We start from the raw sequence: 242193 nt of genomic DNA, 5'->3' as shown, positions 1-242193 counted from the left end.
AGTAGTAGAGTAATGAGCTTATGTAATCCACAACATTAATTTGGTTCTATTTTTATGCATTATTGATTAGGGAGGTCTGACTTCGTTCCTCTCTCTCTCTCTTCTCCGTCCTAGATAAGCATGCCTTCTTCTATATGAGCTGTTTGTAGTATTTTGTAGCTATTTAATACATTTCTCTGCATAATCCAGCTTCAATAGTACTCACTACTTTAGCAAATAACAGTAAAAAAATGAAAAAAAATGTTGGTTAACATGCTACTAACACAAGTGTCGTTACATAATAACTACTTTGCATAAGTAAACAGTTATCAAACGAACTTTTTGTTTACACAAGTGAATGATTCAAATGATTATATTACTTTCGAGATGCCAGCGTTAAGCAAATTTTATATATAAGCTGGCAGGTATGCATGCATGTATGTGCATATGTTTTTATAAAAGTAAAGACATGTAAGCGTACTAAGTGAACTGTTTGAGGGGACCTGCTAAAAGTAATGAAGCGAAAAGCGGCGCAAATACACTAAAACGAGCAATAAAAGTGAAATAAAAGTAATAACATACAAAAATCGCAACAACTAACATATGCCAAAATAACGCAAAAACACAAAAACAAATACAAATGTATGTATGTGTGCGTTTGATAGTAGCCAAAGTAGCCAGTTGTCCGAGGCAGCGTCAACAAGAGAAAGTCGAAATGGTGCAAATTTGCGTTAAACTCTTTTTTCTTTTGAAATTTATATTTTTGCATTTTTTTGCATTGGTTTTTGCTCTTATGTTTTGTTTTGCTTTTGCTTTTTCCTTTTTCCTTTTTTAATTTTTATTTTTTATTTCTACCGCATTTCGCCGCTTTGATTTGCTTCGATTGTACGCTCAACTGACAATACGCTTAAATGGATGCCGGCAACAGCACGCATCATATAACAACAACAACAGCAATACTGAAAACTCACCCAACAACAAAATATTGAAACAAATTTATGTCATTAATAGAAAGACCACGCCAATTGAGGAAGCAACTGGCACATAGCAATTAAAGAGTGGTAAAAAAGCCAAAACAAAAATGAAAATAGAAACATTTATAAATAACTACTAATTCGAATTTAAAAAAGTGATTTATGAAGTCTTCACAGCTATGCAATTTTGAAAAAAATTAAACATAAATTGTTTAGCTAAAAACCTTTGAGCTCCAATTAATATACATATGTATGAGCAGTTTGATAGGAAAAATTTTACGGAAAAACACTGGAATTAAAAAAAAAATTATTAAGAAATTTTAGAAAATTAAAATAAAAATAAAAAAATAAAAAAGATTACAATCAAACACAAAAAATACAACAATAATTAATGTCTAATATATTATTATTAAATATTAAAACAAATACCCTAAATAATTAAAAACTGAAAAATTAAATTATTATTTCTTATGAAAAATTTAATAACAATTTAGAAATTTAAAAGAAAAATGATGTGATATTATTAAAAATTAATAAAAAGAATTTAAAATACCAAAGACTAAAATTGAGAAAAAAATAAAAAGTAATAAAAATGTAAAAAAATCAAAACATATAACAGAAAATTAAAGCCGTAATCTAGATCAATTTTGCTTTTGTACTTTATTATTTTTTGTATTAAGAAATTAGACATTTTTTTTCAATTTATTATTTTTCTTATTTTTTCTCAAATTTAATTCTATACCAAAAATTTTTGGAAATTATTATACATAAATTAAAATAAATAATAAAAAAACAAAAAAATATAAGAACAGTAAATTTAAGGAAATTAAAGTGAATAAGCAGAAAATATTGCAAATTCAAATAATAAAACCGAAATAGAAATGATTAAAATAAAGCTGAAGGCCTCGTAGCCAGTGCTGCGTTTATGTATTTATATAATAAAACTCTTTTGTTATATGAATTATTATAAATAAATAAATAAAAAATTGTTAATAAATTTATAAAAAATATAAATTTAGTACTTATATTTAAAATTAAAATTAAATAAATAAAAAAATTAATCCGGAAATAATAATTAGCTAATATTAATATTTATGAAAAATAAAATATAATACATTTTTAAAATATATGAAGATTTGAATAACAATGAAATTAAAAAAAAAAAATAAATAAAAAGCTGTAAAATAATATGTCAAATATGAAAACTTTAAAAGTAAAATTTTTAAATTCAAATAAAACATTGGCAATTGTAAAATATTTAAATTGAAAAAGATATGGCAAACAAACTAATAGAAAATTTTACCTTATTATAAATATTGCTATAGACATTGTGACAAAGTACCGGGAATTATAAATAAAACGCAAAATTTTTAATTATTCATCAATATTTAGTTTGCCGCTTTAAAGTAATCCCCACCACTTTTTTCCAGTCCTCGAAACACTTTTTATAAGCACTTTTTGGGATAGCCTTCAGCTCCTTCAGCGAATTTTTTTTTATCTCTTCGATCGACTGAAAACGGGTTCCACGGACCGGCTATTCAGTTTGGGGATCAAGAAAAAATCACACTGTACCAAATCTGGTGAATACGGTGGTTGATCTATGGTGTTCATTGCGGTTTTGGCTTTAAATTCGGTCCGAATCTTGGCTCGATGCAGAGTTATATTATCATTATCCATGAATTGTTCTTCCACAATTGCGGCCGTTTTAGACGGATGTTCTAACGCAAACGCCTTTATACGGCCAAATAGAACTCCTTATTGACTGTTCGTCCTTCCGTATTAAATTCATTTAAAAAAACAATCAGCATTACCCAAAATATCCACAAAAATAATTAGAACAGACTCGCGAGAGATGTCGAGCTCGCTTGCCATCTCTCTAACACTTGCCTCGATTTTTAAGCAATTTATCGTTTACTATTTTAATATTTTCATCAGTGGAAGAGGTCGAAGATCGTCCAAAACTAGGCATGTCCTCAACGATTTCTCGTCCGTCTCGTGGGCTTGTATTTTTGATATAACTGAATCACCATAAGCCATTTCCAACTTTCTCAACGATTCCGCACAAGAAATTTGGTTAAAAATACAAAATTTGAGACAAATTCTTTGTTCGGTATTTTTATTCTAAAAATCAATTAAGGACTGTCCTACCAATTTTTATAATTTTTTTTTATATATCATTTACTCGGGGAATTAAGTTACAATTTCCGGGTATTTTGCCACAATGTAAATACATAAATGAAGAAAATAATGTTTATATAATTAAACAAAAAAAAAAAAGTGGAAAGATGATACAAAATCAAATGGTTCTTATGATTAATAAAGAAAAGCTTTATAGATAAAAGATAGAGATGAAAAATTTTAAAAACAAAAAATAAATAGATAGAAATAAATATAACAAATTTATTTACTTCAAAGATTAGAAAATATATAAAAATTTTAAAATTGAAATTGAGAAAAAAATTAATAAAATAAAATAGCTGTTTAAAAATATTAATATTAAAAACAAAACTTACAATTATGTCTATAAAAAAATATTAAAAAAAAAATGAAAGAGGAATAAATATTAAAAAATACAAAATTCCTTTTAAATAAATGAAAATAATATATTCTTAAAAAATAATACAAAGTAAATTCACGATTAAAAACTTATTAATTGAGAAGAAAGGAATCTAAAAATAAGCAAAATAATGCAACAAATTAAAAAGCAAAAAAAAAATAAAATATATTGAAAAGTAAACCAAACTAAATTATAAATTGGAAAACATATAATAATTTGAAATAATGTAGACCAAAATTTATAATAACTTTTAAAAATTAATCTCACAAAACGAAGAAGCGAAGTTGTCAAATAAAACATTTCCACTTGAGCACACACGCATAACGAGCAATTATGTATAAGTATTTATATGCCTACAACGCACATCAATTAAAAAGATGCGTAATTTCTTTACTTTATCTGCTTTTGCCTAGAAATGCAGTGAGGCGCGTGATAAGCGTTTTATACATTTTAGATTAGAGCACAAGCACATACACATATGCGCCTATACACATGCCAATACATTTGTTAATGTATGCATGCTTCTATTACTGTGAGCACCGAGTCGTCGTGTTTAGCAGCGAGTTCGCTGCTTAAGTCTTTTGTGAAGGTCGTTGGGGTTCGTTAGATGTGTGTTTTTCTTGCATGAATTTGCAGCTGTAGCATTTGATTTTGAGATTATTACATAAAGAATGGAGTTTTCAATCACAACGATTTCAAAATCATACGAATTGGTTTAGCTAGTATTGTATGCTTGTAATGATAATGATTTAATGACATGGGAATGTGTAAGCTGGAATTGGTGCACGACATTAAATAGTAGTCCATGGAAAGCACGACATGAAATGGAGTAACGACATACAATTTTCGAACTGGAAAGCTAAACCGTCCCGGCTTAAAACTGAAGTAGATATCGCTTCATAAACAGGAAGTGTTTACTCCCTATAAAGAAGACTGGAATACAGGAAACTTGTAGAGAAAATTTGCTTCCGGTTCAATAAGAAATTTTGCAAATGCAAAGAAGCAAAATGATACAATGGAAGAGGGACATAATTCAGGCGAATTTTAGTACAGGCAGAGATCAGATATAAACTAACGGTACCATATTTCCGGCGCGAATATCAAACAGAAAGTTATAATCGGAAAAGGTGATCAAAAGGTAGGGCCGTATGCCCCGAAGCAAAATAACGATACCAAACTTCCGGGTTGGAGGTGAAAAAGGAAGTTGAGAACCGGAAACGGAAACGTAAACGAAAAAGCGGAAAGGTACAACGGAAGTGCAACATAATTTGTGCAGTATGTTAGTATAAACTGGGGAAAAAAAACGGTACCAAATTTTTGGGAAGGAAATTTTTGAAAAGGGACAAACTGAACCGGAAATAAAAAACAATGCCATATTTTTGGTTTGAAATCAAAACAGGAAAATACGAACCGGAAACGTAAATTATCGGATGTACTCTGTACAAAACAACAATTGTTGTATACAAATTTATCAAAGCGACCACTCTAATTGCCAATGAAGCAAAGCGAAAGTTTATAAAACAGTTTTGAGTTATTTTTTTGCATCATAAATCAAGTTCTTGTATGAAGAAGTTTCATTTGTGAAGCGTATTTTAGCTTCGGATCAACCGATCTTAAAATTTTTTCTTATACTATATATTTAAAAGAATTTCAGCGGAATTTATGCAATCTGCGAGTGATTCCTCAGTTGAAATTTCTTCCAAGTTGCTGCTACTAAATCGAAATTGGTGGCAACGCTGTATCTATTAATAAAATATTACAAATCTACAACTAGTTTGCAACTAAAAATAATATTGAAATGAGTTTGCTTTGCCGGCTAAGCGCATTAGACTGAAATCCGTCATTGCAAGTTTGTGTCTTAAGTCTTCGGTTTTCATTTTCAAGCGACTCTCACTCAAGTGACTTTGCGCAATAAACGAAGAAACAAACACGCACAACTGTCACCGACAAGTTGGCCACTTTTTTACGTAGATGACTGGGTAAATGCTAGCTGGCGGTTTATCATTAGTGGCACAGCCGAGTGCAAACCTAAATTAAGCAGCAACGAGTGAGGAAATGCAGGCTGTTGCATGTACGCAAGCAAATTGAGGCGCGTTGTAAATAAGTGCCAGGCGATAAACAAATAAATGGCTGTGTGTATGTAAGAAATGACGTATATATGTATCGTGTGTGTATATGTAGAGAAGAAGGCACATGTGTGCAACAAGTGCGTGGCAAATGCATGCAATGCTTGGTGGCAGCGGCGCTAAAGCGCATTAATTAGCTTGAAGTAACGCTTGTTAAAGTTTTTTTTCGTGGGTTATTATGTAAATGGCTGATATGAAGTGTCTGTCACGCATTGAGCAAATTGGAGATATTTATTTGTTGGTGATAGAAAAGTTTTTCAGCTGTGGCAAAGTGGCTGCTTGGTCCGCTGAATGATAAATATACAAAAATTTTCACAAAAAACTACAAGAAAAGTGAAGAAATGCAGAAAATATTAAAAAAAAAGTAAATTAAGTCTTCTGCAATTCATGTTGGTAATCGCCACTTGTAATTATATGTATACACTGCGGCACAGCAGGCGCCCAACCACCGCTGTCTGCTCACCATTGATTGATTTGTCTGCCGCGCTGTAAATTACAAAAGCAGAATTTGAGAAATTGTGCAACAAATTGCTCTTTCACTCATTTACAATCACTGTTTACTATATATCATCTACTCATAACTTTTTTTACGCTCTTTTCACTCTCTTTTGAGTTAGTTTGTTTTATGCCGCCGGCATTGATTTGCTGTTCCAACAGGTGTCTGCTCTTGTGAGTGCATTGCACTCATGTTTTGTTGTTGTTATTGCTGTTGTAATAGCTTGTTGTTAATTGCCAATTAGTTGTTGTTGGGTGTGTGTATGTTTATTGCGTCAATTGCATGCATTCGCGGCGCTTCTGTTGACAAGTCTATGGTCAAGGTGGGCCGCTCCTGCGCATTAGCATAGCTGTGTTGTAAAAATTCGCTGAAGAAATTGGTTTAAGTATTTAGTAATCGATATGTGTATGCAAATTTGCAGATTTACGATACAGGCGCAAGTATTTCAGCTATATTTGAGTTGGCTTTTGGTTAATCTACTTGCCTATTGCTCTGCACTAAACGCAAATGAGCGTGTAAATTAAAATTTTTTTGCACTTTTTGTTTTGTTTTGTAAACGAGATTCTCATGAATATTTATAATTCATATAAAATTATAATAGATATCAGTAATATGATGTAAAATGTAAGGTAAATCTTCCAATGAGTGAAAAAAATCAGAAAAATAAGCGCATAACATTCTCAGCATCGCGATAAAGACTGTTTACAGCTCGTTTCCACGACAGTCGGGTCTATGTAACCGTAACGGACACGGATTTTTATCCGACCAAAGACTGCTAACACGGCGGATTTCTCTTACTACAACAGCAACTGTTTGCAGCTAACGGTACTTAATTTTTATGCTGCATTTCCATAAAAAGCGCCACAAGAATTATATTCAATCGAAATATTACTTAAATTAACCTTAGCTCAGAAGTAAACTTCAAGAGATGCATACTACATACTTATTTAATAACTGTCGGATAATTGTTTAGTGAGTTATTAGATTTTGTATCAGCGAATTTTAAAATTTGTATAAAAGATAAACGAAACAAAACACGGTTGCACCGAAGCTAGAATCCCTTCACAAATAAAACTTCTCCAAACCAGAATTTGATGTTGATTGTTCAGTTTGCATGGCAGCTATAAGCTATAATACTTCGATCTGGAACATTTTTTCAAATATTATAGCGTTGCCTTAGGCAATAGTCTATATCGTATTTCGTGAAGATATCTTGGCAAATAAAAAAGTTTTTCTTACAAGGACTTGATTCCGATCGTTGAATTTGTATGGTAGCAATATGCTATATTGATCTGATCTAAACAATTTCTTCGAATATTATACCGTTGCTTTGCAAAATAATCCATGCCGAGTTTCATGAAGATACATTTTCAAACAAAAAAGTTTTTCATACAAGCATTTGATTCCGATCTTACAGTGTGTATGACAGCTACATGCTAAAGTAGTTGGATACCAGCGGTTACGACAAATCAGTTGCTTCGCGGGGCGAAAAGAATATTTGAAAAATTCCAGATTGATATCACGAAAACTGAAGGACTAGTTCGCGTATATACAAATCGACTCAGCTCGTCATGCTGACCATCTTTATATATATAAATCTTCTGACCGTGTGTTTGTAATTGAACTGCTCCTAAACGGCTGGACCGATTTTGATGAAATTTCTTGTGTGTGTTCAAGGAGATTCGAGAATGGTTTAGATTCACAATTTGGTCCACTGGAAAATGTTTTTTTAAATTAATTTTTCATTTGTAATAATTTTGGAATGTTTGACCGATAGATTGCGCCACCATCGCAGTATCCAATATTCAAACCTTAAATTGGCGTAAACGTGCAATAAACAAAACGATGCCAAAGTAAAAGGCGACATCTGTAGACAAGTTTTCATAACGTGGACAGAGTTGTTCGTTCTTAAGTAATAAATTGGGTGATTCAATACATCTAAGGGTAGCTATAACATTTTTTTCATACCTGCTAACTATTGGAGGGGGTATCTTGACAGGCAATTTAAAATTGCAAACGATCTGGCATAAAAAAATGGCGGCCTAACTGAAGTGTTGATAAAAAGGTCTATTAAAATTTGAGATATACAGAAATCTTTTCGAAACATTGCAAGACTGATGCCATAACCTTGTCAGCCTATATTTTGTCTTTCCACGCTTGAGAACCGTTTCTTAATATGCAGTCCACCAGGCTGACAATCGATTGGACTCGATTCTCTCTGGATTCTTATAACTTCCTGGCAAACTTTATATACCCTCTTCTGGGTATAAAAAACCCGCAAATTTATAAATTGTAGTGAAACAAGATATAGTATACGGGATTTGAGGAAAAAGTTTTGAGAATTTTCGCGTGATACGTGTATTCGATTTTCGATTGTTTTGTTGCGTTATAATGGTACCAATATCACTTATTTTTAAAGAAAAGGTCGGCAATTTTGAGATTTTAGTTAATTTTTGACAGCTATTTTTCTTGAACGCGTTTTGCTTGATATTTGATTTTTGTACCAAAATTACTCACTATTGACCAAGATATTGAACTCAGTCCGCGACGAAAAGATCTGCTCCAGAGGGTCATAACCCGTGACATATCGTGGGTATGACGTGGAAACCAAAGCTCAATTATCCCAATGAAAACTGTCGCATGGGCCAAGCCGAAAAAAGCTTGCTAAGTTAGGTCCAATGAAAATAGTTTCTTCGTTTGCAGAAGCGTCGTCCATCGAAAGTTCTTGTGAGGCCAGCAACTGGCATCCATCAATACTTTTTTGGTCTCACCGCATGGGCGCCGATTGAACAACGGGTGGTTAAAATAACTAAAACCAGGATAAACTTGTTGAGAGCAATGAGCTCATGAGATCATGATACTCGAAGCGAATCCAGGTTTAAAACCGTTAAACACTAACAACTCGGCAGTTTTTTCTAATAACTTCAGCGTTAGGTTTTGACATTAAGGTGGAGATTTTTCTTTTATTGAAAAAGTGATGGCTGAAGCATGAAAAATGGTGACACAGTTTAATAATTGAATATTACGTTGATATTTGAACAAGAATATGCTGATATCCCGAGTTTCTTGCAACTTTATATACTTACTTCTGGGTAGAAAAATCTAGAAAATCAACTAAAATTAGGCTCCTGCAAAGCATCTTCAACTGTGAAGGCTATATGGCGTTCGATGCTCCGATACGTATATAAGCCTATCATCTCTTAATATCTACCTTTTAGAATTGTACAAAATCCTTTGAGAACCGTAAAAATTTAAAGAAATTCTTGGTATTTTGGCACTCATTCAAAACAAAAGATAAAAAACAATAATTAAGTTGAAAATAATTTACGAGCGATGCGAGGTCAAGAAGAGGAAATGGTAGGGTCTGGCTGAGTTTTTAAGTATTTAATAACGGTTTATATCGATTTCCGGAAAAACTATGAGTTGTATAGAAAAAAGTTAGTTGACAAAGTTGTAGGCAATAGAAAGGTCTACAACTTTTGTACTAAAACCTTTTACACAGAATCTTAAATTTTATGTGAAAAACTCAAATATCACATGTTTTTGGGTTTTTTATTTTTAACTTTTACAAAAAAAAATTATTTCTCGAAAGTTGATGTAGACTTACACTCTTATTTCCCAAACATACAGTATTTTCTTCTTCTTCTTCTTCTTCTTGGTATTTTGGTTGTATTTAAAATGTTAGGGAGGAAACCTTATTTCGATATAAAATCGATATCGACAAAAAAACCCTAATTTTCAAGGAAAAATTATCTAGTAAATTTTTCAGAAAACTGTAAAAAAACATTTTTAGTCCGAAAGTATTAGAATGAGAAAACAGAGGTAATTCAACGCTCTTTACCTCACACGCCTACTCTAAATCTTCATTTAACTCAATCAATGTAAAGAAAGTTAGGCAATGTTTTCATTTCGGCTAATCCTCTAAAGAAGCGCTAATACATATAAAACGAATGACAAGGAATTCGCCTTGAATCATATGTATGTATATATAAAGCCAGGTCAGAGAACACTCACACTTTTAATATAAATATAGAGTTCTGGACTTAAGGAATTATTGATGAATTCCAAAATAGAGCAAGAAACCTGCAATTTTTTGTCTTGAAAGGTCTTAAAGCTAAATCCTAACATCTCTCATTTCCTCACGTGGAATAACTCAAGTTTCCACTACTCAAATATGTCTAATTCCACTCAAATACTCATTTGATTGAGTCAAATTAAAATAAGCTACTCACTTGCTGCCAAACACCAGCTCAGTGCAGCACATTGCCACAGTGCAGACAGCAGTTGAATATCGGAAGGCAACGCGTATGGTTTGAACAAAAGCGAATAGCGGTTAAACTGTTAACAAAAAGAACGCAATCAAGCCGCCTGTGAAGTAATATTGGCTAAGTGACAACCAGTGAAGTGTGTGATGAGGTGAGGCAAAGCGCGCAACGGCCAAGACCCAGAAAGTGCTAGCAAACGAGTCAATAAAGTCAATAGTGTATGCATTTGCTACAACAGCAACAACAATAACGACAAATTGTAGCAAATAAAGAAAGAAGCGTACGGCAAGTTTTAACAAAACAAGCGTTGCGCATCAAGCAACAAATAAAACCGTTAATAAAGTGCGTATGAATTGGTGTGCTTACTTGCAAATTCCATTTGTTTGTGCTTGTGTGTGTGTGCTGCCGATAATATAACATTTAAAAGTAAAATAGCTAATAATTATTACAGTTTGGGGTTTTTTGTTACAAATTGTGATTGTGCGGCAACGATACAAAGTTGTGCGGTGACTGCCAATCGGAGCGTTGTAACGAAAGCGGGCTAAACAAATATTGCTGTGATAGTTTCATTGTGTTTGTTTTTATGCCTACCCAAAAGGCATAACTGAATTGGTTGAGTGGTGACTACTAGTGCCAATACAAAAGCCAATGGTTCGATGATGGCCGACCGCGCGGCTGGCAACGCTTGAATTGTTCGCACTGAAAAAGGCTTGTAATGCTGGCTGCTTACTTGGTCAGCAGTTCAGTGGGCAAACGAAATAAATCATTAGTAATTAATATGTACACGATAAAACGCTGAAAGAGTGCATAAAAACAACAAAAATGAATAATATGAAAATAAAATGTTTGTATTAAATTTCTGCGATTTTTTACCAAAAGTTATTAATTAAATGTGTTAACTGAATTTGTGACTGGTGTTAATAAAAGTTTATGGCAGCAAAAGTGAAAGTGTGTATGACTAAGAAATTAGTGGAATTTCGATACTGGAAGTTGTTTTGAAAAAATAGATAGAATAAAAAGTTATAAAGCTAATAAATAAATTAAAACGAACTAAATTAAATTAATTTGAGTTGAAGTAAAATATATTAAAATAAAATAAAATTGAATTAAATTGAATCAAAATAAATTAAATTGAATTAAATTAAATTAAATTGAATTAAATTAAAGTTAAATTAAACTAAATTAAATTAAATTAAAGTTAAATCAAATTAAATTAAATTAAATTAAATTAAATTAAATTAAATTAAATTAAATTAAATTAAAATTAAATTAAATTAAATAAAATTGAATTAAATAAAATAAAATAAATATAAAATAAAATAAAATAAAATAAAATAAAATAAAATAAAATAAAATAAAATAAAATAAAATAAAATAAAATAAATAAAATAAAATAAAATAAAATAAAATAAAATAAAATAAAATAAAATAAAATAAAATAAAATAAAATAAAATAAAATAAAATAAAATAAAATAAAAATAAAATAAAATAAAATAAAATAAAAAAATAAAGAAAATAAAATGAAAAATAAATATAAATAATTAAATAAAATAAACCAAATAAAGTACAATAAATAATTAATTGGGAAAACATGCCAGTTAGGTAAAATATACAAAAATACAAAATAAAATAAAATAAAATAAAATAAAATAAAGTACAAGAAAAAAATAATAATTAATAAGAAAAAATTTGCGGAAATGCAAAAAATAAAACACAACAAATTAAAAAAAAAATAAAATGGATAAAACAAAATAAAAATAAATATATAAAATTAAATTTAAATAAAACAAAATAAAACAAGAAAAAACATTAACTTCGACTGCATTGCAGTTAATTTACCCTTCACAGGCACATTTCTTTTAGTAACTATGTTTTCAGTTTGTATGGAAGCTATATGCTATAGTAATTCGACTTGAACAATGCCCTTGATTCCGTTCGTTTGGTTTGTATGTCAGCTATATGCTATAGTTAACCGATCTGATCACTTTCTTCGGAAATTACATTGTTGCTTTAGAAAATAATCTGTCCCAAATTTCGTGAATATATCTTGTCAAATGCGAAAGTTTTCCATACAAGCCCTTGATTCCGTTCGTTCGGTTTGTATGGCAGCTATATGCTATAGTTAACCGATCTGAACACTTTCTTCGGAGAATACATTATTGCCTTAGAAAATAGTCTGTACCAAATTTCGTGAGTATATCTTGTCAAATGTGAAAGTTTTCCATACAAGAACTTGATTCCGATCGTTCAGTTTGTATGGCAGCTATATGTTATTGTGGTCCGATATCGGCCGTTCCGACAAATGAGCAGCTTCTTGAAGAAAATGACGTTTGCGAAGTTTCAAAACGATATCTTAAAAACTGAAGGACTAGTTCGTATACATATATACAGACAGACAAACGGACAGACAGACGGTTATGGCTAAATCGACTCAGTTCAACATACTGATCATTTATATATACTTTATAGGGTCTCCGACGCTTCCTTATGGGTGTTACAAACTTCGTGACAAACTTAATATACTCTGTTCAGGGTATAAAAATGTACTAACCTCACATTACTTTAGGAATGCGATCCCTTTTGCTCATTAAAAGAACTACACCTTCGCGCCATTCCGGCATTTGCTGCTTGGCAAAATTAGTGTTGGTATTTCGGGATAATTCCCCATTTTGATTCGCTCTCCAGCATAACGCTGCGTGCGTACTCATTGCCATCGCACACATTTAAGGAATGCCTGTTCAGCGTCGTCAAAGGCATGGCTAGAGTAGCTGTAGTATTAGGAGTTTTATCTAATTTTTTTGAAATATCCGTGGTCAGATAGCAGTTGTGCTGTGTAGAAGTCGCCTACTCCAAATTTTCGATTTGTCCATAGTTTAAATTTCTGATATGTGTGGCCTTAAATCTGCCACGACTTCCATTCTCCCATCTTTATTGCCATGCTGATATCGTTCAATTGCGTTCCTGTCATCTTCAGATACTTTCTTTAGCTCACAGAGTGTTTTTCCTTCGTATGCTTGAGGGTCAATTGGGGAATTATCACTTACAACTAAAATTGTCACCTGACACCTGACACTGTTCGGTATGCTGATGCAACTTTGAGGGCTGATGAATGCAATACGGCCAACATCTTACGACGGTTTTTCTCTTTTACCACATTTGCCTAATTCTCTGCTCGGTATGGTAAAAGGTTGTTAACATTAAGAGCATAATTTTTTCTTGGATGTGTTCCATATGTTGGCCATTAGTCTGCTTAGTTGGGAGGTGAATTTTACTGCCTTTCCTGCGGCGTGCTGTGTGTGTAGCTGGAAAGTTAATTAAGGGTCCAGTCTTACGCTTATAGCCTTGACAGACGGCAGCGTTGATCCGGATTAACTGCGCACTTAATCAGATCCAAATTTGTAGGTGACAGACGGCAGCTATGCGAGTTTGAAACTCTCATAAACAGCTCATTGTCCTTTTTATAATATTTTCAATGAAAATTGATAGAAGATAAACATTACGGTTGTTAGCCGACCAATTTTTACCAAACCATTTTTTATTACAAAAACATATCAACACATTATTTTTAAAACTGCATCAAAACATAGAAGTTTTATTGATATTATATTGAGAATTTGATAAACAGCTGTCAGGGTTGCTTGTATTTCATTCACAATAGATGAAAATTGGCCATTTTTAACAATGTTGCCAACGAAAATCTCACAAACTCCCTAAAATTTTGAGAGTTATTTTTGGATTCAGCAACGGAGTTAGCTGTGGTAACTCCTGAATTAATCCCGAAAAATGCAATTAATCTGGTTTAACGCTGCCGTCTGTCAATGCTATTAGATAGCTAACTGTTTTTTCGTGTGCTTAGAATGTCCATAGTCGTTTGCATACTTACATCGAGGGATACAAACATACATATATGTAAGCTTATTCGGCAGCAGTGGTAAATTGATTAATTTCAATTAAAAAAAAAAAACAAAAAAAAAATAATAAAAATAATTAAAAAATATAAAAATAATTAATTAAACTAATTAATTAAAACATTTAAATAAAAATAATTAATTTATAAAATTATATAAATTAACAACAACAACAAAAAGTTTAAAAATATATTTAATGAATTAAAAAAATTGTTAAGGAAAAAGATCAAGACAAAAAAGAAAAATAAGAGATAAAATAATTAATTAAAAAAAATAAAAAATTAACAGGCAAATTAATTTTTTTAAATTCCGCAAATGTACCTATGCACCTCCGTGCACTTTCGTGGCATATTACTCATACGCCACCGGTTATACAACGCAATTGGGCAATATTTTAATTTGAGCCGCGAAAAATGGAAAGGCCTGCCACAAATGTGCCGAATGCACTGACTAAAAGCTGACTAACACAAAAACAAAACCAAAAGATTAAAATAAAAGTAAAATTGAGTGAAATAGAAAATTCGAGAGGAGTGTCTGATATACATACAGTGACCAGCGACAGACAACCGGTCATTACAAAATAGCAATAACAACTAAGGCGGCGGCTGGAATACAGCTTGACAGTGCAGCGTTGTAAGCAAGTGGCAAAAAGTGCAGAAATCATTGCATGCGATTATCGCTGCATGCAAATGTCTGCATGTATGCCTATTGGAGTGATAGTGACAAATGCAGGAAAAAAATTTAGTGCCGATGTGGCGTTACAGTGTAGCAATCAAATCGGACTTTAAGCTAGTAAACGTAATCGTGCGCTGTTTTAACGGCATGTAGATAAGACTTCATATGACGCATGCTTGAAAACTAGGGCAAATCACAATTTTTGAACACATACATATGCAACATAGTTGCGTTACGCATAAGTTTTTGCAAAAACTCTTTTTGATATTCTTTGCAATATTGTTTTTGCTATAATTTTCTTACTATACTTTTTTTCTATCATTTTATGCACTAATCTCTAAAAACTAATGTTTTCGCAAAATCTTTTCATATTTTTTGCAATAAGCTTTTTTGTCATAATTTTGTTATACTTTTTTTCTATATATTTTCGAAATGACTTTTTTGCTATAATTTTTTCCATAATATTTTGCTAAATTTTAGTTTGCTAAATTTTTTTTTACTTAAAGAAATGTTTTTTTTTGCTATAATTTTTAGCCATGAAACATTTTTGTTCCAAATTTTTGGCATCGTCACGTTTTGCTTTACTTTTTCTGTCATAAAATGCTTTGCTATAGTTTTTTTGACATACAATTTTTCTATAATATAGTAGTTTTATCAATAATGGCAGTTGTTGTAAACAATTTTTGTTTTCGTTTTTTTACTAAATGTTTTTTGTCATAATTTTTTCTATAAATGGTTTGCCATAATTTTTTGCTAGAAATTGGTTGTCATAATTTTTTTGCTATAAATTGGATGCCATAATTTTTTGCTATATTTGTTTGGTTATCATTTTACTTAATAATTTTTTATCAAAATATTTTGTTATAAAAAATCCACTTCTTGGCATCGGCATTATATCTAATTCTTGGCAACAATTTTTGCTTGCTATACTCTTTTTCTCATAATTTTTGCTATAAAGTTTTTATGAATATGTTGGCAGTAAATTTTGTGATTTCGTCTTTTTTTGCCATGAAGTTTTGCCATAAAATTGTTGCCATAATTTTTTAACCCAATTTTTCGTTATACGTGTTTTTACACTATATCATGTTTTACTATATTTTTTCGCCATTCAAGTGTTTGCCATAATTTTTGTTATAAAATGTTTACCATAATTTTGTCCCCATATATTAGTATGTCATAAATTTCTTTTTTTAATTGTTTTTTGCTATCAAATTGTAAAGACTTGTTTTATCAATTGGTTTATCCCACTCATTCGCATTAGATAAGGAAATCCGCATGTTCGCCGTAAATCCACTAACAGTGCAAGACAAGTATTACAAGATTGCCAACATATCCAATTTTTGCTGCTGTCCCGAGAAAAAAAAACCTCATAGCAAGTTTAACTAAGCTCAGCTGCCGTGTTGTTGTTGCTTTACAAGTTACTGGCTTGTTTGTTTGATTGCTTCTATTGGTTTCTTCCCTAATAGCGCTGCATTTACTTTGTTTGCCGTTGATTTATAATTGCAAAAGTGACAGCGAACCACAAGAAATCGATACAATAACAGCTAAAAAATACCGTTAATTAAAACCCATACACATTTAATATTAAAGCAAACAACATAAACCGACGCCAACAACAAGGCCCAACGAACGCTATACAAGGAAACTGGACACCATTTCTTAAGCGGTAAGTTGCTGTAATCTGTAGCGTTTGCTGGTAAAGTGGATAATTTTATAAGGAAGTTGCCGTTTGTGATTGAAAAACGCAGTGTGTGCGTGAAAAAGTATGCATATACAATTCAGCAAAAACTATAGTAAATTAAATATTAATTTTTGCGTGTTTTCCGTGGGAATGTCGCCGCAGTTCGGTAACTCAGATGGTGTGAAAATAAGTGACATGAGATAAACGGTAGAAAAATAGTCGCAGTTTAAATTTATTCAAAAAAATTTAATGAAAAATTGATTAGTAAGGCGTCAATTATTCCATAGCAAGCAATTTGCAGTAAAATTTTCTGACTTCTTGTGCACTTTTTATTATTATGAATTGAATAATAAGTACTAACAATCGATTTGATATGGGAAATTATCAAAAATATAAAATTTTTATGAGTTGAAAAATTTTTTAAGTGCTTGGAAGCTTTACTTAAAAGTATGCAGAGCACTTAGTTTTTGACTGCTACGAAAAAGTCTTTAAAAACAGCTTTTAATATGCAGTTATATAATATTGTTATTGCTAGTATTGCTTAAAATTCGCCTTTAAAGAAATTTGAGATTATCTTTTTTTAATTAGACCGATATAGCAATTTTTTCTATAACACTTTGTACAACAATCAGCATTAATCAAATTGAGAACCTGCTGCAAAGACCAATCTTAAGTGGTAATATTTAATCCTATCAAAATGTTATTATTTATTTCAAAGCAGAAGAAATAAATTATCAAGAACAACAAATCATCTTCCTTAAGACAGATACTTTACTTGCCAAAAGAAACTATTTGATTAAGATACTGATGTTATGTTTTTTCTTTAGCATTAATAGTAAGCCGAAATATTTAAATACTAATGCCTTATAGTGAATGTTATAACATACATATGTGAATTTCACCTAAAATAAATTTCCTATAATTTTTGTGCTATAATATTTTTAATACCTTCCCATAATTTCTTGCTATAAAAAAAAATTACTATATTTTTTTTTTCCATAGTAAAATAAATAATTGCTTTATAACGATTTGACTTACATTTTTGCATAAAAAATATTAACAAATTTAAATATTAACATTCACTTTTGCAAAAAAATAGCTATAATTAATCTATTTTTCTCCTATATTTTTGCAATAAATTTATATATTAACAAAAAATTATCATAAAATGTTTTCCATAAATTTGATTTGCTATAATCATTTTCTTACATTAATTTCTAACAGAACGTAAGAAAACCAGAACGTAAATATGTATGAAACTTGATTATACTTCGTTTAAATTTTTTTGTTTGCTATAATTTTTTTACCAAACATTTTTATAATTACAAAAATTACATTACTTGACAAATCTGAGGGAAAAATTTGCGACTGATATGCTAAGAGGTTTGTGAGGTACTTGAAGAGTCTTGATTTCGAGTTTTAGTTCAAAATTTTTCCAGCGTGTGTTAGAAATTTTTTACTATCGCTTTCGGCTTTAGCAACCAAAATAAGCAATAAACAGCCTCTAACTTTACTGCAGCTAAATGACTGTAAGCTACTTCTCTAATTTTGTATTTGCTATAAAAATATAGAAATTTATAAATTTTGCAAAGAAAAAATTAATTACTCCGTATACTAAATAGTACATACATATGTAGTATGTCTGTTATTATAAGTTTAATATTTAATTATATTTCGTTATAATTTTTATTTGTTTCACATTTGTTGGAATAATTTTTGTGGGTTTAATTTTTTTTTCACAATTTTTGCTATAACACTTTTACCATAATTTTTTGCTATAACATTATTACCATAATTTTTTTGCTATAACAACATTACTAATATTTTTGGTATGCATTCTTAACATTATCATTGTATTTTGTGTGCTATAAAATGTTTGTTGTAAATATATTGCCATCATTTGTTTGCTATAATAATATTGCTGTAATTTACATATTTTGTATTTTGAGTTCAAAAACTTTCTATCACAGGCTTAACATTTCACTATATTCCGTAATAATATTTATTTGCTTCACATTTGTTGAAATAATTTTTTTGGTTTTAAGTCATCATCATTTTGAGTGCGCTATATAATCATTGCTATAAAAATATTTTTTTCCCTTAAAATATCTTCTCTGACATTATTATCATGATCTGTGTACTATATAATCATTGCACTAAAAATAGTTCCTTATTTTTTTTGCTATAAAATATTTACTAAAAAATTAAAAAAAAAAAATGTTTTCTGAATTTTACTGCTATACTACTTTTAGACAGCAAATGTAAATGTTGGATACCATAATTCTTTTCTAACATTTTGTGCTATAAAATTGTTTTCAGCAAAGGTTTTGCTATATATACGTACATTTTTTGACCAATGTTTTATTACTGGTTTATTCAAGCCTTACAAGTATCTGAACAGACTTAAACTTTGGTGTAATTTATCAATTTCCCATCGGAAAACCGATTATATGCATGCAATACATTTTTTTAAAACCATTATGCCTTCGCTAACAAACTAGTAAACATATTAAATATATTTCAGTAAAAAGCAGCCACTTCAATCAGTCAAAAATGATAACCGCAAAAACCGCAACCACTAATTTGCCATTTTCTTGCTTGCGCGATTTAAAGGAAATGCACATGCTGGTAATAAATAACAGTAATATGTTTTTATAACTAATATGCATAGCAAAATGCAAAAGAAACTCGCTTTGCACACGAAAGACTTAAGTGACAAACCCGGTTTTTTCATATTTCATAGTTGCTTAGTGGTAAATTGCGGTTTTTGCACGGATGTTATTAAATATTTTGCTACAAATAGCTGCGATAAAGGAGAGCTCAATTTGCAAAAGTTATGAAACATAGAAAGTTAGTTTTAACCATATTTTGAGGTAAAAAGGTATAAACTATTAAAATACTATATTCTTAAAGGGAGAATACAACTGACGTTAAGGCAATCCATCTGGTATTGCTAAGGACCAAAACTAGAGTATATGCGTTGTTATTAGACTACCAGACTGATCTAACACAACCATATCATACACCAATAATCAGAAATTTAAATTAAGTTTCAATACATATCCACGTACTTTTAATTTTTAAATGGAAATGCAGCGGAGATAAGGATTAGGTTTAGGAAATGTTGGTATCATAAAAAATTCTTATGGCATATCAAATTGTATCTCATTTATTGGTATCAACCTTAAATATATTCTATGCTCACACCCTTAAGCCAAATCTCAACTCGAAGAGAAGTCACGGCCTTTTCTACTGAGCCTTTATACTTCTGAGAACAGCAGAGTTAGAGTGGTGATGAGATACTTACATAATGTTGGTCGTGTTTCTCTTACTATATCTTTTACACGATTCTTACAGGAATGAACAAAAAATATTGATGACGTTTTGGAACTCACTCAGTACAGTCCCCATCGAAAGCTTTTCAATGACTTTGCCTATATTAATTGCTCTCTACTTGACGTTACCGTACCATGAGTGGTGTTAGGTTTGCATAAGAAACTTCTGGAATAAAGTATTCTATTTCGTAGGCGGATTGGTATTAAAAGAAGACTTTCAAATTGCAGTTAGGCTTTCTCTTTAAATAGATTAAAAAACTAAAGCAATGCTTACAAAATTTTGCTAAACACTTTTTTGCTATAAATTTAATTCGCAATTAATTTTTTGGCATAATTTTATTGCTATAATTTTTCTTTATAATGTGATTTATTATACCAACCATTTTTTTCAACAAAATAATATTTTTTACTAAAATTTTTTCTATAATTTTTTACCATAACATTTTTTGGTAGACGTTCTTTGGAAAACTAATGCAATGCCTGTGAAATTTTGCCATACACTTTTTTGCTACACTTCTCGCTGCACTTCTCATTTGCAATAATATATCTTTGCCATAATTTTTGTGCTATAATTTCTGTTTTTTTATCTGATTTATTATACCATTTAATTTTATTTGCTATAATTCTTCCTATAAATTTTTACAATTAAATTTTTTGGTATAAATGCTACACTTCTCATTTGCAATAAATTATCTTTGCCATAATTTGTTTGCTATAATTTTTTTTAATCTGATTTATTATACCATAATTTTTATGCTACAAAATAATAATAATTTTATTTACTATAATTCTTCCTATAATTTTTTACCATTAAATTTTTTGGTAGAAATGCTACACTTCTCATTTTCTATAAATTATCTTTGCCATATTTTTTTGCTATAATTTTTCTTTTTTAATCTGATTTATTATACCATAAATTTTTGCTACAAAATAATAATAATTTTGTTTGCTATAATTATTCCTATAATTTTTTACCATAAAATTTTTTTGTATATTTTTTGTTCCTTACTGAAACCAATGAAATGCTATAATTTTTCGTCGAGATAGTTTTCTTGTAATTCATTTTACCATACAACTTTTGTTAAAAGTAATAATAATATCCTTTGCCATAATTCTTCCTATAATATTCCTCTATAATTTTTTTGCTATACAACTTTTTTCTTTAAAACTTTTTGTTTCAATTGCTTTTTTGCCATAAAATAATAAGAATTTATTTTCAAGTTTTTCAGATGATTTCCGATAACTTTTATAGAGTTATTTTATCTAATGAATATTGATGAAATTTATTCAATTTTACAGTAAAAAACTTGAAGAGGTATAATATAGCCTACAATATTTGCCATTATTGAAACTCTTTTTGATAGTAGGGTTCCATAAATTGCATATGTTTCATAATCTATGAGTTTATAATAATGGAATACTAATTTTATCTAAAGTAAACTACGCCACAAGCTCCAAAATGCACTCAACACTAACCAAAAACCATCTGCTTTGAACGACAAGCAGCTCTAAACGATCGCGAAAACATCAGAATTTCGCTTTCGACCATAAAGTTATTTGGACATAAATTTGAATATAAATATAATAATGAAAACATGAATAATTTCCAAAAGTAAACGCCACTCGTCGATTAACGCACGCTATAAAAGACGCATTTGTCTGAAGTCTCAGCTGCTCAGTAGTAATGATTGAAAACGGCGGTAGAGTGATGTGCCAAGCCTTTCTCAGTTCAAATACTCCCAATAAAAAAACTGAGAAATATAAATCTCGAAAATAGTCAAGCATAAAAATGCAGTGGGACAGGTGCCACGCTGAAAAAAAATAAAAATGTATGTGCGACACTCAGTTGAAGTGAAAAAATAAGTAAATTATTTAAATTGCTTTTACGCTAAGCGCTGGCATGAGAAAGAGTGTAAAGCGTTGGAAAAAACTGTGAAGAGTCTGCGCTGCTATTGTTGACGCATGCGTGCGCTTTTTCTAATTCAAATGTTGACTTTCGCGTTTGTCACTTTTAGTTTCATTCACATTTACATATGGCTAGGTGGAATGACACACTTTTCATTAAGTGTTGCTATGTGGTTGTTGTTGTTGCCTTTTATTTTATATTTTTTCGGCGGCGGTTTTATGTGCTTAAGACTTTCTGCTTGGCATATGTGAATTCAGTTAATGGCATAACTATGTTAGTTGAGTTTTAAGCATATTAGGGTGGCACTTAAAATATAAAATAAATTATTTTTTCGGTTCTCAACGGTTAATTTAGTAATTTTGCTTTCCGTTAATGACTTAATTCTATTTTTTGAGATTTATGTATGTACATTAGGGTGGTAATAACAAATTTTTAAGTAAAGAGTCTTTATAAATCACAACCTGTAAATCGGTAGTATTGTGCAAAAATAAAACTTTTGGTTTATGTAAAGATTTTTTGCTTAGGGGGAGCGTCGCTTAATGATTATGCGCATATGAGCGTACCCTAATGATTATCCAAGAAACGAAATAATAATAAAATGCTTAGTTGACTTATGTTAGGTGACCGATAAGACGTCTAGCAAAGGGATCAAATATTGGCTTACCCTAATACTAACTAAAAAATCCAAAAATATCGTAAATAAATAAAATGTCAGTAAAATCAGATTTTCACAACAAATTCGGAGTTAATACCACATATTTTATAGCGTACGTCGTATTTCTTATAATATAAATTCAAGTTAAAAAAGTGCTCACCCTAGTAATAACTTGAAAATTTTTTAAAATAAATAATAAAAATGTATGTTTTTATTTTCCAGTACTAAAGTTTTACGCTGTTATCACCCATGAAACCAAATTTGATAAACAAATTTTTTACTTTTATTTAAGTACCATCCTAATATAATGAAAATACAGTATATATAGTATAACAATAATAAAAAACAATTATATAACATATAAATGAGTATTTCCACTTAAGTTTGAGCTGACGTTGCGAAAATCTAATAAAATAAATTTCTTCTGTTATTTAAGTACAACCCTAATATAACGAAAATACTATATAGCAACTAAAAGTGAGTATTTCTAACTAAGTTCGAGTTGAGGCAGGAAAAATCTGATTAAATCAATTTCTTCCATTATTTAAGTACCACCCTATTATAACAAAAAAATATACATATATATCAACTATATAATCATATAAGTGAGTATTACCAACTAATTCAGGTCTGTGATTATAAAAATCGGACAAAAAAATGTCTTACGGAATTTAAGTACCATCCTAATATAACGAAAATACACATATTCCAACCATATAAACACATAAGTGAATGCTTGTTTGCTGAGACACACATTTGAATGGAAATTAAAAGCCAACAAATGTTTGCTTTTTCGTTAGTTTGCGCATACACACACATAAGCATATGAATATATACACATGCATGTATGTACGTACATATGTATTCCCTGAGTGTTTACATATGTAAATATGTTTTGACTGTTTGGTATTGTGCGCTTGTGCGCCACCTTTTTTGGTATTTTCCCACTTTGCTTTGCCTCAAATTGTTTTTTATTGTGATTATGTAAAGCGTCGACGTAATTTAATTGTACAACAACAATAACAAACGCTGCGGCATGCGAGCGCACTTAAAGTACACATCCGCACGTAACCTTTGCTAAGTGCTCAGCCGCTTAATTGTTTTATTTCACACATATTTATTGCCGGTGGAATTTATTGTTAACTTCATTTATGCTTCAACATCTTCGTTTGTTTATCACTTTTACTTTTTCGGGTTTTTTCGCACACACTCTTTGGTTGATTGTTCAGCAAATTATTTGGTTTTTGAATGTTTGACACGAAAAGTGATTGACAGTGACTTATGGAGGCGAGCAAATGTGAGAGTCTGCTCCGAATACATGTGTTTCTCAGTGATATTTCGTTGATAAGGTGAATGCTGCGATTGTTGTTGTAGCGGCAGACAACATTTCGTAAATAATTTTGTCTGAACTGTGAAGAGTTCAGTCCTTTTCTGATTAAATATTCGGCTTCATATAGGATATGTATACCCGAATGTCTTTCAAGCGCGGGCTGTATGCTTTGCTATCTAGCTCTTCTCTGCTAGGTGGCTCTGCCAGCTGCGTGCAACGCTCTAAACATTTATAGGAATGTCTCGAAAATAAAGGATAGCGTTAATGCGGTCCACAATTAGGCATAAGGCTTTTAATTTATTACAGTAAATTTCAAGCTGAGGCCTTTGCTATTGCGGAAACCGTGGAGCTGTTCTCTAATGTACCTGCAGGCAGTATACAGCCAAGCAGCAATCAGGGCAGTATTGTCATGTCGCATTTCGGCCAAAACCATACTGGTAAGCAGGCAGCAGTGGAAACAGTTGCCAGAAGCAAGCAACTTCATTTCTACTGAGATGAGATAGTGGACGAGAATGATGCATGGCTAACACTCGAAAACGTGAACAACATTGAGAAGCCCATGTATTGTCTATACGACGACCTGGACAGAAGGATAGTAAAGAAAATCAAAACACGATGGAACAAGCTACCTGGGTTCCTAGATCGGATCGGAGGTACACAAAATCACTACTGGCGGAATTGGAACTGCAACTGTAGAAACATGACCGAAATAACAACTGGTCACCGTCTGGTGGCGACACACGCCTGCAGAATAAAGCTGACAGATCGAGAATACTGCAGAAAATGTCTAGAACAAGGTACCAGAGAAATAATGGAACATCTCTTGTGCACTTGTCCCACTGGAAATTGTCACTGGAAGTCGTATCGTAGTGAGAGATACGACACAGAGTCTGTTGAAATTCGCGTCAAACGTAGGCATCTTAATGGATGACTACTCCTCATGGATCTCGCAACTGAGCTCCATCTGGCATCGCAAAGGATCAAAACTGAACTATGTATAGCTCATTGGACCTCCAGACTAACCGAACCTAAGCTAAGCGTTCACAATATAGTAACGTTTCTTATTCAGAATCTTCTTCAAAATCAGTTACATTATGGATAAAAATCTACAAAACAGCTGGTTACTTTGGTGACAAGAAATTGTTTCAGTCATAAAAGGAATTTCCCCTTGTCGCTAAAGTCAAAATGTATCTTAAATACGCCAACGCATTTTTTAGAGAATACAACATCCTGGCATATTTATATAACATCAAAGTCAGACCACGTCCCATAGAAGATGAAACCTTTTGAATTGCATTCCTCTTGTTGATAAACTGCAAGTTCAACGGTTCAGTTCGGTTTAAAAAACGATAATTCGCTATCTATAATCCAATACGAGTAGCATCAAGTGAAGGCCTAGTGAGATGAGTAAGGAGCTACTTATTGAATTTAAATCAAAAGTTGAAATATATGCTAAGGAGTCAGTGTTAGAAATCCTGGGATGTTATTGAAAATCTTGTCATAGGTTCGATCAGAGGTTCAAAAAGGGAATAACACTTGAAGCTTCCATAGATGGCAAAAACAGTGGAGTAATAAGGAAAATGGTGTGAAAATCGTATCCCAGTTATCACAGCTACTACTCGTATATTACATCATGCTTTATTTTGAAACAGAGAAAACTCTAAAAAAATCTAAAAATATTCGACTTCACCCTTCTCAAAACTGAGATCACTGCGTCGCAGAATCTACTCATGGTGGCATTTTCTCTAGCCACATACCGAAGAGAGATTCGTGGTTGGGTCCATGCTTAGGAGGAAGGTTGAAGGGAAAGTAAGTCTGATAGGAGCTCTCCATTAAGCATATTTTTAAATTACCGTTATACTGTAGCATTTTCCAAGCAGAGGTGGATGTACTTAAAGTAGCAGTAGGTGTATTGCTTCAAAGTGCAGCCTCTTTCAGGCAGATGAAAACTCACTACGATAGCATCACAAAACTCGCTAACTGTGGGCTAAAAATTAGTCGAGAAGTGTCTGTTCTCACAATCAGTATCAACAAGCTACTTCATCTGGAAACTGCAAAGCCGATGAGTTCGCATGAGAGAACACCTTTCGCTTCCAATGCCCAGCTCTTTCAAAGCCATGGTTGAAACATCTCGACAGTCAGTAAAATAGAGGAAACTGTTATTGAACGCACAGAAAATTTGTGACTAGTGTAGTGATCTACATATATATGTAGGAGAGAAGAGAGCAAAATACAAGTTATGACCAGAGCACTCAACAATTTTCCACTGCTTTTCATTATAACACATTCATTTTTTTTAAATCTATTTAAAAAACCAGGTAACCTCTTCAAAGTCATTCAATTTGACCAATTGCTTTGTTACCACCACAACATTGATGACAGATAACGCGAAGAGCAAAGAGGCAAGCCAGAAAAACAGACGATCTCGGTGAACAGATAGGCAAATTTGAAAGGCACGTGCCATTGCATTGGAGGCATTCGTGACTACAAACACGTGGCGTGCTGCATAATGCATGTTGAAAGTGGTAAAGTCGCAACACTGTTAACCACAGTAATCACTGCAACAACAAAGAGGCAAAATTCAGTTGAAAGCAATAAAACGTGAGTGCAACTTGCGAAATAGCGCATAGAAACGAACTTTAACGGTAGTATTTGTTGGTATGTGTGTACGTGCATATCGACAAAGTAACAGTTCACTTTTTCGAATGTGCAGTTTGGTCGCTAATTCATGCCCTGTAGGAAATATTTGAACGATTTTTAATAAAAATTTATAAATTTTGTTATTTTCTAAAGAATTTTAAACTATTATTACTGATTTTTAATGTTAGATAATTTAAAAATAATTTTAATAATTTCGGGATCACGAACACAGTTTCGGGATTCATTTTTGTTATTTTCAAAAGATATTTTAAACTATTATTACTGCTTTGTAATGTTAGATATTTAAGAAATAATTTTTATAATTTCGGTATCTCGAAAATAGTTTCGGGATTAATTAAAAAAAATTGTAAAAAGAAACATATTTATTATTATAGTTATATTTTTGACGGGTTAAAGAAAATTAATCACGAAAGCATTTTAAATAATTTCGGGATCTCGAAAAAAATTTCGGGATTAAATTTTTTTAATATAAAAATTAAAAAATAGCTATGTTATTATGTTAGTTGTATTTTCTGAATTCAAGAAAGTCAATACCGAAAGTAAGCAAGAAATAATATGGGGATTAGATTTTTAATATAAAAAATTAAGTTTTTTAACAAAAAAAAATAAATAAATAAATAAGAAAACGTGTTATTATTTGAGTTGCATATTCGCTGAGTTAGAGAATGTTAATCCTGAAATCAAACAGAAAAAGCGTTTTAACGTATATAGCAAAAATTAGTATGCGGTTGTACTTACGATTCAATTTGTAACGCACCAAAAGGTGGTCAAAAAGTTGCGGGATTTGGTTATTAACTTTGCGATTTAAATTTTATAATTTAAATCGATAAAATTGAAAAAAATCATTTTAAAAAATTCGAGTTCCGGGAATTTCAGGGTTCGCGAATTTTGGTATATTCTGGATTATGTTTTTCTAAGGACTAAGCCCCTTAACCAATTACGCAAAAATTAGTAGTTACTTAGTACTGTTCCACATTTGTAACGAACTACAAGCAAAAGGAGGGCAAAGAGTTTCGAGATTTGGTTATTAACTTTACGATTGAATTTTTATAATTGAAAAAATTATTTCAAATAATTGGAAAATGTTGGGATTCGAGAATTTCGGTATTCAGAAATTTCGGGATTCAGAAATTTCGAGATTCAGAAATTTCGGGATTCGGGAATTTTTAAAAAACTTTAAACAACTACCATAAAACACTTTAAAAAATATCGGGACTCTGCAGTTCCGGTATTCCTTAGTTAATATGTATTTTTTTAAACTATTTATAAACGCATTTTTAATAGCAATATAATTTTAAACTGTAACTTTGAAAAAAAAAAAATATTTGGGTTAAGTAAGAAAACACCATTACTTCTACCAGCTCTAGATAATTTATTCGTGCTGCATGCCTCTTTATGCACACAATCTACAACACGCAAATGTGTCTTGCATGCCTTTCATTGTATGTTGTTGTTTTTGTTGTTGTTTTTAATGCCTCTGCAATTCGCGCTCGTTTGTTGATGTAATTTTCGCAAATTATTTCATTTTCATTAAATAAGTTCGCTTTTGTATGCCACCGCGCACTTTTTATCTGTTGATATTGTTGTTGTTGTTTTTCTCTCTTCATGCGCTTCAGTAATAATATTAAATAACTCCAATTGCGGCGAAGTGTTTACGACTGTCTGCTTCGCGACAATGGCATAAAAGTCATAAGCGTGTGTTTATGCGCACACACACAAAGGCGTTAATGAGTGCTATACACAGATGTATGATATAACAAAAAAAATATAAATAAAAAGTAAAAAAATTAGAAAATTTAAAAAAATTACGAAATTTGAAAAAAAATTAAGCAAATATTTTTAAATAAATTTAATTTTGGTGTGGAAAATATGAAAACAATAAAAATTTACTTTAATAAGAAAACTAAGTAATTAAATTAATATTTAAGTAAGAGTATATAAAAAAATTTCACAAAGTAAAATAAAAATAAAACTCAAAAATTTTAAGATCAAAGTACAAAATATTTAAGAAAAGTTTAACAAAAGCAAAACCTATTTGCAAAATTCATCTCACCTAAAAGAGAAAAGTGTGTAGTGTTACGATACATTTATACTTGAAAACGCTTTTTCAAGTATTTTTTTAAATATACAACTCACACACTGACCCACTTATTCTTCATAAGGTTTTTTAGAAAACCGAAAATCATTATATGTAGTATATGAGACACATGCTATTAACATGACACATACTAATAAAATATTCTTTGAGTTTTCTTAGAGTACCCCACACACCATCACCAATCATATGGAGTAAAGTCAGCCGAATATTCGAAAATCCTGAGTTAATTATATGGAGGCTAGGTCAAGTTCACACTGTGACATAGTAATGCCAGAGGAATGTTATGTACCTTTACTGTTATGTTATGTACCAAATTTGGTTAAAATCGAGATAGAAAAGTAGGCGATGCCACGCTCCGATTTTGACACCGGCTCGTATAAAGCCCTCTCATGCGATCACGGGCATAAAATTTAATATTTTTAACCGTGCCGATATACATATGTATGTGTTGAGCAGGTTTATTATCGGCTTTCACCTGTTTTTATAATATTTGTGTTTTTGTAGCTTTAGTGGTTTAGGAGTTATGAACATTAAACTTATTAGAAAGCGGCGCCACGCCTACCTTTTCAAAATGTTTAACCCACAGGTGCCTTTACCTATTCTAATTTAGTGTTTAGTTATGGAACTAGTACTTTATTTATTAAAGGCGTATCAGTGATTCGATTGCCAAAACTATTATACTAGTCCCAAGGGTATAGTATACTTTTATAATGTTGAAAAAATAAACAAATAATTATAGCTCAAGTTAATTCCAAAAAATTCTAAACGTTGAAGAATTAAAAAAAATTATGTTATATTTCAAAAATTAAAAATAAAAAAAATAGTTAAAAATTTAGCACACAAAAATGATAATTAAAAACATTAAATTTGAAAAATTAAGAAATTCAAAATAAAGAAAAACTATAAAAGTAAATTAATATAAAATAAAAAAGTGAAACAAGTATTGATTAAAAAAAAAAGAAAAAAAAAAAAAAAAACACCAAAAAGAAAAAAATTAAAAACCTAAAGTAATCAAAAAGGAATTACAAATTTAAAATAAAACTTAAAAAAGGGACAAATTTTAAATAACACTTTTGAAACATTAAAAAAATATATAAAATTCAATTAATTAAAAAAAGTTACATAAATGTGAAAATTAGAAAAGTTAAGCAGTTACATGGGTTTACGGGTTTCAAAAAACCTATTTTTTATCTTATTAAATTCTTGAGAACTTAAGCGCTCGAGGCTAGTTAGGCTAAATGTGCCGTCTTTAAACGCATTTTACTCGAAACTGCGTTTTTGAAGTCGTTTGGCACGATTTCTCAAGAACTACTGAACCAATCTTCAAGAAATTTTAAACAAGTCACGAGATACAATTATCATTTTTTTGTAAAAAGGTCTAACTAAATACAATTTTCATTTTATTTAAAGTTCTAATAAATATTAATAATAAAATATTTTATTTTTTATATGGGGAAAAAATGTTGAAAAAAAGCTGTTTTATACCCGAAGAAAACCATGTAATCCCTTAAAAAAATAAAACAGTATAAATAATAATTTAAATTGCATTAAAAAAAAAAATCGTAAAATTACAAATTTTTACACTTGTTTAAAAAAATTATTGTTGGATTTCATGCAAAAATGAGCTTACACATTTACAATTATCAATGCTATGTTTTCGAATCGTTATAACTTATAACTTTATGAGACTTGTGAAAACCCTAAATATATGTACTGAGAAAATGAAAAAAAAATTAAAAATAAAAAAATGATAAACACATATGTACTCAGTTATTTTTATAATGGAGATTACATATAATTGCACCAAGCAAACGCTTAGATACATATTCGTAACAAAAAATGTGTGCAAAAGTCAAAAAACAATTATCAGAAGTGGGGTCTAGGCCATGCGCGAACTAAAGACTTAAGCGACAAACTTGCGCAAATTAAATTGTTATCTAAGTGTAAATGTTTGTGTATGTGTATAGCTGTGCATATGTGTATAAATAATATTTTGTTATTTATATAATACTATATATACATATACATTCATATATGTATGTATATACATATGTGAGCCCGTCTTTAAGTGCCTACAGCTAATTAGCCACTTATTGTGCGCATGTCTCCATATAGTACGTGCAATTGCCCGAGTTATTATTCAGATTTATGCTTTCTGTACCTTACGTAAACACATCTAAATAAATACAAGACTTTCATAAAGATGCGCGTAAATATGTTGACAATAAACAAGTGTTGTAATTTCGGCTGACATTTAAAATATTATGAAAACACACACGATTAAAGAGAGCTGCATCTTGGCCTATTACATGCAATTGAATTGTTTATCTAATTGCGTTATGCATAATATTTTTAATTATTTTTGTGAGTGGGTTGCAGAAGGGTGACTTAAAAATGAAAGGTAAAACGTATAATGAACGGTATTACGATGAATTTGTCAACAGTTAGGCAAAACAAATTTCAAAATAATTTTCATCTAATGAATAACATTGTAAACTATTTTAATTTCGGGATCCCGAAAATATTTTCGGGATTTATTTTTTAAGTGAAAAACTGAAATCAAGAATAATTTTCAAATAAGAATAGCATAATTGTTAGTTATTTTAAAAATTTCGGGATCGCAAAAATATTTTCTGTATTTTTTTTAATTTTAATAATAAATAAATTTTTTAAGTATAAAAACTATAATCAAAAATTATTTCAAAATAAGTATCGCATAATGAATAATATTTTAAAGCAATTTTATGATACCGAAAATATTTTCGGGATTTTTTTTAAGCAAAAAACTGGAAGCAAAAAAAAATTTTCACATATTGAATAATATTTTTAACTTAATATTATGGGTATCCCGAAGATATTTTTCGGGACTTAATTTTTAAAGCATAATTACGAAATAAGTATCGCACAATAATATAAATAATATTTCAAAGTCATTTAATGATTTCGGGATCCCGAAACTGTTTTCGGGATTTATTTTTTTTAAACAAAGAAATTAAATCAAAATAATTTTCACGTAATAAATAATATTTTAAACTATTTTAATAACTTCGGGATGCCGAATATATTTTCGGGATTTAGTTTTTAGAAGCTGAAATCAAAAATAATTTCAAAATAAATAAGCATAATGAATAATATTTTAAAGTAATTTAATAATTTCGGGATCCCGAAAAAAACGAATTGAAAGCTCAATACTTAAATTCCATGGAGATGAAAAATAATGCATCTCATGGAATTTAGGCATCGAGCTTTCAATTATTATTATTTTTTTTTTCAATTTAAGCAAAATTATAAAATTTCTGGTTTGGGATATTTCGATTTTTCGAAATATAATAAATCAATTTACTAGCTCGTACGAAAGCATCACTGAGTGCTTTCAGATAAATGTTAAAGGCTTCATCATACAAATGTACATTACTGATGCATATAATTTTCAAAACTTGCTGTTCTTGACATACTAAATTTCTTCACGATTAAAGAACATGCCTGCTTGAGCTTCAATTGAAATTAAGCAAGAAAAATATTAATTGAATTCTAAACAAAAATATAGCATATAGTGTGGCGATATAAGCATACATTATAAAGAAGCAATTGTCAAATTAGACTCGCCGCTCACTTGCTCGCCACTTCAGTGTGGTTTCTCACACATTTGTTTAAAGCAAAATCGCTTGGTTGTTTGTTGAATTGTGCGCGCTGACATTGAATGCATTCGCAGCTGTTAACAGGCTTTTCGGAATTGTTTTCACAAATATCTGTTTCAGCGCGTTGTAGTTTGATTAAGCTATTGTTAGAGGTCAAAATTCGTTCATTGAGGAAAAATAATAACAAAAAACAAAAAAGAAAAAACAATAACAATACCAATACCAAAAAAAAAATTAACAAAAAAAATATAACAATAACGATATACAACAAAAACAAAACTAAAAAAATTAACATAAAAATAAGACATTAGTTGCTTGACAACAATCTAAGTGGCAAAATATATTTATTTTCTCTATAAAATACATAAGTATATATGTATATACATACATACATATTTATGAGCATATATGTACATATTCACTTATACAAAAGTATATAGTTACACATGTATTGGCATCTGCATATTGACGTATTCACTTTCAGCTGACTTTATGCTAATTAAAATTATTTCATGAATATTTAAACACTTTGCAAGCAACAGACAGTAGCTAAGATATGTTGATGCAACATTTCAACAAAAAAATCAATGAAATTTTGTAATAAACAAAAATATTTTTGAAATAATTATTGGCACATATGTACATACATTAATCAGATTGAAATTTTTTTGTTAGAAAAATTAGCTTAATCCAATTAAAGTTATTAATGCTGCTTCCCATGCTTCTTAGTTTCGAATATTGGCCAGGAGTGCCTTGCAAAGCAGGGAAGCAATGGAGAGCGTAGCCAGAAGCAGGCGAGTTCACTTCTACTAAGTGCCAGCTCACAAAGCCGTCGAGGGCAATGAGATAGTGGATAAGATGGCCAGCAGTGGTCAGCGAAGATATGCTCAATATCCCGCTGCTTGGCTGTTCACATAGCTTCGCGGCTTTTATAATAGTAAAGACATTTGCTTGAAATATGCTGCAATGGTCAGGCAGTATGCAATGCGCGAGGTTCTGCATGTAAATATAGAAGTTCTCATCGAAAAGGTCTAGAGGTGGTAGGTTTGGCACTAGTTCGAGCGCCGCCGTTGGAATGGCTCTTTGTGCTTCTGTTATGCATAGCGCAGTGAGCGTCTACATTCTTTCGCTTGGCGTTTGGTAGGTAGAGTTCCATAAGCATGCCCACCAGACAACTGCAGCTACTCAAAGGCAGAATTGATCTTACAATCGTTTTGTAGCACCAGTGCAAGAGTAAGGGAGAAAGCCCACAGGTTATGCTGAACATATTAGGCATTAGGCCATCTAATGGATTCGCAGCAGTTTGCTATACAAGATTACCCCAAATTATTTGGTGTCGTCCTTAAGAGAGCGTTGTCCCCCAAATATCGAGGAAGTCTCGGTGGCGGAATTTTGCATTCTTAGTGTAAATAAGCAGTTCCCTTTTTTCTGGTTTCTACCACAGACCCGTTCAGGACTGCATTGATAGTGGTGGTTATAATACTGCTAATGGTATGTATACGCCTTTCCGCTATTAAGATGGTAATGCCGTCATTATCTTGGGGGCTTTGCCGACAACCTCATAAAATACATATAGGTAGTTTTATTACAAAGTTATTAAAATACACGCATTCATATCTTTCCTTGGATACCAATATTAGAATATATAAAATCGAAAACCAGCATGAAAGCCATCCGGCATAATCACTGATATTCGTTTAACCGAGATCAGATTCATCAAAATTTAGACATAGCAGAATTAGCTCAGGAAGCTGCCTAAAGATTATTGGATATACTTATGTACAATTCTCTTTGTTTTTATGTTATTCAGAGAGCTACTATGGTCCAAAATTACTAGAGTCATTTAGATTATTAAAAAAAAGCGACTCTGGCGTGTTGGTTATGGAGCGAAATATCTCCGACTCTACATTCTAAACGAAAGATCAGACAATATTTTGGATAATAAAGCCGTCTTTGATTTTTTCGATCGTTAGGAAATATTATTAGCAATGCTAACCACTGGATCGTAACCAAACAGCTACCGATCCATAACGAAATTCGACGTCGTAAATTTAAATAGATCGGCCAGACTCAACGAAAGCCTCACAATCACATTAGCAGAACAGCGCTAGATTGGAATCCGCAAAGAAGCCGAAGACGCGGAAGACCAGTCAACACCTGGAGACGGGAAGTCAAAGCAGAAGCACAGAGAAGTGGTTATGTTTGGAGAGAAATTAAATTCATAGCATTACTCAAAATTAATTATAATTTGTTTATTGAGGCCCTATGTTCCACCTAGGAACTACGGGAAAATATATATTTGTACATATATAGGAAATGTTATGTTTTCTCTCAGCAAAGGAACATTTTTTTAAAAATAAATTTTTGCCATCGGAACTAAAAATTCATCGGATGTCAGTTCGAAGAAACTTTGAAATAATACATTTAATATGAACTTTAGAGTCCTAAAAGCTTTATGAACCATAATTTAAAAACTATTAACATGAGAGCATTGGCTTAAACTCGTTTATACCGCTACTTTATAGCCAGCTTGGAAAAGGAGTGTCGATTTGAATCTTCATCATATGCAGCGGTTTCCTCACCTTCATGCTTTGCATGCGGCTCGTGCTTCAAACGATCCTCCTCATCGTACGGATGCGGTGGCGGCATGGTATAGAAGGGTATTATCGGTCCAACCGGTAGCTCATACAACACCATATACATTTCTTCAATATCGCGCAGCGACTGAAAGGTGCGCACACCGCTGTCTTCCACCAGCGAGTAGATAAGATGTGAGAGCGCTTGAAAACCGAAAGCTTCAGCCTGCTGTTGCTGCTCCAGCGTTGCGGCTACAAAGGAGACACGTGGCATCAACATATGACGCGCCACTTCCAAAATGCTATAGAAGAATTTCTGCATGAAGACCGGATCTGCCTTAAGCTCGGGATGCAAATAATACTCGAAGAGGTGTAGGCTATCAGGCTCATGCTCCGGATGCTCTTGTTCGTACTTCAGCACTAGCATACGACCGAGTAGCATGAACTCGGCGAAGAGTAGAAACGTATCGAATATTTGCAGCCAAATGGTCCAAGAGCGCCACTTTTTGGTCATCCATTTGACCAGCGCTACGCCGTAGATCTCGTTAGTCTGCTCGTCGATTACCATAATACTGCATTCATTTTGCAGCACGTGATCTACGTAACGACGATACGTTTGTTCCACATCGGGATTATCGTGTATCTTCAGTTGTGCGTACAGCCGATTGGTGCGATAGGAATTCTCCACCATGAAGTCGGCAATGCGTGGCAGCCATTTTTGCGGTATGTCGCGTATGCATATGTCGCGCTGCTGTTCGTCGAGCGTTACGCCTTTGTGCTCAGCCCAATAGATTTGTACAGGATTCATTTTGTAGAGGATATTTGGAGTGTTGTGGATTTGGTTGGAGCAAAGTGGTTAACAGTTATTGCGATAATTTTGCCTTTAACCGAATGTTTTGCGAATTTTACACGAAATTTTAAACGAAAATCAAACAAAAGACGGGTAAAAGAGCTAAGACGAGTTAATTTTAATTTGTCTATATGAAAAAATAAACGAAATTTAGTTTTTGTAAAATCAAAATAAACAAAAGCTAATGGGTTTGTCAGCAATAACTTCTAAAGTAAGACTCAGAGGCATATTTTTTAGAAACTCTCTTTGGAATATAAAAGTACGTTGCAAAAGATTTTAACGTGATCTTCAAATTGAATTTCATAAGGTAAATAAAAAATGTTCCAAAATGACATTTCCTACTTTCGATGTCATTTTCTTTTGCCGATTGAGTTTGCTAGTTAGCAAAGTTTTCTAGACTGCCGATCCTTGATGCTTCTCAGCTACAGCTTAAGCGCTGCATTGTTTTTTAATGGATAATTTTATATGATATATAAGGTCTGTCGGAAAAGAAATAGGACTGCTAAAAAAACAACAAAAAATTAATATTTTTCAAAAGTTATATTTTTTTATTCAAAGTAGTTTCCTTGTGCTTCGATACTGCGTTTAGCCCGGTCAATTAGCATTTAAAATGAGTGTTTAAGGTCATTTTTCGGAATGCTCTTGAGAATATCGGTCGTCGCCTTTTGGATAGCTGAAATGTCCTGAAGCCAGTGTCCTTTCATGGGCAAATGAAGTTTTCCAAATAGGTAAAAATCACAGGGTGCCAGATCAGGTGAGTAGGGTGAGTGATTAATGGTTAATATGGAGTTTTTTGTCAAAAAATCAGTGACAAGCGTCGACCGTTGACACGGCGCATTATCGTGCAACAGGCGCCAGGACCCTGCCTCAAGGTATTGTGGTCGAGCACGACAAATGCGTAACAAAAGACGCTTCATAACATCAAGGTAAAACACAGCATTAATCGTTTGGCCACAAATCAGCATTGTCTTTATTTTTGACTTCTGAAGATGACCGACTCCTGATCGTCACAGAGGTTCTCACGACCTTCTTGGAATCGCTTAAACCACTCATGCACATTACTACGGGATAGGCACTGATCGCCATAATTTTTTTTCTTTATTTGAAATGTTTCCGTAAACGTTTTCCCAAGTTTAAAACAAAATTTAATATTTGTTCTTTACATTTTACGACCGATGACCAAAAGCTGCTGTCACTTTTTGATCGATAACATCGATTGTAGTTATCCAATTGTCTTAAAATTTTTACGAAATGTCAACAAGAGATCAAACTTTTTATTTCATATACCCTTCAATAGGTGACGCCACCAGAAACAGTTACATTTAAAAAGATCTGTTTCTTTTGCCACAGAACTTGTAAATGATAAATCGAACCACCACTTAGAAAGGAGACATAAACATATTTTTAAGTTTATGTTGGTAACTCAGAGATGCCTACAAACCAGCAGCGAATTTAGAAGTTTGGGCTCGTCTTCGTTTCCGCCGTAGTTCAGTACAAAAGTAGTTCAGTACAAATTGTCTGCAATCAGCGCATTGACTTTGCTTAAAAAAAGATTATTGTTAGTTTTTTATTGTTAGTTTCAAAGTGAATCCATTCAGCTCACGTTACCTCAAAGAGACCAGACCTGGTGAAAAACATGAAGTGCTTGCAGAATCTTTGGGAGCCACTTAAGCAGCCGTTTAAACGTTTGAAACGAGCAAAAAACGTTGTGCCTTATAGCCCAGACCTTGCCACTTCTGACTAACATTTTTTCAGGTCGATGCATAAGGCCCTCACTCGAATGCAGTTCATATCAGAATAAGTTACCAAAAATTGGTTTCATTTATTTTTGGCCATCAAGTCGGCGTAGTTCTTTTGGGATGAAATTTTCATATCGTCAGAGAGATGAGAAAATGTTGTAGCTTCAGTTGTGCAATATATAGTTGTAGACTCAAAATAACATTAATATCTTCTTCTTCTTCTTAATTGGCGTAGACACCGCTTAAGCGATTATAGCCGAGTTAACAACAGCGCGCCAGTCGTTTCTTCTTTTCGCTACGTGGCGTCAATTGGATATTCCAAGCGAAGCCAGGTCCTTCTGCACTTGGTCCTTCCAACGGATGGAGGTCTTCCTCTTCCTCTGCTTCCCCCGGCGGGTACTGCGTCATCATTTAATACAGACGAAGGAAAAACGATATCATAGAAACCACTCATATTGAAAAAAAATTGAGTTTTGGTTATAAAATGATATAACCATTTTATAACCAAAACTCAAATTTTTTTCTGGTTTTTTTTTATTTCTGACAGCGAAAGTTGATATGATACACTTATTTAGGTGACGATATGCAGATTTCAAAGCAAGGCGGAAGCTGAGTTATTTTGAATACTTACATACATAGAACCTCCAACAGATTCAGTTAAGCTCCAAAGAATTTTTATTCAACTTATGACTAGACTAACTACTTTCTCTGCTTTGAGGAGCTGGTTGCAGTAGCATCTACAGCATATTGTCATATTAATTCAAGAGATTCCTGCATCATTCGGTTAGCTGCTTCAGTGATTTCTTGAAAGTTGTGTTATAAGATGACGTCCAAGCTTTCCAATAAGCAAACGTAAACTCTCAAATTAAGCTTCATCGAAGCAATAACCACTGAAAGATTTGTTTAAGTTTATTCCTGTTCAACACATCAGAGGCAGGGTGTTCTACGTGAATTGAAATTAGATTCGTTAGACAAATTTTATCTGACTCTTTCTTTACAATAGCACATTCTTTCGGGTTCACCTTATCTTGTGAAAGGTTTCTTGCTTTAACCAGTTGACTGTGTGGAACGATCTTCATTTAAAGAATCAGAATCATTACCTGATAGTTCATATATTTTCGTTTCTTCATGACAAAGTAAGCTTCCACAATTAGTGAAAAACCTTGAAAGCTCAAGCTAAGTACTCATCACTTAATCTTTGAGAAGAAACAAGTTAGAGAACATATAGCATCACCTTCATACCCGCTTCGTGTGTTTTTAGAATACATGTACGAGTATGTAGACTTGAAATATGCAGTAAACCGATGTCAACACAAATCGCTACGCTTGGCAGCGCACTTAAATGGTAAGCGTGTTACGCATGCGCAAATGCGCCGTCAACTCTTTAAAGCCAACAGCGAGTACAATGCATGCTTTGTTCGGGCTACTAAAAGTAGGTGCAACTTACTTACTTACTTGCTGACTAACTTGTGCCCCAGTACTAGCTGTGTAATGGCACGTGCTTCATTTACTGCGTTCCCTGGTATGTGGTTTGATCGTTACCTTTTTGAATAACTCCAATTGCTTACAATGGTTGAGGCTCACTATTTAATTTTCTAATTATGTATGTAGGAATGTGTTGCGCTTTGAGCTGGCAATCAAGTGCCGCTTACACACAGTACTGCCTTTCAACGCCTCGTTGGGTTTTGAGTCTTTAACACTTACGTGTGTCTTAAGCTTTTTGCTAAAGGGAAGGCGGGTATCTGTGTATATTCTTTTCTTGTTTTTTAAACTCATTATCATCACTCATTATCTATACTAAGTCTATTAACTTCCGAGTTTATAGAACCGATTGTTACTGTGAGAAAATGTGGTATCATGAAACCTTCAAATGGTTGCCATTGCTTTTGCGGGTTTGCATTATTCGGCTAACACTCTCTAGAGTGAATTATAATGCTTTTTAGAGCTCAGATATTTAGAAATTTCTGAAGAGCATTTGGGACAAAAAACACTCTATTTCGACTAAAGTGAACTGTCTCATCTCTTCCTTAACTTATTTCACTTTGCAATCGAAAGCAGCAGCTGAGTTGTCTCTAGAGCGGAGGCGTTTTTGGATACAGCGAGTGCAAGTATTTGCCTAATTTCTTCCCTGATTTCTCTCACTCTTACTCGAAGAGCAGGTGCCGAGTCAGCTCTGAAACGGAAGTCACAGAATTGCCAGATTTCTGATCAATCTGTCTAGTAATATTATGCCTAGTCACCTCTGAAGAGAAGAGAGAGTTTTCGTTACTATGGAACCTAACTAGAGATTTGTTGAGAGGACAAAGAAGAAAAATCGCTATTTTACATAAAAATGCTAATGGCTTGCTACCTTAAACTTAGCCCGGGTTACATTCCGGGCGCCTGGGGACGAGTCAGAGTTACGTTCATCCCGAAGGTTGGTAGGGGCTCCAACGTTACGGCCAAGGACTTCAGGTCCATCAGCCTCTCCTCCTTCTAACTAAAAACTCTAGAAAAACTGCTGGACTGGTACATAAGAGTGCACATTCCGCGGGACCATTTATCAGCAGCGCAACATGCTTATTGTAAAGGCAAGTCAGTGGATACCGCCCTGCATACTATCGTGTCATGACTTTAGGAAGCCATTATGACTTAGGAATTCGCTCTTGAAACCTTCCTTGATATAGAGGTAGCTTTCAAAAATATCCTGAAGTAACCAGTCGTAACTGCTCTAGACGGTCTTGGGTTTGAAACAAACCTCAAACACCTCACAACGAGTCTTCTGTGCGACCGAGTGATTAAAACGGAATGGGAAAACGCTTGACAAAATGTGAGTAGGGGAGCTCCACAAGTTGGAGTCCTTTCTCTTTTTCTATGAATCCTGCTTAAAAAACTTGCATATCGTGGCTGCCGGGTGATTGCTTATGCAGACGATGTAGCTCTTACAGGTATGGTCAAAGCAAAGTTCCTGAGTACCGTTTACGAGTTGATGCAGGGGTATCTCAGCGTCTTAACAAATTGGGTAGTCGAAAATGGTCTCGCTCATGATCCCGGTGTCACCGCTGCGCAAATGGGAGACATCCGTCTGCAACCGGTGGATACAGTGAAATTGACTTATCCTGGATAGGAAGTTTTAATGGAAGCCGAATATTGTAAAGAGAGCAAAAAAGGCATCGATTATCTTGTACTGCTTTAGAAGAGCCATTGCCAAAAGGTGGTGTTTCTCTAACAAAAGTGGTCTTCTAGCTCTACGACTTGACTATGGTAGTCCATTATGTTCTATGGAATCTTTATGTGGTAAATGGCTCTAAAAAAGGCCACACTTGCAAAGAAACTTGAGAGCGTTCAACGAGCAGCGCTCATCGGTGTTTGTGTGGTGCACTAAGGTACACTCCAATCATGGCACTTAACGCCAACATGCATATAGTGCCTGTCCCGCGTTGGAAGTGGTATAGCTGTGAAAGTTGCTATGATACTAAGAGAACCTGGGTTCCTAAAACAACACGTGTTTGAACACTCGGAGATCCTCACACACTTTAGTTTCATGCCGAATCCCTGGAATTATGGAGACGCCAACCGAACTCTAACGGCTTTTTCACTGCCTCATTCAGAGAAGTGACCATCCACTCAGATAGCAGGGCGGCGATACTAGCCTTGAACTCAGTAACAGTGCGTTCAAGGTTGATCAAGGAGTGCCTCACCTCGCTATCAATAGCATCGAATCTCTTTGTGATAAAACTGGTATGGGCGCAGGCCACAGCGGAATCGATGGAAATTGTAAAGCTGATGAGCTATAGGAAAGTAACCCTAGAACTACTCTCCGTAGAATGGCAGAGGGTCGATGCTCCCGTATCCTTTTGTGTTCTACTAGTAGATAGCTGTGCTTCGCGGAAGCTTGGCCAGCGTTGGGCCATCATCAGTACAGGCGCAGTCGCAAAAGCCTGTTGGCCCGAGATCGATCGCAAGAGATCTAGTGATCTCTTTGCGTTCAGTAAGGCTAGCCTATCCTAAGTTTAGGGCTTTGAACAGGCCATTGCCCTATTGGCATCCACGCAGTAAGGCTCTGCTGCTGTTGTGCAATAAACCCCTTTTGTCCGTGTATTAGTGGAATTTGTCTTGGAAAACGCATTAGCATCAATTCAAAGTGTAATTACACATACATACATACATATATTATGCATGCATATACTTGTCTGTTTACTCGTATGTATAAATTACCCACATTATTTGTTCAACAATTACATAACTTTAAAGCTTACAGAATCTTAATAGCCAGCAAGAAGTCTCGCATAAAGCAATTGAGATTGCGCCTGAGGCGCCGCAAAAAACGCTCGCATCAAGTCCAAATGGCGCTGTATAAAGTCCAATAAATGAACAGATCTACAGCATAATTGCCACAGTTCAGAAAAGCGGGCATGTGTGCGAATGTATGTGTGCATGTACGTAACAAAAACTATAATTTGCCAAGTGCAATTAAATGTTGTTAGGCGCGATTAAAATTATGAGCGCCATTTGAGCGCTTACGTAATAGCGGCTTTTATTGAGTGTGTTTACATTTACGCTCTAAATTGCAGAGCAGTGAGTGAGTTACTGTTAAATGAGCGTAAGAAGCATTGAGTTGTGCTCAAGAGAATTTTATTTGGCGTTTATTGGTTTAAAAGCAAAAATTATAAATAATATTATATATAAAACGAAATATAAAACTGAGAACCAGAAGGTCACAAAGTAAAAACGAAAAAACAATACAATAATAATAAAATGTAACACAAAAGTATTAGTAAACCAAAATATTTAATATCAAAGGCGCTAAAAAAAATAATAAAAAAATCATTAATATAACATTTATGAAAATTTTTAACCACTTAATAATTTTTTGTTTATAAATTTGCTGAATCGACGAACTTGACTCGAACCTGCTTCTACTTCTTATTGGCAAAGATACCGCTTGTTATAACCACCAACTTGACAACAGCGCGTCAGTCGTTCTTACTTTTCTTACTTTTTTTGACGACAACTGAAGATTTCAAATGTAGCCAGGTCCTTCTCCACCTGGTCTTTCCAACGGAGAGGAGGTCTTTCTCTTTCTCTGCTTCCCCTCGGGGGTACTGCGTCGAATACTCGAAGAGCTGTAGTATTTTCTTCCAATCGGACGACATGACCCAGCCAACGTATTCGCTGTCTCTTGACTCGCTGAACTATGTCAATGTCGTCGTACATCGCGTACAGCTCATCGTTCCATCGAATGCGATATTCGCCGTTGCCAATGCCCAAAGGACCATAAATCTTACGCAGAGTGAAAGAAAACTCGAAAACTCGTAACACCAACTCATCAGCTGTCGTCATCGTTCATGCCTCTGCTCCATATAGCAGTCTTGTAGAGTTTAGTCTTTGTTCGTTTGCTCTCAGTTGCCTACTCCGTCCGAGGTAGCACCTGTTGGTAAGAGTTATTTTGCGTTGGATTTCGAGACTGACGTTGTTGTTGGTGTAAATGTTGGTTCCAAGAAAGACGAAATTATCTACGTTTTCGAAGTTATGATTATCAACAGTGACGGGGAAGCCAAGTAGCGAGTGCGACGGCTGTTTTTTGATGACAGGAGATATTTCGTCTTGTCCTCTTTCACCATCAAGCCCTTTTGCTTCGCTTTTTTTGTCCAATTTGGAGAAAGCAGAACTCATCGGCGTACGCTTGTACTTTCCTGTAGAAGATTGTGGCTTCTCTACTCTGATCTACAGCTCGAACTATTCTTTTCATTAGAGGTCTTTTTACGGTCGCAAACCCAGCGTACAATCCTGGGGGGGCGGATGTTTCGTCTTCTCACTTTAGCTCGCCTTCAAACAGATGTTTTTTTGGCTACCCAGAGGTTATTTGGTCTAGAAACGGACGTCGTGTGTTGCTTTAGCCTTATGTAGAAAATCCTTTCTGGCCATTCCCATGTGAATGATACTAAGGGAACTTTCCTACACATCCTTGATTCGAATATTTCTTATAATTATTAATTAAGATATCGGTTAAATTAGATCGGTGGATCAAATACTATTATATTTTAAGTTCTAGGCTTGATGACTTAGTATGTATGAGGTTTTATTGGTATTGCCGATGCTGCTCAAACCAACGTTATTTTGAGACTCTCTAAATTTCTTTGCGGTATTCTACAGGCCATGTTCTCCAACTCTGAGCACACACTATAGTTCAGTGGTCTCAAATCCTAAGCTACGTTGTCTAAAACATACTGCTTGAACACATTTGTCCCATTTTTAAACCCTTTTTCACAGAACTGTGGATGTGTAACGCCTTTGCGACCTCTCGACCAAATCATTACAGCAGTTGGTTGGTGACCACCTTGAATCCTAAGAGTAAAATTTTTTGCAACTTTTGAAGTTTTTGCGTAGATTTCCTCAAAACTGAAAATTTTTCATCTGTTAAAAGTGTACTTTTATGGCCATTAACCGCGTGTTCCTGAATAAGCCAGTTGATCGACGGTAGGCTTTACTGTGAAGATCATCTCGAATAAGTTTTGATCTGGTTAATATATCTATTTCCTTTGACACAGTTACTGATATCTAAGGCAATTTCTGCAAATGCGTTCACGAACAGTTTATATGGCTGAATTGTTTCGAACTTTCTGTCATCAACCTTATGTTGAAAGTCCTCGGGAAAAGTAATCAATAATGCGGTAAACAAACATACTCTACATAAATATTAAGTTTTTTGAAAGGCACATAAAATTTACCTGTGGGTATTAACGACTTCAGCGAACCTTGAGAAAGCCTACGGAAAACTAAAGTGGCTCAAAAACCTTTATTTTTCCGTCCAATTCTGGCATAAAGTAATGCAGTAATATGAGGATAATTTTTTTCTTCTTCTCTCTGTCTCTCGCTCTCTCTCTTTTTATTTTTATTTTCTATCTAACGCACGGCAGGTTTTTGCCTCTATCTCTCTCTCTCCTTTTCTCGCTCCTTATCCGCATGAACTTATCATAAAATATACTCTTATAATAAAACTAAGTGTAGTTCAGAATAAACCAGTTTTATAACAAATATCAAGGCACCATTCTCATGAGTGGTGTCAGCTCTGAGCACTTTCGGCAGTTTGTGTCATAGAGAAATTCAAATATTCAACATAAATTCGTCCATTTTCATGGTTCAACTAGATGGTAGCTCCACTGAGTGTTATTCGAAAAGGCAAACTCCACTGTGTTAGAAAACGAATTTATGCAAATAATCATCATTAACTACTGTTTACTCGTGTCTGTCTTACATCCTACATCTGTCTATTGTTCACTATACTTGTAATGCTCCCCATATCCCTTTATTTTCACATCCTAAGCACCATTTTTCTTGTGTACCATTTGTACTTACAAGTATAACTATAATGAGCTTTCCTAGCTTAAAATATCTATTATCCACTGAATCTTATTATAGCATATAAGACTTTATATAATATTTTTGTTTTAGCATAATTTATTTCTGTTTTAAATATCAGTTAATAAACACATTTTAAATTTGAACTTAATTACTCTCGTTCCAGACTTCATAATGTACCATCGACCGAAAATACTTTTACTCTGCCTGATTCTGCTACAAATCCGGCCTTACTGCAGTTTACCTACCATCAATCAACCTTTTCCAGACTCCCGCAATTATTTGAGTCCAAATGAAAAACATTCACTTTTCAAGCCACCCGAGTTGGAGGAGACCATTGAAGAGGTGCAGCGAATCTTGGCGCAGGATCCATCTTTGCCGCGCTTGACGAGGTAAGTTAAAAAGCATTTTAAAACACCGGTATACGTTTCCAGTTTTATTGAAGCGAAGGCTCGGTGGAAGACTTATGTGTTTTGAACTGAAAAGGCAGCAAGCAAAATTTGGAGATTTTATTTCTGTTTCCCGTCTTACCATAAACTAATGGGAAATTTTACTTTCCAAGAAAACTCGTAAGGTCTTTGAAACAACTTAATTTTCACTTTATGTAATCGGAGTACTTGATTTATTCTACAACTCGAGCTTAACTGAGATAAGTTGAAGAGGCAAATAGCAGAAGGGACATTTGAGTGGAAAGTACCTTACCTTCTTAATTGAAATTAGTTTCAGTGGGAGCTGTTGGAAAATCTAATCTAGCAGAAGGTAGTCTCAGCTTAATTTCAGGCAGTTTAGACAGAGAAAGGTTACTGATTAGCTGCAAGGATATCCATTTGAACTAACTTACGTTTCTACTCTTCGTTTTCAGAGGCGAAATCGAGGAGCTTTACGAGAAGGTGACGCGTGAGGAGTATCAGAAGAGCGTTGCAGCTGGGGACATGGGACGCGCGGACAGCATGCGTGCACTCATGTTGGTATTGCCATATAACACAGACAATAACACCGAGGAAAATATACAGGTGAATTTAGTTGATCTTTCATCGTTTAGAATTGTAACTTAAGACTTTTTCTCCCGCTAGGAACTTTATACGCGTCCGCCAGTTACGAAAGTAATCGACGCCTATACACCACATCAACCTATCAAATTCCTCACACCCGACCCCAGCGCGCCGCTGAAAACCGAAACTGCGCCAGCCGGCAACTTCGCAGCTACAACTTACAAGCCTGCCTATTCTTTGAAGACACAGAAAGTATTTGCACCCAACCCGACCACATATCATCCACCACCACCAGCGCCGGTCATGTTTAAGATGACATCGTCGGTACAGCAAGAGCCAAGCGACGGTTTTCAACCAGTTACAAATAGCATAAACGATGGCGATTATCGAACGAACGTGGAACGTAATCCAACACCAAAGCCGGTGCAGCGTTATAGCAGCCATTATAATGCCAAAACTGCAGAGTTTCTCAAGCAACGCAAGCCAGCAAAGCACGAGACGTCCACGGTGCGTCCGGTTGCGGATGTTTTGGAGAGCTTGGGCATTGTTGGGCAAACACAGTCACGCAACCGCTTCCCCATCGATGATTACTATGCGGCGGAGAGTGCGCCACAACCGGTGATATCAACTTATGTGCCGCAGACCGTAAGCCTTACGGATCTCAAGGAATTGCAAGCCTACAATCTCTCGCCAAAAATCAGACCTGATGCTTATTCCAGCTTCAAACCGTTAAACATTGGTGAGGAGATACGTGTCAAACCCGAAGTCGAGGGTTATCTTACACGTTTCGGTATTGTTGGCGGTCGTAAAAAGAAGGACTTGAAGAAGGGAAATAACCTGAAGAGTCATAACGCTGAGTTAACCGCTGGTGAAAGCGAAATATCCACAGCCAAGGTGCCCAGACGTGGTACAGCTGCCGCGGCGAGCACTGAACTCGAAAAGCTTTTAGTAAACTTACAAGAACTGGAGCGCTTAAACGTCAATCCCAAAGCGCTAGGTCCCACCACAACTATACGTCCAACAACCAGTAGCACTACAACTACAACAACAACACCGGCGCCCACCACACCCAATTTAATAACGAACGGCGCACCCATGCTGATAGAACCGAAGAAGCCACGTAGACGCATTGACCCAAATATCGACATCAATTTCGGTAATACGGGCAACCATCAGACAGAAGCGTCAAACACAGATCAACTTAGCAAGTTGCTGGAAAATCTACAGGAATTGGAAAAGCTGCGCATCAAACCAGATAATGCGCTGAAAACTATCGCGCCAGCGACTAATGCCGCGCGCACAGGACCGCTGCAGTACGCGACGCCCACGCCACGCATTGCGAATTTGTTGAACCGTTTCAATGAGCTCGCGCCACAGACCACGCCCGCCCCGCGCAGTTCGGCGCAAGCAGATGCCGCACAGTTGCAAGATGTACTGCGGCAATTGCAAGAATTTGAACTACTGAATGCGCGCACCACAACAAAGAAACCAAAAGCGCAGCCGGCGCGTGCTGGTGGCGGTTTACTTGCCGGACTGGGTGGTCTGCGCGGCGCTTTGGCACCAACAGATGTTTTCAATCTACAGAAACTGCTGACGGATGATCGAGAGCTGGAGCGTTTGTATGAGCAAGCGCGCGCTGGACAGACTGGCCGAAAGGTGACAACAACCACAACAGCGAAGCCTACAACCACAACTACACAGCGCGCTTTGATATTAGGTGATTTAGATGATTCGGAGCTGCAGCGTCTGTTTGAGCAAGCGCGTGCACGCACAAGTACCACAGCAGCGCCTACCACCACTACGACCACTACAAGCACATCGCGTACGCCGGCGCCTAGTTATCGCGAATTTGAGCAATTGCAGAAATACTTTGCGGAGTTGGAGAGAACGCGCACCAGCACAACCACAACTACAACGACAACAACGAGCACTACAACACCTGCGCCCACAACGACAACAACACCCTCAACAACAACATCGACGACAACTTTGCCACCTACCACAACCACAACCACCACGACCGCGGCACCGTTACCAGCTGTTGGTTCGCTAGACTTAGCACAGCGCATTACCGACAGTCTTGGCGCGCAAAAGCCCAAAAAAGCGGAGACTGACAACGCTCAGCTGCAGGAACTCATCAATCGCGTACAGCAGCTGGAACGTTTAAACGCCAAAAACGAGAAGAGCATACGTGCCACCACAACAGATACACCGATACCCTTTGTTGGCTTCACCACGCGTAAAGTTAACGCGCCAAGCTCCGGCAGGTCTAACGATCAACGCACGCCCTCGAATGATTTCGCGCATTTGCAGGAGCTCTATCAGCATGTTGCAAGCGCAGAGCAAGACGCATTTGGACGCATTGAAATCTCTACAGCAGCCACAGCGGCAAAGCCTTCCGCCAAGCGCACGCAGAAATTCGCGCAGAAAATCATCGACATCACAAACGACACCGGCTCAGGCAGCAGTCTCCAAGAGGTGGAGCCTAACGAGTTCGTGCAATTGCAGAAGTTGTTGAGTAAAGTCAAGGAGTTGGAGCGCGTGAAGATACACGGCGTACATGGCATTGTGCAACCAGCCACGCCCGCACCGACTGTCGGCAGCTACACGCGCGACTTCACTGACTTAACAAATCTAGTTACGTCCGCGTCGGTGCACACGCCCACGGTACACAACTCGATTGGCGCGCATATAGTCTACCCCGAGAAAACGCATGAGTACAAACCATTTGAAGACATACTTAAGGAAGACTATAGGGAACCGATTGGAATGAAAACTCATGAGGGCAAGAAAGACAGCGCTGTGCTGGAACCGACATCTAGCGAAGAATTGCGTGAGTTGGCAATGTCAGTGCCTGCGAACCCCAAAGGTTCCTCGTTTGATAAGGATTTCGAACAATACCAAGAGTTCTTCAAAAAGCTGGAGGATGATGAACGCACTTCGTACAAGAATATGCAGCCGCCTGTGATCTACAAGACCGTGACTAAGGAGCCGCCACGTTTCGTTGTCGCGCATAAGCCGCATGAGGTGCAAAAGCCCAAGAACGGTAATGTGCAACAAAAGGCAGATCTCGAAGAACTACAGAAGTTGTTGAGTAACGCGCAGGAGCTTGAGAAGTTAGGCGTCACTCTACCGACAGAGTTATCAGATCAAATAGAGACCAAACTGACTAAACATGCCAGCAATGAAAGAGCGGAGAAGCAACTTGAGACGGTGACAACACAACCGGTGCATATAGTCACAGCCGAACGTCCTAAACCCAGCTTGGCGCTGCACGACTTGATAAACCACGTAAGCAAAGCACCCAGTGTCGAGCATAAGGACACAAACGCTGGCTACGCTGTTGTAACTCCCGAATCTACAAGCGCTGAGAATGACATACAAGACTCCAGCGAAAAGGAAGCTTTCTTTTCGTTAACCACACCTAAATCACTTGTACCGAAAGAACCGAAATCTACCACACCGAGTACTTTAGATCTGCCGGTTTTCAGTGCAACTAAGATCATTGAGGCCGCTATTAAGCGCGCAGCTAACAAAATAGGCGTCTCCACCGAACAAACGCTCGGTTTCCAGAAACGCAGCGACACGGATATTTACGCTGATATGGATCCGGGTAGTATGGACGATTTAATGGGCGAGTTTAGTGAGATGAACTATCAGCTGGCTTCACCGGATGCCGCAGTCAGCGACGCCATTCCAAGCAAACAGGAAACTGTTGCCATGGAGCAAACTACCACAGCTGCTGACGATGCCGACATAACACAAGATTTGCATGAACTGCAGCGCTTGATTGGCAATTTACAAGAGCTGCAGCGACTTAATCTTACTGTTTCATCCGAGTTGCTGCGCCAAGCCGATGCGAAGTATCTGGAAACGTTGAAGAAACAACAAATGCCCGCCGATGACACCACGAAGAATAGACGTCAAAGTGTGACACCCACAGTAAGCGGGGCAACGGACGAAGCCGGCACGAGCACAACTCCCAGCGCAAGTACGAGCAGCTCACAGCAGAGTGCGCCCGTTGACGATGCAGACATAGCGTCACAGCCAGTAGACATTGCGTCAGCCGCGAATACTAATAGTGCCACAGCTGATAAGGTGACTAGTGATAGCAGCAGCACAACGACTACGGAGGAGCCACGCAACGGTTCGCTCGCCGATCTGGAAGAGTCGTTCGGTGGCTCTGATACGAATAAAGAGGAACCAAAGCCGCCGAAGCGTAAAAACGGTTTCTATTTTCTAGCCGATTGGAACTCTTTCCTGGAAGTGGGCGACGGCGATGATCAGGTGATAGTACGTCTGAGTCCAAAAATCGGCGACCCACGCCTGTTCATACCAGTCAAAATACCATAATTGTTGCTGCACCTGGAGCTGTAGAGACTAAGTGCAAAAGCAGAAACTATAACTTTTGTAAATATTTATTATTAATAATTATATGCGTAGGGTATTGTCAGGAGGTTAGCTTGATGTGGATGGTGTTGAGTGCTAGTAAGGGAAATTCAATTTATAAGTACAAGGGGCTTAAAGAACCGAAGAGACATCTGAATAGTTCATTGAGCTTTTTGAGAAGCTTTTGTAAATCGGAACTAAATTCGGAGCATTGGTTTGGATCGAGTGTTAATAAGGAAATAAATTTTTAAGTACAAAGGGCTTAAGGAACCGAAGATACATCTGAGAAGTTCATTAAGCTTTTTGAGAAGCTTTTATAAATCAGAAGTAAATTAGGAGCTACATCTGTCGAGGTCGAAAGTGACAATTCCCTAACCTTCTTGACATAAACTAGAACCTCGACCACTATCCGGCATGTAACTTGTTGAGGAAGTAGCTTCGTTTTATTGCTTTCGATGTTCTGAGAAAGAATTGATTTTTAAGCGGTTGTCCACTACTGGGAGAGTTTTATTAATATTTTGTCAGAAATTTTGGAGTCAAAAATATGCTTCCGAAAGTTAGAGCAATATTCGAAAAAGTAACAGAACCGGCGATATTAAATTATTTGATTAAGAGATTACCTCGTTGGACAGTTAGAAGTAAGGAAGCTTCCAAAATTTATACACTTATTTATGTCTTGTACCCACAGGAGATCAGTATGAAAAGAAAGATTTTTCGAAGTTACGAAGAACAGTGACTGTAGCGAAGAGCTCCGAAGAACTGTAAGGGACCTCTGAGCTTTTCAAGCTAAAGACTTTAGTTCTCAGTTCTGAACTATTTTGTTCTCTAAACTGTAGTGTCTGCAATATAAAATATATCTCGTGTGTAACATGATTTTTCAGCGTTCTGGGATCGTGTTTTCATGTTTCTCTTCGGAAGCTTTCCTCAAACTAGTTTCAAATAACGTGAGCGAGAACTCTAACTTCTATCTAACAAGTTCTCCAGTTTTAGGCCACACTACGACGACCACATTTTGTATAATTTATTATTAAATTTGGTAAAAAGAAGTAACAAGATAAAAGCTGTATGATCTTAGATTTATACTGCATAAAGCTTTGCAAGCTTTAAGCGTTTCTAGCACGTAAGCTGAGTCAATTTAATATGAGTCTTAATATTTAAGTAAACGATAAGTGAATAAAATAGCCCATTTTTAACAAAAAAAATATAATTTCTAACTTTATTTGCATAATAAGCAGAAACATTAAAGTTACACAATTTTTTTAAGAGCAAATGAAGTTTGTAGGTACGCGCAAGGACGCGCCTGCGCCTACAAAGCGATAGAATACAACACGATCGGCAAGCGCGACGGCTAAATGCGGTTGCGTGACCAGAATATCGCTGCCCTGCAGCATAACCGAAAATACTTTCAACACGCGTTCAGCGCTTTTAAAGCGCGTAAACTCTACGAAGCCTTCTACGCCGCGGTAGGCTAACACGCGCACTGTACAACAGTCCTCCACGTAGGCCAACAAGGTTTCGCTAACTATTTGCATGGTAATGAGAGAGCGCGGTTGAAGTGCGCTTATAGTTTGAAAGCGCGTGCCGCTCAAAACGTCCAAATATAAAACTATTTCCGCTTGATGAGCGCCCACAAGCTGCGGCGCCGGCAAAGTAACCGCGAGTAATTCCAACGGCGTTTGTTGCGTCAACACTGTAATGGGTAAAATTTCACCTTTGCCAAGCGCTGGTAAATTTTTACTGTAGAATTTCAACCAAGTAGCATTAGCGATGAGCAGCTCGCTGAAATTGGGCGGCATTACAATCGCGCGCTGTACTAATTCGTTGTTGTCGCTGGTTGCGCTCGCAAACATTTCAAATCCGTCATCGGTTGGCGCTTCCGTTGTAGTAACTACGGTCGCCTCCTCCAACAACTGTTTTCTAAGCGTGCGCGCGGTATTTCTCAGATAGCGCTGCAGCGCGCGCACACGCTCAATAACCAAACTTAGTTCCAAAGCATGCGTTGCCATGGCATTATCGTCGATCAGCTCATCAACTTGCTCTTTACTATTAGCCAATATGAGCACATCGCGTACTGTGGTGCCTAAATTGTCGACTATCGTCGCCACCGTCATATCCGTTTCGTCGTCATTTGTCGCGAGGTAGCCTTGTATTTCCGCCATATCCACAATGTGCGGCCATAAGATTTGCACTGTGCGCGCGGCTAAAATTTGTGCAGGATTTTCTGGCAACTCGTGCACATGCCACTCGAGTTGCTCAAAGCTCGCATTCGGATAGATTTGCTGTTCACGCAACGCTTCCATAATGGCAATGAAATCCGGCACTAAGTGTTCGTCGTGCAAATCCGTCTCCGGTATGCTGAGCTGTGTGATGTTCACCTCCAGTCGCAAACGATAATCCAGATCATCTAGCACTTGTAAGATGACATTCCGGAAATCAGCAAAGTGGTAAATGTGCGACTCAGTTGCATTGGGTTTGAGCACTGTTCCGCTTAATTTGTTAGCCTGCGGACTGAGCACGCGCTGGTAGTAGAGCGGCAGGCTGTAACGCGGCAATGTGGTGCGCTTACCGCGCGCATTTAACGCGTCTTCATCGTCCTCAGTGTCATCATTGTAGAGCAATATCACTTCGCCATTGCTAAGCATGAGCGCCTGCGAGTGGTGCGGCACAAAGCGGTAGCTAGCATTGCCCAACCAATTGGGCAGCAACCAGGTGCTGGTGGGCGCCTGTTCAACTAAGTTATAACCATACACTGTGTCATCGTGTACGGCATACAATTTTGGTGGTGCATGCGCTGAAAGCCACAAATCTGTTGCGGGTTTTTCGAAAGTCTTTAGCAAAGTTAGCTGTGTACCAGTTAGGCGCCAGGAATTGAGCGTGCCCTCGGCGCCTGCTTTGTTGGTTACAAAGTCAATGGTGTTTGTTATTGTTGTTGTATCGTCAACCGTTACCGCCTGATCCAACTGTCCCGCGACAAAGTCGACGACACTCTCATACTTTGAGGTATGCGCTTTCCATTTCATTACATGCGTGCGCTCGCCTGTATTTATGAGCAAATAGTTATCGCTCGCTTTTTCTAGCACAAACGCTGCTTTTATGGTAAGGTTTTCCGACATCTGCTCTTTACTAATTGCGTGCATGTCTAATTCGAACGCGCGCTCCAAGTATTTCAAGTGGTAACCGCGCTTCTGCTGGCTCTTCACCAAAGTTCTAAACTTTTCACATAAATCTACATAGTCCGCGTCTTCACGCGCATTGCGTAGTAGCGCGCCGAAGTTAAGCGGCTTGCGCCGTCCAGCAGTCATGTAGCTAGGCAGTGTGGGTCCCGAGTTCACAGTCAAGATGCGCGCACTCCAGTTGCCGGTTATGAATTGTTGCGGCTTGTCGCGCACACGCAGCACGTTTTCAAACCATTCATCCATATTTATACCAGAGACATGGTATTTCGTTTTCAATTCCTGTGCTGCGACATTTTCAAAGTACAGTGTTGATTCAAAGTGCTGATCACCATAAAGTGTTGCCACCTGTTTTAGGTCCTTATCATTGTTTATCGGCGCATTTGTCTTGAGAGTTTTTCGCACCAAAGCCGATTGAAGTGTGAGCGGTGTGTTAACTATTTGGTTGCCATGTTTCTGAAAATAAATATGATAAAAATAAGAAAACTTTATAAGTTTTCGTGCAAAAATTAACGCGTCAAAATCTTACTGAGAATTCTGAAGTCCTCTTTCTTGCAATATTATATAGCGTATCAAGTAGAGAGCAAGCAGATCAACCTATATTGCTCTGTACCAACTCCCGGCTGAACTTCAGAATTCGCTGGAAAATGACGATGCTGCGATATTCGCCTTTCCTGACATCGGAAGATGCTTTTAACAATACGTTCCACGCAAGCGTCATCAAGGCATTGGATAAAAGGAATGTGGCGGCTCCAGTATGCAGATGGATAAAGGCTGTACTGCGTACTAGAATAGCTGAATCATTTTGGGGGAGCGAAAGGTTCGCCTGGGCACTACGAGGGGCTGCTCAATGAGTAGAGTTCTAGCTCCCCTGTTGTTCTATCTCCCCTGTTATTGCGAGAGGTATGCCGATGGCGTTGTCATAATGGCGCGAGGTAAATTTTGCGAACCCTCTCTGCGACATAGTTCAAAGGAGCTTAAATCTAGCTAGTGGATGGTGCAATACGGTAGGGTTAAATATCAACCCGAAAAATACAATCATCGTACCTTTTTAAAAGCAAAGATCTCGTCCAGGTATGAGGCCTCTAACACTTGGTGGCAGGGAGTTGGAGGTGTCTAAGGAGGTTGTCCGTGGATTAACACTGTCCATAGCCACCAAGGAACTCATGATAAGCAGACGCTTAACCGGCAGCTGCGGGGGCTGCCAGACAGGTATCACCAGGTGGCTGTATATCAAGATCGCCTATCGTCACTTATGGAGCGGTTGCTTGGGCATCGAAAGCATGACAGTGTTCGATAGGCTTTCAACTATCGAAGCTGCAAAGACTCGCCTGCGTCTGCGTTTCAGCGGCTATGCGCATTTGCCAACCCGCAACACTTGAAGTCACCGCTCGATCTAGTGATCAAACCGACTGCGAAGCATACCATGCTCAAAAAATGAAGGCCTTAGGGGAAGACACACCAATAGGCCTTCTTGAGTTCAGTGGTACATTGACGGCTCGACAACACCGGAAGGCATTGGAGCAGGCATTGCAAGACCGCAAATCAAACTATCCATATCAATGGGACGTTTTCCGAGCATCTTGCAAGTAGAAGTCTTTGCTATAAGTTAGTGTACAGAAATCAATCTCCTTCGCAACTATCGCAACCAGTGTATCGCTATACTCAAAGATAGTCAAGCGGCTCTAAAAGCGATCTCAGCTTATTAGGTTAAATCACTTTTAAAGGAGGAGTATGCAGGAAGGTTGAGCCGCCGCATAAAGGGGTAGCCGGCTTGTCGCGCTCTATACAGATTGTGGCAGTGGTAAGGCAGAATATAAAGAAGCCGAATTCTTGCTATCTCTGCATCTGATTTATGCTGGTTACCACTCAATCGGATGTTACAGATATGCGTGAAGTACCAAGAAATCGAACAAAAGCTCCAAGAATAATTGTTTACTCTTAAAGGCCCATATGCTTGCATCTGCAAAGTCAATTTTAGGAATTGGCATTGAGGACAAAATTTCTGCGTGGTTTCAATACTTCTGAGTAAAAGAGGTCAAAGACCTTCACAAAGCATTGCTTACTACGTTTCAGCCCAAGCCTTATCTCATGTATTATCTACACTGTTATTGTGGTTTTTACTACTTTGTTTCAGCCCAAGCCTTATCTCATGTATTATCTACACTGTTATTGTGGTTTCGTAAAATTTGGTTAAATATAAGTTTCTGCTTAAAACCACAAATTACTCACCATTAAAGTATTTTCGTATTCCTTCTGTAAGTCCACGCCGTTAATCGCGCCTTTTACATGTATCTGTCCATTTAAGTTGAGTTCGGAAAATGTAATGTTTCCTGTTAGATTCTGAGCTGTATGAAGCGTGACGATTTGTGACAGATCAATGTCGTTCAAAAAACTGGCATAGAAGCTATTGCCATTTAAGCTGCCTGGTGCAAATGTGAGGTATTCTGGAATTTGAAAAATAAAGTTGACAAAAATTAAGGTAAGTCTTAATTTTGTGATTGTTGAGTTAAAATAAAGAATTTTTAAGTTTTGAAATCGCCTGGGCTAAGTATAAATTCATCTTGTCCGCTTTTAGATCCACTCACCTTATATACAAGTATATATACGTTTTTCTTGGCGCATTTTCAGTTTTTTGTCACCTAATTTACTTTCATAAAAAGACGCTTAGTTTGATCGCTGTGTCAATAGCTGCTCTAAGGTTTGGATCTCCGTCTCATAGTTCGTGAAACATGATACGATCTGTATTCGGTTTCCTACCTAAGATACCACAGAACTCCATTATCAGTCCTTGTTTTTCGAGGTATATCTTCGACATATACTATATGAACCGTCTGGTTAAAAGTTTTGGAATCAGCTCTTTTCTATCCTTAGAGATAACCTAACTTGGGACAGATTAGTCACGGTAGAGAACAATGCAAACGAAAAGCGCTTAAATAGATAAAAGATTTCGGTATCTCAAGTAGGTGATGTAAGAACACGTTAAATGGTAAAATTTAAGTTGAAATTGATCCTATTTGACTTTTAACTAGAGAACTCGTTAGCGATGTTAGGCTTTTGTCCATTGTGTAAATGATCTTTTGTGTAATTTTAGCATAGGTGTTATTCAGTATCGGTTAGGATAACAGTTAAATTTTAATATTCCGTGGTTCATGGTAGAACTATACGGAAATTCATCTCAGTATAGTCAGTGTTGCAAATACAGTGACTCTCCGCATGTTCAGTTGGATACCCGTATTAACAAGTTTCCTAAGTTTTATGGTATTTTTTGAAAAAAAGGTGGCAACTCTTTCAAGGATTATTTTTAACTGTAATGCTACTTATATTTCAACTATTGGCTGTAAATATTAGTAGCTTAATGCAGTTTAGTGAATTAAAAAATATAAAAATATGGCAACCCTGCTTATTATTTCAACGCTGTCTAACTTAAAATTTGAAATTAAACTCTAAAGCTTCTATTTAGATACTAGTTGGATACCTCTATTGACAAATTTTTACTACAAACTTTTATTGTATTGTTAAAAAAAATAGGTGGCAACTCTTACAAGGAATATTTTTAACTGTAATGCTATTTATATTTCAACTGTTTGCTGTAAATATTAGTAGCTTAATGCAGTTAAGTGAATTAAACAAATATATAAAAACATGGCAACCCTGCTCGAAAATTATTTCAATGCTGTCTAACTTAAAAATTTAAATTAAACTTTAAAGCTTCTATTTAGATACTAGTTGGATACCTCTATTGACAAATTTCTAAAATTTTATTGTGTTGTTTGAAAAAAAAATAGGTGGCAACTCTTCCAAGAAATATTTTTAACTGTAAGGCTCCTAATATTTTAGCAGTTTGCTATGAATATTATTAGATTAATACAGTTTAGTGAGTTAAAAATTTATAAAAAATATGGCAACGCTGCAGAAAAAATATTTTCAATTTTTACCCTAACCAAACTTCATTAGTTTGTTATAAATACTGTAGTAGTACTATTCTTTTATTTTTACTTAATTTTTTTGAAAGAGGTGGCAACCCTAAACTTTTTTCTTTCAACGCTTTTGAGTAACGCCCGGAACCCATAGAACGCGACAGACTGCAAGCGACATCTGTCCAATATTAAAATACGCACGTTCTTATGGACACAGTTATGTAGTTGTTCAGCTGCCTCAATAACTGTGTCCATAAGAACGTGTGTATTTTAATATTAGAAAGATGTCGCTTGCGGTCAGTCGCGCTCTATGTGTTCCGGGCGTAATGCAGCGAATAATTTAAAAACGTCATTCATATCTTTTCATTGAACGATTAAATGTAAATCTATATACATATTTAAAGCGTGACGGTATTCCGTTGCGCTACACAAATTCGTTGCAATCGAACGTTTTTACAATTAACTCAAGGAAGAAAGGAGTTTTATAGTCAAACGAATCTTCATATTCTCTTCAAAAGCGTACTTACTAGTTATCTCCTGCGGACGATCGAGCCGCAAAGTGTCTGTGAACCACTCAAGCAACGTATGACCATTCAAAATAGAGGCCACCAGCTCCTCGCGCACCAACAAAGTGTGCGCACGCACCGGTCCCTTGAAAGTTAACGGCGCCTTGATCAACACCGGCTGCGGCTCATTCACATAGACGATATTGGCGAAGAGCGCCAGCAAGTTGTAACCGTTCAAGTTGCGTATGTACGCGCCCTTATCTATGCCAACACGTCCGCTGAAAGTATTTCGACCCTTCAGGATACAAGCTTTATCCTTGTACACCAATTCGTCGAAGAAATGCGCCAGATCTGGCATATCATTGAGTGCGCCAAACACTGTTAAGTCTTGTAGTTGCACTTGTGGCGTATTGAAGTTTACGACGCCCTGCACGATGAAAGCTTGCGCCGCGGGATCAAAGCGTAGCGCGCTGCTAAACACCGACATCGGTTGTGCATTCAAGGCGCCCGTAATTTCCAGATCGTTGACGTAGAGATTACCCAGGAGGCGTACGGAGCCGCGAAAGTTGCAAATAGTCTTCTTCGTCGCAATATCGGTGAATTGTATGCCATTCAGCGCGTCCACATAAGTGTCACCCTGGACCTGTACGTTTTGTGTAAAACTTTTTGGCGCCAGAATTTGCGTTGTACCGTTGGCGGGCGTGCGTATTACCATATCTTCGATGAAGTCGGGTAGATCAACGCCATTGTAAGTACCTTCAACTTGCAGGTTACCGTGCACGGTGAGCGGTGCAACAAATGTCAGACTATTGCTGAGATAGTTGGGACGATTTAACCAAATAATAGTCAATTGCAGATCCTCATCGAAGCGTTGCTGATTCAATTTATGCACGTGCACATCACCTGTGACGATGACATGATCCACCAAAACCTTGCCGTCCAACACCATATCCGGCAGCTCGTCGATATCATCAATAAAGCTCCATATTAAAGACGAATTTATGCCCTGTATCTCATCCGTCTCCAGACCGTGTGCGAGCTTGAGCTCGTCCACAAAAATGTCTCCAACTTGCGGCACCTCAGCAGCTTGACTATACGTCAATTGAACGGCATCCAACATCACGTTGCTGTCACCATTTATATCGCCTTCTATTTCAGCCAACTTAACAGTTAGTTGGTCAAAGTGCGCTTTGGGTAAATGCATATCCTCAAATATAGTTTGGTAGTTCTCAACGATAGGCAGTCCATTCAAACTGCTCATGACCTCCACTGTATCTGTTCGGAGCGCATTTTCAAACGTCAAATTGGTGTGTAAAGCCGACTCCGGCTCGTCGATCTTGAGCGCGTTTTGTGTGAGCTCAGCAATGTCTACACCATCGTAGTAACCGCTAAGTGTAAGGTTTGCGAAATACAAGTAAGCTTGTAAATTGTGTATAAACAAATCTTGTTTCGTATGCGCCGGCACGAACTCCGTCAACGGTATGCCGTTTACTTTGTCATCCAAGACTTTAAAGTCTATAGGCATATGTACCTCGGTAAAACGCTTTTTGGCACTCACATTTATAACGGTTGCAGGATCAGCTGGTCGTTGCACGATATCAGCCAGTAGCGGCGCTAAGGGTTGACCGTCGTACTTGTCTTGAAGTACGAGCTTACCGAGCACTTGCAGCTCCCTGAAACTGCAGATTGCTTCCACCTGTTTGGTGTCCTGCAGCGTGGGATTATGTGGAATTTTGCCAATATCACGTCCACGCGTGGTGCCATTGAGCTTTTTTAGAATAGTTAAAGTTATTAACATTTATACATAGTAAATAGAGGAAGCAGTTAACTTACCTGAAACAGTTCGGTAACTTTGAGTTCTGAAAAAGATGGTAAGCCGCGCCATGTTTGGTCACCATGTAATGTAATGGCATCGGAAGCATTTAAACCATTTAGTAAGCCCTCCACGTCCATAGCATTTGTGCTGAGCGTGCTTGTGAATGTCTTCTCTGCTCGCACAACACTAACTGTAGGGCCATTGGACCAAAGAAAGTCTTCCGGGAAGCTCAAAGAGTTTAGAGTAGTGAGAGACACTTTGTCCGCTAGTATTACTTCCTGAGTTTGGAGCATGCAAAAATTATTCCAAATTAATATTTGTTATAGACTAATTACTAATCTCTAAAGGAATATTTGATCTCAAGTATTTATAGCCTACAATCTTCAATTAAAAGAGCAAATGATTTTAAAAGAGCGCATATATAAAAGCGAAAATTTACTACAATCAACAATTTTACTCCTCTGTTTTTTGTAAATAAACTCACCCCATCCACTTCGAGTTGGGTCAAATCAACCGGTTCGTTTATAAGCACCATATTTTCTTTTATATCCCGCCATGGCATGCCATTGATCGACTCGAACTCAATGTCGCCATCCAAGACGAAACTATCACTTTCTATGCCATCATCATCCTCATCTTCGTCCTCAAGATCTTCCTCGAAAGCGGCACGTGCCTTGGCCAAACTTACACGTTCCAGAACTCTCAAGTTCTGCACATTCAATACACCGTCCAGTTCCAGCACACCATCTTGTACATAGAAGTTATCACCGTTTTGTTGCTCAACAAAGAGTTCATCGACTTCCAGACTATCGAATTTCAGGTGTGGAAAGATCAGCGTTTCCGTTAACGCGTCACGTCTGTGACGACCACTATTTATCTCCGCCTCCAATTGCTCTATGGCTGTTATCACCAGATCTAGATCAATTTGTGTATCCTCATCCGTCCAGCGGTAATCATTTACATAGATTTCGCCAACTTCGCCGGCGTCTATGCTGAATTCCGGTGTTTGTAGCTCCTCGAGTGCAGAGAGATCTGGCTGTGACTGCGGAACGCCATTCTCCGTTGTTTGCAGGAAAACTTGTGCTTGTGCAATCAAATCATCTTGTTCCTGCACCCAATCCTTTAGGAAAGCGTAGATCTCCTGCAAATCCAAATACTCCGAATTTTTCGCCAACAGCTCTGTGTGCAAACGAAATAGACCCGATTCCGCATTGTGACGCGGCACAATTAACGACACTTCAGCGCCGCGTCTAAAATATGCGGCGCCCTTGAGCCCACCGTCGCGTTGTATGTCCAACATGCAACTGGCGCCGTAGACTGTGTGCGCGCCCAACTTACATGGTACCGGTATGCTAAGCGTAAATGCGTCACCATCCCAAATAAGTGTCTCCAGCACGGTAAGACTATGCGTACTGAAGTCCACATAGTGCTGCACGAGTAGTATGAGATCGTCGCGATACGTACGCACCGGCACGGGAAAGAACAACTGCACGACACCAAAATTTTGCGACAATATTGTCTTGGGCACAAGTTCACCTTGCTGGTAGAGTAAGATCTGCGGCTGCTGGCCACCAACAGCAATATAACTACGTCCACCCATACGAAAACCAGCTACCGACTCAATCCCTGTGGATGCGATATGCTGCTTGAATATGAAGCGTAGATAATCAGTATTATCTGCACGCGGATTGAAGGTGTATATGGCGGCTGTGTGATTCTGTGGTACGGCTAGTATTAGATCACGTCCCGTATCGAGCAAAGTGGTTTCGGCGCACGGAAATTCCAATTGCATACGTTGCGCAATCCAAAACTCACGCGTACTGAGCTGAAACTGATAGATGTTCAGCGTATAAAAGCCGGTGTGTGAAGACTGATTTGTAGAGACAATCAAATAGTCCTTGCTTTCGACAGTAAAGTAGGTGAGTCCAGTAATGGTATTGCCCACCACCCACTGCCAATACAATTCAATATTACGCGTAGCGTTATTAACACGATACCACAGCACACGATCCTGTGCCGCGACCAGCATTACGCCCTCCGTTTGTCCTTGCGCATCATTCCAAAAAGAATAGGTGAGCAAATAAGTTATCGGCTGGCCTACTTCTAACACACTACCCGCCTGATATGCCGCACGCTCCTTATGCACAACCAACAGATTGTGCTCACGACGTCCGATGAAATATTCATCGCCATCGTGCATTATATGCGCCCACTGCTGCACATCGTCGCCAAGATCGAAGCTGAAATCCTCTTCGATGGACTTGAGTATTAGAGTTTCACGCACGCGTCGCTTGGAAACCTCCAACCGCTGCAACTTACGCATATCGAAGTCCTCTACTTCCTGTGTGCTGGCCTCCACCACGTTCGGCAAGTCCGCTGCATCGCTGGGCTCGGCGACGCCTACTAATTCATCACTAGGTTTGACCTGCGCGTCACCCACGACTTTTTCAAGCACCTTGCGTCCAGCGCCTTTTGTATTGAATTCTTTGATGAGTTCTTGGACTTGTTGATCATTCTCCGTTGGATGTGCTTTGCTCTTGCTGATCTCATCACGTATTGCTTGGACTTCGTCGATACGCTGCTGGGTAACCTCCACTTTGAACTTGGTTAGATTGGGTGTTTTTGTACCGTTCTCCGCTAACCAGGTGGGTTGCACAATTACGCCCTAGCAGCAAGTAATAAAGACATATTTGGCGTATAACGGTATGGGTGAAGCAGTGAAAATTTTTAACAATGTAAAGTTAGCGGTATTTTGCTTACGTAATTATAAAAAAAGTTCATTCTTGAGGAAAAAATTCAGGTATTTACGAAACCCAAATATATAGCGGCAGAAATTTGCCGCTACTCACCTTCGCCGGCGTATTTTGCTGCTCGTTTTCCAGCGCTTCATTGAGCTCACCACGTATTTTCGCGATCTCCTTGAGCTTCGCTTCGGACAGCGCCGAGTTTTTGCCAGCCGCATCGACGAATTGTTGCTGCAGAGATGAAAGCACAGATCTTTTATATTTCTAGCCATTTTTATTTTTTTCAATAGCAGCGCTGGCTGGCTTACCTCACCAATGAAGCAAATAAGCAATAAATGTACAATTACAATTATTTTAATGCGCTTAGGATTACCATGCGACATTTTAGTGAAATTATGTATACAAAATTTAATAATTCGACACTAAGTACAACATACACTCATGCATATAACGTTTTCAAAGTTTTTACGTAAAAAATATTATTTTTGTATTATTTCTGTAATTTTCTTGAAATGCTAATCACGCTTACATAGAAATAGAAACACACTGCAAACACGCCAATTATAAAAATGGTATCAACCAATATCATATGGTACATTGTACGTGCATTGTAATAACTGTTCATATCCAGACACATCTTTTGTAGACTTTTGTTGTAAAATATTTGTTGTGATATATTTATGACTGCTGAATTTCAACTGAATGTGAGTATAAAAAAGTTATGGGTGAGTTGGCAGGCTAGAGTTGGTATGGGACGTGAAGGAAATAAAGCAAAGAATAAAAAAATAAAAGAAAAACCAAAAAAAAATAAAAGAAAAACAAAAAAAAATAAAAGTATATAATCAATTAAAATAGCATTAAAATATTATAAAATAATTCAAAGACTTAAAAAAATTATTACTATTATAATTTTTTGTTTTTTTTTTTTGTTTCACTAAATAATTTGATTTTATGTGCTGTGGAGTAAATGAAGAAAATAATTTAAAAATTAAAAAAAGAACAAATTCATTAAAAAAAAATAATAAGTTTATATATACATACATTCTGAAAAAACATTATAAAACTAATATTTAAAACTTAAACAATATTTTTTTAGCGGTTATTTCTTAGCAGATTTTTTTTAAATAAAAAATATTAAAAATTATATAAAATATATTTTAAATTAAAAAATATGTTAAACTTTTATTAAATTTACATTTTATTTATTAAATCTTTTTTTTTAATTAAATAAATAAATATTTGACATTAAAATAATAAATTTTTTATGTGCTGCGAATGAAGAAAAACATATAAAAATTTAAAAAAATTAAAAAATAACCAACAAATTATTTAAAAAACTGAAAACATATAAATGATCAAAAATAATATAAAAACTATTAAAAAACTTCAAAAAATATGTATTTAGTTCTAAATTATGCTGTATATTGTTTATTAAATTTATTTATTTTTGCTATAAAGATGTTTCAAGTAAATAATTGACTTGAGTTAGCTAAGATGATATGTGTTGTAAAGTAAATTAAGAAAAAACTTACTGAAAAACTAAAAAAGAAATTAAAAAAGAAGAATTAAAAATATTCAAACAAATTAAATTAATTTAAATTATTAAATATAATATAAAAAACATTTTTATTTATTTTTAAATTTTATTTGTTGAATAAAAAATTAACAAATATTTTAACAACTAAAATAAAATTAAATTATTAAATATAATATAAAAATAACATTTTTATTTTTTATTTATTTTAAATTTTATTTATTGAATATTTTCTTTTTTAAATTTATTTTTATTTTTTGCCAAAATAAATTTTTGAAACAAATAACTAATTTTTATATACTGTGAAGTAAATGAAGAAACAATTTACTGAAAAATTAAAAAAGAAATTAAAAAAGAAGAATTAAAAATATTCAAACAAATTAAATTAATTTAAATTATTAAATATAATATAAAAAACATATTTTATTTATTTTAAATTTTATTTGTTGAATAAAAAATTAACAAATATTTTAACAACTAAAATAAAATTAAATTATTAAATATAATATAAAAATAACATTTTTTATTTTTATTTATTTTAAATTTTATGTATTGAATATTTTCTTTTTTAAATTTATTTTTATTTTTTGCCAAAATAAATTTTTGAAACAAATAACTTATTTTTATATACTGTGCAGTAAATGAAGAAACAATTGACTGAAAAATTAAAAAAGAAATTAAAAAAGAAGAATTAAAAATATTCAAACAACTTAAATTAATTTAAATTATTGAAAATAATAAAAAATATGTTAAAAAACTTCATGAGAATATCTGTTAGCTTTTATTTATTTTATATATTTTGTATTCAATTTATTTTTCTTTTTTGCAAAACTAAATTTTTTGTAAACACAAATAATTAATTTTTATGTTTTGTTAACTAAATCAAAAAAAAAAACTTATTGAAAAATTAAAAAAAAAAATATTTTAAAAAAAGTTTAAAATATTTTTATTAATAAATGTTATTATTAATTTTTATGTTTTTTAGAACTAAATCAAAATAAAATTATTGAAAAATTAAAAAAAAAAATATTTTAAAATAAGTTTAAAAATATTATTTATAATAAATATAATTAAAAATTAAAAAAAAATATATACATATATACAAAAAATAAAAACTTATTTTTAGCGTTTATTTGTTTTATTATTTTTTTATTACACTTATTTTTTTTTATTTCACTAAATTATTTAAAGCTACTTTCATTTTATTAAATTTAATGAAACTAAAAACATTTCATTTTAATTTATAATAGTTTTTTTTTACATCTTGTAATTATTATTTTATTTTTGTATATTATTTTTTAATTGTTGTGTATATTGTTTAAGCTTAATTAACAAAGTGTTTTAATTAGATATTACTTTACTTTTACTTAATTTAAAAACAAAAACAGAATTGAATTATTTAAGGTAAATTTAATTTTAATAAATTATATTAATTTATATAAACTCTTTTTTACTTAAATTAGGTTTTATTATTAATAAAAATAAATAAATTTAAAAATTAAATTAATTAATTTAATAAAATAATTAGCAATGTATTATAATGTACAATATAACTTAACTTAAATTGCTTAAATTATTTTTATATGGTTTTAAGCTAAATTTAATTTTGCTAAATTATATTAATTTTATATATGTAGTTTAATTATTTGAATTTATTTTATTTCCCCCTTTTTATTTAAACTTAAGTTTATTGATAAATATATTAATATTTTAATTAATTGTATTTCATATTTTATTTTTTAATATAATTTAATTAAATAAAATCCAATTGTTTTGATGTACTTTTATTATTTTACTTACTTAAGTTTTCAATAATTAATGTAATTTAATTTTTTAAAATTCGTAATTTGATTTTATACAAATTGAACTTTACTTAAATAAGGTTATATTAATTAATTTTAATTCAAATTAAATTACTAATATTTTTTTAATACATAAATTTTCAAAATTTTTGTTATTTTATTTAATCAGCTATATTGCAATTTAATTTTACCACAATTTTATCTTAAATATTTTTTAATTTTATTTTGATGTTTTATTTCGTTAATTTAATTTAACTCCATTAAACACAGCTATTTTTTTTATTTAGTTAAGTCTATGAACATTAATTCTTACAGACTAATGGAGAATTATGTGGTTATGTTATTTTTTTTTAATTTTTATTTTTTTTTTTATTTTTTATTTGTATTTTTTTATTATTTATTTATACTTGATGCTTTATTTTACTTTATAATTGCAGAATTTTACTTAATTTAGTTCATATTAATTACTTTTAATTTAGAGTAAAATTATAATGATTATTATATTAAATTTCATCATGTTTAATTTAATTTTTTGCAATCCAATATAATTTTACTTTATATTTTTTGATTTCATTTTGAATTAATTTACTTTTATTTAAATTTTTTATGTACTTTTATATATTATTTATTACACATATTTATTGATACAATTTAATTTATTTTATCATGTAAAGATTTAGTTTTACTTTTATTTAATTTAATTTTTTATATAATTCTGTTATTTTTATTTTATTTCGATTGGATATAATATTAATTTAATTAATTTAATTTATTATTAAAATTTTTCTTTAATTTTTTTCATGCATATTTCTGTTTTAGTAAAATTATCACAAAAAATCATTTATATCAGCAACAATATTCCATACCGCCCTGCTGGTGTGCTCCACTGTAATTGTTTTTAATTTAACAGCTCCTCCAATAAATGTTACAAACACATGCTGTTAGCCACTTAACAGAGCCCCAATCAGCACAGCTCTACAGCAACTAACCAATAAATTCTCTATTGACAATGTACACAGCGCAGTCTCTCACTGCACCAATTTGCTCTCAAAGTTTATTATCTTTGCACGCTCCCGCTCTGTTGTTCATTTTGTTTGCCGGTCTCACGAAAATAACTGTGTGCGCACATTTATTGCTCGCCTATCGCTTTGCCAATTGGCATTTATCTAATTTGTTTCAACATCTTGTGTTTATAGTGTTTGCTATTGTTGTTGTGCTTATCGCAGTTGCAGCTGGTTAGCAATTGCATTGTTTAGTTGGCTTGTGCTGCATTATTTTTGGTGGTTGACTTTTTCGTATGCCCGCGCCGTTGTGTGCATGGATTGCACTGACTAACAGTACCAACAAACATGTGGTATAGTTGTTGCTTTAGCCGGGTCGCGTATGTCGTTCAACTGTTTGACTCTTGGTGTTGTTGTCAAATAGTCAGGCCTCTTGCTGCCTGCTGTTTGTGTTTATTGTTTTAGTTGACAGGCTTCTAATGTTGCTGTTGGTTTGAAAAGTTTGTTCTCATTTGTCTTATTTTACATTTGTTTAGCTGACTAGCTCTCTCGTTGTAGGTGCATTCGTAAAATGTGCAGTGACAGCGAGCTAGTAACAGTGGGTAAATATAGTAAAGAAATTTTATTGGAAAGCAAATGTGTATTTAAAATTTTATTTAAATTCTTAGCTCTTAAACTTAATTTATAATGTTATTGTTTTTAGGTTAAAGCCTCCTAAGGTTCTCAAAAATTCAATATCACTCCTTTTCCGCCTGCGCTACATTCAAGTTTAGTTCATAGACATTGATTTTATTAATGGTAGCCTCTCTATTAGAAATATTCTTGGTGTTTTGTCTTCTTGTTTGTTCAATGTGTTCAGACAATCTTTTCGTTTTGTGAACCTTGATTGATATATTTTCCATTCATAAAACGTAATGAATTCGTAATTCGTAATCAGTATTTGTACAGTAGAAGACAGTACAATTCCACCCTCCAATATTTGCCAACTCACCCACTGTTCGCGCAGTAAACCCAAAGTACTGCACACCAACGCAGTCAAAAGGTCTGTTACCGTTACTGCAATGCAGTCGCTAGCTGCGTTCTCTCTGCTAGCTGCTGTGACAGCTGTCCGCTCTCTGCTCAGTGCAGTCGTACGACAAACATACTTGCCCATGCGCTTGAGCGCTGCCTGCGAACACAAACGGCGCACAGTTTTCGGTTGGCTTTCGTACGGTTTGGTAATAATCGGTTTGCCGCGGAGTGTGTGCGCGCATAGTAGTAGAAAAAGTGTAGAATTGTGAGTGCGTTTATTATTGTGCTTGAATTTGCAACGGTAGCGAATCATTTAAGCGGTATTGTTGTTGCTTTGCAATTTGTATATACATATATGTGTGTTGTGTAGTGTTTTGATTTTGATGACTCCTTTATAGGTTAGAATTGAGCGAGCGGTCGAAATTTCCAGGCGCTGGCAGTTCTAATGAAATTGCCTTCATTTTTTGACTTTTTTCTTTAACTTTCTGTATTTTATTTTGTGTGTTTGTTTTGCAATTTTTGCGTTTTTCCGCTTAGTGCTCGTTAAAACTCACTTTAGCGCATAATTTCGAGTCGCTTGCAGCCCGCAAATTACCTTATTTGTACGAAATAAGGAAATGAATTTTTGCAATAGCGAAAAACTGCAACAACACTTATAGTAACAACAAAGTGGATCTTGTTCTCAGCTGTGACGCGACTTTTACGGCGCACAATGCAACGTCGCCGACCGGGCTGACTGATTGTCTGTCTGCATCGCTGCGCGGCTTGTTGCTGCCCTGCCAACACATGTCAGTTAGCCTGCCTGGCCCCGTTGCGGTTGGAGCTTTGCCTTTTTTGGGTGGGGGCGCCGGATTTTGCTGATTGACGTGCAGCAGCCAAGGCGGCAGCTGCGGCCGAAACGAGTAGCTACACGCCTATTGTGTGGTGTTGTGGTGACAGTAAGGAAGAAATATAATATACTAAGCCTAAAGCTGCCAAGCAGTTTTTGAAAACTCAATGTGTTGTGTCATGCCACATATTCGGGAAATATACTTTTAGAGTGACTAAAAAATTGGGTTATGAGGAAAAAATTGTTTACAGTGTATATTAGTGTTGCTACTTTTGCGTGATTTACGACAATTTGTGCGGCGGAAGTGAAACTTTTTTCGCGGCAGAAAGTAATAAAAATGAGGATTCTTTTAATGCCGCAAAAAATTTTTAATGCCACACAATATTTTGGTTGCCACAAAAATTCTATTAGCGCCACAAAATTTTCTTCGCATATTTATATGTACATATGTATATATATATTTCGCAAAACTACCGTTACAGCGCAAATTTTTATCAATATTGTTATTTTTTTTTGGTTTTTTTTTTAAGACTTGTATTTTGCAGCGCACACTGTAGTGTTGTTGTGCGCAGAAAAGGGTGTGTACGCGCCGCTGCCGACTCGATTTTGTGTGCTAATATGCTCTTGTTACATACTTGTATATACCGCTGTGTGTATGCATATAAATTTCCTTGGCAAATGTATACTTTTGCTTCTCCAGCGTCAAACTTGTGCTTTGTAATCTTCGAAATGTGGAAATAAAATTTTTGTTTACAAGTGAGGGCAGTAAAATTTGAAAAGAATTTAAAGCAGATAAATGCAAAAATTTTAATGATTGAGGTAAACGAGTAAACAAGGGTGCGATAAAAATATTCCGGGAAACCATATGTGTCGATATGTATTAAGTAGCTTAGTGCACAGAATCGGTCAATAGTTTAATGAAGTGTTATATATACATATGTATATATATGTATGTATATAAGTATATTATTTTAATAATTAGTTTTTTTAAATAATTAAAAAAGGTTAAAGGGAAATTTTAGAAAAGCATCCCTTGATTTCGGGGTTAACGCACTTTAAATAGTTAAATTTTTGAACTTTAAATGGAAATATCTCAAAAAACGTAAGCCAACGGGAACTATATGTAATTTTTCCTGATCTAGAGAACATCCTCTATCCGTACATACCCATTTCAACCCCAAAATCGGACGATGCTATTCGAACACATTTTATCCCAGCCAACATTAAATATAACAAAAAAAAATATAAAAAATTAGAATAAATTTCAATAAATATTAGTGTTTTTTCAGCAGTGCTGTTAAATAAGTATGTGTGTCATAATATACAAAATTTAAAGTAATAAATACTCATGATAAGTAATTAAATCAAATAGTGCAATTAGTAAACCAAAACATATTTTAGCGTTAACTAATGCTATACAGCTGATCTGGAAAGTAATTTCAAACAGACTTTTTCAAACAGGTACGTTTATTTTATTTAATTGTTGTATTTTTACAAATTCCTTAGTTTATAATTATGTTAAATTCCACAGTTAGCAGCGTTAAGTTTATAAATAAGCGCAAAATCATAAATTATGGCGTGTGTATATAACCAATATTTCTAAAATGTGTTCGTGTCGTGCATTGCCTTTCATAGTTGGGCATGGAATTAATAAAATAAAGAAAAAAACATTAACTTCGGTTGCATCGAAGCAATAATACCCTTCGCAATTTCAAAATATCCCAAATCCCATACAAGTATTTCATTTTGATCAGTCAGTTTATATCCAGCTAAAGGGATCCGTTCTGAGAAATTTATTTGATTTTTTTTTTTTATTTGTCTATATCGACTCAGTTCGTCACCCTGTTCGTTTATATATACATTTGTTTGGGGTATCCGACGTTTTCTTCTAGGTGTGACAAACTTCGAGTCAAATTTAATATACCTTATTTAGAGTATAAATGTAAGATGACGCAAAAAGTTGCTCAACGGGACCAATTGTTTTACATATTTTCCCGATAGCGGAAAATGGAAAAATAATAAATTTTAACTATGGAGTTTTGAGGCTCCTTCCGTATACCCGTCTTTTGTATACATATGTATGTTGAGCAATATAATAGTTAAATTTCTGATTCACTTCTCGAGGTTATCCGCTAAATTTTCAAAATGCTTTAAAATCTTTTAAAATGCTCTAAAATATTTATGAGAAGGTATACCATAGAAGGAATACGCGACTGACTGTCATGTAGCTAACCTGGTAGAAAAAGTTCATTAGAATTAAGTTCTTTTAAGTTACAATACTGGTACACTATTCGTCTGCAGTTCTCAGGTATTCATCAAAAGTCTTAAAATGAAGATCTTAGCATGCTTCTTCTTCTTTATTGGCGTAGACACCGCTTACACGGTTATAGCCAAGTTTACAACAGCGCGCCACCAGCCCAGAGATGTATGGAACCTCAACTTTTAGTAGCTTCGGCTACGAGGTCTGACCGGAGACTTAATTTTGGTACCATGGGGAACAGGCCCTTGGAGTTTACTCCAACCTGCTCATGCGGACTGGCCCTCGGAGAGTATAGTGGTGGTTGTGGTTAAAACCCAAATGCGGGAAGAACTCTTTGTCAGTTCAATATGGAGTTGCATTGCAACCAGGTGCCGGACCCAAAGCATGGCAGAGGTGGTCGGCCTCGAACTCGAACAAAGTGGTTAGTGTGTCCATTCCACACTGCCAATTGGTACTGAAAATGCCTAGCGTTCTCAGGGCGCTGATCAACGCATTGATTTCATCCGCTGTGCTTTTGAGCGCCGTGGGGTAAGGCTGTCGTCAGTAGGTACCCACGTTAAGCACACAGGACGTTGTCCACTTCTAATGAATTAATCATTCGTACAATGCTTTTGAGTTTTCCTTCTGGAGGTTGTCCTGTTGTTAATTTAGAAGGACGTTTTACCAGATTTTAAAGCCATTATGTTGTTCTTTATTTATTTGAAGAATTTCGTTTGCTGCGCTGTTATGTTCTTTATCGGTCGTTTAAACATTCAAAACTTTATTAGCTGTCAGTCCCTTAGTTCGCTACCACCTCTTCATACATATCTCGAATATTTTATAACGAAAAGGAGATGTACTCGCTGACAGTTTTATCTAATCTTATTATCTTGAAGACAGCATACTGTAATAATAACACTTTTAGCATTGCATAATATCTAAGAATCCATTTCAACTACTCCGGCGTATTCCAAAAATTTTTAAAAGCTTTTGCCTGTACTATACATGCAAACAGTTAACAGTTAGATTCATTAAAAATTTTATCAATTGAATTTTATCAGTTATAAGGTCTCTTCAAAGTACCTTCCTAAACATACCGCTCCACTTCTACCTCACATCTTTTTCTCCCAAACCGGAGTATACAAAGTCGCTAATTTGTCAGCGCCAGCACACAAGAAATTCGCATTAGATACGAGTTCAATGCACATTAATTTGCCCACCACTAAGAGGTCAATAGGAAGTACCACACAAAGTATTCCTTTTATGTATGCGATGTTTCGCGGTGCGCCTACAAAATATCTAACTGCAATCTGTTAGCACAAATATATAAGAATTTCTTTTATTTAAGCCACTGCTTTCATAGCCATTGACAAACATTTCCTTCCGTCCTTTACCGGTGTGTAAAGTCAAATTCGGCAAATGAGATTTAGAGGGTTGTTGCACATTTTCGCTGATAGCAATTTTTTCGTACGCTGGGGTGGCTCATAACACTGGCTGAGTTTGTACTCGTACACAAAAGCGGCGAATAGTACGAAAAATCGATACTTTTGATAAGTGTGCCGTAAAAGTACCGGTGGATGTTGGCAGAGATAATGTACAACAGTTTTTTGTGTTTAATGCTTTCGGGAGTGTTGCGCTCTTTGTATTCTGCTCGCGCAACCACAACGTGAGTTTATTAGAGATACTGTTGATAGACACGGAAGTGGAATTTTTAAAGTACATTTAATAATTTACGAAAGTAAACTGTAAAATTCAACGATAAAAGGATAATTCTGTGATTTTAGTGAATGCCTGATATCCGCTTGTGTCTTCTTTTAGCGCAAAAATTTATTACTTTTGCTGTCAACTTTTGTTGGGAGAAATTATTGTGATTTGTTGAAAAATGTCTCTCTGACTCTCTTTCTCTATGCCAATTTACCGTTTATCCCTTAACAGCATTGCCACTGAATTGAAATTTATAGCATTTGATTGTTATAGCATGGATAACATATATTTAAAATAATAAAAGAAAGGATATAAAGATGAATGCTCTTGGTGAAAAAGAATTTCAATAACAGATTCTTATTAAGCTTTTTTAAACTTATGACCTAATAAAACTTCTTCTTTACTGGGTAGACACCGCTTACGCGATTATAGCCTTGTTTATATCAGCGTGTCAGTCGTTATAATTGAACTTCTCTCACTATAATTCCGAGAGGTCTTTAACAAAATAATATCGTGATCCAGTTTTTACAGTATAAACCGAATGTGTCCATATACTTTGTTCAAATTATCCAAAGTAACTTTTTTGTATGACCTGTGTTGCTTTAAACAATTCTTGAAAGAGCTTAATAGTCTAGGGGAGCTTAGGGGAATTGTGTTCCCAGCTGCCCTGAGTTGGCTAAAACGTCTGCTTCTTCTTTTCTTGCTGGTTAGAGCAGAAGCCCACTTGACGCCTTTTCTTATGCCACTATCTTCTACATGAAATATTTAATTGTAGTCATTTAGTTTGAAGCTACCTTATGCGTATGGGTTATTACATTAAAATCCCGCTCCTGTTTCTATTTCACCTTTTCATTCGTCGGTGAATATGTAGATTTCGCTGTTGGAACTGTCGACTACAGAAACATTGGTTAATTTTTCTCTACTGGAAAATGAAAAAGTTGTGTTTAATTCCTCATGGATCTGCTCTTCTCGGTCGCTTTGTCAATTTAGCCCGAGTTCATCAACAAGGTGGATTATAATACCATACCCGCAGTAACGGGAGTTACTGAGTATGTGGATTTTGCCGTTGAAGATGTCGATCACAGAACCATTGGTCAATTTTTCTTTGCTGGAGAGTGGAAAAGTTCTGTTTAATTTCTCAGGGATCTCCTCTTCTTTGCTCTGTCGCTCTGTGAATTTAGCTCGAGTTCATCAACAAGGTCGGGTGTAAAACCATACCTTACTACGGGCCGCGTTTGGCTCCAATGGTCTGAAATCATAGATAAGGCATAATCACGTGCCCACAAATGTCATCAACTTCTCCGTATGCACCCTTTTCACGAATTTCTGAGATATAACTTATGACTTATACCAAAGCCCAGTGAGAACAGCAAACAAATATATCTTTTATGTTCGACTTCAACCTAAATGATTGACTTTCCTTCAATTAACATAATTTAGGTAATTCTACTTTTCAAAAAATCTTGCAGATGTCATAACTTCTATTTCGTCCTTTTTTTTTTGAAACTTACTAGTTTATTTTAGCTTGAGATTCTAGAAATCTTGAATTTTATGCGTATTTTAAGCTGTGGCATTATCAACAGATTGAAAAAAGGCTAAGTTCTCTTTAGTAAGCCTCTAATTGTTTTAATAGTATTGGGCACACCTCAAGCAAAATATCTGGCACCACCAGTTAACAGCTAGACATAACAGACAGATATGTTTGTACATTAACGGTTTCAGGTATTGAATTAAGTCTCTGTAATTCTGTTAGATTAGCTCTCTATATAGCTGTATTTTAACTCTCTCTGTAGCTCTACCCCCGCTTACTTACTGATACTTTAACTCTCTCTGTAGCTCTCCCGCTGCTTATATTTGTCTCTGCTTCTCCGTCATATCTGATTCACTGCTCCAGTAGTAGCACCATCTTCATCATCATCATCACCATCTCTAGGGCATCGCATGCTTTGAGCACATGCTTCCAGTGGCGTCAACCCCTACTGTCAGGCACTTCAAGGTATTGTATTTCGGTCACATTCGGCAAAGTGCTTTACTTTATCCTGTGGCGCTTTGATTTCACTTTTTTGCCGAATTCTTCAAATTTTGTGTGTTCATAGCGAACAGCAGTCGGCCAAATGTGCGCGTGCTACAATATTTATTTATTTTAATATGCTGTTGTTTGACTTTAATTAACCCTTTTTGCAGGAATATTGACTCACAATCATGTAAGTGTCTCTACTTAAAAGTTTTTAAGGGTAACTCTTGACAATTTCATATGAGTTATACTTTTTTTATTTTGTTGTTGAATGTTCATGACACAGCTGCCTAATTTATTGCGATTTTTTCGGCGTATTTCATACCATTCAATCTTTTGTGGCAACCAATTACCCACTTGTGTTATTGCTTTTGCAAAATATAAAATTTGTGGCAAACTTTTGTGCACTTCAGTATAAACTCTTCAATGACTCACACCCGCTATATACTCTATTTTTCACGTTAATCATTATTTTTGTGTTTTGTGCTTCTGGCAACCACACACATTCACTTTGCCTTCGGTTTCGCATATATTTGGGTCAAAGTGTCCTTGAATTGCTTTCATCTGCCCATCTGTACACGTTGATATTATATGTGTCGCCTTATTTCACGGTTTTTATTATTGTTGTGTATACTTTTTTATTGCTTTTGACACCCCCAACTGACATTAGGTGAGTCATCTTTGTTCAGGGTTATGCAATTCTCGTGCCCGCGCCTGACGTGTGGCAAGATTTGTAAGCTTTAATTCCAACAGCATGTGAGTCATCTTACATCGGGAAGAGTGGTGTGTTTGTAGTTTCCAGGACCGATTTTTAATGCGCAGAGTTGTAATGGAAATTTCTCTGCGCACATATGTGTCAGGCTATAAAAGGCGTATATGTAAAACTGGGGTTAATGTTGACCTTGAATAATTATATACATGTGAATGAAGGCATGTTTTACATTACACTGAAATTGCAAATTGGAATTTAATGAGAAGCTATTAAATGGAATTTTAATCATTTGCCTTTTTAGTCAGTAGAAATGAAATGTTATTTAACCTTTTGTGGACACATTCTTCCCACTAAATGTTTGTGTAAACAGCCCATGAATACGAGGCTACTGCGTTGAAAAGACGTCCTCAGGTACTTTTGACAGACAAGAAGACGCATACATAATTTTTTAATGTTTAAGAAATCTGATGCAAAAACGCCTTGATATGACAAAAGGCGCATATTCGAGGAGGAAGAAGTGAGATGATTTCACAACATCTGCTTTCATGCAGCTGAAGCAGCTGGTATCCGGTAAGATCCGCTGCTTCTACGTATTCCCATTCCGCAGTTATTGAGAAAGCTTATCAGCGTTACAATTTTCTGTAATATCGCTGTGTTCGGGCACCCAAACAGTCTAATTATACACTAACTCGTTTCTAAAGATAGAGAATCTGGACAACTAGATTCAAGTGATAGAGCGTCTGCTTATTCTTTCAATAGTATTGAGCGCACAGTCAGCAAACTCAAGGCTGATATCGCTGTCCTACTATCGGAGTAGATATAAACCAGACTAATGGAAGCTCCGCTTCGGATCAGTACATGTACTGCACCTTTATAACATGAAAGTGTGCGAGGATTCCAGCGTGCCCAGGCTTGCTCTCTAGTACCTATATTTCCTAAGAGAGCAGCTTTCGCGGCCATGCACCTTACGGCTGTATCCATCGGTGCTATATGCAACATATGTCATAGTTCCTGTGGTTTCTAGTGACCACAAATATTAATGAAAATTAATATTTTCTGGAGAATGACAAACTTTTGTTGAGTTCGTTCCTACAATAGTCACATGATCCGAATAGCCGAAAACCCAAACTGTTTCATAGAAACTTAAACCGCAGATTATAGCCTTGACAGACGGCAGCGTTAATCCGGATTAACTGCGCACTTAATCAGATCCAAATTTTTAGGTGACAGACGGCAGCTATGCGAGTTTGAAACTCTCATAAAGAGCTCTTTGTCATTTTTATAATATTTTCAATGAAAATTGATAGAAGATAAACATTACGGTTGTTAGCCGACCAATTTTTCCAAACCATTTTTTATTACAAAAGTATATCAACACATTATTTTTAAAACTGCATCATAACATAGAAGTTTTATTGATATTATATTGAGAATTTGATAAACAGCTGTCAGGGTTGCTTGTATTTCCTTCACAATAGATGAAAATTGGCCATTTTTAACAATGTTGCCAACGAAAATCTCACAAACTCCCTAAAATTTTGAGAGTTATTTTTGGATTCAGGAACGGAGTTAGCTGTGGTAACTCCTGAATTAATCCCGAAAAATGCAATTAATCTGGTTTAACGCTGCCGTCTGTCAATGCTATTAGTTAGTAAGGAAAGGAACTTCACTAAATTTCAAGGCTCGGTCCAAATTAATATTCCCAGTGATCCTCAATGCTAGAAATGTTTATTGAGCGGAAAATAGTAGTTGTTGAGTATCAAAAAGGACATACGGTAGAAAGTCCTAGTTTTTTCCTAATAGAAAGAACATCAAAAGGTTCACTTGTAGTTGGTCCTATGGTTTCATCTTCATCTAATTTGGTTGTTTCTTAGAAAACTAATGATGTTCCTACCAGCCACAATAGAATGCCAAATCATTTTTGGTATACATACATCAAATAAGACACACCTAAACAATTACAATAATTTAACATTTCATCTGCTTCGACTCCTACTACCTTAAGAAATGTTGCTTTTGTTTTGGAGCTGATAAGACAGCGACTGGATAAGTTTGGAATTATTTACTATGAATTCTAAAACAAGCCGAAAACAGCACGCCTTTGACTTTCGAGGTATTGTTGATAATATATGTGCAGTACTTTTCAACTGGTTTTTTTTCAACAGGGTAAATGTGACTACTGAAACTGACTGTAAAGAATGCGGGCTAACTAACCGATGGGTGTTCAGTTCGAGTATCGACTGCGGAAATTCCAAATTTAGTTCAAAATTCTTCTGAACAGGTCGAAAAACTCTGCAAAATATCTGTTAATGACCACACTTTGTTTAGTCTTAAATATGACAGGAACGACCGAAAACCATACCATTCAAAATTTTTGAAGTAGCGTGCATAAAATTCGACAAAACCGCAGCATTTCTTCCTTCTTTACTTTTACTTATTTTAATTTTATTTGTTTCTACCCAACAAAAGTAAGAAAGAAAGAACCTCAAAAACTGATTAAGCCAATATTCAATTATGCGTTCAATCCTTATTACCATAAATCACTCAATCAACTTCAGCCCTTGCCATGTCTGCGTGCGCATGGCGCGCTCTGAAATCAGAAGTGCACAACAGTGAGCGGAGAATGCATAATACGATATGAGCATGTAGTAAATGAAAATGTGTTTGTATGCATGCGGCACGCCTGCGCAAAAACTGGCAAGTCAATGAACTGCCAACGCCTAAGCGGTTGCCCTTTTTTGACGCCTGCACAGAAATCCAGGCGCATGCGCACAGACGCATAAATCGTGCTCCTGACATTGAAATTTTGTGCATAAGCATATGAGAGTGAAGTCACATGCGAATTCGATTTCGTTTTCATTTTGTGATTGCATATGCATGTCTGTACAGTGTTGTGTAAAAAATATGCAGCCTCTTCAAACTGGAATAATTGATTGGTTTAAAAAATTGAAGTTACTTTTCATGGCAAAAACATACACCACACTGTAGGCATTTACATATTTTTTCAACTAGAGGAGTTTTAATGTAATTTTGATCGCATATTTCTTGTATGTAGCATTTTAAAATTTTGCTTAGAAATACCTGTTGCAATATTTCGTTGCATATATTTTGCGCGGTACTCCATATTTACTCAAATTCCTATGCCCCAACGCACTTTTGCGCTCCCAGTGTTGTTTGATTTGGGATATTTAATAATGTTGCATATATTTTGCACACCACTGTGTGTATTCAAAATTTTTCTCAAATTAATATGCCTCAACGTATTTTCTGTCTCATTGTTTTTAATTTTGAATCGAAATAATGTTGCATATATTTTGCGCGCTACTGTGTGTTTTATAATTTTTCTGAAATTAATACGCCTCAACATATTTTTTAGAAGACAATTTTGGTTCAATTTTGAAAACAGGTATAAATAATAACTGTCTTAACGCCAAGTTGCATATATTTTGCACACCACTGTGTGTATTAAAATTTTTTCTCAAATTAATATGCCTCAACGTATTTTCTGTCTCATTGTTGTTTAATTTTGAATCGAAATAATGTTGCATATATTTTGCACACGACTGTGTGTTTAATAATTTTTCTGAAATTAATACGCTTCAACTCGATTTTGGCAACAACATTTTGGTTGAATTCAAAATTAATAATGATTGTCTTAACGGCAAGTTGCATATATTTTGCACATTGCAGTATATATTAACTGATTTTACCATGTACTCAGGTATTTCTGCTTTCACAGTTGTTGTTGTTTTATACTTACCAAATAAAAAATAAGTGTTTCAATACAATATTGCATATATTTCGCACACTACTGTGTGTATTTACACTTTTAGTCGACTTAATATGCCTGGACTATCGCTCAGTTTTTGTTATGGTTGTTATTGTTATTGTTATTTTTGCACCATATTTCTACTACATTAACTGCAATTGTACTATTCTGCTGTTTATTTTCATATTGCTTGCATTTTTTCATATTCGTTTCATAACCATGTGATATAGAGTAAACTGACGCCTTGTATGCTCTCCTTCCTCCACATTCGCTGCTTTTCTATATCGCATTGCACTCATTATACGCCTTGTGATCGAGCGCAGCGCATTTAATCGCCTACTTTATGTATTTCATATCACCGCGCTCTCGGGTTTCAAGACGCCGCGTCTCCGACATACGTCGGCCACCCTGCAGAGGCGGGAGCCCAAGCAACGCTGCAGTTTCATTCATAGCGCTGGCTCACCTTGTCGTAATAATAATAACAGTGACAACAACAACAATAATAATAACAGTAACAGCAACAACAAAAATAATCACAAAAATAATAATAAAAGTAACAACAAAATTATCATTAACGTCAGCAATGACAATATTGAAGTCAAGAAAATGAGTGTGAAGCAAGTAAAATCGCAAAATTTATTATTCGTTTCAAGCCAGGCGCGTATGTATGTGTGCGATTGAGAGTTCCCACACGTGTGTTAAACAAATTATTTACAAACACAAAAAAAAAACTAGCATACGGCTTATCAGTGAAGTTGCTCGTGAAGGTTGCAGATTGCTGCAGCTTTCCTATCAAGTTGCCTTCACGACGCATGCGCGCCGCGGCTCCTTGCGCTCGCGTGCGTTTCTGCATCTCAAACTCTTTGTTGTTGTTTTTGTCTTCGTCTTCCTGTTAAAAAAAGTAATAATAAGTCTGCAAACCGCTACCCACACGTGCTATTATATTTTACCGGCCGGCTGTGGTTGGCGTCGGAACCTGTTCTTCACGGACGCTTCGTGCCTGTGTGCGTATGTAAGACACTTGCTACACACAAACTTTTTTCTTAATTTTTAGTATTCCATACTAAAAAAATATAAGATTTTAAACTTTTACTTACACAAGTCACGTTTTCGAAATAACATTGCATGTCCGTTTTCATTGCCGAATTCTGGTAGCGTTGCCAGCGTCTATAACGACTTAAGTACACACATGCGTCGGTATCTCTAAGCTCAAATCAATTGTCGTTTCAAATTCAAAATGGAAATTTCGAAAATTTGTCACGAGCTGCAGTGGAAAGTCAATAAAGGTTCAAGGTTAATGAAACACGATGACGACATCGGTTGAGTTTAGCGCAAATGAAAGTGAATCATTAATAGAATAACTATACTATATGATATATATAACTATATGAAATCTTTTAGATATTACTACTTTTATTATGAATTAAACTTTAGATTCGGGTCAGTATGACCCGTAGAACCGAGGAAGGTTAAAGCCTAGAAAGAAGTAGATAGTTACACAAAAGGTTTTACCGCAGCGAAGTGTTATAGGGCACGGGAGAAGTCCGGTGCTTGAATGGAATTTTGATGGATTTTAACTGGTTAGTCCCTCTACCTATGTTGCCTGCTTGCTGTTACACAGTTCTTTCAACATAGATTGCTAAATATTTCGTTCTTGAAGATCAATAACGCAAATGTTGTGATATCAGTTACCTTCAAAAGCCATTGAGTTTTGTGTGGGGAAATTTTTTGGCTGCTTTTATATTCCCAGCTGAGGTGGGACAGCTTTCTGCTTTTTAGTTTGGTAGATTTCAAAACCATAACGTATTAATTGGTGTTCATATGTATACTCGATATATTTGCTACTGGGCTGCATAACCTTTCTGCGTGGAAGTTTTTATAAATGCAGGAGTGCTTGTGGCTGCTAAGGTCTTACACAGACTCAAACACCATACCATATTCCAAGAGATTCGCCATATTTTATTTTATCAACTCAAGCATCATACATATCATTCTTTTTAATTTAAAAAGCCCTCTGAAACCATTCGCAGTAACCATATCAAAGTCAGCACTGACAAAAAGTAAAAGACATCTCTTTTAAAACATTTCATGCTTCTTGTTCTGAGTCCGATCTCTTCAAAATATTATTGCTACAACTTGAGTTTTTATATAACTGAAGACCACTTCACTTTAAGTGTTTTATAAAAACCGTGATCCATTTCGAGGTTCCCTACTTTTTTAAAGAAACAACACAGAAGCTTCAAATTTAGTAGAAAATGTTTGTTATCATTCGAAAGAACATTCTCTGACATTTATTTTTTGAAGATTATCTCTTTCAAATGTTGGTCGCGGCTATGTCTCAGATGGTCCATCCGTTAATTCCAATTTTCGACTCGAGCTCGTTCGAGTATTTCGATTGGTAACTGACAAATGACACGCATAAGGTTTTGCTCCCAGGTCTGAATTTTACATATCCCCACAGGAAAAATTCTAACGGTGTGCTAACACACGATCTTGGTGGCCAATCAACCGGCCCCAAACGTGTAATTAACTGCTCACCGAAATGTTCTCCTGTTGAAACTAAATGTCGCCGAAATCACGAGCTTCAATTTCTTTCAATTGACATCACTTATTCTCTGAGAAGTACACTATATATTGGCATGAATAAGACAATCTTCAGCTTGCATGCTACAATTTATTTTAGCTTTTTCCAAGAATATATGAGATTAGCTGTCATGCTTTCGAAATATACACATAATTAACTCGTCCAATTCGACTGCGCTGGTATCTGGATCTCGCTTGTGAGGCTGCACTTGAAGCACTAAAGTGTCTAGTCTCCAAAAATCGCTATTTGTGCAACTTTTTTTTGAAGATAATATTAAAAATAAACAACGATTTTTATGATATGTGTCTACAATATCTAAAAAGTAAAGACCAAACCAAACCGGAAGAATCATTAAAGACAAATGAAGTTTTATACAAGCCAATTTTTTTTTTAAAGTTGTTGAGCTGAATATCAAATTAAAACGAAAAACTATTAAAGATTAATGGAAACTTGTATATATTGGCTTACTGTCGCGTTTTGGGTAACGAAAGATCGAACCAAACCGGATGAACTGCTAAATATAAATGAAGTTCTCGATACTGAACATTTCAGCTTTCAGACTTTCAAGGTCTTCTAGTCTGGTGTCTCTTTAAAATGATCACGTTTTTTTACTAAACTACTTATTATGGATTCGGGTTAATTAAACTACTGCCATTATTGATTTATCGAGGCATCAGCACCAGCTTTTATTGTATATTTTATTATAGCATTTTATTAATTTGGTTCAGCTCTCACAAAGCCAGATGTTCTAAAGCATTCATCGCTTGCATTGAAAACTGAAAATCATAAAACAGTCTTACTTTGTTGCTGTTGCTGCTAAAGGCAATAAATTTTTACGACTTTAACGCTTCGAAAAATAATTTGTTGCCTTTCTTTAGAAAACTTTCACACTTGAGCACAGAATAAAAGGAACTTTTTTCTATGTTTCTGTGTTTCTGCATAGAGACAGCTTTCTGCAATGTTTACAATTTGTTTGTATGTATTCATGGTAAATATGTCTTGAGCTAGCGTATCCAGAACAAAGCCGAACTGCGTATAGACCCGTTAGGTACATGTAGAAATGTAGCAGAAGCCTAGAATTTATGCAAGCCTGAGATGTAAAGAACAGTAGGTTTTATGAAATTTTAATAAAATGCATTCTTCAAAGAATCGATCTAGAAAAATATCGCAACAATAAATGCTCGAACCTGGCAAAACATGCTATAAGTTCTACTTTTTTAAAATAGTTGTTGAAAAGAAAGCGAGGTTTAGCATCTTCCCTAATTTTAGCATAAGTTTTTCTCTTACAAATTTTCTAGCAACAATCTTCTAGGAGTAGTTATTCGGTCAGCTTTTCCCTCAATCTTCCTGTTTTTAACAAGTTTAAAGCGTGGTTGAGTTCAGTTCTCAAGTGCTATCGAGTTTATAGTTCTTGGTCGCTTATGTATCTATCTCAGTTCTGCTTTCGTAGACATGACAACCACTGGAATGTCATATAGAGTGTAGGAGTTGAATAGGTTAATTCCGCAGCACTTTCTCCGTATTTAGATTAAATAATTTGTTATCAAAGTTAAGCATTTTCGAGTACATCTTCACACCACTTCCGAAGCATCTAATGAAACTTGCTTTTATAGAATAGATCTTTGCTTTGTTAGTCTTAAAACTATTTCCATAAAAACCAACTAGTTTCCTGATTGCAGATTTCCGTATTTTATCAGAACCTTACTTGTCCATATATGAAAGATCGGTCTTAAAACCATAAGATTCCGTTAGTTTCTTGATTTCAGAATTCACTTCCACTTACCCATATTCGGCAAAACGTTTCCATAATCTTTGTATTAAATACACATCATAATGTTCGTCATAATATACTATTTGAAGAGACGTCTATTTTTCAGTCTCGAAGCCTTTTTAAAGTAGAGAAAAAATTAGTTACGATTCTCGTTGTGATTTGGTATCATGTTCGGATTAATCGTCATATTCCAACACTCGTCATTGGAACTATACATATGTATAGTACTCGTATATAGTGCTTAAGACTCAGCATTCAATTTTCTTACTGCACAATTCTATTCTTACACTTCGTATCTTATGAAGCGATAGTTTCCTTATACTAAGTTCGCCACAGTTTGTATCACCTGGTAGGAATCGTCGGATACCCTATTAAATAAATGGTATATAAAAATGATCAGCATGGCTAGCTGAGTTGATAAGCTATGTCGGCCTTTCTGTCAGTCTACCTCCGAACTAGTCTACTTCCGAACTAGCCCCTTTTTTTTAGGAGAGAAGCTGCTTATTTGTCTGACGAGCCGATGTTGGATAGCGTATAGCTACCATAACGATACAGTTTGCATACAAAACGGTCAATATCAAGACCTTGTATGGAAAACTTTTTTATTTGACGAGATATATTTATCAAATTAGGCAGGATTTTATTTCCAACTTAACGCTTTAAGCTCCGCACAATTTCTTCAGATCGAACCGCTATAGCATATAGCTGTCATACAAACTGTACGATCAAAATCAAGTACTTTTATGGAAAACTTTTTTATTTAATGAATTTTCTCCACGAAATTCGGCACAAGTTTTTTTTCAAGGTAAAGCTATAATAATTTGTTATCAAAGCATAAATCGTTTAGTTCGGATTACTTTAGCATATAGTCATACAAACTGAACCATATAAATTAAATTATTGCATGGAAACTTAATTATTTCAGAAGCGTATTCTAGCTACACTGCCATGAAGTTGACGTTTTTACTTGTTTTCTCTTCATTTTCATCCATTAACTCAAAAGGTTAGTTTTTAGCACAGCCTAGTGAATGGGTATGTATGAATTTTTGTATGTTGCCTAACACTCTATTCAGGCGCCATACTCATAATAGGCTACCAGTGACTGAACTGTTTGACAAATCGCTTCAAAAGAGTGTAAAAATAAAAAGGAATTTACAAATAATAGAAAGAAAAACAGAAATGAGGAAGTGTTTTATAGGAGGACGGTTTGGTAAAAGTTTGAAATGAACGTTGTGTGTACGCAAACATACCAAATTGTAGCTGCAAGCCTATAAGAGTGTCTTAATAGCACATGCATATGTATATAAGAAGAATGATTTACAAACAGACTTATACAAATATATCCCAAACTATTATACGTATGTAGCTTAATATACATATATAGATACATATATAATAGGTTGTCAAAAAAGTCTTGCGGTATTTTCTCTAGTTGGCGCTGAAAGCTCGTAGTTCTAGTTTTATTCGTCGCATCGGGTCATGCTATGCCTTTTTGGAAAGCTCATTTCACGCGCTAACACGTGTTTGATTGATTGTCGTTTCTTTTAAGTCGTTCGTGAGTTATAGCGTCGCAAACATGGAGCAAAAATGCATCTCAAGCCGCCAATAAAATTTGTGCAGTTTATGGACCTGATACAGTTTCCATTTCCACCGCACAACGATGGTTTCAACGTTTTCGTTCTGGTGTAGAGGTGGTCGAAGATGCGCCACACTCCGGAAGGCCTGTCGTCGAAAATTGCGATAAAATCGCTGAATTGGTCGAAAGAGACCGGCATAGTAGCAGCCGTAGCATCGGTCAAGAGCTGGGCATGAGTCATCAAAAATTCATTACAATTTCAATAAAAAAAAAATTCAATAAAAATACCGCAAGACTTTTTTGACAACCCGTTATACATATGTATGTACTTATATGTATATTATATTTATAAGTGTGTGCATTTTACTCCCATAGCGCACATCTGCCTGGCTGTCGCCATTCATCGAATTCAGGCATTGTGGTTATGCGGATGCTGTAGCTTTTATGCACATCTTCAGCTTCCCATCACACGCTCATAAATATTCAGCTTAACTTCTTTCATAAGATTTTTTTACACCTATTCATATTGACACTTCAGCTGTTTATTAATACCTGGAAGTTAACCGCAAAAATTATGAAACCGCAAAGATTATATTATTGCTAATAATATATACATAAGTATGTACATATATAGATATATGTACAGTTATATACAATAAAAGTATGTATGTATGTACATATGTTATGTCCATACATACAAATTTACTAGGAAATGCGCAAATATTTAATCAATTGACTTTAGTTGTCGCTTTCATTAAGCAAAGAGAAATATGAATTTTATTAACTGAAAATATGTCAATATACAAAATTAAAACATACCATACACACATACATATGTACGTATGTAGGTATATATGACATATTTATTTGAAAAACACAATACATACATATGCATGATTTAGAAATAAATGCTTAATTAGCATATAAAACAAATCAATGTCAACGCTTTAAAGCAAAGCGAATGAGAAATGCATAGGAATTTAAGAATATCAGCGCTTTATTTGTGGAATTCGCATAACTGAATGTTTATATATTTGCATACTTATTATATAGTACAATATGCGTATAAAAATGTAGACTGTTAGAATTCTTACAATAGCAAGAAAAAAGTTTGAATCAAAATTCGTTTTGGAAGCTCGAAAATAAAAAAGAATTCCACATAAGCACTTCGTTTTGATCGGTCAGTTTGTATGGCAGCTATATGCTATAGGTGTTCGATCCATACAATTTCCTTGGAGATTGCACTTCTGCCTTAAACAAAAATCCATTCAAAATATTGTGAAGATACCTTGTCAAATAAAAAAAATGTTCCTTGCAATGACGTTATTTTGATCGGATATATGTATTATCGGTGAATATTTTCTTCAGAGATTACACCAATGCGTTAGAAATTATATCGTATTTTTTGAAGATACCTCGTTAAAAGAAAAAGCTTTCCATAGATAATGATAAATAAATGGGGATTGCATCGCGACCTTAGGTCTCCTAAGTCACAACGACCTATCTCGTCCCAGCATATTGATAAATCCCAATATACTGCTAGGTGCTAGTGAGGCGATGTATTAAAAAAAATATAAGAGTACTCTTCTTGCCACACTTTAAACAATTTCTAAGCAGTAACTCGAAAGCGGAATCGTTCCATTCAGCCTTACTACTAACATTAACCTAGAACTTCGTGGTGAATTTTACTCTTATGGTAATGCTGTCCTCTGTGAAAAAAACCCACCGGTATTACACTACTTAATTCTGCCACACCCTCTTGCTAACATGTGATGCAGTGTGTGTTTGGCTACCTGACCAATTAGTAGGTGAAGTGGCGAGAACTGAAGCATGACTTCAAAAGTTGACTTCGGGCATTGATGCTTCGATAGTTGGAGCCCTACCGAACTCTGTTATGCTTTTGAAGCCGAAGCCATCTCCGCATACGTGATTATCGGTCGCTCCATCATAGTGTACAACCAGCCCCAGGATTTACCAGTTAATCGATTGCACTCCAGTAATGCTTTAGTAGCTCTGACCAAGCTCAGGTCAACATGCTGCTTCCACCGAAAAGTGGAATCCAGCGTAAGGCTAAGATAATTTACAATGTTGTGCATCTCTTCCTCTTTGCAGACGAGGGTTTGGTTCCTAAGGCTGAGCAGGCGTCTACGTCTCGTCAATGGGCCGATGGTCATCTTCGAGGGTTGATGTTCAGCTCAACCTCACTGCACCATCCTCTAACCAGGTATAAACCTCTTTGTACTACATCGCAGAGAGTGTTCTGTAATTTGTCACTAGCTATAATACCAATGTCATCTGCCTATCCTTGACAGCGGATCCCATTGCCATTGGATAGCACTCCACCCTGTGGGCAAACTGTTGTAGTGCCGAGACGAGTTCTGGTATCCCCTACGGTGGTTTTAGCTTTTCTGGTATGCAGTACTTACAATACCTACTCACTTCAAGGCAGCACTGATCTGATATTATTTTTGCTGTTGAAGCTGGTTTTAATTCAAAACAAAGTGTTTTTAAGGAAGTAAAGACACAGTGAGATATAAAGAAAGAATATATATAAAGAAAGAGAGCATTAAAGCGATTATTTCTTCGCCTATGCTACTGGTTCAGTTCACTTGATTTGATTAGACTAACGTCGTTGATTCAAACTGTAACTCGAGCGCAGTAGCTAGTTCATTTCCATATGTCAAAGTGTTTAGTACACATTTCTTCATAAGAAATTCGAAAAATAAAAGTCAATAAACAACTTCTATGTTCAAGTTGCAATTGTTTTTCTGTCTAGCCGTTTTCCGCACTTTCGTTCATCAAGAACTATCAACTAATTAAGTAGAGCAAAACCCGGAAATAAAAACTGCAATTGTCCCTTTGTCTACCTCGCTAAGCTTGCGACTCCCTTAAAGTGGAATCCATACAAATTCATTGCATCTAATCTGCGACAAATACCGCAACAATTACGCCACCCAAGTGATGTGTGTACCAGTAAGCTTATGTGAACAGCGTTGCCACCCATTCACTCGTTTGTAATTAATAAATCACCACTTTAAGTAGTAAATTGCTGACAAATTAATATGAAGATAGCAAAGTGGATGAAAGAATAGAAGAAGCTAGAGCAATTTCATCAAATACAGGGTGTCCTGTATTGTGGCGACTCGTCAAGGGCTGGGTTCCATAAACAAACCCAATAAAGATTCAGAGTTTCTATTTTGGGAAGATGTTTGGTCATCAAAAACTCTACATGGCGCTAAAGATTATTTATTCTTCAGTCTGCCATTATATATTCAAGAAGTCTGGGATATGATTTATTATAACTATTATATTTGGTCAAGTCGAGAACTAAAGCTTTTGTAGAAATTTCGAGGACTCCAGTAATTCACTTATATTTAAGGAATGCTCACAGTTATCAAGTTCAGCTCGATACCAGCTGTATCCAATGCATCGGAGTTGCTTTCTGTATTCTGTATCCGTCGGAGCCAAATTTTAATTTCCCAAAACAAGCTTTGTCGGGAACGCCACGCAAGTTTAATACCTAGTACGCAAACTTCATCAGAATCTTTCGTTTTTAATTTTAAAAACTTTTTATAGAGGCTCGATATCTCAAAGTAGGTATAGTAGGATATCTTATCTTATCGATAAGTATATTTTTATAAACTGCTCATATTATCTCTAATTATGGCTTCTTATAGCTCTTCTTTTTCCTCTTCTTCCCTACAACAGTGGGACGGTCCGGGCCGAGAACACGAAACTTTTCCAGTTGCCTCAATCTTTAGTGAGATTGTATCTTTTGCGCAAGTTGTACATCCCAAGCGCAAGACCAGTTCCTCTGCGCTTGGTTCTTCCATTGCATGCATGGACGTCCTCTCTTTTATTATTTACCCATGGAACTCGAATCGAACAAGCTTTTCGCATGAGCGTCATTCACCCTGCGTACGACATGATCTATGTACATAACCAGCGCATTCGTTTTATTTTGTTTTTATACGCTAATTCATATCCGAGTTCTCATCCGGATGGGATTTGAGTGACGGCGCATAGGCTTTACAATGTTACTGCGAATACGGACTTTTTCTTAAGTCAGACAACGTCGTAGATCAGACTAAATTTATGGGAAGCGTATCAAAAACATATATGAAAACCGGATTTCTTCTTCGAAGCATGAAGAGTTTGTTTTTAAGATCGTCGGGTCTATTTACCCAGAAGGGAGTCAGAGTTATATACATATATTTCAATAGCGAAATTCCTTCAGATGTTTGGTTCGAATTAGGGACATATACTAATGCAGTCGTGTTTATTTTAAACCATTAAACCACAGCCTCAAAATCCAACGCAGGATATCGCTTGCCAACAGATGCTCGTTCGGACTAAGTAGGCAATTGAGAAGTAAAGTCCTCTCTCGACGAACAAAAACAAAACTCTATAAGTCACTCATTATTCCCGCCTTGCTATATGGTGCAGAGACATGGACGTTGACAACATGTGATGAGTCGACGTTGCGAGCTTTCGAGAGAAAAGTTCTGCGAAAGATTTATGGTCCTTTGCGCGTTGGCCACGGCGAATATCGCATTCGATGGAACGATGAGCTGCATGAGATATACGACGCCACTGACATAGCTCAGCGAATTAAAAGACAGCGGTTACGCTGGCTAGATCGTGTCGTTCGAATGGAAGAAAACACTTCAGCTCTGAGAGTATTCGACGCAGTACTCGCCGGAGGAAGCAGAGGAGGAGGAAGACCTCCACTCCGTTGGAAAGACCAGATGGAGCAGGACCTGGCTTCGCTTGGAATCTCCAATTGGCGGCACATTGCGAAAAGAAGAAACGACTGGCGCGCTGTTGTAAACTCGGCTATAACCACGTAAGCGGTTACTACGCCAGTAAATAAGAAGAAGAAACCACAGTGACAGCATACCAAAAACATAAGTAAAATGTGGATTTCTTCTTTTAATCTTGCAGAGTTCGATCCTAGGACAGCAGGATCTATTTATTCTAACAATTGTTACAACCACCAAAATAAGAACCCTTCGAAGGGTATATAATCGAAAGCAGAAAGAATAAGAATCAGACCCACAGAGAAAACTTTAGCTACCTCATTTAAAAGTTCACTGCTTTCGTCGCAATTTAACATAACCTAACCTAACTTAAATGTATATACGCTTTGCTGTTGCACTTGATTAAGAACCCGCCACTTTCACTTATGATTTTATTGTCTCTGCTGCCGCTAATCATGTGAGTGCTTCCGCACTTCGCATTGCAAAGTGAATTACTGTCATTCAAGAGCTGCTCGTTGCGGCTGACAGATGTGAGTTTGTCATGTTGCAACAACAAACACAAAAACACGCTTAAGTGGCTAATTAAATTTACACTTGTCGACGGCACGAAGAAGAAGAATGACAATTACTATAGTGGTTTTTGTTGTTGCTGTTGATTTATTGTTTATTCTAGTTTCACGCTATTTAATGCCATGCCACTTGTTGTTGTTGCATGCTGAGTGCCATATTAACTTTTCATAGAAATCAACTGTAAATCGCTGCATTGTTTACATATTTCAATTGTATCTATAGATGCCACTTTTGTTGTTGTTGTTTGCTGTCACTTATGCTGTTGCATATGGCAATTATTATTGTTGTTGTTTTTACTTACCATCTCTGCGTAATTGTTTCGCTTGTGCTGTATATTCATGATTGTTTTTGTTGTTACCAACTTTTGCCCATCTGTCTGAGATTTTCTCTCTTCTGTTTGTGTTTGTATGTGTGTGACTGTGTGGGTGTGCACTATGACTATTTATCGAGCAGTTGATTTTTATTGTATATTTGCCCTAAGTAGAGCAATAAACTTTGCCTTTGAGGTGAATGAATGATAACAAAAGGCGCGTGTATTTTCCTTTAGAGGGTGCTCTTTTGTGAGAGCGTAGATTTATCGTGTATTCTGCCAGAAGTTTTATTTCCTGTTGTTCCTATTCGAGAACGAAAGATCGTTTATGTTAAGAGATACCACACAAGTTCATCCGAATGTCGCTAAGGCAAATGTGGACGAGGTGACGAAGCAGCAAAGATGATTTATAACTCCTATGATCGTCTTTTAAGTTGATAATTTTTCAGAGTTTTTTTCTATTGATCCTATTCGAGAAATTAACGATGGTACTATAAGTATGTTTAAAGACATCTCCAAGGCCAAACACTTCCAAGACGATGAATCGAAAGATCCGTCTGAAGTGCAACATGAGCTTTTTTCACCATTGTCAGTCGCCTGCAACTCATTTCAAAGCGACTACATGTGCTGGAAATGATTTAGAAACAAGAAACTTGGGTTCGTTATGATTTGGAATCAAAGGATGTTGAGCCTTGCCTTTTCAACTGTGAACAATTGCTCTTATTGCCAATACCAGAAGAGGCATGAAAAAGTGACTCTGCTGCATGACAACGCTCGGCCTTATGTCGCCAAACCCATCAAAGCCTACCGCATCTTCCTGAAGTACTTTCAGAGTTTCACAAGTTCATTTATGCTATATTTAACAGATCAGTTGGAATTAAAGTGCTAACTGTGAAATAAATGAAATGAAAGTTATCTAAATGTGTTGCTAAAATTAGATAATGTTTAATTGACTCGGTAAGGCTATTTCACAAAAACTCATAACATGTCAATTGAAAAGTCCCCGTGAAAAACATTTCTTTTGCATGCTTTGAAGCGGATTCATCATGTGCAGTCCACTCGGATGACTATCAATTGGACTTCGTAGTGAAGTGGTGAAGCCATGTTTCTTCCTTTATCACATCTTCTTCTTCTTAATTGGCGTAGTCACCGCTTACGCGATTATAGCCGAGTTAACAACAGCGCGCCAGTCGTTTCTTCTTTTCGCTACGTGGCGCCAATTGTATATTCCAAGCGAAGTCAGGTCCTTCTCCACTTGGTCCTTCCAACGGAGTGGATGTCTTCCTCTTCCTCTGCTTCCACCGGCGGGTACTGCGTCGAATACTTTCAGAGCTGGAGTGTTTTCATCCATCCGGACAACATGACCTAGCCAGCGTAGCCGCTGTCTTTTAATTCGCTGAACTATGTCAATGTCGTCGTATATCTCGTACAGCTCATCGTTCCATCGAATGCGATATTCGCCGTGGCCAATGCGCAAAGGACCATAAATCTTTCGCAGAATTTTTCTCTCGAAAACTCGTAACGTCGATTCATCGGTTGTTGTCATCGCCCAAGCCTCTGCACCATTGAGCAGGACGGGAATTATGAGCGACTTATAGAGTTTAGCTTTTGTTCGTCGAGAGAGGACTTTAATTTTCAATTGCCTACTCAGTCCGAAGAAGCACCTGTTGGCAAGAGAAATCCTGCGTTGGATTTCCAGGCTGACATTGTTGGTGGTGTTAATGCTGGTTCCTAAATAAACGAAATTATCTACAACTTCAAAGTTATGACTTTCAACAGTGACGTGAGAGCCAAGTCGCGAGTGCGACGACTGTTTGTTTGATGACAGGAGATATTTCGTTTTGCCCTCGTTCACTGCCAGACCCATTTTCGGTGCTTCCTTGTCCAGCCTGGAGAAAGCAGAACTAACGGCGCGGGTGTTGAGGCCGATGATATCAATATCGTCACATACCGACGCAAAAACTCGCGTTTATTACACTTGAAGAGCTTCAAACTCTGCTCCGAATCACCAACTCGTCGTTGTTTTTGGTCAAATGTGAGCTCGTGCGCACTCACTTTGCACAGAGCTTTCTCATTCACAAATATACGTTCAGTTGATATCTTTAGAGTGCTTTCTACCTCGAACAACATCACTTTACGGTTATGCAAAATTATTTTGTGGAGTTTTTTAGATGTTTTCGTCGGTAACAACCTCTTTTGGGCGTCCATGCGTTCACCGCCTTCGGTGCTCATTTCACCACGTCTAAACTTAGCGTAACCCTGATAGTTGATTTTCCTTATGTGTCAGGCTGGGGACTTTTCAACCGATATTTCAGAATCGCATTGTCTCATTTTATATCTAACAATATCTAACTTTTGACGGCTTTTCATTACCAATGTTTCACAAGTTCATAAATACTATTTTTATGCTGCTTCGATTTATGCCAACATTTCGCTGAAAACAACTATACTACATACATAAATAATGTAATTGGTTTGTAGCCTCTGCATTGCATTATGTTCCAAACAGACTTTTAATTAAGTGGCCCGTTCGTGTTTGACGGTGCAATAATTCGTAATAATACTACTCATGCCGTGTTATTGCCATGTACTTATGTTTGTTTTGCTTGTAACTCTTGTAATTGCTTATGTTGTACAAAACCGAGGAAGTGAAGTAGTGAGGTAACGCAAAGTTTAGCTTCAATGAATTTCGAACACTTCGTGGATCATAAGAACTTAATTAAAAATTAGTTTGTATTTATTTTTATAGCAAATGCTTATTTATGCTTCTATAATTTGGGAGTGGTGCTAAGTTAAGAAAAGTTTTATGAGATATACGTAAGAAAAGAAATGGCTGATACGGGGATATACATACATACATATATGTATCATTATACTAGTATATATATGTAAGTGATTGAAAATAATTTTAGGAAGAATTTTCGACAGGATTTTACACACTATACATATATACATTCCTTCTGAAGATGCTTACAAATTATGTTGCCCCTTTTTCTCAAAATTGTCACAACTGCATGCTTAATTGCTGCGACTTATTCATGCCACGAAGGCAAGCTGCCCTGTGATTTCGGTTCGTTGTACATTTTTGAACTATTTTTGGAGTTGTTATCGTATATTTTGTCTTTGGTTGATGTATTTTTGTCGCAATATATTAAAATAGCGTAAGGCGACTTAAGTTAATGGCGACATTTTGAGTTATTATTATCAACTTTTTCAAGATTCGACGTTCTAGTTTACCTTAAACAGCAATTCAACTCAAAAAAACTTCAAGTTACATGGAAATGGAAATCAAGCATATGCCTAGGCTATTACGTGAATTCCAAATATGTAATTTTGTTTAAATCGATTTAAGCTACTTTAATATATTTATGTATAAACACAGATAAGTGCATGTATCAATTTTTTTGGACAAAAGCACGTCCCTAAACATTAGTTCGTGCGGTTTTTGACACTATTAATGCAATTTGAGTATTTGAGATACATACCTAAGAGTCCACTAAAAAATGTTAGCTAAAAAGCTGATATAAAAGACCTTGCTAGATAATTTTTTATTACTAAAACAACTTATAGTAGCAAAATAAATATAAAATAACTTTTTTATTTCATGTACCTTTCATTTCGTAGTAGAAAATGTTTAAACAAAGGTTGGACTCGTTTAGTGGAGTCTTTTTTGGTATTTTCTGCAAAAACATGATACAGTAATGTATATATTTTTACACCATCAGAAAGTATAAGTCTCGTTTTGAACACAAAAATCATTTACACCAATTAAAAAAAATCATAATTTGTTATGGTTAACAATAAGAAACCAAAAACTTTGTTATTTTAAACTTTCACATAAAATGTGAGGTTATGTGAAAAAGGTTTTAATACCATGATCTATTTAAAGGATCTTTAATTTATTAAAAAACAAACAAAAATGTTAACTTCGGCTGCACCGAAGCTAATATACCCTTCACAGGTGCATTTCTTTTAGCAACTATGTGTTCAGTTTGTATGGTAGCTATATGCTATAGTAGGCCGATCTGAACAATTTTTTCGGATATTACATTGTTGCCTTAGAAAATACTCTATACCAAATTTCGTGAATATATCTTGTCAAATGCAAAAGTTTTCCATACAAGAACTTTTTTCCGATCGTTCGGTTTGTATGGCAGCTATATGCTATAGTGAGCCGATTTGAACAATTTTTTCGGAGATTACATTGTAGCCTTAGATAATAATCTATACCAAATTTGGTGAAGATACGTTGTCAAATGTGAAAGTTTTCCATACAAGAACTTGATTCCGATCGTTCGGTTTGTATGGCAGCTATATGCTATAGTGAGCCGATCTGGATTATTTTTTCGGATATTACAATGTTGCCTTAGAAAATAATCTATACCAAATTTCGTCAAGATACCACGTCAAATGTGAAAGTTTTCCATACAAGAACTTGATTCCGATCGTTCGGTTTGTATGGCAGCTATATGCTATAGTGAGCCGATCTGGATTATTTTTTCGGATATTACAATGTTGCCTTAGAGAATAATCTATACCAAATTTCGTCAAGATACCACGTCAAATGTGAAAGTTTTCCATACAAGAACTTGATTCCGATCGTTCGGTTTGTATGGCAGCTATATGCTATAGTGGTCCGATAACGGGAGTTCCGAGAAAAGAGCAGCCTCTTGAAGAGAAAATGACGTTCGCAAAATTTCAAAACGTTATCTTAAAAACTGAGTTACTAGTTCGTATATATACCGACGGACAGACAGATTGACAGACAGACGGATATAGCTAAATCGACTCAGCTCAACATACTGATCATTTATATATATCCGACGCTTCCTTCTGGGTGTTATAAACTTCGTGATAAACGTAATATACCCTGCTCAGAGTGTAATTACATGATAGCTTGACATGACTTACGCGTGATATTTCAAAGAAATGGTATTGGAAAAAGTACATCTACTTGGATCACCGGTTACAACTAAATATAAGTTTTTTCCATAGGACTCATGGTTTTGCCGAAAAACGAGATAAACCGATGTTAACCCTTCCTCTTTCTGACCTGTGAACGCCCTTTGTTATGACCTGTTCTCTATAGGACTTTCTGTAGTGGTGAAACTTGTGAAAAACCCTTAAAAATTCAGATACACACCTCACTTTTCGTCCTCAGATTGTCCGTTAGCTATTTTTCCTGAATTATTTGTTATTTTATTTTCCTTTTCTTATGAGTTCCAATCAACTAAGATTTTTTCAATTTTTATTATTTTCAGTGGCCTCTGCACTGGCTTAAAACTCTGGCTAATCTTTTTTTGTTTCTCCGACACATTTGACATCTATTTTGAATTTATGCCAGTTTGTTCGATTCGCTACTTTTCACGTCGTAATGAATCGAAAGCAATTCTGGAAAGCGCAAACAGTTATTAAACCTGGTTCTATTCTAATTCTAGAGTATTAGGGATTTCGTAAAAGATGAAACTTATAAAGAGATCATTTTATAATTCAGCAAAGGGTAAAGATTTTTGTGTTTTATTCAACTTTTCTTATATAGAACATTTTCGTTCAGTTTCTTGTTGTCTTTCAGTTTGCTTCTGTTACTAATATAAATTTTAAGTTGTGCTACAAACATGGGTTTATTGGCATATTGGAGTTTAGTGTTAAATAGTACTTCCACATACGAAGTTTATCATACAATGATTAATAGTTAAACTCGCCTTAAATACCAATTCTTGGTGTTTATGGAAATGCAACTCTGTGTGTTGCAACAAAATTTGACTTCACAAACTCCTGTTTTTAACAGTTCGTTACTGTATACTCACAAAATATAAATATAAAATGCCGAATTAAAGACCGAGTTTATCAAAGACATCAATGACATAACACAATAGACCATAAACTCTAAGCTTAAAACTCGAGTTTATGACGCAAAGTGAACGTTGCATTTGATTTCCATAAACCAATGATTCTCAGTTAAAACATTTTGACCCAATGAACCTCACAATCGTCAACGGCAACGCAAATCAAGCGTAACATAACAGTTTTTTATGTTATGAACATTTTTACTGCAAAAAAAACTAATTTTTTTAGCCGAAAGCATACGAAAATCATTCACCCGCAACGTCCAAAGCGTCGTAAAGAAAAACTTTACGAATTTTTTACGGAAAAAGTGGCACAAGCGCATTGCTGCACAATTTCATTTCATTAATTTCGGGTTTACGAGGTCTTTGAACTGTCATCAAGTGTGAAGATTGTGTGCGACAATGTAGCTAAGTATGGGTAGTGCAAAAATGTGCAGTTGGCAAGTAAAATTAATGTTTACTCATACATAACTTGCAATTAATTTCTTGAAATTAAAAAAAATATTTTTTTTTTTTTGACTGTCCAGCATAAATTCCACACTGTCATTTGTCAGTATTTCGACGTTTCGTGGCGAAGTGCGAAAATATGACAAGCGAATTCCGAGTATCGGCAACTTAATCACTCGGTTACTCATTTAACGACAGCGAGTGAGCCAAGAAAAACATTTTGAGGCGAAATAATTAAAAAAAAATTTAAATTAAAACATGTAGAAAATATAAAAATCAAGAAAAAATAAAAATATTAGAAAAATACCTAATATAAATATTAAAAACAGATTAAAAAAATTAAGTATAAATTAAAAAAAATAAATAAAAACTTAAAATCAAATAAAATAAACCCGTCAATCATTAAACGTCGTCAAGTCATCAACGTAATTTATTTTTAGCAAAAAATTTATCTCGAGACCTTAAGCTTTTGAGGCTGACACAGCAAGAAAAAACGTCGTAAAGATAAGCCAATGCAAAACATAGAAAAAATGAAACCTTCTCCTTCAAAACTTAAAGCGGTTTCAGTTTTTTTTTATAACACAAACAACAACAGCGCGGCTTGTCCACTTATCCACTCCCAAACTTCAGCGTAAATGAATCGCCCGGCTGGCGTCGGCGCCGCGCTGAGATAAGCTTAATTATTATTAGCTTTTGTAGTTTTTTTTCTTTTGGCACGCCACCGCGGATTTCAGCGTATTTACTCTGCATTTATTTATTTAAAATGTTTGCTGCGTAAACTTCCTTTGCCGCTTTGGCATTTTTGTGGCTTATTGAAATTTATGACGAATTTTTTATCAACACATTTTAATTAACAAGCCAGTAAACATTGCTGTACGAGGGCGGCTCCTAAAGCTGGTGGTTTTTGGAAAGGCCTTGAACTTAATGAACCAAAACAAACAATAAAGAAGCAGCTCTTCTGAAATCTTAACAGAAACAACAAATTAATTTGTTCCATATGTTTAATTTTGAAGAATACTTCCTTTTATCGTCAGCTCTTTAAATCAATTCACTCTTCGAGCCAAGCCACCTTCGAGCCTAACTATAAAGAACCAGTTCTTCTGAAATCCTAACAGAAATTTGTACCAGCGATCTTATTCCAAAAAATACTTCGTTTTATCTTAAGATGATGAGATGAATTAATCTTTGAAAGAACCCGACTTATGTAAGTTTTGTTCGAAAGAGCCGTCCACTGTTGGGTTGATCTTTTCAGCATTCAAATCTCCGATACTTTATGTTTAAAATAAGGAAACAATTCTAACTCATTCCCTTAATTTTTCAATTTCCCCCGGTTTTTAGTCTCATATGATTGTATTTACAAGTTCTTAAGTTGACAATAGGAAAATTGTTAATTTGAGTAACATATGAAAGAATTCGTCTTATGCAAGTTTCTTCGAAAAAATCCGTCCACAGTTGTGGGATCACCTTTTTTGGCACCGAAACTATTTAAATATGAGAAAGTTCTGCGGTTTTGATACCAGTAAAAAGTTGTACAGTTCGTATGTTAAAGTGCTCTATAAGAGACTCAGAGTTCTCACAATCTTCACATTAATTTTAATTTGCTTCTGGTCTATGGTGCTGAAATCGTAAAAAAACTGTTTCGGTACTAAACCGCGAAAAAACGCGTTTGAATGTAGAAATTGAAGATCTGTGCATAAACTGCTTAGAGGGTAACTTATAGCCTTCACAGACGGCAGCGTTAATCCGGATTAACTGCGCACTTAATCAGATCCAAATTTGTAGGTGAACGACGGCAGCTATGCGAGTTTGAAACTCTCATAAACAACTCATTGTCCTTTTTATAATATTTTCAATGAAAATTGATAGAAGATAAACATTACGGTTGTTAGCCGACCAATTTTTACCAAACCATTTTTTATTACAAAAACAAATCAACACATTATTTTTAAAACTGCATCATAACATAGAAGTTTTATTGATATTATATTGAGAATTTGATAAACAGCTGTCAGGGTTGCTTGTATTTCATTCACAATAGATGAAAATTGGGCATTTTTAACAATGTTGCCAACGAAAATCTCACAAACTCCCTAAAATTTTGAGAGTTATTTTTGGATTCAGCAACGGAGTTAGCTTTGGTAACTCCTGAATTAATCCCGAAAAATGCAATTAATCTGGTTTAACGCTGCCGTCTGTCAATGCTATTAGGCTACAAACCTTACCTTTCGAACCTTTATGCCACGACCGTTTCATAAATCTTGTCAGTGGTTTTTAAGCCTTACTGAGTCAGAGATTTTTCCTCTACCTGAAAGTGCGACAAAACTTTCGACTTTCGAAACCTCTCCTTTGTTTCTATTAAGTTTTTTTTTTACATAACAAATACAAGATTTCTTGAGAAACAAAAACCTCTTAAGACCTTTTTAGGTTCACCAGAATTTACGAGGTAGTTGATTGCCATGAATTATGAAATGCTAATATGCTTATGTCGATTCATCAATATTTTAGAAATACATTCATCGAAGTAATTTCACAGTACCACTTTATAATGATTTCAACGTCTTTCTCACTCTGCATAACCGAACCGTCCTCGTTTGCTCCGCGAAAATAGGGTAGTCCATAAATTGAGCTCAATTGTGCCTGGGAGATCTATGTAAGTAGTGCACGCACACGTTCACCATACCGGTATACATATGTGTGTCTAACATGTGCTGAGAATGTTGCCCGACAAAGTAGTTAAAAGTTGAAATGACAATAATAATAATCGTAAATTTACAATTGTTTGCCACTAAGTGGTTGTTAAGTACGATTTTCAACACTTTTAATTGGTTAGATGGAGATTGAAATTTATTTTTATGGCGTCTATTGGATTTTATGGTGTGATATCTTCACATGAGATAATTAGAATTAACATATAATCTAATGGAGTAAGCTATTTGGATTACTACAAAGTATGTGAACGTTGCAACTGCAACAAATTAGCGGTGGATTCTGAAATTTGGAAAGAACAACAGTTATATTTATTAGGAATAAAATTTGAGTTTCGAAAGTTGAATAATGAATAAGGAATTTAGCGGAATAATATAGTTTTCTTGGGTTCACCCTCTACTACACTATCAATAAGTTTATATAAAGCAGTGAAGCTTACTCAGAGGCCTGTAGCAATATTCGAGCGGTTTGCCAAGAGATGGCCTAACTTGATTATTATTCCATTGTTCCAATATTCCGAACATATGTTCAAAAGCTATTGACCTTCTGATATGAAATGAAACCAAGTGACGTGTGAAATACAATTTGTATACCAGAAATGCTGCTTAAAGGTTACCAAAAGAAGGCGCTTTTGCATCACATTATGACTGGTAAGGAAATATGGATTCACTACGATAGATCTAAACACAAAAAAACATACGTGAGCATGGTTAGCTAACCAGCCAAAACAACGACGAAGCTGAATATCCATGACGCCAAGGTAATGCTTTCTATTTGGTGTGTGTGTGTGGGCGTGCTGTATTAAGAACTTCTAAAACCGAGTGAACCCATTTATGGGAAATTGCAGTCAACAATTTTTCGGAATTTGCGTATAGACACGAGGCCACACTTTTCCATTATGTCAATGCTCGGCTTCATGTTGCAAGACCGGTTAAAAACTATTTGAAAACAGCGGTAAGGATGTTTTGACTCAGGCGCCTTATAGCCGACACTTTGCCGCTTCTGATTATCATTCCTTCCGGTAAATGTAAAATGCTCTCACTGAAATACGGTTCACAACAGAAAGGTGTTTTAAAAATTGATATATAGAGCTTGATTCATTGCTGGCCGCTAAGCCAGCGCAGTGCCTTTGGGATGGAACCCACAAACTGCCAAACATATGGGAAAATGTTATAGCTGTAGATGGACAATAGTTGTAATTCTACTATTATAGTTTGTCTAGAAACAAACCTTAAAATAACTTGCTGGTTGCACCCGAAAACTCGCTATCTTAGCGAAGTTGGTAATGTCCGCTTTGAGGAATTCCTAGATTAAACTATGTTTTCTAAAAGCTTCTCCAACTATTCAAAGTTATACCTTATGATGGATACTCTCTTGAGCACAGAAATTTATAGAATACTCGTACTTTATGTTCGTAAAATGTCTAGCTTATACTCAAGCTACAGAGTACTATGCTTCTTCAACATGAGTGTGAAGATTGAATGCTATAATTTAGATATTCTCTAGACACTCTTTTAGCTAATTATTTGCTATCTTTTTAATCTGTTACAACCCACATAAGTAAGTTTTTAGTAAAGATCTTCAGTTTGTGAGATATTCGTAAAAAAGAACTGAGGATATACATTTTTTGGATTCAATGAAGTCAAGAGAGTTTGTTGGATATTTGTGATGCGTCTAACGGGTCTATTCCTATGCAATCGTATCTTTGATATGAGGTATTAGTTATAATATAAAATGACAAATCTATATCATATACATATCTATATCTAGTATACTATTTATGAATTTCAGGTAGTTGATATTACAATATCGAACCGGAAGTTCCACAGGAAGTCGTGTATGTATAAGACACACATATTTTAGATTCCGCTAAGCGCTGGAAAAATACCTTAAGTAAACACTATTAATGAAAATATGTGAAAATTGTATTCAACGGTTACGGAAAACACACTCTCAAATATTAGAACAGATGATGAAGTGTTTATAGAGAGACAAATAGTGACAGTTAAAACCAAGATGGAAAAGTAAATGTCAAAACCAAATGGTATTTGACAAGAATTCTCATAACGTCAATTTGACACGTGCCAGCTGTCATGAATTTGCCGGTTGTGAGAGTGGCAACTGAACCGAAAATTTATATATACATACATATGTATATAGTATTTGTAGGAAGTGATGCACTGAGCGCATTGCTGCTACTCCACACTACTGCAATAAGTGCATAATAACTAAATTTGCAGGTGAGCAAAAGCCAGAGAGCACGCCACTGACAGCAGAGGCTGTTAACAGCACATTAAGGCAGTTAAGCATGAAGAGAGCACAGCGGGGCGTGTGTAATGAGACAAAACAGCGAATTGCAGCAACATTTGCTGCGCATGTGTTTATTTTGACAACTGCATAGCTAGGAAATTTGACAAGCTGGGAGTGTTGACGTTTGTTTGTTGTTACATACAAATACATATATTTCTGGGAGCAGCGCATTGCAAGCATATGTGCGCCGGTAGGGCGCGTTTTTCCATATATTCACATGTGTGTCAAATTACAGATGTCGTTAACACGTTATGGGGTGAAATGTGCAGCGAAAAATTGAAAAAATAAATAAGTGAAATTAAAAAGACAAACTACTGGCTAAAGTGTAGCGGTGAGTTGCAGCAGCTGCGTCAATAAGTTGAGTTGTTGTGACGGAACTGCGATCTAAATGCATACGTATGAAAATACACATTAGGGTGGTTCATAAAAAATAGATTACCATATTTTTTTATGCTCAAATCTAGCTTATAATGTAACAGTTGCATATATACGGACTGTTTTCCATTGGACTAAATTTGGATTGTAATGAAAGGAACAAATAATTGGTATAAATAGAATAGATTGGCATAAAAGTGGAATAATAACAGAGAAAGATAATTATAACATGCATACTTTCGTGCATTTAGATCAACTGCAGCTATTTTCGATTTAACAAAGCTTTCCGATAGTAGCGAATCGAACAAAACAATTGGTATAAATAGTATAAACTGGCATAAACGAATAGGAATAGGAAAGCTAGTAGTTATTACCACTTTGTTGATATATGAATACTCTCTCCAGGCGGAATTCATTTAAGTACCTGCTTTTCAACTTTTGTTCATCAAATGAAATTGTTTTAGAATTCAAAAGCTTGCAAACTTATCGAGCGAAGAAGTGCCAAATTGAAGAAGTTGTAAAAGTTTGGCGTTTTTGTAGTTTAGTGTCACAGGGGATTATGAAACTTTCGAATTATTATATTTATTAAATTAATTAAAAAAAAAACGTTTTTTAACAAAATTAATAAAAAAGATTTTTTAAACAAAATTAATTAAAATTTTTTTTTGACAAAATTTATTAAAAAATTTAAATTTATGCTAATATTATTTTGAATTTCCTCATTTTTACATTTTTAAATATATTATTGGCAACTAAATTTAAATGTCACCCTAATGTTTATAGCTAAATCATATTTATTTAATTTAACGGTCAAAAAAGTTTACCTGAAATTAAGCAACATGCTATTATTTAGAAGTGAAATCATTTATTTTAATTTCCTGGTAGAAAACTACACTTAAATTTGAGGACCGCCCTAAAGTTTATTTCTAAAACTGCTTTATTATGCATTTTCTGTGAAAGCTGTCTACATAAATTTTAGACCCAACTTAATTTTACAGATTTATTAGTGCGAAATTTGTCTCTTAAAATTAAGTACCACCCTAATTTTTATATTCTAACAATATTTAGACTGCCAAATTTGTACCTTACCCTTAAAGAGCGTACAAATATTTAATTTTATTAGTTAATTTTTTTTAATTTATTAAGATTGCCAACTACATTTAAGCACCACCCTAATGTTTTCTATAAAAACCATAATTATTTGCATTTTTCGCCAAAAGTTGGTAGTCTGCAGCTTCTGCAGCACTAATTTCACTGACGAGTTGACATTTACGTTGCTGCTGCAGTTGAAATCTGTGTTTTCATAGACATCGCTAACTGTTTTTTTGATTCCATGCAGACCATGGACCTTGGCGTTTCGCTGCCACCGCTTGCTTTGATTTGTTTGCTAAAAGTTTTTTGCTCCCACAGCTGCTCTTGAGCCGCGTTTAGCAGAAAGCACATTTAAAAACGCTGGCGCCAGCTATTGCCCACTCATCTTTTACGCTTTTTGCAATATTTACAACGCTTAACGCTATAAATAATTGTTTTCAATGATCACTTCAAGTTAAAGTGTTCCTTAGTGTCATCGCAGTTGCTTAGAAGCACTTTTTCTTTAAAAGCAAAGGTTAGTTCGTGTATGACATGCGACAGCTGATAAGTCTCGGCTCTGTTGTTAGCTTATTGACATCAATATTAGTCAGCTCTTGTAGACTGCCAAGTGTTTTTTCTTTCTCTTCTGTACTCATTTTATTGATTTATAGTTTTGCATTACTTTTTTTGAAATTTTCGATATTTATTTGTTCATTTTATTGGCGCTTCTCGCTCTCCCCTCCTCCTATTGCTTCGTTATTCCAGGCCCTAGTTTTATTTTTGTTTCTTTGCCATATTTTATGGTGCTTAACGCCACACTGCACAGCTGGTTCTGTTGGTTTTGCTCACTAATCCCATATGTGCGCTTACCTGCTTTACAAGTATTGTGTACTTTAATTTGTTTTATAGTCCATTGGCGGTGGTCCCCACTTTATGTGTTGCCTGGGCACATTTTTATCCGGCGCTTTGTGTATTTTAATTTATTGATGACTCACTGTTGGTTCTAAGGGCTTTTCAAAGCAATTTGTTTATAAATATAGACAGACAAATATACCCACTCCTTATGAAAACAAAAGCACACATATTTCGATCTTTGTGCGCCCTCTTTTATTAGCTCTTTAAGATGATAATAGTTTTAAAATAATTTAATTTTTAATACCCCAATTGATGGTTTTTATGAAGCTTGGTGTCATTCGGTTGGATATGAAATTGTTTGATGTTAAATCAGAGAATTAATTCGATTTTATTTATTTTATGCTGAACGTAAATAGTGTAAATTGCGGCATAAGAAAGACAGAAATAGTATATAATTACATATAATACAATTAATTTTTTTTAAGCTTAAAACAATATTTTTACTAATCATGTCTTTATTTATATTAAAACAAGAAAAACGTTAACTTCGGCTGCACTGAAGCTGGGTATATCAGCTTCACAGGTGCATTTCTTTTAGTAACTATGTGTTCAGTTTATATGGCAGCTATATGCTATAGTAATCCGATCTGAATAATTTCTTCGGAGATAATATTATTACCTTAAGCGGTAATCCATGCCAAATTTAAAACAAGAAAAAACGTTAACTTCGGCTGTACCGAAGCTGATATACCCTTCACAGGTGCATTTCTTTTAGTAACTATGTGTTCAGTTTATATGGAAGCTATATGCTATAGTAATCCGATCTGAACAATTTTTTCAGAGATTACAATGTTGCCTTAGAAAATAATCTGTACCAAATTTCGTGAATATAAGTATCTTGTCAAATGCAAAAATTTTCCATACAAGAACTTGATTCCGATCGTTCGGTTTGTATGGCAGCTATGTGCTATAGTTAACCGATCTGAACAATTTCTTCGGAGATTACATTGTTGCCTTAGAAAATAATCAATACCAAATTTCGTGAATATATCTTGTCAAATCTGAAAGTTTTCCGCACAAGCATTTGATTCCGATCGTTCAGTTTGTGTGGCAGCTATATGTTATAGTGGTCCGATATCGGCCGTTGCGACAAATGAGCAGCTTCTTAAAGAGGAAATGACGTTTCAAAATTTCAAAACGATATCTTAAAAACTGAGGAACTTGTTCGTATATATACAGGCAGACGGACGGACGGACAGACAGACAGACGGACATGGCTAAATCGATTCAGCTCAACATACTGATCATTTTTATATATACTTTATAGGGTCTCCGACGCTTCCTTCTGGGTGTTACAAACTTCGTGACAAACTTAATACACACTGTTCTTCTTCTTTACTGGCGTAGACACCGCTTACGCGATTATAGCCGAATTAAAAACAGCGCGCCAGTCGTTTCTTCTTTTCGCTACGTGGCGCCAATTGGAGATTCCAAGTGAAGTCAGGTCCTTCTCTACTTGGTTCTTCCAACGGAGTGGAGGTCTTCCTCTTCCTCTGCTTCCCCCGGCGGGTACTGCGTCGAATACTTTCAGAGTTGGAGTGTTTTCGTCCATACGTACGACATGACCTAGCTAGCGTAGCCGCTGTCCCTTAATTCGATAACTATGTCAATGTCGTCGTGTATCTCGTACAGCTCATCGTTTCTTCGAATGCGATATTCGCCGTGGCCAACATAGAATCGCAGAACCTTGCTATCGAAACCTCGCAACGTCGACTCAGCAGTTGTTGTCATCGTCCATGCCTCTGTATCATATAGCAGGACGGACATAATGAGTCACTTATAGAGTTTGTTTTTTGTTCGTTGAGAGTACACTTTTATAAAAGATTGTACCTGCTTGATTAAGTTCTGCAGCTCGAATAATTTTCTCCAGTAGCAGATTGAAAAAGTCGCACGATAGGGAGTCGCCTTGTCTGAAACCTCGTTTGCTATCGAGCGGCTCGGAGAGGTCCTTCCCGAACCTGACGGAGCTTTTGGTGTTGTTCAACGTCAGTGTACACAGCCGTATTAGTTTTGCGGGGATACCAAATTCAGAATTTGCGGCATAAAGGCAGCTCCTTTTCGTGCTGACGAAGAGGTGATGTGTGTCGACTCTCTTTTCACGGGTCTTTTTCTAGATTTGGCGCAGGGTGAATAACTGGTCTGTTGTTGATTTTAAAGGTCCAATCAGTTTGTTGACGGTGGCATTTAATTTTTCACACAATACGCTCGATAGAACCTTATACGCGATGTTTAGGAGACTTATCCCACCTAGTTGATAGTGAGATCTCCCTTTTTGTGAATTGGGCAGAGCACACTTAAAAAAAAAAAAAAGAAGCTAATGCATATTCCTTATCAGTTCTTCGCCGCCGTTTTTGAGTAGCTCGGCCGGCAATCCATCAGCCCCCGCCACTTTGTTCTTCAGATGGGTAACAAGAGTTAGAGCTATTAAAATTGTGTGTCCTATATTTAGTTTTCCATATTTAGATCTTGTATTAAAAGTGTAGAGCTTGTATAAAATAGATCGCACCCAAGTGAAATTTTATTCCATAATTTTAGCAAAATACTATCAAATAAAGATATGTAGAATAAATCTGAAAGGTTTTCAATAGAAAGCGCTTAGAGTTCTAGATCGGAAATCCAAAAGTGGAATGAATATTGTTCAGAGAGATTAAAGCGATTATTGTTGACGTTTTATACTCCTCGACGTATATGAACTGAATCCTCCAAATTTCTTTTCTGCTACTACTCTTCTTAAAACGAAACCTTAACTTAGCCTGAGCTTACCACGAATACATAAGCTAATTTATTTTTATGCTGACTTTTCATAAAACCCCAAATAAGCACTTCTCTCTCTCTGTGCAAAAAACTTCATCAACTCAAGCAAACGGGGGTGCAGAACAAAAACAATGAGCTCAGGGTAGCAAAAAGTTGGTTTGAGGCTGAGGAATAATGTGACAATGGCAGCATTTCCACTTCAACACCCAGCAATTTGAAGCATCTCACCGCCTGGTGACACCTGCATGCTCATATACTTTATATACAAAATATATGTATGTATACAACTTACCTGCGCTCCAACTTCAGTCTCGTTGATTTTTGATTACAATGTGCACCCCACACCAGCTGTTTTATGAAGTGTGCTCAAGTCCATGCTGCTAATGATGCAACAACAATTCATTCACATGCTCATAATGCCCCCGTTGTTCCTAGACAGCAATACAGACCTTGTGTTGGCTCGGCTGTTGGCGCTGTTGCCAAGTTGTCTGCATATCTTTGCTGACTTTTCGTTTGCTCTAACAATACAGTGAGCCTGCTTGGCGGAATTATGCATTCCACACACACACGCGCACACCTACTTGTACTGGTATTGTGTATATTTGTTTGCCTGTCAGCTACTGTCATTCTATCGTTGAGTACTGACTGGATGCTTGGCATTGTTTCTGACAGTTATTGTTGCAAATTTTTATTGCCTGTTTTTGCTCCTGTTGTTGTTGTTGTTGTTGTAGCTGTCATTGACATTGCCCATGTGGAGCAGCAGGCAAATCTCTATGCTTTAAGTTGAGATAATACTGCAGTGTTTAAATATTTGGTACGCTCGTAGATAATTTAAATTGGAAGGTTCGGAGAGCGGGTTTGATGTTCCTGGAATTTATATAACAATACTTACAGTGCGGAGTAGACGAATAATGTCAAGACTTGCAGACATCTTTCATACTTCTTATAATGCTTGAGAGTCTAGAGTCTGTTACGGACTAACTTAATTCTAATAAACCACTACTCATATTGGTGTTTAGCAGACGGCACGGAGTTTACGATGAGAAAATATTTTTTTTAACCTGGCCTAAAAACTAACTTTTGGTATGTCTCGAGTATTTTGCACTGTTGAAATGTTCACCATAGTAGGGCAAAATAAGTTGAATTTAACTTAGAGTTTCTTAAAACGGTTACTTAGGTGATCGCCAGATCCTTCGCGCCCTATCCTATCGATATCCCCATGATAAGGTTAAAAATCTTACCGGATGCCAGTTTAGAAGCTGCTTGGAAAATAAAGAGGAAGAAATAGTCCCATATATCCTTCAGGACTATTACGCATTGGCGAGATCAAAGCTTAAAACATCTTGGAACATCATCACATCTTTAGATATCCAGAAGAGCTGGTGGGAAATTAAAAAAAACCCCTTAGCAGATTTGTAAATGTTTTAAGGCGATTTGAACTAATTTGTAATTGGGGAGTTAATTTTCTAACTTAAAAATTGTCTGAAAAAGCAGTCTAAGTGGGACCTCTTTCATCTTGGGGATAGGCCACAGAACTTAGCCTAGCATCACCTAACTAACTATAAATAAAATTAAAGTGATCTAATCTACAGCTAAAACAAGAAACAAAACCCAAACATAAGCGGTAGGTATTGAGGAAAGCTGTGGTAAATATTAGGAAATAAATTCTAAATTGAAAATTCATAGATCATAGAGAACCCTTCTTTAAAATTTTAAATTGTGTAATTACTCAACTACTACGGGTATTGAAATAGACACCTTGCATTTTTTAAGATCTAACTTCCGTTTACGTCTGTTAAAAAAAAAATTTAAAAACCGCAGATCAAGAAAAGAAAAAATCTTCGAAAAGTTCCACTAATTTTTGGCCGAAAATTACCCCTTCATTATAACACTGTCTACATCCTAAAATTATATTTTCAACCTGTTTTCAACGTTATTATTATTTTAATGAAAATTTAATGAAGTTTGAGTTTTTTCTCAAGATGTGAAAATAATAACTATAGTGTTAGTAATCGTTATAGTTCTAAAAGGATGAGCAAGCCTTTTGCATAATAAACAAAGTCTTAAGTTTAATGTAAGGTCGACAAATAACCAATATTGGCAATAATGCAACTTTGCTGACCAATTAATAGCTTGGATTAGAGTTCAAGTGGATATGCGGCTAGAGTTAAGATCTCCTTAGATGATTAGAAGTAAGTTTTACTTGCGATAAACCTTTATATCTCTTTTGATTACTAGAAAGAAGTTTCATTCTGGAATATTAGGAAAATTATAACAACTCAAAAGTGAATTCTTAACAGTGTTTTCATTTTCGGGTTTATCTTGTATCTTAAAAAACAAATCCAAAGTCCAACGAAAAGAGTTTAAGTTCCGTATCAGAACTGATCAACAGAACAATCTATAAATGCAAAAAACTTAGGCGAATATGTATAGCTAAGGTATGAAATATGCCTATTATATACTCATACCTTGGGAGTCTTATAGTTCTGGAATTGCATAGGTTCCACCGATTAAAATTCATACATTTAGCGAAGAGCAAACCTTTGGGTGCGCTTCTGTATAGTTTATTTGATAGATGCCATGACTTTTCGCTTTAATGTTGAAGCTTTATTTATTTTGCGTTTTATGAACAAAATTATCGCTCTTCTCATTCTTAAAGCCGCATGTATTTCAACTCCCAAAAACGGCATACATAACCGCCTGTAAATTTGTTCACCCTAATCTCATAGTGACAAAAAATTTTAGATTAGTGTCTATGTAAATATTTTTAATAATTTCTAAGGAAACACATCCTTTTGCATACAATTCTGTAATCCCCTCGCTGTGGGTTGACAATATTTGGCTTGATTAGAAATGTTTTGTAATTTTAATTGCATTAGAGAGCCGTAAGCCGTTAGGGAAAACGAATATTTGTCGTGGTGAGTATGTAGGATTATATGTAAAAAGATAATACTCATAAGTAAACATGGGACTAAGGAAGCGTTAGAGAGGGGCTACGAGTATTATGTTAAATTCTATTTAGGTATGTAAGTGTGTATGGAAAAATGTTTGGTGTGAAGTTGGAATGTTTTCACGTTAATTGCAAGGCACCAGAAAAAAAATTATGCGCCACGAGCAGGCTGCTGGAAATTTATGAATAATGAAAAAAAGAAGAAGAGTAAAAATGTGAAAAAAATAAAAATATAGCGAAGGGAACTGGCATTTGAGAAATACCTAAAAACAAAACACTTGGTGGAGTTACAAGATACAACTTGTGGGGCAAGGATTTGTGCATGATAGTATATATAGAAATATAAAGGATAATCCATTTCGAGGCTGCCAACTTTTTTTAAAGAGAAAATACATAAACTTCAAATTTAATGGAAAATGTTTATTTGCAAACGAAAGAACATTCTTTGGCATTTATTTTTTGAAGAATACTATCTCTTTCAAATGTTGGCTACGGCTACATCTCAGATGGTCCATCCGTTGAGTCTGATTTTCAATGACTTGTTCGAACTTTTCGACTGCTAATTGTCGAATGACACGCGTGATATTTAGTTCCGAGGCCGGAATCGTTGAAATTGTTGAACATATTGAGCGCACATTTTCTTTACAAAATGTACAAGTGCCAATAAGACAAAGAAGCGCTCAAAGTACTGAAAGTATTGCTTCCGTTCATACAAGTCTTGCTGGACACCGCAATTTGTCGATTCCAAGACGTTTTCAAGAATTGGAATTGGTCAAACGACAACTTGACGGATTGTGACCAAGATTTAGGCTCGTAAATTTGCTGATTTTGCCTTGAAACAACTTGGAAGCGCTAACGCTTGCTTTTAAGAAAATCACATTTTCCGATGAGGCTCACTTTCTTCTGAGTGGTGTGGTAAGTGAACAAAACTGTCGATTCTGGTGCGCGGAAAATCCATAAATTATTCATGAACAACCATTATATTCACCAAAATTGACAGTTTGATGTGATTTTTGGTCTGATGAAATCATCGGTCTGTACTTTTTCGAAATGAAGCTGGTGACACCGTTACTGCCAATGGAGAGCGGCATAGAACGATGATAACCAACTTTTTATGGCCACAATTGGTAGAACATCTGGTTACCACAAGATGAGGCAAGGTGTCACACAGCATGTGCAGCAACCGAATTATTGCGAGAATACTTTGGAGATGCGATTATTTCAAGAAGTTGTGACATTGGATGTCCTCCAAGAAGTTGACCGCCATTAGACTACTTCTTGTAGCGTTATTTGAAGTCATTGGTCTTTAGCGATAAGCCAGACACTCTTCAAACTTTAGAAGTCAATATTGAACGTGCTATACATGACATACGACTTGATTCAGTGAAAAAAGTACTCGAAAAGTGGGTTCAGCGAATTCGTTGCTGCAAAAGAAGTCGTGGAGGTCATTTGAATGATCTTATATTTAGGACCGATTGACTTCACATTAAATACATTGGAACTTCCTTACGAATTAGATGTTTTTTTCTTTTTTTTTTTGAAGAAAAAATCATAACACTCTTTTTGGAAAGCCCTGTATATGTGCATTGCCGCATGTATGGCAGCACTTGAGCGCAGAAAGCAGCTTGAAGAGGTTTAAATATAGAAAAAAAAGTTCTTTTAAAAGTACTTACAAATATACTTACATACAAATACATATTTTTACAAACATCTGGCAACTTGGGTCTATATTTGCGCACATAAATATATAAATATGCAGATTCTTTAAGCTTTTCTTTTCAATATATGTATGTATGTCTATATGTAGGTTTTTGAGAACTGCATAAATATGCATTTTATAGAGAAAGGTCATTGCTATTTCACACACACACATAAATATATATATATATATACATATTTTTGCTACAGCAAGACAGGGTTGCATGAGCATATTTTGCTCCCTCGTTTCGTTGCTAAGTACGCTGCTGTGATGACGATGATAAATGCTGGAGTTTAGGGACGAGCAAACGGCTACAGGGGTGCTTGCCCTAGAGTATAAATATACATATACATATATAAAAAATATATATGTGTGTATATGTGTGTATATGCATGCAGCTATATGTATTTATGTGCCTTTGTAAAGGATGTTGACAACGAGTGAGTGTTTTTTCGTTGATTGCAGCAGCAATAAAGATCGCTCTGCCAAAGAACTGCGCTGCTACAAACATACATTACTCCATGTGTACAGATGTACATAACCACGTACTTACATATAAAGGCATATAACTCCACATAAGCATACTATTAACCAGCGGGGGTGGGTGGTATGAAAAAAAAAAACGTATTTGCCGCTAATAATAATTACCGCTTACTTCGAACGCCTACAAAATTGAGTTGTTCTAGCAATTTGCGGAAAAATAAATTTTGTGGTTCGCCGCTGCGCTTCAATGTATCAATTTAGCAGCTGCTCATTTGTGGTAATTTTAACATGCACATGTGCACATATGTATGTATGTATGTACATACATTTGTGAAATTTGAAATGCAATTAAGATATTGTAATTTAATTAAATGTAGAATGGGTTTTAAAATTGTATTATTGATGGCCATATTTTTTAATTGAATTACAATAGCATATATTAGAGTAAAATTGCAGAAAAAATTCGACATAAATTTAAAAATTTAATTTAAACTTAAAATTTGTTTTTTAATAAATGCAGAAAAATTGGAAACCTGTTGCTACAGCGTATAATACATGGTATTGTTCCCCTAACGGTTATATGTAACACCCAAAACTAAGGGTTATATATGTATATGCACTAGAGGACCCGCCCACGTTTCACTGTGGCTGATACATAGGTAGCTCGTACTACGAATACCATCTATATGATTTCTATTAGTTAGATTATAAGTATTAGTTAAGGAATAATCGCATTTTTGGTGAAGCAACAAAAATGAATCAAAAAGCATTTCGTGCGTTAAGAAGGAATTAATTTTTGGGGTAAAAATACCATTGAATTTGGGCTGTGCATCAGTGAAATCAATCGAGTCCAATCTATTGTCAGCCCAGTGGACTGCATATTAAGAAACGGTGGAAAGACAAAAAAATCGGCCTTATGGCATCAGTCTTTTGGGATGCCCGTGGTATATTATTCATCGAATGATAAATGATCCAGTTTTAGTTCATTGCACTTTGTATTTGATTGCAGTTCTATTCTACCATTCCCAATATTTAGCAATTTTATTATTTTTCATGAAGGATCAGTTTGAAATTGTACGCATATATGTATGTACTTCATCGTTCCCATTTAAATATTGCATTCCTCTGTGCAATGCTTCGAAAAGATTTCTGTATATCTCAAATTTTAATATACCTTTTTATCAACACTTCAGTTATGCCGCTATTTTTTTATGCCAGATCTTTTGCAATTTTAAATTACCTGTCAATATACCCCCTCCAATAGTGAGCAGGTATGAAAAAAATTTTATAGCTGCCCATAGATGTATTGAATCACCCAATTTATTACTTAAGAACGCACAACTCTATCCACATTATGAAAACTTGTCTACAGTTGTCGCCTTTTATTTTGGCATCGTTTTGCTTTTTGCACGTTTACTCCAATTTAAGGTTTGAATATTGGATACTGCGATGGTGGCGCAATCTATCGGTCAAACATTCCAAAATTAGCAATTAATTACAAATGAAAAAAAAAATAATTTAAAAAAACACTTTCCAGTGGACCAAATTGTGAATCTAAACCATTCTCGAATCTCCTTGAACACACACAAAAAATTTCATCGAAATCGGTCCAGCCGTTTAGGAGCAGTTCAGTTACAAACACACGGTCAGAAGATTTATACTTATATATAAAGATGAATGTATATAAATAATCAGGATGACCACAGAGGTTGAAATGCGGGTGAATGTCTGTATGTCCGTCCGTGCAAGCTGTAACTCGAGTAAAAATTAAGATGGCTTGATAAAACTTGACCCTTTCGACACATGAAATGCGAAGATAACTTCGTACTTTGCCCATATAATGGCAGTGTTAAAAAACTACTGAAAATATTATAAACATGCCAGAGACATAAAATCTTACACCCGAGATGGTATGAGAGGACTTTATGGGAGCCGGGATAAAAATAAGACGATGGCACCGCCCACTCTTGGGTGAAATTCCATATCTCGGGAACCGACCGACCGATTTCAACTAAATTTAATACGTAGCACTCTTCTCATATTTCTATGTCACAATGCAAAATCGAACTACAACCACGCCTGCTACTATTATTATAGCATAATGTTAAGTTCCTTTTGATTTGCATGAGCACTTGTGAAGAATACTACAGGGTCTAAGTGTACTTTCCTCTGTTGGATACAATCGGCGAAGATTTGAAGACGCGCTTTTCTAGAGAAGTATTGGATGGATTTCAACTGAGTTTGCTGCTTTCAGAAAAAGTATGTGCTTTGAAAAGCAAAGAAATGGAAAATCTTATTGACTGCTTGATAGATTGATTCAAGGGCCTTTTGGATAATGACAACGTCGAACATGACAAACGTGCTTCAAGATAGATTGATCGGCCTGTCGTTGCTGCACACGCATCATGACATTAAAGCCACTGCAGAAGAAGTTCTCGAAATATTCTCAAAACTTGGCCCACATCTTTTTGTTTTATGGAATTTTTCTATTCAATACACGAACTGACTACAGCATTATATGTACATTGCAATAAAGTATGTTACCCACACGTCTACAATTTATAATGTTTTTTTCAATTTAGTAGTATTTGATATTAGAAGGTTGATTTGAAATTTCATGACATTAAACTGTATAAAGACTACTATATTTACTACTACATATATAATAATCTTCATGTTTCTAGTAAATGTTTATTTAAATTTAAACAATTTCTCAGAAGATTGTGTCATTCGGTCGGACAATAATCCATGCTATAGTTAACCGATTTTTTCGGAGATAGATATGCCAAATTTCGTGAAGATAAGCGCATGATAGCGAACTTTCAGTATATATAACAGGTAATAGGTTATAGTAGACCGATATCTGCGGTTCCGACAAACGAGAAGCTCATTGAAGGAAAAAAAGAAAAATAAAGTGTGTGAAATTTCAGAACTGGGGACTAGTTTGTCTACATACAGACGGATATGGCTAAATCGACTCAACTGGTCATGCTGATCATTTATTATGTTAAGACTGTACACGATTAATCATTCTCGCCAGTTTAGGCCAAAAAATGTTGATTTTGATATTGTCTATGGAAGCGAATGAAAAATAATGATGCAATCTTTCCAAAGTGTTCGGTGTACCCAGCTTGAGATCGACCAAGTTTAGATTTATAGTATCAACCGTAGATACTGAGGCTACCGTAGACTGTCTGTAGTCTTCATGTGCTTTACATTTTCAACATAATAAAATTGCTTACAAATAGCCAACATTCGATCAGTCCCAAAACTTGAAAATATTCACAGTTTAAAGGATAACCTTAAGCAACACCCTATAATTTGTAACTGAACTCAGTCAAACACCTATTGGAAACATATTTTCATATATACGACTGCATTTCCTCTTAATTATCATTATACATGCATACATACATATGTATATACGTACCACGCGATATCCTCTATAACGCATTCACTAAATTCCCGCTTTCATGGCATCTGTTTTCCTGTTGCTATATTTAGCCGCCCTGCTCCACTCAACCAGATCGCGTCTTCGATATGTACATACATACATATGTAGATTTGTAATATAGCTGCAATAATTTAATGACCGTGACTGCGCTGAAAAGCAACAAAAATATACACAAATAAGACTTTCGAGGAAAGAAAGTGCGCGTAATGTCTTTTCAGTATTAATTTTCAGTCTTCAAGAGAGGGGAGCTCGAACGGTAATGCTCCAAAATTAATTTTTGATTACGGCTATTCTTTGAAATATAATAGAATAAACTCTCTTCTTAATAATGTTACACTGGAAAACTCGGTTATTTTCTTTCTAAAATATTTTCTTTACTGCAACCGTTTTAACTGATAAAAACGATCAGCAGAAGTTCGATAAGAACTCTTGAACTTAATTCTCTACCATCTTTTTTGTTCTGAACATCACTAATAAGCCAATATGCTCTCAAGATCATCTACAGTCTTTCAATTGTGATTTCACTAATTTGGTTTCCAAATTATGTCGACCATGCTGTGTTTGTTCTTCGAGAGAACTACTACCGTCGAAAACGTATTTCTAAAATTGAAAACTTCCAAAGTTCTTTTAGATGAGATTATGTTTGAATCTTATTCTAAGAGATCTATTATTCTGGTTATTTGTGGTTACGGAGAGTACATTAGACTAAGCTTTTATATACCAACATATAAGTATATAGTCATAACTTCCCATAAATAGTTTCATTCCGAAATTATCACATAACTTTGAAGAAAGATTCTCTCTTAAATAATCATATAACGTTCTAGAGTTGATTGGTTGAAAATGGAAGCTCAGTAGCGGCAAGCCGCAGACATCCACAATTAAACTATCACAAGGCCCATAGTGCTCCCGGGTCCCTTCTGACAAAAAATATATGCTCTACAGTTAGTTACCACATTTATTTGAAATTACTAGCTCCCTTTTGACTAGAAGTTGATGTTCTAGGGTTAGTTACTATATGTTTTTCAAGTTATACAGATATTTTTATGGATAATATATTGACACATATGTATGTAACTTCTTGGTATAGTTACCAAGGTTCTAGGTTTGAAGAGATATTGATTGATTGGTTGATTTTGAATGTTTCTGAACTCATAATCTAAAAGAATAAATCTCTAAAATGATCTCATGTTCTCTTAGAACCAATTACTATAATAATCTTAGATTATCTTCCTTTCGAACAAAAGCATATGTTTTTATAGATATTTTGTTCCCTAAACACTCTCACTCCGAAAAGCAACAACGCAGACTTCCGAATAACAGCCTTTGCCAAGTCTTCATATACTTCTTTGACCTCCCCACTCATATTTACATATCCCAAGAATTCCACTACAAATGTGCAACTCAGATTGCCACACTCAAGTGCCATATGCCCACGCTGCGTGCTCATTCCAGTATTTCCTTTACATATCGGCAATCACTCTCATTGCCCCGACGTCACTTCGCTGCCAGCCAACGTTTTCACATGAAAGTGCGTTTACTTCAATAGCATTTCCGATCTGCCGGAAGACACATTGAAGGCATGCCATTCGCGCGACAACAAAAACAAACCATAGAAAAAAGTTCAATGCAGACGAAAGCAGCAAGAACTGAGCGCTGTCTGTCTAGGCATTGCGACGTAAGACTTACACTCTGCGACAAGCATTTGAAAGCGACTCCAGCATTGATGCCCTCGCACTTTAGCAGTGACAGCTTGTGACGGCATCGTCTGTGGTTGACATGAATATGCAACACTTTTTGTGGCAGCAACAACAATTTACAGAATCACTTAGTATTTGCTTACAAATACCGTAGATTGGCTTACAACGCGCGTTGCGGAAGCGTTTGGGAGGCAGTCGTCTTCATAGCGATTTGGCTTGGCCGCTGCACTTTGATTTAATTGAAAACGTTGTAGTCGGCGCTGATTTATATTGACAGTTAAATGGTTAATGAATGATTTGGTGAAAGTATGTAGATGTCTTCTTACTTCATTCTAGGGACTCATTTAACTCATTTCCAGCCCGAGCTCAGTGGCAATGATGATAAAGCCAACAAAGTACAATTTTGCGAAGCGAGTTTGAGTCTAAAAGTCTCTTTAAGTTCAGTTGCAACCATAGAGAATAGGAAAGCTGGAATTATTCTTCTACTTAACGATTCGAAACAATTTTCGAACGGTTTCAAAAGTCTGTCAGATTTTAGTTCAGTTAAAGTTTTAGTTGAGTAAGAGAACTCTTCGAAAAACGGTAAAGACACTTGGTGAGCGGTTAACTTTAAGTAAATCTAAGTTCTCTTTCGATATAAACAACAATATCGCTGACGATTCGATAACATTTTCAGACGGTTTTAAAAGTTTAGCAGCTTTGAGTTCAGGTAGGATTGTAGAATCATCGTAGAATCGAGTTTCTTTTAAATGAGCAAAGGCTGATTAGATTAGATAAATAAATGAGGATTGCACCGCGATCTGACGTCTATTGTGCCCTCTCCTAAGTCACAGGACAGGGACTTAACTCCAGCATATTTGGAAACATGAATCTAAGGGCCTTTATCCTGCGTCTACAGACTTCTGTGCAGTCAATTAGCAGGTGTTCTGGAGTTTCAGTATTCATGTCACAGAATCGGCAATTTGCACAAAAAGCTATACCCACGTTATATACGTGCCTCGCCGCTTGAGCCTCCAGTAGCCAGTATAGCAGGCGAAAAGTAGCCTGAGTTTATACCTTGAGAGATCGAATACGTATTTAAACCTTTTAAGGTTGTAACCACCCATAGGCAACTTGGCATGCCGCATGCCTAAGTGTTGTTGCCAATACCCCTCCTCTCCACTCCTTTGTTCTGGTGGAGCAGTTTCTTTATGGTATGGAATCAAACCCAAAACCCAAAAGGTTCGTTTCCCACCATCTTTGTGGATGCTGCGAAGCGCGCGAGCTCATCTCCCAGTCCATTCCTGTCTTTACCTTTGTGACGGTAGCCAGATATGGTGCACTTGTTATGATCTGATAGACTGTTCAGCCGTTCTATCGACTCCTGCACCAATAGCGTTTTGATCTCGTATGCAGAGATTGCTTTTAGTGTTGCTTGACTGTCGCTGAGTATAACTACACGTTCATTGTCATAGTTGCGTTGTAGGTTTATCTCTACGCACCGACTTATCGCAAAGACCTCTGCTTGGAATGTGCTCGGAAAACTGTCCATAGGCACGGAGAGTTTGGTTAGTGGTCTTCAAACACCTGCACCAATTCCCTTCGACGTTTTCGAGCCATCGGTGTACCATTTGGTTGTACTATCCCTAAGCAGTAGCTCGAGAGCGGAATCGTTCCATTCAGCCTTACTGCTGCGGATAACCTTGAGCTTCTTAATGAAGTTTACACTTTTGGTAATACTGTCACTTTGGAGAAGATCCAGTGATATTTCTCTACTTAAAACTTTTATGCTCTGGGAAAGGCTTATTAAGTCAGCGTTCCTTTTCGAGCTCAAGCAGCGATGGCGCCAACCAAATTGGAGTTGAAATAATCAAATTTGTATTGACTTTTTCCGCATGATCCGTCTACCGGCCATCTCTAGACTGTGCTGATAACAATCAGCTGAAATTCACTCAAAGTCGTTGGTAGAGCGTGCATAGCGACATTCTTTTTCTGTAAAGAATGTGTTTCTTGTGAATGAAAAACACTTGAAAGATATAAAAATTATTGTTAAAATATTTATTTTTTATACGAAATCGAATTTTTTAAGCGTAACTTAATTATTACTTCCTAAATTTCACTTAAGAATGTTTTTCCGGAATCTAACAGCAATCTCAGTCTACTCTCCACACTCTACTCACTTTCATTTCATTAATACTTGCTGTAATGTACGCGTTGACCTAAAATCAGCATTTCGCTCGTATTTTCCAAGCATTCTCTATTACATGCACCACTTCTAATCAACCCTAATTGCTAAGAAAATTCATTGCAGAGCAATTTCCTGCGCAACTCAATTACACACTCAATTAACAATTTATCGAGACAGATTATCTGTGATTTTACGAGCAAACTTCAAAATTAACGAAACCCAAACAAGAAGAAACGCTTAAATGTAGAATGAATGGTATAAGAAATCAATGAATGGAATGTTTAAGTGCAAGTGGTTAAGTGGAATATGGCAGTAGAGAAAGAATTATAGCAGAAGAGGGAAAATATACAGAGACTAACAGTAGGACGTTTCACGCACCGGAAAGGGTTGTGAGGGTACATGTGCGTGCGGGGATCAGTTTAGCATATATAAAATGTAGTTTTGTATACGAGTATTTGCATATATACTAATATATCTTTAGTATTTATCAACCTCGCCCAGGCTTACTGTGAGCCAACGAACTACTTGAGATTTTGAAGTGCAGCTAAATGAGTGACTTAATTGCCGGCGCTCAGCTTGTAAGCACCAAACACTTGAGTAAGCAAATATGATAAAAAGAGCACTTGAAGGCATAAAATGACATTAAATCCTACATACATACGCATATATAATAGTTTCGGTACAAAAAAAAAAATTCTCTCAAAAAGTATTAAATTTTCTAAGCCAAAACGCATTATGGCAAGCCTGAGCGCACATTGCGCTTATATGCAAATTATTTTTATAACTTTATAATATTTTTCTTGTCTTTTTATTTTTATTTCTTCTTATTACTATTAAGATTTTGTTATACGCACCCTTTGTTTATGACTTTATTACGCTATTCATTGAACAAGCACAAATTCTTTTGTGCCCCCGAAAATTAATGAAGCATATTTGCTGCTGCCCGGACACACCCACCTGGGCATGAAGTCATAGTTGCAAACTTTTATGACCTACTGTGGAGTTTCCTGCTCATTAGTTAATTATATTATGAGCTCCATTGAATAAGCTTGGGTGTAGATATTAGTTAAGTAACTTCATACCAGCACATGACCCCAAAGAGCACACACTTTGTTGTACAGCGTTATGAAGTCTATGCTCACAAAGTAACTAATTACAAAAAGTGAAGTATTAAAAATATGTATGTTGATATGCATATCGGCTCATATTCGTCATTTCTTTGCTTGCTATGTTAGAGCTCTCGAAAAGTTTGCTTTCAAAGAAATAAAAAGTTATTCACTTGAACATACATACATACTATATATTATACAAGATCTGTCGCAAAAGAAACAGGGCTGTTAAAAAAAACAACAAAAAATTAATATTTTTCAAAAGTTATATTTTTTTAATCAAAGTAGTTTCCTTGTGCTTCAATACAGCGTTTAGCCCGGTCAATTAGCATTTCAAATGAGTGCTTAAGGTCATTTTTCGAAATGCTCTTGAGAATATCGGTCGCCGCCTTTGGGATAGCTGAAATGTAGTTTTTTGTCAAAAAATCAGTGACAGCCGTCGACCGATGACACGGCGCATTATCGTGCAACAGGCGCCAGGACCCTGCCTCACGGTATTGTGGTCGAGCACGACGAATGCGTGACAAAAGACGCTTCATAACACCAAGGTAAAACACAGCATTAATCGTTTGGCCAGGTGGGACGAACTCTCGGTGTACAATACCCTCGGTATCGTAAAAACAAATCAGCATTGTCTTTATTTTTGACTTTTGAAGACGACTTTTTTTCGGTGATGGCTCGTCTGGATGCTTCCATTCCTCACTTTGACGTTTGGTTTCGGGATTATATTGAAAGCACCACGTTTCATCACCAGTCACAATCGAATATTTGTAGTTTATGTCCTTTCTCGACTCCTTAATCAAATCCTTACAATGTTGGATTCGTAGCAATTTTTACGCTTCAGTCAATTCGTGCAGAACAAACTGGGAGCACACCTTCCGTAGACCCAATTTATCTATCAAAATGCGATGAATAGTGTCTTTGGTGATATTTAACTCCATTTCCATGTAACACAAAGAAGATTTCGGCTCATTCTTAATAAATTCCTGCACTTTTTCAATATTGTTTTGGGTAATCACTGATTTTGGCCGGCCCGACTTCTGATCGTCACAGAGGTCCTCACGACCTTCTTGGAATCGCTTGAACCACTCATGCACATTACTACGGGATAGGCACTGATCACCATAAACTTTTTTCATCATTTGAAATGTTTCAGTAAACGTTTTCCCAAGTTTAAAACAAAATTTAATATTTGCTCTTTGCATTTTACGACCGATGACCAAAAGCTGCTGTCACTTTTTGATCGATAACATCGATTGTAGTTATTCAATTGTCAACAAGAGATCAAACTTTTTATTTCATATACCCACCAATAGGTGGCGCCACCAGAAACAGTTATATTTAAAAAGTTCTGTTTCTTTTGCGACAGACCTTGTATGTATGTATTCGGATCCATCATTGAATCAATTATACTAGCTGGCTGTTGTGCCATATATAAACCTACAGATCCCTTGTAATGCCAGTTAGAGGTTCAGTTTAATACGAGCTGAAGTTTAGGTCATACAGGAAGTCAACGCGAAAGAGACCTGATATCTAATTCCAATACTTCAAACAGTCCCTGGAACTGTGAAGCTTCAATATATCTAAGTCTACTTCTGGAAGCCAAATTATATGCAGTCTCTTTCCGTCTAAATATTTACTGCTTCTCTATTTCTAACGACATTCTTTGACGTAATGCTATGTGAGATTATTGCTTTAATTGTCGTTTGGCTATGTTCTTTGTGTCGTTTCCTGCGTTATTGGCCACTTCAAGCCATCCTGACCTGAAGCTTTGAAATAAAAATCCTTTCTGAAGGTAATGACTTTTCAATAACAGCGCTACAAAAGTTTTTTTTTTTAATTAAAAAATTTTGTACTGTGCGTGCGGATTCAAATTTTTCCACTAGACGCGATAGTTGATTTGACAGCACGTTTCTGACGCGCACAAATTGGCCGTAGCGCTCTTAAAGCCTTACCGACTCCAGGTTTCGGTAGTAAATTATAATTTCGACTCGTTGGCGTATATCTTTCCATGAAGAAATGGCAAACCTTACTGAAAAGAAATGTCAAAAGAGCGGGAAAAAATATTCGGTCTACTTTTGTAGCGTTCCTAATGAAAAACCCGTCATGTCTGAGCTTTTCTGCAGGTTACGTTTCTGTACATACATACGAGTATGAATATATGAAAATTGATTTCACTGCCTACTCGCTTGACTCAAATTTTTGGTCCGTCTGCTATAACACATTCCATGGCGAAAAATTCGCAAAACTTTACTAGCGAAGGCAATAAAAAAGGCAAAAACAAAAAGCAAATATGAGAAGGAAAAAATACTTGAGTGGCAGGAGATATGCTAGCAGAAGCTTTTCCTTATGAAAAATTAAAATTGAACATTCGTACATACAACTGTACATATGTACAGTTATTTTAGCATCTCTTACTTCAGCCTTCCTTCCTTCGTTCATCTACCTACGCTCCCTACAAATACTCATAAAACACAAATATTTCTACCGAATTGGGTCAGCATACTCAGGCGACAAAGTTATGATGTAACAAATTGCAGTTTGTCTAGGATAATATTAATTTTAGTGGCAAGAATTCCCAATTTGCTCGACCAATGGCGCCAACGAGCAAATACAAGTAAACTTGTGCGAAATTTGTTGGAGCAAAATACAGATATTCGTTTTCTATTCGTCAGTTCTTTGCTCGCTATGTACGAACTCTGAAGTTCTTCTATAAATACTTACATGTGAAAGTAACAATAAAGTTATCCACTAAAATTTAATATATACCTAAGCATCATTGAAATGGTTTGACAGCTTGCTCTACTATCTCCATATCTCCATTTGATTATGCCTAACGCTTTAATTTATGACAATTGCGTCTTCGATTTGCCTTCTCCTATGTAGCATATAGGTGACAGCTAACATATATGGTATATAATAGTAGAAATATTTGTAGTTAGTTGCTGCTTAGAATTAATGATCCTAGCATAATTTTGTCACATATGTACATATATAGTATTACAAAGTAATTAATCAACTCTTCTTTTCTTTCTTTCCAGTTCAACAAAGTCTAACTCTGCTACAATATTTATAAATGATAGGGTAAGTCCTTTGAGATCTTCAATAATTAGTAGTGTAAATGAGTGGTTTAAGAACCATTTTGTGAAATTATGTGTGATATATAGATCTATCTACAAATGTATATCATATGTACTATAAGTATGTCACTATTATAATCCAGCGACTCATCAAAGAATTACTAAATTAGAGAAGGTTTCTTATCAACTGTTTTAGAATAAAGTCGTCAGATTAAACATCAACTTAACTGTGGGTTCGGCTAGTTCAAGCTGTCGCTTCTCTGCTCACATACCTTCGGGAGAGGCATGGCAGGGAAGTACTTGATGTATGGAAAGACCAAATTTTGCGGCGAAGATTTGTGGAGGAGTCCATTGCCGGAAAATTTCCACCAATTCAAGTTTTAGGCTTCCTGACCATTGCAGCGTTATCCCAGCGAAGTAGCAGTAGAACTACTGCTCCGGCACACAACCTTCTCCGAAGTTGTTAGTATACACACTGGTAGTTTGACAACGATATTAGCCTTGAGTTCGCTGACTGTGCGCGAAATGATGTCTAGACACTCAATCTCTAGCTTCAAGTTATTTTATAATTATGCTGGTTTGGTTGTCTGGCCACAGCGGTATCACAGTAAGCTGTAAGACAGAGTTTGCCAGCCTCAAGTCAAATCGGCAAGCGTTGGTTAACTATCAGCAGCTGCGCAGTCACAATGTCTTTCTGATATAGGGAACTCCGCACTATCAACAAAGAACAACTTTCAATGTTTGTAGTAATTCTAACTGGATCAGAATTCATGCAGTAATATTGAATTTGAGAAGAATCATCTCATTTCTTACTCCTCGCATATTACGATTTTACAGGTCAAGGAAAAAACACCTCGGATCTCATATTTTTAGCCATCCACGTGAAATAGCGGAAATATGTATATTATAAAGTAAAGACCTAAGCAGATTTTTGATAACTTCAGGGCTCACAAAGTACTGTTGATAACAGTCTAAGTGTGTTCCTTCGCTATGCTGAGGGATCGGCCATCAAACCTAACCTAAATGAACCTAAGGTTTTGAGGGATCGCCAGCCTATCTCAGAACATACAACGAGTTGGACCCAAACACCAAATAATTGTTTATAACTACCTTGCCTTCAATTTTAAAAATCGGTAAGGGCTTGTTATCCGTGTGCTGAAATTTTTCTGTTTTTGTGTCAGTTCTTAGAGCTTAATCTTGATATATAAGCACGTATGTCGAAGAAAAGGATGCTAACTCTTCTATATTTTCAGTAGTGCGAGATCTCATGATATCTTAAGTCAACCAACTTGAAAATTCCTTCGGCAGACAAGTTCTAAACAGTTTTTTGTTAAATAATACAAAGTCCGTAAGCGCTGCGATTTATAAGAGCAATGAATGGATAGAAAGAAGTTCCGATTGCTAGAGCTGAAAACTTACATAACCATTTGCTGAAGTCAAGTGAGAGACAGGAAAGTCAGAAAAATTATTGCAGCTGTTTAAGAGTTCTGTGTCAAGTTAGAATGCCTACCAGTGACTAGACATCCTGTTTAATGAGCAAAAACAACTACCTCACCGTGTCTACAAGTCAAAATAAGTCGGGTGAAGCTCAAAAAACTTTTTTAAGTTTTAATTTAATCCATTCCCTCTGTTAAAAAGGGTTAGAAAAATTATGAATCGGTTCTTGTGTGGCGATATCTATACCCATGGAATCAAGTTTTCGTTATGAATTCCGCAATTGGTAACACTGCCTTGTAACAACACCCTTCAAACGAAACTTATTTAGAACTTTCATTTGGTATTTTACACTGTGTGTACAGCGCTTCATTATAATGCGACTTATGCTGGAAGCTCCCCTAGTTTAATAACCACGACTGCCTTGTAGACAGGTCACTTTAATTTGCTAGAAGGTAAATATGGCATACCATTTATTTGTAAGAAGTATTAAATAACCGACGAAAGTTATTTGCTTTGCTACAAACCGCTTCACCCACAAGTTTGGAGCATATTGGGTCTGCGGATGATATGTGAAACCACCCCCAAAGTGGAGGACAAACATATTTACGGCAGACAACATATTTAATTTTCGGCTTAGCCTCCGTAAAAATATTTCCGTGCGCACCCCAAACGGTCACATGAGACCAGTTAACCATATTTGTACGCGTCTTTTGGCTTCTCCACCTCCTCCTCTCATATAGACTTACGCATGTAACGAAACAAAATTGCTCGCATTGGCACGCAAAGCGCCAACATTTCGAAAATTGTTGAATTCCACAAAACAAGGTTTTCGGAAACATGAGCAGCGTGTAGCGTAATGCAATATTAACCCTTGGTTATGCTGCTTAACTCCCGTACCTATTTGTATTTGTTGTATTTGTAATATGAGGTTGGCGGCTACTTTGAATGGGTAGTTTCTAGCGCCATTTTATGCTTGGATTTATGAGCTTGCGTGTCTCGCGTATTTATATTTACTTGCCTTAAATGTCATTGAAGCCCTTCGCCGTCTGGGTCGCTATTGATTTTTCTCTTACTACAATTTTTGTGGAGCAAATTGCATGCGAATTTTTATATTTGCTTTAAAAGCAGACTAGAAGAACGGTTTTCGTGCTTCTTGCGGATATTTTAGGTAAAAATGTAAGAAATATAAGGTGAAAGATGTTTAATGTTGTTGCGGCTGTTCAAGTTCTCATACTGATGGAATAGCTGCAGTCTGAAACAAAGGTGGGTCTAGTTTACTCAGGTTAGGACAATATCTGGGCAAATTTAGAGTCTCTAGGAATACCTCGGACAACATTAATTTTAGAAGAGCCAAATAAAAACAGGAACGGACAGGTCCAAAATCTTCTGGCCAACCAACCAAATCAAACATCAGGCTAAATGCAAAGTTTCTAGGAATACTTCGCACAGCACAAATTTAAGCTGAGCCAAATAAAATCGGGCATCGAAGGGGGCAAATTCTGTGCAAACGATTGTGGGCTACGAATTAACCTGCACGATGCTGAGCTACAGTAGGAGCTACCGAACCTCTTTAAAATTATTTAATAGTCTTTGATTTTTTGTCCTCCAAGTGTTTGGCTAGGCTTCTGGATAAGTCAGTCCGAATGATTGCGTATCTAGCGGCTTTACTGAAGCCTGTGATTTAGCATGTCAGTTTCAAGGTGGGCGATGTGGTATCTAGCGGTTTTACTGAAGCCTGTGATCCATCGTGTCAGTTTCAATTAATACATCTTCAGTTTACCTGCTGTACTCACGTGGTTTTTTAACTTCCTGCATTAAAAATGTAAAAACTCGCAATACGTCCAAGATCTGGCGCATTTCATGAGAAGATGATATGATAATTACATATGTACATCTAGTTTTAGAGAATAGTAAGAGTGTGCGCATGACATAAGTTTCGAAAGGTCCTAGGTCAAAGTTAATACAAACTGTTCTTTATTAGCCGAAATGATGTCGCATATGCCTCGTATTACCAACTTTGAGCTGTGCAGCTCCTCCTCCTTAATATAAAAACACTTTTTAATCCCTTCAATAGAGCTTCTAAGCAATTACCCAACAAACTTCGACTCAGCTGACATCAATACCAAGAATCTGTTTGTATCAATTAACGCGATAGCCATTATCTGTAAGGACAGTGAGCCCGTTACCTCAACTGGAAGCATACTGCAATTATACATGTCTTCCATCGTTGGATCTTCTGCACTTCGGAGTCCAGAAACTGGCATAGTGTAAAGTTTTAACGTTCCAAAGACGTCTCTCTCATTCTGAAAACTACTGATTCCATCGAGCTGCCTTTACAGTATTTCACTTTTCTCGTATATAAGATGGTCCAAATTTAATACTTTCAGCGCAGTAATCCTATAGCGGATTTCATTATAGAATCCGCTGTTGTTATTGTTGTAACCGCAGAATCGACAGTCCTTGACCGTATAAAAAGTCCGAGTCCGTTACGGTTACGTAGACCCGACTGCCAAGTGAACGGCTGTAGAGTAACTAGTAGGAGATGATCTGATGATAAAGATCGAGTTTTTATTGAATCTACCTCCCGTGTGTTTTGTCTGTATGCACTTCTGCAGTAGTTTTTTTTTTTATATATAAGGTATCTTTAGAATCCGTACCTCTACTGCAGAGGTATCTAGTCTGCACAGTTGTCGCGTACTTGTTTCCATTATATGCTTACGTTGGCTTTTTTTTAGTAAATATTCCTCCCATCTTTCGCTAAACTTTATTAGTTCGCCTAGTGATTGGGGGCCTATTGGGTTCACTTTGCTTCCATCTTTCCTAATTGTTATGTTTTAGCTGGGTGTATAAGAATATGTATAGCAGAAGCTATAATCTTTATACATATATATAAATCTTCTGACCGTGTGTTTGTAATTGAACTGCTCCTAAACGGCTGGACCGATTTTGATGAAATTTTTTGTGTGTGTTTAAGGAGATTCGAGGATGGTTTAGATTCACAATTTGGTCCACTGGAAAATGTTTTTTTAAATTAATTTTTCATTTGTAATGAATTGCTAATTTTGGAATGTTTGACCGATAGATTGCGCTACCATCGCAGTATCCAATATTCAAACCTTAAATTGGCGTAAACGTGCAATAAATAAAACGATGCAAAAGTAAAAGGCGACATTTGTAGACAAGTTTTCATAAAGTGGACAAAGTTGTTCGTTCTTAAGTAATAAATTGGGTGATTCAATACATCTATGGGTAGCTACTTATACATATCTATATATGTATAAAAAAGAAAGTTGTGTTAGTTGCAGCATTTATAACTCAAGAACGGCTAACCGATTTGGCTGAAAATTGGTGGAGAAGTAGCTTAGAACCAGGGTAAGGACATAGGATACCTTTTATCTCTTTATGTCAAAATTTAATACAACTCATAAATACAAAAATTATATTTCAAATAATAAACATTTGTTCAAAATTCATGTTTGTAGGAATCATTTGAATATATGCGTACAATTATAAACAGATTCTTCCCCAAAAATAATACTATTGCTAAGTATTTGGAATAGTAGAAAGGAACTACAACCAAATACGCAGTAAAATAGATTATAACTGGCTCAGTAATCAGTCGTTGAGTATGTATTATACCACGTGCATCCCAAAAGACTGATGTTATAACCTTTTCAGCCGACTTTTTCGTCTTTCCACGCCTGAGAACCGGTTCAGCATGTGCAGTCCACTAGAATGACAGTCGATTGGACTTCAGTGGGAAATGATGGAGTTATGTTTCTATTGTCACACACCGACGCAAAAATTCGGTTTTATTACGATTAAAGAGCACTCAAACACTTCTCAGAATCAGTTATTCGTTGTTTTTGTTGGATTATGAACTTGCGAGGCACCCACTTTGCACAGAGCTTTCGCCTCTTTAAGCTTAGCAAATATCTTTTCATCGGTGGATTTCCCTGAGCCCAAATTCAACAGTATTTTCCCCCAAAAAGCAATGCTTTATTAACACTCGAAATGCCTTATGATCCATTTTTTTTAAAAACTAACACAAGTTGCTTGATAAAAATGCAATATCTCATTAACTAATAGTTATAATCCAACTAATAGAAATCATATAGATAGTAGTAGTAGTATTATCTATGTATCAGCCACAGTGAAGCGTGGACGGGTCCTCTAGTTATTTATATTTGTTTATATATATATTCATTACCACAAACAGTTACAGCTTCCTTTCGGCTTTCAAAATACAATCCATTCGGTCGCTTGCACAAAGAAATTAACTTCAAATGAAGTGAAGTTGGCTGCGTCAAAGCTGTCATTCGATTGCTCTGCTTTATCTCTCATTATTGGGGCGGCTTTCTTTCTATTTCGCTTGCTTGCTGACTTTGTGATTTTACACCCCAAATCACAAGGAAACAATTGGAATACGAATTGGCGGCAAAATAGGACGCAAAGCGGCGTCTTTAAGTCTAGATGTGTGGGCTATACGGCAGACAAGATGGCTGCTGCTGAGTTGTGGCGTTTTGCTGGACACAGAAAAGAAGCAGGAAAAATATATGATTGTGTGAAAATATATATGGAAACTTCTTCATATAGTATATGTGTGGTTGTATGTATGTGTGTATGTATATACATACTAATGTATCGGGCTTGTACTTGCATGAAAAAATTCATTGCATGCACTCAAATGTGATTGTAGCTGTTATTTGGCGCCGTAAACAACTGTGTGCTCTATTTAACGACAAAAAATTAGTATTAGTAAAATAAACATATTTGCTCTTCATTTACCAACGCCTAAATGCATGCAACAAATTTTACTTATTGCCGTCAACATAACAGTATATCTCGCAGCCTTAAAGTATGCGGTTCATTGGTAATGTTGCTAACATCTAGTGCTCTAACACTAGCGGTAACGAACGTTAGCATATACAAATTAGCAATTACATACATGTATATTTTTTTCAATTTTATTAATAAAATATTAAAGTTTTGAATTTATTTAGGCATTAATGTAATATTTTAAGTTTGCTAGCTTATAAAATTTTAAAATTATTTCAACATTGGTTTTGAATTCAAAAATCAATTTCAATAAAAAAATTTGTATAGAAAATCATGCATTAAAAATTTTAATTCACAAAGAGTCTATACAAAAATATATGGAGATTGCAATAAGTGTTTCAACATTTTTTGGTATTTAATTCTATTTTTATTTTAATCGAAAAAAATTAATTAATTTGTATTAACATTTTTTAATAAGAATTATTATTTTTTCTTATAAAGTATTCACATATTTTTTAAATTTTTTTTTAATTATTATGAATTATTTTTTTTTATTTTTTTTTTATTTTAATTTTTTTTTATAGGTTAGGGTTAGGTTAGGTTAGATGGCGGATATAGAGAGATCCCACGTGGACTGTATATGCAGTCCTTTGTGAAGCCTTAGAAAAGAAAAATTCCTATGTTCCAACTTATAACTTGGCTTAGTGGCCAATAAAAATTCACATTCTTTTAATTTCCATTCCCGCCAGTTCGGTGCGATGTCTGAATATACATATGTATGCGCGCCCAAGTGTTTAAGCCTTGACATCCCAAACGCGGGACAGTCGAGAAGGAAGTGTTGAGATGCTGCCACCTCGTTATCTTTATGGACTTCATGGACTCCTGACATCCCAAACGCGGGACAGTCAAGAAGGAAGTGCTGAGATGCTGCCACCTCGTTATCTTTATGGACTTCATGGACTCAAATAGGGCAATGGCCATTTAAAAACCACACAACTAGAGAGAGACTAGCCTTACTGTTTGCCATGCGATCGCTCTTGGGCCAAAATGATTTTGCGACAGCGCATGTACCGTTGGTGGCCCAGCAGTGGCCAAGCTATCGCGAAGCCCAAATATCTAGTAACAGAACACAGGAGGATACAGGAGCACCAACCCTCTTCCATTCTACTGATAGCGGTTCTAGGGTGTCTTTGCTTGCCAGATCATCAGTTTTGCTAGCACCGCTACCAATCTTATCTCAAAGACTCTCGATGCTATTGATAGCGAGGTTAGGCACACCTTAACCAACCCTGAACGCACTGTTAATGAGCTCAAGACTAGTACCGCTGCTCTGCTAAGAGAATGGTTACTTCTCTGGAGGCGGCTGCTTCCGGAGCAGTAAATCTATTGCTATCTTAACGGCTGCAACCTTGGCTTGGAAAACACTGCAATAGTCAGGAACTCTGAAGCTGATGTTGTTAGAGTGCAAACCCTTCCACCAACTTTTCACCCAAGCTTTGACCCATACGTAAAGCAGTTCACTGTCCCTCTCCTTCAACGGTTTCTTTCCACCGATAACTCTCTCGCCGGTATATGCGGAGAGAAGGAGCCGTCAGAGTTCGGTTTGGCGACTCCATGATCGAAGTGACCACAATTACGAAGTCTGCCACTACTCATTACCACGTTTGTCATACAGACATACATACATACATCATACAACTTAAAACTGTTCCTTAAACACCATTTTTGAGACATGATGAATACAGTAGAGGCTCGCTAATCCGGATCAATTAAACTCGGCCCCTATCCGGAATATAAGCAAATTCGGATTACCAAAGACACATCAGAACTATGTAGTATGAAAAAATATTTATAAATTTCTGTTTGTTTATTATAACAAATAATACACATGTTCCAAAAAAACAAAAAAACTTAAACCAATAAAGCATAAAAGCGAATGTAGTGAATAATAAACATGTGATCCGGATTAGAGAATACGGATAGAGCATGTCGGTCCGGAATACAAGGGACATAATAGAAATTTTGAGTTTTTTAACCCTGTCCGGATTACAGTGGAATCCGGATTAGGCCATGTCCGAATTAGCGGGCCTCTACTGTATTTAACTTTGTTTGTTTGGAACTTGACCGCAATCTTGCAAGTTTGCTTACATGATTTTGTTTGTTTTAATAATTAAAAATCGATTAAGTGGATTTTAAGTAGTTCTCTGGTGTACACTTTTGCAACAATGTTGCAATATTTATAAAAGAAATAGAAATTTTCCGCTTAATGAAGAGCAATTCACTTATCGAGCGAAGAATTTTCACACACAATTACTTTAAGACACGCAATATAGCCATTTACATACATACCGCCGGATTTAATTAACTGTTAAAGCACACATATTACAGTCAGTAACTGCGCCGCAGCTGCTTTACGCATCAACAACAACAAATTTAGCGTCGGACACGCTCTGAAAGTCAACAAATTGCTGGCTTCTGCAGAAGTTATGACCCGCAAACAAACACGAATTTCATCCATATTTTGGCAGATAACAAATGACAAACGAAAACAGCGACGAAAAATAACAAAAACAACCAGCAGAATGTGCGAAACACAAACAAATAATTAACAAAAACAATATGCCACATTTAAGTAATACAATAAGTGGACAATTTGCATACAAATTTGTTTAATTAAAGTGGCGTTTTTATCTTTCGGCCGCCTTCTCCGCCAGAATTCAGTCAAAACAGATAACAAAGCATGCCATAACACGCGCTGTAATTAAGGCAAATGCGCAAAAACTACAACAACAATATGAAATTGTAACTTTATAAATGAGGGAGCTGAGAAATTTTGCGTGTTGCGCAAGCCGAAAATCGCCGAAACCGTAGCGGGGCGGCTTTCTATGGGCGCGACGACTCTCTGTCTGGCGTCAAGAAATTAGTTTTTAAATGCTTAATCACGTGGTTATGCAAAATTTGTAAACACGAAAATTCACGCATTCGCTGTCTATTGTCCACACAATTGCTTTGACAATTCGGGGTGGGAAATTTGCGCCCACAAATTGCGAAATTTTTGGGGATCGTAGTAAATTGCTGGCGGCAAAGAAAACCTGCTGCGTAGTTTGATACGATATGCGTAATATTTGTGCGTTTTTGTGATGTAATATGTTGGCGGTAATGACAAATGCAATTTATTTCATAATTGCAGCTAATTGTGTCAGTGTTTTTAACCTAAAAAAGGGAGTTTGGAGTTTAAGTACCGTTATAGTGTTTAAATAATTATATAAAAATAAATTTTCATAAATAATTGTATGGCAGCATGGCAAATATTACAAGCTAAATTATTATTTTTCAACGCAACGAAATTGTGTTACGCAACGAAATTCTGTCACACACAAAATAGTGAATGCAGACAAGTTTTAATTTTTTTTAACTACTTCATTTAATACTCATTTGCGCGAAAAGAAAAAAGCAAGGTTGCCACCAGTTTAAAATTTATAAAATAAAAAATTAAGATTAAAAAAATTGTGTAAATTTTAACAAATAATTGCGTGGCGGTATAAAAAATAATAACAGCTAAAATTAATAATTTTTTAGTGTTGCCACCTTTTTAAAAATTAATAAAATAGTTGAATGCAGGATTAAATACATAAATAGAATTAAAGAGGTGCAAAAAAGCTAGAACTTGAAAGCATTTTTTTCAACGCGTTGCCACCTTTTCTGAAATATGATATTATTTAACAAATTTATTAGGGTAAAGAAATTGTTACAATATGGCATCATACGGAGGAGATTTATGAACGCCACAGTTGTTAACATTTTTTGAGACGAGTTACCACCTTTTGAAGTTTTAAAAAATTAAAATTCTCATTATTCACTTTGTAAAAGATTTGATTATATTTGTCAAACGAGTTGCCACCAATAAAAAATAAAATTGAAGTCAGACTTGTAAAAAAAATGTTTAATGGCAATGTGTGTATAAGTCGATTTATAAAATCCTGAAATATTTTAAGTGGTGTGCTGCCACCTTTTACACAAATACTAATTCCATAAAATTGCTAACATTAGTCAAACTGGTTGCCATCTTTAATTAAAATTTATCGAAGCCAGAATACAAAAATAAATAAATATGTATAAGAGTTACCACCTTAATTGAAATTAAATATATTATTGCAATACGAGAACGATTTATAAAAGTTTATTTTAGATAGAGTGCTGCCACCTTAACAAAAATATTAATTTTACATAATTTTTGAAAGAAAGGAATTAATATAATGTGATTAAAAAATTAATTCGTATTAAGAAAAATGTATGTCTGAGACATTTCAAGGGTTGCCACCTGCTGCATAAATCTAATTCAGTATGCAATATTTTTAAAGTAAACGAAGTAATATAATAATTAGTATATTAGAAAAGTTTATACAGAAAATATTTGTAAGAGTTGCCACCTGCTTGAAAATAATATTTACTTGATATGAGAATTTATTATTATTGCAATATGAGTTCGATGTTTGTCAAAGACAATTTCAAGAGTTGTCACCTGCTGGATAAATCTAATTCAGCTGTAATACCATGTTCAGACCGACACTTAATCACACGATTTCGGCTGTTGAATGGATTATCCCACTAATCTTAAAAATGTATCAAGATTTCGCCATACAAAAATGACAGTTCCAAATCACTTCATTGAAATGATTTGAAACTGATCCACGCTAAATCTCTCTGTGCGACTCTGATTTTGCGCAATCTACTTGTCAGCACTGGAAATCTGTTACATTATCACAGCTGATTTAGACACTACAAAGGGAAAAAAATGTAAACAAACAAATTTTTTTAAAGCAATGAATCTAATTTCATCTGAAAATCGACTTAACAAATGAAAAAAATGCATCCATTATTTCTATTATATGGAAAATATTAAAAAAAGCCGTCTTTTTATTTCAAAATACTATATGACAATCTTTTCTTTTGATAAATATTAAGCGATGTGAATTCTTGAATGACAATAACAGCTGTTTTTTGATCTTTCTAACGGCAGTGAGAACAATGTTGGGTTATGAAATGCTTAAATATAATCTAATCTTTTAAATTTTCGGTCTGAACATGATATAAAATGAAATATTAGAACGCTTGCGGCATTAAAAATGCTAAAGTGAAGGGAGAAGTGTGTCCACCTGTTTGTAAAATATCCCTTATGCTTATTTTTTCCCTTTTTATCCACAATTTTCATTATCTTATTCACCCAATAACTTTATCTACACCACCACTATTTATTTATTACTAGCAATTTGTTATGCATTCGTTTCAATTTTTATTGCTACGTGCTGTTATTTGCCCAAAGGCTTCCTGAAAACTCACTCAGGCATCCGCGCACAAGTGAATGCTGGGAAAAACACAACAACAACGGCATACAAAGTACAACAAACACTGAAAAATTACCACACAATAACCGATTGACATTTTAGCGGCAGCGTCGGCGGCGACCAACTAATGCCTGCACTCGTATTTCCTATGACATTTCTCTGCTTCCTCCAGCCTCATAACTCGCATATAAAACTGTATGCGGAGATGAATTGAGTAAACTCCAAACTAAATAAGATAAAATAAATTTACTCATATAAATCGCTGGGGAATGACAAGCCACACCAGCAGCACGAATGCCTGCAATCACGTCAGTGCTGCCGAAAGTTTGGCTTTTGCTGTGAATTACTTAATTCATTGTGGCTTTTAGCAATTTCTTCATTAGCGTAGAGTTTTAGGTTAGTGGGTATATGAAGTAAATATTGTATCGAAAAGGTTGTGTGGTGAAATTTTGTACGTTTAGGAAGAAATCAAGTGAACAAACAAAAAATTTTTTTTGGCCCGTAAAATTAAAAAAAAAATATTTTAGCAACTGTCGTGTAATTTTAAAATGTGAATGAACATTTTTTCTAAGTTTCTCTTCATTTACTTATTTTATCGTTAATCTCAAAAATTGTATAGAAAAAAAAAAAAATGAGAGAGAGGACTTTACTTGTCAATTGCCTACTCAGTGCGAAGTAGCACCTGTTGGCAAGAGTAATTCTGCTTTGGATTTCGAGACTGACATTGTTGTTGGTGTTAATACTGGTTCCAAGATAGATGAAATTATCTAGGTACTATTTAGAAGTTATGACTGTCAACATTGGCGTCGGAGTCAAGTCACAAATGTGACCACTGTTTATTTGATGACAGGAGATATTACTTCTTGTTCACTACCAGATCCATTTGGTTCGCTTTCTTATCCATTCTGAAGGAACAAGAACTAACTGCGCGGTTGTCGAGGCCAATGATATCGATGTTATCGGCGTACACCAGTAGTTGTACACTCTTATAGAAGATAGTACCTTCCCTATTTAGTTCTGCATTTCGAATTATTTCTCAAAGAGCAGATTGAAGAAGTCGCACGAAAGAACCTTGTTGAAACCTCGTTTGATATCGAACGGCTCGGAGAGGTGCTTTCCGATCCTGACGGATATTGATATTGCTCAACGTGCATTAAATAATTTAGAAAAAAAAAAGAAATAATTAAAAAACAATTTTTTAATAAATAATTTAAAAGAAGTTTATTTAATTTTTTAATATTATTATTTGTGATTTTTCATTTAAAATATTTTTTTTTAATCTTTTCTTCATTTTAAATTTTAATTTAACGAAAAATTTTAAAGTTTTTGAAACTAAAAGTTGGATTATTAAAAAAAAATAAAATTTCAGTTTTTATTTTTATGATTATAAGCGAAATGTAAAATAATAATAATAATTTTTTTTTTTTATTTTTTTACTTTTGATTAATTCTGTAAATAATGTAAACTCACTTATTAAGATCAGTTAAATATATAAAATGCAATTTTGCCACTCTAAACTCTTAATAATTAATTAAAAAATTTACGCAGATTTAAATTTTTCAATATTTCTGTCTCCAGTTTTCGCTTAAAGTTTCATTTTTCCTTTTCCAAGAATTCGTTTTGACTTACCAGATTTCTAATTCCAACCATAAGCTGCATTTTCATAGCAAATATTTTATTAATTTCAGTCATAAATGCAGCGTGTGAGTGGGCACTAAATATAAATGCGACCTTGCACCATCCGTTCGTAATTTATAATATATCATACTTCAAGCTGACATTTGAACTTGACTTTTAAATGTAAGCAACATGCTATCTGCCGATAGCAAGAGAGAGAGCAAAAAAAAAAATCAGTTAAACGAAATTTGAAAACATAGAAATTAAAAAAAAAATTTAAAATTACGAAAAAAATATTTTTTCGAATCGAAAAAGCAATAAAGAAATCACAAATAGGGAAGGGCTAAGTTCGGGTGCAACCGAATATTTTATACTCTTGCAACTTGCAAAAATCAAAGCCAGGGAAATACTTTAAGGTGTAAAACCAATTATATAGAGTAAAGTCAGGCGGATGTTCGAGAATCCTGATGTTAGTTATATGGGGGCTGGGCCAAGTTTTTGCTCAAATTTAACTATTTTTGGCACAAAGATGCACTGTTATGTGTAAAACACGCTCTCTTATTGCCACTGAGATAACTCACATATTGGCCGATATACATATGTATGTGGTACAAAGTCACCCCTAAACTTCGACATTTTTTTATTAGGTGTATGGAGGCTAAGGGAAGTATTGGACCGATTCAACCCGTTTTTGACATACAGATATTTGTACCACTATAAGAAAAGGTTTATCCCTTTATTTCAGTTATATATATCACACATTGACCGACATTTTCGATCAAAAGTCAACTATAAATACCGGGGTCTATATATTCGGTACCTATGTGAACGTTTTATTAAAAAAAAACTTTTGTAGTTTTAAAATACCATAAGTATCAAGTAAGGAAGGACTAAGTTCGGGTGTCACCGAACATTTTATACTCTCGCATGATAAAGTGATAATCGAGATTTCATTATCCGTCATTTACATATTTTTCAAATACCGTATTTGTGTAAAGTTTTATTCCGCTATCATCATTGGTTCCTAATGTATGTATATATTATACAAAGAAGGCATCAGATGGAATTCAAAATAGCGTTATATTGGAAGAAGGCGTGGTTGTGAACCGATTTCACCCATATTTCGTACATACATGTCATTAGGGTGTCAGGAAAATATTATATACCGAATTTCATTGAAATCGGTCTAGTAGTTCCTGAGATATGGTTTTTGGTCCATAAGTGGGCGATGCCACGCCCATTTTCAATTTTTAAAAAAAAGCATGGTTGCAGCTTCCTTTTGCCATTTCTTCCGTTTGCCATTTCTTCCGTTTGCCATTTCTTCCGTAAAATTTAATGTTTCTGACGTTTTTGGTTAGTCGGCTAACGCACTTTTAGGGATTTTCAACATAACCTTTGTATGGGAGGTGGGCGTGGTTATTATCCGATTTCTTCCATTTTTGAACTGTATATGGAAATGCCTGAAGAAAACGACTCTGTAGAGTTTGGTTGACATAGCTATAGTAGTTTCCGAGATACGTACAAAAAACTTAGTAGGGGGCGGGGCCACGCCCACTTTTCCAAAAAAATTGCGTCCAAATATGCCCGCCCTAATGCGATCCTTTGTGCCAAATTTCACTTTAATATCTTTATTTATGGCTTAGTTATGACACTTTATAGGTTTTCGGTTTCCGCCATTTTGTGGGCGTGGCAGTGGGCCAATTTTGCCCATCTTCGAACTTAACCTTCTTATGGAGCCAAGAAATACGTGTACCAAGTTTCATCATCATATCCCAATTTTTACTCAAGTTACAGCTTGCACGGACGGACAGACGGACGGACGGACGGACAGACAGACGAACGGACGGACAGACAGACATCCGGATTTCGACTCTACTCGTCACCCTGATCACTTTGGTGTATATAACCCTATATCTGACTCTTTTAGTTTTAGGACTTACAAACAACCGTTATGTGAACAAAACTATGTATAATACTCTCCTTAGCAACTTTGTTGCGAGAGTAAAAATATAAATTATACAACTAAAAAGTTAATCTAAAAATAATTAAAAAGATAATATAATAAAAATTAAAAAAAAATCAATATTTGTGAAAAAATATAGAACCAGTGCAATCATAATTAAATAATTTAAATTAATCTTATAAAACTTAAAATATTATAGACATGAATAGATATAAAAATATGTTTTGAGAATGACTATATAAAAATATTAAACTATAAAATATAAAAAATTTTAATAATGACAATAAATATGGCATTCCTAAAAAAACTAAAACAATTACTTAATAAGCTAGCTGCCTTAGTAAAAATTTACAAGAAAGTAAATATAGCAAAGACTAAAAAAATTATAATAAAAGTAAAAAGCAACACATTTAGAAAAAAATATTAAACCGAATTAGAAAATATATGCATAAAATTAATATGAAAATATATAAAAAAAAATATTGAAAAATATAAAGAAATATACATATATAGTATATGTGTGCATTTACAATATTAAAAAAATATAAATAAGTAAGTATAAAAAAAAATTCTCCGAGAAAAGCTGGTGGTAAAACTAAAAATAATAATAAGAAATATAGTAAACACTATTTAACAATTAAAAAATATTGCAAAAAATTTAATTAAAAATGTAAAATAAAATTATTTTAAAGAAAAATAAATATGTGTATAACAAAATTCATATAAAATATATCCAAGTTTGAAAACGGTCTAAAAAATTTATAATTATACCTAAAAAAAATAATTAATAAGATGATTTAGTAAAATGTTAACTCCACACGCAAACCCCACGCAATAAACTCATTAACTCAAAGCAAGCATATACATACATACATACATATGTACATACATATATCTATACATATAACATTTAATAATAACAATATTTTTCATATGCGCACATTTTTCAAAAATTATGAAACTGGAGTCAAAAGCAAAATCCAGTAAAATAAATGACCACAAGCATTCATAAATTCCACCTAACCATAATGGTTTCTACCAAAAATGTGTAACAATTAATAAACTTAACGATTTGGCGCTACTCATTTAACTGTTTATCAACAGAAGAAACAGAAGAAACAGAAGAAATGTGTAAAGACCAAGTGAGTGACGCTGCGAGCCGACGCAAATCACTCAATTTGCGTTACGCGAAGCGACAATGCGAAAAAATCGTGTCAGTGAGCCGACAGCAAGCGAGCCGACCAGTCAGTGGTGATTTCGAAATGAGTGGGCGGGTATGCGGCAGCGAAATCGATAGCTCTTATGAACACAAAGCGCCGACGCTGAACGCGAAAAAGCGCCAAATGCTAAACACAAACAAACACTGAATACCGCAAGCGACGCAAAGAAAAAAAAGCAAGCAAAAAAAAAAAAAAACAATTAAGGAAAAAAAATGAAAAAAAGATTAAGAAAAAAATACATACATATATAAATGATTAAAAAAACAGCAAATACTACACGGAAAGCAAAAACAATTGCTTGCAACACTTTGTTTGGCTAAAAGTGAGCCATCACTGTTTTGCGCCTCATCGGAATGTTGTCCAACACTGAAATTGCCAATAAAAGTTGCAGCCGGTATTTCTATGAAAATCTTGTTGTTGCCGCGTCTAGTAATTGATGCCACCAACAATTGCAACAACTGCTGTTAAGCGCTTTGCAACATTGTTTCGCAACTTGTTTACGACACGGATTGGCAATTTGGTGTTGTTGCATTTTGTATTTTGCCCAAACGCTTGCTTTTTTTATGTAAAAGCGCAACAAAATGCTGTGTTACTGCATGCAACCCTGTTCAGCGTTGTTAGAATTATGTTATGCTAGGCATGAGCGAGGCATCTTAACGACATTTTGACTGCAAGTGAGCTCGTGCTCCTCCGCTGAAATATGCATGGCTTCTAAGGCGAGTGATTTCACAAGGGAAGTATTGTTTTTTTGTGATTTCGCTTGTATTATGAGAATTAATGTGCCTTTGGAATAGTCCAACAAAATCTTTTGTATTTGCAAATCAGTTCATAATCCGTAAAATGGAAATCAATTACACAGATCCAGCACATAAAATCGTAAATGAAATGCCAGAGTTATTAAGTTAACACAAACAAACTCGGGAAGATGCTTTTATTGAATTGGAATTTTACCTTTTCTTCAAAAAAGCTTTGTCTACCACAAATTTCCTAAGTTAAGTTATGGAGAGGTTATATTGGGCAGATGAAAAGTCCCGGCGCAATAAATGATATTGAGAATGGGGGTAGAGTTGTTATTTCCTAGACATGATATTGCGGAGGCTTATCTACAACTATTTTAGGCATTATAGACATCCAGAATATATCTGCTTTAACCTTTTTCTCAATTTTTTCTGAAAACTTGTGCTATTACTCTCGCACTCATTCACAATTACTACTGCTGGTTTCAAGTCTAATTGATATCGTGTTATGTATAGCCTGAAAGTCTCGAAAAGTTTTTGGTTTTCTAAATGAATATTGGTAGTATATCTGTCTATAAATGTATCGGTAGACCCAAGTAGAGGCACTTTTTTCCAGCGCCTTTTTTGACACGGACGGTTTGGTGTGTTTTATAGGCCCATGGAATAATCGTTCCATATTTCTTCAAAAATGATGCTGGTGTGAACGTAACCGTCATTAGCGACCGCCATCGCGCCATGATAACGCAACAGTTGATGACTGAAATTGAAGCATGTGATCTCGGCGACATTTGGTTTCAACAAGACGGCGCCACTTCCCACACAACGCATCAATCAATAGATTTATTGAGAGAACACTTCGATGAGCAGATAATTTCATGCTTTGGGCCTGGCGATTGGCCACCAAAACCGGGTGATATCACACCTTTAGAATTTTTCCTGTGAAGATATGGTAAATTTTAAAGTCTAAGCGAAAAATTCGGCTTCCATTCATGCCTTGGTGCAAGACATCACGCGTGTCTTTTATCAGTTACCAGTCGAAATGCGCGAAAGTGTCAGCGAAAATTGGACTCAACAGATTGAATATCTGAGACGTAGCGGCGGCCAACATTTGAAAGAGATAATATTCAAAAAAATAAATGAAAAAGTATGTTCTTTAGAATGATAAAAAGCAACTCCCATTAAATTTGGAGCCTCTGTGTTTTTTCTTTAAAAAAGTAGAGAACCTCGAAATGGATTTCCCTAAATTTTTTTCCACACTCTACTCTTACTACCACTATCTAGAAAAAGTCTTTCCAACTGTCAAATGAGTACTTGGTGATATTTTTAATTTCATTTCTCGCTTATTACGCCGCAAGCATTCATTTCTGCACTCTCTTCTCTTCACTTTCGCGGCTCAAATAGCTTCAACTGCCCATTTCCGATTGCGATAAACCAAGACTGCCAACAAAGTGCAGACAATTTGTCACCCACTCGACGGGGCTTTGGCACATAAGTGTTGTTTATTTGAAAACAGAAAAGTAAAATAAAAAATAAAGCAAAAAAGCAAAAAAGTAAAAAAGTGGCATAAAAATTAGACACACTAAACTTAAAATTGGCGGTCGCCATTTGTTGTCTGCAAGAAAGCTAAAAATAATGTAAACAGTGAAATTTCGCCGATAGGTCATAAAATTAGTGGCACCATAAAAATGGCGATAAAAACTTAATTATTGAGCAAATAATTACAAATGAATTGATTAGTTGTATTGTACACGATTTAGCAATGAGGAAATATTGGCGAAAACTTTTGATTAAATTCGCGAATATGGCCTCCTATGTAAATATACCCAGCAAGCCTCATATTGGTTAAATCTCCGGTTAGTTACCGAACAGCGCTACCACAGATTTCTCTCAAAGTCTTATAACATGTTCAGACCGACACTTAATCACACGATTTCGGCTGTTGAATGGATTACCCCACTAATCTTAAAAATTTATCAAGATTTCGCCACACAAAAATGACATTTGAAACTGATCCACGCTAAATCTCTCTGTGCGACTCTGATTTTGCGCAATCTACTTGTCAGCACTCTAAATCTGTTACATTATCACAGCTGATTTAGACACTACAAAGGGAAAAAAATGTAAACAAACAAATTTTTTTAAAGCAATGAATCTAATTTCATCTGAAAATCTACTTAACAAATGAAAAAATGCATCCATTATTTCTATTATATGGAAAATATTAAAAAAACCGTCTTTTTATTTCAAAATACTATATGACAATCTTTGTGCGATGTGAATTCTTGAATGACAATAACAGCTGTTTTTTGATTTTTCTAACGGCAGTGAGAACACTGTTGGGTTATGAAATGCTTAAATATAATCTAATCTTTTAAATTTTCGGTCTGAACATGGTATTAAGTCGCAATTCTAACCGAAACTTTTGTGAGATTGTTCGTCCCTGTCTTACTCAAAGGTTGCTCGTTGTGTACGTGTTAGTTTCCGCGGTAATTCTTTCAATATATTGTAATTTAAGTAGTCGTGAGTGGGTATATAATAGTTCCCAGATATTATTCCAACATCAAACTTGTTCAGAGAGAGAGTGAGAGAGTTATATAAAAAGTCATCTAATGTTATTTCCACAATTTATTTCATATATTCACCGAGAGCGAGAGAAAGAGGAGTGAATGCTCTCGAAGATTGATTCCAATATGAATGTCGTTCAGGATTGATCTCAACGTCATATTCATAGAGATAGTTAGAAAAGGCAGGATGTCGTCAATGATTATTCAAACAACAAATTTTTTTATACAGAGGGATATATGTACTATGTACAGAAGATTGAATTCCGGCACAATTTGCTTAAATTTCATTATTGATTCGATCATTATTTTATTTATGGAGGAACAGCGAGAAATAGAGAAGACTCGGGAGCTGCAAATGAATTGAATTGCAGCTTCTCGACGTCGAACCTTCTTGTGTTTGTTGAGGTGCTTTTTTATCTGCAAAGAGGCGAGCGCGTATCGTGTCTGCACCAAGAAACTGGTTCTAGTCAATGCTAGGACTTCGGTGCGTACCCGCCTTAAACACTAGAGAACTGTTTTCCAGATCGACCACAATATGCTCAATCTGATTCGTGGCTTTTCGAACCGGATATAGCCAGATCCTATGCAGTTAACAGTATTTCGGGCTCCAGCTAAGTCGATCAGCCTCAACCCATTTGGGAATGTTTCATCATGGAGGCTGAATTTACCGATTGGCGTTAAAGTCGTCAAGCACGATTTTGACATCGTGGCGGAGACAGTTTTAATAGGTGCGCTCCAAGGGTTCATAGAATACGCCTTTGGTCACATCGTCCCTCTTTTTCGTCGGGGCGTGGGCGCAAACGGTGTGAATACCAGGACTCTGTGACGGAGTCTCTCTCTGCTTTATACGGCCACTATAGAAAATAGCACAGTAATCTACTCATCTCAGTCCTCTTGTCATCAAAAAGGGGTCCTGCCGGTGTTTTTCACCCGTTGGATCCCAAACCCAGCGCATAACCCTGCGATGGATGTTTCGCCTTCTCATTATAGCTCGCCTTCAAATGGATATTTGTTGGCTATCCAGAGAATACTTGGTCTAATACCGGAAGCCGTGAGCTGCTTGAGCCATATATAAAAGAATCGTTGCTGTCCACTCCCAAGTGAATTTCGCTCAGAGAACTTTTCTCACTTGCGTGAACTTCTATACAGGGCTCCATCCTCATTGTAGTATATCTCTATCTTTATCTTCATTATTTTTGTTATTCCTAACTCTTTATTTATCTTTCCCTTCATCTTTATCTTGTTCAGCATTATTCAATTAACGATCGCCTTATTTTTTTCAAGTCCCTTTACATTTTTCTAGCGCCTTCATTTAAATTCTTAGCACGGCCATGCATACATATGTACATATGTATGTATGTATATACACACAGCTAACTGTAGGAAAGTTTCGCTTTCTTTCGCCAACCAAATTAAAAATTCTACACGCCAGCACATCTAATGACCTCCGCCAAAGCTTATCTTGAACACTTCATTAGCGGCTGCCAAAGCCGTTGAACTGATTTTAAATTTGCTATTTGGAATTTCATAGTTTACTTTTTTTATTTTTGTGGTGAAATTGCGTATACGTTTAGGTTAGCTGTGTACCTTTATGTTTGTTATCCGTTTTATTTTTGCTTTCACTGTTGTTCTTGTAGTCTTAGCATGTAGCGCGTCTGTCAGCGGCAACGGTGCCGTAAGCCATAATTCCGCAGTTTCACCAAATAAAAAATGCTAATGATACCGTAATCAGCCGAAACAGTAGGAAAGTAGCAAGAAAGTATTTAACGTTTTGGACCGAAGTATTATAGGGAGTGAGGCTACGAGCAAAGAAATTAAAATGTGCACCTAATCGGTTTTATATTGGTATAATTATTAGCGTAACTAATTCGGTTCGTAAAAATCTGCGATTTGCAATTGACATTGTATAGACAGAAGAGGCGGAAAATATTAATATTCAATTGGTATTCTTATAACGCGTTGGAAGGCCGCTTTGTTTTGAAACATGCTTTGGCACGAAGTTTAAGTTTAATACCCTTAAAGACGCTTTAATCTAAAGTCTTTTGTAGAAACCTGTGGTAAGCAACGCAAAGAGATGTCTTTAAAAGAAAAACTGGAGTAAAAGAAGAGTTTCATTCTGATATTACATTCGACGAGCCAGCAAAAACCACTTCAAATAGCACAAAAGCTTAGTTTAAAGGCAGAATAGCGCTACATTTCGAAAGCAGACGATCAATAACCCCTAATTCCGAAGCGTGAATATCTAGCATATGTTTGTGTCATCTTCAGACCGTATTGAGGAAACCTCTATTATACAGTTAGCTACTGCAGTATAGACTTTTGATTCGTTAACATTTCCTGTGCATGGAAGGTATAAGACGATTTTGTGCAAAGCTTGGAACAAACTGATATCTTTGTTAAATGAGATATACAAATATAGAGTCAAATTTTCTTCCGCCAGTTCTGCTGCCGATCCAATGTGTTACTCTTTTCTGAATTTTTACAAAGCGCAGGCTATATTGTGGAGACCTTTATATTCCACTGACCTACTAATAAAGCTACTACATTCAGAAGCTCCGTGTATATCTTTAGAAGTACTATAAAAATTAATGTTTTTTTTTACTTATTTTTCTAGAATCATAACAAATAAACCTGAAGTAAAGTGGCACGGTGAAGTCAATGTATCTACTTAGTTTTTTTCATCATGTGGTTTTCCGGTTGTAACCTCAAATTGCAAGTTTTGTTAAAAAAAGGTTTTTGTTGGTATGTTTTTAGGTTTTCTCCGACTACAAACTAATATATTTTAATTTGTTGACACTTTTTTCGAGAGGAATTTCTTCAGCAGTCTGTGCTAGGTCTAGAAGTTATTTTTAGAACTCGGTCCAGAATTTATTATTCGATGTGATGTTAACTGTTATTATTTGGGGCTAAGATTATTTCGCTCTGTCTATTTCTATCGCAGTTTCAGCAGCAAAACAAGTTCTAGATGTTATTGCTCGATGGGTCTCGGTATAATTTCAGTCAATGAATATTTCACTTTGATTCTCTCTGATATTTTTGTCGGTTTATCAAGGCATGAACTGTATGGAACAACAAACTGTTCCACAGAGCTCTAAGTATCTCCTATTTTTTCGTATTTTGTATAATAACTCCATTAAATCCCATGTGGAACTCACTTACTTGTATTAATGGCATATATAGTAGTTGAGGAATAATTGACCTGTGTTTGAAAGCGTATTGTTAGATTTCGAGGTTTACACGTTTTCTTGCTGCATGAAGCTAAATACCTTTCTGAAAGATCGGCAAACAATCTAATTTGCGATTTGGTGGAATGAACTACAGCTTGAGTTAGGTAAAGAAGTCGGTGATATAGAGACACATTCAGCATCCGACGCATATTGAAAAATGAGCTCAAGGTCAAGTCTTACAAGTTCCACACGGCCCATGATCTCACACCGAAGCAGCAACAAGTAAGACTTGAGACAGCGAAGCAGTTGCTTCGCTTGGCCGAAAGCGGTCAAATTCCGAACATTGTGTTTTCTGACGAAACAATTTTTCCAATTGAGCAATTCGTAAACTCTCAAAACGATAGGGTTTACTTGACCGACCGTTCATACGAGAATCTAAGTCATCGGTTGGCCATCAGGAGGCAGCACCCGCCACAAGTAATGATTTGAGCCGCTGTCACCGCAGATGGGCGCTCTTCAATTGTTTTCATCGAGCCTGGCGTCAAAGTAAATGCGACATATTATCGGAAAAGTATTCTGGAGGCTGCTTTGAAGCTGTGGGCAAACAAACATTTCGGTCGCAAACCATGGACGTTTCAACAAGACTCAGCACCGTCTCACAAAGCGCGAGTGAACCAAGAATGGCTGAAAAACAACGTTCCGAACTTCATTACCATCACACAATGGCTCTCGAATTCACCAGATGCGAATCTAATGGATTATTCTCTCTGGGCCATTTTGGAGAGCAAGGTCCGAAGTAAAAAATACACCAGTCTCGAGATGCTGAAGAAAGCCATTGTCCGTGAGTGCGCCAAAATACCGGCAAGTCACATTCGGGTAGCTTGCGATTCGTTATTTGACCGTCTCAAGGCAATAGTCAAGGCAAAAGGTGGTCATATCGAGCAAAAGTGAATTGGTCCTGAATTTATCATTATTTTCACACACTTTGTACTTTAAAATAAATAAAAATAATTTTCCAAACTGAAGTTATGGCTTTTTTAATTTGTTACACTTCGAGTGCTGGACACTGTAAATTAAAAAAAATTATAATGTTTCACTTTCTTTTATTAAATTTATATTAAATTGCATTGTAGCCGTGTCATTAATTGGCGAAAGAGAAAACTTTAAAATTCACCATGAAAACGTAAAAACATTTAAAAATATATTTGCAAAAATTAAATATTTCTCAGCATAAATAATGCAAATTTTAAGTGAATTAAATTAGTGTTTCTTTATTCGAATATAACAAAAGCGCAGTTAGAAATCGCATTGGTTGGACACACCTTTTTGCATAAATAAATAAGTTTGAATGATTTTACAATGAATCACAGCAAAAGCTCACTTTCGCAGAGTTCATTCCACTTTCGATTACATAAGCTGAGAGATTCAAAACTTAAAACCTTTATTTAATAATACCATAATAATGATAGCGTTTGCAACATTGAATTCATTAATTGGTTTGGATTAAATTTACCAACAGGTGGCAACTTTTTTTTTAAATAACTGCAAGATAAATCTTATTTAAATCGTTTTATTTGGTGCCCGTACTTCACTTAATAAATTAATTAATTGATTTTTTATAGGGTGGCAACGCTCGTTAACAATATTATATTATTTTAAATATCTTTTGAAATATAACTACAAGAAAAATCTTACTTAAATCGTTTATTTTTATACCTTTACTTCAGTTGATGAATTAATTATTTGTTTTAATAGGATGGCAACACTCGCAAAAAAATATTCTTTCTATGCAAAAAAATGAAATTGTGGGCTTTGTTGAACCTCTTTGGAATTTTCACATATCGGTTTATTTTTATTTAATTTTTCAAACAGTTGGCAACCTCTGTCAGGAATTTTTCAAAAAGTTGTCTTAAAACTATTTAAGTTTTTTTACCCAAATTTGAAATGACATGTCTAATATATTCTTATCTATTTACATAATTGCATTGAAACTATTTATAAGGTGGCAACCCGCTAAAAATATATTTGGAAAAATAACTGCAAGAAAATATTTTCTAAATCGTTTAGTTTAATGCACTTTAACTACAAAATTGCAATCATATAATAAATTTTTAAAGGTGGCAATGCTCGTCAAAAATTTTTCTTATATATTAAAAAATGTATTTTAAACTGTGATAGTTGTAGAGCTTCTTTAAAACTTTCGTATATCGATTTAGTATTATTTATTCTTGCAATCAGTTGGCAACCTTTGTCAAAAATGATACAAAAATTTTCTTAAAACCATTTAGGTTTCTTGTTTATATTTGTAAAACCTTAATTTATACTTATCGATTTAATTGAGTTCAAACTATAAGTTAGGTGGCAACTCTAAAAAAAATTGCTTAACTTTAAGCTTCTATGATATCTGTAGCTGAATCCACACAATGCGGTATTCAATTAAATTCAATTAAAATTTTAAACAGGTGGCAACCCCATTAAAATTTTGGTCACAGTCAACCTCTTACACTCTTTTAGCTCCATCTCCTTATTGCATTATTATATTTATTCTATGGAATTAAAATTAATTGAATTTATCAACAGGTGGCAACAATTTAAAAATATTGGCCACTGGCAGCCTCTTACGCTCTTTAGACTCCATCCCCTTTTTGCAATGTTATATTTAAGCTAAGAAATTATATTTAATTAAAACTTTCAACAGGTGGCAACCCTGTAAAAATATTCTACACTGACAGCCTCTTGCATTCTTTTAGCTCCATCCCCATATTGCTATATTATACTAATTCTATGAAATTGAATTTAGTTAAAACATTCAACAGATGGCAACCCTATAAAAATATTGGTCAGCCTCTTACACTATTTTAGCTCCATCCCTTTAACGCAATGCTATATTCAACATATAAAATTAACATTAATTGAAATTCTCAACAGATGGCAACCCTATAAAAGTATTGGCCACTGTCAACCGCTTTCGGTCTTTCAGCTCCATCCCCTTATTGCAATATTGTATTTATTCCATGAAATTAAACTAATAAAATTGTAAAACAGGGGTAACCCTCTAAAAATAAATTGTCAACTGTGCGCTTTCTTAAATTGCTACGGGTTATGGTGATCCTTTATCTATTTTAAATTTTTCAAAAGTTGACTATTTTTTGCAATTTAAAATTGCCAAAAGTATTTTTATGTATTTTTCATCTGTAAGGCAAAGGTAATTCTAAAGACTGTCGGCGATGCCGTTAGACGCTCAAAAGAGCGTGATCAGTATGTTGGTATGGCAACTGTATCCTATAGTGTATCCTGGCGAGGCGAACTTTATATAACTTGTTCAGGGTATAAAAATCACCGAAATGATATTGAGTAACTATAAAATTAAATTTATAGAGACAGATTTGGGGCCTCAAGCGCATAAAGCGATTGCGAAAGCGCTGCACAAAGGGGGGAGCGCACAATCTCGGAAAGGTATTACGTCACTTATTAATGAAAATGAAAACAAAGTTTGTAAAATAGTGATTCGAATTGCCTACGCAGCCAACGTCAGAATTTGCATTAAATATTGTTTACGGAATCAATTTACTGCTGCGGATACGTTGAGGATGGAGCAGAAAGCCTTTGGTGATGAGGCTATGTCTAAAAAAAATGTTTACAAGTGGTATAGTGAGTTCCAAGCCGGCCGTGAGCGTGTCGAAGACGATGAGCGTCCAGGGCGACCATCAACCTCAACCGACGAAGCTCACGTTCAACAAATCAAAGATTTGGTATTGAAAACCCGTCGATTAACAATTAGAGACCTTGCTGATGAAGTTGGCATATCGAAAGGCTCAGCCAATACCATTTTGAAGGATGTTTTGGGCCTCAAGCTTGTCAAATCTCGACTGGTACCGAAAACATTGAATTTTTTGGAAAAAAGGCGTTGCGTTGAAGTGTGTGAAACGATGCTTTGCGACTACCAGGGTGGCATGAAACGCATTATAACTGGCGATGAGACTTGGATCTATGCTTACGACCCCGAAACAACCGATTAATCGAGCGAATATCGTGCCAAAAGAGAGCCGAGACCAAAAAAATCCAAAGTCGCTCAAAAATCTAGGTCATGTTTTCTTCGATTATCGTGGTGTTGTGCATTATGAATTCCTTCCAACCGGTCAAACAGTCAACAAGGAATATTATTTGAACGTTAAGCGTCATTTGCGTAACGCTATCCGCCTAAAAAGGTCGGAATTGTGTAAAGGCAATTCTTGGTTTTTACACCACGATAATGCACCATCCCATACTGCCCTCGTAATTCGTGATCATTTCGCCAAAAACTCAACCCATATCGTTCCGCAACCACCGTATTCACCTGATCTGGCGCCGTGCGATTTCTGGCTGTTCACCAAGCTCAAAAGACCGCTCCGGGGACACCGTTTTTATACGATAGAGGAGATTCAAGCCGCAGCGAAGACGGAACTGGACCATCCCGGAAAGTGACTACAACCAGTGTTTCGAAGATTGGAAAATCCGTTGGCATAAGTGCATTGCATCGGGAGGGGATTACTCTGAAGGGGATGCAATTGATTTTGAAGAATAAATAAAGAATTTTCAAAATAAATACAATGTCATCTTATTTTTTGGGCACAGTGCTGAACAAAAATATGTGAGCGATGGCTTCCTGTGATGTTAAATCTACGAATTTAAATTAGATCCAACTAGCTAGGTTTCTATACAAAACTGTGAACCATGTGGTTTAGAAAATGTGAACTGGTATTCGCAAAAATATCCGAGTATTATAATTATAGATTTGAAAGCATTTGTTATTTATTCCAAAAATTTACTGAAAAAGAGTGTTAAAGCAGCTAGGATGGGTTAAATGTACGATCCTAATAGTGATCTAACTTGAACAGTTTATATGAATTTCAATAAAATTGTTCATAAATCGACAAAGCGCATTGAGCCGAACACAATTGTGTTGCGGCGGCCAATGTCAGTTTCGACTATGTCTCCCGGTTCGCCGAAGTTATGACTGCCGAAATGTTTCAACCGCAGGTTTGTAAACGCTGGCCAAAGGAAGAAAAAACTGCCTGGAGTGCTCTTACCTTCTACCATACAACATAGACAATATGCGTTCGACTGCGTTTTTGGGCTGAGCAACTTATTAAACATAGGGTTGCGACAATATAAACTTTTCTAAGAGCAAGCAATTCAGTAGATCTTAGTGCTACGCTAGACCAGAAGCATCTCGCAGTCACATAGGAGCTGTTCGTCGACCAACGCCAGCCAAACGCACGCGTTGTCTATAGGTCTAGTGCTAGAACGCAAGATGACAACGCAAAATAGCTAGAGTGAAACACACTCGTTTAACGGTACAGTTGAGACTTTACTGGTATTTCCTAACAAATTTGTTAACCCAAAAACCTTCAATGGCGCCTCTATTAAAATAAATACCAAGTACATTTTTATTAAATTGCCAACACACTGGTCTCACAGAATTATTTTGTGTAAACAATAAAAAATATGCTTGCAAAATAAAGTAAATATTAACACACATCGCGTTGAATAAGTAAGTGTGTACATTAATGGTGCTGTACAAATACAAAATTTAGCAAATGCGTCAAATGAATTTTGAAAAAAAAAATTAGAGCAATTTGTAGTTGCCTGCTTTAGCATTAACCCTTCCAATACTAGCAATTTAACTTAGAGAGTCATGGCAGTTTTTACACATACACTGAGCATTTATAATAATACCCAACGAATAGCCTTCTCCCGCCCAACTGACGCGAGGGAGTTTTTAAATATAGCACTTAGCGGTTCGAAAAATAAAAAGCATTCTACAACTAGTGGTTGGAGTACTTATTTTGTAGCCAGTAACCCTTCACGATTTTGAAGTAAGCCACTTGTCAATAAATGTACTATGTAGCATTATACAGTCTAGGTTGCGCTTGCGATCCGCCTGATGTGCACACAGTTCTATATAAGACATAATGTTTCTTACTCTGAGCTTACGCATCATCAATATCCGTACTCTCATGCCAGCAAGTAGTCGTTTCCTCAAAAGGACGAAGTCGAATGCTTCTCCACTTCTTTTTATCACTTCCGACTATCACCTTATAAAGTATATGCAATCATTCTATGGTTCTTCGGGTAAAAGTGTAGCCCCGTCGCGCTCAATCAGCGCTAAATGCGAAATATTGATACACTATTTCTTAATATACATAAAATGCTAACTCGTTTCATTGCTTGAGGGCACCAATAGACCTCAACGAAACTACTTCTCTCTGATATGCTTTTTCTAGATAGATATTCAAGGTTTGGTAGCTGATGGATGCCAAGAGTTCTACAACGGGGTTGTCATTAGAGCTTGGCACTCGCAAAAGCAGTGTAGAACCGTTTCCTTACTGCCTTTGAATTCGAAACTGCGGTAAATATTGTTATCGAGCAAGCCCATATTTAACGCATGATCTCGATCTCCAAATGGCCAATGTTCCGTTAATTAGAATTAAGTTAATTCTATATACACTTATCATGGACCCATTTAATAAGCCCTTAGTTCTTGTCTTTTCATATTTTTGGCCATATCTGTTTCGCTGTCTAGCATTTGCTTGTAAATTTCCAGCTATTCTGAATTATTTATTCAAATTGTGTTGTATTGAGCTCCATCTTGATTGTTCTTAGCGAGCTTGGAATTATTTTCGACCCAGAGTCGATTAGCAGGACTCCCAACGTAGCCAAATTCTCTGCATTTTCTTTGCCAAAAATGTTGCTATGATCTGGTACCCAAATTGAAGATGTGGAGTTGATCTGCTTTTGAGCTTAAAGCCGTCGTGCATTAGTTGATCACGCTGCCATCTAACGATAGGTCAAGGGAGGTTGTCTCATAGCAGTGTTAGATGAGTTGCAAAGTGTTGGTTAGAGTAATGCGGAGATTCTAAATAAGTTGAAGTTTATTTTGTTACAGCATCTGGAATGAAGTTAGAAGGGTCACTCTAGTTCCTAATTCACAACAGCCGGTTTTACGTTACTAGAATTGACCCGAATTGTATGCGGCCAATGTCTTTTATTTCAGCTCTAATACCGCTCTCTGTATCATAACGTAGTTATTCCGAAAATATCCACAGGCCTACTCTAAACTTGGTACTGTCGTTTGGAAGATGTTAGCTGAGTTTGTCAGACGGACGGAGAGAGAGATATTAAGATCCCCGGAGTATATGTATATTCGTTCCCACTCCACAGTTGATTTTATATCCGACGGTATAGATTGAGCTGGTATTCTCCTCCGCTACTAGGCCTCTTCTTCATCCACGTCTAGAGGGTTTTCTAGCTGGAAACCTTCGTCAGGAATGAAAATAGCGGAAAGATTAGTTCAAAATTACTATGCCAGTTTGACAGTTCGCTTCGTTTATGTCGCTGTTTGTATACAAACTGCCATTGAATCGTCAAATTTCGTTTCAATTATGACAAAAATTCTCACCAAAACTTAAAACGAGATATGGGTCAGGTGATGTATGGTATTGTATACCAACAATTTTTTTTTTATGACACATTTATAATCATTTCTTAATTGATACTGTATGTCTGATTATTTTATTTATTTACCTTGAACGTAGAATAAGGTAACAAAAGACCATATTTTGTAGCGTTTGCTATTTTAAAGACTTCCAATTGTCATTTGAAACAAATATTTGCTTAATATAGATGTCAATTCAATTCTTTTTATAAATCAACTTTTTTCGGAAATCAGTCACTATATATAGATGGCGAAATAAGTGAAAAAGTTACAGTTGTAGATATGCATTTGGCACCGAAGTTCCTAATCGCGCTGGTAGCGTGTTTGTTGTGGCAACAAATTCTTGCTGCCGACACCAACTCGACCGATAACTCTACCGACACCAGCAGTAATTCGACCGATACTACAAGCAATAGTACTTCTACATCCCCCTCTTCTTCCACATCGAACAGTACAAGCGATACAAGTTCCAGTGCAACTGCTACCGCCCTTAAGGCGAGAATAAAAAAATTGAGGAGAAGGTTAAGGAAGGAAAAGGCCGCCGCAAAGCGCCGTTACAAAAAGTTACAAAAGAAAAATCGCAGAAAGCTACGCAAGCTTAGGCGACGAAATCGACGACGCAACCGTGGATAAACTATCTATATATATATATATTGATAGACTTTTAAATATAAGTACATATATGCCAAGTATGACATTGGGATAAATATACACATTTGCAGCATAAAAAGTTTGCTTTTAATATCACATTCGAATTTTTTTGAGGTAATTCTGAATTTATAAGCAGTAAATAAAGGTGATCCTTTGAGGTGCCCTACTTTTATTAAAGAAAAATCGGACAAACTTCAAATTTAATGGGAAATGTTTATTATCATTCGAAAGAACATTCCTTGGCATTTATGTTTTAAAGATTATCGCTTTCAACTGTTGGCCGCGGCTACGTCTCAGATGGTGCATGCGATGAGTCCAATTTTCGATGACTTGTTCGAGCATTTCGACTGGTAGCTGGCGAATGACATGCGTAATGTTTTTCCAAGGGCTGAGCTGAAGCGGGATTGTCCGCATAGACTTAAGACTTTACATATTCTCGCAGGACAAAAGTCTAGTGGTGATCTTGGTGACCAATCGACCGGCCCAAAACATGAAATTATCTGCTTACTGAAGTGTTCTCTCAATAAATCCATTGATTGATGCGATGTGTGGGAAGTTGCGCCGTCTTGTTGAAACCAAATGTCGCCAATATCACGAGCTTCAATTTCAAGCATCAAATAGTCGGTTATAATGCGCAATAGCGGTCGCTATTGTTCTCACCGTTATCACTTTTAATGAAATATGGACAGGCGATTCCACTGGCTCACAAACCACACCAAACCGTTATTTTTCTGTATAAAATGGCAGCTCTTGAATCTCTTTAGGTTGCCCTTCGTCCCAAATGCGACAGATTTTCTTATTTACATACTCATAGAGTCTCATCGCTGAACAAAATTTGCCTCAAAAAGCTGGGATCTTTTTGAAACTTTTCAACAGCCCATAGAGCGAAGCGATATCGCTTGGGAAGATCGAGGGCTTCAGTTCTAGCAAAAGCTGTTCAGGTGATGATCTCAACGTGAAATGCATAAAGTCGAAATTCCAAAATAAGTTCCATACGTCACTCCGAGTTACTGCGAACAGCGCCGAAACGACTTTCCACGGTCTACGTGTACACTCTCAGCTACGGCTGCTATATTTTCTTCACTACATACTGGACGTGATCTATTCGGTCATATATTATACAATAATGAATGCTAGGTCTTAAGATGGGTGATGGTGTTGCGAATAGTACGCTCATAGGCCACTTATGTTGACCATAAGTTGAGCAAAGCGCGCGAAACACATTCATCACCCATTGGTAGGGTGGTTTGAATTTGATTGGCTTAATTTGGGTCTAGTATTTTGTTTTTTTAGCAGGCCAGTCTTGGCGGTTACCTTTTCAATTGGCGCTAATTTTCAGCATATTCCAGGGAAAGCGTTCTACAGTTATGTTGGTGTAGTCGCATGAAATCTGCTGTTGGAGTTAAGTGTTTTCTTAATGTTTTGGCTTTCATTGAAGCCAAAACGGTCTCTATTAGATTGGCATTACTGTGATGGCCAATCTAAAGTAACACTGTGGCTTTCTTGTTTCCTTAGAGTACTGAGTCTGATTTTATGTTTCGGATCATTGTCTTCTTGCAGTATCCAACCATGGTTGTTTTTGCGGTAAACGATTTCAGCTGACTTTAGTAAACCCTTTTTAAACAATTTTGTCGTCTTAACATCGTCCAGGTTTTGTGTGAAGCACCGCTAACACCTTTGTAACAATGTTTGTCTTTTTCTTATACAAACTCGTCTCAAGATGTTGGAAAATCAGAAGTTGGCTCATCTGTAAATCTTAGGTACGTTGCTCCAATCACTGTTGATGTTTTCCTGCGCCCAAAGCAACCTTTTTTCAATGTGTGTTCTAAAATCTAAGGGTTCGATTATAGCACTGCTACGTTTGAAGGCAGATCTCAACCTGTTCAGCCTGTAATGTATTTGTAGATGTATCTAATCACTTTTTTAGACTAGCATCTGGATCTATACTGAAGCTGCGTACTGACACCTGGTGCTTTTGGGTAAGACTTTGTTTTGCTCTATTCGGTTTTATTCTTCAAGTCAACTAGTTATTTGGCCACTGCTATCATAATGTGATCCTCCGCATATGAGATCAGTTTGACTTTTTTTGATTGTTGTCTCCTTAGTAAGCCGTTATATATAAAGGTTCCATTAAACTAAGCCTAAGACTGAGCACTCCAATCCAGATAGAGTAATCATTGATGCCTTCAACAGCGCCAACAATCAGACTTTTCCTTTTTAAATAACTCAGTATAATGTTTATGAGGTATTGAAGAGCGCATACTTCATCCAGACTATTGATTATGTTTGCTCAGTTGAACGCATTTTTCAAATCCAGGATGGTCAGTGCGCAATATTTTTTCCTTTGCAATATAAGAAAACATGCTCAGAGTCTTCAAAGCACTCTGAACACGACGAAGAATTCGGACTAATGTCGTGCTGGAATCTATACAAATAGCTTCTAAAGCATCCATGTCCACTTAGTATTTGGGTTAGGTGGAAATCCAGGTCCCCATGTCGTCTAGCGATCCAGGAATGGATATCCGGTATGAGTCTGTACGTCCACCGTCCTTTGAGTGAGGTTTGCCACCGCTGCTGCCATATAGTTAAGCTTTTCACTCTCTCTCTTCTTTAGGCTCCTGTAGTTGGCTCTGATAATTTGTACACTCGCTCGTATTCGTCACCCTGGATGTCAATGGGCATCATACTGGCTATTACTTCAGCAGCATCGCTTAAAATTGTTCGGAAAGCACTGATAACTCTTAGTGCCGACAGCCTGTGCACTGTGTTTATTTGTCTGGCGTATGCTTTGATGCCTAGCGCCTGGATCCATATTGGAGCCACATATAATACAACCGATCTCATTACCTTTGCGAGCAAAAAACGCTGGCTGGAATGCACGCAGCCTTTATTGGCCATCATTCTTGATAAGGCATTCGGGATTTTGTTCGCTTTACCTGCAGTGTATTCTTGGTGGTCTTTAAATTTGAGCCTTGAGTCTACTATTACTCCCAAATATTTTAGGTGTGGCTGTGAATGAATCTGGCACTCCCCGATGGTAAGAGATATGCTTTCCTCCACTTTTCTTGTACTTATGAGCAAGACTTCAATCTTTTGCTCCGCCAGTTCTAAACTCATTGAGGAGAACCATTGGCGCAGACCATTTATGCACTAGTTGCATTTGCTCCGAAGGTCATCGAGGTGTTTAGCAACTGCCACCACAATAAGGTCGGGTATATAATCTAATCTAGTCGCTTTGTAGTTTTTGATTCTCTTTGTTATGGCCAATAGTTCCTCTTTCATAACTAGCGCCGCTGACTTTAGTTTCAATTCGTCGCTTAGCATAGGAACACCGATTGTGTTTTGGAAATTATGTTTCGACAACTTTTTGCACAAGCGAAGCTTTTTTTGTTTACTTTTGAAATTTGGCAGACGGATTTTGTAACCAGTTTCCGAGGTGTCTACGAGTATGTTTGCTTATTTACAGATAATAACAAAACTTTCTCGGCAAGCCAATCTCTGCCAATATACAGTATTGTCGTTTGTTATGATGCCTTGTCCTACTTCAAGTAGTGCCGCATGCTGCTTCCAGTTCCTCATTCGCCAGTGTTACTAACTCTGTATGAAAAGCCAATAACAGTGATAAGTACCTAGGTATCACCTTAGATGCTAAGCTACGCTGGAAAGAGTATGTCAAAAAAAGGGGTGAGATTAATATGAAATTTACTAAACTTTACCACCTAGTTGGCAGGAAATTCACTGATAGGGTCCAAACAGGCTGTTAGTATATAATCAGGTTTTAAAACCAGTTTGGGACTAGGGAGCCCAACTATGGGGTTGCTCAAGTCAAAGCTGTATTGCCAGCATTCAGCGCTTTCAAAGTAAGGTACTAAGGACTCTAGGCGTGAATTTAATGGTAAATGAAATTTAGAAAATAGCAACGTCTCACGAACTATTTTTTTTTTAATGAAGCAAAATGGTACATGCAATGGGTAATGCTATAGCGCCGTGTTTAATGCCTTTTTCATGCCTGAATTGAAGGATGTCGATGTCGACAACCTCTAGTTCCAACAAGACTGCGCTTTATGCCATAAAGTCATCGAAACAATCAATTTATTAAAGAAATGAGCGCATTATATCGCATCATGGTACTGTGGCGTGACCTCCAAGATCGTGCGATTCAACACCGCTGGACTATTGGGGGGGTTATGTGAAGTCGTGTGTCTACGCAGATAACCCTGAGACGATTGGCAGAGAATATTCGGCGCGTTCTTGCTGACACGCGACTCCAATTACTACAAAACATGGCCATTCACTTGGTCGAAATCATTTTTAAAACATTAAGTTATCTTCATAAGAAATACAAATGGTTCTTCATAACCTTAAATCACATGTCTAAAGCACTTTACGTTATAGGGTCACCGACGTTTCCCTTTGGTTATTACAAAATTTGTGCTGACATTAGTATACCCATGTATTTACGGAGACGAACCGCTAGACGATGCAAACCATACCTTTTTCAAGTGCCACCTATGGAAAGAAGCACGAAGAACTGTAGAAAACAAGCTCGGAGAACTAAGTACGAAAAATATTTTAGAAAAAATGATAGCTAGCAGCGAAAACTGGGAAATAATTGCCGGGCACGTAGAACATGTTCTACGCACTAAAAAAAGAGACATGGATGCGGACTGCCAATAGAAGATGAGCCAAATAGCATAATGCTGGCTACAAAATCGTAGGCATACCTGGATGCAGGGAGTGTAGAAATTGAACTGTAATGCGTTCATCTTGGAAACTTTGCTCTGAAGTAATGCGAAAGCGGTCCCGGTGTAGGGAAAAAATCCATGATAGAAGAGGGGTGTGTTTTAGTGGGTATACCACTCATGTATAATGACGATACCTATACGGTGCGAAGGCATTTTAAACCCTCCTTACGGCCTAACCAAAAAAAAAAAAAAAAAAAAAAAAAAAAAAAATAAAAATAAAAAAGTATACCCTGTTCAAAGCTTAAGTATCGAGTTATTGATAAAAAATTATAAACAAAAAAATAATTTTTTTTTTTTATTATATTTATTTATTTATTTTCATAAACAAGTAAGAAAGGGCTAAGTTTGGTTGTAACAGAACGTTCTATATGCTCGCATTTTGTTGGATTAAGGTTTGTGCTTACGCATCAGCAATATCCGCACTATCATGATAGAAAGTGGTCCGTTCTTCGAAGGAACTCGAAAGCTGCTCTATTTGATAACTTCATTACTGCCTATTCCCTTATAAAGTATATACAGATATCCTGCGGCTCTTCGACTAACTTACGAGGATGATATCTGAGCATATTTCGTACTAGTTACAAAATATGATAGAAGTGCAGATTGTGACAGTCACGTACCGTTGCTTTGTTTGTCGCGCATTTGACACGTGCCACAAGAATCTTAGGTACACATTAAACATCTGTGTGACGTCATGAACGAAAATAGCGAAGATATTTGTTTAAATTTAATATGGAAGTCTGATACAACGCTTCGCTTATGTTGTTGCTTTCATTACAACTACTATAAAACTCTCATCACGAGATAAGAATGAGATATACATACATACAGTACAACTAAAAAAATGTTGATGTTATATAACAACTTGTTTATCGAATTGTGTAAGCAGTCGATAGTGGATAGAAGTATAGAATAACCGCAGACCAAATGTTGTAGCTTTTGTTTAATTTAAAACATAAAATTGACATTAGAAACAAATATTTGCTTGATAGTTATGTCAAAAATAACGGTTATTTCATAAATATTACTCTTCCGGAAAGTGGTCACTATATAAAGGCGGTGAAATTAGTGAAACAGTCACAGTTGAAAAAATGAATTTTCCCACGAAGTTGTTCTTAGCGCTGGTCGCATGCTTGTTGTTACAACAAATTCTTGCTGCTAATTCCACTAGCAGTGACTCTACCGACACCACCACCGGTACTGATTCCACATCACCGTCTACGTCAACGAACAGCACAAGTTCTTATCAAGCAACAATAAAAAAATTGCGGAAAAGATTAAGGCGCCAAAAGCGTCTCGAAAAGAAACGTCTCACAAAGGCGCGACGAGCTTTGCGCAAAAGAGAACGACAGATACAGCGCAGGAATAGACGTTCGGAAAGCAGTGGTAGTAGCAATAGGCGTGCCAACAGAAGAAATAGAAATAGACGGTCCAATAGACGGTCCAACAGACGTCGTGGATAAACCGTGCAATCTAATTTTTGGCAAAACTATGGTATATTGCTAGAACTTTAAATAAATATGTAACAGTAAAATTTTTTTTTGAAAAATATAAACTTTTTTTATAAGAAACAAATAGGCTTATAATTTCCGCTTTGATGCTTGTCAAAGGTGATATTGTATATTTTCGAAGTGAATCGGCTTCTTTGAATTTCATCGGCTCAACTCGGTTAGAGAACTTAGTTTTTCAAGCCAGTCGTGGCGATTACTTTTTCATTGCCGCTAAAATTCTTTTCAGCGAGCATTCTCTAATGAAAGAATGAATGCTATTTCAATATTTCCAATATACTACTGTGGGCACAAAATAGTAAGACTTTTTAATTTAAATTTCGCGCGAAAATACGTTCGTCGAAATATATTCTTTTCTCGGTTGGCATGACTGTCAGTGACTTCTTAGCTAAATGTCATATCAAAATAATCATTAGCCTTTAGTATACGCTTATCTTTTCGAAGCACATAAAGTGCATTCGGCGATTTTTACGATGAGTGTATTAATTCAACAGAGAAGTTCTATTAAATTTTGTTTGTGGAATCAAATTTCTGGTGACGAAACGTTCAGAATGTTGGAAAAGTCCTTCAGTGATGATTCCTTGCTGGTTCCTTGGTTAAAATTATTCAAAGAGGTTCGAGAACGCTTTGACGCCGAACCACCTCCAGGGCGATCATCAACATCAACTCATAATCAAATATAGGAATTGATACTTGAGACAATTAACAGTCAGAGATCTTGCTGGCATCGTTGGAATATCGGAAGGAACAGTGAAAACCATTTTGAAAGCTCGTCTGGGTCTAAGAAAAGTAAAAGCACGATTTGTGCCAAAACCACATAATTTTTTCGAAAAACAGCCTTGCGTCTGCTTTCTGACTACCAGGATGTCATAAAACACATTATTACTGGCAATGAGTCTTGGATCTATGTTTACAACCCGGAAACAGACGATCATTCGACCGAATATCGTGGCGAAGGTGAGCCGCAATCGAAAAAACCACGTCAAAACGCGTCAAAAATCAAGGTTATCTTAACAGTTTTCTTCGATTATCGAGTTGTGTTATACTCCGGTTTCCTTCCGATCGGCCAAATTGTCAACAAGAAACACTGTTTGAGTGTTATGCGTCGTTTGCGCGAAGCTGTACGTAAAAAGAGGCCGGAATTATGGGCCGACAACTTTTTTTTAGTTTTGACAGCACGATAATGCACCGTCACTTACTGCATTCATTCTTTGTGAGTTTTTCGCCAGATTTTCAATCAGTGATGTGCCGCAACCATCGCATTCGCCGCAGTAAACTTAAACAACCGCTCCGGGGAAAACCTTTTGAGTGAATTGAAGGCATTAAAAACGTGAATCGTTACGCGCAGTGAAAGCAATTCCGGAGATTGGCTTTAAGGGGATAATCTGGTATAGACGCTTGAATTTTAGGCATTTTTTAAACTAAGATAAAAAAAAATGAAAAACATTTTTACTATCCATTTTTTATATGTTTTTTATAGACATTTTAATAATATAAAAAAAAAAAATTGCAAGAGAAAACAAACCAAAATTCGTCGAGATAATACGGACCGGTGGAGTGGAGGCTTCAAAAAAAAACGGTGCGTTCTGGTTGACGTGATTTCAAGCCTTGTAGAGATCTAAAACACAAAAAATAAGAAGATTCTTCATTAGTAAGGATGTCGTTATCGGGTTGACCATTTTCAAAAAAAAAAAAAAAAAAATAACAAAATGGTGTCGACTTGAAAAAAAATTTTTTTTTACCCGATTTTTTCGAATTTTCGAATTTTTTAAAAATACTTCAAATCAAAATTTTTTTGAAATCCAAGGCAGACACGATATAGTATTGTATAAGGAAGATATGTACCAAATTTCAAAGGAATCGGTCCAGTAGAACTTGAGATATCATGTCAAACACCTCAGCCATCGGCTGTATCTCCGAAAATAAGTCGAATTTTGAAAAATCCTTCCAAGGTCATATTTTTGAAAGTCTTAACTTTCAAAATATGCAAAAAAAAATCGATTTTTTCAAAATCCTAGACCAGAAGAAGGGGGTACCCTTAACAACTGTTTTGAGTATTGGAAAAAAATGTTGGCGCAGGTGTATTGCAGCCAAGTGGTATTACTTTGAAGGGGACGGATTTTAAAATTATGAACAAAGTCTTACTATTTTCTGCTCATAGTAGTAGTCTAAAAATTGTAGTGTTTTTTTCAACATCATGATTTATTTTAATAAAAATTTATTATTTATTTATAAAGCTGGTCAGCTGTCGTTTTTTAAGTCTTCCGAGCGTTCCACCAAGCAACAAAAAACCATTTATGTATGCCATAGAGCTCTTATGGTGGCATGCTTTACATACATACATATATTGTAATCAATTTCATTACTTGCCAGACTTTCCCGTTTGTTAAAGTTGACGAATATTTAGCAAGAAACGGTAGGTGTTTTGGGTACCGATCGCGGTATTTTTTGCTTTTATTATTATTATTTTTAGTTACTTTTTTTTCTCTCTCCCCTGACGCTTTGGTCGTGGCCCTGCCTTTAACAACGCCAACTGTCTGGCTTTCAACCAAGTTGTGTGTGTTCGTGTATGTCAAGCCGATGCACTTACTGTGTCCACATGCCAGCCGGTGTCAATGTGATGTCAGCAAATGTCAGCAAATGTCAACAGTTTGTCAAATATGTAGTGTCTTCGTTTCACTTATTGTAGTTGTTGAACATTTTTTTAGTTGCACATACCGCTTCCAGCCTTGACCTAGCTACAACATTCGCCTCGTAATAATGTAAAATGTGCAATAGAAAAGCTGTTGCCAACAGTCACGTGCCACTTAATGTGTACACTCGTATTTATTATAGCCTTACTGTAGAAATATGCCTATATATGTATAAATTTCTTTTTGCAATTTGAGATTCCAAGCGAAGCCAGGTCCTTCGCTACCTGGTCTTTCCAACGGAGTGAAGGGGTTCGTCTTGCTCCACTTCCCCAGCGGGTACTACGTCGAATACTCTCAAAGCTGTAGCGTTTTCATACGTTTGGGCGACATGACCTAGCCAGCGTAGCCGCTGTCTCTTAATTCGCTGAACTATGTCAATGTCGTCGTATGACTCATACAGCTCATTGTTCCATCGAATGCGATATTCACCGTTGCCAATGCGCGAAAGACCATAAACCTTCCGCAGAATCTTCTCGAAAATTAGTAACGGCGACTCATCAGTTTTTGTCATCGTCCATGCTTCTTCACCATTTAGTTGGACGGGAATAGTGAGTGACTTTTGGAGTTTGGTCTTTGTTCGTCGAGAGAAGGCTTAACTTCTCAGCAGCTTTAAAATCGACCAAGAGCGTATCTTCCAAGTTTTGGCGAATGGTGAATATCTGGTCAGTTGTTGATTTTCCAGGCATAAAGCCACACTAATAAGGTGTAATCAGTTTGCTGACGGTTGGCTTTAATCTTTCACATAATACACTCGATAGAACCTTTTATGCGATGTTGAGGAGTCTTATCCCACTGTTATTGGCGCAGATTGCGCGATCCACCTTTTTGTGGATTGGGCAGAGCACTTTTAAATTCCAATCGTCGGGCATGTTTTCATTAAACCAAATTTTACAAAGAAGCTGCTGCATGCTCCTTATCAGTTCTACGCCGCCTTGTTTGAATAGCTCGGCCGGCAATCCATCTGCCCGCCGGTTTGTTGTTCTTCAGACGGGTAATTGCTATTTGAAGTTGAACTAAGGAAAAACACTCAGAGTAAATATAGCAGAGATGGTTGATGCAAAGCTGTGGCAGCTGCGCGGAACGCATTAAACATACTTACATATATACCGATGGCTCGAAAATAGAAGCGGCTATAACTGTTCGGAGTTAGGCATAAGACAATTTTTTAAACTGACAGATCACCGTGGTATATTTCAAGTAAAGGATTTTGCCATTGGGAAAGCCGTGAAACTAGCCTCTAATTGCACTAGCAGGCAATTGCAAAGTAAATATCTACGTGGACAGCAATCAAGGCCTTAATCTCGTTTCGCATATTGGAGCAGAAGTTTTTTAGGCAGAAGGGCAGTGGTGGAGAGTGTCGCCAGGAACAAGCGACTTCACTTCTACTGGATGCCTGGTCTCAAAATCCTCGTTGGCAATGAGATAGTGGCCAAATCGCCAAGAGTGATGTACGATTGTCAAGAAAACGCGATCGACATTGGTAAACCTATCCATTGTTAATACGACGAACTGGAGAGGACTATGGTTAGGAAGATCAATTTGCTAATTTTCCGTCCGCGATGATGAAATATAAGTCTACTATATCTAGTGACAATCACACAATTTCTAATATGTTTGCTAAATTCTTTAGGTTCAATTACTCTCCAAAATCTCCAAAAAAATTTTCCGCATCAGCACAAGTTATGTCCGATTTCTGTAATTAATACACCCACCATTTCCGAAGGAGACGTCTTATATCAGTTAAATATGTTAGAACAATCATTTAATTATGGCCCAGATATGATTCCCTCATGCTTTCTTAAAAAATGTGCCAAATATATATGCCAACCCTTAACAAAACTATTTGATTCATCTCTTAAGCAAGGCTTATTTCCATCTATATGGAAAAAGTTGTTTATAATTTCTTTACATAAAAGTGGATTTAGTTCATCTCTTGAAAACTATAAGTGAATAGCAAAGTTGTCAGCAATACCTTAACTTTTTGTAGCAATTATAACGGATGACACAAGCTTCCGGATTTTTCCACTAATTTCTTGTTCTCAGCACGGTTCTCGAAAGGGGAAACTACAGTAACTAAAGTGCTTGAATGTGGATCACATGTACCAACGGGCTTTAGGGAGAATAAGCATATTGATGTTATATACACAGATTTTAGTAAAGCTTTTGATAAAGCAAAGCATTCAGTTCTTTTGAATAAACTTAATCTTCTTGGTTTCCAATCAACTTTTCTAAAATGGGTTGCTTCTTAACTTAGTAATAGAATTCAACGAGTCATATTTAACGATACTTTTTCTGACATAACCAATGTTCCTTCAGGCTCCTTCAGGCGTTCCTCAAGGTAGCCATCTTGGTCCAATTCTGTTCTTATTATTTATTAATGACATATCATCTGTTGTTAAGTAGTCAAGAGTTTTATTATATGCTGACGATGTAAAACTTGTTTAATCTCGCCCAATTTCACTCTGTAAGACAAAAATGTAAGAATAATGTTATCTACCGAATTTGGTTGAAATTGGTCGAGTAGTTCATGAGTTAAAAGACTTCACTTAAATATGGGCGGCGCGAACACGAGTATGCAGTGTTTAGAGCGCGTTTTATGTGAGGTCTTTGAGGTTTTTGACGTCAAGAAGAACAAGAAAAAAAATTGTGGAAAGATTTGTTTACAATGTCTAAAGACTCTTGAGAGTTTGTTTCGTTTATGCCACACCTAGTTGCTATGTGATAAGAGTGAGATGACATTCGCGAGTTGTTCAACAAAAGTAAGTAAACGTCAGAGCTGTATAGCAAAAATTTTAATGCATATTTAAAGACAGAACACCTGAAAGTTTATTTGACGCTCGTGACAGAAAATTTAGAAAACAAAATACCATATAACATTTGTTAATTTCAACTTTAAGCTCGCGTTAGAACAAGTATTTGCGTAATATGTATTGTTGTCAAAACAAAGTATTCTTTTTATAAATTCATGTTTTTTTCGGATAGCATTCACTATATAAAGGCAGCAAATTAGTGTGAAAGTTACAGTTGAAGAAATGAATTTGACACCGAAGTTCCTAATCGCGCTGGTAGCGTGTTTGTTGTGGCAACAAATTCTTGCTGCCGACACCAACTCTACCGACACCAGCAGTAATTCGACCGATACTTCAAGCAACACCACTACAACTACTACAACCACGGCCAGTCCAAGCTCATCAACGAGTACAAATTCAAGTTCCAGTTCAAGTTCAAGTACAAGTGCTGCCGCCTATCGGAGGAGAATAAGAAATTTGCGGAGAAGATTAAGGCGGCAAAGGCGTGTCGCAAGGCAACGGCTCAGAAAGCAACGTCGCGCTATGCGCAGAAGGCTACGCAGGAGTAGGCGACGTGCACAAAGAAGTGCCACTGGCAATAGAGCCAATAGAAATAGACGGGTCCGTCGTGGATAAATCGTCGCAATTAATTGTATATATATCAAATATAACTTTTGGAAATATATACAGAATTTTAGCATAAGAGTTGTTCTCTTTATTTCCGCTTTGATTCCTGTTCTGGTAATTTTGAATTTATCGGCACAACTCGTCCAGGAAATTTTGTTTTGACAATTCAATATTGACGGTTACGTTTTGATAAGGATTTTTAATTCCTCTCTTAAACAAGTTATATTTCCTTCGATATGGAAACAGTCATTTATAATCTCTTTGCATAAAAGTGAGTTTAGATTATACACTGAAAACTATAGGGGTATTGCAAAACTATCAGTTATAGTACAGTTTTTGAAGCTAACATTGTAGACCATATAACTTTTTCGATGTCCACGTTAATTTCTTCTTCTCAGCATGGATTTCGTAAAGGAAAATCTACTCTAGCAAATTAACTTGAATTTGTAAATCATGTGTCATTGTGTTTTATGCACTCGCATGTTATATCCATTGATTTTAGCAAAGCTCTTGAGAAAGTAAATCTCATGACTCCCTATCTTCTGCGCTTTCGCCGAAGATTTCTTTAATGGTTATCTTCTTATCTTTTTAATATTGAGAACACAATGAGTGATATTTGAGGATACACTTTCAGAATCAATTAATATCTCTTCAGGTGTTCCACAAGGTAATCCTCTTGTTATGATTATGTGCTTCTTATCTATTAACGTTATCTCTTCTGTCATAGAGTACACAAATATTTCATTATATGCCGACGGCTTAAAGCTTTTTAAATCATATACTTTAATTGATGAAAGGTGCCTGCTGCAAATAGACTTAAACAATTTGGTAGTTTGGTGTGATAGAAATGATTTACCATTGAATCTCAAAAAATGTGAAACCTGTAAATGTATCTCGTAGACCTGGACTCTCCTCTCCTTATACAAGTATAAAAAAGGCTTTTTGCTATATTTACTATAGCTTTTAACTTTGTTGATTTGGGAGTCACTATGGCCCCTGAGCTTAATCTTACTTAGTTTACATATGAATACCATAGTCTTAAAAGCAAACGGTATTCTCAGTTCTGTTAAACGTTGGTCTAAGAAATTTAGAGATGTATGTTACTAAAGCACTTTTTACTACTTTGCCTAGACTGATGTATTTTAGAATATGGCTCTGTTTTATGAAACCCTGGTTACCAAATCCACTCTCACAATAAGAGTCGATACAAAAACATTTTGTACTTTTTGCCTTAGAACATTACGATGGTATTAAGTCTTCCAACAGACTCCTCGCGTCGGTTGGGCGGGAGGAGAGTGAACGTTGGGTTATAATTAAAGTTATCGATAACAAAATCACGATTTAAAAAATAAAAATGAGTCCATAAAAATCGATAAATCTAATTACTAGATTAAATTTTACGAATTTATGCAGATATTTTTATATGCTGTAAAAAAAATAATATAATAAAAGTTTTCGACTAAACACAAAACAATGTATTAGAAATTGTTTTTTTTTTTTCAATACATAAAAACAAAAAATTTACCGAATTTGTTTTTTTTTTAATTTTAAAATACATTTTAAGGTATCGATTTGTTCTACTTAAATGCCTTAGAGCTAAGTGAAGAATAATTTAAAAGTTATCGATTTTTTTAAGTTTTGGAACCAAGTAAACATAATTTTAAAGATGTTGGCAAAAAATTATAAAACGATATTTGTGCTAAAATTTTTTTTTTTTAATTTATTTTTTATCTATAAAAAATTTTGAATTATGAAAAGTCGAAATAAATCGATAAAAATCGATCGTTGAATTATCGATAACTTTATGATTTTATGATATAAAAGAATATATTTAAATTTAGAGTTAACGATAAAAAATTAGAAAATAATGTTTTATAAATAACTGTGCATAACGTTATTAAAAATAACGTTAAAAAAATCGCGAAATTAAGTTTAATTGTTTATGTAAGCATAAATTTTAAGTTTTACTTTATATATATGTATATCCAAAGTACAAAATTATGTCTTAAAGTAAATTTAAATTAACGGCAATGCGAAAATTAAAGCTTTGTTGATAACTGTGCTTAAAGTTATCGATAACACAATCGCGAGTTGAAGTTTTATTTAAAAAAAAATTGCATGAATTATAAAAATCGATGTCTTAGTTATCGATAATTTTATGAATTTATGAAAAATAAATTAAATTTAAATTTAGAGTTAACGATAAAAACTGAGAAAATAAAATAAATATTATAATAACTGTGCATAACGTTATCGAAAACGAAATCGCGAAATTAAGTATATATCCATGGTATCGAAAAATGCCTTAAAGTAAATTCAAATTTCAATGCGAAAATTAAAGTATTGTAAAGAACGTGTTTAAAGTTATCGATAACAAAATCGTGAGGTGAAGTTAAATTGTTTAAACATAAACAAATTTTTATGATTGAAAAAAGAAAATTTAAAAATAAATCGATAAAAATCGATAAATTAACTATCGTTAATTCAATGAATTTATAAAAATGAATTAAAAGTAAAAGTTTTTTTTAAGTTATCGATAAAAAGTTAGAAAATAAAGTTTTATCAATCACTATGATTAAAATGATCGACAAAACTAAAAATATGTTGATAAAATTCGATATATTAACTATCGATAATTCTATGAATTTATAAAAATTAATTAAAAATAAAAGTTTTGTTTAAAGTTATCGATAAAAAGTTAGAAAATAAAGTTTTCTAAATAACATAACTATGATTAAAATTATCGATTACAAAATTGTAAGATGAAGTTTAAATGTATATGTATTAAGACATTTTAAATGAAAAAAAAATATAAAAAATCAATAAATTCACTGCCGATAATTTTATGAATTTATGAAAATTAAATCTAAAATAAGATTGAACGACTTGAACTTAATTCCTCAACACCAGTAGTTCTTTTCCTTTTATTGGTTTTGTTGGTGATCATCCACACTTTCATTTTTCATTTTCTCAGCACCGAAATGTGCAATGAATGATAATCAAATTTCACAGCACCGAAAGTGAAATGCTAATAAATAGCAAGCAAGTGAGCTAACGCCTTTAAAATATACACAAAAACTATGTATATGAAGCGGGCAAAACTATAATTCTAACTACGCGGTAGAGCAAAATGGGTGATCAGGTAGTGGGGGCCAATATCTAATTACACACACAAATACACATAAAGTGGCAGCTGCAACTGATCTACATGCTATACATGCATACACATGCACCACTAATAACTAAATACTTTGTATTGCAACAACAATAACAACTAGCGGCGACAAAGACAAATTGTCACAGTGCTTCAAAATACTGGATTGTAGGAGAGGCATAGGCAGAGCGGGGAATTCACGTATGATTCAAAAGTAAAAATCTCCAATGAGCGGTTAAATAAATAAATTACGTACTACAGTAACAGCAACAACAAGACTGGCAGTAAAAGACGCTTGTGTGGACTCACTGTTTGCGCGCGGCCTCAAAGTGTCAGAGAGGCAGCGCTACAAAAACATACGAATGGGAAAGTGAGTGCAGCAAAAAGCCAATAAAACAAATATGCACAGCACCAGCACCAGCAACAACAACAATATAACAAGCAATCAAAACAAAACAAAAAAATTAAAGGAAAACGCGCATCCATCCGGCAAATCCCTTAATTAACAATTCCGCTCAGCAAATGTTGGCTGAACGCTGTTCGTAATTCGCTTAGAGCCGTAGCGTTGTTGTGCTGCACGCTCGCCGCTTAGGCGTTGTCTTAGCGTTTAAGCGCTTCGTTTTCGTTTTCGCTTTTGTTGGGTGTTGTGTCCAATTTCACCCGTCAACTGCTAATTCTTTTACCATTTATTTATTAACAGCTCAATGCAGTCAGAAAATCAACCATTGTTGTTGCTGTTTCATTAATGGCCAATGATTTTGGTGTACGCGGAAAAGCAGCATGCTTACATGCATATGTTGCTACGCCCTCGCTTCCTCTCACCGTCCACCGTCAAAATTGATTCTCACTAATTTCGCATTAAAATGTCGTTTGTAGTGTGTGCGTGGCTTCGGAAATGTTGAAGAAAGTTTACAGCAGCAAGCAAAAATGCAGACAAAAGCAACAACTGCGCAAACAATATAAAATAGTATGGTTTGTTTGGCTAACAGCTTCAAAGTTGAATGACTTAATGCGCAGCTCGGCACACAACTATTATATCTACGTACAGTAAATACTGCGTAAGAGTGACAGAAGCCGAGAAAATTGTGCGCACTGGCGTAAATAGCTATTAATGCATTCGATCTGATACCAATATGGTATAATAAATTTATTTTTGTCAAAAAAAAATTTACAAATTTCAAACAGATGGCAACTTTACTCATAAATAACGCCGGCGAGACGCTATTTTAAAGCTCTTTTCTTTGACGTCTATATCCTATGTAGTATTTCATTATTTTCGTCAGATTAATCGAATTAAAAAATAATAAAACGGTGGCAACACTACGTAACAATATTTTCAAGTTCACTCTATTTTAAAGCTCTTTAAGTTGATAACTATTTTGTATGCAATATGTAATTTCATCACATTCATTAAGTTAAAAAATAAAATAAATAAAACGGGGGCAACCTTTCGCAACAATATTTTCAAGTTTAAGTTAACTGAAAGTATATATTACATTAAAATAAAAAATAAAATTAAAAGGTGGCAACTCCTTACAAAAATATTTTCCAATTTAAGCTTTCTGAAACTTAATTACTTCGATGGCCATTTTGTAATTATAACTTTTTTCATTTTAATAAAATAAAAAGGTGGCAACTCATTCAAAAATATTTTCCAGTTCAAGCTTCTTGAAATCTGTTTAATTATTGTCCATATTGTAATATTTAACTTTTTTATATTAAGAAAATAAAAAGGTGGCAACTCTTTACAAAAATATTTTCCAGCTTAGCTTTCTGAAACTTGTTTGATTTGATTTTCGTATTAATCAAATTAAAAAAATATAATAATAAAGATAGTGTTAAAAAAATAATAATAGAATTGGCAACCCTTCTCAAAACCTTTTTTTTATTAAAAGAGGGCAATCTGTATCCTTTTTCTTTTGGGGCGCATATTATAATAATTCACTCTCTCTTTTAAATTAATTGCATTCGAATAATGCAAGCAGTTGGCAACCTTGTTCAGAAATATTTTGAAGTTTATGCATAATCCACTAACTTTTGTTTGATATCCAGGTTGTCGCATTAATTGCTTTAATACATTTTATCGAATTCAAAAATAAAAAAGATGGCAACATTACCAAAAAAAATTTAAGCATAAATCTGTCATAAAGCTCTAAAATTATATTCGGTACCCATACAGTAACTAAAAATACAATTTTATTAAATAAATTTTATCAAACAATTGGCAACCCTATTCAAAAATATTTTAAAGCTCAAGCATTTTGAAACCTGTTTATTTTGTGGCACATATTTTGATATTTTAGTCTTTGTATTACATTAACTGAATGAAAATAATATAAACAGTTGGCAACCTTGTTCAGAAATATTTTCGCTTTTTTGCACGCTTGAGTCAATTTTATTTGATATCTATGTTATTATATTTTCTATTTTTAATGCATTTATTGCCTTAAAAAAGTAAAAAGGTGGCAACGCCATAAAAAATATTTGCATTTTCAGACACCCGAAACTTCCTCATAATGTAAGAGCATTTATTTTATCAAATTAATTTTTATGAAAATGTGGCAATCTACCTTTAAAAATACATACATATGTGAGCGGTAGCTTTCCGAAAGTTGTCTAATTTAATCTTTATATTGTTATATTAAATTTAATTTTTGAAATATTTTTTTTTAACTTTAAATGTGTTTGAATAATTTTTTTTTTATATTTTATTTCATTTTCTAAATGTTGAATCTATAATTTTTTAAGTGGCAAAAAAAATAATCGCCATTTATTACAAAGAAAATAATATTTTATTAATATTTTATTAATATCTTTTTTTAATTTTACACACTTGGGAAAAACAACTTTAAATAAACGTCAGTATAGAAGAACCATTCTCGAGAGGTTGTGGCCTGGATAGAAATTTAGCAACAAAGAAGAGTACTGGCTTTAAAAACACAAAATTCTCGAGCCAAGTTCGGCCGATGAAGTTCATAAGAACCGATTCATTGCGAAGAAGATCAAAATTACCACAAGAAGACTCGAAACGGAAATGAAAACAACAACTCTTATGCTACAATTGCGTATATATTTCTAAAAAATTAAATTTGATATATACACAATTAATTGCGACGATTTATCCACGACGGGCCCGTCTATTTCTATTGGCTCTGTTGCTTCTTTGTGCACGTTGCCTACTCCTGCGTAGCCTTCTGCGCATAGCGCGACGTTGCTTTCTGAGCCGTTTCTTTGCGAGACGCTTCTGCCGTCTTAACCTTTTCCGCAAATTCCTTATTCTCCTCCGATAGGCGGCAGCACTTGTACTTGAACTTGAATTTGTACTCGTTGATGAGCTTGGACTGACCGTGGTTGTAGTAGTTGTAGTGGTGTTGCTTGAAGTATCGGTCGAATTACTGCTGGTGTCGGTAGAGTTGGTGGAGGTGGTGTTATCGGCAGCAAGAATCTGTTGCCACAACACACACGCTACCAGCGCGATTAATAACTTCGGTGTCAAATTCATTTTTTTCAACTGTGACTTTTACACTAATTTGCTGCCTTTATATAGCGAATGCCAACCGAAAAAAATTAATTTTTAATCAAAAAGAATAGTTTGTTTTGTCAACAATATTACGCAAATATTTATTGATAACGTCTGTTTACAGTTTTACATTAACAAATGCTTAAGCATGTGGTATTCTGTTTTCTTATTTTCCGTTCTCAGGTGTCAAATAAATATGTAGTTATACAAATAGTTACAAACTTCGCAGTGTTGTGTCTTCAAATAGTAAAATTGTTAGTATACAGCTCTGACGTCTATTTACATTCATTTTACAACTCTTAAATGGCAACTAACTCTAATCACGTGGTTACTAGTTGTGGCATAATCGAAACGAACTGTCGAAATTCCGTAGTAATTGTAAACAGATATTGCCGCTACTTTCGTTCTTGACATCACGAAGCAAGCAACACACATCACACGCGCTCGTAACACTGCATACTGGGAATGGTATCAACCACCTTTTGGTGAAATCTTATAACTCAGGAACTTGACTCGAAGTATTTCAACCGAATTCAGTACATAACATTATACTGACATTATATTTCCCAGATAATTATTTTAAGTTCCATCTGATTCTTTCACGTAATAGCATATATGAAGAAGCTTACATGTTGTATCGTAATAAAACTAGGCACAAATAGTTCCTTCAAGATATGCCACCTACCGCATACAAATAGTGGAAGATCATAACGTATCAAGTGCGCAGATACCGGATATGAAGAGTGAGTGCCGTTGGCTGACCGTTTACAGGAAATAGCGGTCAATATGTGAGCTGTAACAATGAAACTTTGACAACGTTTTCTAATGGTTATCATGTGCCGTGCCGCCAAAACTGGTTAAAATTGGGTCAATACTACCTTAAGACCCTATATACCTATTACAAATCTTTTTAAAATTTCAGCTTGACCTTATACTATTGTATCGACTAATATGTGATTTACCTTTGTGAAACTCAGCGAGCGCTTTTTTAAACAATAATAAACAGTGTATCATTATAACTAAAATGGAAAAAAATCGATCAATACTACTCGTAGTGCCCACAAGAAATTTAAACTTCCTGTTGGCTTTGTAACGCATATGTATGTATATCAGTCCGTGTGTAAAATATCTTAACAAAATTAAGTGAACGCATAAAACTATATTTTGATGCCGAAAATGTGTGAAGTCAGCTCACGAATCGCTCCAGCTGCCATATACTAACTGGTAATCCAAGTAGAAGCACTTTTTTCAATGAGATGTTGCACCATCTGAGACCTAGTTGCGACCAACATTTGAAAGAGATAGTCTACAAAAAATAAATGCCAAAGCATGTTATTTCTTACGATAATAAACATTCCCATTAAATTTAAGTTTATGTGTTTTATCTTTAAAAAAAGTAGTAGCCTCGAAATGCATCACCCTTTACATATTATATATTTTTTCTCGATATTTTAACAGTGTCTAAAACGAATATATCGGTCAAAATGTGAGTATTGTCTGTATTTAAGGCAATTATTGCAGACCTTTTCTTGTCGTGAATATATCCAATATAGTGATTTCCGACTTTCCACTTGACTTTTAAGCCTTTTTGTCAGTCAATGGTGTGTGAAATATTAATGAAATTAAATTCTCTTGCGAATTGTGTGATTTAAAGCTGAATTTAAAAAGAATTGGTCTGTCCTTAACATCATATTTCTATCCTGAATTCCTATCCTCTGTTTGTCGTTTTCCACATAACTCATTATATTCAATTTGGCCTCTTTGGTTGAGTTTTAATCATATATATCTCATTTCAAAATCTTGTTAGGAATCGTTTGTATTTGTGAAGGGTATTGCAGTTTCGGTGCAACCGAAGGTAATGTGTTTTTATGTTTGTCTTCAAATAAAAGAGGCTCTTTACTTAACGACAAGTTTAAAACTGCTGTTCTCTACTCCATCCATGCAAGGAAGTTAAAGGCGGTACTTATCTGAATAATTTTTCAGTATTCGAAAGATATGTCAGATGTTTTTAAACTATGTTTTAATTGCTGTTCTCTACTCCATCCATGCAAGGAAGTTAAAGGCGGTACTTATCTGAATAATTTTTCAGTATTCGAAAGATATGTCAGATGTTTTTAATCTATGTTTATTTTTTTAATACTGTAAGTACCACAGTTTTTAAGTATATGGTTTCTTAAGGAGGAAAGGCAAATGCTACTTTTAAAAACTAAAATTTTAATCGTGTTTTTCTTTAAGAATATTCTGTGCATAATTTGTTTGGAAAGTGACCACGCTTCTCTTAGTTTGGCCTACAGATTTTACTATTTTTTGCAGAGCTTAGCCGATAAGTTTAGTTTCACGAAAATTTCGTTTTCGTAGCCGAAAATTAGACGATTTTATGAGGAGCCAAGAACTGTCACGTTGGCAGTGTACTTTAAAGTCTTTAGGGAATGGTTTTATGACATTATAAAATCAAAAAATTCAAAACTATTAGAACTTTCAAGAGTATAAAATTCTTCGTTCATAGGTATTTCCGGTATTCACAGCTCTCTTCGCTTTCAATATTTTGTTGTGTATTCTGCTTAAACATAATTGGCTAAAGATCAATTTCCTCATTTTCTTAAATGAAATTGAAAATTGAAATTGAATTTTCCTCATTTTCTTAAATGAAATTGAAAATTGAAATTGAATTTTCCTCATTTTCTTAAATGAAATTGAAAATTGAAATTGATCTTTAGCCAATTATGTTTAAGCAGAACCTCTTGGTTTACGTCGCCTTTTTGTCCAGTTGGACAAGTTTGTCACCAATTAAATGAGTGTGTTCTGTATTTTAATGACCAAATTGTTCACGCTTGTTTTAACGAAATTCGCCTTGATCTTGAGAACCTTGAAGGCTCTTTGTGTTACTTTGTTACAATACCATTTTGAGATATATTCGTGCAGCTTTACTCAACACCGGAACCAACTATATAAGATTCTCTTTCCAACCGCAATAATGTGTTTCAGTAACTTTTTTCTTGGCTTCTTCATTGATAACTAGTTATTGTCTTAGTAATGGGAGTTTGAAATTAGTGACCTCAGAGAGTGTAAGTACCTAACATTTTGTGCTAATTTTGGCGTCTTCTCTAAGTTGTCCCTCGAAGCTTGCCTTGGTTGTTAAAAAAGTGAATACCAAAGCTCACACTTCCGCTATCATTAGACGCATTGTGCTCCCAACAGGGTAAATATTCTTAGTTGCAGTATTTTTTTATTATGTGTTGAAATTCTTTCTTCTTTCTTTTTTATTTAGCTGTTACTTTTAACATTAATTAGGAAAGGAGAATCGATCTCTTGAACTTTGCATCTTTAAAAGAAAAGAGAGAAAGAGAGAGAGAGAATCGATCTCTTGAACTTTGCATCTTTAAAAGAAAAGAGAGAAAGAGAGAGAGTTAACGCAATGTTGCTCATGGGCTTCTAAACGAGGTTATTGGAACCTGAGGGTTTAAGAATTCTTAATATTGAAATAGTTTTCACTTTCTAAAAGTGGAAAAATTCAAGTTTCACCAGTCTATGAATAAAAGCGAGGTTACTGGGTCCTCAGATGTTAAGATACCTGAATGTTGAAATAATTTTCGCTCTCTTTCTGGACCACAAAGTGGACATATCAGTTTTCATAAGATTAAGGGTTCTTCTCACTTCTAAGCGAGTTTACTGAGTACTTAGGTATTAACTTTCCTGAATATTGTAATAATTTTCGTTCTCTTTCACGATCTCAGAATGAATAAACCAGAGTATGAGTTTTTTTTTCACTACTAAGGGAGGTTACTGGGACCTCAGGTTTTAAGATACCTGAATTTTGAAATGGTCTTCGCTTTCTTTCTGCATCTCAAGGTAGCAAAGTTTGAAAGTCATCGTAAGTTTTTTAGGCGCCGTTTAACGTTATCGCTAAATTACTCTCTGAACTCACTTGTTGTCTTCCTACCATTATGCTTCATTTAATACTCTCTCCGAGGCTCCACTGTACACAAATACAGATTTTCGAAAAGTAGGTGTCAGTGCTAAAATGCTTAAAATGCATTGCGTGTCGGCTGTTTAGAAAAATGCAAATGCAACAACAAGTACACACTACAACAAAACACACCATATAATCAGCAAGCTAATGCGTCAATTGTTTGTTGCCACCACACGCATACATATTTACATTGGCGTAGAAGATTTGCAAATAAGGCACAGTTTGGCTTTGGTGTTTTCGGCTCTATGCGCACTTTCTTTCTGACAGCCAGCAACAACAACAACAAGGTGTGCACCTCACGCCACGCCGTTCTGTGCGCGCCGTCTCCTTAAACATCTGCCAGTGTTGATGATTTCACTGCCGTCTTCGCCAGAGCTGCGCTTTCTTTTAGTGCGAAGTTGTGTGGCAGCAACAAAAGTACGCAAAGCAATAACAACAACAGCAACAATACACATTTGACCTCGACCGTCGCTACTTAATGATGACTTTGTGTGCATTTTAAGCAGTTTTGTTGTTGTTTGTGTTGACATTGATATGCCTTGTCCGTTGCTGACATGGGCGTGTTGTCGGTCGCACTGCAAATTGCACTTTCATACGGCTGAGATATGTGAATGAGTCTTTTCAACGCACACTGACAGTGATTGATAACTGTAAATGAGCAGTAACTGCGCTTGGCTTTTGCTTTTGTTGTTATTTCCTTAAAATTTTTATATTTCATTTTAATATTTTGTTAATTGAGTGTCTCTATATAAAACTGTTTGGCATAATCACAAATAAAGCTGTCTTCAAATCTTAACTTTGGACTCCATGTACCTAAGATCCAACCTGGGCTTAAGGTGGAAATTTTCTTCTTTTTTTGTTTTCTTAAATCGTTGAAAATTACGCCTTACTATGATCACGATCTTGGTTTCCTTTGATAATTTACTTCTTTCTTCGTTTTTCCAGATCGTTGAAAATGTCGATTTAGCTCGGCACAAGAAATATTCTCTTGGTCAGCATGTTCTTCCAGTTTGATTCGAATCTCAGCTGATTGAAAAACTCATTTCGAAGTAGAACTTAGTACTACAAAGTAGAAAATACACCTAAGTGATTGAGTTAATAGCTTCTAAGCTTAAGATGTAGACCAAATAACCTGATTATATTGAGCATGAGTTACCGATGTAGCTCTCTTCTCGTAATATGTAGATCTCTTGGCTAGACAATCAATTCTCTTTTCCCAGTGACTTTTTGTTTTTATTATTTCATTTGTTTTCTAGAATTTGGCTCATTGGTTAGGTTATCTGGTTAAATAAATACCCTCATCAATAATTTCGTCGAGCTTTTAATGCGTCTAATGATTGTTTGTAATATCTAGCAGCAATCGAGATATAGCTCTACTCTACTCTAACTGGATTACGGAGCTTTTGGCAGGCCACTATCGATGTGTGTAGCTTGAACTGTGCCGTGTTGAAACGCAATGCCTCTTCTAGGAGCTAAAGCTGTTTTCTTCTTGGCGATTACTTTATTTCCTTCAGATAGTCCAACTGTCGACAATACTGGCATAAATTATAAGCTTGGCCGTAGAAGAGCAGTTCATAGGAGGTGATTCCCTACAACTGAGGCTGTGGTTGGCTAGCGTAGCCGCTGTCTCTTAATTCGCTGAATTATGCCAATGTCGTGGTATATCTCGTACGGCTCAATCCACAAAAGGCCATAAATCTTTCGTAGAATCTTTCTCTGCAAGACTCGTAACTTCGACTCATCAGATGTTGTCATCGTCCATACCTCTGCACCAAAAAACAGGACGGAGATAATTAGTGACTTGTAGAATTTAGTTTTTATTTGTCGAGAGAGGACGAACTTCTCAATTTCCTACTCAAACCGAAGTAGCACCCACTGGCAAGAGTTATTCTGCGTTGCCCTTAAATCGTAATCCTTAATACGTTTGTCATTAAAAAGGGGGGCCCTTCGTCCAAGGCTGTTGTGTTTTCATTGGGGGTATTTTTTTCTTACGTGGCGGGTCCCAAGCCCTCGCAAAATCCTGGGGAAGGATAATACGCTTTATCACTTTAGCTCGCCTACAAACGGATGGTTTTTGGCTACCCAGAGGATACTTGACCTAAGGCCGGAAGTCATAAGCTGCATGGGCCATATGTGGAAGAATCGTTTTTAGCCACTCGCAAGTGTGGCACTCAGAGAACTTTCCTAACTTGCGTGAACTTCTACACACGGTTCCATTCAGCTCCCATATACTATAGACTATATGCTGATTTTCATTATTCTAGCATTATGTGGCTATGCGTTGAATATGAATGGAGTTGGTTCTTACCTTGATCTAAACCTCTTTTCTCTAAAACGATGACTTCCGATCTTCTGGTTGTTGTTTTTCTCTATTATTCATCCCATTATATTAAATTCAGCCTGTTCGATCAAGTTAATATCACTTTGAAATTAACAATGGAAAACCAAGTCCGTGATCATAGGTACGAAGATTTGAAGAGGAAGGTGTCATTTTCATTGATCTGGGCAAACAAAGGAAGAAGGAATTCCAAAGTGATCACGCTTTTCTCATATGAAGATATTTATACCCTGAACAGGGTATATTAAGTTTGTCACGAAGTTTGTAACACCCAGAAGGAATCGTCGAAGACCCTATAAAGTATATATATAACTGATCAGTATGTCGAGCTGAGTCGATTTAGCCATGTCCGCCTATCTGTATATATACGCACTAGTCCCTCAGTTTTTAAGACATCGTTTTGAAATTTTGCCAACGACATTTTCTCTTCAAGAAGCTGCTCATTTGTCGGAACGGCCGATATCGGACCACTATAACATATAGCTGCCATATAAACTGAACGATTGGAATCAAGTACTTGTATGGAAAACTTTCACATTTGTCAAGATATATTAACGAAATTTGATTTATGTTATTTTCTAAGACAACAATATAATCTCCGAAGAAATTGTTCCAATCGGTTAACTATAGCATATAGCTGCCATACAAACTGAACGATTGGAATCAAGTACTTGTATGGAAAACTTTCACATTTGTCAAGATATATTAACGAAATTTGGTATATGTTATTTTCTAAGGCGACAATGTAATCTCCGAAGAAATTGTTCAGATCGGTTAACTATAGCATATAGCTGCCATACAAACTGAACGATTGAAATCAAGTACTTGTATGGAAAACTTTCACATTTGTCAAGATATATTAACGAAATTTGGCATATGTTATTTTTTAAGGCGACAATGTGATCTCTGAAGAAATTGATGAGATCGGTTAACTATAGCATTAGCTGCCATACCTGAACGATCGGAATCAAGTTCTTGTATGGACAATTTTCACATTGAACGATCGGAATCAAGTTCTTGTATGGACAATTTTCACATTTGTCAAGATATATTAACGAAATTTGGTATATATTATTTTCTAAGGCAGAAATGTAATCTCCGAAGAAATTGTTCAGATCGGTTGACTATAGCATATAGCCGCCATACAAACTGAGCGATCGGAATCAAGTTCTTGTATGGAAAACTTTCACATTTGACAAGATATATTCACGAAATTTGGTATATATTATTTTCTAACACAACAATGTAATCTCCGTAGAAATTGTTCAGATCGGTTAACTATAGCATATAGCTGCCATACAAACTGAACGATTGGAATCAAGTACTTGTATGGAAAACTTTCACATTTGTCAAGATATATTAACGAAATTTGGTATATGTTATTTTCTAAGGTGACAATGTAATCTCCGAAGAAATTGATGAGATCGGTTGACTATAGCATATAGCTGCCATACAAACTGGACACACAGTTAGTGAGGGGTATTTAGCTTCGGTGCAATCGAAGTTAACGTTTTTTCTTGTTTGAATATAATTTTAGATATGAACTAAAATATAGCAATAAAACTAAGTCTAAGTTTATGTTCTTCAATGTGCATAAGTCAGCAAGATATCAGATGATTGTAGCTTATTCCCAAGCAACTGAATACCAATAAAGAAGAAGAAGATCTGAAGGAATTTCGAGAGCTTTTATTTTTGCAAGTTGTGAGAGTGTAAAATATTCGGATACAGTCGAACTTAGCTTTTTCTTACTGTATAATTTAAAATGTATAATTTAAAAACCGAAAATATACCCCCGGCTTTGAACTTTGAAAAAATGCGAGATTATATGATCGGTTGCAACCGAATTTGAGCCTTCCTTAGTTGTTTATTTTGTGTTCTATTTTCTAAGATATACATAATATGATATTACTAATAAGATAGTATACTTATAGATAATATTTATCTTATCCGGATTTTCAATATTGTTTTTCTTTTCTTATCTTGATGCACTCTCTTGTTCTCTCTTATCTATCTTGTATCTCTCTTGTTATCTTCTAGTTTTAACTTTTATTGATTCTTCTTTTTGCTTTTATCGCATGTCTTATTTTATCTACTTTATTCAGATTTATCTTTTCTTATCTCTCTTTACTCACATATGTGCAAATTTTCTGAAAATATTTGAAGGTCTCCAAAGTAAGTTTATTCATAGACTTTAACAGAGACGCTTTGAAATACTCGTTTTTGCATATTTAGTCGTGCGAAATGTCTCATTGTTGCTACTTGATCTGATGTATGTATATTGTATGTTTATGTTTCTTTATATATATTTTATTTTATCTCAAAAAATGTTTAAATTTTCCTTTTTGAAAACGCAAATTAAACGAAAATTCATTTCTGCTTATCTTTACAGCATTTTCGGGCCACCAACGCAAAGGAAATATTATATTCGTAAACAGTGAATTAAAACAAAATACTAAACCCATTCAAAGCTTGAAAGAAGCAGCAGCAGATAAATTTCAATATTTTAATTGCTACAAACAACTATTAAAAGGTCGAACAAGGCGTTTAAAAAAGAATAGCATACAAGTGGGCGTCTATTTACAAAATTTCCTTACGAAAAAAACACTAACTAGCTGTACGACACGCTTCAGCAGTAGGCGTAACAACAACAATAACGAAGTAAAGCAGCTTAACGAGCAGATATCAGCTGCGCTACGGAAAACAGGTGGGTGCTAATCTCTTTCATTGACTGCTATTAATTTTGAAGAGAAGAAACAGATTTTTTGTTAATGAGTTTAATGATTAATGGCGGGCAATTTGATTTCTTGCTGATTTTGTGACTTTATATGTACAAACACATTTGCATTTCAGACATTAATAGCGGATTATGGATATTTTATTATTATTTCCAAATGTTTTTAATGAAACTTAGTGGCAGTTAAACATGAAAGAACGCTCGCGAGCTTAGCGCTATTAAGCTTTAAGCGTGTGAGCGAATTTTGTATGCAAAGTTAAACTATTGAAGAACAGAATGGAATAATCCGCAATAAAAGTAACTGTTAAATATTAAGAAAAACATATTTAAGCACTATAACAAAAGTTTATTGATTAACTTTTTGGCTTTGACATAACTTGAGAGACCTTAAGAAAGGTCAGTACATGGAAATTGTGTGTCTTTCTTGTGCACATTCTTCAATATTATATAAAAACAAGAAAAAACGTTAACTTCGGCTGCACCGAAGCTAATATACCCTTCACAGGTGCATTTCTTTTAGCAACTATGTGTTCAGTTTATATGGCAGCTATATGCTATAGTTAACCGATATGAACAATTTCTTCGGAGATTACATTGTTGCCCTAGAAAATAATCTGTACCAAATTTCGTGAATATATCTTGTCAAATGCAAAAGTTTTCCATACAAGAACTTTTTCCGATCGTTCAGTTTGTATGGCAGCTATATGCTATAGTTAACCGATTTGAACAATTTCTTCGGAGATTACATTGTTGCCCTAGAAAATAACCTGTGCCAAATTTTGTGAATATATCTTGTCAAATGCAAAAATTTTCCATACAAGAACTTTTTCCGATCGTTCTGTTTGTATGGCAGCTATATGCTATAGTCAACCGATTTGAACAATTTCTTCGGAGATTACATTGTTGCCCTAGAAAATAATCTGTACCAAATTTCGTGAATATATCTTGTCAAATGCAAAAGTTTTCCATACAAGAACTTGATTCCGATCGTTCAGTTTGTATGGCAACTATATGTTATAGTGGTCCGATATCGGCAGCTCCGACAAATGAGCAGCTTCTTGAAGAGTAAATGACGTTGGCAAAATTTCAAAACGATATCTTGAAAACTGAGGGACTAGTTCGTATATATACAGACACACGGACAGACAGACAGACATTTACACAACACATAATTAATTACAACTAGTATGTACAGTGAGAGAGAGAGAGAGACACATAGTCTAGTAGTACTCGTATGAAGTTTTATATTCATCTTTGAACACTTCAGGATCAAGAATAAAAGAATATATATAATTTACAAAATCGTATTAACCTCAAACTAGGATTTCAAAATAGCTTCAAGTCTACTAATCATATTTTGCGGTTAATACCATTTAATCAAATTTGACCCGGATTGACAAAAAAATAAAAAAAACGATAACTTCAGTTATATAATATGTCGGTTGTATTTTATAATTCGTGAAAAAGAAGAGAACAAAAACTAATTTTATTTATCGAAAATCGCTTTATTGTGCTTCAAAATATTCTCCAATAACTTTTTTACATTTTTACATGCATTTGAAGCAATTCTTGAAGCCATTTTGACACTCTGATTGAGGTATCTCCAAAACATGCGTATTTTATTACAAAGTTTTACTACCGCCTTCAATGTATGGTAGGCTCTTGAGCCCGTAATAATACAAAAATGTCGATGGTTAATGCAATTTTTTATACATTTGTTATAAGACCCGACTGGAATGGCTTTCAGTGATTCCAGCGATTTTTGGTTTTTTCGGTTTTTTCGGTTTTTTCGGTTTCGACTCAATTCGCTGTACGGTAGTTTGTTGAATTGTTTCGTCATCATATGTGTAAAGCCATGTCTCATCAGCAGTAATGACGCGGTCTTAAGGTTCTCAGCTACATTGTCAAGTATCTCTTTTGCAACCTTTACTCGACGTCCTTTTCACAAGAGAGTCGAGTTGTTTGGTAGGTATCCAGCATTGACGTGCTTCATACCCAAGTCCAAACATAGTGCCAACGATTGCGAGAATAGTTTTAATGATCTGGATCTTTGTGATCTGTAACTCTTACGACGGAAGGAGAGCACAATACAAGACATACTCCCAGGGTCAGCACTCAACATTAATTATACGGTCTTCACCCCAACCTAAGCATACAAGTAGCCAGCTTTTGGATTGCAGTCGAAAGCAATTTGCCACAGTAAGTTGTTTTGTTCAGAAAGCTCAAAAAGCAAGATTAAGTTGAAAGTCAGAATTATTTCTAAACAAGTTGACTTGCTATATAGAAGTTGGCAAATCAAATAATCATAAACTTTACTGATATACCAAAAATTTAATAGAGTCCTCACTGCTGTGTTACTAAGTATAATCGATCAAATATATATACGGTGCTTAAAGATCCAACCATCAACAGTTTCTTAGAAAAGATTGAACTTCTATTCTTAAGTTTGCATGGAATAAATGACAGTGGTGACAATTTGCTTGAATAAAGATGAAACCGAACTTGAATTTCGCCGTAATTCGTACACTAACTATAACTTAGCTAGAGAGAGGACTTTACTTTTCAATTGCCTACACAGTCCGAAGTAGCACCTGTTGGCAAGAGCAATCCTGCGTTGGATTTCCAGGCTGACATTGTTGGTGGTGTTAATGCTGGTTCCTAAATAGACGAAATTATCTACGACTTCAAAGTTATGACTGTCAACAGTGACGTGAGAGCCAAGTCGCGAGTTCGACGACTGTTTGTTTGATGACAGGAGATATTTCGTCTTGCCCTCGTTCACTGCCAGACCCATTTTCTGTGCTTTCTTGTCCAGCCTGGAGAAAGCAGAACTAACGGCGCGGGTGTTGAGGCCGATGATATCAATATCATCGGCATACGCCAGCAGCTGTACACTCTTATAGAAGATGCTACCTTCTCTATTTAGTTCTGCAGCTCGAACTATTTTCTCCAGAAGCAGGTTGAAAAAGTCGCACGATAGGGAGACACCTTGTCTGAAACCTCGTTTGGTATCGAACGGCTCTGAGAGGTCCTTTCCGATCCTGACGGAGCTTTTGGTGTTACTCAACGTCAGTTTACACAGCCGTATTAGTTTTGCGGGGATACCAAATTCAGACATCGCGGCATAAAGGCAGCTCCTTTTCGTGCTGTCGAAAGCAGCTTTGAAATCGACGAAGTGGTGGTGTGTGTCGATTCTTCTTTCACGGGTCGTTTCCAAGAATTGGCGCATGGTGAATTCGGTAATTACAATAACGATTTAATATATTTGAGAAGAGAAAAGCTAGCCTTAAAATCCAGCTGCCATCGTCTGCATCTTAAAACTAGATGTAGGACCCTCCATTTTCCGAATAAAATCAAAGCGCTTACCGCAAGCAAGAAACGCACCTCCAACAAGCATAAAGTCATGGCTCAATAAATTTAACTCAAGGTCATTGTTCTTGATCTTATAACATTTTATTGCCTTTTAATGCCTGCTTCACTCTGCTTACGCCTAGCAATACCTTCTCAATTAATTGCTTCATATTTGTTCGCCTCAAAATTCCCTATGATTCAACTGTAATGCCAAAATAAATACATAAATATTTTATAAGCTCAAATACCCGCCAGGTTGAATTTATAAATCCCCCTTTCAAATATGCCTACATGCACATGAATCATGGCAGCGACGCTCATGTGAAGCAGATGAAAATTACTAGGCAGTTTGAGCGTCAATTGATTACCCGAAGGAGTTGTTGCGTAATAAAAACTAGCTTGAAGGAGTTGAGGACACTGAACTGCGTGAATTTAGAAAAATATATGCGGCAATGAAGAAGTGAGTGCTAGAAGAAAACAGATTTTTTTATTTGATAGTATTAACTACACTGGCTTGCAGTAATAATTATATTTGAAGGGATAACTCTTGGCTGCTATGTGTGAAGTTTTTTTAAGTGCCAAGGCGAAGGTGTAATAAGTTTTTTCTTGTTCTCCAAAAATTATCATATCTCCTAAAGTAGTGTAGCTTGATCTTATGTTCACTGGCACCCACTTAAATAATTTGACAAATTTTTAGCAGGGTGATAATCGCTTCTTTGCTTCGAAAGCTTTTGCGAATTCGAAATTCTCATCTTTTCTCTATTTGATATCTCAAAAGAAGAAACGAACTGCCTCTTCTCTTAGTTTGAGTTAGTTCTGAAGTGAAGTTCTACTATAGCGATATCATAATTCTGGTTCTACATCATTTTCGAACTAAGCTTTATTTGCAGCGTTTAATTATTTTGTAATTCTCAACCGGTTTATAAAAAAGATTAGTTTAAGATAAAAGGGTTATTAAATATTAGAAGTGCATTCCTTTTTTTATAATTATTTCTATGCTATATATAAAAGACCTAATATCTATTTGAGCTAAGTTTTTTCTGTGCCAACGGCAATTTCTGTGTCATAACTTCTCGGATTTTTTCCTAAAAAAACTTACTTCCTATCTTTTTTTGTTCCTCATATTCCTACACCTTCCACGCTAATCTTTGATCTACGTAGGGTGAATGTCTAACGATGCACTTTGGCCCTTAAGAGGCCCAATGTTAAACCCTTCGGACTAAAAACCTTTTAAACTACGATGTCCTCACTGAACCAATCTGTGATGATCTTGAAGAAAGTCATCAATTCGAAAAGTGGAACTTTCGGGACAATAACGAGAAAGCGGCGACCAATAGTTGCGATTCTTTTCATATATAAAAAACCTTCTTAGTTCTACAGTGTTTTCCTCCTTTACGAAAAAAAATATTCATATCTCTTTTTCCTTTATTACCCTGCTTAAAAAGCAGATTTTTTTCCAAGTGTCTAAAATGTGACTTACTTTTCACTGGTATGCTCCCTCTATTTTCCCCCCTCTCTTAAAAAAATTACCGTTTTTGCCTGCTAAATTTTCTTTCGTCATTCTGCCAGTCCTATTCACAATTTCTTAATTTCAACTATTTTTCTGGATGCTAGCATTTTTTATAGCTGCAATTTTTGTTATTGTTTTATTAGATATTGCCTTAGAAATCGTGATTCTTGCTATGTGAGGAAAAGCACGTAGATCGTCGCGTTGTTTATAACGCCTGTAGGAACGAAAAGAGAGAAGCAAGCCATAACAACAAAAATAAACATAATTGCTGTAGCCGAGAATAAGACAATATTTTTGTAGTCTTACCTGTATTTTATTTTATATTTTAATTTCGCGATTTACTTGTCGGCGGCAAACAGCCTAAAAATGTATTGGAATTCAGCATGTATTAAAAGAACAAAAACAATTTATCGGTTGAAATGTGAAATAGTTATTGTACCAAGGTTTTTATGAATTTATAAGTAAAATTTAAATTTCGGGATCCCGATTTTTTCGGGATTGTTGAAACAATGGCAGAAATTTAACAGTCCTAACGGAAAATATGCTTTGTACTCAGCTTTCACTGAATGTATAACTTAAAGCTTTAGTTTTGGAATCCCGCTTTTTTCGGGATTGTTGAAAGAACAACAACAGTTTCACAATCTAAATGAATTCAGCTTGTATTAAAAGAACAACAACAATTTGACGGTTGAAATGTAAAATAGTTTTTGTACTAAAGTTTTTATGAATTTATAATTAAAATTTAAATTTCGGGATCCCGATTTTTCGGGATCGTTGAAAGAATAGCAGAAATTTAACAGTCCAAACGGAAAATATGCTTTGTTATCAGCTTTCCTTGAATTTATAATTTAAAACTTTAGTTTCGGAATCCCGATTTTTTCGGGATTGTTGAAAGAACAACAACAGTTTCACAGTCTAAATGGATAAAATGCATTGTACTAAATTTTCAATGAATTTTTAATTAAAAATTTTAATTTCGGGATCCCGATTTTCTTTTCGAGATCGTTGAAAGAACATTATCTCATTTCAAGCATAATCCCGAAATATCAGTCCATTTTGTAATCATAAAAAATTAGTTATTTTTATTTTCCTTGCTTAAATTTTTAGCTACCATCTATGCTATAACGCAATCCTGAAAATTTGGTTCTCAGCAAATTTGTCTTATGTCAACTCTGCTGGCAACTGCACTTGCTTAATGCCGTTGCATTACTTCATATGCTGGTACATATAAATAATCAAACACAATATATTGTTGTTGTTGTTGTTGTTTTTATGTTGTCAACACTTGTGCCTTTTTATCATCCTACAATTTCAGCACTTGTCTAACTGAATTTGAATACAATATTTTCCAACACATACATACATACATATAAATATATGTATATACATATATATGTATATATATAGTATGTAAGTATGTAACATTTTTGGTTGCTGCCACAACATCGTCGCTTGTCTATTTAGGTCGCACGAAAATCGATTTGCCGCTCCAGCAGCAGAAGAATTCCAAAGCTTGCCACACATTTCAAATTGCCCTAAAAAACGTAAAAAGAAAAAACACTTAATAAAATAGCAAAGAGAATCGTGTAAAAAGTGTTGGGCGCAGCAGACCGAACGAAAGTGTTGGCAACCGCAAACAACAACAACATTACCAAGGAAAAAACGTAAATATAATTGTAACAAGCCACCGATATAGATCAGTGCAACAATAAAATGCTACTAAAGCGCTTTTAATGTTGCTTTTGTTGTTGTCGTTTCGTTATTCATCTTGTTTTGTTGTTGTGCTTCCCCACAATTAGTTGCTGGCGTCAGATGCATTAAACAGGCGTTGATTTTGTTTATGATCGGCATTTTGTTGTTGCAGTAAAATTTGGTGGAAAACCGTTAGAGTAATGCGCCGACGTTGCCACGCCTATTGGCGCTCAGCATTTAGCAATTTCACAGCTTTTTGTTTGATTCATAGCAAGAAATTGAAACAAAAAGCAGATAAGTAATTGCCGTTAATCAGATTAAATGGTTGATTATGTTTTCGGTGAATTTTGTGCTTGTTTGTAATTGCATTAATGACTCGGGAATGCAAAAAATGCCAACTTTTTCCAACGTAAAAATCTGCTGATAAAATTAGGTGATCGTTTAGATCGTGGCACACCTTTTTTTGAAGTGAAAAGTTGTTGCTGGCGGAGTTACGGAGTTAATAATCTATTATTTGGTATTGTTATTCGAAATGAATTAAAGTTTAGTTAAGCTGAGCTTGAGCGAAGTTCAGAAAAGTGTTTTGGGAACCCAAAACATATTTAAAAAGTTCTCATGGTCCACTCTAAAGCTTTCTGAGCTTTCAGATAAAGCAAGAAGATTAACATATGTATCTCAAAACTTGCGGCAAGTTTGACATATTTTTTGAAAAGCTTTTCGGAAGCTTCCATGGAAAGAGTGAACATTAAAACAAATTTGAGCTTCTTTAAAAAATCTGTCATAGTCCATTATGAGCAGTCATACAAGAAATTGTTCGATATACAACTTTCTGAGAGCTTTCAATGAAAGTAATTTGGTTAAGTCTCAAAACTCGAAAATTTTAAAAAATGTTTAAAAAGATTTTTAAAACTCCATGAAAAGAATAAACATAAAAATCTTTAATGGCGCACTACAAAACTTTTCGAGAGCTTTCAGTTACAGCAATAAGATTAATATCTCTGAAAACTTGCGACATGTTCGACATCTTTTTTAAAAAACTCTTCGAAGCTTTCATGAAAACAGAGTACAAGTTTGAAAGCTTCTTTTTAAATGCCTTCATATTTCGTTATAAAGCTGTCATACAAGAAATTGTCCGATATAAAGCTTTCTGAGAGCTTTCAATAAAAGTAATAAGATTAAGTCTCAAACCTTGAAAATGTTAACCATTTATTAAAAAGCTTTTTAAAACTCGCATTAAAAGAGAAAACAAAAACGCAGACAGCTTCTTCTAAAAATCCTCCATCTTTTAATAGAATGAAAGTAGATTAATTTGTCTCAAAACTTCAGCTCGGTCTAACACAACTTTGCATAAAACTCTCGATTGACGCGATAAAAACTTTCGAAAGCTTGTTTGAAAAAATATAGAGAACTTTAGTGCCTCAAAGCTTGATTCAAGTTTGGCACAACTTTTGCAGTTTTTTAAAAGCTTTCATAGAAAGATATGCCTTTACAACCTTAAACTGATTTGTATGAAACGATAAAACTGTAAATTAGCAAGCTAACTCTTTGTATTCACCTAGTACCAACACAACTTAACTTTGCGAAAGCTCACTTCGTCCGCGTACCGAAAATTTGGCATATTGCTTTAATCCTTATGAGAAAACTTCGTGATAGTTAATATCTTCAATATCTTAAAAACTGAAGTTTAGTACAGACTGACGAACAGACATGGCTTAATCGACTCAGCTCGTCACGCTGATAATTTAGATACATACATATATTTCATAGGGTCACCGACCTTTCCTTCTGGGTGTTATGAACATCGTGACAAACTTTATGGATACCCTGTTCATTAGAGAAAAAAAGTTTAATAATATATATTTCGGAGTCTCAAGTATGACTCAAAAGTGAGCTAGCTTATGACTTTAAGAAGATACAGAAATATTTTATGCTCAACAAAGCCCTGTTTTAGCGCTGCAATTTAACACATCGAGCCTTGTCCTCCCTTTTGCTACTTAAAAAAAACAATATTCTCTCCTCCTCCACCAGCTTCCCTTACTTTTCTCATAAAAATCACCGGCAAATAGCTAAACAATCATGTTCACAATATCATATAAGCAAACCTGTGCAAATAAGCTAATCGCCACGCAATAAAAATGCGAAAATTAACCATTTAAAATTAAGTCCTTGCAGAGCAAAAAAAATCCTTCAAAAGTGCCGCACTAATAGCAAATGGCGCATAAAAATAAGCTCAATTGCCCACATGTAACACTTAAGCCTGTCATGGTCACATATATACTACATTTATGTGGTGACCGGCATTGCTTTTTTTGCACCAACGTCAACGCTGGTGGCTTTAAGCAACGGCAAGCAACAGGACAAGTGTGACACTCTGCCGCGCAATTTTACGAGCAACTCTTGTTTTTAATGAAAGTTTTATGCTCACGTTTTAATAACTTTTTCAAAGTCAACATGCTTTTATTATAAATATATATTATTACCTTTTATTGAAACACTAAATGCGCTATTAACACAGACACTCAAATATGTGAGCATAGCAAACAGGCACTTTACGACTCCGAGTTGCTTGTGGTGACAAATATTTATGGCATAGTTACAAGGATTCCAGCTTAACAAGTGAAATCACCGATAAGCACGGAATTTTCAATTTTCGTTTTTTATTTTCATATTAATTTTATTTACTCTAAAAATGTTTCAGTTCATGGGAATAAGAAAAGTGTAATAAATTTTATGAAAACGCGACTACATACAGTTATCAAAGGATTATAAAATTTATATGGATGAATTACCTGTATAAAATAATAAATATAAATGAAGTCTGAGATTAATAAATTTTACAGTTCCATATAGTTTCCATAAATAGACTTGCGTTAAGAGAAGATATTTTTTAATAGCACGATTAACAATTTTCCCTCCAAACCACTTAACGGATGTTTACAATATCATAAGAAAACTAAAAAAGTGAATCTAAGTGAGCAGAGAGATACCAAAATAGGCCTATTAGCATATTTTAATTTCTTGCTGTCATTCCTCTTTCCACAAACACAGTCAATTTCATATAAAAGAGGAATTGTGGAGCATGTTGTGTCAAGGGTTATAATCATTTCTGCGCTCCAGTGTAAGTAGATGTTGGCTTTGATTCACCTCAACTATGTTGGTCGCATTTAAGATACGATCTAAGTTTTATAAAACCGTTTAACTCGAAAACAATTTTTTCTATCTCAATAATTTTCCACGAAATATTTATGCTTAATTTTCCATATATCATCATATAAATCGTAGTCCAGTCATTATAGTAAGTTCACCTCGGAATTCGATATACCCATTTATATGTCTGTAAATACTTGTACATTGACACCCTAAAGTTGTCTCAAAACCTACTACATATGGTAGGTATACCCTTATTAGTATTCTTACCTAATTTAAGCTTAAATGACTGGACTATCGGTCATTTAAATGTTAAAAAAGTAACAAAATCCATATGTATATGTATAAATTCAAACAAGTCTATTAGTTTTCAATTATTTTTATTCTGAGAACTACTGGATGAAAAAACACCAGAAAATAAGTTTTTTATTAAGGAATTAAAGAAAAAAATAGTTGAGGCACTTAGCTTTAAATTGAGTTATCAAATGAACAAAATTAATGTTCATAAAAACAAGTTAGGCTTGTTTCCAAGGACGATCGTGTTCGATAAATAAAAGAAGTTTTTGTTTTCATGAATTCCAGCAGTTGAAATAATAAGGTGTTAAATTGAGTCAATTAGTTGAGACAATTAAGTTTTAAATTGACTCCATTAGTTGAGAAAATTAAATTTAAAATTTAATCAATTAATTGAATTAATTTCTTTCAAATAGCAACAATTAGTTCAGGCAATTAATTTTTCAATTGAGTCAAAAATTTTTTATTAGGAATTTTCATTATTCCAGCACCTAAGACATTTAAGTCTTAAAATTGAGTCGATTAAGTTTTAAATTAAGTCAATTAGTTGAGTTAGTTGAGACAATTAAGTTTCAAATTTAATCAATTATTTAAAACAATTTCTATCAAATAGCAGCAGTTAGTTCAGGCAATTAATTTTCAATTGAGTCAAAAAAACTTTTTGTTTTAAGAATTTTCATCATTTCCAGCAGCTAAGACATTTAAGTTTTTAATTGAGTCAATTAAGTTTTAAATTGAGTAAATTAGTTGAGACAATTAGGTTTAAAATTTAATCAATTATTTAAAACAATTTCGTTCAAATAGCAACAATTAGTTCAGGCAATTAATTTTTCAATTGAGTCAAAAAAACTTTTTGTTTTAGGAATTTTCATTATTTCCAGCAGCTAAGTCATTTAAGTCTTCAATTGAGTCAATTAGTTGCGACAATTAAGTTTTAAATTGACTCAATTAGTTGAGACAATTAAGTTTCAAATTTAATCAATTATTTAAAACAATTTCTTTCAAATAGCAACAATTAGTTCAGGCAATTAATTTTTCAATTGAGTCAAAAAAAACTTTTTGTTTTAGGAATTTTCATTATTTCCAGCAGCTAAGACATTTAAGTCTTAAATTGAGTCAATTAAGTTTTAAATTGAGTCAATTAGTTGGTTTAAGTTTAAATTTAATCAATTAGTTGAAACATATAACAGTTATATAAATTTCAAATTTTGTCAATTAAGTTTTGAGTTGACACAATTGGTTGAGACAATTAAGTTTTAAATTTTGTCAAATAGTTGAGACGTTTTATTTTTTCCGATAGTTGGTAGTCCTATCGAAAAAAAATGTAGATATTAAAGATTTCCAAAAAAGTTTTTTAAACTGCAATACAAAACTATAACTTTTTCTTCAACTTTAAAGAAAAATAATATCTAAATTACAAAAGTATGTAAGTCTTTTAGTCTCACTCTCATTAGGTGGCAATTATATTCTCAAATATTTCTAAATGAACGGTTGTCGGAGCACTTAGCTTGTTGTTATTGTTTTTCACACAGTTTTATTGGAAAATTACCATTTCAATACAGATGGCGCTTAATTAGACCCATGTATGGATCTGGGGTGGAACTTGTGCTTCCAAACCAAATACAAAAATACTGCTCACTTTATTTTTCGTACATAGTTTGGCCTTATTTAGACCTTCCACTTTCGAAACATGTCCTAATCTGTCCCCAGCCACACCAATTTCATCACCAACAGCACTCGTTTGTATTTTTAACACGACAATTTTGTTGTTTTTCTTTCTGTCGCATAACATAAGAGCTGCCAGAACATTTAGCGACATAACTGTGATAAACATTTGATATTTAAACGCCGACACTGAATACATAAATAAATGAGCGCGCTTGCCGCCGCAGATTAGCCGCAATTTTCTTTGTTTTAACATTTTTTGTAATTTTTTTTTTAATTTTTAGTATTCAAAGTGCCTTCTTTGCCATTATATATACAACTTTATACTTTGCAAGGTGCGCTGTCGGTTCTTCGCTTATTTTTCGCATTGCTTGTAGGTGCGCCTTTTGCCACCAAGTTCGCTGCTTAAGTCTTTCGATATTAGCTCTTGTAGCTGTTTCGGGTGTAAAAACCATTGTAAATTTGGCGGTTTTAATTTAAGAAAGTAAGCATAAAAATCCGATTTTTGCACAGTTATGTAACTGGCGATTATATAGCGGTAAATAATAAATATGTTGAGAGCACCAACTACAAAAACAACAAATGATTCTAAAATTTCGCCAAGTCATGAGCCGGCAAAATCGCCTGGTAACAGCGGCAAGCGGCAAGCGGCAAGCGGCAAACATTATTAATGTGTGTTGAAGTATCTGCTAATTTATGAGAGAAATATATATTTATAAGAAAAAAGTAAAACTATGTAGCTTCACAGTGGCTAATTTGCGGCAGAGAAATGAAGTAGTAAGCAGAAAACGCCATCAAAACAAGTAATCAGGCAGTGAGTTTGCAAAAAAGTATATAACGGTTGTTCCTTGAATAGATTTGAAGTTTATAGTGAACAGTAGTTCAAAAAAGTTTATAGTAAACTTTCATATTATTTTCTTGATTATTGAATAAAACAAAATTAAAACAAAACTATTGTTTTTTCTAAAAAATTCTGACAAAAAAATGAACATTTTTTAATACAAAATTTTTTGATGTACATACATAGGTAAAAACTATTTTCGACACTTTTGGGGGAAAAATATATGGTTTTGAAAAAAATATTTTCGAAATTTTTAATAAAAATATATTTTTTGAAAGAAAGTCTTGGGAAAAAAGCTTTTTTTAACATTGTTTTGATGTAGAAAAAACTGTTTTTTGGAAAAAAATATTGGTTTTGAAAAAATGTTTTCGAATATTTTAAAATTAATAACTATAGTTTTTGTAAAAGAAACACATGGTTTTGGAGTTGGAAAAAAAACACAGTGTTTGAGAAACGTTTTGGTGAAAAAGATTATTACTTAAGAAAAAACTGTTTTGTAAAATATATAGTTTTGAAAAATAAAATTTATCGAAATTTTTTTAACAATAATATATTTTTGAAAATTAATTGTTTCAGAAAAACCTGCCGTTTTGATCTTTGAAAGAAACTGTTTAAAAAAAGTTCTTTGTTTCTGGAAAAATATCTTTCCAAATTTTTTAAATTGAGACGATAAATTGGTTTTTAAACTTTTCTTTTGTGAATGTAAGACAAAAATATATTTTTTAAAAATAAAATTGTTTCAGAAAAACTTATCGTTTTGTTGTTTGAAAGTACTGGGATTTCAAAATTAACTTTTTGGCAACACTTCTTTCCAATTTTTTTTTTTAATTAAGATGAGAAATTTGTTTTTCAAAATTAAAAAAAAAAGCATTTTGGAAAGAAAAATATTTTTGATGTAGGAAAAAGCAAAATTTACTGTTTCATATTGAAAAAAAAAAGATTTTTGGAAAGTAATTTTTATGTAAAACTTGGTTTTGTATTTTTGAGAAAAGAAAGTATTGATAAAGAAATTATTTGGAAGAAATGTTTTTTTTAAATAATTTTTGAGAAAATCTTTTCAAATTTTTTTTCAAAAAGAAATGTTTACTACAAAATTGAATATAAAATATTTTTGAAAAGGAATCGATTTTTTTATACGTTTCATTTAACTGTAATAACTGTAATATTAGAAGAAGTACTAGTAATAAACTTAATATGAAAGAAATTGAAAAAGAATCACTAAAAACGTTGAGACACGCTTAAAGTAAGTTACATAATAATATACACATACATACATATCTACGTAATAAATAGACATATTTACAATTGGTCTTTCTTGGTCATTGATTTTATTTACTCATCTCCTATCCTCAAGTCGCAGTGGTTAACTGCCAAAGTAAACTAAAAAATCTTTCTAAACTGAAATGACCTTAAATCAATTTTTATATTAGTATTACTGCTCTTTATTAATTATACATATGCACATATATTTCAAAAGCAAATCAATCAACAAAAATAATAAAAAATCAGTAAAATGTGTTATATAATTGCTGTGCTATCACAAATCTGCTGTGCTCTAATTTTGCTCACTTAATTGAGCTGTTAGTTTTGTGAATCAATTGCCTCAACAAATGTTTATTTAAGTGGTGAACTGTCTAGTAGTTACCGTTGACCTTTAGGTCGTCTTAGTGAAGCTTTAGTGCGTCAATGACGTTAGTGATATTGCTTCGATAAGTGATTTTTATTTTGGTTTTATTGGTCTCAATTTTCTTTTGAATTTCCAAATGCCAGCTTTATCATAATCACAAGGAAGTAACTAAACAAAAAATATTTTTTTTTTGAAAAAAATATATTAAATACATATTTTTAAAAATATTTTCAAATCATCTTTCTAAAATATTTTTTTATTTTTTTCAAATCATATTTTTTTTTGCAATTTATTTTTTTTTTTGGTTTTGAAAAAACAAAAATTTGTTTTAAGATTCTTTAATATTGCATAATAATTGCCCTAATATTCCGAGCGCTGCCATTAAAAAAATAGAAATAAATAAAAAGAATTTATACTTTTTTCTCATGAATTTTAGAACTGAAACACTATAATAATCACGAGGTAGTCATACGAAATATTCGAAATCAATTTATAAAAAAGTGTCATAAAAAAGTCGACTTTCTGTTTCAAAACTCATTGAAATATTTTTCCAACCTTATTTTTAAAACCTATTTTAAATTTAATGTTTTTCAAATCTTTTTTAAAACAAATTTTTGAAAAAAAAAAAACAAATTTTCCATAGAAAACTGCTTTTGTAGTTTTTTTTTGCTTTTTTCATAAAAAATAGGTTTTTGCTTTTAGTTAAAAAAATCAAATAAATTAAAAACATATTTTAAAAGACGCTACGTTTTTTTAACCAATTTCCTTATTTTATTTTTTAATTCGAAATTTTTAAATTTAAATATTTAAATTTTTTTTTAATTTTTTTAAAACAAAAATGATATTTTCATAAACAATTTTTTTTTGCTTTTATCATCAAAAACGGGTTTTCGCTTTTATTTAAAAAAATTCATATAAATTTAGAAAATATTTTAAAAGACTCCTAAGTTTTTTTAAACGGTTTCCCTCTTTTTTTGAGGTGTTTTGTTTTTGAAAAATTAATTGACTGAAATTCACAATTTCAGTTATATGTTTGAAAAAAAAGTCGTTTTGTGGTAAAATATCATATCAGATCATATCTTATCTTTTTAGTTAAAGATTCCAGCAAGTCTTTGCTAATATGGGCATATAATTTGTTTTAGAAAAACTTTTTTATCATGAATTTCATACCTAAATATTTTTATGGTGTTTTGAAAAAAAAAATTAATAAATATTTACATAATTTTTTCTAAGAAATTCCTTGTTTGAAAAAAAATCTGAGCACAAAATTTCGTTTTAAAAAAATGTTTAATTAAATAATTGAGATTAAATTAAATTATTTTTTCTTGCTAGAGGAGAACAAATTTTAAAAAAGTTCGACATATATAAAAATTTGGTTAAAAAAATTTTAATTAATTAAATAAATTAATTAATTTTTAATTAAGTAAAATTCAAGTAATTTAGTTAAATTTTTTTGTTGTAGGAAAAAACAATTTTTAAAATTAGTATTTGGGAAAAATTTTTTTTTGAGTTTTTTGAAATTAAATTAAGTTAATTCAAATAATTTTTTTGTTGTGGGAGACAAACTTTGACAAAAATTCAGAGTAAAAATTCGGTTTACAAAAATGGTGATTAAGTAAAAAAATTAATTAATTAATTTCTGATTATATTAATTTGAATAAAATTTTTTTGTTGTAGGAAAAAACAATTTTTAAAATCAGTACTTGGAAAAAACTTGTTTTTGAGTTTTTTAAATTAAATTAAGTTAATTTAAATAATTTTTTTGTTGTAGTAAACAACAAATTTTGATAAAAATTCGGAGTAAAAATTCGGTTTAAAAAAATGGTGATTAAGTAAATAAATAAAGAAATTAATTTCTAATTATATTAATTTGAATAAAATTTGTTTGTTGTAGAAGAAAACAATTTTTAAAATTATTTGTTGGAAAAAATTTGTTTTTGAATTTTTTTGAGCACAAAATGTTTATGAAAATATACAAAAATAAAAATCAATTGATGAAAAAATTAAATTGTGAATATACATACCCGTTTACTTTATTTTTTAATTTCGTTTTCAATACTATAATATTTTACTTATTATATTTAAATTTAATATTTAAACTTAACCTAAAAAAAGTGAATATAATTTATAAAAATTACTTAACTAAACAATTTTTTCAAACTTCATTTGAGTGCTTTGAGACATTTTGTATTCTAAACAATGCAATTTTTGTGTTTTTACTGTTGCAATTCATTATTTTACAAATATAGTTTACTAATGTTTAATTGTTTTGTTCTTATAAAAACAAACTTTTCACTCATAGATCTAATTAAAACAATTTCCACAAAAATATTTTCGCCTAAACGCGATTTTATGTGTCTACGCACTTCAAAACTGGCTAATAAACAAATATTAAAAATTACCTCAATGCGCGCTTATTATTAATTTCAATTTAATGCTGCGTTTAATGTTGCAATTTGCCACAAGTGCATAACCAGCCGCAACAGTAGCGGCTAAAATAAACTAACAACCCGCAAAAGCACACGCTCGCTGAGCCCTAGCGTCTTCGTCCACAACACAAACGAAAGACTTAAGCGAGCAACTCGTTTTGGCACAGCCATCAACAAATCACAGCAGACCGCGCAAAAATGCTGGTGCAGCATAAAGTTATAAAACCAACAACTAAGCAAAGTGCCGCTAGTGAGCTGGAGAGTAACTTGCGCGCTCTTACTTTACTGTTTTGATTTTGCGCTCTTAAAGCCAAGCAAACAAAGTAAAACGAATAAATATATTAAATGGCTGTAAAGCACCTGTCTTTGCATGACTTCGACTTGTTTTAGCGCTTTTTTCTAACAATGAATATACATACATATATTGTATATGTATATATGACGATATTGTATGTGCATACATATATGACGACTCATTGCTCACACACGCTCAGCTGACTTCTTGCTTTCCTCGTAAGCCGTGTCTTTGCTCGTGTTTTTCATGCTTTTGCTGCGCTTTACCGTTTGCTGTTTGCTCTGCTCGCAGCTGGTGTTGTTGGCTTTGCAATCTCTTGGCCAAGTTAAAGTCTGCGCCTGCAACTTCAAACGGTTTGCAGACGTTGAGTGTGACGCACGCTTTCATGTTACGCGCTCGCTGGACTTTTACGTTAACAATTTGCGGAAAAATCGAGTTATAAAAGTGTCAAAGATATTCAAGAAGAACAAATTTTGTAAAATTCTGACGTGTTAGTATAGATGGAAAAATATTTCAAAAATATTATAATATAATGTATGGATAAAAATTAATAAATTATTATATGTGAACATTAAACTTGATTACAAAAATGTGTGGTGACTTTAAAACGACGCAAAATAGTACAATCATGGATTTTGTGCCTGCGAATATGAAAAAATTTTTTTGAAAAAAAATTTGAGAAAAATATTGAAAAAAGTTTTGAAAAAACGTTGAAAAAAATTTTACTGCAAAAATACTGAAAAAATTGTTACTAAAAATATTGAAAATGTTGAAAAAAAATTTACTGCAAAAATACTGAAAAAATGTTTACTAAAAAATTTTGAAACTGGTTATAAAAATAACTAAATTGCAGATCAAAATGAAATATTTTTCAAATAAATCAATGATATATGAAAATAAATAATACGGTGCTAAAAATGAGTTTTGTAGACTAAAATTTTTGCTGAATCTATAAATGTATATTAAAAAAAAAAAATACTTTAAAAAATATAAAACAATAAAAATAGCAATTAAAAATAAAAATAAAATTAGAAGCCAATTAAATTATAGTAAAAAATATGTATTATCACAATTTAAAAAAAAATTAAAAACTTTAAAGAAAGTTCTCGAATAAATTTAACTGATCAATTAAAACAATTTTGTTATTATAAAATGATATAAACAAAAAAATCATCTTAAAACATTAAAATATACTAAAATAAGAAAAAATATATATAACAAAATTTTATTTTAATAAAAAATCAAAATTATAAAAAATGGCAGCAAAAATAAAATTCAAAAAATTAATCATAAACAAATTAAACTAAAAAAATTAATTAAAAAAAAAATGTCAGCCAGAATGTTAAGCTCTCAGTAAAGTAAAAAACAAAACGTTAAAAAATTTCAAAACTTAAAAAAAAGTTCATGTAAGTTTTGCAAAAAGCTTTATATTAAATTTAATAATTTCATTATTGTAAAAATTGAATAATAATAAGTAACAAATGTCTTGCAAACTAAAAATATTTTACGATTAACAGCAAAGCATAAAAATTAAAATAAAAAAATGGAATGACAACAAACTTAAAAAAAAAATATAGAATATGTCAAAACCAACAAATATTAAAAATCCTTATAGCGAAAGTTTTGGAAAATAATCCAACTAAAGAACTTAAAACAATTTTTTCGTAATAAAATTATAAAAGTAAAAAATTAAAATTCGCAAAAAAAATAATCAATTATTTAAGTTTCCAAAAAAGTAAACAAAATAATAATTTATTACAATTTCTCAAAAAATTAAATTAATTAATTATTATATCGATTATTTAAATATCAAAAAAGTAAACAAAATAATAATTTCTTAAAATTTCTAAACACTTAATTTAATAAATAAAAACATAATATTAAATAGATGAAAATCTATAAACGTATTAGTTGAAGACTAATATAATATATTAAAAATTTTCAAAAAAATAAACTTAAAAAAAAATAATTAATTAAAAAATAAATTTAATTAAAAAATTAAAATTGAAAAAAAAGATAATAATAATAAAAAAAAAAAAAAAATAATAATAACAACTAACAAATAAAAAATAATAACTTTAAAAATATATCACTTGATTCATTTTTAAGAAAATTACAAAATCGCGCCTAATGAAAAAGGTTGTCCCTCAAACATCACTAATTAAACTCAACACAAAAAATTTCGTTCGAAGTACACAAAACAGCAACACACCCGCTGCGCCTACACTTTCATTCTCATTCAAACCAATGAAAAGGAAATTGAAATCGAAATTACCAAGCAAACAAATTTAAATAATACCCAAATACAAAGGCTGAAGAGCCACCAAAGTGTTGTAGAAAATTACAGCAGCCAAAAACAACAAGAAAAAAATTGTTGTAAGAAACTAAGCAACTAAGCAAACACGCAAGCGAATCGAACATGAAAAGTACAAACGCAAATATGTATGCACTCATGTAAGCATGCGTGTGCGTGTGTGCATTCACCGAAAATTAGAAAATGAGCAGTAACATTTTGAATTTGTTATTTGTAACTACTGTGAAAGAGCCACCACTTAGCTTTTACTGGCCATGCCGCTATAACTTAATGAATATATGTACATACATACATATATTTGGGTGTATGCATATGTGATGATGTATGCATGTCCATGCAAGCTCGCACGAAAAATACTTAAAATATTTGTCGATTTGTGCTTCTTCTTTTTCTGACTTCTTTAATAGCGCTTAAAAGACATTTGAAGCGCTGGAAAATTTGTTAGTGTATATTCATTCATATATGATATACATATCTATTGGCATACATATTTATATGAACAGATGAAGTGCTACAAATTTTGAAATTTCTCAACTCGTCAATTTAGTTATTTTTTAAATAATATTTTTCATCCTTTTTTAAGTTCATATATTTTAGTAAGTTTTTTGAATTTTTTTTTTTAATTTATCTAATTCTTATTTACTTACGTTTCATGTTAATTTATGAAATTAGATGTGATAAAATTAGAAAAATTTCAAAAATTAAATTCGAAAAATATTTTATTAAAATTAAAATTGTTAAAATGTCATTTATTTGTGCCATTTTTTATTAATTTATTCTAATATAATTATTTTAATTTTAACAGTTTTTATTCTAATAACATATTTTTCCATTTTAATTAGTTTTTATTTGTTTTTATATTACTTTTTGATTTTTTTTTAGTCACCTCGAATTTTTTTAATTTTTTTCTAACATTTTATATTTACATCTCTTAATTCTTATTTTAATTTAGTCTACGAATTTCGATTTTCTTATTTTAATTTAAAAATTTTTTTTTAGTTTAATAACATATTTTTTTCAATTTTAATTAGTTTAGTCTTAATTTTTATTTAAATTTAGTCTACGATTTTCCATTTTTCTATTTCAATTTAATTTTTTTTTTATTTCAATTCAGTGTTATTTGATTTTCTTGTATTTTACCCTTTGAAATGCATTTAGATATTAAGTTTTATTTTTATTATATTTCAAATTTTGATTTTTTTCTAAATTAAAAGTTTTCTCTCTAAAAAAATTAATAATTTTTTCTCTTACTTTTTTTTTAATTTTTCATTTTCAGTAATTTCAATTTTAGCTCTAAAAAAATTAGTAATTTTTTCTCTTATCTTTTTTAATTTTTCATTTTCAATAATTTCAATTTTAGCTTTTTCCCTCATTTTTTCACACAACATTCATTAAATGTTCCATTTTTAATTTTATTAATAACTTTTTATGTAACTTTAGTACTTTTTAATTTAGTTTACGTCATTTATCTTTTAGAATTTTTTTTTTATCATATTAAATTTATTTTATTATTATAATTTTTTTTAATTTTTTACTTAACTTTTGGAGACTGATCTATATAATTTCATTTAATTTAATATTTTGTAATTAAAGGGGGGAGCCTGCTTTAGAGGCTTCAAAAAATCGATTTTGTTGAGGATTTTTTTCGGAGTCAAAGAAATAACTGATTAAAGCGAAATCTCTAGGGTTTATAGTTATATATTGAGATATCATCCGGAAATTTTTTGGTTACGAAATCTTTGATACTCTGCCTTTGGGAAGCATTTGCCCGATGCATCTCGCATGTGTATTTGTCGGACGGCGGGCGGGATGCAGGTCGCAATTTTTATCGGAAACAAAAAATCCAAAGAGATTCAAATTTTCTAATAATTTATCTTCTAGTTAAACTAAGAAAATTCAAAAAAAAGTGTAAAATTATACAATTTTTTTTCAAAAATTGAAAAAAAGTGTGTTTTGACCAACAAAATTTTACTTTATGTTCTTTAAAAATATGTTAAAAGTTGACTTTTATTAGTAGTTTTAGTTTAAATAGAAGATGATAATTTAATACAAAGATAGTAAATCATCTCAATTTCATACGACGTTTGGTTTGTTTCCTCCTGATTGCCAATTAATAAAAATCGCAAAAATAAAAACCGAGAAATCGCGCGTCAAAGTTTTCGCTTTCTGCCCAAGCGCTAATTATATCTGCTAGACGCTCGGTCACTCTTTCCCTTCTATCTTCGAAAATGTTTCCAATTCCCATCTATAACTTTGGGGACATATTCTATTATTAAATATATCTCTTATTTTTAAAGAGATTTAAGCAAACAAAAATCGATTTTTTGAAGCTTCCAAAGCAGGCTCCCCCTTAATCAATTTTTATATAATTAGGCTATAGTGCATTACGTTTAATTATTTATTTCGCTTAGTTGGTTTGTCTTGTGCTACTCAATTTATGTTCTTTCTTTCCTCTTGCTTTACTTTATTTTTATTTTTTGCACGAATTGCTTGTTTTAGTTTAATTATAATTTTTGGTGAATAACAAATTTAATTTATTTTTTAACAAAATATTTTTATTAGTTCTTTAATTTATACTGCAACTTAACTTAATTAAATATTTATATTTTTAAGAAACTTCACATTTTATTTAAAATGAAATTTCAACATTTTTTTTTAATGAAATATTACTATTATAATGAACTACTTTAGAAAATTAATTTATAATTTTTTTCTTAGTAATTGAGGTGAAAATTATTCAAGCAAATTCGATAAATTAAAAAAATTTCAGTTTTAGTAACTTGTTTGAAATTAAAAATTAAAAATAAAAAAATATTAATTTTATTAATTAATTTATAATATTATTTTACACAACTTTTTTCAGCATTTTTTCTTAAATTTGAGACCTTTAGGCCTAATTTTTTAATTTTTTTAATTTAATGTTTTTAATCTATTTTAACAACTTTATATTTTTTTTATTTATTATATAATTCCATATAAAAAAACGGTCTTAAAATAAAATATGTTTTTTGATTTTTTATTTTTTAATTATTTTTCCTGATTTCTCAAATTATTAAATTAATTAAATTATTTTAAAATTTCCAATTAATTTTATTTCTGTCAATACTTAAATGCTTTTAAATTTTTCTTTTATCTATTTAATTATTTTTGCTTTTAGCTAAATTTAGATTATTATATTTCAAAAAAATTTTGCGTTTCTTGGTTGTCGATTTTTTTCAAACACATTATGGTTTTATTTTAAATAATTTTGTTTTTTTATGTTAATTCATTTTATTTTTAATATTACATATATTATTTAATTCTACTTTTATATATTATTTTACTGATAAATTTAATAATTTAATTTAATTTTACTTTATTTTTCAATTGTTTCATTTTCTTTGTTTTTATATTTTATCTTATTATTTTTAATATTTATGCATTTATTAGTTTCATATTTTTATTATTTTATTTTTCCTCAACTTCTGCAATTTTTCTCGCAAACCGGTGCTGCACTTTCCCATTTTCGTCTTGTCGAAACGCATCGGTAATCGCCGATAACAACAACATTTAAATTTGCCACAACAAAAATGCAGTGGAAAGTTGCGTCGGTTGCTTTGAGAGCCGCATGCTGAAAACGCATATCAAATATTAGCCGGTGTAAATTACCAAGCGCTAACAAAGCGCTGAAATAGAAGAAGGCCGAAAAAGAAAAACAAATTTATTTGCATACATACATATGTACATTCATATGTTCGTGGAAATGCTTGGAGTAAACGCAATGAGAGTTCGGCGACCGTCGTCGTATTGTGTGAATGCTCTTGTTGTAATATTGGCGCCATAACTGCTGTACATAGTTATTTAATATTTTTTTTGAAAATGTTTTTAAAAAATTAATTTCTTTTGCCATTTATCAGTTGCTTTGAATCTCGCGGACAATCATAAAACACATGAATTGCGTATGTCGTAATTGCTTCCGAGAAGGCGGCTACATATGTATGTATAACGAGACGTGCGCGTGACAACGAAATAAAAACATTAAATTTATTAAGAAAATTAAATAAAACAATAAAAGGTTTAAAATACACAAAAAAAAATTATAATTGCCAATAAAAAATTAAAAAAAAATTTGAAAATAAAAAAATTTAAATTAAGAAAATCAAAAAATTAATTAATTAAAATTAAAAAATATCAAAAATCAAAATAAATTAAAAAAAATAAAAGCTTTCAAAACTAAAAATTTGTTTAGAAAAAGTTAAAATACTTAAAATTAAAAAAATTAAATTAAAATGCAATAAAAAAATTCAAATAATTTTGAAAATAAAAAATTAAAATTAAAAATTAAAAAATTAATTAATTAAAATTAAAAAATATGAAAAACCAAAATTAATTTTTGAACAATTTTAAAATTTTCAAAAATAAAATTTTTAAAATTAAAATAATTTTTTTTAGAAAAGTTAAAGACTTAAAAATTCAAATGCAATAAAAATTTAAATAATTTTGAAAAAAAAAAAAATTAAAATTAAAAAATCAAAAAATTAATTAATTAAAATTAAAAATATGAAAAACCAAAAAAAATCTGTGAAAAAAATAAAGCTTTCAAAAATAAAAATTTTTTTAGAAAAAGTTAAAATACTTAAAAATTAAAAAAATTAAATTAAAATGCAATAAAAAAATTTAAATAACTTTTTTTTAATTCATAACAAAAATTGAAAAAAAAATAAAATTATAAAAACAAAAATAAATATGTGAAAAAATAAACACTTTTAAAAATATATTTCTTTAGCAAAAGCATTTTAAGAACTAAAAAATATATACATACATATAATAAAATTCAATAAAAACAATAAATTACTAAAAAGCCCAAAGATTAAAAGAATATGAAATATTGCAAAAAAATAACTTGAAACTAAAAAAAGTCGAAAAAAAATTTTAAATTTTGAAAAATTAGTTTTTTTTAGAAAGCGTTAAAAGGCTTACAAATAAAAAATATTACAATATATAGAAAAAAAATAAATATAATAAAAGGGTTAAAAAATAAAACTTTATTCAATTTTTAAAAAAATTTAAATTTTCAAAAAAGATTTTGAAAACAAAAAAAATTTACATAAAATAAAAATATTCAAAGATTAAATTTTTAAGAAACATAAAATAAAATTATTCAAAAATTAAATTTTTAAGAAACAATTTTTTTAAGAAAAAATTAAATTTGTTTAAATTTTTAATTTATGTAAGTTTTCTTTTGTTTTCAAAATCTTTTTTAGAAATTTACATTTTTTCAAAAATTTAATAAAGTTTTATTTCTTTACATGAATTAAAAATTTTAAAAAACTTAATTTTTTCTTTAAAAAAAATGTTTTTCAAATTTAAATTGTTGAAAATTTTTAATTTATGTAAATTTTTCAAAAAAAATTAAATTTTCGAAAAAAGATTATCCAAAATAAAAAAAAATTGTTTTGTAGCCATAAATATCAACAACTCTACAAGAACAACAATCAGCGCAATTACCGCCAAAATAACGCAACATTGCAAGTGAGCAATTTTAAAGTGACTTGTTAAACGCGGTTATGTTGTACAAAAACAATAAAAACATAAAACTTACAGCAACACAAGATCACGTACTTAATTCGCACGACCTCTGAACTGACCAGCGCACCAGTCGCCAGCGTGTAGTGCCACACATTTACATACAGCAACTGTAACAACAAAACCTTATATGTTATTGTTGTTGTTGCTGGTGTTTCTTGCACGTTAACGTACTTGTTTTAAATTGTGCTTTTGTTTTGCTGCGCTTCATTTCATTTTGCTTGTGCTTCCTTTTACTTTATTTTGTTTTTGTTGTTGCTTTGCGCATGCGTGCGCCGGCCTTTATACGCCACATCTTTGGAATTTTTCACACACCGCAACAGCATTTTGTTGTGCAATTTTGTGAATGGCCAACAGGCATCGATTACAATCAAACGCGCAAAATCTACAGCGACAGCAATTAATACAACAACAACAACAACAAGAAAAACAACAGCAAATACGCATACAAAATGTGTTCAAAAAATCAAATGAGTGTACTCATGGAGAAATTAAATACGGTAAGTGAAGGGGAGACCATTTTATTTTCACGCGAAAAACTGTTTTGCAACAAGACGAGGAAGGAAGCTGCAAAAAGCTTGAAAAATAATAATTGAAAAATTATTGTTTTTAAAAATTATAAGAACGGGTATGACATCAGTCAACACTTTATTTACCAAATGGAAAAATATTACTTATCAAAATTGTAAAAAAAATTAAGACATCTGGCTACACTTTATTTACAGAATATTTTATATGAAATGGTGGGATCTCAAATTGTGATGTTATAAGTTTCTAACCGCTTTTCACAGTTTTTGATTCGTATTATAAAGCTTGTTATAAGTGAGAGATAGAGAGCAATAGAATGTGAGAGAAGAAAGCTGGCCTTAAGTGAGTTAATTTCTTTTACTTTCGAATCCGATCTCAAAGAAAAGACTTCACTTTAGTTTAGTCAAGTCAAATTTAGCTCTCTCAAAGACTAACAAAAGCACCGTTAGCTACTTTCAACGCACACCAAACTTAAACTTTTTCTATTCAATATTATATACGCCTTTTCCGTTTAAAATCTTGATTTTTAGGGATAGCTTTAATAAGGTTTACTTCAACGATAATCGGCAATAGCCGTGACTTAAGCATAATCAAGAGCTGTCACTCTAGTTTCTAGCTCTATTACTAACTATTTTCCAACTATTTCAGAAATTTGTATATATTTAAAATGACGTGACAAACGACAACAAGCTGAGCTTTACTTAGAATCAGAAAAATATCTATGAATATTCCTTTAAAACTCTATAAGATCTTTTTTCTTTATTCCAATATTATAGTCTGGTTAGAAATGTTCCTCCAGATTCACATCGTAATCATCTATTTTACTCGGCACGATTTTTATGACCTCTCAAGTATGATTTGTAATTTGGAAGCTTTGAAGCTTTCAGTTTTGCCAAGGATGTCTAACGATGCACCAAGACCTTTAGATGCCTTATTGTGAAACCACATGCACCAAACCTCCTCCACTCTATTATGTCCTCTCTTAACCATCCTGTACACCTAATGAAGTTCATTAATAACTGCAAAAGGTTTTATGCGTTTAACCTCAAAGACACCGTCAAGAAATCCTCGACCGATAGTCGCGATTCTTTTATTATACAAAGCTGTGATATTCTATAGTCTCTTCACCTCCTGACTGCTTCTACAATTGTCTTTGTATGATGTTGCCAGTCTGGTGGCATGCCTGCCAATTAGCCAGTGATCTATTAGCACTCCTACTAGAGTTCTTATATAATTCCTTTTGAATTCTAATACGCTTGCCTGCGTGTTGAGCAGTTTAGGCAATGCTTCCACTGAGACTCAACTATATTTATATTATGTTTGCCGTTAAAATACTTGTATTCCTTTTTTCGTAGTCTAATTGTAGGGTTGTGCCTGGAACAAGGAACCCATTACAGGCTTATCGTGACTAATAGATCGTTTAAGAGCTCAAGCCATTCTTTCATCATTTTTGATGAAAAACTAAAAGTTACCCTCTTAGTTATTTCAAAGTTCATACAGCCAAGTATATATAAATATTATCTTTGTTGTGAGCACACCAATTGCTGTGATTTCCGCTTGGAAGACGAAAGTCGATTCTAGTATACAACTTTTCTGAGAAGACCACCTTCCATTCGATTATCTAGTTTAGACCCATTCGCACAAATGATTTTACTTACATCTCTGTTCATCTCGTCCCTTTCCCTCGCTTCTCTAGAAAAACCATAATATTGAATATTTGATAATATCGAAATCTATAAGATTTCGAAAATCTGTGGTATTAGTTAGAAACGGGCACTTACTAAGTAGTTTAGAATGTCCCTTCATACAGATGACTATTATCATTCCCATCAATTGCTGACTTCGCTGCAGTGGCGTATCTGGGGGGGCGTGGCTTCTAGTTCCTAAATTTTATATACTTAGTATCGAAGATATTTTGTAAAAATTCACTTTTGTTCGAACCTCATGAAACTTGTAGGTAGGTAGATAAAGGGGGTGTCAGAACATCCTTGGCCCCGGGCGCCCGAAGTTATAGCTACGCCACTGCTTCGCTGTCTGTTGCTTGCAGAACAAGTCTGTTGGTAGTAAATTTCAAATAACGTTTAGTGCCTGCATTGGAGTTTATCTAAGAGTGCTACTGATGCATACACTAGATGATCAGCTATGCCAAACTCAGAGCTGAATACTGAGTTAATACTTATATATATTAGAGACTGTCTTTAGCCAATAGATCACATAAGCGCCAAAACTATTCGATAGCCCCATATTATCGCGACCAAGCCAAAAATTAAGTTGCTAGAAGCTTGTTTAGTAAAGATTGTGTGGTGTCTCAAAACTTCGAGTGAGCACTTTCTAAATCAAAAGAGGAATGGTTTAAGTACGTCAGTATATTTGAAAGAATAGTTTGTGCAATACATGAAACCAGTTAGATACATATATCATAAAAGATCTGTCACTTGGAACAGTTTCAAAACTTGTTAGACTTTTCTTCGTTGAGTTCTTAACTAAATATGCGGAAATTTTTATATTTTCTTATTTCTTATGTAAGAACAAAATTTTCACAATCGCCTTAAAAAATATATCATAAAATAGCTCAGTATTAGTTGAGAGATTCTACGAAGTAAAGAATCTTACTCACAGATATGCTTTACATTTAGTATAAACTTTGACGACGAAGTAATCTTCAAAGGTCTGCAGCTAAGAGCTCGAGTCTCCCAGCAAAGTTGCGCAGCCCAAATTACAGTAATACTACAATATTTAATTATATGTTCTGAGATTAAAGTTCTCTACACGGTGAGGTCTTCCAAGTAACACTAAATGATTTTTTGATAGTTTTCGAGAAAATTTAAAAGCGTGGTCGCTCTTTGTGAATTGAAGATCATACATATTTTTAAGTTTATCATTTTCTACAAACAACATTTTCAAGAGTTCCAAAACTAGTCAAATAAGCTTCGTGCGAATAAGTCTTGATCTCTTCTACTTAGTGTTGGTTTGGTATTTCGAAAACAGCATCGAAGCAAAAACAAAAAATTTCAGTAAAAAAACAATCAACATTTTTTGTATATGATTCCCCATAAGCAACTTCCGTCTACAACAAAACCCGCAAGCAAAGAAAGCTCACACTCTTACATCCGCCCCACATTCATAATAATTAATTTGCAATAAAGTATTTTGCACACATCGAGTGATTGCGCTATGAGATAGCCAAAAGAGTTTTCATAAGGAAAAACCAAACAACAAAAAGTCAATAATCAAAAGCATAAACACCGTTAGGTGCATTCGAAATCACTACAAAAATGTGGCGAAGCATAAACGAATGACGTTGGTAATGACACGAACCACAGGTATGCCAATTACGTCCGCATAAAGTGTGCTTTGTACTCGTATCTATGAGGAGTACCTCGAAAGGTAGCTGGAAAATGTGGCGGGAAATATTTAGTATAGTACATTGTGTAACAAAAATGTGCTAATTTTGCGTGTTGTTAGTAGAGTATAGGACCAAGTTATAGTAGGTCTAAATTATAGACAAATGCTAAATTTTGTTTTTTTTTTTTTGAGAAATTTTGTTAGTTTTTCTGTATCATAAAACGATTCAAGGCCAATGCTTTCGTTTTTTTAATATCGATCATATAGAAAAGCTCCTAAAGCTCTGTCTACGAAATTCTAGTTCTAAAAAAATAAATTTAACTTCTTAAACAAAAACATAATCAAAACATTACAACCAAACGCGAATAAAAGGATTGCACAGATTAAACTTTCTTTATTCCACCATTTTTGGAATGATTTTAACTAATCTGTGATTTTTCCTCAAATGTAAAAGAAGCTTATAAAAGCTGTCTAGCTTTAAAGTTCTTGCATATAAATTCTTTCAGAACCTACAACTATACTGTCGAACAATTTTGTAGATTCCTAAAACTTTAAAATAAAACATCTGGAAATTCTCGACTGGAAGTAAAAGAGTTAAAATTTTGGTTATTTTAGTTTTAGTTCTGCAACTTTTCTTTGTATATGCTCCTTCCACTTTAACTTTGCATTCAGCGTCAAAGCAAGATATTTCGCCTTGGTGGAGTACGGGATTACCCAATATATAAGAGGATATATGTACGTAGCACTTTTTTTAGTTTATATGTTTGGACTTCAACTCGTTTAAAGTAATGTTCCATTTTTGTGTCCATTCTACAATTAGGTTGATTGAAACTTCACTCTGTTCGACGACTCAGCTTCATTTTTACCGGTAGTAATGATGCAGGTATCTTCTGCAAATGTGGCGATTGTGCAGTTTGGCCACGTAGGCATATCGCTAGTAAACAAAAGTGGTCCCAGGACACTTCCTTAGACTACAACTGTTTTTATTGGCTGTAACGTAGTATATGATGGTCCCTGCATGATTCTGAAGTAGCGCTTGCTCAGGTAAGAGGCAAGTAGTTCAGTTAGATGCTATGGAAAAAGAAGTCTTAATTTATGAAGTAAGCCATGGCATACGTCAATAAAAGCAGCTGCGCAATTTTGCTTTTTTCCATCTTCTATTATATCTGTTATTCGTTGAACTTGATCGATTGTGGAATTTTGCGATTTAAATCCAAATTGATGAATTGGCATAAGGCCCTTTTCTTCAGTTATGTGCTGAAGTCTTCTTATAATTACAACTTCAAGTAGTTTGGACAAAATGGGCAACAGTAAGATTGGACGATATGACGAGGCCTCCTGGGCGCTTTTTCCGGGTTTTTGTACCATGTGATTTCAGATACCTTCCATGGCAATGGGACGTATCTGAGATTTAAGCAAGCGTTTTGTATCAATGTAAGTTTTTCTAATGCTTTTCGCGTTAGCTTTTTTAGTACAGCAGCAGTCACCAAGTCGAAACCGGGAGCTTTTCTTGGTTTAAATCTACTTTCAATGATATTTTCCACTTCTGTAATTGTTGTTGGTTGGATTTCTCCTACGTATTGCGATCCTTACAGCTGCGGTAAAGTTCCATGGGAAACAAAGGAACTAAACTTTTTAGTTAGTTTCTCTGAAAAAACTTCCGCTTTTTCTTCGTCGCTTTTGGCCCAGGATCCGTTTGGCTTTCTGAGGGGTGTATTCGACAATATTTGTTTCCTTGTATTTTTACAGCTCTCCAAAGTGAATAATCCGTACGTTTGTTTGGCGTTAATTTCTCAATATAATTAGAAATATTTTGATTTGTAAATAACTTTATTTTGGTGCTGAGAATCTTAGTTAAATTGTTTAGTTCTGTTTTATAGTGAGGAAATCGCATGATTTACCTTTTTTACATAGTTTTCTCTTTTTTTTATGAGATCTAAAATCTAATTTAAGATTAGATATTTGTTTCTTTTTTCAACTCTTCTTCGTCTGTTTCGGCTACAAAGGTCGATTTTGATGGAGAAGAAGACTTTTCATTTGTATATTTGGTTAGCGATTTCTTTCGGTTTTCATTTTGAAGTTTAAGTGTCGCTTTTTAATTTTTTAATTCATTGTTCAATGTTTCTATTTTCTGAATGCGTTCGAGCATACATACTTGCATATTTGGTTGCATTATGTTCTCCCACCGCGTGGCGTAGTTTGTATGTACTTATGTACATCACGATCTCATGAAATTGTTGTTACGCTGATTGAAAGAAACTGCCTTACGAACTGCTTTACCGACTGTACGTGCAGATAATGTAGTGTCCGTGGCGACCTATAGTACAACTCTGTGTAGACAGCTGGTTTGCCGTCTGACAGAAACAGCTGATAACCACATTAGATGTGCGGAGTAGGATTTTTGCACAGAAATTAATTGTGTGTTTGTTAATTTGGTATTATTTTTTGTTATTATTTAAAATTTCGAAATGTTTATGTGATAAATTATTTATGTTTTTAAAATATTGTTGTAGATAATTTCGAGTAAATTGATATACCGCGTGGTGCCGATGAATTGCCACAGCCTGGAGTGCACGTACATATGTATATTAAAAGAAATTGAAGAGCACACTTGACTTGATCGTACGCGCGAATAACAAAAACAGTGCCGCGAATAGCTAAAACAGTGGTCATAAGTGAAAACTATTCACATATTTGTATTTTAAATTATTATTAATTAATAATATGCTGTATATTTATAATTTTTTAATTTCGCCATGAAATCAGCCAATAAGCGGCACACTTCAAACGCAAACACTTTCCCTTACCGTTGACAGGCACTTGCTGTTGTTGGCGCGCATAAATTAGTATGCCAAACATTCTTAACCCACTAAGCCGCATTAACATTATTTTTGGTGTTTTTTTTTTTTGTGTTTTTGGTATTGGTATTTGAGTCAACAATTATGAGGAGCGCCTCAGTTTAAAAGTGAATGTCGCAAATTCGCCTGCATTTTAAATGTGAATATCGCTCAGCCACTGGCTATGAGTGTTGAAATTTACATTTTTTCACCTTCAAACCGATACTAGGCGCTCAGAAATTCAGCGCACGTCGTTAGTTTTCATAAAATTTCGTCGTTTTTTCTTTGAAAATGTCAAACACAAGACTTATGCACATGAACTCAGGCAATAATTGTCATTTACTTTCTAATAAATGACGCAGCAACGAAATAAATTATGAAAATTACAAAAACAAAAATAAAATAATGTAATTATAAATCGAAAAAACCAATAACAACAACAAGTAATTATTAGCGCTTTGATTTATTTTATGTTCATTGAAAATTTGTGGCTTGTTACGAGAAATTAGCGAAAAGTGAAAATGTGAAAATTATTCTTGAAAGTGAAATTTAATTTGTTTATTTTAGTTATTTTTTATGTTGTTATTTTATATTACCTGCATGCGTTGTTGCATACAAGTGTTCATAATGTTGCATGTTGCTTTTCAAAATGTTATTAATGTTTGATTTTGAATTATTAATGGTTATTAAATTTCTAAACAAATTTATTGCCGTTTTGCACGAAGATCGCATAAATTTCTTGCTCGAATTTGTTTTTCTAATATATTTCTGACTTACAAGTACTTTGGAAAGCAAAACAAAACATGAAAGTATTGTTGTTATTTCAATTTAAGTTTTCTCTTATTTAGTGAGGAAGTAACATAATTGCTTAAGACACGCGAAAGCAGCAACAACTTAATGCTGCAGAATAGCCTTGCCAGTGGGGAGAAAAGAAATAAATAAAAACAGTTTCAATTAACAAATTGAAAGAAAAATTAAAAATAATAATTAAAAAAAAAAAATTAAAATAAATTGGTATTAAAAAGTAATAAAAGTTGAAAAAAATAATATACAATTAATTAAAAACAATAATCACTTCTTGACAAAAGAAATTAATTGCCAGGATAAGTTCCTGTTAATTTTTTATAAAAGGCTACAATTTTCAAATAATGAATTTAACAAAATTTCAATGTAAAAAAGTTAAAAATAAAATATATAAAATTATGAAAAAAAAGTATTTTAATTAAAGACAAATTAAATTATTAAATTATTAATTCAAATTAAATTAAAATTAATACAAAAAAAATTATTAAAAATTAAGGAGAATTAAAAAAAAATTAAAATTTAAAACTAAGAAAAATTAAAAATTAAGAAAATTAAAAAAAAAAATTAAGAAAATTAAAAAAAACTAAGAAAACTTAAAAAAAATTAAGAAAATTAAAAAAAAAAAAAAAAATAATCAAAAATTAAAAAAAATAAACGAAAATTAAAAAAAAGAATAAAACAAATAAAAAAACTTTCGTGTTTTAATATTGTCACACCAAAATTTGAAATTTTTCATACATGAAGTTATTTTGTATACATTTTACTAATTTAAAAAGAAAAATGAATATCCAGTGCCTTGAAATATTATAAAAAAAAAACAATTAAAAGCAAATAAATTGATTAATATTTTCTTTGTTAATTTAAAGTTTTTTATTTATACTTTATAAACTAAAAGCAAATAAATTGATTAATATTTTCTTTGTTAATTTATTGTTTTTTATTTATACTTTATAAGTAAAAAATATAATTTTTCTATAATTTTTAAAATCTTTTTAATGTTTATTTTTTTTAATTTTAGTATTTTTTTAAAATATTTTTATAGTATATTTTTTTTAATTTTAATATTTTTATTTATAAAAAATTAAAAAAAATTATCAATTTTTTCACGAGAGACTTTGAAATCCCTGTAAATTTTCTTTAAAAAGTGAGAGTTTTCAAATTAATTTAAAAAAAATTTTAATCTAAAAAGTTAAAAATAAAGTATATAGAAATATGTAAAAAAAAAATTGACAACAATTAATAGCAAATATTAAAAAAAAACATTTAATTGATTCCGTGCTTTAGTTTTGTCACGCGCTGTATAAGAAAATTCACCATTTTTCGCGATAATTTTTAAGCTTGTATATAAAAGTAATCAACGCTTTCAAATGTTAAAAGAAATTAAGAAAAAACAAATAAAAAATAAATTAATATTTTTTATTTATAATTTACATAAATAAATATTATATTTTGTTTTATTTTCGTTTTAATATTTTTATTTATATTTTTTTAATTTAGAAAACTATATTTTTGTTAAATATAAAAATATTCAAAAAAATTATACAAAATAAATATTTTTGTTTAAATTTTTATTTTAATATTTTTATTTATAATTTACAAAAAAAAAAATAAATATTTCTTTTTAATTTTTCCTTATATTTTTTTTAAATAGATTTTTTTATAATTTCTTTTACATTTTCTTAAATATAAAAAATATTAAAAAAAAAAATAAATATTTTTAGTTGTAAATTTAATATTTTTATTTCAAGTAATATTTTTTATTTAAAATTTACAATTAAAAAAATTAATATTTATTTTAATATTTTTTTAAATAGATTATTTTTTGCAGTTAATTTTTTACACACATTTTCTTAAATATAAAAAAAATATTAAAAAATAAAAGAAATAAATATATTTTTATGTATAAAAACAAAAACAATATTTGTTCTTAAGAGCTTTTAAAGTTCTTAAATTTGACTGCCTGCATAAAAACCTTTTTGATTTTGTGTACACAAAAGTAGGATTAGAGTAGTAAGTGAACTACTCTAATCCTACTTTTGTATAAAAATTTCTGAATCTAAATTCGCTGATCTCATAGAAGACTGCACAATACGTCGCGGAAGTATAGAGATGACTTCACAAACGTCTTGCTATGAAATTGTCTTCAAAATAGAAATAATAATATATAAATATATAAGCTTTTATGTCCATCAATGTTCATTTGTTAGGCAGCACAGGGTTTTGCTGCCTTTCAAAGTATCAAAAATATTCGAATTCCGGAACAGCCAAACCGAATCACTTCGTTTAGAAGTGCATAGCTACAAAGCATATCTGAATGCCACAAAATCGTGAAAAATTTATATTTTTGTGAGTTTTATTATTTTCATGCGATATATTCACGGAAGAAAAATTCTTCTCAAAATAGAAGGAGCAAACAAAAAACTATAATAAACATTTTTTGTAAATATTTTTTTTTTCTTTCAATTCATGTAGTTTTTCATATGTACATATATATATATATTTTTATTATTATAATTTTACTGTGTATTTTTGTTTTGATTAAGCTTAAATTTTCATATAATTGTATTGTTTTAATTTCAGTCAGTTTTCCAAAATATTTTTTTTTTTTTCAAACAAAAAGGTTTTATTCATATTCTGGTATTTAACTAAATTATCTATGTTTTTCATACTTTTTCGTTATGCTAATTTTCTGATTTGCAAGTAAGTTATATAAATCATTAATGCGCCCGCTTTTGCTTCCTCGCACTTTCCACAAACAAACTTTCCATTAACTTCTTACCTAACACGTCGTCTACTGACTAAACACTTTGCAAATTGCCCCAATTTCGAACGAGGAAACCAACGTCATCGCATCCAGTTCGCACAAGTTGGCCCAGTGCTCGAGTTGCGCCACCCTGACACACTCTCAAACCCACGCAACAACATCAACATCTCAACCCTCACACGCATACGACAAACTGTCACTGCAACGCGCGAAAGATTTCGGCAAAAGTGCCAAGTAAAAGCAAAATTAGTTATGCTAATGCATGTGCAGGCAACAACAACAAGTGATTTTGCTGCTATGTAAATATGTCACATGCCCACTTGGCATATATGAGGCACCTGCACACATGAACACTTTTCAGCGAAAAATTTATGTGGAAAGCAAGTCAAGTCAAAATTTCATTTTTTATATTTTCGTTTTGATTTTTTTGTTTGTTTTTAGCTTATAGCGCTCTCAAATTGCTTCCTCTTCCTGCTTTTCAACGCGACATATGGACCAGCGGCTTGCGAGCCGGTTCTACCGCTGCGCTGCGCTATTAATATGGTATTGTGGTGTTAATCAGCACATATGATACACATACATGCACACAAAAAGATGTGTGTGCATAAAAGTGCCAACAAAAACAAGTGCCATTGTACCAGGTGCCGCTCCAATGCCCAAACACTTGCACACACACACTCGCTTACATTTCACCAGCTTTTCTTTGCAGCACTTTTTGCTGCTTTATTTTTCAGTGTCAGCAGACATTTTATTACCCACGTTGATTTCCCGCTCAGGCAGGTTATCATCTTTGCTTGGGTTGGCGTGTGCCACAGCATGCGATTGCATAATTATTCAAATGCCAGCTTAACGACGGCAGCGCTTTTCTTTAACGCTTTCAAACTAGTTGTTTTTGTTGTTGCTAGTATAATTAGAATTAGAAAATTCTTTTGTTAAACCGCCACCTATTGCTTATGTTGCAGCAATAAAAGTGGCATTATTACGGCATTTCTTCCTGCTGTAAAGCGATCTGTGTCGTGAAGTGCAAAGCGAGTTCGTCGCTTAAGTCTTTGTTGCTCCTACTAATATATGTATGTATGTACAGCATAGCTGAAGCTATTTCATGCTTCATAATGAGTTAATTAAACAACAATAAAACATTTAAATGAGCGGCACGCAAAGAATAGCGCTTTAATCATGTTGTTGTTGTTATTGATTCTTTTTTTTTATTAAGTGCTTTGAAAGTACAGGAAATATTCTCAATACAACAGTAAATTGCTTTTGATAATTTGTGCCAATGGAGCTATGAAAAAATATTTCGAAAAGCGTATTCCGAAACACCCTGTAATTTATGCAACATGCTTCTTTCAAAAGTAAGCAGTGCCACGCCCAGTAACTAATTTTGAACAGAGCAAGTAGATAATACAAGTATTTCATACTCCCCACTCAGGGCTCAGTCACACGCTTTATGGATTAGATATTTATCCAACCTTTAGAAATTTCATAAAGTACAGCTATGTGGGCGGATTTGTGGAAAAGGTTTCTAATATAATACATAAAATAAAGACATCTAGTATGAAATAAAAGCATTTAATGGAAGTAAACTGGTTAATAGCTGTGATATTTGTAGCAGGCTTCAAACTTATGAGGCTTAAAGTTATATTATTTCGAAAATAAACAAATTATGAGTCGTTATGAATTTCAGCATTTATAAAAATATACCAAATAAAATCAATTTTAAGATATGTTTCACAAGTTCAAATGTCGAAAATTTAGTTATAGAATGTAAGTTAGCGTTTCACAAGTTCAGTTGTGTAAAAAACGTTGTGTGACGTTGTGTTTCACAAGTTCAATTTTCGAAAATTTATTTGTAGAATGTAAGTAGTATTTCACAAGTTCGGTTATGAAAATCTGACGAATCCTTACATTCGTAATAGATGTGTTTCACAAGTTCAATAATCATAATTCTCATGATGGCAAGAAAATCACTATTTAGCAAGAACAATTATGAAATAGTTAATTATAAATGTTCTGAAAAAATCTCAACTGCCTTCCACAAGTAGAGCTACAGCAAAAACAAATAATGCAATTACGTTATTGCTCCTTTCGAAATATTTAGAGACAATTTTTTTTGGCCTACTTTTTATTAGAAAATAAAATTTTAAAAGCCGCTCTAACAGATCTATAGTACCAAATATATTATAATAACCATGAATGTTAAAAATATTTATTTTTTTTAGTCAAAATATAAGAAAAAATTATGCATAAATTATGGTTATATATGCCCATTATTGATTAAGAAATATTATAACATGTGCCCCAACAATAACTCTTGTAATTTATGTGCCACAAGTTCATTTACAAGAATAGTTCTTGAGACTAATGATTCAGATTTGCTACTAATAGTAGCAAATTCTCTAAAACTTAAATGCAATTTAGTGAACTCTTAAAAGTAGGAAAGAGAATGGGACAGTTGTGATTTTTTTCAAAAATGAAAATTAAAAATAATTTCTTATATTTTTTATTTAATATTTGAAATTTAAAATATTGACTAATACAGATAATATTGACTTTCTCTTTGCAGGTATGTGAATGTCTTTCTTTATAAAATCAAACGCCAAAATCTTATTTCGTAAGTAAATTTATAAAACAAATGGTGAGATTGGATATATAAAATGTTGAAAAAATCGAAAATATACATATAATTTGATATTTATGTTTTACCATTCAATGGAATTAAAGCTTGAAAACGCTTGGAAATTTCAACAAATTCAAAGTCAAAAAATAAAATTCATAAAACTCTTCAGCTTGTTATTCATTGGACATTAACTAAATTGTTATACCAATTTATTATACCATAAACCATTTTCTAACCAATTTTATTGAATTTAAATTTTATTTATTGAAATTAAAATAATTTTTCAACGTTGGCCCTTCCAAAAAATATTTCCATGAGTAAGCTTTCTCAAACCTTTTCAGTTTGTTATATGAATTTCAATATTTACGTTTTTGAAATAATTTTCTTACTGAAAATTTTAAAGCTGGTGGTAACGCTGCTCAAAAATGTTTACTTCTTCAGTTTGATATAACTAATTTTAGTTTAGCAAATTTAGTTTATCAGATTTATCTGTATACATGTTTTTAACAAAGTTTTTTTTTGATAATTTTTCTTTTTTTAAATTTTTAAACTGGTGGTAACTCTACTAGAAAATATGCAACATCAATTTTATATTGGGTAATCTTTGTACATCTTACCAAGTTTATTTTTCACATTTATTTTACTATTTTCATTATTTTTCTTTCTTAGAAATATAATTGAGTTGGTAACTCTATTCCAAATCTATCATTTACCAATTTTGTCGCTAAAAATTTGTTTCATACAAAATTGAAAAATTTTACAGACAATTTTCACTTGATAAATACTATGCAATATTTCTATGCTTTTTTCTATACTTCGAATTTCAACTAGGTGGCAACATCCTTAAAAATTAATTTTGAATTAAGACTGCTTATTTTTTTATTTGAGGCTGCTATTATAAAATTTAATTTGTAACATTTTTAAAAAATTAAAAAAATCGAAAAGTTGGCAACTCTACCCAAAATTTTTGAGCTGTTTTTAATATCAGCATATTTTATTCTTATAAACATCTTGGATTAAAAATATTCTAAAAGTACCTAATAAATTACTTTTCCATGTGCAGTTTTTAAGAGCGAAGTCCATAAACATAAGTATTATAATGTAATCTTTATATATTTTATCGATTTTGTCGAAAAAATTTGCATCATTGAAAATTTATTTCTTTTTCATAATCAATAAAAATTTAAAAATTTCTTGACAGTTTCAGTTTAATTTCTATAATGCAATTTTCTATAATGCAATAAGTTTGTACCTAATTTTGCTACACTTCGATTTTTAATTAGGTGGCAACCCTATTTGGAAATAAATTTTGGCTTACAATTTTATTTTTTGCTATTTTGAGACTTGTTCGGTAATTTTTAATTTATTACATTATTTTAATTGAAAAGGTGGCACCCCACCTAATAATTAATTTTTACTTAAGCTTGTTTAAACTTTCATTTTTGTAGACTTCTTTGGTAATATTTGATTTATTGTATTATTTTAATTGACTGAGAAAAGGTGGCAACCCTACTTAAAAAATAATTTTGTTAAAACTGTTTCATATTTCACAATTTCAATGCAATAAGTTTGTACCTACACTTCGATTTTTAATTAGGTGGCAACCCTATTTGGAAATAAATTTTGGCTTACAATTTTATTTTTTGCTATTTTGAGACTTGTTCGGTAATTTTTAATTTATTACATTATTTTAATTGAATAAGAAAAGGTGGCAACCCTACTTAAAAAATAATTTTGGTAAAACTGTTTAAAATTTCATAATTTAAAACTTCTTTGGTAGTATTTTATTTATTACATTATTTCAATTGAACAAAAAAGATTAAAAGCTGGCAAGGTGACAATGAATCTTAAAATTTTGCTCTCTTCTTTGATATCAGCATAGTTTTTGCTTTCAACATTTTAGACTAAATACTCTGTCATAAATTACTTGTAGTCGCAAAGTCCTTTTACGCTGATATCAAAACGGAGTAATTTATAGCAAATCAAGTAACTTAAGCATGCAATTTAATTGAAGTCATTAATACGAAATTAAGTAATTTCTGAAAAATAAAGTAATTTATGTGAAACGCAGTTATTTAGCGTATGCCAAATAAAATAATTCATCAGAAATTACGTAATATATACTAAATAAAGTAATTTATGCCAAGCTGTGAACTTAACATTATTGTACCAAAGTCAATTGTTGGTCAACTCGAGAGCGTCACAAAGTTAAATGACTGAAAAATGAAGCATTAAATACGCATGCATATAATTTTCACCGTAATTTCGCACGAAATTTAACTAAACTTAATTAAAAGCCACTATCAAACTAATAGCTATACTTAGTTACGTTTTTTTCCTATAAAAATGCGCAAAATTACATTCACCAATAAAAAATAAGTGTGTGAATTTAATAAACGGTTTGCATTTTTTTAGAAGAAATTAAAAGAAATATATGCCATTACTTGCCTTAAAGTAAGTGCCAAGCGCAACAGTAAAGTGTTTACCATATAATTTATTCAAACATATATACAAACATACATACCATACACACTATGTAATTAACGACAGCTAACGCGTTTGGGTCTCTCAGTTTTCTGTTCTCTGCCTTGCCATGATACACACACACAATTAAATATATATACAACTATTCACATACATTCTTACCTACAAAGTTGCCAGTCAAGCGACTATTTTGTTGCCATTTATAGCACAATATATGCTAACGGTATCTGGCATAAGAATGCCGGCATAGTCACATACATACTTATACATATTTCCCACATTTCCGCAATGCACAACAACAATAGCAAAAACAATGACAAGCCAAATGCACACACTGACCAATAATAATAAAATTCTTGCAAAGCATAGCGCGGATGGCAGCGTGTGACCGCCAGCAACTGAATGCGCTTTAACCCATATTTTTGCGCTCCAATGGCAGGGAGGCGCAGCGAGGTTTAGCGGCAGGTACTTGGCCATAGACCTACTTGAGCTGAGCGTAAGGTGAAAAAATAAGTAAAATATTATTTTTATTGTTTCTGTGTGGCAGAGGAAGTGCAGCGTACAACGCAATGAAAAGCAAAAAAAAAAGTAAATAAATAAAGCTTCTAAGCTTTTTGCTTTACTTAAACATTTTGTAATTTTTGGGGCATAATTTGTAGATATTAGTTTTGAAGCCTTGGCAGTGAAAAATATTTCTTGTTGCTATTGTTGTTGTAAAACAGACCAAATTATTCTAATTCTAACTTATTTTTATCAAAGACTTATTGACAGATTTTTGGTCTTTATTCTCACTGATTACATGAACTTGACCATATAGATACTGACTCTTCCTTTTCTTTGCACTCATAGCCGGTGCTATCAATAATGTTATATGAGTTCTGTACAAAAAACCAGATGGAAATTTATGGTTTCTCTGAAAAAAATCTTGTTGAGACTGTATATTAAAAATGCTGTGAAAACTGTTTTATTAAGTAAAGTTAGTTCAACTGCGCCAGTTTAAGTGTTTTGTTATAACAGTAAGAAGCATCGAAAGCCGGATTGCGGAACTTTAAGCCGCTAACCCAACCTACTCCCAACTCATGTCTCTCTTAAGGAACCAGCGAATTAAATAATTCTTCATGGAAAAGAGAAAGAAGAGAAGTCTCACCTATCATACGGACTGACTGACACCTAATATGCTCCCTACTATCCATATGTCTTAGTTTTAGAGGTGACGCTTCGATGACAGCTTTTTATTTACCAGAGTACTGACACATGAGTTGTATCAAATTTTCCACCGAAAATGTATCGTCAAGTGAAGTTTTTAACTTTGCCTTTACATTTAAAAAACAAGGGCATAGACAAAATACGTGCTCAGAGTCTTCTATGCACTCTGTACACGTCTGATAGTACAGTACTAAGATCGCTATAGAGTCGCAACAGATAGCTTCTAAAGCATCCATATTCATTCAGTATATGGGTTAGATGGAAGAATAAGTCCCTATGTTATCTATTCATCACGAATGAATGTTCGGGATTAGTCTATGGGACCACCGTCCTTTGGTTGAGGTTTGTCGCCATTGCTGCCACTATACACGGCTCTGATAGCTGGTCAAATCGCACGAATTCATCTCCCTGGAACATAATGGGCGGCATACTAGCTAAATCTTCAGCAGCGTCGCCAGTTGCCACAAACTCGATTTTTTTACAAATTTTGGTGTTCGAAAGTTTTAAACACTACCCGGTAAAACACAGTTAATCATACAAATAATTTTCTTTTTCTCACCTTAAGAATTATCTTTTGTTGTTGTTTATGAACATACAAACCTTTTTAGCGAATATTTAAACTAAATTATTGTTTGGTCGCGCTTAATTTAGAGTTCATTAAATTGTTCAATGAGAACGCTTGGTAATACTTCAGATTTTTGGAGAAAGAGTTCTGGTAACCTACTATTATTCTGTCTCTTCCTTCCTTCCTGTCTTCCTTCTCTTTATAAATAATACTGTATATGCCAGTTTTCTTATAAATGGACGGTCTCACAATAGACCTCACACCATAGTAGCCTCAGTATGTGCTTACTATGGTATGCATTTCCAGCCGAACCCAACTTACTGTATTGTTTAATTGCAGCTTTTAGTGTGATGAATTGATGAAGTTCGGATGTCGTCAAGTGGAGAGTATATCGTGAATTCCACTTGAAGTAGCCAAAGAGAAGCAACTTTCTAAAAGAAACAACATTCTTAAGTTGAGATCTATGTATGTAGTATCATTTTCGTAGTATCAAGGTCAAGTAATAATTATGGTTTAATTTGACTAAAGTTTAACGGTTTTGAATCAAAAGTTTTCTACAAATTATATTCATAATGCAGTCTTTCTTCATTTTATAATTTTTTTACACAAAAATTTAAATTTTTTATCCCTTTATTTTCTTTTATTTTTTTTTAATATTTTCAGCTGCAAGTCATCTTAATCTATTTAGTTGTGTTTTGGCAACTTTTTAAATGGCAACTCTCCTTAAATGTAAAAAATATTTTAAAGTATTAGCTTTATGTTAAGTTCCTAAGTTGTGTGCCTATATTGTAGTATAGCTATATATAGTATATTGAATTTTATTAAGTCAATTGAAAAGGTGGCAGCTCTTTTCAAAAATTATATCAAAACTCAGCTCTTAACTTTCGCACACGTTTGCTGTTTACTTTTAAGCTCAAAAATTTTTTTACCGAAAAACTTTAAAAAGGTGGCAACATCTAAAAATTTATTTTGTTTTAAAACATTCAAGCATAAAACTGAGTAGTAAAATAAAATTATTTTAGTGTTTAACTTTTAAACTTAAAATTTTTTTACCGAAATTTTTTAAAAAGGTGGCAACATCTAAAAATTTATTTTGTTTTAAAATATCCAAGCATCAAACTGAATAGTAAAATAAAATTATTTTAGTGTTTAACTTTTAAACTCAAAAATTTTTTACCGAAAAATTTTCAAAAAGGTGGCAACATCTAAAAATTTATTTTGTTTTAAAACATTCAAGCATAAAACTGAATAGTAAAAAAAAATTATTTTAGTGTTTAGCTTTTAAACTCAAAATTTTTTTTACCGAAAAATTTTAAAAAGGTGGCAACATCTAAAAATTTATTTTGTTTTAATACATTCATGCATATTAATGAATAGTAAAATAAAATTATTTTAGTGTTTAATTTTTAAACTTTAAATTTGTTTACCGAAAAATTCCAAAAAGGTGGCAACCTCACAAAATTTATTTTGTCTTAAAAGATCCAGGAATCACACTGAGCAGTAAAAGAAAATTATGAACACGCTTTAGCCATTATTATTGCGACGGTTCCTGGGCATGCTGCGAACATGACGATATTTCGTTGCGGAATCAAATTTTGTTTCGCTATACCATTTTGTTGCTCTCAATCGATTTGAAGTGGAAAGCACCCTGTATCTGCTTGATGTTTCTTTACTGCCTTTTCTATCCTGTTACTTGCCACAGTGCCACAGTAACGAATCACCAAAAGAAAAACATAAAAAAATAAAAACAAAAAAGCCTAACTCTGCACAAAAGTTATATAATTTCCACATAACCATGGCCAACATTAACATACATTTTCGCAGCACCGGTCAAACGAGTGTCAAGCGAAGCACCCAAGAACATAGTAAGCGCCAACCTGTTCCGCCGAGCAGTCAAACGTTCGATCTGACACACAACGCTCGTTGCGCCACAGCGCGTGGAACCGGTAAGGAAATTAGCGCTATGGAAGTGGCGAAACAACTAGAAATGCACGCGCCAGCGCACACATTGTCGTGACCAGTGCATGCACGCATACGAAGAAAATGCTTGCTTGCATTCTGACCAAGTTTTGCGAGAGTTCCACCACTGCTGATGCTGCTTCTTCTTCTTTCGCGGCCACTTTTGTTATTGTTTATTTTTAGCTTAAATCGGGTTATATAAGTTAAGCTTACATCAATCGCACTTCCAAAAAGCCTGTTTATACATGTTGTTTTTGAGATTTGTTGCAGCAAAAAAATGAAACATAGCCAAATGTTGCAAAAGTAAAACCAAAATGAGAATTTTTTTTCTCTGCAAAAAGCTATTTCTAAAAAATTCTCTACAAATATTTTGTTTTTTTTTAATTTTTTTTGATTTTTAGCGAAAAAAAATATTTTTTTAGAAAACTAGTAAAAATTTATTTTAGAGAATTAAAAGAAATATTTTTTTTATAAAATTAACCAAATTTTTAAAAAATTCTCTAAAAATATTTTTTTTTTACTATTTTTTTGATTTTGAGCGAAAAAAAAAATATTTTTTTTTAGAAAACTAGCAAAAATTTATTTTAAGAGAATTAAAAGAAAATTATTTTTTTTTTATAAAATTAACCAAATTTTTAAAAAATTCTCTAAAAATATTTTTTTTAAATATTTTTTTTGATTTTGAGCGAAAAAAAAATATATTTTTTTAGAAAACTAGTAAAAATTTATTTTTTAGAGAATTAAAAGAATTTTTTTGTTTATAAAATTAACCAAAAAATGATTTTTAAAGAATTTTTGAAAAACATTTGTTAATTTAATGAAAAAAAAATTCTTTTTAATTCCCTGAAAATAAATTTTTTTAAATGAGCTGAGAAATCCCTTAAAATTTAGTTTTTAAATAAATTATAAAATATTCCAGATAACGAAAACAATATTTTAGAAAATTTATTAAAAAAAACAAACACTTTTTTTAATTATTAAAAATTTATTTTAAGAAAATTAGAAGAAAATTATTTTTTTTTTTTTCATTAAATTAACAAAAAACTTATCTTTAGAGAATTAAATGAAAATTAATTTTTTTTATAAAATTAACCAAAAAATTATTTTTAAAGAATTTTTGAAAAACATTTGTTAATTTAATGAAAAAAAAATCTTTTTAATTCCCTGAAAATAATTTTTTTAAATGAGCTGAAAAATCTCTTAAAATTTATTTTTTAAATAAATTATAAAATATTTCAGATAATGAAAACAATATTTTAGAAAATTTATTAAAAAAAACAAACACAGTTTTTTTAATTATTAAAAATTTATTTTAAGAAAATTAAAAGAATATTATTTTTTTTTGTTATTAAATTAACAAAAAGAAAATTTTTAGAGAATTTTTGAAATAAATATTAACAAAAATTTAACTGACAAACTGAGTAGAAAAAAGTTTGCAATATTCGAAAAAGTTTTTCTTTTAAATGTTCTAATTTATAATAAAGAAATGTTGCCAAAAAAATTACATTTTTATAAAATTTTTAGTAATTAATAAAATGTAGTTAATTTCTTTTAATTGAGAAATTAAAATAAAATTTTGAAAACTTCCAACATTGCTTTGTAAAAAATGAGAACATTTAAAAGGAATATTTTTTAAGAATATTTCAAACATATTTGCCAACTTCTCTATTTCAAAAATATTAGACTTTTTTTTTTAAACTTCCAACAATTTTCACAAATTCTTTTTCCAATTTCTCTATTTAAGAAATTTTTAGATTTCTTTTTTTTTTAATTACCAAAAAAGTTCTGCAATAAAAAAATTCTAAAAAAAACTTCAAATCTTCCATAATTGTGCAGCAACTTTTACCAAACATCAGCCAAGCCGCTCAACTGTTGTCAAGCTGCTGCGCCTCGCATACATTTGCATTTCTTATCAAGTTTTATTACCGTCATTTAACATTTTGACCATTGCGCGGCTGGTCAATCATGTACCGTAATTGCAACGCGAATGTGCGTGTGTTCAAAAAATGTTTCGCTCTTTGGTCAATTTGCAGAGGCCTGTGTTGTATTTGCGTTCGTTGGCTTGCCGGCACTCATGCAGATTTATGACGCTGCATTTTGAGTTAACGGTTTTCCGGTACGTCTCATTTGCAACAAAGTGTCTGTTTAATGTCAGTGTTTAATGTTAATTTTTATGCGCGAAATTTGTGGCTTAGAATGATGATTGAGTGCTCTAACCTCATAATGCTTTGTTGTGTGAAAGTTTGTTGCTTAAGTCCTTTGATTTGGGTATATAGTATTTTGGATGAAAGTCGCATTAGAAGCCAATTTTTGACTTGATACCCATAAAGAAATGGGGATTGAATAAAATTAAAAATAAATACACTAAACTTAGTGCATTACAGTTACCCTTAGTCGTTAGCTCTTAATCTTTTGCGCCGTTGAATGGCCGCCTAAAGGTAGTCAACATTTACTTTTGGCCTACAATTAGGCGCATTTCAGATTTCTCTAGGTTGTTGCCATTCTTCAAGTGATATTATCTTCAGCACAAAACTATTTATTTGAAAAATGGTATATTTTATCGTTTCTATGGTCTAAAGTCTTCAACCGTGTGAAAATGTTCTGTTTGAAACACTGTATTTTATAGCTGTCATACAAACTGAATGATCTAAATAAAGTCATTGTATGGATACCTTTTTCATTTGTGAAGGATATTAAGCAACTCAAATTAACATTTCTTTTTCTTTTCTTTCAACTCTTCTATTGCTTTCTTGTACCTCAGCAGTCTAAACACACAAATTAAAGTGTTTTTCATCGGTTTCAAGTATCTAAATTTGGAAACCCTCTTCAGCTCATCACTTTTCTCCAGTTAATGACTAAAACAAGCGCAAATCCATTAACTTCTTTTTTAAATGAAGCTAGTTTCTTGACATGTCAATCAAGCGCTTAAAAAAATGCATTAAAATAGTTTTGGAGATACCATGAAAGAAAGAAATATGTTACAACCATATTAGCCTTGAGCAAAATACCAATGAAATCATTTACAAACATAAATCAACAGAAATTTATGTAATACAGCGTTGAAATGGTGGCTAAGTGATATATTGCGCTGAAAATATATGTCCGAATATATATTTATACAAATACTTATATGTACATATAGATACAGATATATAGACTTGAGGCCAGTGAGGCGTAGAAATTTTTGAATTTTTAAAATATCTTATAAATGGAAAATTATTTATATATATTATGCAATATATGTTTACAACAAACGCAATAACGTCACACATTCGATGACTTATTGCTTTCATCCCATTCTCGTTTGCACGCTTTAGCGTTTATTAGTTGCTATTGTTCAAGTTTTCACCGATTGAACATTCAATCACTCGGCTGTATTACATATGTGTTGGCGAGGCGGCAACTTTTTGATTGAGGCTCGTGTTTACTATGATTAATTTATACGTATGTAAAATGTAACATGATTTTAAAGTGCCGCCAGTCAAACGTTATGGAAATTTTATTACTTTGGATAAAATAATATGTATTTTTATATTTTTGTTTCATTTTCTCTGAAAAACAAATTAAATACATCTTCATGCAAATTAGATTTATTACAGTTTAGGAAATTTTTATAAAAAGTTTCATCAATTGAAACGTTTCGGTAAAAGTTTTACCAATTTTTAAATAAAATTCAATGTTTGCTCTTTGTTCGAAGCTCATTTTTGTACCGATAACATAAACATATTGACACTTAGAACGCAATAACTTCACTTCCAATAGATTAAATATCATGAAATTCTCACTGGACAATCGGCAAAGATAGCAGATTCTAACGCACCAGTCGAAATATAGATGGCGCCATCAGTGGACGCTAAATTCAAAAAATTCCTGTTTACTTTGGAACGCTCCTTTCATCGCCCGGAAAATTTTATAAATCACTCACAACAACACTACATAATACTTATCCAGTGAAATAAACTAATAAAAAATGTGCTTTGCCTACATTTAAGCGCACAACCACAAATTTAGTACAGTGGGTGCATGTCTGTACTAAATTTGTGGTTGTGCGACGTGGATAAAGCTAAAACTGCCATTCCTTACAGCCTTTTTCAGTCATTTTGAATTACAAAGCTTTCCTGAGTGACTGACTTCTTAAACTGATTGAGTGCCGATGTCAAAATTCAGTTTTTCGACTTGTTCAAAAAATTTGGAATCAAACGAAAGCCAAAAAGAGTCAAAATTTGTTGCGCTACAAACAAATCTAAAGATATAGAGCATATAAAATGGCTACAGTGGAAAAGTAGGCTGCCAGCCAATTGCTGAGTTACTTTCTACTCATCATACATTGATGGACATTTCTCTTAAAAAGGAAAAGAAAAAAAGAATGCCTACATTTAGGATGTTTAAAAAAATACTGAATACGAAATAGTTACCAAATATAGAATTTTAAGTTCAGAAATCTAGAAGTTACCAATATAGAAAATCTATCTATAATGCAAATAAATATCTCATTACTGAATTATTCGAATAAAATATATACCGTAAATCTATAAATTCACTGAAGTTGTTTCTAGAGAATGATAGAATAAGAGCAAGCACACATGTACTGTATTTTTCAGTTCAGGGCTAAGGTCGAAGAAAGAATAAAGAGGAAATATCAGTACATAAAATCGATATAGCAAAAAGTCGACTTATAGCAGACGGTTCATTAAACGGAATCTTAATTTTCTTTACGGCAGCTCTGAGTGAACTAAATAGCTCCAATGTTAGCCTTTAGCATATTTTTTGGCTAGCACAGATAGTTGAATTTCAGCTTTATATGTGATATGTCTCAGCTCATACCGTTTTCTTCTTCCATCAAGCACCAATCACTGCAATCAAACTTAACCCTACATACTTTTCTCGGAAGAAAATATCAATTAATAAACGAGTTGTTATAAGTAAAATGCAATGTATGACTATTAGTCATAGAATTCTGCTTCATATCAATCATTTGCTAATGGCTTTTAACAATTAATTCCCAATAACGCCACCGCAAGTTGGCTAACGATTAGCCGCTAAACACAAAGCGAGTGTTAACTAAATTAGAGGAGGAAAATGCCGCACTGCAATTAATTGTAAACTTACGCAATTATTATGAACTCAACGAACTGAGCGTCTCAGCATTTGACTCAGAACGCTTTGACTCTCTACATAAACTCACGCTCAAGCCACTGACACCAACTACAAGAAGTCGAACTCAGCTAACGGCAGCTCTGCAGCGCGACTCACAAGCAAAACATACTGTAAAGCAAGTAAAAAAAATCTAATCAGCGTTTGAAGAACGCGCGTTGTGTACACATAAGCCGCTTAGCTTCTTCCATAGTTCAACAACACCGCAGGCTTCTACTTCACTTCGTCTGTCTTCTCGCTTAAGCGCCGCCAGCACGCCGAGTTAGTTCCTCATTCATATTTGCCACATTCATACAGCGGAAGCGGGCGTCTTCGGCAAGCACAGTTAGAATCTTAAAGCTTCTTAAAAGCAGCCGCCGCCACTGCTGTCCTCGCCGCAATCCATCGTAGTGCTGACTGTATACGTTAATCTTAATTGGCGGTTGCATAAATTTAACAGTTCTAATCCTGCGCTAACTGACAGTCTGCGCTGCGGCTGCAGTTAAGAATATGCCGTAAGAACTGGCGGTGAGATAATTATTATTTATTTGCGCTTAACCCTGCGGAAAGGTGGTTAAAGTTTGTGAAGTTTGGCTGTGTGGAACGCGGCACTTCCTGGTGAAACTCTTAACTGCATTAGTGACATTAAAGATTTCTGTTGGTAAATGAAGCATTATTTTACTTGGTATGAGTGGTTCAGAAGACCTGCAGGAGACATCTTTGAATATGCGCTGAAGTTCACTGTGAACTGGAAGTGATTTGAGGTTAATAAGAGGCACATTAATGTTTCAGGTGTTTTACTACAATGTAGAACTCGGCTATCGAAGTTTTAGTTCAAGTTTCAGTTGGACTTTATAAACATTGACTGAGCGTACCGAAGATCTGAGCCTTTTATTTTTCTGATTCTGCTAGACTCAGCTAGACTTAGATGATCTTTTAATGCAACTGTTAGGTCAATGTGAATGAGTCTTATATTTTTATAATTCTGTTAGACTTAACTAGGCTTAGATGATATCTTAGTGCAACAGAAGGATCGATGTGTATGAGAGCACCTCGAACCACCTCCTCCATTTGCACCTTGAACATAATCTGCCATTGCTCTAGACATAATTGTAACAAATGTGCAGCCATGCTACAGCCAGACAATATTAAGAATACGACTCTAAATAAATAAAAGATTGAAATTTCCAAAATTTTTATTTTCGTAGTATAAAAATATGCTATAAATAAATTTGAAGAGAGATCCTGAAACGTAAAATAGATAAATTTGGTTTACAGAGAGGCGACACACATGAGAACGCAGATTCCAAGCAACAAGTTCTAAGGTTCATGAAAGCTCCATGAAGTGCTTCTGACCTAACCACAACGACTTTCAAAAATGAACCGAAGTTGTTTACTAAGTTATAAGGTTAGCCATAAAGTCCTGCCTACTTGTATTGAGATTGCTATAAAATATGCCTGTATTTTTAAGAAAACTATTAACTGTTTTAGTGAAAAAAACTGAAATTCCTAAACATGCTCATATTAACGCAACGCAACTCCGCAGCTCGTTTTGTCGACAAAAGCTAACACAATTTTGAATTGCAAAAAATTTCCACATCCGAAAAACAAAAAAAAAAATTGAAACTACAATTTAGCCGCCGGCACCCACAAGCCCATCCATCAACCGTCACTGCGGTCAAAGCTGTCAGTTTTGTCATGCTAACCTGCGCTCCCCAACTCTCTCAGCCTCAATGTCTCCCGCATACGCGCAGCTGCTGTCCGCAACATGCCAGTGGTGAAAGGAAATTTGAATTTTGCGCGAAATGATAAATTAAAATAATTCGTTTTCATAAAAAAAAATTATATTTTCGCGCAGAAATTTGTAAAGGAAGTGATTTTTTATAAAAAAAAATAAAGTGTCTACTTTCAATTTCAGCAACAAGTTTGGTACTTTTTGCAGCGTGTAGCTGTCGCAGGTGTTGCTGCCATTTAAACGCTAACTGACAAGAAAACAAGCAAAACCGTTCAGTATGGCAGCACCGAAGCGGTAAAATACCCTTCACAGTTGCATTTTTTATAACAATGAAGGGCATAAAAATATCTATTACTTGATTTTCTTCGGTATTTCTGTATGGCAGCTTTATGCTATAGTGATGCGATCGGTACAATTTCTTTGGAGTTTGTAGCATTGATTGTCATCTGAACAATTCCTTCGAAGACTGTAGCAATGCTTTGAATTATAATCAGCGCCGAATTTTGTGAAAATAACTTGTCAAATAAAAAAAGTTTTTCATACAAAGAATTGAATTGCATCACGCAGTTTGTATGGCAACTATATGTTATAGTGGTCTGATCTGAACAATGATGGAATTTTTGGAAAAGCAATTAAATTTCTATGCTTGGTTGTCTACAGTTAGTTTTTAGCTTAGCTTTCGTTGAAATCATCTCAATGCTTTATGGCAAGCTATAAAAGCTCTCGCCACAATATTTCTGCCATGAAAAATATACTTGTATTTACAACGAACAATTACTGCGCACTAGAATATTTTCTTGAAATCTAGCTACAGCAATATTTTTTATAGAATACTGATTTTTCTTTTCTCGACAAAATATTATAATATTTACAAATAATTAAAATAACTTTAAGTTCTTGTGTAATAAGCTTGTTTAAATATAAGTCAAGATGGAAGCGGATTAGCCTGACTCGACTATGATTTTTATTATTAAATATTAAGAAGGCTATGGAGTTCAAGTCTGGATACCACTAAACCATTAAGGCGGTCCTCTTTTAAAATTTCATTAAAATATCGACATTTTTATTGTGCAAATCGAAGGCTTAAATTGCCTAGAATATGTTGGCAAAATGTTTTTTCGAGCCGTGAATTAGTTCCAACGCAACACGACTTTGAACGGACTGAGGGACTGTTTTAAAACTTTGACATGCGTTTCCTTGAAACAAGATTTTTCAAAACTGCGGGCATTCTCGTTTTTAAACCATTGAACCAATTATCTTCGTGTTTTGCCCGGCGCTGTAACCTACGAAATCACAATATTTTGATCAAGAACGATTTTTTACAACAGGTCAAAGTGGAAAAATCATGCGAAAAACTATACTTTATTTTCAGGTGGCCGCAATTTTGTTTCTATAACGAATATTGTCATGTTTTTTAGCTTGAGTCACCTCTACGAAATGTTATCATTAGGATTCGTTTGATTTTCTGCTTGTAGACAACAAATTGCGACCTGTATCGTGCCCGCAGATGAGGTCGATGAGTTTCAAAATACCTTAAAGAGGTGCCTTGCATTTTTCATTTATTTTTATCCAATAAATACTTTTGTTGCTGCTTCCATATGAAAATTCGCGAAATCCATGCAAGCTACATTGGCTTCCATTGAACTTTACTTTCTAACCATTGCAAAAGAACTCTGCGACATGCCACACTTGATCCGCATTCCATCAATCAATAAAAATATGTCTGTCTGCCTGCTTTTTTATTACAAATATTTATGGCATTTTTGCTATAATCTCTTTTCGTTTTTTTCCACTCCACCTGTTCTTTCATAACTGTCAATGGCAACACTATGTATTGCCTGTAATAAATTATCGAAGGCGAACAACTGGAATTTTGCGCAATTAATTCAAGCATTTCTGAGTATTACTTCATAACTGTGCTATTTGTTCCCTCTGGCTTTGCAGCATAATAAAATCTATAATTCAATGAATTGATTGCGGATTTAACGCTCATTAAAATGATTAATGGAATTGATTTCGGTGTAAATAGTTGAGTGAAATAATATTTGGAACCAGTTTGTGATTCACGGTGAATGTGAGATGACAGTTTTGAGAATTATATGAGTTTTGTGTAACAGTCGATTCAAATAAACCATGCAGAGTATGTTGATAATATGACAGTGGCGATTGATCATTGATATTATACCTTATGGTGCTCGATCAGTACTAAGCCAGATATTGGAATTTGGTAGAGACGCTTAACATGCTCATCTCAGATAGCTAGATTCCACTAGAGCTGTTATATAAGTATTTCTTATGGAGTTAAACTATGACCACGGAGCAGGGCGATTAATTTTTTTTACTGTCCCTTGTATGGCTAATAAAGTGAGCGTCAGGGTCTTCCACCGTAGTATCGCAAAAGCAGGACTTGTTGACTGTCTTACTGTCTTTACTAATTCCAAATAACTTAAATTGTGAGAAGCAGGTTAAAGAGTTTAGACAGATGTTATATATATTAGGTTGTCAAAAAAGTCTTGCGGTATTTTCGCTAATTGGTGCTTAAAGCGCGTAGTTCTAGTTTTATTCGTCGCATCTGGTCATGCTATACCTTTTTGGAAAGCTCATTTCACGCGCTAACACGTGTTTGATTGATTGTCGTTTCTTTTTCGTTCGTTCGTGAGTTATAGCGTCGCAAACATGGAGTAAAATAAAGAGAAAATACGGCATATTTTACAGTACTACTACGATAAAGGCAAAAATGCATCTCAAGCCGCCAATAAAATTTGTGCAGTTTATGGACCCGATACAGTTTCCATTTCCACCGCACAACGATGGTTTCAACGTTTGCGTTCTGGTGTAGAGGTGGTCGAAGATGCGCCACGCTCCGGAAGGCCTGTCGTCGAAAATTGCGATAAAATCGCTGAATTGGTCGAAAGAGACCGACATAGTAGCAGTCGTAGCATCGGTCAAGAGCTGGGCATGAGTCAACAAAAATTCATTTCAATTTCAATAAAAAAAAATCAATAAAAAACCGCAAGACTTTTTTGACAACCCATTATATGAGAGTAACTTACTTTACAAGCGGAAGATACTCTTACGATTAACTGACAGCAGCAGAACATCGACCTCGAACACATAATTAGCCAAAACACATTGAGCTCTAGTGCGTCGCAGCTCTCCAAAAGTGAACCGTGAGGGCGATAAGAGAACTGTCATCAACATTCAGTGCAACAATATTTTGAGGAAGGTCTCTTTCATAGCGGCTTACTAGCAGTTTCCAGGGATACCGGTAAAAATCAGAAAAATCCTAGAACTTCTATAAAATTAATCATAAAGGCCCTCATAAATCGACAAAGCGCTTTGAGCCGATCACATAATTTTTTAAGACAGCTATGTCTCCTGGTTTGCTGAATGTATGACTGTCGAGTTAATTCAAGCTCGCTATTGAAACTACTTGGTTGTTTTCAGCTCACCTGCTTTCAAGTACTATTAGAGATAACTGCACCTCGTGATACCCGCTTCAAGTTTCCGGTCAGACCTTGTTGCTTTTGCTACTACCACTTGTCCACTCATCAAACTCAATGACTGGTGACATTTGTAGCTTGAACTTCAAATGTCTTAGCGTTAGAAGAAATCAAATTCAAAGTTTATAATATCCCTACAAGCTGAGTAATTTAGCACTATTTCTGACAAGACTATGCTAAAATTTCGAAAATTTCACACTTTTTAGTCGCCTTTTACGACAGGCTTACCTTACCGCAGGTAACATCTACCACCTGCCTGCTTGGGGAGCCTATTAAACAATAAATTATGGGTCTCATTAAAAAGTAGCTTGATCGAGATCGGGGGTTCAGGAGTTAATTTAAACCTCAAATGAGCGCTTAAGGTATCTAACCTCTTTGAAAGTCATTTCGGTTGCTAGCTAAATTGTGTCTGCTTAAAAAACTACCGCGGTCTGAAGACCGCAGGTCAAATTTACAGAGTGTTCTCAGCAGTTGACTTCCTTACAAACCTTTCTGCCTAACTTCGCACCTTCTACGTGGAAACTTACATAAATGACTACATTCTTTTCCTAGCTAAATCACCTCATTAGCAGCTGATTGAAGAGTTTTTTTTTAATTATTCTAACAACTAGTCAAATACAATCACTTAAGAAATCGCTACTGATTGCATAATCTAATTAATACGATTCTAATTAAAAATGCCACAAGCTTGCAACTAAATGCAAATGCCAATTTATGTAAGCGGTCAAGTATTTGCTAAGCAAACCGCTTTAGTCTAATACAACCAGTTTGTTAACGACCAACTTTGCAAGACATCTGCAACGAGCCGGTGATGTAATGCAACAACACGCCAGGCAAAAACAACTCTCGACAAGTGAAATCGAAACGGCAACTATTTATCACTCAAAAATAAATAAATAAAAATAAAAATTAATAGTTATGCTAGTTATTCTAGAAGTGCTGCCTTTACGTAATATTACCGTTAGTAGTTTTGCAAAAAAAGCAGGGAAGAATAATAATTTAATCAACACTAAGCTTAGTGGTCAGCCTTGACTTAAGGCTGGTGGATGAATTTCGTGTAAATTTGGAGCAATTTCGCAAACGGTAAGACTTGTTTATGCGAGAATATGTTAATGACATGTAAAAAATATTATAAAAGTTAAAAAAAAATAAAATAAATAAAAAAATTAAGCAATTTAGTTATTCAAAATTTGTAACAGTTTTAGTTTTTTTTTGTGCAATAAATCATGCATTTTTAGTCGCAAGTCAAAACTTAAAATTCATAATCCGTTAATTCTGGCGGCATGTGCCCGTACTTTTATACTTTTTATTAACAGTTTAACCACAATTAAAAAATTTTGAGCATTCTACGTAGGTTGCCTTTTGTATTTCGGGTATTGCAATCTGGCAACCCACAACTTTGTCGTAAAGTTTGGCATTTTTGATGTTATGCATACTCAGAACGTTTTGACATACCAACGCTATTTATCTTGCTTACAGTAACTTCAAATATTCAACTCGGCCATAAAAGAGAATTAAAATTCAAACATTTTCGAGCGATTATTTTTTACAACTTTCGCCGTGGATTAACATAGCAACAGTGCAACGATGAATTAAATGCAGTTTTTGGCGCTGCAGCTCCATCAAGGACCAGTGTTTATAGATGGTATGGTGAATTCAAACAAGAACGTAGATCACTCCAAAAGGAATTTCGTGAAGGTTATCCGAAATCAGAAATTAAAAAATAAATTGTTAGAGCTGATGAAAGTTTACGCTTTGATTCCATAACGCCCAAGATCACTTTGCTAATTATCGAATAGCTCGAAAGGTTTCTGCCGAATTTACTTCGAATTTTCAGAATATATTTCAAAAATATTATATTTCTTTAAGAGAATGCAAAAAATACTATTTTTTTTAATTCTAACTACCCTAATCGCTTAACGAAATATTATATACACGTAGCTACTAAAATAATAATTACAAAATTAAATTTTCATAAAAAACATGTAATTAGACAACACTGCTTAAACAGATATTTTTTCTTCCTCTCTCTATCATCATCAATTTTCAAAGTAGAAATCATCCAAGCGGACAACTCTGCGGGAAAAGTGCTTGCTATCTCTTTCTTTACGCTGCCTCGATTCTCTCTTAAATAATACATATGTACTTTTAATTTTCAGGTGTGTTCCTTGCGAGTGAAATATATGTATTTCAGTATATAAAGTAAGGGAGGGAGTGCAGAAATAGCAAAAATAAAAATTCTGACCGACTATAAACAGTTATATATCCAGTTTGTGTGTTCAAATTTCAGGTAATCATTTCCATGTCAACTATACTCCCTTTAATTTTTTTCCTCTATCACAATCAGCTGTTTTTTCCAGCAATCTCTTTACTTTGCTTTATAATCTATTTTTCTTCTTTCATAAAAATATATGACAGGCAATTTGACAGTTGCTCAAACTCACTCAAAAATTACTGCCTCGCGTGATTTCAAATGAATGAGTCACAAATTTCTCTAAAATATTATGCATAAAGCTACTCTTAAAAAGTAGTAAAACTACAATCATTAATCTGATTTCAAACAGTTTTCAAATACCTCTTGTCCTTAGAGCTTATAGCGGTGTTCTTCCTGTCTTATGAGCTATGTGTTTCCTGGCAACACCCAGAATTTCCAAAAATTAATTTACCTAGAATAAAAATAATTTAGCTTATAGCAATTATAAAACCATTCTGTCCATCGGATCGTTCATTCTTTAGGTCTACCATATACATAACACTCACTCATTTTGCTATGTATGTTTCAAATCTTTTGTAGAAACCCAGTATCTGCAGAACTCATAATCCATTGTCAATCAAAAGTCATCAGCTAGTAGAGGTTATGGTTGGCAGGTTGTGTCTCTCATCTGTTCATATGAAAAAAATGTGTTAGCGCATAAAGTGTGTGCAGCTTAAAGCATTTCAAAGACTGTTTTGGAAACTGGCTATATTCCGATAAGATAGTTCGAACTGTCAATATCGGCACCACCGCTCTGTGATTATTCTTATATGACTGTTTAACAGATTACTCCAGCTTCCAACACAGTTTTCTGAATTTATTAGACACGATTTCATACCAGAATAATCTATTGCAACGAGTTTATTAGTTTATAACTAGAAATTGAGGAAATAGTTTATTTTAGTTCCGGCTTCTCTGAGTATTGTAGCAATAGCACCGAAATAACTGCGAAACTGGGCTACAAGTACATTTTTTATATCGTTTTAGGATCTACGTCAGCAATTTTGACTAACACAAAAAAGTTCGTCGTGTAACAGAAGTGAGCCGCTAAATAAGCACTAACAAACAACCAGCAGGCAATTTGAAATTCTACAAAGCACTCTGCAACGTAGTATGTTGCATGCATTAAAAGCAGCCGGAGTAAAGAAAGAAATCACCCTTAAAATGTACACTCAACTGGCCAATAAAGGACCACGTCCATTAGTGCTATGCGGCCCATCTGGCTCCGGCAAAAGTACTTTGCTTAAGCGACTCTTCGAGGAGTATCCGAAAACCTTTGGTTTCAGCGTTTCACATACGACACGCACACCACGTGCCGGTGAGCAACACGGCAAAGATTATTATTTTACTGAAAAGCAAGAGATGCGCGAGAAGATAGCGAATGATGAGTTCATAGAAACCGCTACTTTTAGTGGTAATATGTATGGCACAAGCAAGGCCGCGGTGCGTGAGATCCAGAGTAGCGGCAAAGTGTGTGTCTTGGATATCGAGCCGCAGGGTGTGGAGCAAATTAAGAAAACCGATTTGAATCCCATACTGGTGTTTAATAATCCACCAACCATCAAAGACTTGGAGTTGCGTTTGCGCAAACGCCAAAGCGAAACCGAGGAAACGCTGCAGAAGCGGCTTGCCGCTGCCGAGACGGAGATAGCTTATGGCTTGAAACCTGGAAACTTCCACAAGATCATACATAATGTCGAAATTGATGTGGCTTATGCAGAGTTCAGGGAATTTATTTTGAGCGAGCTGAAGCAGCAAGAAGCCCAAGGCGTCCAAATATGTTGGGAGTGAACGCTGAAAAGCATCTAAATTTTCACTAAATAAATAAAATTGTTACTTGAATTATTGGAAGAAAAAACTATTTGAAACAAAAACATACCTCTCAATGTTGTAGAAGTTCGTTAATAAATGCTTATAAATATAGAGAAGTTTTTCATTTTTCTGCGCATAGGTTTCAAAAAATATTTTGGTTGGTGGCAGGAAAAGTTGTAGAGGTTGATTTAGAATTTGAAATGCTGCCACATCGGCTTCTACGGTACAGCTTTTCTAGCTGATGTCTGGTAAAATTCATAACCTTACTGCTTGGATTCCGTTAGGTCAATGAGTAGTTAGAACGCACTCAGAGGTAATAGAACACACGAGAATAGTGGAGGAGTGGACCTCACATGCGCCTAAGAGAGGCTGGTTGACGGGACGCTTCTGTGCGACTTCTAGATACTTTTGGAATATAGTAGCACGCATGAGATCTTCTAAACTACTTGTCCTTGGCAAATTTCAATCGTAGGGATTCTTACTGGAGATTGTCCGCTAGGCATGCATGTGGTAAAGCTAAAACTCTTGACGGAGTTGACAAGTTGTCAATGCTGTGTGGAGGAAGCTGAGGGGTTGGTGGCGATAGGTTCTCCACCACTGATCAACCTTTGCAAGACTGAGCTTCAAACAACTCAGCAATCTTACTTTTGGCGAACGAGGAGACATAGACCAAACTGATATTAGCCACATCAACGAATTTGAGAGCGCCTCAATCCGCTTTGTCGATTTGTAAGGATTTTATGATATTTTAGTTTACGCAACTGACTGGCGTTCTAAGCTGTTTAAGTGAGATATCTTTTAAGTTCAACCAGTTGAAATTCAAACGACACTATTTAGGAAGTCGATATAGCTTCAACAAATCAAATCATCGCTCACACGAAGCGGTAATTAAAAGCCCCTTTTTTAAGCTACAAATGTGTATATTTTTTTCAAAAATCATATTTAACATACACTTAATTGCGTTGGCTTGGTTTATCCACGACGGACTCGTCTAATGACTCGTCTATTGCTTCTATTACTTGTTGATGAACTGCGTCTGTTCCTGCGCTGTAACTGTCGTTCCTTCCTACGGTAAGCTCGACGTGCTTTTCTGAGACGTTCCTTTGCGAGACGCCTTTCCTTCCTCAGCCTTTTCCGCAGTTTTTTTATTGTTGCTTTATAAGCACTTGTGCTGTTCGAGGAGGAAGTTGATGATGTTGAATTAGTAGTGGTGGTGGCGTCGGTAGAGTTACTGCTGGTAGAATTAGCAGCAAGAACATGTTGCAACAACACACATGCGACCAGCGCTAAGAACAACTT

At 34.1% G+C, this 242193-nt stretch overlaps 4 protein-coding genes across 13 annotated transcripts; 2 read left to right on the top strand and 2 right to left on the bottom strand.

The window, feature by feature from the left end:
• The first annotated feature begins 10477 nt into the window (after positions 1–10477).
• LOC120774046 (flocculation protein FLO11) lies at positions 10478–51368 on the top strand. Of its 2 annotated transcripts, none has more exons than XM_040103348.1 (5): positions 10478–10536; positions 16448–16647; positions 44958–45183; positions 45654–45804; positions 45865–51368. In XM_040103348.1, the coding sequence occupies exons 3-5, from the start codon at positions 44966–44968 to the stop codon at positions 50134–50136; spliced, it is 4641 nt and encodes a 1546-aa protein (XP_039959282.1). In that variant the 5' UTR covers positions 10478–10536; positions 16448–16647; positions 44958–44965; the 3' UTR covers positions 50137–51368. The 2 variants fall into 2 exon arrangements, with proteins under 2 accessions (XP_039959282.1, XP_039959281.1); XM_040103347.1 differs by having other exon boundaries at positions 10486–10548.
• LOC120774047 lies at positions 34800–35872 on the bottom strand. Its single transcript, XM_040103349.1, has one exon. The coding sequence runs from the start codon at positions 35667–35669 to the stop codon at positions 34800–34802; it is 870 nt and encodes a 289-aa protein (XP_039959283.1). The 5' UTR covers positions 35670–35872.
• LOC120774045 lies at positions 51366–62980 on the bottom strand. 2 transcript variants are annotated; one of them, XM_040103345.1, is made up of 7 exons: positions 62861–62980; positions 62437–62562; positions 60072–62252; positions 59605–59865; positions 57793–59539; positions 55578–55792; positions 51366–53801 (listed from the first exon to the last, which is right to left on the bottom strand). In XM_040103345.1, exons 1-7 carry the CDS (start codon positions 62966–62968, stop codon positions 51432–51434), a joined length of 7008 nt encoding a protein of 2335 aa, XP_039959279.1. In that variant the 5' UTR covers positions 62969–62980; the 3' UTR covers positions 51366–51431. The 2 variants fall into 2 exon arrangements, with proteins under 2 accessions (XP_039959279.1, XP_039959280.1); XM_040103346.1 differs by lacking the exon at positions 62861–62980 and adding an exon at positions 62640–62825.
• A 4891-nt stretch (positions 62981–67871) lies between these two features.
• Positions 67872–241005, top strand: LOC120773478 (guanylate kinase). Of its 8 annotated transcripts, none has more exons than XM_040102397.1 (5): positions 67872–67999; positions 69801–69969; positions 123545–123587; positions 182274–182588; positions 240070–241005. In XM_040102397.1, exon 5 carries the CDS (start codon positions 240196–240198, stop codon positions 240871–240873), a length of 678 nt encoding a protein of 225 aa, XP_039958331.1. In that variant the 5' UTR covers positions 67872–67999; positions 69801–69969; positions 123545–123587; positions 182274–182588; positions 240070–240195; the 3' UTR covers positions 240874–241005. The 8 variants fall into 8 exon arrangements, with proteins under 8 accessions (XP_039958331.1, XP_039958332.1, XP_039958333.1 ...); XM_040102398.1 differs by having other exon boundaries at positions 69798–69969; XM_040102399.1 differs by having other exon boundaries at positions 69787–69969.
• Positions 241006–242193: the final 1188 nt, after the last annotated feature.

Source organism: Bactrocera tryoni, chromosome 4, assembly GCF_016617805.1.
Source record: "Bactrocera tryoni isolate S06 chromosome 4, CSIRO_BtryS06_freeze2, whole genome shotgun sequence".
Taxonomy (NCBI): Eukaryota; Metazoa; Arthropoda; class Insecta; order Diptera; family Tephritidae; genus Bactrocera; species Bactrocera tryoni.
Note: the sequence above shows the minus strand (reverse complement) of the source record. Positions and strands in the feature narration are given on the sequence as shown.

What these genes read in the sequence shown, in the direction of transcription:
- LOC120774047 (XM_040103349.1), bottom strand. Translation starts at nt 35,669, where the DNA reads ATGAATCCTGTACAAATCTATTGGGCTGAGCACAAAGGCGTAACGCTC.
- LOC120774046 (XM_040103348.1), top strand. Translation starts at nt 44,966, where the DNA reads ATGTACCATCGACCGAAAATACTTTTACTCTGCCTGATTCTGCTACAA. An exon ending in TCTTTGCCGCGCTTGACGAG is followed by an intron (nt 45,184 to 45,653) that starts GTAAGTTAAAAA and finishes CTTCGTTTTCAG; the next exon opens with AGGCGAAATCGAGGAGCTTT. An exon ending in ACACCGAGGAAAATATACAG is followed by an intron (nt 45,805 to 45,864) that starts GTGAATTTAGTT and finishes TTCTCCCGCTAG; the next exon opens with GAACTTTATACGCGTCCGCC.
- LOC120774045 (XM_040103345.1), bottom strand. Translation starts at nt 62,968, where the DNA reads ATGTGTCTGGATATGAACAGTTATTACAATGCACGTACAATGTACCAT. An exon ending in TCGTCCGCAGGAGATAACTA is followed by an intron (nt 55,793 to 57,792) that starts GTAAGTACGCTT and finishes TTCAAATTCCAG; the next exon opens with AATACCTCACATTTGCACCA. An exon ending in AATACGAAAATACTTTAATG is followed by an intron (nt 53,802 to 55,577) that starts GTGAGTAATTTG and finishes ATTTATTTTCAG; the next exon opens with AAACATGGCAACCAAATAGT.
- LOC120773478 (XM_040102397.1), top strand. Translation starts at nt 240,196, where the DNA reads ATGTTGCATGCATTAAAAGCAGCCGGAGTAAAGAAAGAAATCACCCTT.